The following is a 259,319-nucleotide window of genomic DNA, read 5'->3' as shown; positions in this document are numbered from 1 at the left end:
ATGAGTTTGGGATGTAGACAAAACTGCCACTAGAGGCCACCAAAGTCTGCGACAGCTGCGTTTGACTGCAGGTGACTGGTACCCAGCAAGAATATCTCCAAAGGCCCACTCTTTTTGCTGCCCTTTCAGCGAAAATTACTTGTTACCTTTTAGGAAGCATTTCTGCTGTAACTCAGAAAAGAGAGCATTGAATTCAATTAGACCGACCACCTTGTAGTTTTGACATAGTAATAAAACCTGGGTTATATTGTGCAGGGCTTGGAAGGTGTCCTAATTTGGCAAGAATCTACTTCCTCACTTCTGGTTGAGAACAGAATGTAGACATCCAGTATTAAAGCTTTTATCTTAGTCCAAAAGAGCAATACCTTAGATAAAAAGCAGTACTGAGAGTGCAAAGTAAGCCTCAGATTGCATCTGCTGTCTGAGATCAGTTTTGTAGGAAAGTACACAGTGCTGGGGCAGATGCTGCTTTCTTTGCTGAATACTTGGGGTGGGAGAAAATAGAGAAAACCTGCTCTCTCCTTTTCCACCAATTTTTAGTGCTTTCAAAATGAAGTTATTTGTTAGAAAGGCTTATGAAATTGTTTCCTGCACTAAAATTTCAGCTTTTATCTGCCAATGGGAGACACTTGTTTGGTGGGAGCTTTGCTTTTGGACATATCCCTTTAGATGCTGCAGGAGCTGTATGAAAACTTAGCATGCAATAGTTAAAACAATTTCTCAGAAAATACAAGTTAAAAGTTGCAGCCTACAGATTTATTTTTTTTTACAATAATAAAGAAGCTTTTTGTTCTTTAACACATTCCTTCTTTTATATAGAAAAAAAGTGTTTTGGTGTGACATTGGAAAACAGCATAGTCCACTAATTTTTATAGTTGTCTTTGGAGTAATTTTACCTTGCTCTGCCCAGAAAAAAAAGCCATTTTGCATTGGCTCTAGCTGTTCTGGGTCCTGATAGGATTGCTTTTGCTGTCGGAAAGCAGCATAGGGAAATCTATCTCTGGAAAAACAATAAGAACTATGGCTCTCCTTCAGGAATTTCCTGGGACTTTAGTGGAGTCTGGGCAAAATTTTCCTGAACATCTGGATTTGGGTAGCCCTGTTAAGAAATGGCAAACTATCTGGTTCATGTTATGAACTATGAATGTGCTTTGTTTTGTAATTCATTAAACTGATGATGACAGGTTGAGCATCTGACTGGCCTAATCGTTGGCTTGGCAGAGCCACACTGCTCTCTGAGACAGAAGGTGTGTGAAACATCAATTTGTATGGCTCCACATCTCTGGAAATGCAGTTGAAAGCAGGTCCAAAGGCTTGCAATGCTTACACTGAGAAGGTACAATATCGAGCATTCTCCTCTTATTCTGGCTATCGCTTTGGAGATGAATGGCTGCACTGAGACCTGCAGGAATGCAGCAGGAGCCAGGAGCTGAGATTGTGCTGGAAGCAGCTGATTCCCTCAGGACTTGAATACATACCCCCTGTTCCCCACCACCAAGCCTGCTCTGCTTCTAAAGCTTCAGAGATTTTAAATGGAAACCTTCTAATTTATAGTGACAAACACAGCTTAGCAGCATGGGGAACATTAGGAGCCTCTGAGTAGAGAATAGCGTATGCCCCGCCCTGGAGAGAATGATGTAAATCATTCTAATTCTTGGCACTGGTATTTAAATTTTGTTCATTGCATGCCATAAAAAAAAACGTTCAGACATTATAAACTGTCTGTGTTGTCAAGAAAACTCTCAGAAGTTTTCTGGAGGAAAATTTTTTAGAAGGTAGAGGAAATGGTGTAGTTTCTAGAGGCAACACGAATGGTGCCATAGTTCTCTTGACACTCTGCTTCTGCTCTCTCACTCTCCCCTCTTCCCCTTCTCTGCCCCACAAGTCAGTGAAGTCATGAGAATGAGCTGCAGTGAAGGCCAGAGAAACTACAATTAACCCTGGAGGTTCCTCTTACAGGGAAGCCCAGCAGACTTCTTGTCTCCACAGCTGTAAGGCTTCTCAGCAGCGAGCTGCTATCCTGGACAAACCCAGAAGACCATGTGCTCCAGTGTCTGGCACTCATGGCCCTTCAGGGAAGGGATGCAAAAATGAGAGAATTGTCCTCATGTTTCATCCCCCCAGTTTCTGGCAGTTATCACTTCACAGGCTTCTGAAGCATCTGGTACATCCAAACTGTAGGGGTTTTTTTCTTTTAATTTTTTCTAGTCACCAATAGAAGTATTCTACATGCATTTGTGTGATTCCTCTTGAACCCATTTAAATACTTGGCATCCACAATACTCAATAAGTTACACAATTTAACTATGCCTTGTTTGGAAAAAATATTTCCTGTGGCTTGTGCTTTAAACCTGATGATTTCCTTGTGTGAGTCTCAAATAGTGAATAATCATTCCCTCTTCATGACTCTCATATTATGCTTTTATAGACCTCTCTCCTTCAAGCCTGAGGGTTCCCTCTCTATTTAGTATTTTCTTGTGCAGAAATTGTTCTGTACATGTTATTATCTGTGCTTTTATGTACCTTCTCTAGTTCACCTAAATGCTTAATTTTTGACCTTATATGTTAAGTTTATTGGGAAATATATCCATTCACTTCTAGATTTAAATTTTTTCTATCTTGAACCGCGTTTTTCAGATACAAATTTCACATCATTGTATGGTTTGGGCTGGAAGGGACCTTAAAGATCCAACCCCCATGCCATGGGCAGAGACACCCTCTATTAGACCAGGTTGCTCAGAGCCCCATCTAGCCTACTCTTGAGCACCTCCAGAGATGGGGCATTCACAACTTCTCTGAGCAACCTGTTGTGGTGCCTCACTACCCTCCCAGTAAAGAATTTCTTTCTAATATCTAGTCTAAACCCTCTGTCTTTCAGTTTGAATCCATCTCTGCTTGTACTGTCACTTCATGCTCTGGTTAAAAATCCCTCTCCAGCTTTCCTATAGGCTCCCTTCAGGTACTGGAAGGCCCCAGTTGGGTCACCCCTAAGCTGTCTGTTTTCCAGGCTGAACAATCCCAGTTCTCTCAGCCTTTCCCTTTAAAAATTCCCTCTAATCATCTTGGTGGCCTCCTCTGGACTCACTGCAACAGGTAGATGTCCTACCTGTGCTGAGGACCTCAGAGCTGGATGTGGCACTGCAGGTGGGTTCTCACCAGAGCTGAGCAGAGGGGCAGGATCCTCTCTCTCGCCCTGCTGACCATGCTGCTTTGGATGCAGCCCAGGACATTTTTGGCTTTCTGGGCTTCAAGTGCACATTGCTGGGTCATGTCCAGCCTCTCATCCACTAGCGCCTAAGAGTTCTTCTCAGCAGGACTGCTCTTGATCTCTATTGAGACCAGTTTTTGCCCTGACCCATGTGCAGCACTTTGCATTTGGTCTTGTTAAACCTCATGAAAGTCCCATGGGCTCACTTCTCAAACTTGTCCAGGTCCCTCTGGATGATATCCAGTCTTAGCTGCAGGTGTTTACATGTCAGTCGAGTTGCATAACTATATTCCTAGAATGCTGGGATATTAATTGATTAGGGATACAATAGTTCCTCACAAGGAAAATAAACAGTGACTTGCCAACAGAAGTGAAAGACTTTATTTTGAATGCAGCCTGGTCTTCATTGGCCATGCTCACTCTTGTGGTCTGTTGGTTTTGCTTGTAGCGTAGTGCTTGTGCAGTGGTTGTTCTCTGTTATTGCTCTAGTTGATTCTATCAAAACATTTTTCATATGATTTGGGAAAATTCTCTTTGTCAGTATCATTTATATGCAACTGAAGCTGGCTTTAATATCTTAGTTCTGCAATATTTCAGTAGCAAGTACTGGATGTTTCAAAAGTCTGAGAACATGAGGTCATGAAAGAAAGCAGCATAACCAATTAACCCCTTTTGGCAAGAGCACTGCTGGCCCACCCTCATTGCTGGGACTAGCTTGGATTTCTTTGGATTTCTTTTATGGCCTAAAGGTTCATAAATAATCAACAAAACGTAATTTTTAGAAACAAAAATCTTCAAGACAGAGCTACCTTTATTATGCTGGTTTGTTTTGTCCTTATCCCATTTTGCTAGTCACTCATTGTTGTCCATGGCAATTTCATAAAATGCAAAGTTGTTTTCTTCGAGTGAGGAACTATCTTTTGGAGTCCCAAGCAGTAGGGTTTGATCACACCAACATCAGCTCACTAATACTTCCAAAAGCAGATTTAGGTCTGAGAGTAAAGATCTCAATCTTTTTATGAGCCTTGGAATAGTGATTTTAAACTTACTACCTGCTTCTCCTTAAATAGTAGATCATATTTAGTTCACATAGATACTAGGACACTAGTACCTATGACCTACAAATGTGCTTTATCTGCTGTGTCTTGCAGTGGCTGCTCTGTAGGAAAACAGTAAGACCTTGGTTTCTGTACCACCAGATCCATGGGGAAGATTGTCAAAAATCACCAATAAGTTCAAAAGCAGATTTTCCTACTCAAGACATACTGTAATGAAAACAAGATGTTGTGCTGTAGTGCTTTGGATTGTCCATATTTTCAAGTGGGAGTCCTTTGACCTGGCTATCTGAATGACACTGTGAGTTAAAATAGCACATCTGCTCTAGAATAGCTAGAGGCCCCAGGACTTGCATCTAGATGTGATAAAAGGTGATCTGTGTATCAGACAGGGCAAACTGGAGAAGTATATTCTAATCTAAGAAGCTGATGGTCCAAAGGCTTTTGTGACACCATGGAGCATAAATTATAGTTCAACCACTGGATGTGTGCATTGGGAAATGTTGCCTTAATGTGTTGTTAAAATTCATCTGAACCTAGAAGATATGTCTGGTTTCTTGGGTGTGGTTTTATTTTAAAGATGAACTAAAAAGAAGAACTGAAAAAGGTTGAGGGTTTGAGAGGTGTTCTAATAACCAAGACCTAGAGACTGTGGGCTGCCAGTGTTCAGATAAACTTGCAAGTGCCTACAAGAAAAGCAAGAACTTTGTTCTGGAAGTCACATGCCTTTAAGTGAGATGCTGACTCCAACACTCAGGCTCTGAGGTACAGTATAGCCATTTATTCTACTCCAAAATTGTCCCTAGAGGACTAAAAATTTTTTGAGGTTTTTTCCCCCCACTCTGGCACACGGTCCCTTTTCCATGCCTGCAGCAATGAGCAGCACTTGTCTCTGGGCCTGTAATTTGGTGCATTTTGGGACTTCCAAGTTCTCCAGTGCCCCTACAGTTCTTGGCAGCAGCAGTGCTGCTAAGTGGCCAGAACTTTTGATCTCCATTCAGCCTGCAAATGAACATTTCATCCAACACCTCTATACCTGTGTTCCCCAGAACAATCAGACTCTTGATTGCATCCTCCACCCCTCCTTCCCTTCCTCCTTCCCAATCTGGAGCACTGCAGAATAGCTCCACAATGGATGACTATACTTCCAGCAGCGTCTGGAGGACTATAAATAGCCTTAAATAAATGCGCGTAAGGATCCAGCGTATTGTCTGAATGATCTAAAATTAGATTGCTCTAATGTTTGTGCATCAGTCTTCCTATGCTGTAGGAAAATGAATTTCTTTCCAAAGTATTTAAGCTTGAATTATGGTTCCTTAAGGATGGGGGAGGGTGGGGAGGCTGCTTGAAGGGAAACTCCTGTAGGGATAGGTCTAGTTTTCTTGTAATACAGCGACCAGCCACACTCACTGTGGAGGGAAAAATATCTGCAAGTTCCTGGAAAGCACGGACATGTGTAGATGCAGTTTGTTCCTAAAATATCACCTTTATGCTCTCTTTATTTTTGTCTTTCAAGGATATTTGCACCTTGAATGCAACAAACATTTTGAATGAGAAGGTGGGGTGGAAAAGTCCCAGAGAGGACATTTCCTTTTTCTGCCTGGGATTAAATGACATTGTATGTCCTGTGTTCAAAGTATTTTAATTCTTGATCTCCAGCCATTCTTTGCAACACATAACAGTAGCTATGTATTTTAGATAAATTTGAACGTTTCCTGATATCAGCTGGAAATACCTGAGTTGGCTGTTACTCCTGTGTATATGCATATTTGCTCACACTATACAATGGAATAATGCTTTCTTATTCAAATAACTTGCTATTGAGTTAAGAGAACAAAATTTTCAACGATTTCAGTCTCTTATTCCCATTTTCACTCTCCAGTGTTTTTGGGGAGGAATTTATTGCAAAATTATATTTTATATAAATGTTCTAATATACTTGGCTTTTTAAACAAGTTATGATTTGTTAGCAATGAAACCAGAGAAAATTATTAATTGTTCTGTTGATTAAATTGCAGCTTGACTGGAAGTAGTACTGGGGTTTTTAGGGGTTTTTTCCTATAGGGACCTGTTTATGCGAGCTTATTGTGGTAAGCTGCGTAAGAAGGGTCCACTGCATTGAGACAAAATGAAAGGCATCCTCTGTTGTGCTATGAAGCTGGGAACCAGGGCAAGGGAGAGGGCTCTGAGGCATTAGGGTGCCTTGGTACAGCTCTGTTGAGCAGCATTAATAACAAATCTCTTGTCTACTTACATGCAATAAGGGACTCTGTCATTACACTGTGTGTTGAACTCATAAATGCCCTTCAGGTGTGAATTAACAGGTAAATTGATGAGGTCTGTGGACTCTCTGAATGCTCACAGAAGGTCTTATATAGGATTCTGCACACTCTGAGGAGATATTCAAGGGTGTGTGTAAATCCTGCGTAGGGATCCAGTAGTTTCACATCTTCAATTTTCAAGCTACTCTGTGGGTTTAACTATTGGCTATCTAGAGGGCAACAATTCAATCATTGTTTGCATATGAAAAACTCTATTCCCTACAGCCTCTTTTGTGAGGAGCTGTAGATTTCTCCATATCAGATCCCAGCTTTCTTTGCTCTCTTTGCTCAACCTTTTGAGGGAGATGATTTTTTTTTAGCCTTTCAACACAGATACAAGGTGAAATTGTCTGTTCAGAGTGAACTCTGTGCAAGGTGTATTATTGTACTCATACTTTTGCATGCATGAGCGCGTATGTGACTGTGCATTGAGATGCAAATCCCGGCAAATAATCCTTTCTTCCCTGAATTTTCATGCAAAGATCTGCAGTGCCGCTAAATTAGCAATAGTGAGTTTTAACCACACGAGGGAGCGATGCTTATCTGCACTGGGAACGCTGCAGTCCCTAGCGAGGCTTGGCACCTATTTACAAGATTAAAAGTCTGTCTTTTCCGTTCTTAGCACCATTCTTTCTGGTTTTTCTATGTCTCTTGGTGATGTGTATGATAAAAAGAATGTAAGTAGAAAGGATAAAGCAGTACATAGTTGATTATAAACCTCCAACTACGTCAACTTTCACCTGAAAATGGCAGAATCCACCAAACTGTGGGTACGTAATGCCGAGCCCACAGCCTGCCTGAGAGAATAGACAGAGGATTTCTCTAGCAGAACTGAGAACTGCAGCTACATCTGCTGATTCTCCAGAGCTATGCTTTCCTCTCTGATTCCCTTCTTCTGCTGCCTTGGAGGCAGCAATTGGAAATATAATTTTATTTCATTTTATTTCATAATTTACCCAACAGCAAATGAATTCAGAAAGCAAATGACTGTCTTTTGCTCCTACAGGCTGCTAGTGTATTTTTTCCTTTTTTTTTTTTTTTTTTGGGGGGGGGGCAGGGGGAGGTTCCTCCTTCCCTGCCCCACCAAAATATTCCACTTAATCTATTTAAGAGTTTGTCCTGGACACTGGCCACTGTCTTAGGTGATTCCTGAGCTGGGATACAAGCACCTGCAGAGGGGAAGCCAAAAGGACCAAGAAGGAGGTCTGGTTACCTCCACCATCTACAGGCTAATGAATGTTACATCTGATTAAGCAAGAGCAGTCATGAAACAAGGAAAAATAGGAGCAGCAGATTGGAAGTGGCTGGTCATTCTGGGGGACTGTTGGAGACAGAAAGCTTGAAAGTCAGAAAGTGAGAGCAGTGTGGAAAGGAGGGGTGAGGAGCAAGGAGGATTGACAGCTGGTGGGGGAAATGCTATGGATAAGAACTCTGCTGTTCAGCTTGAGGTACTGGGGTGAGAACCTGGTAGGGAGGGCTGGTGTCCTGGTCTCCTGCATGCAAGGAAGTGGCTCTTTGGAGGAGAAGAGTTCTAAGGGCTAAGGGTGTGAGACTGGGAAGCAGCCTCGAGTCACCGCTAAGAATTCTCAGATTTGTATTTGTAGGCTGCTGTGTGTATCCACACTGTGGATACAGATTTGGGTTAGAAAACTATCTGCTACCTCCTCATCTAGTCACTTAGTTAAAAAAAGATCTCAGTGATCTGTCATTAGTTAGTGACATGGCTTAACAGAAAACCCTTACTGTCAATATGCACTCTTCCCAGCTCCACCTGGAGTCCATGTGAGCTTGCTTGATTCACCAAAAAGTAGAAGGCTAAAATGAAATTTAAAGGTGGTGTTATAAATTAAAGACACTGCCATTCTTCTGGATTTTTTCCTTATGTGCCATTTTGCATTTTGTTTTCATGCACTAGGTCTCGCTTGGTGGGTTTTTTTTTTACATATCTTCCTTTTCATGGAAGACTAGAGAGCTGGTCTGTAATGCAGAGACATCACACTCTTAATGGAAGCCTTGTCACTGTTCATGGGCTCTTTTCTCTGGAAAAAATGAGAAATGACATGTGTTTTGCAGTAGCATAGCTGCAGCAGCCCCTGCTAGCCTGGTGCAACCTCTGGACACCCAGAAGTGCCCTTTCCCTCTGGAGGAGTTTATGGCTTTTATTGGAGGGGGGGAAAGGGAAAGGCCACAGGCAGCTTGGTCTGGGGGGGTTATATCTGGGTTCTTGGACATCTAGTAGTACTCCACACTCTTTCCAAGCTTTCACAGGGGTTGTCAAAAAAAAAAAAAACCATGAGGATCTGTTAGTTTAAAACCCAATTTTCACACTGTATTAACAAATTTGTTTTTTCTGAGCTTGTTATGTTAAGGCACTTCTTTTCCTGCTATGAGGTGAACACAACTGAACTTTACATTGTGTCCATGCCTAGAATATGAAATGATGAGGAACAAATGTACTCCTGGCAATGTTCTTGGGTAAGTAAGGCTGTAGATGGTCGATTAGGCTGGGGGATTCAGTAGAATTTTAAGTATTTGCATATGATAGAATTGGCGATTGTTAAAGTGTTTTATTACAGGGTTTGATCTAAACTATAATAAGAGTCTGAGCCTGGAAACAGAAAATCGTCCTTCCCACCAACAAAGCTCCATGCATTTTTGACAGCCAACATGACCAAAAAGCTGGAACTTCCCAATGGGTGTATCCCAAAGAAGAAATTTTTGTAATACAACCAGAAATGTGCTTTAGATCAGAAAGACTGGGTAGTTTTGATCTGCTTTTATTTACATAGAACAACTCAGCCTTAGTCAGAAAAACTTTTGTACAAAAACTATTTATCTGTTTCTAGCTGTTTGGATGATTGATGGTTTTTCTCTGTCTCATTTCTCAAGGATGCTTGGATCCTTAAGAGATAGATGTTTAATTCAATGACAGATACCTAGAAACATTTAGGTTGGGAAAGAATTTTAGGATTGAGTCCAACCACTAACCCAGCATTGCCAAGCCCACCAATAAGCCATGTCTCTAAGTGCCTCATCTATACTCCAAGAGATGGTGCCTCAACTACTTCCCTAGGCATCCTGTTCCACTGCTTGACAACCCTCCAGGTGAAGAAACTTTTCCTGATATTAATTCTAAACATCCCTTGGCACAGCTTTGAGGCATGCTTAGTTCAGTTGCCATTCTCCCTTCTACAATTTATTTGCAGAAAATGAAATTATCATGGTAGCTTGTGTGCCTCAAAGATCTTTCTGAAAACACAGATTCCCTCCAGCAATGCTGGACCAGGGCATTGTGTCCTTGGGCACTTTGATATTGCTGCAGATGTGATAGTGTGTCTTTCATTCTTGTAGCATGGTGCTACAAGGCAGTGGTGAGGAGAAAAAGAGAATAGGGCCACATCTCCTGTGACAGTCATCTTAGCTGTATGAATATGCTAGTTTTAAGACAGTTAGAGGCAAACTAGACCTTTCCTGTATTTTTTCTCTATAAAATACCATTTTTGATTCACAAACACACTGCTACAATGTTCCTGAGAGCATCATTTGGAGAACATGCAAAGGAGTAATGCTTGGAAATGTTTTAGCAAATCAAGAAATGTTATGTAGGGGAAATAATTTCTAATGGAATAATCAGTAAGACAGCCAGAAGAAGTCAGTGCTGAGATAGAAGTTGTTTGAATTTGGTGTGGAAAACAAAGCATTTTAGATGCAAAGTTTTGCTCTTCTTTATTGGTAAAAAATAAACACCAAAAAAAACCCCAAATAACCCCACACAAACAAAAAACCAACCAAACAAAAATACACCAACAAAACCAATCCAACAAATATTTTAAATAGCAAAACAAAACAAAAACCCCCAAAAAAACCACACCCCCCAAAAAAAAAAAAAAAAAAAAAAGTGGCTGATAGGCAAGACAGAGTTAATTTCAGTACTCAAAGGCCATCCTGGCTCAATTTTGGGCATGCTGAAGAAATGTTAGCGTGATAGGAGCAGTGCTTCCATGGGACAAGGAGGGATCTTTCAAGTTTGGCTTTGCCAGTCTCATGATTTTAAGTGCTTCTGTTGTGCTCAGACATCCTCTCTTCTCTTGCTTTACTGAGATGACACAATGAAGGAATAAAGCCATTTTTCAAAATACTTCTCATGCTCCTAAAATATAGCTGTGAAGTGCACAACCTTATTCCTGTTTGTAGTGAAAGATTTCCAGTACTACATGGTCAGTCATTACTAATGAAAGATCACATAAGTACAAACCAGCATTCACCAAAAAGCTTAACAAAACAAACTCATTGCATTTCTAATTATGTTTTTAATTCCAGAGCTGCTCTGGGAGTTGTAGTATCAGGAGGGTTATTTCACTGATGACTGAATCACAGCACTTCTGCTTGAAAGAGCGGTATCAGTTTGACAACTCAGAGCTTTATTGCTCAACAGCTTTGAGCAGGAAGAGGAGCCGATAGTCATCTCGGAGGAGTCTGAGGACAGCTTCCAAAGCTGGAGCCTGGCCAGGAGTCTGGGCTAGGCTGTCTTGCTGAGAAACCTGTGCCAAAGTCTTTTCCTTCACCCACAGTCATCCAGCACTTCACATTTTGGTCTTGTTCTGTAAATTCTGTCTGTTTTTTAAAAAAACACTCTTCTTGAAAGCCTTATTTTAAAATACCAGTGATCTAAAAATAGGACTTGAAAGGCAAAAGCGGGGAATTTTTTTCCTCAGCCACTAGGTGCTTCTGGATATGCTCATTTTAGACATGTTGTTCAAGTGTCAGCTGGATGCTTTAATGCTGTGACTATCCTAGATCATCTCCAGTTGCTGTTCAAAAACAGGCTGAACAGAATTGCTCTCTGTTGCTCTCTAGTCCTAGGCAAGCAAAAGCTTATAGAAATTGTATGAATGTTAGATAGTTTCGCTTGTTTTCTTCTTGTTCCAGTCTTCCATGTTCCCACTTTGTACATTTACACCAATGGAATAGTCAGCACGAAACTTCATAATGCCCCCATTGGCTTGGAGATTACACCTCTTCCATCCTCAAGGAACCTATAGTACTTCAAAATACAGCTAGCCCAGAGTACATCTGGGAATTTATCAAAGCCCTATGTTTTATCACTGGATCAAACTTGCTTCTTTCCCTTGGTTTTTCCTTTACTTTTCTTTGTTTCCCTATTGGGTCCTATTTTGAAACCTCATAAAAGATCTTAGATTTGATGGGTTGTATTACCTAGGATTCCAAGTGATTCAGCATTGCTGTACTGCTTCAGATGATTTGGGTTTGCATTTTGGTTTTTTTTTGGTTTTTTTTTTTTCCAGTTGTCTAAAGTTTCCCAGGCCTTTAGTACTTTAAATGGTGAAGAGTTTATTCTGTACATGGTAGAAAAGCTACAAAAAATGCAGCAGCTAAAAAAAGGCCTTCAAATTCCTATACCTGTTCTTATGTTGATGTATTCTTTCTGAGAATCTGGCTTTTTAAATCTCCACCTCTTTGCTGCATCCTTCATCACTGCAGACACCCTACTTAAGTAACTTTCCACTTATAGCAAAACAGCCCAGATTCCTGCACAGTGCATCAGTCTCACTCAAGGGGTGATGTTAATACAATAGTGTTACAATGCTAAAGCATTATTCTCCACCTCTCTCTTTTCAGAATCCTCTTAATTTGTGTTGATATTGTGCTTATGTTCTAGATTATGTTAAGAATATTCATAAAAGCAGACTTACATGACCTTTCAAACTCTAGTAAACTGAAAGCAAAAATCAAATGTTCACTTTTGTTACAGCAAGGAAATTCTGAGTTAAGGGAGGGTTTTCACTTTTGGAAGTGAGAAAGATGAGTGCTTTGCATCTGTTGTGTATCTAATTGTCAGCAAGGTAATGGAAATGCAGCTCTCCTCTGCACTGTAACTGACTTAAAGAATGACCTAGGGATAGAATTATTTAAGTCCAGGTTTTTACACCTGGCAAAGCAGTGGTTGGTGTCAGTGATGCGTATTGCTCCCAGCTGCAGACGGATGCTCTCTGATGCAGAACAATGACATGTTATGTCTTAAAGATGCAGGAAACAGGACTCACAGACCACACATTTCTGAAACTCACAGAGGACTTTTGAATGCCTTGATTTTTGTCTCTCTTCTTGATGCCAGCTGCTTTTGAGATGCCTGTTTGTTGCACTCACCACCAGGCCATCTTCTTAAACGTTCCTTTCAGGATTTCAGCTTGGCTTCACAGCAAAATACATTAATGATTTTCTGAAATGTCTGAATCTTTGAAAATAATTTGGAAATTATTAGCCAAAAAGCATTACAAGCAACTGTGAAAGCATTAGGAAACAATACTGTGTAACACACAGAGCATTTGGCTAGGACAGGCTCTGGATGGGCTCTTCACTTCATATATGCTGTCAATCACTTTTCTTTGATGCCTACTGTACAAAAGAAATTTTTTTCCACCTTCGAAGTACATGAATTGCATTTGAGACCAATAACAGGGTCACCTAAAGGAATTTAAAGGCATTGGACTTGCAAATTCTTGTCCACAGTGCAGGGATGGTTAAATGGCACATTCACTATGCATGGATCAGGTTGTCTTTATCGTGGTGAAAATGAAGGTGTCAGATTTGTTGCACATGGATAGATCCATTTAGTGATATGACTCTCTTACATATATGCAGCTCTATCCCCAGGAAAATAACTTGCCCTAAGAGAAAAGCTCTGTCCCCTATTCTTTCTGTGGGCCATGGTGAGGTTTCTTTGGTCATATACTAGGAAATTGCATAGTATTGTTTGTAATGCATAGTATTCCAAATAATGGGGGCTCTCCAAATCAGTACTCAGGCTCTATAATTCAAGCCCTTGCCTTAAGATGTCACCACTTAGCTAAAGAGCCCCCACAGCCATGTCAGAACTGATTTTCACAACAGGAATTTTTCATGGCACTTACTTTAGGTTACTGAGAAGAGCCTTAGTCTTTTTACAGTCTTTTGCCATGCTCCCTTTCCAAAATGGAAATATTTTGAGTTATATATATATTTATATTTATATAAAATTTCAAATTTATATATATATATATATATATATATATATATATATATATATATATATAATGTAAAAAACAGTCACATAGCAAAGAAAAAGCAAAATGAAACATCAAAATATAGGTGAAAAGCCTATGAAAGGACTCTGTGTGCAGAGTATATATGTATGTATAAATGTCTATACACATGCACACACAACTTTCTGGGTGCTTTCTGATTATATCCCACTAAGACCTATGATGTATCCAGGGTGTTTAGGTGACTGGTTTCCCTATGGTACTTTTTGCACCATATAAAAGTAATACTATTTGAAATAGATAGCTGCTGTGTATCAGGAAAAAACTTGTACAGAATACCACAGATCATTTCTTGGAAATCTGTCTCACTTAATTGTTTGTGAAGCAGGGTTTTTTTGTTTCTTTTTGAAAACCACCTATCAGCATAAGAGCAGCATTTTTTTTTGTCAGTGATTGTTTTATATCAGAGTTTGGGTACCACAGACTTACTGTCCTCTAGTAGAAGTTTTCTCGTAAACAACAATTATATATACCTATATTTATATAAAATACATTTCAACTTTGTTTTCCTTTCAGCAAAATATTCTGCATTTCATGAGGTTAGGGATTGTTTTTGCCAAGAGACCAGTTTTTGCCACTTGTAAAAGTCATTACGCTACTGGCTTCAGTCAAGATGGCCAAGTGCAACATACGGAATTGCTGTTGTGTGGAAATGTGTTTATTTTTCCAAGAGGTGATTGTGGCTCCCAAAATAGCTTCTGTATGACTGTGTAGTAAATTTTAGATTTGCCAGTCTTGGCACTGTCCTTTCAAGCAATTTATTTCCTCCTCCATATTACTTCAACGGTATCTTTAATGAGTATATGTCTCAAGCAGTCACAAGGGCAATTTGAGTCCATCTCATTTCCTGGTAAACATGCAGCCTTCAGTGAAATAAGCTCTTCTGCATTTTAAGTTGTGTGCAGACTTTCACTTGCATTTATTATCACTTCCTCAGATCAGCCAGTGCATATTATAGCAGAAAGTGGAAAAGAAGACCTTTATTTTATTCCATTCTTGGGTGAGAAGAGTAAGAGGAAATAAAAGCATAATGTCTATTTTTACTTCTCTTTTAATATTAATATTGCCTAAGTGGGTAGTGCAAATCAAGCACGATTGCTTTTATTCTAATAAGACCCTTGAATATTTGTCATGGTTTAACCCCAGCTGATAACTAAGCCCCACACAGCTGTTCACTCACTCCCCTCAGTGAGTTCAGGGAAAGAATCAGAAAGGTAAAAGTGAGAAAACTCAAGGGTTCAGATAAAGAAATGTAATGGATAAAGCAAAAGCAGCACGCACGAGCAAAGAGAAACAATTAATTAATTCACCATTTCCCACAAGAAGGCAGGTGTTCAGCCATCCCCAGGAAAGCAGGGCTCCATCCCACATAATGGTAACTTGGGAAGGCAAACACCATTACTCAGAATGTCCCCACCTTACTCCTCCTTCCCTCCACTTTGTACACTGAGCGTGATGCCATATGGTAGGAAATATCCCTTTGGCCAGTTGTGGTCAGATGTCCCAGCTGTGTCCCCTCCCAACTCCTTGGCACCCTCAGCTGCTCACTGGTGGGATAGAGTGAAGAGCAGAAAAGGCCTTGACTCTGTGAAAACCCTGATAAGCAACAGCTAAAATATCTCTGTGTTATCAACAATTTGCAGCACAAATCCAAAACACAACCCTATACCAGCTATGAAGAACACTAATTCTACCCCAGCCAAAACCATCATGATCTTTTTATCCAAAAAGACACTGACAGGTATTGGTAGAAGTTTTGTCTGAAAACCAGGGAGAAATCTCAAAGCATGCCTCAGTGATTAGGATAAAAAACATATTACAGAGGTGTTGCAACATGAAGAAAGCATCAGAAACACAAAGAAGGCTGAAGAAAGTCTAGTGAACCAGAGGAAGGCCTATCTAAGGAGACCAGCAATCAGAAGGCTGCTCCTCCTTGCAATTTGGTTAAGCAAATCTTGTCAACGGCAACAATTTAGGCTGTGAATCCTGACAAATTCATTAAAAATGCATTGTATGGTATTTTCACTTCCTGCAGAGCAGTCTCATTAAGCATTTCCTTCCATGGGACCCTTGTGTAGGCTCGGTTGCTAAACTTCCACAAGTTACAACATCCTTCATGCCTCTTGGGACAGAAGCCAAGGTGCCTTCTGAAGAGGATGTTTTCCTGCCAGGGGCTGGAAAGGGACAATGCAAAATAGATTAAAAGAAGCAGTGATTGTCTCTCAGAAGGGTGGCGGGTGGCCTGGGACCACATTGCTGAGAGAGGTGACATCTGTGTGGAGAGGGGATGTTCCTCGGTAGAGTTCCATCCACAGCTCCATTTATCACAGCTTTGCCAAGGACAAATGTTTGGGGCTGGAGAGCAAAGGCCTGTGGGGCAGGGGGAACTTTCTGTTCATGAGCTCTCAGCACTTTTCAGCTCTGTAGGGAAGAGCTGAACTGCTTGGTTACAACTGCTTGGGATGGGGCAAGTGTGGTGTTGTCTTCTGCAAGGTCTCATTTTAGAAACAAGCCTTATCTCACTGTCTGTCCTTGTCAGAAATAAACTAACAGGCCTGTTCTTATTCTCAAAAAATTACTTCTGTCCCAAACTATTATTTTCTTCATTTTGAGAAAAATATTTACAACTGAAATACCACAAAAATTGAGTTGCTGCTTTACTGATAAGGTGATGTTTACATTTTCTTGTGGACTGCCTCTGTAACACCAGCTAAAGGCAGATAGCAAATCTTCCAGTCTACCTAAACCCAACTGCTTTCCACCTTCCTTTCTTTTTGGCTTTAATGCTGTGTTGTCCTATATACTGAGTTATGATAATTAGTAATAGAAAATCCTTTAAAACATACTGAAGGCCTGATTTATTTTTTATATCAATAAAGCTTTTGTAATTTCTCAGCTGTCTTGTAGCTTCAGAGAAAATTCAGAGTACCAGCAGAGTGAGTGTAGTGTGGGAGGGGTTCAGCTGAAGCATAAATTAACTGTATTTCATTTCCCCTTAATAAAGAATTTCAGTTTTTCCACAGCTAACTGTATAATCAATTTGATCCCCTGCTGGCTTGCTAACTTGCTGTTGGCTTTGCTTCAATAATATCAAGCCTGTAATGAGGGAAATGGGAGGCTCTAATCACACAGAGGAGAAATAAGCAGCTGCAACTGAACGTGTAGTTTAACTGTGCAGAATTTTGCTGCAGCTTTTATCGCTGAAGAGCTCCAATACATTTCCCTCCATGTCCGCCTTGCTTTGGAGACTAAAAAGCAGTGTACTCCTCCAGACTCATTAATCATATTTCACTGATTGGGTGACACTAAATACTTAAATCCTATTCAGTTTTCGGCAGCCTTGAGCTCACTCCTTCATGTCTGTAAAGTTTTAGCTGTAAGCTGTACTTGCGTAGCCAGGGTGCATTGCAGCTCTGCTTTGCTGTATTAGTAACATCACATAATTCGTTCCATTCTGCTGTGAAATTGTTAGTCAAAGTATGCTTTAATTGTAACATTATTGTGCCACAAGTCTGGGAGTGCTTATAAAGAAAAAAGAGAATAAATACAGTATAATAACTGCTGAGTTTGTTTTTCCTGCCTTCACCATGCCTAGAAATTATACCCTGTGTTATGGGTTTGTTCAGTTACTCACTTGTAATTCCACATTTTTTTTCCAACACTTTGGGTATACAAGACACAAGTTAAACATACAAGATAAACAAAGATTATCTTTAGTCACAGTATCGCCAGACAAAAGACTCTTCTGAGCTAGCAGTCTCCACGCCTACATTTCTATTTCTGCTCTTCATTCTAAATGCTCCACTTCTCATTGCAGATAATCTGCCTGGCAGAACTCTGTAAAAAGGAAAGTCTTTGTGTCAATTTAAACATTTTAGCTGTTTATCTGGGTTTTTTTTGTTTGTTTGGTTGGTTGGTTTTTTTGGTTTTTTGGTTTTTTTTGATTGGATCTTATTTGACTTCACTATTTGTGGGGGAATGACTTCTGCTTCTTATTTGTGGGTTTTTTGCTTGCCAGTGCATGGGGGCAATAACTGGTGAGAAGAAGTGGGGGTTAAAGTTCAATTTTAGTTTTCTGCGTCATTTGATCTCATTTTGTCTTGTGGTCATGTGATCAGGCAGAATTCAGAGCAAGGAGAGGCAGAGTGGGGGAGGCTGAGCAAGTGTCAGAAAAGCTTAGCACAAAAGTAAAGATCATTAACGAAAATTTGGTTTTGTTTACTTTTTTCCCTACCCGTCCCCCAATTATTAATATAAAAGTATACTTCATAAACAATTTCTTGTTGCTTCATGTCTTGTTTTGGAATCCCCTATATGCAGAGCCTTGATGAAAAAAGCATTTTTTATTGCACACAAGCATCACAAGTCAATATTGCTGCAAAGTTATCTGCTTATTTCCTGTGTCATTAGAAAGTCCTTGATGTCATTCCAGAATATGTGCCCTGGTTATGATGAAAATTTAAAAACCAAAGTGATGTAAATGCAATTAGGAAAACAGTCTTGGTTTGATTTATAAACAGAATGATGCTTACCATTGATTCTGCAAATGCAGTTCATATAACAGTGTATGAAATGGCCCTCTCCTTAAGAGGAAAGAGATCAGAACTCATTCATCACCCTTTTTTCCAGCTTTGAATGGCTGTCACACTGTATGTGCATGCAGGCAGGTATGTGAACACGTGGGTGCCTGCTCAGGTATCAGGAAGCTGACAGGAGGTGGGATGGCTCCTTGCCCTTGCACTCTTTCAATCTCAGAGGACCACGCTGTTACCAACAGTGCCAGGGTTCTGTTGTTTCTACTATTATGTTTGGTCAGAACTCATTGGGTACAGCCCAAAACCAGAGCACACAAGAAATCCTGTGGCTCACAGCCTGGCAGGGTGGAGTCCTGGGGATGCTGTTCAGGGCCGAGCAGCAGCTGGAGGTGCTGTGGAGGAGGTAGTCTGGTTGCAAATCAGGGATAAGCCAAATTCATGTGCTTATTTCAAACATCATGGGTAACAGCCAGAGGAAGAGTTTTTGAGGAGTGAGGGATCCTAGATATGTGATGGTGAGCATTCTCTGATGCTGTTTTGTATGCTGGCTGGACTGAACAGTTCCACTTTCATGTTGTTTTCTAGTAGATCCCCAAATGAGTCTTTCAGATGAGTCTTTCTATCTTGGCTCAAAAGACAGAGTTGCATTGCCTTTTAATTCTCGTGAGTCACCATTTTCAAGTCTGAGTGCATAAAATTAAGGATGAGAAGCATGTTGTTTTGGTTTTAGCCCTTAAGAAAGGAAAAAAAATATGATTAATGAAGTTTTACAGTTCTCCCTCTGCCTAAGGAAGAGTGGTTTTATTACAACATGAGTACTCCAAAGTTTCAGAGAATAAAAGCAGCACTGAGGAAGAAGTGCACACAAACCTTACTGTGTCTGTAGTAGCAATTATATTTATTAGAAACTAGGCCATGAATTGCCCATCCTCAAGACATTTGCCAGTAGCAACCATTACCTGAAGTTCTGGTTGAGAGAGAAGAGTTGAAAAATCTTGAAATAGAGTCAGGGACAACACAATTTAAAGGAAGCTTTGGCAGGATGAGGGAGTACCAAAATCTAATGGCAGTGGTGCTCTTTGCTAAACAGCGAAGTTTGTGGCTTTACACTTCAAATGATTTAATATGATTTGAGTGTCAGCTTTCAAAATGACACATTATTAAAATGTTGATCAGAATTCTCGTGAAAAATGCAGATAATGAGCCCCTGGTCCTCCTGATGAATATTGTTCATGAAATAATTTAAGAATTATTGAGAGCACATACATCTGAAAGGAAGCTGCTTGTCTTCTCCTTTCAGATCTTGACTCTTTTGTTGTGACTGATGGAGATGTCATTTGGCACAAGGCCTCTGCAAAATGAAGCCTTTTTCCGTGGGACTAGCAGAGAGAATGACAACCCATTTCTAATTTGCCACCATTCATCTGCAAGAGACTTTGAATGGTTTCTGGCTGGAATGATTTGACTCAATCAAAAAATATACCCGTTGCCAACCCCCTTCTTCATTTCCCTCCATCATGTTTTATCTAATGTTTCCAAACTTTGCTTCCTGTAAAATTTGTGGAGGGGAGATTTCAAAACCTCTTAAGAGTTTAATGTTCTCCTTGCAACCTTTAAGACCTTTTCTCTCTTTCTACCCTTCATTTCAGTTCGTTTCAATTTATGCCAGCGTGCTGCTTGTCTTCAGGGAGTGAAAGCTAATCTGAGCCAGATTTAGATAGAAGGAGTGTCTTTCTCTGCTCTATTAGAAGAGAAATGCCACAGTAGCAGCCTGAATTTTACATCCTTTTTGTGCTACTGCATCACGATGTAAAACTGCCTCCAAATCTCTGTCTGGTGTCACCTGCAGGGCTGCCTGGGCACGCCTGCTTCCACTGCTCCACCTTCCCTTCACTGGCTCTGCCTATACTCTCCTTATAATAATTTTCAAAGCTTGTTATTATATTTTTTTACACTGTTTTCATTGTCTCTGGTTTTTGTTTTGTTTTGGTTTTTTAATACTATCTCCATTCTCATTAATGCCATCAAACCCTCTCATTTTAGCATTATGTGATGTGATTAGCATGTTGTTTACAACATGCTCTGCCATTGTATTAATGAAGCTGCTAAATGAGATGAAACCAATTTATAAACCTCCTTAAGCTCATAGAAAGCTAAATAAACTCACATTCTCACTGCTTACCTCTCTGGTTTTTAAAGATGTCTTTAAATGGCTTTCAAGCCATGTAAGTCAGCTTGAAGTCACCCTTTATGTAAGATTAACAAGACACATCACCAACCGTCACACAAACCTGTGAAACAGGCCCTGCTATTATTTAGTGGGGACAACCAGGTTGGGAATTGCAGGTGTTACTTCCATTTTCAAAGCATTTTAAATAAAATTGTATCATCAGTTTTTTAAAGCAATTGTTATTTCTTTCAGGTGTATTCTGATCCTTGCTGAATCTTACTTGAAACTATCATTTTCTCTTCTGATCTTCTGCCTTGCAATAAAAATCAAAGCATTCGAGCACTTCATTTATGAGGTTACTCATTATGAGTCTGGAGAATGTATGTAGAGACATAAATGTTCTCCAGAATACTCTCTAGTAATTTCTGAGTTTTAATTTAGAGAGTAGGCACCATGTGGCTACAAGTCCAGACCATGGGCTGTGTAAGACACTTGATGTTAGGAAAAGGGAAAATGAAGATTTTGAGTAGACCTAAATATATGGCCTTGTATACTTTCTTTCTGGTCTTAACTTTCTCCAGAACATATTCAAATACCTTTGAACAGTTGTATCTTACTTTTTCTGGACAACAGTCTTGATTGTTGTGAATATCCAATACACAGGTATGTTAAAAATATTTACCTGCAGCTTTCTGGCTGAAAAATAAAAAGCATTGTAAGAGTAGTAATAAAAATACAGCTTGTATCACTTTATTATAGTTTTGTAATGCTCTACAGAAATTAAGGCACCACTGCATCCTGTGTTATTAGTATTAATTGCACCAACTAATCATGGTAATATGGTCAGAGAGGAATTTGTCAGCATCACACAGCACTGTGGTTAGGTTGTCTCACTGAAAGATAGTCCTGGCTTTTATGTTGGTACTTTCCCAAAACATTCAATACATCTGATATGAGTTTGCTTGTTAGTGATTATTCTGATGTTCTAGGAGGTGTTTCTCCATCTCATAAATAAGCTGGAATTTTCTTCTTCATATTTTTATCAGATAGGATGCTGCATTTTAGTTTTTCTTTTGAGGAGGTGTGACTTATGTGTTACTTATTCATTGTTGGACATTCCACTGTACTCTGCCTCTGCCCAAAATTTTCACAAAAGTCAGTCAGAATATTCATCAAACTTTGTGCAGTTGTCTATTTCCTGAAGGTATTTTCAGGCCACAGTTTTAACAAATTGCTAGTTATTTTGTGTGCCCCATTTTCTGAGAAAACATCAGAGGGGACCTGATTTTCAGAAAGCACTGAGGACAGGAGAACAAACCACATTAAAGTTTCAACGACCTTGAAATTACCAACTGTTAAATCTTGACAATCATTGCATTCATTTCCCCAGATTGTACCCAGTACTTTGCTTATCATCTAGTATTAAAAGCAACAAGTGTTTTCTCTTGCTACATGTTTGCTGTAAAAAGTATGTAATTGAAGACATTTCTATGAATGTATAATTTCTGTGCTATGCTGGATTTTTAATTATTATTTTGATTGTGTTAAAACTGTGTAAATACCAGTTTTAAATCCCTTTCTCAATTGATTTTATCTTGCCTATTTATTATGATTTAATTTAGTATTTTTCACTTTGTTTTTATAGTTTGCTTGGACCTGGAGTTATGATGGTACCTCCCACTATTTTTGCCCTTACTTATTCATATAGTTTTTCAGCAATTTTTCCTTATGATATCAATTTCTTTCACCAATCTCATAAAGATACCTTGCTCTCCTGTCTGTAGTCTTCTTTCTGCAGAGTGACTGGTTTTTTTTCTTTTGAAATTTAATGCAGCTATAATTCTTTCTTTGACTTTCATCCTCATTTTCTAATGAAATTAAACATTCATGTCACAAAACTTGTGCTCAGTAAAACCTGAAGATCTGTTTAGTGTCTCAAATTATATTGTAGCATTTCAGTGAAGGGCTTGGACAACTGTTCTTCATTTCTTAATGGAACTCTAAGCAAAACCATGTTAAACGAGGATTTTTTTTTACTCTCCATTATTTTGTTCATTTTGAAAGATGATATCTCAGTTTTCCATGTGAAGTTTCTAAGTTCATTCTCCAGCTAACCTAAAAAAAATATGTTGTTTACTTTAAAAGATTTCAAAGTCTAGGCAAGCTAAGACAGGGAGACTCAAATCCATTTGCATGACAATATTATACTACAGGTCATATATTCTTTTCTTCTACAGAAATGGGATTATGGCACGAATATACAGGATTTCTTATCCATATAATTTGATGGCAGGAAATATTAAAATAAACTATAAACTCAATTTGCAGCTTGTCTTAGGGAGGAAATTGGGATATTACTGAGTAAAATACAGATTGCAGACTAGCAACTAAAAAACATGGATTTGCAGAAATAGAATGATTACATAACGTTCTCTGTCATTTTCCTTCAGTAACATTGAATATAATTACCTTACCATTTATCTCAGTAAATGTTAGGTTCCCAAACAAAGCTACATAAACAGAAATTTTTGTATCCTTTAAAAAAAAGACCTTGAAGAGACTCCAACTACCTATTTTCTTGAGGAAGCCTCTACGTCTTAATTCATGCAATCAAATTAAATAAGGAATTAAAGTCCAAAGAAAACACTTATTACTTTGTGGGAAACTCACTTCTACAAACAGAATTAGTATACTTTTAATTTTTTACAACAATGAGGACCTAATTTTTAAAGGTGTTAAACATCTAATTAGTTCATAAGTGAATTAATTGCTTATGGAAGGTGCTCTATGGAGATACAAGGAAATTGCAAATTAAGCTTTGCTGCTCTGAGCTCCATCTCTGTGCATCAGGCCCATTGGCATCAGACATGTTTTTCTTATGCTCATTTCAGGCCTGCTAACATATAAGAAGTCAAAATGGGTGTCTGTTGGTACTGAGTGCTGAGGCTGCTCATCTCTGGCATGTTGCTGTCTGGTACCCAATGTCGTGTGGCTTCTGATGAAATGCATTGCCTATGGGAGGCAAGGGGGGGGTTACCCTTTGTTACCACTGGATAGGGACTTTTTGTTTTTCCCAACCTTCCCCCCCCATCAAACTGGTGTCCAGGTTTCAAGAAAAGAAGTTTCACCAAAAAAAAAAAAAAAAAAAAAAAAAAAAAAAGCAATATTTGTTTTCTTTTTAAAAAGCAAGAAACAAGTAAATACCAGAATGTTTATTATTTTTGTGTTGTTTCCTCACATAACTATTGCTTCAAAGGTGTTCCAAGCTCCAGCCACCCCTGAGATCATGTCCTTCCACCTTGTGGCCTCTTATCGTGGTCAAGATGGAAAAGAAAGCAGCTTCTCTGTTGAAAAGGGAACCTGCAGATTTTTTAATGGTCTCAGTGAAAGAGGAAGTAAAGACCAAGAGAAGATATGATAAAGATAAGGACTGATTTAAAGGAGTGCAGCTGGGGCAAGAGTACCCTACTAGAAACCTTCCAGGTTATAATGCGAGAGGTGCATGTTCATGCCTCAGTCCTGGCTTGAACTAAAATGGACACCTTGACCCAAGTGTTACGTAACATCTCATTTTGGCTGAGATGTCCAAAGTAGTGGTTTTGTTTTCTAAAAGTTGAATGCTTGTATTGCTTTTTTCACAATTATAACCATGCTGGGATTGCTAGTTTTTGTCAGCTTTGAAAGTTTGGCTTCCATAGTAGTTTCGTTCAGAAGTTTTACAAGGACCTGAAGTATTTACAAGTACCTTCAGTGCCTAAAGCCTTGCCTGACTTACAATACCTCAGCACCTATTGCATCTGGAGCCCCCAAACACACATGAATTTGGATGTGATGGTAGGCCTTGATTACTGGTGTATAAAATACAGCAATTGACTGTGAAATAGTACAGCTGTTCAGTGCTTTTTAATAAAAAACTAGTATGTTTAGGGAATTTCAAGCCTTCAGTTTGGAGCTGATACACTGCAAGCTGTTTGGCTTCCATTGCCTTGCTCGTTGCAGCATTTCCTCCTTACAACAGGCAGTAAGGAGCAGTATCAATAGGAAGAGCCTGCAATACAGTGAGATGACTGCTGCTGGCTGGAAAAAAGCATAGGGTATAGCCAAAGAAAAGCTGGCTGTAGTCTGCTTTTAGTGCTTTTTTTTTTCTGAAGTACGACTTAGTTTGCTCTGTGTAAGTGACGTCAGCCCTGCAGTTCCACCCCATTTCACGGGGCAAGGAAAGGGTAGCACAGAGCTCTCATAGGAAAAAGAGCTGACACAGGGGTTTGATGCAGATTTCTGCCTACCTGTGTGTGAACCAGTTACACAAGAACTACAAAGTGTTCTTGTCCTCTTTTTATTTTTTTCCAGTAAGTGGTAGTTGCAGACACTGTGATTTGAGTTAGGGCGAGGTTCCTTTCTGCTTGTATTTAGAATAATACTTGCATTTACAAAACACAGTGTAGGGTTGAACCTTCACATTGTGCCTTTTGGCAGCTTTTTTCTTTTTCCAATAAAATCAAGCCATATTTCAGTGTAGATTCTATCTTTATTGCAATCTGTGCAGGATTCTCTCATGTGTTTCTATCTGTCTTAGAGAAACATATGAAGTTTGAAATTGCTGCAGGTATAAAGAAATATTTACATACCTTGACTATTCAGGACTTTTTTTTTTTTTTTCAATACACCTTTCCACTTGCTCTGAAGTAGCAATTCAGTCATGATTTAGTTATGGATTATGGGATATCTAAAATGTATGCACATTTCCTTGTGTAAGAAACAACTTGATTTTCATTTTCACCTTAATTTCCATTTCATTTCCAGAATTTCTGACTCCAGTCACCAAACTGGCATGGTGCATGAAAAGAGGAGAAATTGTCTCTTGAAAGTGGTCTTGTTTATTAGAATTTTATCTACTCAGACATTCACATTTTTATCTTCTCTTTTATCACTTTGTCTTTTTGCCCTGACTTCAGCATGTTTACTTACAATGGTTATGAATCATTACAGCTGGTGATTTTATAAATGTGATTTTATGTCTATAATGTGTATATAGGCACATTTCTAGATATAATGCACTGTATTAGAAGTGATACATATATGTTTTAAAAGCAATATATTTGAATGGTGGTGTTCAGATGAAATTCCAGATGTTTAAATACTCTGCTTCTACAAAATAAACAGCATTAATTAGAAATTACTCTTGCATTACTTCTTCATTCCATTGTTTAGGGTTTGCCAGCTCACTTGATTTTCTTGTTTGAGTTATGTGAATTAGGAAGACTTATTAGACATAGGCAAGTCTACTACTCCCTGCTCATGCTCTCCCTGGTCTCCATGATTATAATTTATTTCTTCTAGTTTTTGTCAGAATAGTGAGAAAATGTAAGGAAAATAAGCTTACACAATGAGAACATTGCAATTTATTACTACATAGCTGCAGAGGACTTCTGATGTTTAAACAGAAATATAATACCTGACTTCTCTAACCATTTCTTACTCCTCTAAAATTTGCAAGTATTCACAAACAATGTGTCAGTGAAAGGGATGCTAAGTAAGACACTGTGGAAACGGAACACACTTTAAAGTAATCAATCAAATAGAATTCCTGAATAATATCACAAGTTCCTACATAGAAAAGGCATGTAAGCAATTTAATAAGAATGTGTAATATTTTACTCAGTTTTCATGGGTAGATTATAAACAAAAAATTGCATGTAAGATAGCCAGTATGGAAAACTAAGTCATGTGCGTGAAAAGTTAATCAACACATTTGTATCATTTTAACAGGAAAAAAAAAATACATGGATCTACAATAATAAGTAGGAAAAACAATCTTAAAAAAATACATTGCTAGCAAATAAATTCAACTAATTACTTTTTTGGAAGACATATTTTATCATGCATGATTTTGTCTTGCAAGAACCAGCTAAAACCAGGCCCACTAGCTTCAAAGAAACACATTTCAGTTTCTGACTCCAAATAGCTTAAATAGCCTCCTGATTAGCAAGGTGCTTAGGCATGTAAGTAGTCTCAGTGAGTATCCCCAGCAAAGCTAAATATATTTGCCAAATCACTTAACTAAGGGTGTCTCCTGAATTTTTTGAATTGTTGCATTGTTTACCCTGCTCTAGTTTCTACCAAGTGACTCAACGACAGTTTAGCAGCTGGAGTAGGACAGCTCTCTATCATACCAAATCCTGTACTTAGCCAGAGTTTCATTGTTCCCTTTAACTCCACTCTCTAGGTGGAGGGTGAGGATGCGGCTTGTACGTTGGGTTGGAGTGGTGGGGTTTTTTTTTGTTTGTTTGTTTGTTTGTGTTTGGTTTCTTTTTCTTTTTTTCTTTTTTTTTTTTTTTTCCCTCGCAGTCCTCCCACTCCTTATCTGGCATTTAGCTTGCAATGTTTCGCCAGGGAAAATCTCTTTGCAATAAACTTGTACAGTCCTTAGCAAAATGGGATTGTGTTCAAGAGGTAATCACTGCAACAGCAGAAGTGTAGGGCCCTGTGTTTAAAGCTAGAGTTATGTGACCTGTTTAGAAAAATACATAGCTGTGAACAGAATACCTAAGCAAATGTGACAATCTCAGTTTCAAAACCAGGAGTAGTATCCTTCTACATTCTGGAAGGTTTGGGTTTTTTTCCTACATATCAGAGTGTTTGTCTTAAGATTGTAATGAGGTGTTACTGAGCTTTTTCTGTAGTTTCCCGATGGTTCTCTGATATTCTCGATCCTGATTTGTAGAAATACAGACAGCACAGAAAATGATGCTTGTGCCATTGTGTTTGAAAAATTCAGGCAGATTTGCTCACAAGCACTAGCTGTTTGTTTATTATGCTTTGATTTAGAATCTTGATTTTGCCAATATGTACAAATATTTGTGCTCCAAATAGCTCTGTTAGATTTCTTTCTTCAATTTTTGTTTAAGTAATGGCTGGGAAAGATCTTCATCTGAAGTGGTGTATGTCTTTACATCAATGCAATGCATGTAATAATGTACTAAACTGCATTTTAAAATTTGGGGAATCCTAAAGCTAGGATGGTAGATCTGATCTCTGAACAACAGTGAGCAATGCCATATTGTTGGAGTGGTGGGGGAGAAATAAAACAATTACTGGGATGTGGAAAATGACGTACAGCTTGCATGGCAAATTATGGCAATGGCAAAGTAATGCTTCCAGCCTCAGTAAGGCCTCAAACAAAGCAGTACGCTCAGTATCAAAAATGAATTATTTTCTCTGTACCAACAGCAGAAAGCCCACAGTGGTTTGAGTGAGCAGGGACCGGCAAAACGTGCCCTGGAAGGAGACCGGCAAGGAACTGGGTTTTCTCAGGATAGCAACAGACTGAAGAGAAACACTGCTGCAGCTCTGCTTAAGGATGAGAACAGCAAAAAGAGAGGGGGGAAAAAAAATCTCCATCTCTGTGGTAGATTTGAGGAGAAGATAAAGAGCTAAACTGCAGCAAAAGAAACCCTGTTTAAGCACTAGAAAAACTTATGGGGAGAAGTTTAAAGCAATACAGTTGCCTGGGAGGCTGAGATGTCTTCATTACAGGTCATTAAGAACAGGTTAGACCGATCCATTAGGAATGAGACAGGTGTTGATCATCCTGTCTTAAAGGAGGGGGTGGACACAGATGGCCTCCTGACCTCTTTCAGCCTCATGATCTTGTTGTTACATTTTTTTTTCCTGGATTCAGGTTATATATTTAACCAACCCAGCGGTAATTAAACTAAGAGGGAATGTGATAGTTTTCTATAAAGAAATTAAATTCCTCTTAATAATTTGGTTCTCTCAGATAGACACCTTTCTCTCAGCTCGGTTTGTCCTTCATAGGACTTTGTTTTTTCTCCATTTGCTAAACATATGGCCGAGACTTAGTAGAGGAGAGCACAAAGGACAATTTGTTCTGGAAGCCTGCATCTCAGCAAGCACCGTATTTATAAGAATCTCATCAAATATACTTGAATTGTCTAACACAGGATCTTTCTTAAGTGGAAGCATGAAAACGAGTAGTGGAAGGCTAAGGCTGTAACTTGCCTTCAGAGAGGGACAGAACAGAAAGGACGACAAGGGTGGGGGAGGAGGAATAGCTTTACATCGCTTCTCTTGGAAACCTTAGGGCTACAGTGGCTCTTGCAAAACACTTGTTGATTTAAAGAGTGCAAGCAGAGCTATTGACAGAGCCCATTACCTCCGCTGTCAGGTTGGACTCACCAGACAATGGTAAGGCTGAGTTGGTTAAGTTGTGTGTAAGTACACACATGATTACAAATTGTGCTTTTCCAAACCATTTGGTACATTTGCATCATTTTTCAAGCACCTAGTCCAAGCATGTTTTGTCTTACTGCAAATAGGATCCCTCAGTTAGTGCATCCATTTCTCTTTTATTCCCTTTCCTATTCAATTTTTTAAATTAAACAGCTTTAGTCTCTAATATTTTTAAACATTGCTACAATTATTAAAAATGTATTTCAGGTCTTAAAAGTGGAATGTCTGCAGTTTGATAGCACAAGAAAAAAATATCAAGACAAAATACAATTGTAGCCTCTCTCTTCTTCAGCCTCGGCTTTTGCTAACTTTACTATTTCCTGACGAGCCAATGGATAACAGCATGTGCAGTAAAACCAAAACCTCTGTCTAGAAAAAACAGAGGTGAGAATGTATTATGGTGCGATTACAACTTCAGAAATGTGAACCATCTTTTACTGATATCGAGCTGTCTCCTTGAGTGTGCAAGGAGGCTGGAGCAGAGACTCATTTCGGTAAGGTGATAATTTTGATGACCAGTGATTATTTAAAGTTCAGCGCTGTTACATTTTCTTCCTGGTGCAAGAAAGGAGAAAAAAACCCACAGAATTTCTTACTGTATTGTGAACAATGTTTCATCTTGGCCTACATATGGAAGTTCACGTGGCAAGAGTATCTACTCCTAAAGTAGGGAAGGCAGTCCAAGAAGAGCACCAGAGTCTGCAAATCCAGGGAGCTGTTCAGGGAAAGAGGACAGATGTCCAAAACTGATTAGGGAAATCTTCAACTGTTCTGGTCATTTTGCATTCTGTGGCTCAGTCTTCAAGAATGACTGTTCCCCATTCCTGATGAGTCTGGTGAGTCAGATGAAACTGATGTCAAGGAGTTTTCAGAGGCCATGCCATTAGGGTGAAATGGAGGTAGTTTCAGGGAATGGAAAACCTCTGCCCTACCACATAGTCCAAAAAGCTTAGGGACAATATTTTTTTTCTAATTCTGTTAGATTAAAATAATTCCATGCAAAAATTTTGCATTCTTTGCAAAATTTGTTATTCTAGGGTTTAGGGTTGGAAGTCAAACAAAAAACATGAGTTTGGGAAGCTCTAATAAAAATGTAATTATTTTAATAACAAAAATAAATTTTAAAAAAGCCTAATGATTAAAAAGATACAGCAAGAAGCTAATTGTCTGAATTTACAGAAGTATAACTTGAAACTCTTAACTCTCTCTTGAAGTGAAGCCAGAATCTTTAAATTTACTTTGTACTTTCTGAACTTTATTTACTTCAGTTAAAAGTTTCTAAGCTCAAGCTTCTGTGCTATCTGTAAATCAAAAAGCTATCTGTGGCCTCCAGTTGGAAAAGTCATTTAACTGGTTCTGTGACTAAATCACTGTCATCCTTCCATCTTCATTTCATTTCTTTCACAACAGCATTAGGAACTGCAAAAAAGGGAGGCAGATTTTAAGTCTGCTGCATGAAATGTGTTGCTTGTACAGACATGCTTAGTTTTTGACAGTTAAAAACATGTTTCACTACCACTCTGATTTTTTTCTATCTTCTGGACTCTAATTACATGAGCTGGTAAATTAATTTACATGTGTACATAACTCTAGATTTACATAGGAAGTAGCCAGTGGTGAGCAGAGGTTGATCAGACTCAAGGTGTAATCATCTTAATAGTAAGTTTAGAAAAATACTTTCAACATAGAAGATGTAGAGTCACTTAGGGTTGCACACTCATGATTTAGGAGGAAGGTTTTCTAATGTATATGGTCAATAATGAGAAGTAATTTTTAATTATGAATTAATAAATCTGCCTTAGAATCAATTTTCAGAGCACATCCCAAAGAGAGCAGCTCAAAGGGAGCTTGTAAATGTGTACCTTTCCACTTGGTGATGGTGGGATGGCCTTTAATTATGCCCTTCCTCGGCAATGCTCTTCAATATGGAAATCTTGTGAAGGCACAAAAAATGTGTATTCAAGCGCAGGAAATCAAGGGAAGAAGAGAGTGTTGCACAATTCTACACAAAAGGTAAGTTAACATATTCAACAATGTAATTACAAGGGGAAGACAACACTGCTCTTTAACCAGCAAAGCCATAATGAAACACTTCTACCTCTATTTCTTATAAGTAGTTCAGTTCTGCCCCTTAATGTGTCTGCTTGAGGGCTGTTTATCATTTTGGTTAAAGGCAGAATACAGGGGTGAGCTGGGCTTTTTTAATCCTCAGTAGGAGGGATGGCAATGTCTTCTTTAATAGACTGCATGAATACACAGAATATGTCACAGCATAACTATTGTTGAACACATGCTGCAGGATGAGAATATGGGAGAGACTGAGAATAGAAGACTAGCAAAAGCAAAGATAAAACAGAAAATAAGGACAAAAGGGGAAAAAAAAGGTGGTTAAAGAAAAGAACAATTGAAAAGTTGGAGAGCAGTGGACAATAAAGCAGAATAGTATAAAGAATTTTTTTCCCACAAAAATATCACAGAAGCAGAGAATTCCTGAGGCTGGGAAGGACCCCTGGAGATCACCAGGCACTGGGTCCAGGACTCCGGGGGTACCCAGCAGGCACTATCCCTCTTCTCAGGGTTGGAATTTGGTGTCATCTGTTCAGAAGTTCCCTCACAGGGTTCAAGGCAGGTTTTGCTTGTCAGATCCAGCACTTCATGTGGTCACAATTATACATAGCTGAAGGAAAGTAAAGAAACAACAGGGCTAGGTAAATGGAGGAGCATCCAGCAAAGGTAAAAGGCAAGGGTTTTGGTATGACATTACAGTATGAGACAAATAAATACACATCTGGTAAAATTACAGCAGTTGTACTTTAGTTCTACAGGTGTATTTCCTTCAGCTGAACATTATTTTTCCTTAGCATGAATTGGTTACCAAAGTAGCATAAGTAAAATGAGTCTTTTATTCCAGTATAAAAATATTTGAACAAATGTTGATTAAAATTCTTATTCTTAGCCTATACATTTATAACTTTCTTCAAAACATTTTATTTGGTAAAATTGATCTTGATTGGATTTTTTTAATATTAAAAATATATTAAGCTTTTCAAGATTATTTAATTTTTTTTTTAAATGATGGTGAAGCAGATTATTGAATTAATAAGGCATAAACATACAAAAAGATGTTTAAGTAATAACTTTTTTAGTTGGAAGCTTGTTATTTGAGGTGCAAAAAATATATATTTATCTCTAAAGTTTTTCTAGGAAAAAAAATTCTAACCATATAAGCACTATATGCATAGGATATGCTCTTCACTGCAAACTCTTAATGAAGTTGTTGTATCACTGTATCAAATCATGATAAAGCCAAAGTGTCCTTGAAGAACCTGAGCCAGATCCTAGGTGCTTTAAAGGAAGCCATGTAAGTCAATGCGTTATCTTGAAAGAGCAGATTGTGGAAGCAGGATAATCAGCAATAGTTTGGAGATGTGAATGGAGGTCAGAGGGCCACTGTAGTTGTAGGAACTATAGGGTGTATGTGTCATGGCAAGGGGGTGGTATGGTGGTGTAGTGAGTAAAGGTAATGGTGACTGGGGAAGGTGGAAAAAGGCAAATGTCAAGTCCATCTTCTAGGAGGGAGATCCAAGGAACTACAGGCCAGCCAGCCTGACCTCAGACTGTGGGAGGATTAAGTAGTAAATCCTCCTGGACACCTTCTCCAGGTGTGTGAAAAGCAATAAGGTGCCTGGGGGCAGGCAGCAAGTTAGTGTATCCATTTCTCTCTTTGCAAGGGTTTACAAAAGCAAATTCTCCCGACCAATGTGACTGGTTTGTATAATGAGATAAGTGAATCTGTGGAGGAGTGGAGAGCAGCTGATGTCGTTTATCTTGACTATAACACAGCTTTAGACGCAATCAACCACAGGCCTCCTTTAACCACACTGGAGAGGTAGGAACAAGGCTAAGTAGAAGATAAGGTGGAACATTGGCTGCACCTTTGGTCTCAAGGGCTGTGATCAGCCGGAGCAGGTCCTGCTGGTGGCCAATGTACTCCAGGGGTGGATACTGTGACTGTTACTGTGTAACACGGTCAGTGACTTCAGGGATGAGACGAAAAGCGGATCACAGCAAAGTGGGAGATAGCAATCAATGCTCTGGGCAGCCATGGCAGACTGGAGAAATGGGCTGGCAGGAACCTCACAAAGTCCAATGAGTGGTGGAGCAGCATCCTGCATCTGGTACAGAATAGCCATTTGGAGGCTAAAGCAATAGGAAAGGAGTTTCAAAAATAAATTTGGAAGTCCTGGTGAGCAACAAGTAAGCCAGCAGTGACCTTGCAACAAAGAAGGTCAACAGCATCCTGGGCTGCAATAGCCAGCAAGTTGAGAAAAGTGGCTATTCCCATCCATGGAGTGAGACCACATCTGGAAAACTGAGTGCAGTTTTGAGCTACCCAGTGTGGGAAAGATGCAGACATAAAAAAGAAACTCCAGGGGAGGGCCACCATGATAGTGAGGGTGCCTTTCATTGTGGGAAGCAACAGGCATAAGCTGGAACAGAGCAATTAGACATAATGGGAAAAAAAACCAAAAACTCACAAATGTGTTCAAATTATGGAATGGGTAGTTCAAAGAGGCTGTAGAGACAGTAAAAATCATCCGGTAAGAATCCTGGAAAACCTGGCATAACTTCAAAATTTGCCATACTTGGAGATGAGGCTTCAGCCAGAGACCTCAACAGGTCCCTGAATCCTGAAGAAGGTTAAGATAGTGGAGTATTTTTACACAGTTTAAATTAAAAAAAAAAAAAAAAAAATTGGTGGGTTTGAGTTAGGTGTAAACTATGTCAACAAAAGTCTTATTGGTTTCATAAAGACCATATTTAAATCCACTTGGGAAAGTTAATGAATAAGTGGGGATTCAATTCCCCATAAAGGTGGGCAAAGAGATTCTACAGAGTAAATGCAGCTGCTCATGAAAAAGGGCTTTGTGCACCAACAGCTGCATTCTATATAGCCCTGATGTCAGCAGGTGCACATAAACCATTCTATCCTGATTAAGCTGCAGGTAGAGCTTTATGAGACAGCAGCCATACCTGAATGGCCTACCAAGTTCATAAACTACCAACAATTTGTTAATAACCTTTCACCTTATGGAAAAATAACTTTACTTATTTGAAAATCAGTTAGAAACACACCTGTAAGTGCTAGTTTTACTCTGTGTACCAATTTTTAAAGAAATACGGTACGCAGAAAAGGTAAGAAAAAATAACACTGACAATATAAGACTGTACTGACCAGGAAAACATGGCTGCATTCAGATTTTGAATTTTTTCCTGTTAATTTGGGGGGGAGGGGGGGAGTTATGAAAGGAAATTCAACCAAATCTCACTGAAAACTCAAAATAATAAAAAAAACTTATCTCAATGCTAATTTTCTCATCAAGAAAGGTTTGCAAATCACAGTGAATAATCAAATGAATGCATAAAGTGATGTTGTGAACAAAATAGCAAGCAGAAGAAGGAAGGGGAGGAAAGTGAATACAAGAGAATTACAGAAACTTGTATTACTCTTGTTTAGAATGGATGAAGTTTTTGCTGAAAAACTAAGCTCAGCTCTAGTCAGCACAACGCAGCAATGGTGACACTGGAGAAGTTTCAGAGAAGAGCTGTAATGCTGAATAAGACCTGCACTGAAGTGTGTTTATCAAACCTATTTCCCATCTGGAAGAAGGTCCTTTCCCTTTAAAGAATAGCAGTTAGGAATAACATAATTACTGGTCTTTGCATACAATGGCACTTGTAACCACGGCTTTGGGTTTTGGCCTTAGATGATAAAATGTATTTGCTTATGAGTTAGAAGCTTGTAACAAATTTCAGAGGATCTGAGCATATGTGTGTAGTTAAATCTCCTCTCCCACACAGTTTGACTAGGAAACTCAGCCACATAGGAGCCAGGGCTTTTTGTTAACGTTAAGGCTATAGCCTTAACTCCATATTATATGAGCTGTCTTTTATGCTCCTACCACAGCAAGTTAAAGATCTTCCTTGCTTTTCCTAGTGGATTTAGGAATTAGTTTAATAAAGATTTTTGGTTATGTTAAAGAAAGTTATATGTCAGGGAAAAAAAAAGATATCAAGCTTTCCTAAATAAGAAATGCTGGAATTAAAATTATCTGTGCAATTCTAAATTGTACTGTTTATGGTCACAAAATTAAAGACATACTTTTTTCTTTCTTTTCCCCCAGTGAACCACTGTTTCACTTTGCATTGGAGAATGAATCACAACTGTGAGGTAAATAAGATTATTTTCTATCTAACTGTTAGCTTATTTGCTACAGAGATTTGCACAGATATGACAAATGAGGTCAGAGGAAAAGTTCTGTCTCTCCAGGACTCTTTACTCAATTTTTTTTTGATTTTTTAAAATTTTTTCCCCCTCAAATACAATACACTCTTACTTGCTATGTTATTTCAAGGTAATATTCTGTTTTGTGTGTTTTATAGACAGAATTAATCCTCAATCTCTTTTTTGCCTGCCTGTGCATGGGCAGGGTGGAAGAGCTTCCTGAAGACATAAGTAATTTCTCTGCCAAATAAAACTGATGGGGAGGGACATTCAGAAAGGTTGCCCTTTCCAGCTGCTGTAGCCCAGCACTGGAGCCTTGTCTTCTGAAGATGATGTCAAAAGTACTCCAGCTAAAACAGTGGCATTAAGGCGGATTGGATCTTTGGTTACTATCGCATCAAAGCTCCAATTGAGCATATAAGAATGACAATCCCTCCATCCCCATCTCTAATGGGACTAAATTCAAAGAGATTTCTGATGGTGATCCCTCCCATTTCTGAGTTTTCTCAGTCGAAGAAGAAAATATTGCAAGTTTTCAGCTAGTGATTGCAAAGGCTTCTTCCTTTAACATGAGGGTGGAGAATGGGAAAGAGTTTTCTTTTAATATGTTTGGAGAAACAATTGAACTATTTTTGCCCAACGCAAGAAAACAGCTTAAAGAAATGAAATCAGACAAGTATGGGAAATTTTATGCAGCACAGTAGGGCAAAATGTAACCATTTGAAAAACAAGGATTATGATCAAAAAAATATTGGACGAGCCTAATTGTAAGCAGAGTTAGCTATACCACCAGGAACAATATATAATCTGCAGAACAACTCGGGGCTGCACATCCAGGCTATAAAATGTCAAAAGTAACGACTGTTGCAGTGTAAAGTACAACTCGCCATTATCAATACGCGTGAAAACGTAAAGCTTTTCTTGTAAGATAGGATTTCTGCATCACGGTTTGCTTCTTGAACTAAAGGGCAATGTTTAACAGTCGCCCTCCCGCCCTTAACAAATTTTAACTCATGTATTCACTCCTCCAGTCTAGGAAAAGCCTGCATCTCAATCCTTTTGCTCCCACGAGTGAGATATAGCTGACATGATTTTCAGCATGTCTTTTTTTTTTTTTTTTTTTTTCTTTCCCCCGGCGGCAAAGAAAGGAAATAAGACTGTATCCCCCCGCCTCGCTTCCCTGTTTTCGTGAATATGGGCCACTGAAAGCCGTAAGAGGGCTGACTGCTCCGGTCCCGCCTGGGAGCGGGGTTCCTCCAAGGACGGACAGCAAAGGGCCACAGCCAGTGTCTGTCCCTCCGAGAGCGAAGGACTTTGTTTTTCCCTTCCCCTTTCTCCCCGGTTCGGGTGCCGAGGAGGAGGTTCCCGCGGGCGCTGCGGCTGCCATTGTCCCTGCGGGCGGGGCGCCGAGCGGCCCCGCGCTCCGCCGAGCGGCAGCGGCGAGGGGCGGCGGCGCCCCCGGATCGCGCCGCGCTGCCGCCCACCCGCCCGGCCCGGCCTCCCCCCGCCCGGGGCCCGGCCGCTGCCGCCGTGCCCGGGGGCAGGGGGGAGTGACTTGTGCCTCCCCCTGCCTCCTCCCCGTCCAGCCCTCCTCTGGGTAGAAGGGGAGGAGGAGGAGGAGGAGGGCGAGCGGTGGGAGGGTCTCCATTGAAATAAACAAGCAGGCAGTTATTAAAAAGGAACATGGCGGCCGCAGCCCCAGCTTCAGCTTCATCTTACAAAGCGAAGGTCAGCGCCGGCGGCAGCGGCGGGAGACGGCACTGACCCCGGTAACGGCTCCCGCACGGCCCCGGCGCGACGGGGGGTGTGCCCGGGCCCCCCGCGCCTGCCCGGCCGCCCCGTGTAGCGCCGGGGGGACGCCCGGGGCCGCGCCGGTGCGCGGAGGGGCGGCGTTGGCGGGCGGCACCGCGGCCGCGGCGAGGCGGCTTCCCCCGCGCCGGCGGCGGGGGGAGCGGGGCGGGGGCTGCGGCCCCTCCGTGGGGAGCAGAGGGACCGCGGGGCCGCCCCTTGCCGGGGCATCGTGCTCGCACCCCCACGCCCGGCGGTGGGGGGTGGGCGCGCGGGGTTACTTCTCCAGGACGTCCCCGTTTCGGCGAGGGAGGGGGGGATAGGGCACCCCACCCTGCCGGGCCGAGGGGGCCGGTTTCCTGCTCCCAGGCCAGGCGGAGGTCGGGTGCCGCCTCTCCGCGCCCCTGGCTGGGGGGGAAAAGTGCGAGGAACCGGGAAGGCGAAGGGCTGATACGGGGGTCAGGGACTGCCCTGGCCGGGCTGGGGGAGGATGGGGCAGCGGGGTGCGATTTTGAAGGGACTGTTTAGGACGTTCCCCCTCACCCCAACCAGGCAGCGATAGCGAAACTTGAGGGAGGGTCTCTTCCCCGATGACAAAAGGGGTGATTTGGGGAGCACAGCGACGCCGCCTCCTCTTCCCCGGCTGACAACGACTCGGTGCGCAGCGGCGCGGGCCGCTCTGCGCTCCGTCCGCGGGGCCGAGCCGGCCGCCCCCTTTCCGCGCTGGGCAGGGACCGCGCCGCCCGGAGCCTTCTCCCTTTCCCCCTGCGCAGGGCGCCTCGCCGCCGCTCCGCGCTCTCAGGGGACGCGAAGGGAAGGAGGGGGCGAAGCGGGCAACTTCTCTTAACTTTCTGCGCGGGGGCTGTGCCTGCCCGTGCGCGCCGCGCAGCGCCGGGCCGGGCCCGGCCGAGCCGCGGGGGCGGGCGGCGGGGCGTCGCAGCTGCGTGCGAGCGCAGCCCGGGGCGCCCGGCCGCCGCCTCCCCGCGGCCCGGGGAGGGGTGGGGGCCCGGCCGCCGCAGTGCCGTGTGTCTGCGTGTGTGCGCGGGGCGGGGAGCGGCGGCAGGAGGAGGGGGAAGAGAGGGGAGCAGCCGGCCGAGCGCGGGGCCGGGGTCCCTGGGCGGGTGCCGCTCCGCTCCCTCCCGCTTCCTCGCAGCGGGCGGCGGCCGCAGGCGGGGCGCTCCGCGGCGAGCGGAGCCCCCCGCGTGAGGCGCGGGGGAGGGGTGCGGAGGTGCCCGCTGCCTCCGCGGAGGGCGGGTGCGCGGCCCCTCCCCTCCTCCGCGGGGGGCGGTGTGTGCGCCGCCGCGGGCACCGCGCGGCTCCGAGGCTGCGGGCCGAGGCGTAACTGGAGCCGTGTCCCTCGCCTGCCTCGCTGCCCCTCGTTCCTTCGCCGCCGCTTGGGCCTGAGCGTTTCACCCAGCTTGGAGACCGCACTCTGCTCTTGCCGGAAAGGGGCATTCAGGCCGTGTAGTTTGTAGGAAACCTGCCCGAGAGCCTGGCAGAAAAAGGGGGAGGGAAATTAAAAAAAAAAAAAAAAAAAAAAAAAGGCAAGGAGGTTGCTGGTAGGCACTGGAAAGTCGTGATATCTGTATCTCATGATATATACTTAGTTTTAGTTAGCCTGTATACTTTGGTCTGAAGTGTGTTTATGTGGGGCACTCTATAAATATACTTGTAATTTAGCTTGGAGAGTCTTCTTGTGAAAGGAGAACAGCCTGCTTGTTCGATAATAATCAATTGTTTTTATATTTCTCTCTTTTTTTTTTTTTTTTTTTTTTTTTTTTTGTCTCAGAGTAGTAAGAAGCAGGTGAATAGGCTTTGGAACTCAACCCATGGTGTTTAAGTATAATTTGAGCTAAGCATGTAGTGCCTGGCTATGGCAGTTATAGCAGAGCTCTATTGCCACTGTAAATAAGTAAGCATTTAAGACTGCCAGTGTTTGTTACTTGAAGCATTTTTTTCGTTTTTGTTCTGCTGTTGTGGGTGAAGGCAGTCATTTGGATTTTATCCCTTTGGGTTTTTTATGTACTGAACTATAAAAACAACCTTAGTCAGTTAATTTTCTGGCTCCTTATAACCCAGTGGCAGTGTTGGGCCACCTGGTGGGCTCCTCTCATGGGGGAATCCTCTGGCAGCACACAAAGCTGCTGGTTCACTGTGTTGGATGCTGTCTCAGAAATGCCCATGTTGCATATAATTTTTAATGTCATAGTGAAACTATTACACCCCAAAGCAGAGATCTTGTTTGCTTAAACACAGCTTAGTGTGGATGGAAACTGGTTGTTTTATCACACTTGGTGTAGGTACTTGGTGCCTCCTACTTTTTTCCAGAAGACGTGTTTGTTTACGTCAGCAATGGTGTCACAAATAGGATATACCAGATTTGCACATATTTCCATGTACAGATGTGTATGCAAGCATATATGGACACTGATGCATTTGTATTCCTCACTTTTGCATTTTTGGTAACAGCTCTTTTGGGACTGGACATAGAAGTTGGCTCTGTTGTGTCATACGAGATAATGAAAGTTGTAAATTGCCCCCAAATGGTTAATCTGTAAATTAGCTTAATGTTCTTAGGAAATCTTGGTTATCTACAGTCTTGAAGAAAATATTTTGTCATGGACTCAACCTTCAAGAATATCGACTACAACTTTAAGAAGAAAGGTTTCATCTTTTTTTAACATCGTGCAATATTTTGAAGAATTTCATTATCTTTAATATGTTTTTATCTTGGTGAGCATTATGCAATAAATGTATGTCAAATGTGCTTCAATCACCTCATCTTTTTAGTCACTGTACTCTTTTATTTCACATAAAACCTGAAGATTTCTCAACTTTGTATTTTCTTGGGCTTGTGGTCTTTACTAGGGAGAGAATCCATGTCTGATGTGGTTCTTCAGTATCTCTGCAATGTATGAAGACACTTCTTTACTAAGTGTGTAAATTCCTCATTGTGTGTCCTGGTGTTGTCTGCTAAATTTGAAACTCAAGACATTTGAATACTTTATAGTCATCAAGAATGGTACTTTTGGACCCAGTTTAAGTTTTTAAACTGGAATCATGCTGTTTGAAAGAGAAAACAAAGGTTATTTCTGGTGGAAACATTAGAAAATATAAGGGATTTATTCACATACAGTGTAGTGTATTGCATTAAACTGAGACTCTGAAGTAAAAATTAATTACTTAATAATAATGTTTATGTTTTTATAATCATTTAGGGTGTAGCTTGCTCATTAGAATGCTGAAAGACTGTTGAAAGAGGCATGTAAACTGTCTGTAGTGTTGGCATTCCCAACTTTTCTCTCCGTCCTCCAAAAATCCAGTAAAGGCTAGCCCATCTGCAGGGAGCCCAGATTTTGCAGCAGGAAGAACAAAGTCAGTGAGCGAGCCAGCTGCTGCTACAATGCCCACTGTCTTCTGCTCCTTGCCTTTGTTGCTGATGTCACTGTCTCATTGGCAAAATCTGGGCTTCTGCGCTCAGCTGGAGTTTCTCTAGCACCTGACACCAGAATTGCAGAGGCTTGAGAGGTCTAAGCCTTGAGGATGCTGTCAGTTCATTTGAAAGAAAAAGACTAACTAAAGATTGCTACCAAATTTAAATATAAACGTGACTCTCTTTGTCTGCCGAGCACTAATAGATTGTTCACTGGAGAAAGGGAACGCTGAACTAAAACTGTTCTTGCCATGTTCAGTTCTTTGTACATTTGCTGTGGCTGGCCTCTCTAAACAATGCAGATTGCATGCAAGTAGGTATATTTCACAAATTCCACACATTTCTTCAGTATTCTGATAGGCATTAAAATGCTCAATATTCATTTATATCCATGTTTGGCTTTAGAGGTCAGAGGTTAAATGTGTTGTTGCTGTATATACTCTGCTGTGTGACACAGCATTTTAAACTAAGAACAGAGTAACATTGAAAATTACTTTATAGAAGGCATATAACAGCATTCATTCATCCATCCATTTTCTACTGTTAGTTAACTTAGTTACAGACAGCTACTCTGGCAGGATCCCCTATTTTTATTTTTAAATGAGGTGAAGTTCACTGCACTGCTTTATTTTTGTTAGTTTTTAAAACATTCTTATACTTCTGGCAGCAGATAATGACAAATTCTTCAATGTAATGCTTGGAGCAAGGGAGGCGGAGAGGGAGAAACGGGGAGGGAGAGGAGGGGAAAAACCCTCCTGAGCATATGGAGACATCCAGAAAAAGATGTGCATCGTCAGCTGTGATTCCATTGTGTGCTTGCAGACAGGATCTGAGCTCTTCTTCTCTTGGGAATTTAAACCCTACAGAAGTATTCTTTGGCTTTTACCAGTCAGGATAATGGAGCTTAGATAACATATATTTCATGTATTTATTATAGATAATATTTTGATAATATTTTATTATTTCAGGGAATAAAATGCAGTTTCCAGGACTCCTGCTCTGTGTTGGAATAGCATTTAAACAGTCATATGTATTGCTGAAATGGTAATTTAGAGTAGTAAGAATAATTTCTATTATTACATCAGTGGTTACATATTACAAAGGCATCTTACCAGTTCTATAGTTAGTAGTTTGTCAGCAGTATTTACATTATGCAAACACTCCCTATTTTAATGATTCAGTAGCTCAGCCCTTTCAAAACATACCAAGTAGAAATCTGACATGAAAAATGACAGGTTGTATAGTTTAATCAATTTAGGATACAGAATAAGAAAAAAAAAGACAAAAAACCCAGGGTATTTTTTAGACAATTATAAGACAAAGCAATTTTGTCAGTGTTGTGAGTATTCAGAAATAACATTTATATGATGGAAAAAGGAGTGGGAGAAATTAATTTTCTTTCATTCAGCCCTGCATTTACCTATTACCCAGAAGAGCCTTTCCTCTCCTGAGCATCTGGAATACTTTTGCCGATTTTATACAATTATTTTGAGTTGATGAATAGTTTGAAAAATAGATCTTGAATGTGGTAGATTTGCTGCAGTGTGTTTTGTAACTGTTTATGATTTTTCAATCTTTTTCTGTGGAAATTGCACGTTATTCAAATTAAAGACTAATGGAAATTTTATTTAAGAGTTTTATGGATATATAATGGAAACAATTCCTATGGAAAATGTATCGTCATCAGAGTGCTTGACATCTTGAAGTTTGAAATTAGTTCATTAATTTAAGTGTCTGAAGCTATACCGCAGCATATTAACAATATGCACATTTTTTTTCTTCTGCAGCTTCATCATTATGCTATTCCAAGTCTTGCATTTCCTTAAATGGCTTCCATAACAATCTCCCATTAATACAGTTACTGACAGATATTATTTTTTCTTTGCTCTCATTTTAGCAGTTACAACTGATAGTAAATCTCACTCTTTCTGTGAATGTGCTCCCATTACTTAGATATTAAGAAGCTTCTTTGGAATTTGCATTAGCTTTTTGCAGCTAAGATGCAGTGTCCTCAGTAAATCCTATTTACGTTTTTCTCTTTGTTTTTAAACTTCAAGAAGTTATTTTCCGTTTGGAAAAGAAAACTTGTATTTTGCTAGAATAGTTCCCATTACATGGAAGCCTTTATTAGATTAATGAAAGGGCAGAGAGTATAGGTGACAAATTAATAAAAATATCTACCGAATGTGTTGATTTATCCATAAGTCTTAGGTAGTATGGAGCACATGAGCTTCTATGAGGGGACATAGTGAGAACATATATCTGCTGTAGTGTTGACTGAGAGTTGCTACTTTGATGCTTTTTTAGTGAGCTATGTAAGACATATTGTTGCTCTTGGGTAGGATTTATAGTGGGCATATCACAATTGGCTGCTTTATTGGCTGCCTCAGTGGAGAAGCCTGGGACTGAAGAATGGGCATGGAAAGTGAAAGAACATTTTGCTTGTTAAGTCAGAATTATTATAGAATTTTACTCTTACTCTGCCTATGCTATAATTCATCTGCGTGTGAACAGATTTAGTTTTTCATTGCTGTCAGTATTGATCTCTAATGAGTCTGGCCCATGGATTTTGAAGAAAATCGCTCCAATTAAAAACAATGCACTTTGTCACCTATTTGTACCTCATGGATTATGTAGGAGATACTAAACGACATTTAAAAATAAAACTTCTTGAGAATAGAGGAAAGTCTGCCTATGAATAAATTTGAGAGTATATGCTGACACTTTTATTACACATATTTTTATGAACCTAAAATTCATCATGTGCCTGTGTGATGCAATTAGAAATTAATGAAAAAACCAAAAACCCAAAAAAGCCAAAGCAACCAAAACCCTATGAAAATCCAAGGTCATAAGTTTTAATACTTGTGAATCTGAGAGTTCATGTATCATGTAGGCTGCAGTGGAGGTTATTTTTCTTCATTCTGCTTACACCATGCTTTGAGTTCACAAAGTAGCTCTTCAGCCCTTTCTCTTTACTCTTTCAAAATTATTGTCAGGACTTGCTGACCAAGTACTTATATATTCTGAGAAATACATGTGATTATTGTCAACTAATTTAACTTGCTAGTTTCGCTTAGTTTTATACCTTGGTCCCCAGGTACATGCATGAACAATGTCCTCGTCCTGTTGTATCTATTTTCTGAAATAGATTCTTTGTGGAGGAATATTGAGTGTATAGAAATAAATAAATAAATTCCAGTTTTCAATTATATTCTCAAGGAGAAAAGTTCTTCTTCCAGTCTAAATCTTTGTATTTTTTCCAAAATTAAAATTTATAGCTAGAAATGTACTATTTTCTTTAAATGAGTCCAGAAGAGTTGTTGCTATTATCAGGGGTGCAAAAAAAAAAGCAAAAAAACTTGTTGATACTTTATAGGCTATAAAATGTAGCTCTAATAGCATAGTTTAAAGTTTTTTTTTATTTTAATTGCGTGCCAGTTTTTGTTGGCATTTGCAGTGCAAACATACTTTTGCTTGTTTTGCTAGATTTTTTAAAGCATTACTTTGAAACAAAGGTACTGAATTTTTCATGAGGCCTTAAAATATTTTCTTGCTACAGTTCTGTGTGAAGCTAGTGATAACTGCAGGATGGTGAGATCATTTGTGGCTCCTTTTCTTCTAAGTTTAGGAATGATGGAACCTGAAGACTGAATGTAGATGAGAAAAGCCTCACTAAGCTCACCAAGTTCATGCTCACTAAGCTTGCATACTGTGGATGATCTCTTCCAAGTATGTCTGAAAGTGGCAGTTCCCACTCCCTTTCAGCTTAACTGTAGTTTGTAGCACTGATGTTGTGTGTTTTGTTCACAATGAAGTTTTTATGGACAATGGAGGTAAACACACCTTAGGTACCTGGAATAGAGACCACAAGGGAAAGAAGTGACTGTGCACAAATGGAAAATAAAGATGTAAAGTGTTCTGAAGTCAGAAGACAGTGTGTTATTCTGTTCCATCCGCATCAGTTGTTTTTAGTTGAGGGTTTTTGACCTTTAAAAGAGTTTTCTTTTACTCTTTGTGGGATGGAGGATTGGATGGTGGTGTTGGAAAATGGCAGGTGTGGCTGTGGCACATTCAATTTTTATATTGTAGGTAATGTTGATAATTTGTGTATTGTTTGAGGCAGTGACCTGCTCTGCATGTGGGCCTTTGTGCACTGCTGTTAACAGAGTTATGCCACTGTGAGACCTGGCTTGTTGCGAGAGAAGTTCCCTTGAGTTTTGAGGGTCATCCCAAGAAGCTCCTGAATCTTGTGGGTTGGGTGTAAATTTGCATAGGCATAGGTGGTAGTTGGCTTGCTTTTTCTTCAGATTGCAGAATGGGCTTCAGAAGGGAAGGCAAAGGACTAACAGATAATTTTGTTGTCCATAACTTCATCTTCATCACTTCTTTTCTTCACTGACAGTCTAGTTTAGTTAGAGAAGTGTATCAGAAATACACTAGATAATACATCTGTTCAGGTACATGAGCCTGTCGCTAGTTGCTCTATAATTCAAGAGGTTTTTTTTGTGAAGAGAGGTCTTGTTAGTTATGTTTTTGTGTTTCGAAGGTAGTGCTTCTAGTGTTAAGTTATAATGCATTGTCTTTGTTTTCAGACAATATTATTGTTAGAGGTTTTATGAATAAAAAAATGAAAATCAGCAGAGCTTGTCCTTTCCAGTGGGGCCTTGTGGACACTACTGTAAGGGTCAGGAGCCACATGACTTGTGTACAGACTCCTTGAGTGGCTTTATTGGAGGCCACAGAGACCTGTGGGAGGTGGGATGCAAAAAATAGGAAAAACAGCAGGAAAATAAAAGTGAGCAGCCACCGTAGTTGTCAAGAAACAAAATGGTAGTAGAGTACTCATTCACTGGTGCACAGCAGGTAAAAGACAGGAGATGAGTGGGAAATGCTTCTGTTTGCACAGGCAGTGTCCTGTTTACTGCCCCTCAGGGGAAAATGTCTCCCCACTGTGGGCTGGGGCTGCAGCCCCCACGTGCTGCTGAGACTATGGCTTTTCTTTGGTGTCTCTGAACTGCCAAACGATCTAGTAGCTTACTTAACATTTTATTCCAAGACAAGATGATTTTTTTCTGTCAGCAAGGACCCACTCAAAGCCCTGAGTTAGTGATCCACAGAGCTTGTGTGCTTTTTGGACACTCCTGAGGAAATAATGTACCCCTGTCTTCTGGGTGTATATTTTGTATAAGAACACTTCTTTGTTAGAAGTGCCCCTAAATAGTCTGTTACTGTAGTGGTATCCTGTCTGTGACTGAAAGAACTTATGCAGAGTTTGTTTGAAGAAGGTTCCTATAAGGTGGCAGAAATGGCAATGAAAGAGGTTGGTTCTAAGTTCTGCTACTCTCAAGGCATAATTAGTGTATGGTGGGGTTTTTTTGCTGAAGATTCTTGTAGCATATCTTTCATTTTATCTGTGTTCTCATTTGCTTTATGTTCTGCCTTTTAGTTTGTCAGAATAGGAAAGTAGAAAACTCTTTGGTGGTTTGCTTGGATGCATTTGTCATAAAGTGCTCTCTGACCTACAAACAGAAATTCAGGTATAATATTTGTGTGGGCAGTGGTGCACTCCTCCTCTCTTGAAGGAATTATTTTGCTGTGCAATGTATGGCCTCTATTCTGTGGGCTCTTTCCTGCTTTATGGGACTCCATACAAGTGAAAGGCTTTCTGTTCACTGATGCTTGTCACTTGGGTCAGGAGTATTGTAAGTGGAGGCTGAGAGAAGAAACATGCTTCTGTACATGCAACTTACAATAATGGTTGAAAGGACACCAGTTTCTCCTTTTTAGAGATTTGAAACTAATGTGCTGTCAAATCAAGCAGTCAACCAAAAAAGGAACCAAGCACTTTCAGAGTTCTCACAGATTTGTTAGTGAAAATAGAGGCTGTGTACTGTGTAAGTTAATGTAAACATTTTAGCTGCTATCACTGTGAATTTGCAGTAGGCAGCAGGTAGAAAGGAAGTTGTGTGACTGGAGTGATTGTGGAACTGGAAGGGGGTTGTAGTTATGTCTGGAAAAGCAGATAACGCTCCACAAAGTTTGTGTTTCCCTCGTTGTGTTATGCTTAAAATGGCAATGTGCTAAATGTCATATTTTTGTTCTTCTATGCCCATCTCCAAAAAAAAGACTAATAGTTTTCTCTCAAATTTCTTCCTAGCATTCTTGAGATGTGTCTGAGTAGTGAGCCCCCCTGCATACACAGCCCCTAGAAATCATTGTCTGCATCGCTGAGTCTTGGTGAGTTGTGTATATCCTATTGCATTTAATTGGATTGTGTTGCAGTTTTACCTTCTTCACTGGGGAGTTTGATGTGAGATGTCTTAAATTGATTGTGTGGATACAGCAGAACAAACCTTGGTGTTAAGTAACATGGGATACTGTACACTGAGTGGAAAGACATTTTAGAAACTTTGAAAATAATAGTGAGACTGGTTATGGAAGCAGAGGGTCCTTGCTTCGGTGCCAGGACTAGGAATGGGATTTTCTGCTGAGAAGGAATATCACATGTTGATCCCTTCAGCCTTTCTCATTAGGTTTGTTTGATATTTTATACTGTAACTAAGGAATTGACATTTTTCAGATGTGCTGATTATGGTCTGTCTTATGGCAAAGGTTGAATATGAAATAATACAAGCTTTTCTATCCAACTCTGTGCACTAATAAATTATTTAATTGAGGGTTGAAATTGGTATAATGACACTGATGACTTAAACTGCTTGTTGCTCAAGAATTACTGTCTTATGACTCCAGCAGGCAGTGCTGTGCCTGTTTAACTCTGCTCTCAAGAAGGGATAATACCACTGAGAATTAGAAAAAGAGACCCCTGCGGATTGTTTAAATGCAGACTAATAATAGTTTGGTAGTGCAGTGAAAGAAAGTAGAATATAAATGCTGTGGTTTTATTTTAGGTATGTTTGATATATCAGTATATTCACTTGGTATAAATCTTTTACAACAAATACGCATTTGAGATTTTATGTGAGAGCCTTTTCAGTGTACTCATGAATAAATGTTGTCTTTTAACACATAGAGTGACTTATTAAGGTCAGAAATATGTATTTTTGAGGCTTGCACACTAAATATAGAGGTGGGAAATGAGCCTGCTGAAAGAGTTTTTAGTTGTTTGGTGGGTGACTGTCTATAAAATGCCAACCAAATATGGGTAAAATTATGTAAGCCCACATCAAGTATCATTTCCTCTTTTGTTAATTATGTTCAGCAGTTTTTGCAAACTAACAATGCTTTTCTTTAAACTTTCCTAATTTTCTAGCATCAGTGAATGAGAAAACAGCTTAAGCAGTTTTCCAGTGCTTTTTTCTGTCTTTTCACTTTTCAGTTCAGATAAAACACTCTGGAGTTCAGTCTATTCAATGAAGTTTATAATTCTGGTTAATAATTTGTTTTTGTTTTATGTTAACTTGAAAATGCTTAGCCACAGAGATGTTACTTATTACTTATTTACACTTATTACTTACACCATATTAGTTATTATTTATTTACACTACTTACCTGGACTGCATAATAATGTACTTGTGCAGGTCTTCTCAACAATGCTTTTGTAAGCATTTAAGCAAATTGTTTTTAAAAATGCAAATACTCTAAAGTATTGTTTTCCTAGTGAATAGCACTCAGAATGAGTTAGGTGTATGTAATAAAGAGAAAAATGTCACTGCCAGGATTCTCTATAGAGAACATGAAATTTTGTTGTCAAGTTGATTGTATGTTTGTTTTCAGTTGTCTCAATTTCAATTTTCGATTAAAAAAATGAATGCATTAGGGAAATATGAAAATAAAAAGCAATTTCCATATAATTACTTGGGGTTTTTTCCGAATTAATTTATATGGAGAAAAAAAAACAACCTGTCTTTTCCTTAGTGTTGCTACATTGTGCACCAAAATTATAGATTTGGTTGATACAGTGATAGAAAATAATCTGCTAACTTCATATGTGCTGACCAAAACACAGTTTCTGTGTTTAGGAAGTTCAAAACCTTTAATAAGAGCAACTATGATATGAATATTTGTATATGAAGTCTATGCTGATGACATTGAGGAATAAACCAGTGTAAAAAATCCTGTAATGAAAGGGTTTATAGGGCAAGGATGAAGCAGAGAGGTAGTTTTCACTCAAAATACCCTTTTACTTTAAAGTGTGTGGTTATATCTGTATTCCTATTATAGACAGTTCAGCAAAAGTAGGTTCCATAAGCCAAAGAATAGTTTAAAATTTTGGTTCCATTGAATCCTTGGAAATCTTTCTATTGGGTTTTGAGTGTCCTGGGCTTCAGCCTTATTATTTGACATACTTACATGTTCACCTTCTCTGTTGCAAGATCAAAGAGCTGTAGCTGTTTATTTTAACCATTATACCCATCTGAAATTATACTACTGTTGGAAGGATGCATCAGTTGGAGTGTCATTTAAGAAATCTGGGCCTTTTAACTAGTGTTGCTTGTGCAATTATAGATGTTGGTTTTGACTGTATGTTGTGAGACTGCACCACGACTCTGACTGAAATTGTGCACATTCAGCTTGTCTACCACTGTATCAAGTTTTTTGGAAAGTGAACCTACTAGTTAAGGCTTATTTGGTCTATTTTTCATGTTAGTTGAGGTAGTGGTTAGCAGCTGCTGTGTGCTCACAAAAAAGGGGATGCAATTAGAATGATGGTAAGTTGAGATGTAAGACTTACAAAAAACCCAAACAGATACAAAATCTGTTTTAATTTCCAGTCTAAAAGTTACCAGTCAGAAAGCATTTTTTATCTCTCACTCCTTTTTTCATGAAGTGGTTTGCTTTGTAAGGAATAGTTCTCAGCAAAAAGAACATAGATTAGAGAAATCTCAGTTTTCTGTCACTCTTGATCTGGAGAGTCTGTTTCCATCTAACTTTGTAGCGATTTCATTGTCGTTTGTGTGGTAGTTAGTGTCAAGTGTGATAGAAAATATTTGTGTGTCTTTTTATGCTGAGTTATAGTGCTTGTTGTTTACAGCTGTAGTAGATACAGAAAATTCTGACAAATGTCTTATTTTTGACTGTGTTCTCCTAATACATGTTTGTGTAAAGGGAATGCTGTCAGAAAATAAAGTGCAATACTGAAAATAAAACTGCCTTATATTGAAACAAGTTTTAAGAGCCTTCGGTATTAATTTAAGGATGCAAATGAGGAACTTAGAGTAGATTTCAAGTATCAAACCTGAATAAGGCAGAGCTGGCTTCTGTGAGCTTGCAAAGCAGGGCTGGAATGGTGCTTACCTAGAACCCTGGAGTCAGTTCAGAGCACCCTAATTCCCAGAGAAGCTGTATTTCTGAAATGGCTGAAATAAAATATTGTTATGTGTAATCTTTAGTGAAACTGGTCTTCTCTGTGAAGGATACTTAATCTATGTTGAATTGGTTTGTGATAAAGAGAATGTGTTTTCATTGCTAGACCTCAAAACTGGGGAGTTGCGTCTTGCATGAAATGTGATAAGATTATTCTGTGTTCAGTCACTGCTGTTCAGTAGTGACATTAGTTAATGTGAATTGCCTATGAAGATGCTTGTAAAAGTGAATGCTTGATTATGGTGAATTTAATGTAATCAGCGTTAAAATGATACTCCTAATCTGAGAGTGAGGCTCTGTGTGGGTGGTGCGATGAGAACTGAAGTATTAGGAAATGAGCATCTATTGAGATTTATACAATTGCCCCCTAAAAGCTTTTTTCCCCTAAAATTGGAACTGGAAGTTTATGAAAAACATTATTTTGTGGAAAAGCCGAAATTTACAAAAATGTAGTATATTGCATTTCTTTCCTTTAAATTTTATGAAAATCTAGAGTATTGTAGAGAGAAATCTTATGCTTGCAACTAGCAGAACTAGATTTGTTAGTAATGAAAGTACTTTTAAAGTGCTTTTGTAGTTTTGAGGCCACAATGTTCAAATTCATTGTAAAGCTGGATTAAACTATTCTTATATACGTAAAACTCATTAACTACTGTAAACGGATTTAAATGGAGTACTCTGTCAGTGAACTTTTTACTGCATTGATGGAACCAAACTTAATATATATCCAGGATTGTTGAAAATGCTCATTCAATTGATTGAAGCTTGCCTTTTGTATGTAGTTATATCCTGGAAGATTATTTTGAACACTGCAGTTTCAGTGAGATAAATAAAAAATATTTAGGAAATGGGATTGCTAACTTGATTTTATTCACTTCTTAAATATTGGTTTTGACTTTGTAATGGACTTTGCTAAGATTTTTCATTTCTTACCTTGATAGGAACCTTTTTATATGGACAAAGTTATACTGTATTAGCATTAGCAGAAGAAATAGCTGTCATTATCATCTGTGGAAAATCAATGTATATTTTATATATAGATTGATGACATTGTATCATCAGTATTGGAGCCTCAGAAGTCTAGAGGGGTCAAGAACAGGACAACTGAGCACTTGCATCATCAAAGAAGATGAGATGCATTTACTTGGGCAGATTTTCCTCTGGGCCTGTCTTCAGTCCCGGAATTGGAAAGAGTGAAATATTTACACGGCTTGGCTCTTGACAGTAAATAGTATTAATTAAATACAGGGCTTGGAAATGGCACTGGTATTTCAGATGAAGGCCAGTAGATTTTGCCTTGGCTTTCTGGAAATTGAATTCCAGTAGTCTGTTTATTTGACAGCATTATAGTACAATACTTTGAGGTTCCTGGGTATTTGTGTACATTAAAGTGGGTGAATTTTTCTAATACCGCAGTGTGGGGATGTTAGGCTCAGAAGACTTAGCTGTTGTAATGGTAAGGGAATTTGCAGATGATTGTAATATAAAGTCTTGTACAATGTGTTTCTCTCTCATTAATTTGCTTTTATATTAATTGGACTGCCAAGAAATTACAGGTTTTCTTTTTAAAACAAACTTTGGATGTTGAAAAATTCAATGAAAGGTCCTAGATAAGTCACAGAAGTTCAGTATTATGAAAATGATTGCGAAATATTGGTGAGTATTACCATATCATTGTGCAGGGCTCTAACTATTCAAATATGTTACAGAAACCTCCTCTAGTCATCTCACTGCAACTAAAAAAGGGTACTGGCACTCTTCTGTACATAGTATTTGTATGTGTGTAAATGTGTTGCTAAAACTTTATTTGCAACTGTGGCCATGATAAATGAAAAATATGCTCTGTTCTCCTATTCCAACATCTGTTTTTATGGTTCAGATTCTTGCCTTTTTTTATTATCAGTACTTTTCTTCCTTCAGTAATCCCAAATCAATAAACTACAGCATTCTCTGTACACCAGACTCTGTATCTTTCAAAATGACAACAATAGGCAAACTAGGAATATTTAAAATTAGAATTGAGAAAAGAATTAGTTTTATAGTAGGTATTGCAATTTGGTTTTTCCTTGAGGGAAGCTGTAGTAGTGTCAGGAGGAATTAAAATGTTTCTATTCACATTTTTTCAGCATGTTTTTCTTAGCTTATATTTGAATGTTCTCACTTAAACTTTAAAACATTATCCTTATGAGTAACACATAGAATTGAAGATCCCTTTTTGCCTTAGATTCTTTTGTCCTTCAATCATTTTACTGCTTTAAGAGAGTGAGATATCCCCTACATTTCTTTCTTCAAGTTGTGAGCTTGAAACTACTGTGTGGTGACACAGTTTATAATAGTATTTTAAAATGGGATAAAACCATCAACATTTCTCTAACAGTAGGTGGCCAACACATGAAATTTCACTTGGGTTAATTTTTATGGCCTTTCAATTTTCAGTTGTGGTTTTTTGCTTGGCTTCTCTTCACAGATCCTGGTTAACTGTGTTTTTATTGCTTAGTCCTGTTGAACAGACTCATGTACAACTTTTTCTGTCTCGAGTTACAGTATGTAACTTCCAGAATGTATCCTGGGGTGGAATAGGGTTTATCTGCAGCTAATGGTACATGGAGCTTGATGCATGACTAGTAATGTTTAAAATATTCCTTGTCCCTGACTGTGATTTTAGTCTTTCCTTCCTCATGAGCTTGCTCTTTTGTCAATATCCAAGTTCTAGGCTCTTGATCAGCTGTATTGGGTTTGCATGGCCAAGCTTTGGTAACGGGTAGATTCTTTGAGAAGCTTCCTCCTTGTCCAGCAGTGAGTATGCTTAGTACTGGCACTTAATGTCAGTAACCCCTGGTTTGCCAAATACAGACCTGCTGCTGGTCAAGGCTGGGCCAGTTAGGAACAGGGGTAACACCTCTGAGATAACATTTAAGAAGAAGAAAAAAAGTCCTTGTGCAGTTGTAATTGCGGGCAGAGAAGAGCAGGGTGGGAATGTGTGAGAGGAACAAGTGTGCAGACACCAAGGTCAGTGCAGAAGGAGGGGCAGGAGGTTCTCCAGGCACCAGAGCTGGGATTCCTCTGCAGCCCCTGGTGATGGCCATGCTGAAGCAGCTGTGCCCCTGCAGCCCATGGAGAACCATGGGGATGCAGAGATCTGCCTGCAGCCTGTGGAGGAACCTCACACTGGAGCAGGTGGGTGCCTGAGAGGAGACACTGACCCTGTGGGAGGCCCATGCTGGAGCAGGGTCCTGGCAGGGACCTGCAGACCTATGGAGAGAGGAGCCCGTGCTAGAGCAGGTTTTGGTAGGACTTGTGATCCTGTGGAGGACCCAGAGGGGAGCAGCCTGTCCTTGAAGGACTGCACCCCATGGAAGAGTGACCTAAACTGCAGCAGTTTCTTGCCCATGGGATGGACTCAGCTTGCAGCAGTTTGTAGAGAACTGTTGTTCCTGAGATGGACTCACTTCAGAGGAGTTTGTGGAGAACTGTCTCCCATGGGAGGAACCCCATGTTGGAACAGGGGAAGGACTTTTGTCCCTAAGTAGTGGCAGAGACAATGGGTGATGACCTGACCACAACCCCCATTCTGTCTCTTCCTGCACTGATGGGGGAGAAGGCAGAGCTGGGAAGGAAGGAGGGGGGAGGGGAAGGTGGTTTTAAGATTTTATTTTACTTCTCATTATCCTTCCCTGATTTTGTTAGCAATAAATTCAGTTAATATCTCTGATTCTAGCCTGCTTTGCATGTGATAGTGTTTGGAGGGTGATCCTTCCCAGTCCTTATCTCAGCTCATGAACCCATTGTTATATTTTCTTTCCCCTGTCCATCTGCAGAAAGGAGTAAGAGAGAGGTCTCTGGTGGGTGTCTGGCATCCGACCATGGTCAACCCATTACATCAACACTGAAATATTTGAGGAACCAATACCAGTGAGTCAAATGGTATAACACTATTGTTGCCACACTTAAAACATACTCAATACAAATCTACAGAAGCCAAAAAAACCCCAAACCCAAACCACCCCAAACCAGGCCGTTTTATATGAGATATCACCTGCTATTCCACCACTGTCACACCCCAACCATGCTACCACCACTACTGTACACCACAGGCTATGTGCCACAACCTAAATGGTTAAATAGATTTGTTCTATTAATTTTCAGCCTTAGTTGGTTTGTGCCAGAGGTGCTTTGTATATAGCACATATGTTTCACAATAGTATGTATTTATTTTTGAATACAGGCATGGAACCATGCATATGGTGCTCTGGTCCTGTTTTAGGTACTTTGGGCACTTAAAGGGGGAAAAACCCTAGCAGCCTGTGCTGCTGAACTTGATTCCAGTAACAGTAGTTATCAAAGTTGCATCTCACTTATTTGTCCTCTTACTTGCTTCATCACTTGGTTTCTGAGCTATTTCCTTCTGCCCCCAGCTTCCAGGAAAACTGTTTTGTGGTCTTCTGATACAATCTTGTAAAGCTTTGGGATAGTCCCATGTTTTGTGTCAGGACAACTTGATCCATGATTGTGAGATTCTTTCTAGAGAGTTGAACTTACTTGTGTGTGTGTATTTTGAGGAGGAATTGCTTACTGAAAATTTATTTTTGGCTAGTGTAAAGCTAGTGTTAATGAGTTGGCTGGAATTTCATAAGTAGCTTCATTGAGGAAGGTGGTGAAAGTCCCTGCTAATCAGAAATGCTGTAATGGCTCACTTAGGAAATTCTGACATAAAGTTTTGGATTTCAAGGCTAGAGTCACATCAAGACTCAACAGTCAGTTAGCTACAGGAAAGCCACCTGCGTGGCTTTGGGTACAGCTCTGAGTGGGAGCTGCTGCAGGGTGCAAGGAGAGGGCTCTTGCAGGGCCACCATCTCAGTGGCACAGCCTGTGCCCTGGGTAGGGGGACAGCTGATGGGTCAGATGGCTCCCTGCTTCCTGGCCTTTGGTCTCACTCCCTGGCTGCTCTTGGGACCAGGGTGGCCCTGCCTCTCCCCATTGTGCCAAGTTGGGGATGGGCAGGTGGCCAGCATTTTACAGCTGTGGCCGAGAGTGTCACCCGCTTCACCCGGGATGACTGCAGGAGCTGTGCCTGCCAGTGCACCAGCAGGCCTGGGCACTGGGGCTACACCCATCTGTGCTGAAGCAGGGAGAGGCTGCAGGGTGGATAGCAGCAGGCCTCCGCCCTCCGAGCACTGCGATCTGGGTGCACAGCAAGATGGAGGAGGGAATTGCACTGCTCCTGATTCAGAGAGGAGACTTGCTTTTGGGTCTCCTTCTTCTCAGGAGATGGCTGTTTTCTCTGGGCTGCTCAGTGTTTCTGAGCAGAGCTTTGCTGCCTCAGAAATAGCTCTGCTTTTTTACTGGTGTGTAAATGCTTTGTCAGAGAACTGATTTTCCTACATTGGAGGTGAGCATCCTATCTGTTTCATGTGTCCTGCAGTAAAGGGCAGTAGTTTCTTTTTGTGCTTACTTTTATAGATGTAATTTATTTATCTGGCTACCCATAAGGTTTTCTTCTCAGAGAAGGTACTGCAAAGGAAGCTAAGGTATACATTCACAGATATATTTAGCAATTACATCCCCTTGTGGATGTTCTTAATGCTTTGAATAGCTTACCCTACTTCGACATGAAGCAAGCTGTATGAAACAAGGGCATTTTTCCTGGTGAATTGACTATTTGCACGACTTGTAACAGTTTTAAAATATTTTTCCTGTTCAGTGGCTGAAATAAAAAATTCATCATAGGCACAGCTCTGCTCCTTGTATCAGATGTATGATTGTCCATAATTAAATGGATGCATTTGACTACAAAGATGTAATACAATTAAAGTTTCACGTGGTTGCTAGTGCATATGCCACCTTTTCTTTCCAAATCTATTGCTAAGGTCAGTGTGAGGTATTTTCTTGTGTAAAACTGATGAGTTTTTGAAAACCTGAAAAGATCAAAATGAGACCTGTTTAGATATCTCAGAGCAATTAAGAAGTAAAAATGTGAACTATGTATAAAGTGGCCAGCACTGGTAGAATTGAACTCTTAAAAATTTATACCCACTAGGGAGTATTTTGTGTTATGGTAGGAAGGGCCATATGCTATAACTTTTCTTGCTATTGACATGATTTGGAGACTGTTCTTTCTGTTCTGATTTTGTGGAAATATTGCTGTATAAGCATAGTGGTAACTTCTTCATAAATGAGCTGTACTCAATTCTGTTACACTTGTGTAAATAATTTCTACTCAAGTGTTTTGCGGAAGCTGAGAAAGGATGACTGTGACCCTGCCCTTAGAATTTCCTCAGGGGAGTAGGGACTTTTTAAAGAGATGAGATTCTGAGAAGGGAAATAAGATTTCTTGCAGAAAGTTTGAGCTAACTGGCAGTACAGGAAAGATGAAAATGTAAAATCCAATATGAGGTCAAACCTGCTTCTGCTAATATTTCACTTGCATTAGCTGAATGTAAAGACAACACTGTGTTTTATTGGTTTTTAAAGTATTTTGCTTACCACTGGCAGGGAAGGAAGTCAGTAAAAGGGAACTGGTATTTTCTTACACAGACTATGTCTTGAGGAGGAGAATAAATTAATGTAACATGGTTTTCTGTGAGGGTGCATATCTGCAACAACATGAGAACTTTTATTGCATATTTAATAATTAGAAATGTGTGGGGTTTTTGTGTGTGTTTTATTTCGATGTTGTAATCTGTACTGGTTGCAGTATCAGTTTTTAGTTCTGTCTTGTTGATTTGTTTAGGATACCAGGTGATACCAACCACTCTTATGCCATGCTGGTGACAAGTTCTGTGGCCCTTGCTGTGCTAAGCTTCTGCTGTTGTGTTGAACAGGCAGCTAAAATTATTTTTTTTAGGCTGGCTTAGGGTCAGCTACAAAAATTGAACATATTGTTGAGAATTTTTTTTTAAATTTTAAATTCCACCAATAGTTTACATAAGGTGGCAGGAACGTTTTTTTAGAATTTGGGGACTTGGAATATTTGCCCCTGCATGTGATTGAAATTTCCCTCTAATTATACCCACAGGAATGAACTTGCATAGCTGACAGCAGGGATGGACCTTGTGCTAGAGAGCCAGGGACTTATTCTTCAATGCTAGGCTTATCAGAAGTGTACTAAACAGATCACTTGAGCTTGAGTTCCTCATTTTCTTAGCTGTAAAATGGGGTCAATCCTCATTATTTTCTCCATATGCAAAATTCAGATTCATTGGCATTTATGGATTGTGTTGAGCAAATAAATGCATTTATGCATTTAATTTCATAAAATGTAAATAAAATGTCTGCTTTTCTCTACCAGTGTGAATTAATACTGAAATTCTAAAAAAATGCTAGAGAGAACTTGCCTATTAAAACACTGAAGCAGTGGTCTTTTGCTGTTTCATTAAACAAGAATCAACCTAGATTGTTTTGAGTTAGCAGTATTTTTGTCTGCTTTTGTTATGAGATAAAACACCAAGTATTGACTTAACTTCACATTTCACAGGAGAGGAATTAAAAATTATCCCTGTGAAGGGTGACTATGGAGTTACTCTTTGAAATTCTAATTTAACACTTCAATAATGGGTCAAGCCTGCTCTGAATCCTCTGTGGGATTATTTGATTTGCTGTCTGGTTAACCTCAAGGAAAATGGGATGTCTTTAAATTACTAGAGGTGCTAGCTATCACCTTATAATGGAACCAAAAGGGAAAATATGTTGTTTTAAATTAGGATTGTGACCTGATGACTAAGGCCTTGTATGAATGGAGCTGAATTTTAAGATCTGTCTATCTGTCTTAAGGTTGAAATTGTAGGGTGGTGATTAGGTTTTGTTTTGTTTTGTTTTTTTTTGGTTTTTTTTTTTTTTTTTTTTTTTTTTTTTTTTGTTGTTTTTGGGGTTTGGGATTTTTTGTATTTTGTTGTTTTGTTGTTTTTGTTTTTTTTTTTTTTTTTAACTGACCATCAGCTTTCTAATTGGAGATTAATATAATTGAGGGATAATGGGCAAATGTTTTCTTTAACTGGGGGGGAGTTGGGGTTAGGGTTTTACTATTTGTTTTGTCTTCAGTGTTATTTATGCACAGAGAAATTTTATTTTGTGTTTCTTCTATTTGCATAGATGTTTTGTGCCCCAACAGGAAGAATCTTTATTTTTTTCATAATAAAATTGATTATGAAATTAAATTCACGTGACTGGAACTGAAGGGAGTTCTGCTTTTTATAAGTAGATAAAGAAGCAGCTTTTGCAAGTGTATTTTGCAAGTTTATGCATGTAAAGTTTATCCTGCCACATTTAAAATTAATTTGCAAATTACTGAAATTCAAATACTCAGCTGTTTTATGCTGTGTCATACATGAAGGAAGTATTTGGCAGTTATTTAGTAACTTGAATTTGGGGGAGTAAAAGCAGGGGAAATTCAGTTAAAAATTAATTCACTTTAACATTTTACTTCTCACTGTTTTATATTGGAAATTTGATGCATGTTGCTATTACATTTTTTTCAGCCACACTTCACCTTTAAAAGTCATATAACAAAACTAGTCATATTCCAGGAGATTGCGTCTTTCTCTGTCTTACAAGTCAAATTGAGTTTTTAAAAAACATCCATAGTTTGTGATGTCATAAATTAAGACAGTGAAAAGCTTAGCATAATGCATCCTTTTTAATGGTGAAGAGTATTGAATGGAGACAAGCTGTGCAGTGTGCATTGCTTATACTGAGAAAATTCACAAGACTTTTTGACATCAGTTTTGACATGAGTCGTGGGCTCAGCTCCAGCACTGTTTTGAGTGTAGCCTGTCCTTCAGAACTTTCCATTGCAATCTGCCACACACCACGTGCCTGTATTTCACTTTAGATTTCTGATTTGAGTAACTGGGTCTATACATAGTTCAAATTGCATATTTAACAGAATTTACTTCCTGTTGCTTCTGAGAATTTTTTTGTTCCTTTTTTTAATTAATGAAGCTATATTTATTATGGTGTAGTCTGATATGCATCAATTTGAAATAAATTTTAAATTGTATTTAAATGTCTTGTATCATGTTTCTGAAGTTGGTAATTGATATGGAAATTAAAGTCTTAACCAAATCTAAGGATTTGCAATTTTGGGAGGAAATACTAGGTAAAACAGCATAGTCATCAGTTTTGTACACATGTAGGGGAAAGGAATTTTTTTAGGGTATGAAAGTTTTTTTTTACTCTCTAAGAGCTGACACATATGTAACTAACATAGTGCAGTAAGGTTTATAAAGAGAGAAAGGATGCACATTTGTTTTCCAGTGTTTCAATCAAAGATTTGTTTACCAAAGATAAAAAAAAGACCTCTCCTGCATTAAAATTGATGTAATGAAGTGCTAATTGCAGCAGAAGCAGGCAGAGCTGGGCTTGCAAGCCTCTATCTGAAGAATTGCTAGCATGCATGAGCTGGGCTGCTTGTCCACTTCAAGCTGGATAGCTTTCTGGTGATAGGAGAGGTCCTACAGCCACTCATTTGCTGGTAACTAAAAATAGTGGTGCTGGAGTGAGGACAGTGCAGCAGCACAGCACCAAAAAACCTCTGCAGCCCTCCAGACACTAAGATTTAGCAAGCAAAGGGTTAAATCAAAACACACCATCTCTCTGTGGTAGGCAGAGTTACAGGCCAGCTCATCTCCTGAGTCTGGCTCAGGCAGCATTCCCTGGAGGTCACTCATTTGAGCTTTTGGGGAAGAGGGTGGCATAGAGAAGCACAGGTAAAAAAGCTTTTGCTAGGGAGGGTTTTATGCTTCTCTTGTTTTTCCTAGGGGAGAAATATTAACAAAAGGGTCTTAGGGGAGTGTGGGGAGTCAGTCAATGGCCAGACAGAAACTTCAAAGTATTACTGTGAAATAGAAATCCTCAGATTTGGGCTCCTATGAAGAGTGAAGAAGAGTGATTTTATTATTGACAGATGAAGTCCATCTTGATTTCTCTTCCCCTTAAGTGATCCTTCAGAAGGTGAAAGGTGGCTCAAACTGTGATTAGCTGAGATTTGGAGATTTCCTGAATATAAGGTTACATGTTTTGCCAAATGAAATGGCCACAAATCCTCAGGCTTGCTCTGAAATTCCAACTTGGCTCACAGAAGCAAAAAAGAATACTACGTAATAACATAACTTACACAGACTGTTTCATGTGACAATGTTTTGGTTTTGCTAGCTACTGTTTTCTCTCCATTTTATTTTTAACAGTAGATCTGTAGTTTAAGCTGTATTTCAGATGTGCCTTTTCTTCAATATTTATGTACAATACACCACTAAGAATAAAAGAAGAAATACAGATTTTTCTTTTTTTCAAGCTTGCTTATAGCATACACAGAGAAGTGATAAATATGTTCACAATCCAAATGGAAAACTTTTCAGTATTGTAGGTATCATTTGTCATGAAAGAACTCGTCACTCAGCAAACCATTTGTTTAAGTAATTCATAAGACATTTTCTCTTTGTGATCACAGCATTTCTCCCAATGGCAGCAACTGCTTTCATGTGAAACCAGTAGTAAGAACATGTATTGATGTATTTTTAATTTCGTTTAATGTAATTGAACACCTGGAAGTAGACAGGACCATAATCATGTGAGCAGCCAGCTTTCCACAGAACCTCAATTTGCAAATGGCTACTACAGTTATTTAGTGTCTAATCTTTGTTCATGATCCTCAGTTAAGTGGCCTGTGCCATTGTTAGGGTTGGTTTGACATCTGGCCAATATTCCTAGCTGCTTACTATTAAGTACTTAGCATGCTTGTTGCTCTGTGTGAAATTAATATATGTTAAGGTTCACAATGGTCTTGTGAGGTAGGGGTTGTACAGGAAAGTCAATGGCAGAAATTAGGGTGAGAGACTAAACTGTGTCTTCTAGATATTAATGAGAAAATCAGTAGGGTGATGACTACAGCAAATAGGATAGTTTATTTGTAAGCATTGATAGTAGCTCAGTCAACTGGGTTTCATTTGTAGAAGCATACTATGACAGAGCGAGAAGTTGGTGGCTCAGTAGTATCTGTGCAAACAAGCTCCATCCTAGTGAACTTTTTGCCTTCCAGATCTGTGCTGTGTTTGTATTAGCTGGGTCTTTAAATACAGAATAAATGAAAAAGAAAAATAACACTCTGGCAAAAACTACGATGAACACTTCATAAGGTGTTTAAGAAAAACAATCTTGATTTCCCTCTTTCCCCCCTGCCTTCTCTGCCTTCACAGTCTCTGCTTTCTGCTCATGTCCAGCTAAGATAATATAGTAAATGTCTGAGCTCTCACAAGTAAGGCTGTCACATTGATGTTTAACTGACTTTGAAACACTGCAGCTGTAAAGGGGAAATGAATTCTGTTCTCTGTCAAAGCCTGTAAAAGAGTGTTTGTTTTAGCAGCTACTGAAGATGGAAGTGTTTATTCCATGACTGCTTTGGTTGTCAAAGCTGGACATATTTTCCTGTATTAATAATATTTGGAGTTTTTCATTAGTTATCATTTCCTGTTGGCTCTTGAAGGGAGCATTGAGATGCTGATCAGTGTCTCAATCTTTTCAGCTCTTCTGAATCTTTTCAGCATTTGAATGGAAATCATGGAATTCCTTTAGGATGGGGGTGTATGTGTGCACAGGCATGTGTGATTATTTATTATGTAAAACTTTTAAAGCATTTGCAAATGTCTGATGCTTTTTGATCCCAAAAGGCAATAGCTTTTTGTGCAAGACACAGAGAAGCAGCTTTTCCAGTTTGTCAGGTGATGGAATACTGTACCGAATATGCATGAAATGCAACTTATTACTCATCTAGTTGTTTTTAAGATGACTTCTGTCACAGACTTTTGCTCCTGATACATAGTGTTCTTTTGATATGAAAAGACTGACCAGAATCTGGGTGCTTACTGTTACTGAAACATATCTTATGCTATGTAATTTATTTCAAAAGTGGCTTATCGCATGCACTTAACCAAATTCTAGCCATTCAGCACAAGTGAAATCCTTCTGAAGTGTTTCTGATGCATTGCTGCTATAGCGAGGGGGGAAAAAGGTGAGGGAATGGAGTTGGAGTATTTTTGGTTTGTTTGGTTGCTTAAAGACAGATCATCTAGAGCTCAAACTTAATTAAGTATAAGGGTTTGAAACTGAAAACAATAACCATGTTAAGTAAGCCTGTCACAATCTTGGCATCATTAGAAGAGAGAGAAAGCAGTGAGGGAAGCTGGATTTGTGCTGGTGTTGCTTCTAATGGTATATAACTTACTAATTACCTTTGCTGTGAAATGGTTGGTAAAAAGCCAAAATACTGCTTCCTAGTTCCCTGGGATCCTTGTTTTGAGAGGATTATACTTCCTAGTGTTTTTACAAGAATTACATGGATGCCAGAATGTTTCCCAAGCTTCTCTTTGATGATCAGTACAGTGTAACAGGGAAAGCTTACTAAAAATTACCGAAGAAGTGAGCAGGAGAGAGATAAAAAGGTGTGAGAATAACTGAATCTGATAGTTCTGTATTTATGTGTCTTCCCTACCTTTGTCCTTTTTAGTCTGGTTTCTGAAGGAAGTGAAACCCATGTGATCACGACTGAGATAAAACATGTTTGTGTGCACTTGTGGGATAATGTGTGTGTGTTTGCCCTTCCACTGCCCCAAAGGAACTGTGCTTCTGCAGGGTATAAGAAATTACATCATCAGATATATGACTGTCATCCTGTTAGTGAAAGAAGGACCTTACCTGTTGGCAGCCCTTGTGTGGCATCAGAAAATCATTATGGGAGAGCAAAGTTTGGAATGGCTGAGAGCACAAAGTCAGTCAAGTGCATCTTTGTCAAGCTAAATTTCCATGCTCCTTACTCTCTGCTTGTCACCTTGGGATTGAAATACCTTTTCATGCAGCAGAGGGATTATGAGGTTTAAGGCTTCTCATATTAAAAATCAGAGGATAAGTTATAGAAAGACATTGTTTTATGTGCTTCAAAATCTGTTGAAAAAAACATGTACAGTATTAATATAATCTTCTGTAATGTATATGGGCATTTAAAATTTACACCTCCCTTTCTTTATAGAAAAGTGTGAAAAACTCCAGACACTGAGAAATTCAGGTTAAATATACAAGTTATAGATAGTTTCATTGTACAAAATTAAAGTTATTACTGATATCTGTAGTCTTGTTTTTCACCTTTGAATTATCCATAATGTCATGTCTTAACATCCTTTTTCTTTTTCCTCAGTCTCTTGATTTTCAAGGTAGAGGCAGAAAGAAAAATGTACAGTGTTCTCTGGCAGTGGATCAGTACAGGCCTTCATTTGTCCTTCCCCACATCTAACATAATGATTTTGACAGTCAGTGCTGCAAGTTGTTTGTTTCAGCCTCAGATAATCAATCTGATTAAATACCTTGGTGGTATTTGATATTACACAGAAAGCATTTGAAGTGGCAGTAATATTTCACTGAGCTACTGCTCATGTGGAAAGCTTCATTTTAATAGTCTTGGTGATAACAAAAACTTACTGAAAAGAGTGAGGTGTATGTATGTATATATCTTTTGCCACAAGTGATTGTAGGCTTACACCACTATGAGAACTTTTCTTATGTGCTTAGTTGCTGTTTGGATGAGTGAAAGCAGTGAGATTTATGCAGTTAGTCTATCTCAGTGTTACTCAGTAAAATGATTGAGGGGAAAAGTCCTTTGCATGGTAACATGGTAGAGGCAGGTGTCACAAACTCAAGCTGTTACTGGCCAGTTTTGTGTACATCACATTTCTGTGTGGTAGAAGATGCCCTTGGTCAGGTGTGCTACTCCTGGTGAGGCCAGCTGTACTTAGCCAGTTTCAGCCTAGGCTTCATTATTTCTGAATTTCACTGGATGGAAGACTTTCCTTCAACTTATATTATAAAATGACACCTAATAAAATTTTCCTACTGGGGTTAGGAAGCCCGTCACTTCCACTGGGACTCACCAAGTCCAGTGCCTGCTGCAGTGTCTTTGAAAGCCAAGAGTCGTAGTTTTATCTCTAAAGTCTCACCTGTCTCCTCTTCTGTCTTGAAAGTAATTTTCAGAGAGACTAAAACTTTTCTACTTCATAACATCAAGGCAGATATTAACTTTGCAAATTAAAAGGATCCAAACAACTGAACTATAAACTTAGTTTCTAGTGAAAACTTTCTTCATTCACCTTCCTCAGCATTTAAATAAAATGCCACAGTGTGCCTAGTATGTGAATAAATGCAGACCTGATTTAGCTTCCTGACTACAGCAGAAAAAAATTCAGGCATACTTTTTAAGGAATGGTTATTTAAAAGTAATGTGTTTTTGTTGCAACATGATTATATATATACACCAGGAAGCTAGGTTGGAGTCTTTATGACTAACTCTTATTACTGCTCCTTTGGTTTCCAGGAGACGATGACTATAATGATACATAAAATCTTCAGCTAGGTAGCATAATCTTGGACAACTTTCCTTTTTGTCCCGTGGTACAAATGATTGCTCTCAATCATTATTTTAGAAAGAAACAAATTACGTTCGGAACCTATATCAATATAGTATTTTCGTTTTCCTGCCAACTTTTTGTTAGTCTGTATGGACTATAAGAAGATGGTAATGGGACCACATCCTGAGGTTTTAGTGCTTCATGTGCTCAAGTACAAAGTGTAACTGGAACTCGTGTTTGATGTAAACGAAAAACATTGGCTTATTTAAATCAGCAAGATACACCAAAATAATTAACTCTTTGGGATGAAGTCAAGCAGGGAATTATTGGGAAGAATTTTTTCCCCTCTTGCATATGTTTTTAAAATACCTTTCTTATTGACAAAGGTAAGTATATAATGAATAGCAAGCATTCCTTGACCCCATGTCATTTGCTGCTTAGGAACAGTATTTACCTACAATAGCTGTAAAAGCTTGCATGAGTAATAAGTCATGCAATAACTCCAGGTAACTCTCAAAAACCCTTGTGTGGAAAAGAAATAATTTGGGACAGAGTTTCATTTGAGGTTCAGAAGCATTAAGCATGAATATTTTTCTATGGACCACCAGCCCTGTTCAATTACTTTGGTAGCAATGCAGATGCATGCATTTTATGATTGTTTTTTAAAATACCAGGAATGTTGCTGTCAGTGTGCTTTTTACCATCGTATATTACCATGATTTGACAGCTGACAAAACAAGCATGTGAAGGCTGACATTTGTGCCAGATGTCTTTCATTATATATTTTTACAAGCTTAATTTTTCATGTATGCACTTTATATTGGCAGCTTTAATATATTTTGCAGATGAAGCTTAATTGTTTTTCTTTTGTGCACATTTATATTTTAGTAGATTAAAATTTTACCACAAAATGTACTTGTAATTTAAATTGCTGTGCAGAAAGTAAAAGCTTACTGAAAACATGACCTAAAAAGGTTCAATCATTCTTTAGATTTGAGAAAAAAGAATAGAAAGTACCTTATTCTGGTAGAGAAGCTTTTGACCACCTGAAGAACTTAACACTCCATTTTTCTTTTTATCACCTTTTGGTGACCCTTGAGAAACTAATGTGATACTGCTTTAAGAAGCAGAGTCCTGTTATCCATAATCAAGTGTGTAATTTCAATTTTTTTCACTGATTGAGCTAGATTCTGTTATTTTATGGCAGTTTACGGCAGATATGTTATTTTATGACAGTTTATGAATCGTTGACAAACAGGTGAAGTACCTTCTGCCACCTTGTTTCCCAATGTGTCTGGGAAGTGCCTCCTTAGTAGGAACTAAAAGCAGTGGAGTCCTTTGGTGATCCCACAGCTCATGCTATAGACTGACACCAGCTCTCAGCCACTTTTCACAAGAATATCTTAGGAAATGGTATTGGAGGGTAAGAAACATGATTTAATACTTAAACAAGTGTCAGCAGTGAAATAGGATGAAATTAAGTCAGATTTTTATTTGCCTTTTCTCAAAGAGAACAAGACATCTGATAAATGCTTGTTACATATGAGATTATGGTGTTGGACCTTTTTACAGACTGTGTTGATGAAAGGGAGATTCTGAAATAAGGAATAGCCACTACTGTGGCATTTTCCTGTGGTGACAGGAGCTCAAGTTGTAAAATTGCCAACTTGCCCAAATCAGATTACGGTTTTACATGTAGTAAGCACCAGGACTGTTCAGTGCATTGTCTCAAGGTGATCCTTAGTCTCACTCAAAGATTCATCATGAATCTTATTCTAACAGGACTCTTTTGAGAATGTACTTGCAAAGGAAATGGTTTTGGTAAGTTAGTTCTTTGATGACCTCTGTGTGTTAGGAAATGAATGCTGCAAACCTGAAGTTGAGCTGTCTCTAGTTGCAGCAGTGACCCCTTTTCCTCACTCCCATGTGGTGGCAAGATAAACAAAAAGGAACAGAAACTGGATGCCATTGCTTTTGCCCTAATACATTTATGATCCTCTTCCAAATGAGATTTGATTCTGGAGAAAACAAAATGGTGGGAAAAAGACTTGTGGTTACAGGAATAAAATGGTAAGGTTATCCACCGAAGTCTACTTAAAATGATGGAATAAAATTGAGTGGGTATTTTTAAAACAATAAATGTAATTGTTAATTCATTTATTTCCTTTTACATAATGTCCCACCCACATACACACACTTGTTTTGCTCCACTGTACGTTCCAAGACTCTGTTTGCACCTAATGTTGTTGCTGTAATCCTGTCCTTGCTTCTCTCAATTCCTTTAAGAGCTTTCAAGTAATGGTTTGAAAAGTCAACATTTCTCCTTTTGAAAAATACTTTTCCTCAGCTTTCCAAATAAGCACAACTTTGAATTGTACTTATGATACTTTTCATTTTTCTGCATTTAAGAAACCAAAATTGAGTGCTGTCATCCTTTGTTTCCCTTTGGTACAGAAACCATAAAAATGAATACGACCTAATTTGTGCCAGCAAAACTGGTAATGTTATCTGCATACATTTGAACACCATTCAGAATTCTAGTCATATAAAAATCTTCTCTCATCTCTCTTTCCTAAATGTAGAACTTCTGTGCAATTTAATTTAACACAGTCATGGAGAAAAATGAGAATTTTGAACTGCAGAAAGGCTTTAAAAATTTAAGATACTTGTTTATTCTACCCAAGTGACAAATGTCTCTGGCAAAGACACTGTTATGGCATGTTAGTTCAGTTGTAAATATATTAATTGGTATATTTGACTACACATACTCTGATGGATATTTTTATAACCATACTTTAAGGACATGTTTTATTCTGAGATATAAGATATCTTCTAAGTTATCTTAAAGTACATAAATTTCTGTTGTACTGTTTATATCAATAATAACCAGGAAATTTTAAATTAAGACTGACACTTACGTTTCATGTGCAAGTGTATTCTAAGATTTCTGTTTCCAGATCTCCTAAACTGAGAGCTGAAGCAGTGATTTCAATACTCATGAATTTCTGTCTTTGTTTTAGTACGGCATTGTTTCAACATAATTATGTGAATTATGTGTTTATATCCTTTCTATATATCTCAGGATTTGGTCAATAGGAGAAGTTAAAAGTCCAGCCTCTTGTGATTCCAATAACCAAGTAAATAAATAAATTGTTATAAACTCTGGCAGAAGCAGAGAGATTGGGCTATTGCATCTAGTGCTGTTCTACAAATTAAATGAGTGTTTAGTGCTCTCCCAAGTGTAATACACAAATGGATGTTACTGAAATATGCACTGTTATTATCAGGCAAAAGATCTAAGAGAAAAAACCCTTAGAGTAACAATTCTACTTTTCACATAAATGCCTTTTATTCCTCGCCTCTACATGTTGTTTTCCTGTCCTTTTTCTATCTACTGGTGTTACATCACTTGCACACTTGGTTTTTTAAAGGCTCTTGTGAAAGTATCACTCTATTACTTCCAGCTGAGTAAGTACTCAGTTGCGCCTCATAAGCTTTCCAAGTCACGTCTTACAGCAGTGACAACCCTGTTAGGAAAACAACTGAGTTTTTAAAGCCCCGTTCTTGTTCTGGCGTACCGCGCCGGCGATGCTCAGAGCTGACTGTGGGCCTGTTGATGAACGATGCTGCAGTAATTTCAATTATTCTATCCAGCGGTGATGTGGATGTTGATCGGTTTTCAGATACTAATCCTGTTCCTTAATATAGCAGTTGGCCACATGTGCAAGCTCGTCCTGTTGAGGAATGGCCTTCGGGGAAAATGAGTCCTGAAACATTTGGGCACGGAGTTTATGCATTTCTTAGGAGCTGTAAAGCTAAAGAAGAAATGGCAGACGATTTCAAAGGCAATGACAAAGTACCATGGCCTATGTCACTGAAAAGCAAGTTAAACAGTCTTTGTAAGACAGAGTATAAGACTTCTTTCCTTGATTGCATTTGGTAAAAACTGTCTCAAACTTTAGACAAAATTCTTGGGCCATTCAAGTGCTGTCAGGAGTGAAAAAAAAAACCTTGAAAGCGATATGCAAGGTGGTTTTTCTTCTAGCGCAAATTCCACTCTTCAGCCTTCATGTCAACAGCTTTTGTCACCAGGAATGTAATATAACCAATTGCAGAGTAAAATCTCAGCCGAGCTACTTAGGGATGATTCCTTTCCTGTTGTAAATTAGTGGGAATTCTTGTGAAAGAGGCTTCTACATCAGGAGTGTTTCGGAGAGTGTCAGTGCAGGCAACAGCTGCCTTTCATTTGCCTGTCTTAAGTGAATGTTATGTCCATCTTTGCTCTGAAAAGTTGTGTGTAAATAATTACCTGTCATCCCACAAATAGCCCAACAGAGTTGTGATAGGAAAGCCGTCTTTGAATGGCCTATACACAAAAGGACAAGTAGTTTTTCTGTGCATTTGGTTGTATTTGAAATTACTTTTTGCTGGAGTGTTTCTTTGAGCTGTTGTTCTTCAGCTTTGTAATTTTCAGAAGACTGCCATACATAAAGTTCAAATCCTCATCCTGACTAGTACTCTTAAGACAAATTTTAAACATTTTTTCTGTTGAATTATGGGTGTTTGGTTTAGTTACCTATCTTTAGACAAACATTTTTGTCTGATAGGGCCAATTTCATGATCTGTGGGGAAAGTATGTTTAATTTAAGATCCAAGGACGCTTCTGAAGGACATGTATGTGTGTGTGTGTGTGTGTTCAAAATAGAATTAAGAATAAATCATCTGGGTTTTTTTATTTTTGCCCATTCTAAACTACAAAAATATGTTTCAGTGAATTTCCCCAATACTGTAATGTGTGGAAGCTTTGTACTTTCTGGTTCTGCCTTGTTCTTAGCTTGCTTTTCATTGCATTTTCATTTACTTTGGCTCCTATGAAATATGAGAATCAGATTTCTAATGTACAGCATGTCGGAACAGGTTTTACTGCATCTCCTTTCTTTCCATTTGTGTGTTTGGGTACACACAGTTTTGAGAATAATCTACCTTTGCTTGTTGATTAGAACATGTAATTTCTTTGCAGGGTTGAAAAGAAGATTTACTTCTGTAGATAAATAGAAATTTACCTGTTTTGAGCTTAACTTGTAGTTGTTACATGTGTTTGTATTTTTGGTAGATACGACTAGTTTATTTTAAATTAACTTTTGGTCAGAAATCAACAGTATTGAGAGGTAAAGACCTCAGGCAAACCAGGTATATATTCCAACTCTTGTGATGGCCAACATTTTATGCTTACTGTCAGAAGCACTTCAAAACTATATTACTTTGTTTTCACAGAAAAACTGGATTCATGTCTTGCTCTTGCTTAAAATTCCTTTCCTCCCTTCCCCTCACCTTTTTTTTTAATTACTGATTTTTTTGTCTGTGCTTGTAAAAGACCTTAATGTGACATATAGGTTTGAGAGGTCAGGGTACTATTCAGCTTGGCTGTAGAACTGTGGATTTTAAGTTTTATGTCATAGGAAGAGTTTTCTTTCAATATAAATTGTTGATATGGTAGTGTTTGTTCCTGATGGCATTTTGAATACATCTGCTATCATGAGGATATGCTTGAGCCTTTTTTGAAGCGTAGTTGAAGGAATGAATTCTGATGGCACTTCTAATACATATGCAATGCCTTTCTAGTCCCAATTATAGTAGTTTGTGATTTTTTGTATTCTGAGGGACTGCAAGGAGAAATTTTCTTAAAATTTGTTTGCATAGCTATTCTCTCATGATATTTGTACATGGTCTTTCATAAAAGCTCTCATTACCTGCCTTAAGGTAAGCCAGAAGAAAAAAAATCTTAGAATGGTCTGTGTTTAAAGTTTACTTTGTGGAGTTAGTTGTTTAGAGGACTCCTATATATTTTACAGAAGCAAACCAAAATTATGCTGTCTTTTTAATAAGAATGCTAATTTTGATAGTTGGAGCAGTTGCTGAGATTGTTGAGATTTCTAATACCTCTATCATGCTGTCTGGCTTTATGTGAGTGTTTTATTAGTTATTTTGGATTAGTAATTTCTGCCTTTTTTTTTTTTTTTTAACTGCCAAGGTTCCTAAAAATTGAGGCAGTAATAGAGTAATAGTTTGTTCCTTGACACACTTTCATGCTTTACTGGGACATAGAGAACTCTTCAGGGAATTTTACAGAACTTGTGTAATTATAACTGTGCATCAATTTGTTCATGTAAGAAACCAGGAAGATACGTGTTTGTTTCTGCAGCAGCATAAACTGAGGGGTTGCAGCAGCCAGTCCCATGCTTAGCTCTCCAGGTTGTGGTGCTTGTGCAAAGGCATTGATCTTTAGCGTGTTTAGCAATCTTTGCTTGGTTGCACCATTGTACATTTCAGGATTCGTCAGACAGGATATGTTGCCCTGAAAAAGGGCTCACTTGACAGCACGCTTCATGTTCTCCCCTTTGGGGCTTTTCCAAGTATTATGAAGCACAGTTTAAGTTTTGCAGGAATGTTCAGGCAGTAATCTCATAAGTTTTAACATATGTTGTATTAGTTGTTTAACACATAAGAGGAACCTGAATGTTTCAAGACGTTTATTTGAAATCCTAGTTCACAAAGACATTTGTTTCAAGAACTGAAATGTGTTGCATTTGTGTGACAAGGGATAAAAATTAACATGCTACCCTATATTCTCGTTTGCTAATACCATGCATTAATGGAAGCACAGTGTTTATTTGGAATAATACTACCTGGAATAACACTTAGGGGGAAAAAAAATCTGTATATTTTTTTGCAAAAAGTAATTAATTCTGAAACTGAGGGAGTGCTGACATGCCTTTTCACTGTATCATAGAGTAGGGAAACCTTGTTCTGTTTTTTTATTAAATTCTGTACAAATCCTGTGATTACTTGAATTACTGGATTATCTTTTAAGCCTTTTTGACTGCATGGAAGGGATGCAGTGACATGGCACTTGCTGTGATTGTAAGAAACCCAGAAGATGATACTTTGAGTGGTCAAGTGGAACCTGCTGTGTGTTCTGTAGATAACAAAATTTAAAAGCACAGACCTTTAACTCCTCACTTATACCTGGTGTTTGTATGGTGCATGTGTTACCTAGGGAAGTTGAGCTGGCAGAGGCAGAGTACACAGAGCAGCATTCCACAGAACTTGTAACTTTGTACCCAGAAAGTGTTTAGCAACCTGTAGAAGTTGTAACAGCAAACATTTTAACTAACTTTGAAAAAGTTGCTATTACAGGAAGAAAATAATAATTTAACCTTAAATAAACACTTTCTGAAACTTAAGGAAAAAAAAAAGTTTTATTACTTTGTGGTTTTGTTTCTGGGTGGATTGTGAACATATACAAAGGTTTTGCCTCTTTTTTAGTGTAAGAGTTCATTGTAATGGATGGTTGGTACAATGATTTTATACATTATAAAAAGCAAAAAAGGATAGCTTAATATGTAGGTGAGTTTGGAAAAAAAAATCAGATTTTGACAGTACTATGTAAATCTGACTAATCAGTAAAAATACAGTCTGAAACACATGCTTACTAACTGCCTGTCTGAGGTGCGTATCTTGGCAAAGTGCATTGGCTTTTTATCAGGTGGACAAACTAAAAGGTAAATGCAGTAGGTATCAGGAAGACTAAAAGCTCAGTTCTGGAGCAACATAGTATTGTCAGGATGTAGTAGTTCTGAGGCCACAGGAAGTTTAATGGTAATAATGATAGTGAAATTGTTAGCAATTTGAAATGCCTAAAGTCCATCTGGAGGTGGGTGAGACTTTTGGAGCACCTTCCTTTTCTCCCCTTATGGCTCTGTGAGTATCTTTGCAATCAGATTGTCTTCAACCACTGATAGGTTTTGAATGTTGAACGCCAGTGGAATGTGTCGTATTTTGGGTATTTTTGTTGTACTGCTTCTAAAGATGAACAGACCCTTTAACATGGGTTTATTTGTCAGCCATGCATAAAATTAAGGTCCACCACATACTCTGGAGTACATCTAGATCCATGCTGCTTTGAAATGAACATTGTGTGTCTACCTGAAAGGCTGGTGTTCCAGCTTAGCACAAAGATAATGTGTTACCATCCTGATATAGGTGGGCAGAAATTGCTCCTGTGCTTGGGCTCAAGCTAAGGGCTGGCTCAAGCTAAGGAATAACTTCCTGCTTGCTTCCTGTGCTTACATATCCTATAAAGGTAAATGAAAGATAGTTGAGTTCTGACAAATCTGTTACTTGTTGGTGTGGAGTTTTAGGGCTATTTAAGGAATAAAGTAATGCTTCTGATTTGTTTGCCAAGGATAGTGAATTCTGCTGTAAAATTTCAGTGAGTTGTTTAAACTATGAATTTAAATATTGAATAGAATGGTGTTTCATAAGCAGTTATTTAAACAGAACATTGTCTGAGTGATGTTCAAAAAACCTCTTTCAATTGGCTTAGAAAGCAAATTAATGAGAGGGCCTTCAGGTCTTGAAAAACTCGTGAGAGTTTATATTTGCTTTTCAGATTTAAAAGGGGTTATATAATTGATTAGGATGAGCAGCCTCTACCTTTCAGATTATAAAAAAGGAACACAGCTCCAAAGACACTAATTTGCCAAAATAGCTTGGATATATTTAAAAACATTATTTAGTAACTAGTTTTTACTTAGGTACTGTTTCTATAAAACCTCTAATAGTTGTTGAATATGTATGAAAGAAAAGGTTAACTATTTGACTTCTGAAACATATTGGGGGTTTTTTGTGTGTGTGTGTTTTTTTTTTTAAAACTTAAATTGAGCCAGGATATTCCAGAACTTTTTAGCAATGAAACAGCTCTCCTCCTTCAGTGTATTCAAGACCACCATGCATTTCTAATGGAGACTTACAGGGAAAATGCCCTAAATAGAACCATGTGCCAACCATGGCCTTTTGGATCACTGTTTGGAAACCTGCTGCTTTTTAATATTTACTTCTAAGCCTATTGTATAATTCTTTTGGCCACCGCATGAACATGCATTTTAGTAGTGTTAGTACTATAAAAATCAAAACACTGACTGTCATGATTTTTTTCTTAGATAAATCTACTATTACAACATTTTTCCAACTTTTTAGTGTTTGGTCTGCTGTATTGGAAGATGTGTAAGTTTTTACACTTGAGTAACTGTACATGTGGAATCACTTAAAAATGAGAATAAATACATTTCCACAGATGGACTTTTCATGAGCCTGGATTTTCAAAGCAGCAATTAAACAAATTTCTTTTCTTTTTTAAAGAAAACATTTACATAACATATAAGAGAATAACATGTACCTTATTAAATAGGGTTATCTCATGACCTGGAAATTAGGTGTGCTAATGTTTTTTCCTGGATTCAGTACTTACGACATGTGAGCAAGTCCAGCTTTTGTAACTGATTACTATAGACATAGCGACTTGAAGATTATCAGAGTGCAATTGCAGAACTGCAGATAGTAACAGAAAAAGGTTAAAATGGTTAAATTTATTTTTGTGTTCAGACTGAAAAGTTGTAGAATGAAGTCTGAGTTGCTTGTGGACTAAGACTTGTAGTTGAGTTGTAGTAAAGCTTTAGGAAGCTGCAACATTATAGGCTGGGGATGGTGTGGCTGGACAGTGCCCAGGCAGAAAGGGGACCTGGGGGTACTGATCGACAGCTGACTGGACATGAGCCAGCAGTGTGCCCTGGTGGCCAAGAAGGCCAACAGCATCCTGGCCTGTATCAGGAATGGTGTGGCCAGCAGGAGCAGGGAGGTCATTCTCCCCCTGTACTCAGCACTGGTGAGGCCACACCTTGAGTGCTCTGTCCAGCTCTGGGCCCTCAGTTTGGGAAGGACATGGAGACACTTAACTGCATCCAGAGGAGGCAACGAGGCTGGTGAGGGGCTTGGAACACAAACCCTGTGAGGAATGACTCAGAGAGCTGGGGGTGTTCAGCCTAGAGAAAAGGACACTCAGGGGTGACCTTATAGTTCTCTAGAACTCCCTGAAAGGTGGTTGTAGTCAGGTGGGGGTTGGTCTCTTTCTCCAGGCAGCAACTGACAGAACGAGAAGACACAATCTCAAGCTGTGCCAAGGGAAATACAGGCTGGATATTAGGAGAAAGTTTTTTACAGAAGGAGTGATAAAGTACCAGAATGGTCTGCCCGGGGAGATGGTGGAGTCATCATCCTGGATGTGTTTAAAAAAAGATTGGATGTGGCACTCAGTGCCAGGGTTTAGTTGAAGTGTTAGGGCATCGGTTGGACTTGATGATCTTGAAGGTCTCTTCCAACTAGTCATTCTGTGTGTGATTTTTTGTGATTAGAAATACTTGAAAATAGCAGCATTTTTTCAGTCTAACTCTAGTGCTATTTCTTTGACATTAGCAGACCTCTTGAATCTAGTAGCTTTTGGCTTTGATTTTTAAAGGCAGCTTCTTGTTATGTAATTATTTTATTGTGTTCATGTTTGAGTTGAAACCTGGTATGCTGGGTGTATGCCCAGATTGCCCAGAGTAGCTGTTCACGCAGGATACCAGATGTGCACAGCTGCCCAGGGCTGGTGCGTGTGCTTTTGCCCTGCAGCAAAGGTACAGCAGTATCAGCTGTGCCCTTGTCACATATAGCTGTACTCTCCTCTTTACCTGAAGGTAGTTAGGAGTAGCTTTTAATGGGAAGTTCTAGTTAAGCTCTTTGTGTAAGTCATGAACTGTTTGCTTTGATTTTTGTTTCTTGGTACCAAGGTCTGTGTAAGATAGCAGTCAATAGGTTCTTAGCCTGAAAATGTCCATATGTAAATTCTTCCCTACAGACTCCCCTTTTCTAGGCGCCCATCTGCTTTGGCTGTATGTCTTTCCTGTGCCTAGTGAGTGCTAGACTGCTAAAGTGCTTGATGTTGATGTGTGTGCTGGAGGGTCCTTTCTGTGACTGCACCTGTGTTTTTTATTTCATTATCAGGAGAGCAGGCAGGTCCTGTCTTGTTGGTGGCCTAGGGGCAGACCTAAAGAAGCAGGGTGGTTAAAACCAAAGTATTTGTTCTTTGAAATGCGTCTTGGATGACAGTTATGCAGAGGGCCTGTTTTCTAGCATTCCACCCCTCCTCATTTCTAAACTCTGAATGGAGACTTGTGGGAATTCTGTGAGGCTTTCTGAGAAGTCTGCAATACCTGTCTAAAATGATTGTTAGTGGAAAAGTCGATGAAGTTCTGGTGTGACTCTGAGGTGTTGTCTCAGTACCAGAGTCCTGCTTTAAAGTTGCCTCTGTCACGTGTTGTGGCTGCAGGAGCCAGCTCCAGGAGACGGGCGAGCTGTTGACTGAAAGAAACTTCATGTCATGAAGAACTGCTCTGACCCACTTTGTCCATCTGTCTGGGCTAGTGGTTATTCTCTCTGAAGCAGGAAAGATCAAAGATGCTCAGGTGTGGCTCAGCTTTACTTGCTGCACAGAGCTGGCTAAACAAGGGGATAAGAGAATTCATGAGGGTTTCTCTAAGCAGGCACACCTCTTGTGTCAAAATTACATCAGTTCTGTGGGGTTGTTAAGGATTACATACCTGGAGGATTACATACCTTGGAGTCAGGTCTTCATCCTCAGTCTTGGAGTGAATATAAGTATGACTCTTTTTGTGATGTTAATGTTTGATATGCTGGTACTTCTTGTAAAGATGTTGTTTTCTTCTTCTAAGACTGCTTGGTGTCTGAAATCTTCCTCCAATGTAATTTTACCCTCCGTGTCTCTCTAGTCTCTGTAGTATTAAAAATGTGCTACTTTTCCCCCTTAGTGGATTTCTTCCTTTCCTTTGGTATCTCTTCAAGAAATTTCCTTGTTAAAGATATTTTAATCTGGGAGGTCTTTAAAAACTGTAAACGTTTATTTGAACATTTAATTCACACCATACAAAACCAGTGAGCTCTAGCCTGTAGATTATGTGAATATAGGATTGAGAAGTTTTTCTTGGAGAGTCTGGTGACTGTGCTCAGCAAAGCATGTTTCTTTCAGGTGTCTTTGAGGCATATACAATCCCAAAGTTGGATGAATCTTTCATAGTTCAAACTATAGCAGGGCATGAAAGTCCAAATAGTGTTTGATGGACTCATCATAAATGAAAAACTTAATTTGGTTGTTGCATTTAGAAGTTGTGGAATCTCCATCCTTGGAGATACTCAAGGCCCATTTTAGCCATGTGTTTTGCAGCCTGCTGTAGCTGATCCTGCTTTGAGCACTGGGTTGGGTTAGGTGATCTCCAGTGGTCCCTTCGAACCTCAGCCATTCTGTGTTTCCAGTGTCACTGTGTCTCTGGTGTAGTTTACCCAATTTGGGGAGGAGGATGGGACAGCAGGGGGTAGCTCCATCCAAGTTGAAGCAAGAAGAAGAAAATTTCAGACAGTAATGGCCTCTCTTTGAAATTATCTCTCTGACTGTGTAACAACTGCAGCCCTGAACCTTCCTGGAGTAGGATCAGTTGAAACCTGCAGCTGTGGATGCCGGCTGTGGCTGATTCCCACAGTATACCCCTCTCAGTGTGAGCATCTCTGTGTCTGTCCCGTGACCAGAAATGATAGGACAGAAGTTAATAGACATGGGGAAATTAAGAGCACGACAGTTGTCAACTGATTTGTTTTTTTATCCCCCCAGTCCCAGAATTAGGGGCACTAAATAAAGTTAGCAATGCTCCTTAAAGTGTGGTGAAACTATGTGCTTCTATTTGAGGCAGAGGTATGTAGTGTGCATCCTGCTCTGGTGGTACCATAATTTTTGAACTGTCTTGCAGCTTAAACCTTTGTTCTGTGCTTCTCTGTTCTGAAGCAGGAAGGGAGGGTGAGAAAAAAAAGGAAATTCAGAGTTCAAGGTTCCCTAGGCCAAAGCTTTAATACTGAAAAAAACTACTTGGTATCTTGAGGAAGAAAAACATTTTGCCAGAAGAGATTTTCCTATGGCAATGAATTTAGAATATCTGAATGAGAGTAACTTAATCATTTGGAAGTTGCTATTCAGTGGGAGGGAGGGTCCTGCTCTACTTATATTTGGTTGCTGTACTCATTTGCCTTTCTCAGCATGTTTTTCTTAACAGTAAAGAAGATAAAGCTAATGAAGGAATGATATTACATAGGTAAAAAACTTAATCATAATATGTTTGCATGACACAGTAGAATATCCAAAGCAGCACTGATGACTGTCAAGCTACCATTTCCCATGTTTCAAAGTCTTGAGTGTGTAACCTAATTTACATTCTGTAATAATATATGCAGGAACATTCCGGGGTTTAATAAGTGGGAAGCAATAAGGTTTTAATTTTGAATTGGAGCAGTGATGCCTTAAAGTTTTCAACTGAACTACAAAATTGTCTTCAGCTAATCTACAAAATTGTCTGCCATCAGTCTTTGATATGTTGGGTGGTTCACTTTGGGTTTTAAGTGTTTGGATGAGCAAGAAAAGTCCTGGTCATGATTGATCATGCATTATTTTCCCTTGTTCAAGACTGAAGGAAATAATTCTCTTTGTTACCAGCTTGTGGAGTATCAGCTGCTTTAGCTGGGTGATAATTCTGGTTTTTTTAGAACCATTGTATCATGGTTGGAGGTAAGGGGTCTTCTGACCCTTGTGGTGTCTTTTGGAAGGTCTTCTTTGAGAGGATGCAGGAGGAAAGAGTTTTCTGCTGACCATTTAAAATTATTCAGACATTTGCATTGCTGATTTGGTGGTGAAATGAGCCCTGCTTTGTAACCACTGGTTATGACTATGGTATGCTGCCAAAAATTTGCAGGAATGCAAGAGAGGAGAAAAATTTGGACCTTACCAGCATATACATCATGCAGAAGTGAACAGAATTTCATAGGACAAAATGAAAACAGTTATATAGGCCATGGGGATTTCCTCTACTGAATATCAAAGGTGTACTGTAAACCACTGAGGTGTAGGCACTTCTGCTTGAAAAGCTTTCAAGATCCTTTATGATGAAAGTAGTTAGGCAGTTGAACTGTAAGAGTTGCTAACAAGTCTCATTAGAAAGTACATAGCAGTGTTATTTGAAATGTCCCATTGACCTCAATAGGTCTTTGTTTTATTTCTTTTTTTCATTGTTGCTGTTTGACATTGAGACTGTGTTGAAAAGACACTGTGATTTGATGTTTTTGGGTATGCCTGGCATTTTCATCTCAGTGGCCTGGCTCACACTGGGCCAAATTCAACTTTGACAAACAAATGTCCTGAAATTACTAGAAACTTCATTCTTTTAAAAGCAAATATTGAAATTACAGGTTTTTGCCTATCATGGTTTCTGAAGCTTTTAGGAATAATACATTTTTTGGTTGCTAAATGGTATGTGTGTATTATGTACTTAACTCTTGGACAAAGAATTATTATGATCTGTACTAGAAGATTATAGCTTTTCCCAAATCTACAGAAATCACTGCCATGCAAACAGCAGTCTTGAGAGTAGTAGGAAACCCTTGCAGAATGTCATCAGCTTCTCCAGTAAACATTGTAAGACAGAGGCTTTAATTCTGAATAGGGTCTTTGCGAATGACCAAAAAACTTGCTTAAAAAGAAAAAAGAGGGAGTTTAAGGATGTCTGAGTTACCTGTTCCTGATTTTCATTAAACTTCTCAGCTATTTAGAATATTCTTCTCTCTTTTTCAAGAGGGCACTGGCCAGTTGGTCCAAAAACTGAAACTGGCAGGCATGTTGCAATTTGAAATTTCTTGCTTCCCTAGGTGTCCATACCAAAAACCAAAAGTTTTGTTCAAATTGTAAAAGACAAATATATTTGATAACTTTGATTACAAAGTTATTTTGTCTGGTGTGTGTAGATTTAATCAGGATGCAACTGGAACTCTCTTAATCTCATCTAGCAAGGACCTTCAGTGACTAATTGTAGGTTGACTTCTGGAATGGCAGTCTAGAGATCTGAGAATCAAACAGTCAGCGAAAAGCAAGCTGATGACAAGAAGAGTGCTGCTGAAATCTGAGGAGTTCTACAGTTTTCATTTAGGAATATATTAAAAAATTTAAATTAATCAAGACTTAGATTAATCAAGATGTTTCAGTTGTCCTTCAGGTATTTTTTTCCTTTATATTTCTCTGACATTAAATAAGCACATACGCAGATGATTGTAATTAACTTAGGAACTAAAAAAAAAGCTTTTTAGAACATAAGGTACCTGAAGGTTGCAGTTTTTACTGGCACAACCGTTCATGTGAGGCCACTGGTAAACAAAATGCAGGAGGAATTGCAGGTTAAGGAAAATAGAGTTCTGTGCCAGGAATACCATCTCCATTGCACTTTTTTAGCTGAACTGCACGCAGGGCTCCACAGTCACACTGTAGAACAGCAAGTGGTTTTATTCCACCAGCCTGGCCAATATAATCAACATTTATGTGAACAAATTACAGATAACTGCAACAGGATTATCTCTACTACTTAACCTGTGATCTCTAGAAGCTCCGTGCACACGTGTAGTCAAGAAATCAATGGCAGTACTACAGCCTGCCTGGGTACGTAAGGAGAGGTATTAGTTGTCTGAACGGAGTTGGAAACAGAGGTTTGTTCCAGGCAAGGTGATTTGTGGGGTTGCTGGAAGACATTTCATGAATACCCCATCTTATGTTCTCTGGTCAGGTGAAGCAGGAATTATATATTCTTCAGGAGCTACATGTTGGTTCTCACGCCCTCTCCACCCCCCTCCACATTTTTTTCCAAAAATATAGTACAGTTTTTCTGTGTTTTACATGAGAAGCCTAAGGGACTTCTTTTTGTTTGTATTTATATGTTCCTCATCTGTGCACATTGTTCTCATTATGTACTTTATGAAATAGGTATTATAGGGATAAGCTAAAGTAAAAATATATGCAGTAGTGTTGTTTCAGTAAAACACACTAAGATGGCAAAAGATGTAACAATAAGAGGCATAGTCACAGGGTCAGAATAGAGAGGTCTTGGCTCCCATTGCAGCTAGACTGGCTGTGGCATAGCAAAATTACATACAAGAATGTAAGGAATTAATAGTCATAAGATTACTAGGAATTATAAGACTCAACTGTGCCAGAGTATAGAAGAATATTTTAGTCCTTTATTAAAATCAACAGTTAAACACAACTTGCAGAAAAAGATAAACCCAGAAAAGTCATAACTCCAACCTAATAGTACAGATATTTTTGAGGAGCAGCATATTAGTAAAATAACTCTTGAATCTCTGCACTTAATAGAATCCAGTGCTGGAGTTTTGTAGCAAAGAAAACCCTCCTTTGAGATTTCTATTTAGCAGCTAAATCTTATGAAATTATGCATTACCTGATAGATGAATCAAATGAAAACAAAAGGAAGTAGATCATTAGAATAAGCAGACTAAACTGAACATTTAATACTTGTATTAACTTGAGCACAGGTTCTGTATGTGTAGGACTGTGTGTGCTTACTAGTTGAGCTGTCTTGTTTGAAGCTAAGGTTAATAGCTTAAAAGTTGATTAACTTGTCATACCAGTCTCACCATACTTTTGTTTTTCCCAAACTAGATGAAAGGTTTCTTTAAGTATGGTTACTGTAGTACTGCATTCCTGATGATGCTGGTAGCTAATGACACTCTTTGTTGTAGAAATCAGGAAATGTGGGTTGAGTCTCTGGGGTCTGTGTGGCTGGAGCATGAAAATATTCTGTTCTAAGTGGCAAGGTCTTGCTGGAACAACTTGGTATGTATCATTGCTAATACAAACTACATGTCTGTAGGTTTTGCTTTGCAGATGAATTCACTTGCTTGCTGTAATGCTAATTCACTTCCACCCTTGCCAAGATACTAAAACTTTCTTTTTGCAGTGAGACATCTCCACATTTCTTAGTGCATTTGGTATGAGCATCTTGCTTCTCTCACCAATACTATCATATGGCTTCCCCCCCCCCCCCCCCCAAACCCAAATATAGGCTCTGGTTGTTTAAATGGTCTGACATTTAACAAAAATTAATTTCTTTGCACTAATTAAAACAACCCTTGTGTCGTTCAGCCTTGTATTTCCATTTGAATTTTTAATTTAAATATAAAGAAATTATTCATAAATGTTTACATAACAGAATGTTTGCATAAAGTGCATTTAATGTACACCAAGCTGAAATGTGTGAGACTTTCTTGCCTGTTTGGCTTGTTTATCGAAGTTCTCCATGGAGTGTGGGTGGGGCAGAATTGGCATTGGAGACTAGAAAAAGATTTATGAATTTGCAATTAATGTAACTGAAATATTAGAATCCTTGTGAGAAATTTCATTTTGACTTTGTTTATTGAAAAGCAAGATAACTTCACTGAAGTCATGTTGACACAGCTTCCTAAATCAAATACATCTGTGGTATGCTGGATGTTAATGAAATGTCCTAAGGTTACTTGTTTCATGTCTGAAGGAAACATTTGCTGTGGAAATTCAGCCCCTAGTATGTCTTGACGTTGCTGCTTGGGTTGAGAGCCTCATTTAGTGTCCTTCTGAACTTCTAGTCTCTTTGCTAAGTATTTCAGCCCTTGAAATCTTTATTATGTACTGACATGTTTTATCTAACTACATTAAGGACTAACTCATCAAATATGATCATAAGGGGGGTAGTTCATTTCTGCGGAAACAAGTTTAGTCTAGAACATGATATAATTGTTTGCATGAGAGATGATGCAGTGTAATTCCTGGCTCCCCATGTTCACTCTTAAGTAACTGTTGTACACTTCAGTGTTCTGAGCCATGTCCTTTGATGCAAAAATGTAAATAGAAAGATTAAACTGTATAGGTTTTCAAGATTTCTTGAAGAGATTATTGTCATTAAGGTGTGTGTACAGACTGTTCTGAGGTATAGCTCTTATGTGTTCCTCATTTCTTCACAAGAAAGTCTTGTTTTAGCATGATGAATCTAATGAGAAAGCATGGTGATTTTAGTTTCCATGAAGACTGAAATATAAAGAGAATGTGTCAAGGAGTGAAGCAGTGACATTGCTTTGTAATGCTTATTCTTTCTTGCTTTCCTGGATGGAAATAGGGAATTGTCCTACAAAGAAGCAAGAAGACACATAAATGTGTATTTGTTGTCCACTTTTGGGATAGGTGGCAAAACATTTTCTGCAGGTTTACTAGTTTGAGGAATTATACAGTGGTTCTAAAATGACCTTTCAAATAAACTTTTAATATGGAAAAGATCTGGAATTTTTTTAGTGTTGCCTATAAGCAAATTTTTTAGTATTGCCTTTCCCACCCTCTGTCCCAGTTCTGCAGAATGATTAAAAAAACCCTAGGTTTTACAGTTTTCCCAGTTACAATCTTTGCAGAGGGAGTGGAATTCCCAGTATCCTCACTCAAATTTTTTTCTTCTATGAAATAAAACATTTTGCACATAGTAGTATATTAAGGAGTTAAGTACAGTTATATACTGTTACTATTTGGCAAGAAGGCTACAAATGTTGAAAGAGTGAATTCGTCACAGATAACTTAAAAAGAGGGTGAGTTAGAATATGAGTTGGATTTTTTGAAGTAGATTGGAAAATTAATATTCCAGTAATTGTCCTGTAAAATGGCAAGATACCTATACTTCTAGCCTGTACTTGTTTATTCAGGTTTTAAGTCTTTTAGTTGTGTTTCATAGGATCTTATGAGGGTGCTCTCTAACATAACTGAGATTCAGTAGAGTAATGCTTCATTTCACTGCCTTAAAAACAGTTTTTCTGCCTCTATTTTGAGTACTATTTTTGTTTCCCATCTGCTTGAAACAGTTGACTTGCAAAGGCTGCAAGCGAAGATTGGCCATAAAGATACAGCAAAATTAAAAATACAGCAGAATGCTTCTCTTATTTTCAGTTCACTTAAAGCATTTTTTAGCTACAACCACAGTTACTGAATGTTGAAGAGCAGGAGGCTGTGAGGATGGATAGCTATTGTTTTAGGATCTTGACTTTGTTTTTTGGAGGCTGGTGGTGGTGTGTTTGTTTGGTTTTTATTTGTAGACCAATATATTAAAAACCAAACCAAAATACCAGTGCTCCCTTTGTCCCAACCCCAAAACTCTGCTAGGCTTCAGACTATAGCTTAGAAATAAGTGCCTTCTGCCAGATGAATGAGAGCTGCATATCTAACAACTCTTTTCTACAATGATACTAAATCAGTAAAGGAATGGTGAGTACAGTGCCTTTTAAAGGTTTTGTTTTCCATTACTCTTTTGCATTACTATTAAGTTCTGTTTTATTGTTTTGCTTCATGAATAAGAATCATGATGTTATAGCCAAACATCAAACATGTTAGGAAATCTATCTGTTTTCAAATTCTATCAAATCTGGGCATTCATCAGGTTGGAGCCAAGGTTTCATGACTTGAAAAGGCAAGAAAGATTCAGTAGTAAGAAAAACTGAGTACATTGTCTTCGGGAAAGCATTCAGGTCTCTGATAAGACTGGAATTCTGCTGTTGGTTACGTCATTCACAGGAAGCCACATACATACAATTGGTATCTGGCCTTAACTTGCATAAGAGAAGGCCAGTCTGTAGAAATAAGTTTTGTTATGGTACTGCTGTGTGTTTTCTGTTTATTTTTTGTGCCATATTGAAGTAAGTTTACAGGAGAATTTTTATATATACTGATTTTTCTAAAATGTAGTTAAGAACTATCAGGACATTGTTTTCTATAGTCCACTGAAAATTCTCCTCCTATAAAATCTATTGTCTATTTAGACTACTTGTTGGGTGATGAAAAAAAATAGAAAACTATTAAAGTATGCATTTGTTAAACTTTGTGTACTGTGGTCATTGCATTTAGTTCTGGATTTAAACTCTGAAAGGCAGCAGTGTGGGCTGAGGGAGACTGAAATCTACATTATTTTGCTAAAGTTAAGGGGAAATAATTGAATAATTGTTCAGTAATTTAATTAGTATTTTGGCATGACATTTAAAATATATAACCAGTGCTTTGGATTGTTTCACACTTGGAAAACTTTGCCCTTATAAAGGAGCTGGATGGAAGATGAGCCTAAAATAGGCAGCTTGGCACATGCCTAACATCTCTAGAGGGGTTTGAATGTAAGGATTGTTTCCAATAGTATAGTTCTAGAAAAACCACAGCATTTTAATCTGTTCGATGTTTCAGGCAGCAAGATTTCCCAGTCGTGTGATAACCTCAAATAAAACTGCACAACTGCAAAAAGCTGGAGAACTTGCACAGAAAATAATCTGTAATTATTCTATATAGCTTTTTTTAGAAATAGAAATACTAAATTAATAAATCCTCCTTATATTCATCTCCGAAGTAGTCTGTGCTCTGTGGGTGCTGTAATATCCTGTGGTTCTGTGAGTTTTGCACCTGAAACTGTAGTAAGAGGAGAATACACGTTTCTGCTTGCATGACACCACTGGGCCCCAGTCCATAACTATTCATCCATGTGTTGCTGAAATGTCCAAGGAATAATGAGCTGCCCTTTCTTCTGAGTTAGAATTAAAGTCTTGCTTAGTGTGGAGAAGGGGAACTCGCATTAGTGCGGTTGGTGCAAGTTGTTGTTTGTCACTTAAACCTCAGTTTTCTGTGCATAGTCTTACCCTTTTACATGGATTGCCTTTTGCCATTATCTGTGGTAGCTGCGCAGCATAGATGATCTCTTGGTAAAATGTTAGGCCATCTTACAGTGTATGCAGGGTGCTGTGGGTGCAATGCCATTCACCAGCACTGCCTTTGTGCTGGCTACAGGGACCTTAGCTCCACTGCAGAATTGTCATCATCAGTTCAAAACCAAAGGCAGTTACAGATAATCACTTGCTGAAGGTTTCATCATAGAGATAATACCATCGTATCATAGAGATATTAAAGCTAGACCTCTGTCGTTGAAGTGATGCTGGAAGATGATAGCCTCTGTCCAGTTAAAGGCAAAGCTTATATTGTGTTTAGCCTGTGTGCATTCACTTAGCACAATGTGTCACCACTGCTTTTTGTTACAATAAACGTTTAATCTGTTTGTATTATTGCACCTTATAGGCATTAATGCTTACAAGCCTAGTGGGATATTTGTTAGGTGGTTATGCTAATAAATTTATCCACTCAATTTATATTAGTGTTCAGTCTTGTCTAGTCCAGGCTTTAAAGGTGTGTTCCTGATGGATTTGCCTAGCTCAGTCTAATTAGCAGTGCTGGTTGATGGAGTTAAAGCCTAGGGGGAAGCTTAAGCATTAACTTGTGAGGTTTAGCACTTTTTGAAGAACAATTGCTTTGTTTTAAAGTTTTAGCAGGGGGCTAGTTAGGTCAAAACCAATAGGAGATTCAGTATCACTGAATTTCCAGGCAAAGTAGTGCCTTAGCCGTGTGCTTCCAGAAATTCAGGCTTTCTGTGATTCACTGCAGCTTCTCTTCTGTGTGCAGTACAACACAAATGAGAGAAATATTCTTTCCCTATGTATCAGAAGATACATAGAGATCATAGAGATCATAGAGTCCAGTCCTTGACTGACCACCACCTTGTCACTGAGTGCCACGCTAAGTTATTTCTTGAGCGCTTCCAAGGATGGTGACCCCAGCACCAATGTTTAACAACCCTTTCCATGAAGAAATTATTCTTGATATCCAACCTACTGAGATACCCTTCTCTTTGAAAGGTGATCACTGAAACCCTAGAAGTTCAATGTTTAAACTTGTTTGTGCAGTAAAAGCAATTATGGTTACAGTGTCTGACTGTGTCACTGTTTCATCACTTGTTAGTTTTGAATTATTAGCCCTTTTCAGTAAATATTGGCAAATATCTTAAATGGAGAAGGAATAAATATCTTAAAAATACTTTTATAACAAGAGAAATTTAATTCAAGAGGCGAGAGACATTATTAGTGGCTGAACTGAGGAGGAAAAAGTGTGAGATCCAAAGGAGTTGGCATAGGTTAGGGTGATTTCATCCATGTCTCAGGCATGGGAAGAGCTTTACAAGGTCAACCAACCACATGGCACAAATCTGTAGGAAAGTAAGCTTTGTTAGTCATAGCGCTTGTTGAGTGACTCTTAAGGAAGCGTATATTATTTTACCAAAAGCTTTAGCTTAAGTAATCTGTGTTTAAAAAGGTGGCCATGGGAGTCAGCAATTCATTGTCTGCATTTTAAATTAACCAATAATTATAGTTTAGATTTCAAAGGTGCATTCAAGATACATTGCATTGTCATTAGTCCAAGCTTAGTCTTGAGATGATGGACTAGAACTGGTTAAGAAGAAAAGTTAATTCAGAACAAGCTTGCAAATTTGTTTTTTTTTGTTAATGTTTATTTGTTAATTAAAACTCATTCTGTAGAGTGGTTGAAACATCTATTATTTGAGTGTAGTACTTCCTATAAGTAGTTTAAATTTTTTGCTAATAAAACTTTTCAAGTAACTTGTCTCAAGGTGTCAGATCAGAGGGGTTTTCTTTCTATTTACAGTAGTGGAAAAATTTTTAGATGCAGTTGTAGAAAAAAGATTGGGTCTCTGGGAAACATCGGTCTGGCATCACAGTTACAGATGGCATATGAAGCTAAATCTTTTGTATCTCTGTTGTTTTGCAAAGAGACTTGATGCCATTATTTTCTCTTTTTGGGAACACATGGAAGAGTTTTCCTTGAGTCTTTATACCAATTAGGTAATTGATTATACCTTATCACACTCTGCTGTATATGAAAATCAACTTGTATATGTGCCATAAGGGTTGCATAATGGCATCAGCAGTCTTGTAACTTTTCTAATGTATGTAAAATGCTTAGCAAAGGGCATTTTATAATGAGGAGATTGTTTGCTTTTTCCCATAAGACTTCTGCTTCCTATCTGTAATGTTATCGCTTTGTTTAGATAATTGTGAAGAAGTGGCATTTTCTTTGCCTGCAAATGTGTTGTTTTTCCTATTAAATCAGAAACTCATTTATTGTGTGATGGGATGAAGCTTTTCTGGCAAATATTAGAACTGTCTGGTATCTGTTTCTGACATTGTCACTACCTTGGAAAGGTTTTAATTTAAAGCATTTCTTATGTCAGTCAGAAATGCAAAAGTGATAAACCAGTATTTATTGATTTTAGTACGATTTTTTGGGGGGTCATAACAACCCTGTGCAGCACCCCAGGCTTGGGGCAGAGTGGCTGGAAAACTGTCTGATGGAAAAGGACCTGGGGGTGCTGATTGACAGCTGGCTGAACATGAGCCAGCTTGTGCCCAGGTGGCCAAGAAGGCCAATGGCACCTGGCTGGTATCAGCAATGGTGTGGCCAGCCGGGATCTGGGGCAGTGACTGTACTCGGCACTGGTGAGTGCCTCAAATCTTGTGTTCAGCTCTGGGCCCTTCGGGACAAGAAAGACTTTGAGATGCTGGAGAGAGTCCAGAGAAGGGTCTGGAGCACAAAAGTTACAAGGAGCAGCTGAGGGAGCTGGAATTGTTCAGCCTTCTCAGAAAAGGAGACTCAAGGGAGCCTCCTACACACTCTACAACTACCTGAGAGTGTAGTGAGATGGGGCTAGGTCTTTTTTCCCAGGTAACAAGAGACAGGACAAGAGGAAATGGCCTCAAGTTGTGTCAGGGGAGGTTTAGATTGGATATAAGGAAAACCTGCTTTGCTGAAAGGGTGGTCAGGCATTCGAACAGGCTTCCCAGGGAAGTAAGTGGTGGAATCATCATCCCTGGAAGTGTTCAAAAAGCATGTGGCTGTGGTGCTTGGGGACATAGTTTAGTGGTGAATACAGCAGTGTGAGGTTAACAGTTGGACTGGATGATCTTCAAGGTTTTTTCCAACTGCAATGTTTTTGTGATTCTGTAATTTTATAATTTTGTTGAAGTCATGATAAAATGTAAAATGTATAAAACATCTTATAACTACTATAATAAAATATCTTCTTCAAATCAATCTTTTTCTACTTTGAGATCATAGCTTAATTTTTTGTTATTTCTTACCTCTGCTTAACTAATGAAAGAGATCTGTATGGCTTATTTATATATCCATGGACTGAGACTATTGCATTGTCTTGCCTTGCTGTTTTATTAACTTCATTAATAAGGAAAATAAAGTTGATCTTCTGATTTTTTTTAAGTTATGTGGGTCAGAGACAGATTATGATTCTAATTTAATAGTGCCCTTTCAATGAATGGCAGATCTTCGTGCGCACAAGAAATAATGATGGACAATACTTAGGTGGGTAAGATAAACTGGAGTCAGAAAGCAGAGTTGCAGGGTGACAGCCATTCTAGTACAAAGCACCTTCCTTCCTAAGTGATGTCATCAGCAAAATAAGCCAGCCACTTTTTAAATGGAATTGTGATCGTGTTCTGCAATGAGTGTTGACATAATTTAGGGATTTAACGTGTCTTGGAAAACAAAATAATTTAGGAGGACTTCAATGATGTTGGACTTTAATTTGAGCAAAGTGATGAAGTTGTCGTGTCATGCGTGCTGGTATGAAGATGGTAATTCTGCAGCTATGCTAATTTGAGTACAGCTGTGATTAACTTTTGCTGTAAAACACTTGTAGTCCATAGTTTCTGCCACTTTCTGCATCTCATTTGAAGTAGATTTCTTTTTCTTTGTGGTTGGAATCTTCCTGGTTCCATTCAGTTCACTTTCCACTCCAGTGAAATTAAGATGGTGGTGAAGGAAGTGAACTTACTTCTTCAAGAGGCAGCTAGATGAAAATGAGGCAAGAATCAAGTTAAAAAGTCTCTTGGGAAATCATTGTGGACTTTTTAGACTGTTGTTTCCAGCATATTGACATCTGATCAAGGTTATAAATATATAGCAAAGAAAAAAAATATGTGTACACTGATTAGGTTTTTTTAGAAAAGTGTTCACTTTGTTAGGAAAGTGAACAATATACATTTCCCACTTCACATGCAGATTTATGATAGGAAAACTGAAACAGACTATTGAGGGCATCTGACTTTGTTAAAAATGGTGTCATTAATTAGTTGTGATTTTTCAGACAACCCTGTGGGAAATAATTCTAAATGTTTATAACAGAGTGTAAGATGAAGATATGCTAAAATCACACTGTAGATGAGAGTGGTTGACCCTCCTAAGAGATGAAGAAGGGGAGAAAAGGAGGATACCATGGGAGATTACAAAGTGAGGAATATATACTAAGTTTCCCTCTGGTAGTACCATTCCTTTGGGCATTCTAAATATGGAGATGGCAACGTCCTTATGGAAGATGTTGTGCACCATACTTTGAAAAAAAAGGCATTGCATCCCATTGTTTGAAATAAAAAGGATGACTGAGCACACAAAAAAAACCCACAAATGCTGCAAGTTTCAGGGCGTGATCAACTCTGGAGTACTTAAGGGTGAACAAAAAGTACCTCTCTAAAGCTAGGTGCACATAAATTTGTGTGTATTTGTGTATTTACACTATAAAAAGGGTGAAATACACAAATGATAAACCATGTGATTTGAAAAAGAAATGCTTTAAAAAAGTCTCAATGAGACACCAACACTGCAGGTTAAAACTGACTGAAAGCAATGAATATTATGAAGAGAATTAAGGCACTTGGGAATGATGTGAAACAAGTCAAAGCAAGGCAGGATGGGAGGAGAAGCTGGATCTAAATCAGAAGCTTGTGATAGTAGAAAGTAACACAAGAGAAGGCAAAGCAACCCAAGGAGAAAACTGTAGCTTTACAATTAATGACACAGAAAATGAAAATTGTATTTCTCTTGTGGTTTTGGTTTTTTTTGTTTTTTTTTTTTAATTAATACTCACATGTTTTGAGCTCTTGAGCTGATGAAACACTTGCCTTTCCTGTTCTGGCTCAGCAGGATATGAAACAGCAAAGTAGTTGAACATACTGCATTAGTTTGTCAACTTCTGTCCATAACTTCATGGGCTTAGACTTATCTGGGCTGCTAATGTAGATTTTTCTTTTTTATTGATCAACCCCACATTCACACCTAAACTTGTTACATGTGGAAGATTCAGATATTCTGAGAAGAAGTTTAGTATTGTTTTGGGCAGGATGTTACTTATTCTAGACCTAACAGACTAACTCCAATCTTAGATAAAATCTTGTAGAGGCTGACCAAGGCTTTGATTAATCAGGAACTAAACCACAGAAATATAATTAAAACTAACCAATATAGTTTATTTGACAAGATCATATCTGATTTTTTTTTTGGGGGGGGGGGGAGGAACGATAATTAGCTTTCATGTTATATGCTAAGATACAGTATGTTCCAGAAAGAGAGCTCAGGTATAGTTCAGGTGATGAAGTGAGGGTTGCTGTCCAGTCTCTCCTCCCCAGCAACAGCTGTACAAGGGCAGTACAATGTTCCCTTATGAATTTTTAAAAATATTCTTTGTTTATTGTTTTGATCCAGAAAACCAAAATAGAAACAGACCTGGGACTAAGGAGTAGGAATCAGGATTTTCATCTCCTCAGACAAGCTCCGTAACTCTAGCTTAAAAAAAATAAATTTACTGAGCACTTTTTGCTCATGTTTCTTCCAGTCATTCTGCTCAGTGAAATACATACAGAGAGAGAGAGCAGTAGATCACAACAGATCTGGTTTGATGATCTGTTCTCTGTAATGGGATCAGGTGTTTCCTCACTACACACATAAATAGTGTGAGTGTCCTTCTAAGGGAACCCAAAAGGAAAGGTGTAAAATTTTATCATGTGAAACCCTGAAACCCTGAATTCCCCAGCATGACAAACGTCTGACTTTTTGAAATAGTTTGTTTTTTTTAGTTCACAGACATCTTGAATTAGGGCTGTGTAATTTAAACATTGCATTTTTATTCAAGCTCATGAATGAGCAGTTCAGCAAGAAATATTATGCCAAAAAAGCAGAGTTGTATTAGCAGTATGTTTTTAATGTATTTCACATTTAGTTGAGAAATTTTTCATCAAATGACCTTTTTTCCTCTAAAATGAGTACTTCATTCTCTCACACTTAATTTGCGTAAATTATAGAACTGGCTCCCTTATCCCCCCATCCCAAAGTCTGATTGATTAATATTTCAATAACATTTTGGCTAGTCTTTTATAGGTACATATAAAACATAGAAACCTGCTTTTATATAAGATACATAAATATGTAGAAACATGCATATGTATAAAAGAAAATTTAATGCATAAAAATTGTGGCCTCTAAGCTGACAAAAGCAGCAAAAGTTGGAGAAAGTGGTATTTAAAGCCAAATTGTTGGATATGCTGACAGATCTCACCAAGTTTTTGACTTAAGTGTCTGCCTAAAGCTGAATTGAGCAAGGATTGCAGTCAAAAAATACTCTTCTGACCGAGGCAGCTGTAAAGAACAGAATTCTGCGCTGGGCTCTGCCACCATCTTCCCATGTGACGCTCGCATGTCGTTCAGCTTTTTTTGGAGGTCGGCATCTTGATTGCATGTGCTCAGCTTCGGTCTGATTTGCAAAAATGCTGAGTGCTCAGTCTTCTCAAGGAGAAGCTGTACTTTGAGTCAGAAGATTACGTGGTTTGAATATTTAAATGAATGTATTTCCTAAGTACTGTGGAAAAGAAAGGCCTGAGTTTCCATAATAATCACCTCCGTTTAGATACTGCTTGTTGCTCGTGTTGAAAGCATAATGCTGATCCTAAACACAAATGATAGTGTAAGTGAAGCAGGTGAGCTTACTTGTGAACTTCATAGAATGTTCCTTTATGAAAATAATACTCGACACCGAACATTTCTGAATACTGCACCAAGTGGTGCGTGCAGTCATGCAATGGGCAATGGAAGTAAGACAAAACATTGAATGCAGTGAATACTGTGGTGGAGTGCAGAGGGCAGCACAGTTGGAATTTGTGTGGTTAGATGCATTGTAATTCATCCATGTGAGGAAACTGATTTCCTCAGGCAAGCTCAGTTAGGTCCTAACTCAAGAGCTTGATTTTCTATTCCTGTGCTGTAATTGTTTGGGGGTTTTTGGGGTACTTTTGGGGTACGCTAGTGTAGAAACAAAGTGAGCAAGATCAGAGCCCTTATTGTCACGTGAAACCTGGTTTTGATGGGGTGAAGTGATTTTGTGAGGGTTTTTTTGTTCTTTTTCCTCTTTCAGTTTTATAACTTAACTCTGTTGAACATTGAAAAGGTTTATATGGATGGAAAAGCAGCACTGCCTCTTCAAGATACAAAGGTAATAGAAGAAGTAGCCCAAGGATCACTTACTTCCACTTGATGTCTGCAGATGGTTTTATTGGCTTTAGTCTCCTGCTGATACTCAGCTGCACTCATGCCAAATTAACTATTATCTTGTAACTGCTTATAAATACCAAGGAATAAAATTTGAAGAAAGCTAATTTATGGTTGGAACTCCAGATCTTCTCTTGTAAATATTACATGTATAATTTCATTCCCTTTTCAGTTCATTGCCTTTAGCCTTTCATCAGCTCTTTGAGGTGAGGGAACCCAAAATGCATTGCCTTAGATCATAGGAGTCATTTAGGTTGTGAAAGACCTCAAAGAGTATTGACTCCAACCATTGACCTAAACACTGGTTAGAATGAAGGGTTCTGGGGTGTGTAGGGATGTTGCAAATACAAGTAAGTGCACAACTTGCTGGTACTCAAATGTGTATGTAATAGAGAGGTTTGTTCTGTCTCTGTGGATGATTAGTGGTACATGTGGGATGAGTGCTCGTGCTCTTTCTGGGGGTTTGTTTTTTTTTTTTTTTTTTTAATAATTTTTTAAAAGTTGTGTACTTTGAGAGAAACTCTAGAAGCTCATAGAAGAAATTCCTGTTTTGTAATGAAATGGACATTTAAAATGGCCACTGTAGGAAAGATTCATACAGCATCACAGAGTTTTTGATTTAAAGCTGATGTAGCTCTTCCTGCTCTCTCTAATAAACAACCACAAACTTCATTAGCTGCAGTAATTGTGCAAAACCAGAAGTTATCAGATCATCTCAAGTACATGGGGTGTATGTAGCAGAAAGGAAACTAGTCTGCAGCAGATGGTGCTTTGCCATGTGAAGAGAAGCTTTGTTGTTCCAGAAATGCAAATGTACACATAGTACATGAAAATATATTGAATAGCCAAATATTAAAATAAATGAACCCATAAGTATTGACCAGTATCACTTGGGGTTCGTTGTTTCTGGTATTTTTCTTGTGTTGGTGGGTTCAGGGAGAGTGGGAATTGGCTTGAGGGGAGTTTTTTTGGGGAGTTTATTACTTGGGAAAAGGCTTAGCTGTCTGTGTTTTCCACTGTGAGATGTGGGATGAGTGTACTTTCCTTGAAATAAAAAAATACAGTTTCTTCTAATTATATAAAAGTCCAAACTTAGAAAACGAAGGAAATATTAGGGAGTAAGCAATTATGTAATCTTGAAAGGTAATGTGCATGTCAGGAAAAGGTCCCATTCTTTCAGTGGCTATTAATTACTGTCATATATGGACATAAGGTAATGTAATTTCAGTATTTAAATTTTACTGTTCCATTGTTAAATTTTACTGTTTGATTGTCATAACATTTTGTTTGACAAATAATTGTGCTGAGGACTTCAGCAATGGATAATTAACCACAACTGTGGCAGAACTATGCAAATTTTTGCATGCATTATTGCTAGTGCCCAGTAAAAGTATCCCAAGTAAACAGAAGGGGACAGTTGATTTGGGTTGACTGATGAACAGATACTTCTCTCTGTGTACTGAAAGCGTGTTTTCATGCAGTTGTTTGCTTTGTAATTTTAGGTACTGTTACAGAATTTGATTCTAAATATATTAACAAGTACTGCTAAAAATTACTGGTTTTAGACTTCCGGCAGTCAAACAGTATCAATATTTCCAAAATATGCTATTAGATGTAATTGCTTTCTTTCTTGGTCTCAGCCTTTTCTCTTGATAATGCTTATTGCTTGTGACCATGAGCATCTCACTGCATCTTTGGAGATGATTTACATAGATCCAGATGTGTTTATGTCCATATTTTAAAACAGAAGTAGATAAAGACTTTCAAGTGCCTTTTTGGCATTAGTGCAAATGCTTATTGGGAACACTCTGTGTCAAACCTCCTGACCTAATGTGTTGATATGGGTATTGTTAACTGAGCTCTGTACAGCCACATTCTCCTGTTGTGCACTTCCTTCTATTTCCTTCCCTACTTCAACTCTTCTAGCTCTGAGTGATTTTTGCACATGTCTGAGTAAGAGCTCAAACCCAAATTGCCACTTTCTAAGTGAGAGATTCTGGGCAAGTTTGGTTTTTTTTTTTTCCCTCTTATATATTTTAAAGAGTGGTTTTAGAAAATCCACGCTGCTTCATCTCAGTTAGAATATAACCTTTTTTTTGGTCCAGGTCCACTGCCAACTTTAAAATTAAAATGAAAGCGAACATTTCTAGTAAGTTTAAATATTTTGTGGTTTTTTTAATGTTATATTTAAATATATGTGTAATGACTGTTTAGTTTTGCCTCCCCTTTTTTCCTCTTCCAAGGAAGCTCATCTGGTCAGGTATTTAAAAATAACTCTCTGAAAAAAACTCTTGGAGTTATGTTTACTCACATAAAGCCCCAGCTAAGATGGGCCTAATGTTAAGTCATGGAAAGTGTGGGGTTGTGCTGCTTCTGCCTCTCCAGGACCAGGCCTGCAGTGCTGTGTTGGTGATGCTCCATGCTCGTACCTATCCTCTGGCTCATCACAAGTTATCCTGTGACAGACACAATTACATGACTTTCTTATCTTGTTTGTGACCCTGTAGCTTTGAAATAACTTGTCTTTCCAGCTGGTCAACAGCTCAGCAGCAACTGCCTTCCCTGTACCATCACCCATAGCCTTCCCTGCCAGATCCCCGACTGCTCCTTTTCTGAAAAAAAGAATTTTTTTTTTTTTTAAGACTTCTAACACACATGGACTATATTGCTGACACATTTGATACTTAGAATACTTTATTCAGGGCTTTAATGATTATACTTTCTCATCTTCAGGGCAGTGGCTACTGCAGTTGCTGCTAATTGTTGTGGAGCTGGGGTGAGTGGAAGCCCTTGCAGGGACCCTTGTAGGATAATATTTGGAGGGACTTTAGCAGGATTCTCTTTTGGATTTAGTTATGTAGTTTAGTTATCTGTATTTTCATACAGATTTCCTTTGTTTTCCGTGAATCTGTTCTGACTAATCCTTTGGCCTGTATTTCATTAAAAGTGTTGACTGCAGAATGATGGTTTTGGTAATAGATGAAACAAAACTTTTCCTTTTTTCCTTTGCGTGTGCATGTACAAAATAAAAAGTACAGGATGACCTTTTTTATTTGGTAATTGAGAAAGTGCTTGACTTTGTTAGGAAAGCCGTAGTATTAAGAATACCGGTCACTAGTCTTTTATAAATTACTGCCAGTATGGTGTATCAGTTCTCGCTCCCACTTATCCTCTTATTCAGTCCCCTTCCCATCCCCCACTGCTCCCTCCCTATTTTTAGAGGCAACACAAAGCTGTTCTGCTTCAAACGAGGAACAAAGATTAGGTTAGAGTTTTAATGTTTTGCAGCAGTTTTCTAAAATGTTAAATGAGCCACATTTGAGCATCGTATTCCTAAAATAGTTCTGAATTGTTTCTATGTTGTATTCATGAATGCTGCGTTTGTTTACATCTAAAATTTTTACTCCTTACCCTAAAACCATCAGCAGATTATGGCTGAAGTTTGAATTGTGGCAAACCTGTGTGTGAGGAGCACAGATTCCCTTCCCCGTAGGAGAAATGGTGCTGTGTAAGATTCCCTGTGCTCTAGGGAAAATGAAACTTAAGTTCAGAGTCTGTGTGCTCCTGTGATCTGCAGACTGCATACTGAAGAGAGGAGACTATTAAAGAAGGCTGTTTATGTGGTGGTGATAAAAATCACACTTATTTTCCGGTGACCTAAAGACCCTGCAGATTTTATTAAACTTTGAAGAAAATCATGTGCATGTGTGCATCTTTATCTGTCTTGATAAATACATGCAGCTTGCATGGAAAGGTGTTGTTAAGACTACTAATGTTTACATATGTGTCAGATGCAAGATTACAAACTGAGTATGGAATGAGGACACTAGACTTCTAGCATATGTGAAGCATATTGCATGTTTCACAAGAATTCCTTGGTTTAATGGTAAAATGATTATTTACAGTACTTAATAGTGTGGGAAACATTTGTGAGTTAGCTTGTAGTTCTTTTTACCTTAAAGAATGCAACAGGTTAAAAAATGAATTGCCAAAACAATGGGACAGTTCAAGCAAATGCTGTCAGTATAGACAGATACAGAGGAATCTTTGCATAGCCAAGAATATTTCACTTGAATAAAATGATTAATTAGTTATTTCAGTTTCACAGTCTGAGATTATAAAGTGTTATGAGTGCTGTTATTCATAAGCTTCTGCTATAAAAAATGTAAGAATGTGATGCTCTGTGTGTTTACTGAAAATTGAATTTTAATATTTTTTCCCTGGATATAATATAGTGTGCACCTGATTTGATGTGAGTAGTAGTTTTTAACAGGGGAGCACACTTTATTTAGTTCATGAAAGCCATTTAGCTGTTCTTGTAGTTAAAAGCAAGTCAGTCATTCCACTCTCCTAGTTTTCTTCTATCTTGAAAGCCCCATCCTCCTAAAAAAAAAGTTTGCTTTACTATCTCAGTTTGCCATCAGACCTTTCAGCTTAAGGCCTTGCCCTGTCTGTCCCCATGACAAATTCTGGATACTCTGCAGTCACTAGTGAGGTGATGAAACTGTCACTTAAGCATAGGTGCATGCAGTGGGGCATGGAGCAATGAGCTATTAAAATTTACATATTTATACAGCTTGCTTATCCACCATTATAGGGGACCTCATTTTATATCTTTATGCAAAGCTCATCTGGAAAAAAAATCTAAAACTAATTTAATTTGGCACTGCCATTAGGGTGGATTTTTTTCCTTTCTGTGTTGAACTGTCAGTTCAGGTTTTTACTTCATTTTATAAAGGGTTGCACTAACACTCGCTGGAAGACATGAAAGTTTCATCTTTTGTGAAGTTGATACTGAGAACAGGTCATAAAGAATTATGGAATCTACACATGGCTGAATGGATCTGGGCTTTTACAAAACAGGTTTGACACCCAGCCAGTTTTGGTCTCTGCAGACCTAATAAATGAAAGAGATTTTTCCACTGCCCTGTCACAGAAAACAAAAACGCGGCTTATTGAATTGGTTGTTCACTGCCAGTTTAGGAAAAAAATTGTCATTTTCTTGCCCTGTATAATAAAAGCAGTACTAATTAGTAGAAGGCACCTAACCAATCTTACATGCTTTTCATCTAGTTTTTGAAGCTTTTAAAAATTCTTTTTTATACATGTGATTGTAATAAGAACTTCTGAGAATTTCAAATGTCGTTCAACTTCAGCAATCAAATTGCATATTTTCAGCCACCTCTTAAGCAGACAGGAGTTGTTACAAGAGTCTCTTTCAGAGTTGCACTGTTGGTTTGCAAACTCCTTCTGACATCTATAAAGGCAAAACAGTCCTTTTCTTCTTTTTAAGTTCAAAATAAACCTCTAATTGGTTTATAGGGCCTTGGACTCAAGTTGATGGCACTTCTGTTTGTCTGGGATGCAGAAGGAAGACATGAGGGGAAGAGGGAGCCCCTTGCATCTGGTTAGCAGGCCCAGCTCTGCAATTGCCTGGAGATGAAAGAACCATTTGATGGTGGCCATTAACACCTTCCAGTATAATATCCCAAACTGCCTCTCTGCCCAGCCTCCTAGTGCAGCTCTGAAAGCTGGCACTGATAGACCTATCTCGCAACCAAGGGGAAGATAGATGGGAATGAGGATTTGAGGGGTGTGGAGAGTGGGGCTGAAAGAGGAAGTAGAAGAAATGTGAGGCAGGAAGCCCTGGTGTTACTGAAGGATGGTTTAGAAAATCTTTTGCGTTCTGTTGACAGAAATGGGAATCTGTCCTGCTGTCATACAACAGGAGAAGTAGAGTTAGGCATGACAGCTGGCCACTTTCTAAAGAAAAAAAATCTTTTGCATCTAAAGGTGGTTGTTTTGCATGCTCAGCTGCCCTGTGCATGTGCAGGGGTATCAGCCACCAATGTGATGCAAGAGCTGGGAGTCTGCAGGGCCATGGACAGGCGTGTGCACCAGTGTTTCCACATGTCCTCTGCTGGAGTGGCTACTCAGAAAACTGGAAAATGCAGTTGTCTCGTTTGCAGTCATTAGGGTAGCAGTAAAACCGGCCTGCCTGGTTAGAAACCAGTCAGGTAGCAGTCATATTAATGGCCCTTTGCTTCCAGAAAAGGGGCTGAAGAGAGGAGTAGTGCTCATGTGACTCAAGGAGCGGATAAGGTGGGTCAGTAGTCTGTGAAATAGAGGAGGACAGAAGTGTGGCATGGGGGTGTTCAGGGTGCTCTGAATAGGTGCAGTGAGTGTGACTGATCGTTGCAGCAAAGTGTGAAGCTCTCTTTACCTCTTTTAATTTATGTGTAGTCAGAATTTCTTTGCGCCCTACCTTGCATGAGAACATTAGTTGGTGAAAGCTGGGGACTGCAGTTGCACTGAGCTGTAGGTACAGCATCTTTTCCACTTGATCCCACTTACACTTAATGAACACTTGAAAGAATTAAAATATTCTCTCTCTTTCGAGAGATGCAACTTAACTTCGTTTGGGTTCAGGAGACACAAAAGCAGTTTCCTTATTTCAGGGGATATCTGCAGAAAAATCCTGGAACCAAAGAAAATGAGTCACCAAATTTAGTCATAACACTGGAAGTGGTTTGATTTTTAGAAGAATTGAGTAGCGCTTTTGGGACAGTTTTTTTAGAAATTAGAAATTGAATATATATGTTGTGATTGTTTTATATTTTTATATCTAATATAATCTATATAAATGTATATGCATAGTATTATTCTTAGTTAATTAAGTAGATTTCTCTCATGTGGAGTGTGTATTTAAATGCTGTATGTTCTTTTGTGACTCGGGAATGTGTAGGATTAATATATAATAATTCTCTGTTTCTGTGTTGGAACTGTCACTGGAGGTAAGTATTAAAACCATTTCACATTTCGGGAGATTGTGATAGGGAAGCTGTCCCTTTTCATGGGTTTCATGGTGAGTTGATGGTGACTTGGCTTAAAGGGGGGGAAAGAACATGCTTAGCAAGAAATTTAAAAAAAAATCAGGCAGCACAATTTGAACCAAAATACTGAAGTTAGTGTTGATTTTTCTTCCCTCTTTGCTGAAAAACTTAAAAAAAATTCTGTAACTTCTGCACTTTGCAGTTTGCAGTGTATCCACCACGCTGGCTGAAGGTGAGAGAAGTGCCACTGAAACCATGGATTACAAGTGGGGCAGAGTGATGTACTGGGGGCTTTCTTCAGTTCTTGTACAAGGACCTGGGACAGGCAAGCTTTGTTGCTAAGTGCTTCCTTGAGTTTTTGAGGATGCTTTCCCATTACTAAATTTTCTTACTGGCTACTGCTATCACTTTATGTGAAATGTAGGCATTTATAATGCTGGTGTATGATATAGTTTTGCTGGATCAATTATAGAGGAGTTATTGAGGCTATCAGCCATGCATTACAGCTTGGAAATTGCTGTTTGGAGTATTCAGAGATTCTTCAACCTCAGCTGGAAAGAGACAGGAGATGGCATTAGTCATCACATTTCAGAGGGCTGGTCTAGCTTAATCAAATGTACTTACCTGGCAGTGAATGTGCCTGATTCCTAGTCTTTGGGCTAGCAAGAGTTAATGGATGTATGCAAAGAGGAGAAGCATCAACAAGTGACTGAGACAGTTTGGCATGGCAGGATAAATTGAGCAGCATAGGATGAATGCACGGAACTTTTTAATAGTGAACTGTTAGATTGGCTCAGTACTCTGCTGTGACAGCACATTTTGAGCATTTCTTTCCAGAATAATGTGATGATGTTTGGGGTGGTTTCCATGAGAGGAACGATTTGTGGGTTCCAAAGATATACCAAAATGGAGATTATTAAGTTTTACAAATGTAGCCCAGACAGTAGAGGAGAAATCAGTGTATTAAATCAGAGCTGTCAAGCACTGAGGCACTACACTCACATCTCTTCACACAGTATCTGTAGAAAATATTCTCTGCTCCTTCTCATCATGGATTTGAGACTCAAAACCTAAAATTTCTGGAGCTAAGCTGTTGGCATAGCAAGGTATTGTAAAAAAGGACATTTTATTCAAAGAATTTCGCAAATTAGGCACAAACAGTATAATAGAGTTTAATAGAGTTTAATGTTCATTATTTTGGTAAGGAACCTATGCATAACATGCATTTTTATGTGTTTAGGAACAATAATATTTCTCAATTCTCCTATTTTTTATTCTCTGCTCTATGTAGAACTTTCTTGTGTCTCTGGAAAACGTATGAATTATATCATGTAGTTTTGAATTTCTGAAAATTACCTTGGTGAAAACTAAAGCATAGTTTTATAATAGTCATAAAGCCATGTAGCAAAATGGGGGCTTGCTCACAAAAATAAAGGGTCACGGTGTATTTCTGCTGCAAGCCACAGTAATAAGAGGGAGATAACTTTAAAAGGTTGCTTTGGTACAGTACCAAACCCAGATGTGTGCCAGGAGTCATCTTCACTTTAAGATATATCCTAAGAGCCACCTCAGTGGGTTGAGAATACTACAGGTGTATATGCATTTATTCTAAGGACTTTTTGTTAGCTTTCTATGCAAGATATCCTTGTATTTGTGCTGGTACTCAGTTTTGCTTTTATAACTCTGCTTTATTTTAAAAATAAGTTAAATCATGCGTAAGTATTTGACTTCCAATAGTCACAAATCTGAGATTCGGGTGTATTGTTGTGAAAACAACAGACTATAAGTAGATTTATTTTAGTAGACAGCATATGGATTACATACTGCTATATACCTCTTTACTATTTGCTCTGTAGCTATTTTGGCACTGTTGTTCATGGACTACGGAAAACAAATTCTCTTGTAGAGTACATGAAGTGAGGTGAGCTTAAACGTTGGCCTCAGAGAAATGCACGTGACATAACCAAACTTTAGTCAATCAGAACAGTGCTTGAGGTGTTGGAAATTGCTGTAGATCCCAGGAAAAAGTCTATGGGGGGCACGAGCTGATGTCCACAAAGTTATGATATGTTGACTCTTTGCATCTGGTGTTTCCCTCAATACTTGCTAAAGAATGGAAAAGTCATTCGACCTGAAGAATATTTGACTGAAACTGAATTACCTTAAATTCGCAATGGTGGCTGGGGTTAACAGCAGAGGGTTGGTGTTGTGGGTGCTCATTGTGCTTGACTTGGTTTCTGAGTGTGCTAGTTTAAAACCCAGTGGGAAAATTAAAGCCACTCAAGCCACCCCCTTTCCCCCCCTCCCTTCTGGTAGTGGAGGAAACACTAGGAGAGATTATAAAACAGAGTCACAATTTATTGGAAAATTGCAATAACCACAGCAATGTTAATAAAGGAATGTAATAAAGTGAGTGTTTTACCCACAAAAGAGTATTTACCACTGGACAAACCAAAACACTTCCTGAAGGCAGAACCCAGTGCGGTTTCCCAGTCAAAGGCAGAATGGCAACTGGCCCCATGCTGAGCCAAGCGGTGGATGGAAAAACAAAGGCAGTGTGTTGGGGATGCTCCCGGCCTTACTTCCCCCCAGCTGGAAAACAGTGGAATACCAGACTAAACCTGGTGGGATCTGACAGGGCCTTGAAACAGCTTAGGGACCCTTCCTCTTGGCCTGATTGCAGGAGTGGGCCTGGGACTCTTGGTGCTTCTGGCCGCATTTTGGGCTCCAGCTGCAGCTCCAGCGGCTGCTGTGGCCGCCATGGCTGTGGCTTGGGGTCCATGTGGCTCCAGTGGGCTCCATTTTCTTTTTTCTGGGGCTCGCTGGCGCTGTCTTTCAGCACCAAACCAGAAATGCTGTGTTCAGAGGAGCTGGGGAGGGACTGCCAGCGGCAGAGAGGGACAAGGCCTGCTGAGCTGGCCCTGAGAGCTGCATGCGCCCTCCCTGGGTTCTGCTTCCAGCCTCAGCTTCCTCCTGCTGGAACCATGTCCCCGCTGTGACGTGGGTGGTATGGAATTAAACAGTGCTAGAAACTCCATTCCTTCTTCCTCTAGTCAGTGCACCAAGGCAAGGGCTTTGTTTCATATGACAGTGAGACACAAAATTAAGGGATGCAGTGCCACAGCAGTTGGAAGCTGTTGGTGCTGTTGTCAGTATTGGTAACTAACTTTTTTTTTTTAATAATATGCCCCAAGTCAGTAAAATCAATTGAATACAGGTAGGAGTTCATTATTCCATTTTAATCTACTTTTTGGTGTGAAGGCAAGCTGTGAGCAGCTGTGTGCAATGTATTGTGGAGCAGTAACCTTAATGTTGGGAGTCTGTTAATTTGCATAAGAACCATAATGTTTTATACCGAACTCATTGTGTCATGTTATTTGAACAGATTGAAATGAAAGAATGAACTACACGATACATGTTGATCAATGCATGACGAAGGTTTTGTGTTGGTGCTAGTATATAGGATTTGATAGTTATGTAGGATTATAGAATTCTTTAAGAAATTTCTTGAGATTAAAAAGGAATCATGATTTGGGGATTTTTGATGATTGAAAGTTCTACTATTGTAGGAAATTATTTTCCTTATGATGGTTTAAAGAGCAGCATCCCTAACAGAATTTATAAGAGAATTTGTTTTATTCATGTAGAGAAGAATCCTTTACCAAATGATGCCAGTGTTGTTGATCATAGCAAGCACACTGTTTGCCTTGTAGTGTGGCTTTGTGGTAACTGTATTAGCAATAAAAAGCTGTTGAAGGTTTTCAGGGAATAATTTGCATTTCAAAAATGGAAACTACTTAAAAAATATAATAAATATAAACAATTAATTTATGGACTTGGATGAATCTTTGCTGTTAGGGAAGATATTTGATACACTTCAGCCAGCTGTCTTAAGTCCTTGTAGAAATCCACTGTTCTAAAGAAGCTTAGTCTTTAGATGTTTAGTTTACTGCTCTGAGCCTCACCTTTTTCTTGACATATATAACCAAGTGTTTATACATTCACAAATCTTATATAAATACATGCAATCCTAGAGCCTTTTCAAGCATATCCATTATCAGTGTTTTATGATTTGTTTTACATTAAAGCTTTCCTACTTGAAGTAGTGTTTTAGCCCATAAATATTGATTTTGATGACAAAAAAATTAGGTTAGTTTATGTTAAACAAACACATAACTTTTTTGGAGGTCTGCTGGGTTTCAGAAGAGTTTTTAGGAACACAGTTCAGTTCCTACAGTGGTCTGTAGGAACAAAATCCACTGAGGTTGCTTACAGCTGAGAGACAACTAGCAGTGGCTGATACTTCTAATCACTTGGGCAATGCTGTTTGAATTCAGAAACTTTCTTTTTTCTTCACTGAAGAAAGTCCTTTGCTGACAGCGAATGTGTTATACTCTGCCAAATGAAATAGTGCATGAAATTCTGCTCTTGTTTTTTAAGCGAGAAGTTTTGTGTAGTTTCCATGATTGTATGTTGAAGTACTGAAGTTTCATTCAACCTAATTATATTTTTCATCTGAACTGTGTCTAGTGATCAGATAATTATTCTGGCTTGTAAAAAGTACATATAGCTAATATGGATGCTTGATAGCCAGTTTCATTGCTAAATTGAATTCAAAATATGATAAAATTATTTATTAGTGATTTTGGAAAATGGTAGTGAGCTTTTAATGCTCATTTTGTTTTACATATTGAGGTTGAAGCTTCTCAGTTTATTTTCATAGGAATTAACATAATTGTTCTAGGAGTGTGCACGTGGGTCCCATACTTCTTTTGCCATAGTTGTTAAGAATTAGGTGCATCAAATGTCTCTAGACTAAATATGATCTCGCAGGAATGGCTAGTCATTCCTTAGAAATAATTATTTCTTATTGAAAAATAAATGTCATATTGCGTTTAATCCGTGTCATAATTAGTGAATGTTTTTCTTTTCCTGGTCTCCTCTTCTGGACCTTATTTGTAGAGAATATTTACAAGAGCCATCGGGAAATTATTGCCCTGTTTGCTCTTACGAGCTCAGTATAGAGATCTGTAAATTGGACTTTGCTCTAAAAGAGTGTTATCTGTTTTGAGAGGTTTTCCTTTTTCTTTTATATATATATATCCATCTATATCTATATCTATATATACATGCTTTCCTTTGTATATTACTTGACAGCATGCTGCATTTGTTTTTCATGCTGAGATAAATAACTAAATAGCTAAATAGAGAAAAGGAAAGAAGAAACTTCCCAATATTTCATTTAAGAAGGCTATTTCCACTCCAGACAGGGGCAGGTGATCACAAACAATAGTACTCTGTGAAGTTATCCTTCCCTTTTGTAACTTACACATGGCTGCTCCTGATTTACTGCAAATGTAAAGTAAAATGGTTTTGCTTAAATTATCTCTATTAGCTGTGTGTGACTTTAATCAGGAATGAAGCTAACCCATTTTACTTCAGGTCTTCCTGGCCTAGAAGTACTTTTTGAGCAGCTGTAGCTTTTGAGGCAGTCATTGGTACCTCCAGGATGAAAACATCAGAAGAAATGCCGGCTGCGCTGCGTGCCGTCCGATGATGCTGTCGATACGTTGCTTGTAGGCATGCAACAAAACTGCTGGTGAAGGCAAAGGCAGCGTGCATGGCATGGGGTTCACTCCAGCACTGTCCACCCACAGCTGCTGCTACTCCTCAGTTTGACCACTGAGGTGGTAAGATTTGCACAGTTCTTGTTGGAGTGAACTGAATGAGTTAAGCTGTTGAGGGCTGAGAGTGCCAGAATTTGCAGTAGGGAAGGCTGCCTGGTTCTTCCCAGTATGGGATGTTCCTTGGAGTTTTTTATAACTTTACAAAATGTTAGCCTTTGGGGATAGGCAGTTGCCGCCAGCTTAATTTTTTTTTTTTGCTGCCAAAATAATTTAGCTCTCTGTGAGCATGTGTGGAAAAAGCTGTTTCTCATTGTAGATTTTTTAAAAACCCACAAACAAATGAAACAAAAAGAAGCCTAGGCTTTTTTTTGGAAATGCTCCATGTCCCTCCCTTTGAAAGAGGCTAGGAGTTAGAGTGTGGGAAGCGCTGGTGAAGGGCAATGGGGAAGAAGAGCCAATTACAAGTCATAGCTTTGCCTTTGTCAGCACTGCAAAATTCTCAGATCAAAACAAACTTTAACATTTTAAAGAAATGACAGATCTCACATGGTGTCTTGAGCATGTGAGAGCTGCGTGGCCTGGAAGAGGAGAGAGAGGGAAGCTGGATTTGTACCCCAGTGCCTGAAGGTCAGAGGCAAACTGATGGGACATTGACGTGCATGGGACCCTAGTGTGGCGGTCTTAGCCCCAAAATGCCATAGACTGTGAACAGGGGACGCAGACGTGGTGGGGGAGTGAGAGTTAATACTGGGGGAATGAAGGAAGAAGGGGGAGTCAAGGGGAGAGTGTGGCACTGCTAGCCAAACCTGGAAATGACTGAGCTGGGAGAGATGAAAATCCTTGGGGAGCAGGATAAGGAGAGACTTGGCAGGAGTGCTGAAGGTAGGAATGAAGAAGGACCAGGCTTGAATCAGCATGGGCCAGAGGATATGGCTTGAGGAAAACAGGCAGAGAAGTTTGTTCTGGAAGGTCCAGAGATCTTGAATATTAAGTAAACACTCTGATTTCAGTAGAAGCTCCTTGAGAATGTTTTCAGTCATCACCTATGACTAATTTCCATGCAGAGAATAATTTCACTTTTGCAACCAATTTGATATTACTTTCCCACATAAGCTGCATGGTACATCTGAAGATTTCAGACCAACTGCTCTTTTTTTATGGATGCCAGTGTGACAATATCTGATGTCTCAGTTTCTTATTTCTAGAAGCGGTGAATGCAAACATTTTTCCAGTGTAGTGGTGTCCAAGTCAAGGATTGTCAAAACTGAGCTTATCTTTGGAAATCTCTTTTGTTTGGCACCTTGTGAGGAAGCCCCTCAATTTGATGGTATTAAGTCACATGCTGATGTGCTGTTTTTTTTTCCCTGCAGGACTCTTGCTCTGGTCCGTGCACAGGATGGACTTGCTCTGGGAATGAATCTGGTTGATGCATTGGAGAAGGCTGTTCTCTGGAGTACCCCTGCCTCACTTCCAGCAGAAGTCAGGACGTGTGTGGTGGACGAGGCAGGGGATTGCAGAAGGCAGGAGCCATTCTGGTGTTCTGTGCAGCTGCATGCTGCCCTGGCGTGCGGGACTCCCTTCCTGGCTGTGCTGCAGACTTCCTAGGTGATGCTAGGTAAGCTGCTCGATCCTAGCTTTTCTTATGTCTTTGCTCACTGTGTCTTGCTTTCTTGTGGATGACTTGAGGTCTTCGGATCTTACTTGGAAAAGTACTGACCACTGCTGGCTGGGGGTGAGGCAGTGGGGGCTGAGGTTTGAAGGTGCTATATAAAGCACAATGTAATGCCAAGTGCTGTGAAAAAATTAAGTCTGAGTTATGCCAAACCGGAGACAAAGTTGTCTTCAGAACTGGAGAATCATTTTGACCTTAAAGCTCTCACTGCTTTAGTTAGGAAGCTAGGAATAACACAGTTATTGTAAGTTAGGAGTAACAGAGTAAGGGTAGGACTAACCATTATGTTGATGGAGCACTCAGCTGCGCCATTGAATTCACAAAGAAATCACTTGTTCTGTCTTCCAAAAAAAAGTTTGAGTAGTGTGCAGTAAATCAGGTATAGGACCATACTCCAAATGCCAAGAGTTAAACAGATTATTGTTTTGATTAGTGGTAACTTTGTAAGTTTTTGAACGGTGCAAAGGTGCTGTGGAAATGATATGACATAACTGCGACGTGTACCATGCCACAAAAGCAAACAAAGGCAAAGTTTAGGTTTTCTGAGACTTAGCTTCTGATATTTCCTCCTATGAGTGCTTGCATCCAGATTAGTTTTAGTGTAGACATTCGAATCATGCAAGATGAATTGGGGTGCAAGAAGCATGGCATTTTTTGATGCTGTCAGCTAAAATAATATATGTACATAAAATTAAAATTACATGTAAATTCATCATTCATTGCAGGCACATGACTCTTGTGCCTGGTTATTGTATCAGATACTAAGTAGTGTTTGTAATGCCCACTATCAAAATGGCTTGGAGTCAGAATTTCATCTGCATTTCCTCAGGCATGGGTTTGTATTTTCCCAGTGTGGTGTAGCTAGCTACAATGCTGTTGTAATCAGTAGATAACAGAGAATTTTTTGGCCAAGGCATGGTTAAGCTAAATATTGTTTCAACTTACCTAACCTGAATGCAAAATATCTAACATTAAACCAGGTTTTATGAATTAACCAAGTGCGTGTTTTCAGTGCCTAGAAACATAGTGAGTGTGTTTGCCAGATAAGCTATTTCTCTCTATTTCAGGGAAGAGAGAGAGTAAAAAACTATGAAGGTTTTGTAATGGCTGAATATTATATTAAATACACAGAGCAAGAATGTACATTCCCCTTCCAACCTGCTCACAGGGGATCTACTACATACGGCTCTGTGAAAGGCTGCACTAATGCTTTAGGTGTTGAGCAATATTTCTAAGTGATGCTTTCTAAGAAAACATGAGGTATTTTTGTTTGACTACTGCTGTGCAGTGTGCAAGTATTTCTTTAAATCTTTGAAAATAAACAAAAAAAGGCAGTGGGGGTGGCGGGGAAACAATCTGTATTTTATGAGCAGAAGTTAAAAATGAAATTATTTGCTTTATCTAGAGTATTGAGAGTTGTGTTGCAATTAGACTGATGCAATAGCACACATTATGAAAGGATCTCACAGGCAGAGCCCGCAGGAGGAAAGCACGGGACTGGAACAGCAGGGGTGTTGTGGGCCTGCAGGGCAGCGCACTGGCACAGCTACACTGGGGAGATTATCAGCTAATGTGACACAGGAATGCCAAGGAAAATAGAAACTCTGCCATTCCTGCGTGTCCCATAAACGGGGGGTGGGGGGGGAAAGAAGGAGCATGACTTGTTTTTATCAATGTGCCTACTTTATTTCAGTGTCACGTCTAATCCGGTGTGGAAAACGTTTTCTGTTATGTCAAAGAAAGAAGGAATGGGAATGGCAGCTAATGATGAGCTAATATACTTCAAATGCTGCTAGTAAGAGTGGAATTTTACTCAGCTCACTCTGTTTCTACAATAGAAAAGTAAAATTTCTCTTGAGTCAACTGAAACATCTGTTGAACAAATTGGTTCAATTTCATGAGTCTGTTGCTAATTCTGAAAAGTAGATGGTGTTTTATAAGATCAGTAGAGTCAAGGGGTTAGAGCCCATATTCTTTACTTTTTTTACTATTAATAAAGTAGATCATGTCAGAATGTTTTCTTTTTATGAATACAGTAATTATGTGGTTAATGTTTCTAGTATTTCAAGCTTTACCTCTAGTTTAATGAGTTTTCTTCACTGTTTTTAATCAATATTACTAATAGTCATTAAAGTTATGGGCTTCCAGCTTTGTATCAAGTTCTTGGTAGTGAAGTAGTTGAGCAGGTTTTAAAAAAAAATCCTCTTTCAATGCATTTCTATTTCTTTATTTCTGCATTTTTCCTAGTCTGTTTTACTTATGAAGTTTTCATTTTAATAGAGTTTTAGTTGCGCCTGTTGCTGTGTTCTTACTTGGACTGATTCTTTTTAGATTTGCAGGCGTGGGAAAAATATTGTAGGTGACAAAGCAGTTTACAGCCTCACATACTAGATGCCTAAGAATGTCTTATAGTCAACAAGCTGACATCATATGAATAATAAGAGAAGAAAAAAGGGAGAAATTAAAAACAGTTTTCCCAAGATTTTGTTCCCATATGTCAGAAATGTTTTAATTTTATCTCATATACATACATGCATCTTAAAGTTCTCAGGTATACCTCTTGACACCATCATCACTGAAAGGAAATCACAAATGTAATGAGATCAAGTTAAATTCTGTGTGCTTTACAGTTAAGTATTATAAAATCAGTGCAAGTTCCTCCTATGTACTACCTATAACTGTCCATAATACTTTGCCATATTTAAAGGGAAAAGCTGGACTTTGAATTTAGACAGTGAATATATACTTTCTTTGTGCTACTTATATTACATGGAAAATACAAGACTGGCATTAACCATGTGCATTCAGGGTAATTGTAAGTTATGATATTTTCAGCTTTGTGGTCAGGGTGTCTATTTAGAGTAGCTTAGTGTATGAGGGATGTGAATGGAAGTTGATAATACTTTCTAATATTACTTAAAAAGTAAAGGAAGTGATCTCTTTATTACAGCTGGTTTTTAAGCTGTAATATTTGTTAATTATGTAGTAGTTTGTTCGTCTTCTTTAACTTAGGAGATAATGGAGGTATAAATAAGAGGCAGCAGTGTGGGGTATCATTGCTTTTGAGGGATTGCTGGGCTGAGGAGGAATGGAGTTGTATAGACAAGTTTTCTGAATGTTCATGTGAGTTCTGCCAGTGCAAAAAGCTGCCCCTCTGCCAATAAGATGTTGCAAACTCCCCATGTGTTGGTTTTGTCCTTGGTGCAGCTCACTGAGGCTGCAGATGACGTTCATGAAATGAAGTGAGGGGAAAGTTTTGTGGCTGAAATCCTGTGCCAAGTCTTTTTGAAGTTGTATGCAGCAGCTGTGCTGTAGCTAAAGAAAGGCTTTCTTTGCCTCCATCATAACATCTGCATGGTCTTTAACAGCAGAATTGTTCCACTAGGATGTGTCATTTAGCTAATTTGGGTTGCCTTCATTAAGTCCTTTTTTCTTCTCCTTATTAGAAATGCTCACATTACTTTGGGAAATAAGTTTTTGAAGATCTGGACTTGAGCATTTCTCTGTAGAAACAGTAGGCTTCAGTCAGAAAAAAAGTCAGAAGATGAGAGGAGACTTTGTAGCTCAGTGAGTCTCTTCAATCTGGGCAGCTCTGTATGGACATCATGAATTGGATTTTTATGTGTCCTCTCTTGTTTGGAGGTTAGGGGCTGAACATGCGGCCAGTTTTTGTGGAGATGCCACAAATGTGACATCATGGTAGCTAGCATTGGTCTGACAGCTTCCAGAAGTGCGGCTTGCACCCTCTGTGCTGAGGTGTTACTCCCTCTCCCTTGTGCCAGTGCCACTGCAGCCACAGCTCTGGGCTGAGCTGGCTCAGGGACTCAAACCAGAGGACAGTTTGATGAATTTTTGGTTGAGTCACTTGGCTGGCTCTTGACCTCTTTGAACTTCCTAACTGCAGAGCTGGACAAAGGTCTCTGCTGAAGATTGCCTGGAATAGAGGGATGGCAGGACCCAGCTCTTGTAGTTGTAAATTGCTTTCAAAACCATGCCTTAGTTGAGAAGGCAACCCCGGGAAGTGTTTCTAAGAAATGCCTGCTTTTCTGTATATTGTGTTTATTTTTAAAGTAGAGAGAAATAAATCAATCAGGTGAAATTTTGAAATTTTAGCTTTAGTGTTTCTTCCAGTTGAAGGTTTTTACACAAGGACTTTTAAACTGAATTTTTATTCAGTCTTCTTACAGTGTGGGACTAAGAGTTCTGTAATTGTTCACTCTGCTAGCACTGTGAAGCTGGTGAATTCTTAAAGCCTAAAGGGTGGGATCTAGTGGTCTGAAATAATAGGTTGTGGTCTTGGAGAGCAAACCAAAGGTGGTAGAAATGCTGCCCCTTCTCTCTGTTGAAGATTTTGGCTATCTTGACTGTAAATATCTTGGATTTAGAGGGATACCTGACTTTCAAACAGTATGTTCTGAACTAAATCTGGAGGAATACACTGTAAATTAATTGGTGGTGTGTGTGGTTTTTTTGGTAAGAATTACCACATTTTATCATCAGGAATTGCTGGACATCCGTTTGCTTTCCTCTTGAACAGTAAGATCAGTCTTCCTTCTGTAATCTTGTAGGAAAATGACTGTACTGGAAAAGCGAGAGTGCTGATCTACGTAACTGTACTCATTGCAGAAGTTTGGTTTGTGAGTTCCAGGTAACATAAATAAGAAATGAGAAAAAAGGACAGGAAACATGTTCCTGCCTATTAGGTCTGTTAAATAATATTTGCAAAGTTATCTTCTAGTCAAATTGTGATTGTCTTCAATTCATGCTAGTAAGGCTATGGTTACTCCTGACACTCACTGTCTATAAAATTGAACATATACTAGCCACAATGAAGAATGAGCACTACACTGCAAAATAATAAGGTTTTCATTATTGCTGCTATTACAAATTACTTGAAATACTGCATATTGAATGGAAAAAGTTAGGTCTGCCTGCATGTGTAGTTCAGGGTCCAGCCTGCCTGCTGGGGGACTGTGACACACCTGCCTCCTCATCTGAGAGTGACCATGACCACGTCACCAGGGACTGAGCATGCCCCGGTGGTAGCTGGGCATTTCAGTCTCACATGTGAAAAACATGTGTTTCCTAATGCCTAAAGAGCACAGCTAGGTCCTAGGAATAGATATGCTTGGCAGCAGTAGTCCAAAATATGTATTTTAGCTACACATTTAAAAATAATTATCAAATTAAGATCATAAAGTCAGTAAAAATTAGCACATTTAATACGTTCTGGTTCCAGTGACGTTACTGTGAGGTAAGGGCAAGCAGACCACGACTTTTTTCAAAAACAGGAAGCGCCTACATTTATATAAATTGCATAGTTTCAGCTGTCATAAATGTGGTTTCAATGCAGTTGCAGGAGTAAAGCCCAAAGTAGTTATAACCAGCTTACTTCCTCTTCCAGTCAAAGTGCAAATAGCCATATAATTAACAATCTGTGGCTCATTTCTGTAGCTGGGTTAAGTATTCTGTTTCGCCTGTTCAGTCACTGTATAAACACAGAGAGAACTTGACTTGGTTAAGAACATTTTGAAGCACAAATATCCCCAGTCATAACCAGATCTGCAGATTCACAGAAAAGGGTCTTCAGTTGCCCCTCGAGCTTGGCAGCAGCAATGAGACCTGTGAGTGTGGCTGGATCTCTGCCAGGCTCCTTGGAGAAGAGCGAGTCTTGCCAAGTTGGCGTCTTGCCATGGTAAACTGCATGGGGCAGCAAAACCTGCTGCAGAGCTGGTAGACAGTTTTTCTCTTTAGGGACTTCCCTTCTTACATTCCATTACAAATTGGCTTTATTCAAAGTCTTTTATCATTAATTTTTTGAGGACTGATTGCTCAGCTTTTTTGGACAGCTTTTTTCTGAGTTAATTCAGCCATCCTGCCTTCGACTCTACTCCATGCACTTAGTGTGACAGAAAAGCATGAGTACAAAAGGATAAGAAAGAGTTCCTCTTCTGTTCCCGTACACTCTCGGGTTGCTTTAAATATGCTTTAGGCTGCTTCGAGAGCCTTTGAAGAGAGCCCTAACTTTTCATCCAGACAAGGCCTGTACACTCTCTGTCTCTGCTGATAAAATGCACTTGAGCAGCAAATACTACTGAATATTCCCCATGTACTCTACTTGCTGGAAAGGACCATTGAGGAGCCCTTTCCAGGGAAAGTTTGCTCACCCAGGAGATTTTCTTCAGGGAAGCACTGGCTACATACAGTGATTGAGTGTGCCTTTTCTTCATGTGATAGAGAGCACTGCATTTTGCAAAGCCCTGTGAGAAACCTTTAGGCAGAGCTCAACAACGATTCCTCTGTCCTAAACATAATATAGAACATTTCCCTTCTCTTTCCTGGCTTTCCTCTTCAACTATCAGATAAATAGTGGAATATCATAAATTCATAGTGACCACCTTTTGTCTTTAGGCCTTAAAAGGACTGTTTCATCCTGTTCCAATGTTTTAATTTCTTCAGGAAAAGCTGGCAGATCCATTTGGTTGTAACTGGAACAACCAGAAAAGCTACATTAATGACCAGCACCTTGACTCATGTTTGAGTGGAGTTTGGAAAAGCAGTCTTAGCAGCTTGTGCATAGCAAACAAGATATGTACAACAGTGATTGCGAAAGGAACAGAAGTCAGGACAGAGTTCTGCTTTGAGCTCCATAGTGTTTTAACTATGATTGATAGACGAGGAAAGAACAAATAAAGTGAGAACTACTTTGAGTCTTGTAAAAAATCCATGGTGGTTACATGTATTGAAGTGTTTCTTTCATTCTAAATAAAATTTAGAAACTTTCAGAACACAACAGATTTATTACATTTTTTATTGTGTAAATGATTTCTTTCTACTCTTATCTTCCAATGTTGTTAAGAGAAGAACATTCAGCTGCCACTCTGAAGAGTATGGTTGCACAGCTTCTGCTGCTGTGTCTGCTTACTCTGTGTCTGTAGGTAATAATTTATCATAACATCAATAAAACATTACCTTTAGTCATTGAGAAAAGCCTTATCTTAGGTGCTTGCCAGAGTTACTCATGTGTTTCTTTGCTTAGCGTGACATGGCCATATTTTCCTTCATGGCTTAGTTCCTACCCGGGCAGGGGCGATGAAATGTGCTCACATTGCGCTGTGCTTTATCACTGACTGAAGGGATTGGACTGAGCTGTGTTGTAAAAGACAGTAGGGCCAGTCAGCTTGTTGCAATGAATGGATTGCTCTTATTCGTGGAGGAGTAGCATCCAAATAGTGGTCTCTGGGCCAAGACCAGCCTACAGGAGATTTCCATCTGCTCTGCTTTTTACCGAAGTAGATGGAGAGCAACTTCGCTGCCACAATCCAGTTTAGAGGGCTGGCTCTGAGGGAGTGGAGGAGCCTCCCTCCCTCCTGTGATCTGGCTTTATTTCCATGATAATATCTTGATAATATTTCTAGGATGGCTACTTGCGGCATGTGCAGGCTGGCCAGGTTGGGACTAGGAAGTGAAGTCTGTGAGAATTAGCTGGTGGGAGGTTCTGCAGCCAACCACTGAAACAGAATTGCCAACTCCTTGTAATGGATGACCTCTTTTAATAGAAAACCACATCCTTTAAAACACTTCATTAAAAATGCCCTTATCAACTACAAGCTCCTCTGCCATATAAAAAGCACCTTATTTGCATATGAAGTAATTCAGATTCAAACTTCTAATTGCCATTTGAGAAGTCAAATACTAATTTTTGAGTGGATTTTGATATTACAGTTTTATATTGCCTTTTAGGAGAATTGCAAGATTAATTTGAGACTATAACTATTAAACCTGAAAAGACTATGGGAAGATGGAGAGCTCTGTATATATATAAAACAATAATAATATTAATAAAATTGTATGTGTACTCTTCATTGTCATGCAGTGGTAGTCTATAAAATTTTTATTATCCTGAGATAATATGCATATCCATTACATGAGAGTACTGAATACCTTTTTAATCTATGCATGTCATCCAAAGCAAATGCTTCTAACAATTGTCTCCACACTTGGTTGTATGTTTTTATCATCATACAGTTAAATACTACATTAAGATTTAGATTTTTATATGATTTATGATTCTTTAAACTTTTTTTTCAGATTAATTGTTTTAAGAATTTTCACACCTAGGAAATCATTAGGCTCTTGTACTAATGAAAATGATTCAGGTGAAAATAAAATACTAGAAAAATCATGTACAAGTTGGGTGGTATCTTTAAGAACTAAATTTACTATAATTCAGTCAGCTGATGGTACAAGAACTTTTTTTGTTACTTTTGTGTATGTGTATTTATAGAAATAATCTAGATCATTTAGTTCCAATACAGTCAAATGGAAATATATGCAGTTGTAAGGAGTTACTGCAATTGGCCTGGTCTCTAATTGTATAGCAGAATTGTTGTTTTTAAATAAAACTAAAAAAAAAAAAAAAAAAAAAAAGACATCACAGATCCCTCATGTCATTGCTCTCTGGACCTAAATAAAATCCTGGTACTTGTAAATTCCCCTGAGCCTCATCAGGTTCCTGTAAACTTTCTGGTTCTGGCATGAAAGATCTCTTTGCTGGGGACAGATTGTTTCTCCTTATCAGGAATGGGGCCCATATGAGTGAACTAACCACATTACCAAGACCAGTGTTAAATTCTCCAAATTGCCCCAGTAATATAAAGAGTAATATAAATTCATGCTCAATTGCAAACTTTCTAAAATCACTTTTTGCATTGTAAGAAAATTAGAAGAGATGCACAAACTTATATAAAACACTGAGTGGTTTTATAGCATTTCCATGCTGCTGGATCATCTTGGGGTTTGAGTCAGGTTTCCTGAATTCTCAACTCCACTTCTTTAGTCTTTTTATCTCCTGATAAGTTATTGCTCCAGTTGTTTGAGCTCTGCTCTAGATCAGACTGTTCTGCCAAAGTGAAAAATTTCCCTGTGTTGAGACATGTTTTAGATACCTCTGGGTACCTTCAGCCTTCTTCTTTGTGTTCTTACGAGTCAGTTCTGTTGCCTTTTCTTTGTTTCTTCTTTTATACTGGGCTTTTTCCTCTGTTCATTTTGCTGCTGATAAGCTGAGTGGAGTGGGTTTCCTGTAAGAGCATCCATCTTGCTTTCCTCTGGGTGAGAGACTATTCACTTGTTCCTGCCCTGTATCATAGGTGATATCAGTCCTGTTAACAGATGTCTGAAAGCTATCTGTACATGGGCACACAGTTTGTTTATTTTTTGTATTTATGTATATATTATGTATAATAAACATCTTGTTGTATAGAATTTTTTGTAATATCTAATAGCTAATGTCTGGTGTATGCCATCATGTTTGCCAGTTAGATAGACTGCTTTCATTGCTTTATAATATTGACTTCTATTTTACTTTGGGTTTTATTTATTTCTCTATGAAAATGAAACATTTTGAGTAGCTTTTTCTGTTTTCCAAACATCTCATTGACTTAGACTGAGTAGTTTATGGAAGTAATATATGACTTCATGTATAGCATTCTAAGGAGATGTGTTTTGCACATATAAGGTCTTGATCTTCGCTGTAAGAGCTGCTAAGTCCTATGTATAGTCTTTGCTGTACCAAAGAGGTGAGATGGTAGACTGGTGTTGCCTTAAAATCTACATCTTGATTTATTTATTTGGGGTAATTTTTTATTCTGTCTCTTAGTAAATTATTTGACTTTATAACTCTTAGAATTTTGCATGTGAGCCTATTTTATTACCTGCTTGGAAATGGCTTAATGCTGTTATTTGATTGATTATCCTCTAGTTTATATTACTTCACTGATTACAGTGGCTAGGGCTGGTTTTATATTCTCTTGTTACATTTATGAAGGGTTTAGCAACTAAAAGTCAAATGTGAAATGGAGCAATGTAACTATTCATGCAAGTGCTGACTTGTGTTTATATTCTTGAAGACTGAACACACTTGTATAAATGCTAGATTAAAAATAATTTTAAACATCACAAATCTATCACAATTCATAGATTACAGTAAAATACATATCTATGGAAAAGTATCTGGTTTTATCTCCTATTAAAAGTTAAATGGGGCCTGTGTATCTGTTTTTCTTTAAAAACTGTCTAGCAAAATATGCAAGATGGATTTAAATGTTATGGTATTACTTTTAGGTGATCTATTAGTATAACTAGCTGTTCAGTTGGGTCCTTCTAAGTTAGCTTTATGTGAAATAGCAAGATGGTCAAATATTGTCCTTTATTTTTAACCTCTTTTCCTACAGAAGCAAGGCTCATGAGGTCGCACCATGCACACACATCCCTTCAATTCTCCGCGTTGTCTTCTGAACCTATTGCTGATTTTGATCACATTTTTTGGCACAGTGGAGAGCTCGAAATTCAGATCCCGCAGGTTTTGTGAAAATAGGTAGCTGAGTATAGGTGGAACCACCTAAAGGTGCCCTGACAGAGGGAAAGGTTGCAGCATGAAATAATCTTGTTAGTTGTCTGGGAATCCTAGCAATGGGAAAAGAGAGGCTTTAAACAAATGTCCCAGCTGTGGGAAAAACTTCCTTCAAAGCTTTCACCTTTCTAGACACTGAAGTCAATCAACTAGAATGTATAAATCTGTGGGAGATGAGGCTTAATTAATTCTGTTGTTCATGAAACTACTTGTTCCCTTGATATTTAATTATAACAGTATCAGTAGGATAAACATTTCCATGAAGTATATTTTTACATATTTAGTTTTTAAGGTAAATATATAGGGATATTCTTGTGGCAGTCCTAATTTTCAGAAACATTTTTTGTTTTTACTATGAACTTTATTTTAAATGTTTACAAAAGGTCTTCTCTCCCTATTAGTACAGATCGAGCAGTTCTTTCCCCTTACTTCTAAAATGACAGATACTGTGAATGCTTTCCAGCTTTGTTTTGCATGTGGTTCTGGATTGCAACTAGCCAGAAATGCTGGAGAATTCATGGGTCTATGATTGTGCTCCAAGGGAGTTAACTGGGAAGAACAAGGTTGGTACAGTACGCTTACTGAATATGGAAATAATAATAATTATAAAGCTAACCAACAAGACTGTATTCTTAATAAAATGTGTGGGTTTTTTCAGTGTAATCATATGACTATATAATACAAAAATTGCTTTGAGAGTAGGTCAAAGATTACGCATAGCAGAGGCTTGTGTGATTGGTTATGAACAAGCGAAAATAGGGTAAACTTTTGACCCGGCAGCAGCAAATGGAACTGTGTAAAGCACCTACAGATGGCAGGATTTAACGTATAGTCGGTCTCTCGCCCTTTCACAGCAATTATGATCATATTACAGCAGGCATTGAGGGGACGGCGCTCTGCAGCTCTAATACAGTGCGTCTTTGAAAGTTTTGAATATGCAGTTGCGTTTTGTTTTTGTAAGGCCATCAATTAGTTTAGCAAGAAGAATTCCACTTTTGTTGCTGGTGTTTGACTCGACGAGTTCCTGACCAGAGTGCTGAGTCCATTTGGAACAAAAAAATCATTTGAATGATCTAAATAATTTCGATAATTCAGACTGCGGTAGATTTATTGCTAAGCTTTGAAAGACTCAGTGAAAGTTTTTATGCTGTTGTGCTGCTGATGCAGGCTTGAAGAGATGAGGAGAATGTGGTTCCAGAGAGGGCTCTGGGAAACAACACTTCCAATCAGCTTCTTGGATTCTTGTGCAGATTCATGCATCTTCCTGTTGTTTTAAACCAGTTTTAAACCAGTTTAAAGTTCGTAAAATTTAAACTTCAAAAAGACCAATCAATAAACTGCTTATTTGACAAGACTGTGGCATTTAGATTATTCAGTCTTTTAGTTTTGTGTGCCTGTGAAATACATGGCAAATTAGAAGAAGTGAAAGTGTTGTGAATTAGAAACCAATGATTGCCCATTTCCTGTAAATTTTGTCAGTTAGAAAATCAGAAGCCCGGTTGCACTTTTGGCACAGAGTGATAGTTTTGAAGTTATGTGAGTGTATTTTGTGTAATTCACTGCCTGTTGGATGTTTGTGTATCTTGTGTATGTACGTGTGCAAACTTCTCCCACAATTGTTTCTCCTATCAGGCTTTGACGTATCGGCATTTGGGAAAAGAGAGAGTTATAAGAAGGCATGCTTCCTTCTAGCTGTGATCCAGCCACTATCTCCCTTTCCGTCTCTTTGCGTTGCCTTCTGGCCTGTAATCTGATGCGAGTGCCAGATGTGGGGAGGTGGAGCAGAAGCAATCCAAGCTTTTTAGACCATTTCATGGAGGGGGTTATTTTATTATATTTGTGGTTCACAAAAATTTTTCCTTTGGTTTTTCAGAATGACTTCTACGGAGAGTAGAAATTGCAAACATATGGTAGTAAGCTAAATAAGATACTGGAAAATGCTCTTTGGCGGAAAGGAGAATTTTTAAATACTGATAAAGTGTGGTTGGTTGGATTTGCTTTTTTTTTTTTTTTTTTTTTTTTTTTTTCCCCTTTTAAATCATGCTGGAGCTTGCACTGCACATAGACTGCTGGGTGTAATTCCACTTCTTTTTGGAGATGAATTGTGTTCATTTTAGCCATGCCTGTACCTGCAGCAAAGAGCTGCTGCTGCAAGCTTTAAGGCACTTAAACGGCTCAGTGACTGCTACTACATGAGCTTGATCTGGTCACACAAGATTTTGAAACTTTTCTGGTTGTTAAAATGCAGTGAAATGAAGACTACTCTCCTCAAATGTCAAACAGCGCACACTGTCGTCGATTAATTCCTTCTACAGTTCTATAACCCACCTCACACACAAAAAAACCCACCACCAAAACAAACTTTAGGTCAGTTAAAAATCCCACTGGTGCATTCCCCTCTTTTACAGATGAGCAGCTCTCAGATCAGCAGGTTTGAGTTGCACTCAAAATTTGCCTGGACCTCTTATGTCCCATCTCTTCAGAGTGGGCTCATAGCCACAAGTGCTGCCCTGTGCTCCCTGTGGAGGCTGGGCTGGGGGCGTTATGGTGGCCTCTGCCAGAGATAGTGGGTTGGCAGGGTTACCCCACAGACCTCATTAAAACCTAATTGAGTAAAACTTAATTGAGTAAATCTTGATCTAAATTAGTAGCATAATTTTTCAGTGTGAGGTGGTTGTCTTTTGTGTTCATGACTTTAATGAATTAAGGCTTCTTTGCATGACAGCTCTTCCACCTGAAATTAGGGACAGTTATTGTCAGCTTTCTGTCTCTTAAGTACCAACTTCATAGAGGTATTCTGAATTTGTTGTACTTGAGAAATGCAAATTCAAAACCAATTCTATAGAAAAAGATGATTCTTAATACATGAAATAGAAAGGGAAATTAATTAAAGAGGTGGGTTTCATATTTGGGAAAGAAAAGGATTTTCGGAACCAGAATATCCAGACTCGTTTTGTCTAGTTATATTCTTGTTCTTTTTGAAGTATAAAAAGGTATTGAAGCATTATTACTGAAATGTTATTAATGAAATATTATGGGATTATTCCCACAGTTTCACTGATTAAAATAGAAATCTAATTGAAGGATGTGCACTTTTCACAGCTATTATGTAAATAACTAGTCTTGTATTCCAGTTCCTGAAATATCCTGAACAATTATAGTTACCTGATGAATACCCTGTATGCTGCTTTAAAATATAAAACCTATTAACACATCAACCACACTGGGGGGTATATTAAACCTGTATCAGTGACCTGTGCTTTATAATGCCTGCATATTCTTCTTTTAATTCTGATCATTATTTCTTGCCACAGTATAGGAGAGATGCTCGTATTTCCTAATCATTGCTGGAAATAAAATAGTTAAAATGACTCTTTTAGTATTGCTCAAAGCTGAGTACGAAGGTTTCCATTATGAGTGGCACAAAAAGTTCTTATCTACCCTTTGGTAAGTAGGTGAAATGTCTGTGTGCAATAAGGGTAAGCTCAGTTTCCTTTTAGTGTTATCTAAATACCTAATTTAGTTTTCCTTTGTATGTGCTCTGAAAGAGTAAGTGACAAAAGCTGTCGTTTCTTAGACCTCACCTTGCATACAGTTTCAAGTAAAATGGTGGGCTTTTTCTGCCTCCAGAAGACAAACCTGGTGGAATCTTTCCTTTTTGTCCTGTATCCGCCCTTGCTGCTCACCTGTGTCGGTACTTACCTAGTTTAACTTGGGCTTGAAATCATTGTGGCAGGAGGGCATCATCACCACCATACCAGTAATTGTTAGGTTTCTGCAAGTGAACTATTGTCACAAGAGTATTTTGGATATTGAGAAGTTTTTAAGTTGTCAATAAACCATTATATAATCATTATAAATAAAGTAATACACAGAATATAGTTATAGTGTATAGTATAACACAGCTATTTTGGTGCTGCTCACCAAGCTAAGTGCTGGCTGTGTAATTGGAGCATAAAAGCAGTAATTTGCCCATAAAGGCCTAGCTAAAAGAATGTTTTTTTCTTGATACATTTAAGTTGCTAGTGGAAATGTAGACAAGGTTCAGGTTCAGATCTATTTTTTTCCCCCCACAAAAAGTATCAAAATCAAGGTGAAATATTTGTTACAAGAAAGTGTTGAATTTGATACTTTTCATTTGTAAATGCGTGGGGAACTCTGCAGGTCTTCTGAGATTTTCTCTTTTCCTTGCCTAAGCTGTGAAGATCTCTGGCTTTGCGCAGTGTCTGTGACATAACAAATACCTTCAAAATCAAAGAAGTAACTGGACACATTTGTTTTCCATAAGACATGGGAGTTAGGTGCCTAGTTACATGCCTTCAGCAGAAGAGAGGGAGCCAGGAACATGACATTTGTACCCCTGTTGGCTCAGGGAACGATTTTGACCTCCTGACAGTCAGTCCTGAGGAGCAGTGGGATCACTGGTAGGGTGCAGATTAGTGAAAGCTGATTGGCACCAAGCACCAACCCTTCCCCATGTTTGTGGACGTGACCACTTACAGCTAATAAGCTTATAATGATTTCTGCTTAAGCACAGGTGGTGAAAGTAGCAGTGAAAAAAAGGTAAGGAGCTTAAATACGGAGAAGGTACGGGGCAAACTGTGATGAAACACGTGCAGAGTGTGGTAATGGTCCCTCACCTTTTGCACCGAGGCTTGTGTTTATCCCAGTCCTCAATGCTGATACTCCTGTTTACACACTAGCTGTAGGGTAGGGGAATCAGAGACTCAACTCCAACAAGAAGCATTGCTTATCTCTCTGCTACATCAAATATTTTTGCAGTTGGGCATGAACATCAAGACTTTTGAGGGTTTCATGTAAATCTCGTGCAGGAATTATTCATGAGGGGCACATTTTGTTGACTGTCTGAAGGACTCCACTTGCACAAAGGAAATGAGGAATGTATTTTGTTTGGTCTTCTGAATGGTTTTGTATTTTGAAAGCTTACAAATTCTCTTCTCTAAACCAGATTGCTTTTCTGATTTGAAAATAGCACATGCCTTCCTGCCTACTTTGCATTTGTTACCTAAATGGAGTAAATTCAGCATGGAGAGACCTGGGAAGGAGAGAAGGATTTAAATGATTCCACTTTAATTAATTCCAGGAAAATTCTGGCAAATCTGTCTTTTCTTAGTGCATGCTGGATGTCTTTAAACTCCATTTCATTCTGATCATATAGACACGTCAGCATAGGTTTTATTTTCTCCCCATGATGGTAGTTTGATTTGCCAGTCACTAGGTTTTGGGTTTACCTCATTTTGGTACATAGAGAATAAGGAGTGTGTGTTTTTGTGATTTCTTTTTTCTTTTTGAAACCTGATTTTATGTAAAGGAAACATTTCAGTGGTGATGTTAGTTAAATCTAGCTTTGAAATGCTGACCTCTTATGAAATAGTGTTTTGCTACCAATTGTTAAAAGCCAGTAGTGATAACAGTGGTGATAATTTTTCCCCCCTGTAAAATAGAAATCTTTGGTTTGTTTAAACATCATGTTATTAGAACAGAGTAAGCTCCCTCTGTGGCAGATTATAGTACCTTCATTCTTTGGGGAGAAGGAAGCAAACACAAGCAATACAAAGAAACAACCCAAGGCTTATTTCTTTGTTATCTTTCTTGGCTAACACATAAGGACCTTGGGTCCTGCTACTGCTGCACTTCAGAGGGCAGCTGAACAGATAATTTATGCATGTTATATGCTTCTAAGTTCTCAGCAGTCAGAGACAACATAAGGACTCCATCCTTAAAAGCAAAAAATATTCCAGGCTTACTTCAAGAAAGCACTTGCACATAATCTTTACAGTTAAGGCCATGAATGGAGCCCTGTACTTAATGTTAGGTAAGGCAGTTCAGAGAATTGCAGGACTTAAGTATTTAATCCAAAGCATTATTGCTGTGGTGTTAGCTAACAAACTGTCTTCCCAGTGCTACATTCTCACAAATGTTCTCATATTTATATATCAGTTTGGAGTTGTTTTCTATACAAAGCTTTTTGGAAATTTATTTTTTATTTAAAATATTTTTCAGGAGTTAATTATTAGCATCAGGGGAAGTGCTATTTTTTTTTTTAGCAAACGAAAATAAAAAAGAGTATTTACTAGAATAGTTAATGTGGTTAGTTCTGGTTTACATACCTTAAGTGCTGTTAGTGTATCTTCTGGGAAAGTTGCTGGAAATAGAATCAGTCTTTCTAAAATGTATTATTTTCTACCGTTCACCTATCTGTAAAATTTTTATTGTAGAACTGCTTCTACTTTCTTCAGGTTAATTCTGATAACTGATATGGTCTCCAAGAAAATCTCATTGTGGAGGAAGACAGCTTTGTTTTCATCCCTCTTTAGCAGATCCTGACAGCTCTGCCTGTGAATCTACTGCCCTTTCCAGAATGCTTGCATAAGATTATTCTGGAGAATTCCTGTACTATCCTACTACCACATACCTAGAGTTAGTAATTTTTTTCTCCTTTCTCACCCAGGAATATGTTTAGATTTTCTGTATTTTTACAGAGATAACATCCATCATACTTTCTTGCAGGTTTAATTGAAGTTTAAGGCAATATCTGGCTGTTCTCGTGGTGTCCCTGTAAGTTGCAACCTGTACCAAAAAGGCAGAATGCCCAATACTACCCATTTAAATACACCTGGCTTACTGAATGACCTTGAATAGGTAATTTTATGTCTCTCTTCATCCTGAGATCTATAAACTTCCGATAATAAAGCATATATCCACCTTTGCAAAGGCTCTTTGATATCCATGAGTAAAAGGTATCCCATAAGGTCAAAATATGAATTATGTATTGCTACATGACATGCACAGCATGCAGACTGTAAGGTTATGGATATCTTGTCTGTTCCTTTTTCCCCTGAGAATAAAAGTCATACCTTCATAGCTCTACCTAAAAAAGTGTTCATTGTATGAAATGTAATATAATTTTATGTGTATAAGTGTGTGATAATATTTAAACATTTGGTTTCTCCAAGGAATTGGTTTCAACTGTTAATATCCAGCTTTGTCTGAGAGGTGCAAATGTAGTTTTCAAAATAATAAACATTAAAAAAAAGAATAATTAATATGAGACCAAAAAGAATAGTCATAGGTGAGGCAAATACTGGGTTTTGGAGTAAGCAAATTAGAGTTTCATGGCATCAAAATCATGGTAAAGTTACTACAGAGTAAGAGATTACTGCTAGTGGTTGTAGCATTTGTTTTCTAATTGACATGCCAGCAGTGTGCTTTAAAAGAAACTGATTTTTCTTTTATTATATTTCCTAGGATTTGTTGTAGGTCCTACTTGTCATCAAAAGAGTTGTATTCTCTGCTTACTGTTTACATTATATATTGTATTAATTTAGGCACATGTTATATGTATGTGTATGCATATGTGTAGCTTATCTGGAATATATATATATAGGTAGAGATACAAAGCATGCAGAAAGCAAGAATAGGCTTGTTGCACAAACAGGCCTTTGAACTTCAATGTGAACATTCTCAACTGTGCTTGGAAATCAGTAGGCAGCTAGCACAGGGTTTGTAGAACTGCTGTTCATGTTCTTGCTGACATATGCTACTTTAATAATTTGGTTTCTCTGTAGCACTTTTGGCCCCTGAAAGAGTATAAGGAGTGGTCTTCAGTGGAGCACACTTAAATTACCTAGAAATGAGATCTGTGACATTAGCATAAATCTCAAGTGCTTGGCCTTTAATTCAAGTCCAGATATTAGGTCAAATTTGTATCCAGCTAAATCCAAAAGAGCTTTTAACTATTTGGGATAGGCACAGACTTTCCAGTGCTGACAACAGAGGCAAGAGGGTTCTTGCACAGCTTTTAAAACTTCTCTTGGAGATAACAGACTCCAGGATATGTTTGGTTCTCTACTGCACTTTTGGATAAAGGGCAGTTCTACAGCTGAAGTCATGTCCAGTTGAAAGGATTGGGATGATGTTACTAGAAATCAGGTCATGATGGTGAAGGGAAACAGTGCTATTCCCAAGTAGGGGCTTTTTCAGAAAATTGTTAAAAAAAATTTACTTCTACGTATCCATACATTTTGTTTAGAAGTCTGTACTTTTAGACCGTAGTAAAGTATCTGGTTAAAAGGAGCCATCTGCTTGGAAGTATTTCCCTTTATGTTGCCTTCCTTATTGGTTCTCTTCCATTACACTTCAGGCATTGTTTTGCATGATCTTTGTATTTATTCGATACTTTCATCTAACCCTCCTCACAACTGTAGAATCTGATGTCTTGGCTAGTCTGGTTTTTCTTATCTACCCCCCACCTCTGACTCTTAAGAACACTGAGGTACTACAGGCTATGTATTTATAAAAGTAATTAATCTAATTTACATATAGCACAGATATTGAGTGTGATGTATTAGAAGTTGCAGGAATCCTGTGTCATGGAAGCTTCCTAGGAACCTGAACCATAAATGGGAACTGTGTCACTTCTTTCTCCTTATCCATCTCCGTGATCTCCATTGCAAATGCAAATGTTAGTGTCAGTGTTATATAGGGGATACTCAGCTCAATATTTCCTTTGCTGTTTTTTCCCCTTGTATTATGAAATATTTCAAGTCATAAAATTATATTGAAACCACAGGATTTTTTTTTTTAAAAACACACTTTTGTAGGGAAGAACAGCACTGCAGACAGGAGTTGTAGTCTCGTATTACCTGGTTTTCTAAAGTTGAGGTATTTTAATTGGCCCTGTTACTTAATTTCCAATACATCATTCATTGTTTCCACTGGGGGCTCTCCACTGTTGCTCCTCTCAAAAAGTGTTCTCACATGTGCCCCTCAGTGACTGATGTATGTGCATTTATGTAGTATTGACAGCCAGTGTATTCAGAATTGCATTAAATCCAAAGTCTCCAAACAGCAGGTAATTTAAGAAATTGCATCTCTTGGCTGACAGGGACATGGATTAGCCTTTTTTTTTTAATTGGTTCTCAACATTGTTTATAAAATTTATTTTACTGTAGATATCTTTTCCTCTTGATCTGGAAGGGCTTACATTTTTGGATGGTCATCACTGTATGTTGCACCCCCTCCCATGTAAAATTTAACTGAAAAATGTGTGATTTTTTTTCTAAAAGCCTTTCAAGGGAAAAAAATCCTTCAGCAGTGCCCTAACACCTTAACTTTTTTGAACAGTAACATCAGCAAGCAAATGCAGTGTCAAACATGCTTATCAAGAGAATCACACCAGTTGGAGAACAAAACTTCCTTTAGTGTTAATTCATGGCCTCAGTTTGCTTAAATTTCATTGTATCCAGTCCTGTCAGGCTCTCTTCTGGGAGTAGAGCGATTGTCCCTGAACCTTGGCTCTGCTGAGTTAAGTTAGAAGCATTTTCAAAAATATGAGTGGTTATCAGAGTGTCTGTGTAGCTATTCCAAAACAATAATATCCAACCCCCACAACTCCCATAGCATCATGGAATCACAGAATAGTTTTGATTGAAAGTGACTTTACAGATCATCCTATTCCAACTCCCCTGCATGGACAGGGAAGCCTTAGACTAGACTAAGTTGCTCAAAGCGCCATCCAACCTGTCCTTGGACACTTCCAGGGATGGGGCATCCACAACCTCTCTGAGCAGTCTGTTCCAGCATCTTGCCACACTCATAGTAAAGAATTTCTTCCCAATATCTAATCTGAACTTAACCTCTTTAAGGTTAAAGGCATTTCCTCTTGTGCTGTCACTACCTGCCCTTGTAAAGAGTCCCTCCGCAGGTTTCCACTAAGTCCCCTTTAGGTGCTGGAAGGTTCTGCAAGGCTTCCTGGGAACTTCTCCAGGCTGAATAACCCCAACTCTCTGTGTCTTTATAGGAGAGGTGCTCCAGCCCTCTGATCATCTTTTGTGGCCCTCCTCTGGGCTCACTCCATCAGATCCATGTCCTTCCTATATTGGAGGGCACAGAGCTGGATGGAGGACTCCAGGTGGAGTGTGAAGAGAGCAGAGTAGAAGGGGAGAATCACCTCCCTTGACCTGCTGGTCACATATGCAATAAAGAGAAAATCAGCCTTCCCATGTCCAGGACTCTACATGACTTTATCATTCAAAATTAGCACTGCAGTGTCATCTGCAAAGCAGCTGATAAAAATGCACATCACAAAACAAAGTCAAAAGATGGTCTTGAAATATTGCTTCGCAAGTAAAGCTGGATTGCCTTTGGACAATGGTAGTGGCCGAGTTATTTGGAGTTTAAGGTGGCCCTGTTGGGGCATCCTGCTTCTCGGGTGGAGGTGTAATTTGGAAACATCAGTTCTCTCACAGTTGCTTTGACTGGATTGTGGTTGGATTGTGATTGCATTTCTGACTTTTGAAGGCAAAATATGACTTTATGTCCAGATTATTTCAAATCGTTTCTCTCTTTGCCATACTGCTGTTAAAACTGCCAGCAAAATGTTTTCTTTGAGCTCTTTTTGTCTGGATATGTTACATGCCCTCCTATTTTCTGTTTAGTTTTGGGGAAGAAATTGCACAACAGAAAGAACAGTTCATTTAAACGTGGCTCATTTCTTCTCAAAAGGATATTTGCTTCACTCAAGACAAATGGCTTAAACAATATTATATATTATTACATTATTAACTTGGACCTTAGAAAAAGTAGGTTCTTAAGAACCTGAGACTGGCAATTTGTAAAAATCTAAATTACTCATAAGTCTCATATTAAAGGTTATTTGCTAATGATTTTAAGAAATAGTCCTGTGAACTGTCCAGTACTGCTTTTTCAAGATGAGCCATGACAACCATGTGTTTGAAAGATAAAGATGGGAATCTCTTTGCCAAAAGGAAAGCAATGAAATGACCATTCCAAACTTGACTTTTCTCCTCATTTACAGACCTTGTATCTTCTTGTGTTTCAATACAACATGCTCAAATGCAGCCTTTGAGAAAATGAAATGCACTGCCTGTACTGTTGATATTTTCATTAAAGTAATACTTTTGAGATTGCTTTTGTGGAAAATTTACTGTGTAAAAACATGGTATGGGTCACTAATTTTACATTGAGGGAAGATCTGTCAGGCCTGCTGTTTGCAGTTGATAGCAGTTGTAATGTGTCTGCCATCTATTTTCAAATATTGTGTTTGACTTTTTCATACTGATGTACAATGTGACGTGTGTAGGAGTCCTCAGGATGGGACAGGATTTGCTATATGTTCTAAATACTTCAGATGAAAATGATCAGTATTCTGCTTCTGATCTTTTCCCTTCAGTGTTACATATGAACTGACTCTGCAGTTGATTTTAGGGAAAACCTAGTACAAAGTAAAGTTGTAAACAGATTCCTGTTTTGGAATTCAGTGTGTTGAACTTTATAAGAGTTAGCAGTAGACCCAAGTTCTAACATGTTTCTTCTTATCATAGACTTAAATATTCAGTGCTAACCACACTGGGGGTTAGTTAAGATTGTGTAGCATTTCTGCTCAGAATTAAGTCTCTGTAAGAATTTTCTTGTTTCTACTGTAGATATTTACCTGCATACCTAAATTTTATTGCTTCTTTACTCAAATGAAATGAGTATTGTCTTAGATGCTTGAAAGGTGTCATTTGTTATTACTGCTGCGTATAGCAAACCTGCATTTTTGTGTGAAAAGTGAGCAGGTCTGGTTTCTGTTGAACACATAACTGTCATTATGTTAAATATTCCTTAATGCTCTACATTCAGTCATTGCTGTTGGATTGTCACAAAGGTTGTGGGGTTTTTTCCTCTTTTTTTCTCACAAGTGGGAATTGTAGTTTCTGAATTTCTGAATAGTACTGACGTTAAATGCCAATTTTGTCACGTCTATGTCATTATAAAAATTAGCATAGAGCAATTGTCCTGAAGTTGATATTTATTTCATAGCAGAGTATTTAATTATTTTATTGTAAGTCAAATTAATTTCAATTGCTCCTGCTTTTCCTTTCACTTTTTGTTTGATAGGCTGCAGTTTATGGCTTTTGGTTTTCTCATCAAATAGTGCCAGTTCTTGTCATTCTCAGGAGTATTTGTGCTTGGGCTCAGTTAAGTTTTGTGGTTCTTTCTAGTGCTGATGGAAATAGTTAGTAAACCTAACTTTCTTCAGTTTCTCTTCTGTACCTCATCTCATCCACTGATATTTTGGATGTTTAATAATACCAAAATTCGGAGCATGACTGTTTTTCTGTGTACCACATGCTGAGTGCTTAAGGCGAGGGGTCAGTCATAAATGTTTGCCGTTCATCGTCGCCGTTCACCACTCAGCATCACAAAGTGCTGCTTCAGGTGCTTTTTAGAATTGATGAGAGTGGATGATGCAACGCTAAATTAGCTTATTATTTCTACTCAGATTTGTAAAAAACAGCTGTCCCTGTGTTCAAGTTTCTCCCAAGTGACACTAGTCATAATCAGTAGCATCTCCTTTCTTCATTGAGGTCTCTTGGAAGGATGTGAAAGCCCAGAATTTCAGGATCTGCAAGATAGTGTTTGTGCATTTCCTGCTTGCTTCTTGTGGGAACTAGCTTTTCACATGCAAGGCAATGTCTGCAAGCCACCAGCAGTTAGAAGACTGCTGAATGTGCATGAGACATGAGATTTTTGTGACTTCCTGTGAAATGTTAGTCTTCTCTTAAAAAGGAGATGTAGGTGCAGAGACCTGAGTGTTCATCACCAGGTATGGCAGAATAATTTGTCATATCCTGAACTAAAGTTAGAGGTCCCACTTGCATTAAACACAACAGCAAGTTTCTGTTTCAAGGGAAACACAGGCAATGTATCAAATCCTGCTGAGTTCACACACTGTTGCTGTTATGGCCAGCTGGAGTGTTACACTGTTCTGCCCTGCCTGGTTATCAGAAACCTTGAAATTTCACCAGATTATTTTATCTTTATTCCTCTACCTTGATTGAGTCATATGATATAATTTAGAAGTATTTTATTTGTAGATAAGACTACATGAAAGAAAACCTACCTTATCCTTGGATTAATTAGTATGGTTTTGTTTTGCTATTAATAATAAATGTATTCTTGTCTGACTTTTATCTAGTTAAAACTTTCATCTAATTCAAATCTCAGCCATTGAATCTTGCCAGCAGTCAGTCTGCAGATTTTGGGAATCTTTACTGTTAAAAATCCTTAGAAGTACTTCTGTTTTGAGATGAGGTGAAATAAAGATTTTAAGCTGATTTTAAAAATATATTTACTGGCAGGCACATTCTGTAGAGTGTAAAATAATTTCTTTATTAAAAAATCCCAGACTCTTCATAACTAGCTACATTTTGTTAAAAACACATGGTAGCACTAGATGTTAATACATTTATGTAACATAGTGTGTTAATAGAACATTTTTTCTATGCTCTAGTATTTCCATTCTGGTTCTGCTTTTTTTTTGCTTGCTAAATTTCCTTTGCTGAGTTCCTCTCATGTACCCTCAGCATGGATGGAAGCAATTCATGGTCTTGAACTTTTCTCTCTGTGGGTTGAAGCCCATTTCCACCAGAGAGCACCTTTCTGTGTATAACCCAAAGAGAGCACTGGCAAGCACTCCACTTCAGAGGCTCTGAGCAGGGGAGAACAACCTTTTTTAGTCTGCAGGAGGTGAAAGAACTGAGCCAGGAGCTGACCATTTCCAGATTGCACTGAAAGAACCCCTTTTTCTTCTCCTGTATCCCTTCTTAATTAAAGGCAAAGGAGTGAAGCAGTAGAGATTAAAAAAAAAAAAGATAAAAGAAATCCTCATGAACTATTACTCAAAGATTTCAATTAACCATAGTCATCAAACTTGTCTTAAAAAAAAGAACACAATTGTCAGTGGACATGCCCATACAGACTTTAATTGCTATATATGGTACACACCTCAGTACTGAATTCTCCAGTTAGATGTTGCAGATACTTGCACATGGAATGCTCTGAGTGGATGTTTATGAAAGTTATGAGAGCCTTGATGAGCTGTCTTCAAGAAGCATGAACAGTTTATGAAATGAAGAGAGAAGTCAACAGTAATATCTAAGAGGTTGAGAGGGGAGGAAGTGTCTTTTCATTGCCCTTGTATGGACAGAAATCAAAAGGTTGTTAGCACTGTAGGTGCATGAACTGCTAATACAGAGACTGACTGAGCAATGCCAGATGCTACAAATTTCAGTGATAGGATTTCTGTGCCCTTCGAGAGGAGATGCGAAGGTCAGAAAAACTAGATTTATCTACAGTATTCTATTCATTTTTCATCAGCTGGTAAGAGGAGGAATCCTAGTTTTCAATTAGTAGTTTTCAGTTACCCATTCTAAATTGATGAAATGTCCATGTCATTATCATTTAAGTCAACAGGTTTTCAGTTTTGACTTGAAAAACCAATGTTTTTGTGTAATGTTCAGTTAGAGGAGTTTGAAAAAAATACCTAATATTTGAGAACTGTAGGTTTGTGTCAACATTTATTGAAATGTAACACATGTAAATCGCTATACTGTTTTAGTTCTTTATTTGAGCAGTAATACCCTGATAGTGCATCATAGCAGTCAGTCCTAATAGTTTCTAGTTGTTCTAAGCTGGTACAGTGCCTTTCCAGTCTTTCTCACAAGGAATGAGAGACTTAGTGCTGCCCAGTCAGCTTTCCTAAAAGTCAGTGGCCTCATGCCTTGAATAAAGCCAGGTGAGTCAGCTTTGCAAACTCTTACAAACACAGTTTGAAATGTCTTGCTAATTTGCAAATGAGGGCTGTTACTATACCTGTCAATTAGGGTACCCCTTTGGCTGCTCCAGACTGATAGGATTGAAGGGATTGTGAGGGTGGAATTGGATCCTCCTGGGTATGGTATAGAAAGTGAGAGAAGGGATGAAGAAATTATGTTTTGGAATTAAAAAGACTGAAAAGGTGTTTTGAGATGGCTTTACCAGTCCTTGTGTCAGATGTGGGTAGGTTAGAAGGACAAAGAACACAGATTGTTGTGGTATGTCCTGTCTGCCTGATTCACTCTGTCTTAAGAAAAAAAAAAAAAGAAGGAAAAAGAAAACAAACTTCAAAAAATTGTGAAATGCATGCAATGAGGACAAGGTTCTGTTTATCAGTTTCAATTATATGAACATAAATCGTAAATGTTTTAGTGAAGCTGAATCTTCCCCATGTCTACTGCAAAGTCACCTGCAGCTGGGCAAAGAAAATGAAGTATTAATGAGAATAGAGAAAACTTAAATGAACCTCTTGTGCTGTGTAAGGTCTGTGTCTTATCCTAACATGAAAAAAGTCTCTAATGCTAGAACTAGTTTTGAATGTCCCCTGCTCATCCCCAAATTGACTGTGTGATTCCTGTGAAACTATTTAAAAGGTAGCACCAACTCTGTAATTTCATTGGAAGCATGTATTCACTGCCTGGTAAAGTCAAAGAGCCTTTCCTTCTTTGCTGTTGCATGTTCCCTTGTTCCCATTCAGAGCAGTGTTTTCTGTCAGGAGTATTTTTTCACTCATTTCTCCTTTCCCCTTTTGTCTAGAATTTGTCTGTACACTGCAGTGGAATGTTCCCGCTTCTCCATTAGTTTTATCTGTATACTGTTCTTCACTAAGCAATCTTTTTAACAACATCTGTGTACTTTCACTGCTTTTTCAGCCTTCAACTCCTATGTTATTGCTACAATGACTCCTGTTACCTCCTTTTTACTTACACATAACTCTTTCTTTGACACTGTGATTATTGTGTTTGTGCTCACCATATTGTTTTGACTTTAAATTTCTCATTTTATGATTCCTGTAAATAATAGTGAGATAGTTCTAGCTATGGTATCTGACTGGGATGCTCCCACTTCTTATGTTTTCCTTAGATTTGTACTTCACAAGTGAAGCGTTTTGTGTGTGTGCATTCTTGTGAAAGCTCGTTTTCCTTTTGGTGATTGTCTGTTAATATATTTTCTTGAATATCAGAGATACTCTCCCTAATCTTCAGGTTTTGTCCCATTAGTATCATTTTCCAATTTGACCAGTATGCTTGATGTATCTTCTTTAGAAAAGGAATTCATATGGAAAATGCAAATGAGATAAAATTACGATTGTAAAGCAGTTCCTGTTCTATTGGGGTAAAAGTTGTTTGTAATTCCAAATAATCTTCATTTTACTATGCAATGTAGTGCTTTGAGAAGGAGGGACATACTGAGAAAGGCCTGAGAAAAAGAAACCCCCTCAATTTCCTGTGAATATGTTTTTCTGCTGTATGTATTCTCCTTATGGAACCAGATTATTTCTTCCTGGACTGAGGATCTTTCTCACAGATTCCCTCTATAGCATGGAAAAGAGAAGAGTAGAAAATAGGATTCACACTACTCCAGAAGGGGCCTTGTTCCTATTTCACTATCAGCTGCTCTGCTGCAGAAAGGTTGGGCCTGAGCTCATAATGTTGATCATAGTGTTGGAGCAGGTTTCCCCAGAGTCCTGGGCAGGGCTGCTTTCCTGAGTAGAGCTGTCCTTAGGGAGAGGAGTAAACAGAAGGGGTGATGGGCCAGCATTGACAAAAATCATATGTACAGGACAGCCACTATTTCTTCACAATTTCCATTTTATTTTCCTGTGAGTACAGCCACAGTCTCTAAAACTGTTTTCCAGTTTCCTGGAGAAACCGTAAGTTAATGATCAGTGCTGTCTTTAAGGAGAATGAAGTGGTGTAATGGGATAAGGTAGAAATAGAAGGAATTACAGGGAAGGACCCACAAGAATCATCAAGTCCACCTCCTGGCCCTGCACAGCACCATCCCTAAGTCACACCCTGTGCCCGAGAGCATTGTCCAGACACTCCTTGAACTCTGTCAGGCTCAGTGCTGTGACCACTTCATGAGGAGCCTGTTCTCAGCCACCCTTGGGGGGAAGAACCTTTTTTTCTAATATCTATCCTAAAGCAAAAGGAGATAATTCTGTTTCTTGATCATATAGGAAAAGAGCAGGCACAAAGCTGCAGACGTGGTTCTGTGGGCTTGACAGTTATTTTACAGTGCTTCATCCACAGCTTTCTTAAATAGTTTGCAAATCCCAGCAATGAAATATCTGGTCTGTACCCAGCTGCACTGCCCAGTGCTGTGAGAGGAGGACAGAGCTGGGGGAAATAAATTGGGGATGTTTATGCTGTGTGCCGAGGTAATAGGGAAATGGTGCTAATGCAGAAGAGGAAAGGCTTGTTCTGTAGTCTGTGAACTACTTCAGTGAAGGCAAGAAGAGCATTACGCTTGTCTGTGTACTTTGCCTTTTGTAATCAGGAAAACTTCTGGGTAGTGAGTTGCAAACTCGCCTGGGGTTTGGCATTCAGGAGGGAACTCTGAAGCTAAAGCTTAGGTAGATTTCCCCACTCGACAGTGTGTTTTAAAAAATGCTTAAGATTTTTGTCGTGGTACTGAGTTAAAGCAAGATAAATTATGTCATTTAATATACAGAAGCACTGACACTAGAGTTTGTAGTGTGGATCATTTGTTATTTGTGCTTTTTTGTATTTACAGGAGAGTTGGGTGCTGGGGGGATTTGAACCATAGGTTGTTGCTGAGAGAAGAGTATTTATTGCAACAGAACTAAAATTACAGGCAAAAAATTAAAGTACTCTTGGGGGAAAAGAATAATTCTAGTGTGTCAGATACTCAGTATTAAGCATGATTAATATTCAGTTTAGTCTCATATGACATGTTTATGACCAATATGTATGCCCCAGCAAAGGCACTGCTTAAAAATACATTCACTAATTAGTTTTGGTGCAAGAAGTAGAGAGAGCCCTTATATTCCTCTTCCACATCGATAGCACAATTTGCTCTTCGATAGAGGAAGATGCAAAATGATTTCAAGTGTGCCAGGTTTGGGTTTCTCCAGGAGTCGTACACTTAAAATCAGCAGAAGGGAGGGAGGGGAGTTACTCTGTTATCATCAAGCTCTGCTAATGTAGCCCGGGTGCCACGTGACTGCAGAAAAGGCTATTATCTCAATGAAAAGGAAACTGCTTTTTAGAGCAGCAACAGAACAGAAGCAGGAGGAATTTTCGAGTACTCCACCATGCTGGATTGTCAAAGGGGGATCTCTCTGATCAGCAGTTAGGGAAGGATTAGCGTGGCCAGTTTGTCAGCTGTCATTAGAAGCAGATGACAGAGATGATAAGCTGCTGTGTGCGCACGTCCTCACTCAGCATGTGCTTTGGTTTACATCAAGACATAACACAGGTTTGGGATAATGGAGAGCTGATATTTTTAAAGCTGTAAATTTACTGGTAATCGTCTGGGGGTTTTTTTGGTTTTTTTTTTCTTTTTTTTTTTTTTTTTTTTTTTTTTCCTTTTTTTTCTTTTTTTTTTTCTTCTCCCCTCCTGTTTTTAATTTAAAAAAAAACAGTGTGATGAGTGGGAGATTTATCTACATCTTGATCTGAAGACACAGAAAAACTAATAAGATCTGCCTTCATCTGCAAGGGCTGGAAGACGACAAGGTGTGTTTCTGAAGTGCTGTGACTTCATTGTTAGTGCTTTCTCTTTGCATGTATATGTGCTCCTGTGTGCATCATAGGTGTCTGGATGTTGGGGGTGCAGGGGGGCTAGGAGATACTGGTTTGGGGGTGTGGGAGGAACAGCTAATTTCTGTTTGAGAAAGAGAGTTTAAAGATAATATTTCTAATTCACAATTGCAAAGAAATAATGTAAATTCGAGTCTGCAGTTTCTGTTGTTCCCCTCCCCTGTTTTAATGGCTACAGGTGTACTTGTGGTTGCCTGTGACAGTTTTATGGGTTTATAAGGCTAAATATATCTTAGTGCACAGGAAATATTTTTGTAAGCAAGTTTTCTGGCATCCAGAATAATACACAAACCCATCTATATTTTCCCACTGTCAAGAGGAGGTGGAGCCTGAGAGTGTCTTTTTCATTGCAGTAATTACTATTCAATATTCAGTAATTTATATGCACGTGAAAAAAGTACAAAGTATGTCAGCTTTATTTTTGCAATAAAGCTTTTTTTTTTTTTCTGACCAAAACCTTGAGTAGACAAAACACACTGAAATATTGGTAGTTGTTATGTAACTTTCTCTATAATCTTAATAGTTTTCTTTACAGGTACATGCTCATGTAAACAGAATGACATTCAGTTAATCTTCAGACCTCATATTTATCTCATGGTTATGCATGATGATGTCATTAAATATCTTGGCAGTATTTACCTTTCTTTTAACCTTGGGAGGACAGCATTTAATATTGCAGATTAACTAACTAATAATATCCCCCTCAAAAAGGTTATTGGTAGTTACTTGTAGTAAGGTGAAGACAGTATGCTGTCTCCTCTGCTTGGGAAGTTACTGTAGGCTTGTTGACTTTATTTTCCTCTCGTACACAGCATTAAGCCCTGCATTTCTCCTTAAATCACAGCAGTAATACTAATCCTGGACCACAAAAAAAGAAGCTAAAATTAAGTGTTTGGATTTGTATAGGAGTGCTGGTTGTAATTTCTTTAGAAATTTGCCTCCAAAGTTAAGGGCAGGGTTGAGAGGATGCATATGATCAGTCATTACTGCAGTGCACTGGCAGTTTGCTAAAACTGTGTTTTCCCAGATTCATACTGAAATAGTGGTGGTGACTATGATGCTTAGAATCGGTTTAATAATCAACTAAATACATACAGGAAATGCCTTAGTTTATTTTATTTAGAATTTTGAAAAACTCATGCTACTTTGAGATAGGAGGGAGAAAGGAAAATACTGTTTTTTAAATTAATGTAGTTGGTGTTTGAAGAGACTTTATTTCATACTGTGAGGGCAGAGCCAGAAACGTAAACAAGTTTGTGCTATTTATTTGCTTGTTCTCTTTTGTCTCGGTTTGATTATTTTAATTGCAGCATAGTAACATTTTGGTCCAGAGGCCTGGGGCAGGCGGTGCCGTTGTGTGGAGGCTTGAGAGCCTGTCACGTTCACGGCACCGAATGTCGAAGCCACAAGAACAATGAAACTTCCTCTCTGCTTCTTGTGTTTTCTTCCTTTATTTCATTACAGAAGATCTAACAAGATAGTGGGGGCTGAGTAGTGCTTTCTGATATATTGGCACCTATGTTTTGTAGAAAAATAAATTTTTGCTGCTTGTACAGTCATTTTGATTTCCCTGATGCCTTTTAGGATGTATTAAGGAGGGGAATTGGAACAAAACCACCCTTTTGTGTAGACTGTGTTCTTCAGGTAGCTCTGTATTCTCACAAAACTCAAGTTGGGATGTTTTCTTTCGTAAGCAGTTTCTTACAGAATTATTGGATCTAGCATATATAAAACTATCTTTGACCAGAGTAATTTTGTTTGCCCACTTTTCAAAATTGTCTATACTTCTGTAGTCAACAGGGTTACACTGGTAACGTTCAAATGGTGTTGCTCTCTTTTATTTCTTTTTTTTTTTTTCCCCTGTTATGTTGTCATCTCTGTAAGAGAAATTTCTTGTGCAAGGAAGGAGGGAAGGTGACTGCATTGCAAAATATACCAATATTGTAAGAAAAAAACCCTCCTTGGAAAGTGTGAACTAGAGGTGTACTTTGAAATGTTTTTGGGTTTTTTTTCACTCAGAGTTCTTAGAACAATTTTTAATAATAAATGTCATTGAGAAGTCAACTCTCTGGTTAGATTTTTGAATGACATTTTACTTATTTATTTAGGCTAGTTATAGAAAAAAATGAGGGAAGGTGTGAAAACAACCTTGATTCTCAGAATCTACTTTATTAAATAGAATAAGTTTGTTAGCACATTAATACATAATAGCCTCACAATTATAGTAAAAAAGCTGGGTTAAGGACAGAGGACTGGATCTACAAGCCAAGCTGTTGGAGCTGAGTAAGTGAGATGGGTGTTTGTAAGTTGATAATCACTGTACTTGTGAGGAAATCCCGATGGAGTCATTTTACTGCCTGCATTCCTCCTTAGCTTCTCTTACTGCTTAGGTTCATCTGTGGCAGGCCTAGAAGGATGCCTGAATTGGAGTAAAAATTATGATTTGGTAAAGCTTTGGTCTCTGGAGGTGAGGTTTAAGATGTGAAAGCCTGGTCTTCCAGAAGTGGGCTGGTCTCAGTACCCAGGAGTGAGGCTGATCCCTGTGTGCTTGCCCTGATCGCTGAAGGTGCACAGTGGGGCCCTTGGGAGGGCTGTCTGGGTGGTGAGGATACAGAGCATAAGGAGCAGAGCAGGAACTGGACAAAAAATGTGAATGAAGACTCAACCCAAATTCAACTCATTTATGATAAATGCATTGAATTTGCAGTGTGTGTTGTACCTGAATATCCTCTTTGCTGCTTCCATTTAAATTTCTCTTATGCACACTGTCCCTAAACAAACTTCATCAGGATGCTGTACTGCTGTGATTTTCCATTCCTGATAGCATAGGCTGTTGTGATTGAGCAACACCAGATTCCCATGAACAAACTTCTGTTAGAACTGCTTGGAATAAAATTATTTTTGGTCCTTTTCCTGAAGTTTTGCCAGGTAATCAGTCCAAGTAGTTATAAATGTGTGTTATTTTTTGCTTTCAGGCTGTGTATTGCAGACTTCTGGTCAGCTCCTTCTATGAATATAGTGGGTGTTCCTCTCTTCAGTAATTATATTCCATTACAATCCAAAATTAAAAATACTTGGAGTAGACATTGATTCTTTCTTAGCACTTGTGATTCTTTACCAGCAACTGTTTCATTATTAACAAAAATGAATTCCATTTATTCTTACAAAGAGAATAAAATGGCTTATAATTAGCATTCAGCTTTAATAGTAGAGTAACCTTGTTTTCTTTGGGCCACGGGATACAAGCATAGCTTTTTCAGCCCCATGGAGTGATTTATGACCTACAAAAGAGAGAAATTACAGTTTGATATCTTCTTATAGTAGACTAGGAGGAGAATCGAAGCATTAGAAAAGTCAGTGATAAAATTCTGATTTATTTTAGTCGAGTCATAGCATCCCCATAGAACTGTTCCTTTTTTTTACGGTGCCATTTCTGCTTTGGGGAGCTTATAGAGAGCTATTGTAAAGCTTGTAGGGTGTTGCCTGTAGGCATTGTGGAGGCCAAAGGTATATATGGATTTAAGATGGAATTAGGCATCACTGAAGATAGGTTCAGAGGGAGGAGGAGGCACAGCAACACTGCAGCTAAGCTTGTACCACTGATTGTCAGAGACAGAGAGCAGATACGGGGGGAAGGATCATCTACAGCTGCCTTGTACCTTCTTCCAAGATACCTGCTATTAGCTTCCATGACAGACTAGTCACAAACAAAATGTTTCTTTTGGTTGACTCATATAGCTATTTCTGTGAATATTTTATTTGGTCACAGGCTGGATTCGTATTTATGTGTGTGTGTGTGTGTGTATACATATAGACACACATGACTACAAAGCTGGTGTTCATCAGATTTTATTTCTTGGCACTTAAATAAGTACAGCAACAACATTTTTATGAGTTTAATGCTTTTAAGTGCTTTAAAATGACAATTAAACTTTCATCATCTTCTGTTATTGCTGGTTGCATTTTTTTACTAAAGCAAATAAAATGAAGATGGACATGACATTTGAAGTTGTTAGTAACTGTTACTCATGTTCACAGACCAGTTTTTGGACTCATGGATGTATTAAGAACATCAAGTTAATCATACTTTGTAAGTGTTAGCAAGACACTCATTTGTGACTCTGACATAATTTGGTGGCTTTAATTTTTGAGCTTAGTAGCAATGTGTATAGTTAGCACTCACAGTAGCTTTGCCAAAAGTCTAATGTCCATCTAACTTATATTTAGGGCACAAAACCGTAATTCTGCATGTTGAGAGGTGATACAAATATAATCTTACATGCATATAGCTGTAGTCTCTCAAAAAGCATGTATTAAATCGGTTGCTCCTCAAACTTTAATAAGAAAAAAGCTTTTTCTACTTCCCAACTCTTATGCTGCTGCTCCAGAGTAAATGGATGACACTGGCATGCGTACCAGTATCAGCAGGAAGCACCTGCTGAGGGAATCTACCTGTTCATACAAATACGGGATGGGACTAGAGGCCAAGCTCTCCATCTGGTCTCTCCCATAACATCCGCAACCACGTCCTTGCTGCTAGGCAGGCACCCTCTGGGACCTGGGTCCCGGCAAGCCATCAGAGGCTGAGGAGGACACTGAGTTCTCCAGGACAGACACTCCCAATGCATTGCAGAGGCAGAGGGGATGGGTAAACTGTACTTGGGCACTGTACTGAACAGGATAATTTGGTATACAATTTAAAGAAATGGTGCAGCATTCTGAACGTCAGAGGGGCACAGAGGACATCAAAGTGAAGTCCAATTCACCTCATAGACAGCTGTTAAAGTTACCATGACTGTAGCCATTTGTGGAGCTCAATACTACTATTTATTTAACTTGGGTATATGTTTGATTTCAGACTATTGTTAATTTGCAACCTTTGGGAACAAAGCAGCTTGAATTCTTGATTCTTAATTTGAAAATTTATTATTTTACACTGTTAAATGTATGCTTTTGAAAGCATCTCAGTATTATAGAAGGAAGTGTGGAGTATGTGTCTTGTACATATGTGTGCAGTGGGTTATTCTTTCACCATAATAACAATATCAAATGTGTAGAAATATTATAGATAATGTTTAGGTACACTTTCTGCAGCTCAGAGTTTTAATTCAGTACTTGGCATTCTAAATAATTGCCTGAAATTTCAACATGCTTCCTAGTAATGGGTGGTTAAGTAGAAAAGAAAGATAAACCCTCTTGGTGCAGTAGGAATGTGAAAATTGAAAACATGAGTTCAATTTTTGCTGAGGTGCTAGAGAAGACGCATAGAGTTGGAGTTACTGAAGTGCAAGAAAAGTTTCAGTAAGATTATGTGCTTTCAGTAACAGTATCTATTCTGGGGCTGAAGGAACATAATTTTGATACCCAGGCTGGAGATTTGAAAGGTGGCATGCAACATAAGCATCTTTTGCTGAAGACTGAAGGTTGCACATCACATTGCACCTGAGTGTGCAGACGTGCTAAGCTTGTCCTAGCTTGTCCTAGCAGGAGGACCAACACCTCTCTAGCTGTGTGAAGTCACTGAAACTCAGATTGATAAATGAAGGAACTGAAATTCAAATATGATAGGTTTAATATCTCTGTGTGTAGGTCCTGTAACTCTGTAACATGTTACATACTGTACACACCTTGTGTGGAAACAGGCTGTGTTTCTGTCTGGATTGCCCAGCTTTAGTATCAGTATTTTATCAATGTTTCCAGCTTTTTTATCAATGGAATATGTTTTATCTAGTGCAAACAGACTGGTGTTTGACAGGCAGTTAACTGGAGTGAAATCCTAATGTAGGCAAGCCCACATTACAGGGATGTGTAAATGCCTTTGTTTCTGTGATTGGTCATATTTTTCTCATTGCTAAGATAGGCATCTTGAAAATCACACCAAACTGTATAAGCTTTCTGGTGTTGTAAGTAATGTGTACATTTGTGTCAGTTATGAGATTAGAAAATGTTCATGGATTTGAGTTTTTCCACAGTGTCTTATGCTTTTGAGAGTTGCTCCATTTTTCCTGTCTCTTGAATCTGATTTTCTCTTTGCTCTTTGGTGGTTTCTGGGGAGGAAGTTGGTGTGCAAATTTAAGTGGACAAATAACAGTTTGGAAAGTGAGATTGGCAGAGAAGATTCAGTAGGAGTCAAAATATGCTTAACTCACTGTTCCAGAAGTATCATCAACTGGAAATGAAAGCTGTTTAAATACAAAGGTTCCCATAATATTATCCTTTCTGTGTTGCTGGATTTGCTTCATTTATCACCTATGCTATTCACAAATTTTTATTTTAAATCACAGTAGATATGAATAGTAGGCTTCAAAATCAGTCTCAGAAATTAATAATTGTGAACTACAAGAGAAAAATCTAGATAAAATGAACAACTTATGTGGGAACATGGACTTCTTTTCCAGTGAAAATGCTTGCAGGCTTAGTATTTTTTGCAGCCATAATTTAATATTTATTAAATGCATCATGTAAGGCTGAATTGATTTATAATAACTTTTGGTTTGGTTTGGTTTTTTAACTTAGCTACCTACCTAATACAAACAAAAGGATGTAAGAGTGATATATAGATATAGATATAGATATTCTGGCCTTATATTTTGTTATTTAATTTGGTGTTTAAGGGGAAGTTTTAGTGATATTAATCTGCATTTTTTTTGTCCTTGAGTATTAAGAATCACAAACAATTCTTGATAACTAGAGAAATAGAATCCCAAACCTGAAATTACAATACAGAGTCTTGAAGGTTCTTTTCAGTAGTAACACCTGTCTCCTCTTTGATGATGTTTTGATGCAAACAGATCTTTTCCTCTTTAAAAGTCAAAATTAAGCAAACCTGTTGTATATTAAGGAAAAAGAAAAAGGTACTTCCTTCTGAAGGTACTTCCTTCTGCTGATATTTTTTCACTGTTTTTTTTATTAGAGCCTGGTTTTGCTATTCCTGGGCATATTAGAGGTGCTGACGTAGCCTAATCCATAAGCAGCTGAGTGAGTGGCTCTGTTAAGAGCCTTAGCCTATGGGAATACAGAAGGTAGGAGCCAGCCTACAGAGCTGGGGTCAGTCTGGAGGGGTTTTGGCAAAGTCTCAAGCAGAACTGGGGGTTTCTTAAACCTGTGGGCTTGAGTAGCTGAGAAAAACCTCTTTCTCTGTCAAGATGTAGGTGGATTTTACAGAAAGTCATATTAAATCCCAGTCTGTAACACTGAACATTAATGTTAGCCATTTATTTGATTGTTACAGCATGTGTTAAAGAGCTGCTGCCGCCCATTTGCAGGCTAATGTGTTTATTAGATGATCTTCCCAGTGGCATCTTGAAGTGTCTGTCAGGTAAAAAATTCATGAGCATTATTGGCTTTCAGGCTGCAAATGGAATATGTTGTCTTCTTACTGTCTAATACACCACTCTAAAGCCATTACACAGGAGCGAGGGAAAAGATTGAGGAAGGAGCCTTCAGCTTAAAAATGTGAGTAGTAGGTGTTGGAGCCAGTTTTCAGTTTTTATACATGGACTCAATTCCAAGTAAATTATGTTTCTTTTCTTAGTTCCAGTTTGTGGAGTTGAAGAATAGAGTTTGCTAAATACTACCATAAATCTTGTTTTATTGTTGCCTGTAATAGACTGTCTTTAAAATAGAAAGAATAGAAAAAATAGAGGAGGCTACAGGTGCGTGTCAGATTTTAGTACAAATCCTTTAAAGGTGACTAGAGTCTTTCTGCTTGCTGCTGTCACCTTCCTTATAGAAGCTCTGTTTTTCCTTTTTGCTTTATACTGTGTGACTGTTGTAGGGTGGCAAAGGTTTTCAACAGTTTTACCTGTAGTAAAGGTGGTAGTGCTGTTTTGAGAAAGAAGCATACTCTTAAATAAATTAGTTTATGTTTTGAATCTGAAGTTGCCATCACCAACCAAGGTATTGGACATCTTGTTTATTTTGGCAGATTGGCATTGTTTTGTTTGGGGTTCCAGGTGTTTAGTGGTGAAGGACAGGAAGACGTAAGTTGGTTGTAGAGCGTGTGGCTTACTTATACCAGGGATTCAGGAGGATGATTTAATATATTTCTTACCTTTCTTTTCTGTCACACTTCTTATTAGTGGATCTCTTGCTTAAATCTTATTTTACCAGACAATGCAGTCTTTTTTCCCCCTTGTTCCTTGTATTTCCCTTGATTTTTATCTCTTGGTTCTTTTATTAATTTTCAAACCCTTATTCACGTCTGTCTGGATTTGTCAAAACACCTGTGCTGAGCGAGTTTGCGTGAGAAAGGCAGAGCTTTTGTGAGTGTGGTGTGGCACGTGGGGCAGGCAGGCTGCGTTCACTGCCTGGGACTCTGATAGGTGCTGCCGTGGAATGTGCTGGGAGTTACAGTTCCTCCTGAGCTGCTGTGGCTGACCAAGGAAAGGTTGGCTTTAGGCTCCAGTGCCCCCCCATCTCTGATCTAGTATCTTATCCTGCCTCTGACAGAGATTTCCTTTGGAGGCCTGGGAAAGTCGCTAGCAAGTGTTGCCTTAGCCGAAACGGTTGCAGACTGCAGTATGTATCAATATTAAATGTTTTCCAGTTCTGAAATGAAGCCAGTGAAAAAAGAGTTCATAAGCAGGAAAAAATGTGAAGAATCAGAATTTGCATGTGACTTCCAACTTTCCTCTGGCTTCTACCAGAATTAATGTTACACAGAGCACATTTCTAATTTTGAAACTGAGATAGAAAGCTTTCTAGTCATGGCAACTTCACAGGAAAAAAGGATGAACTATAATGGCTGTATGTCTGAGTAAACAACCACAGAATTATAAGCTGTTTTTTTTCAAATTAGCTGTTAGAGAAAATTTTTTTGCCAAACTTTTCACTGACTTATGAAAGTATAGTTTTGGTTCCTAAACAGTATTTTTCTGTTTGTTACTCAGTAAAACACTGACTTCAGTAAATCTCTTTGATATGTATCAGTTGTATGTTCGCTAGTTTCATCTCTTGGTGGGCTGGAGGGGTGGTAGTATAGTACTGCTACCTGATTGTCCACTATGTGGTACTTTACCTTTTGTTTGCTACTTTTCAGGTTGAAATAGCAGCTTTGAAGGTGTAATCCTCACTTATTCTTTAACTGCATTTGTTAGGCTTATAATAAATCTGACAGTTTAACAGGCCTTGTTTGGAAGATGGCCTGCTCTGATAAGAGATAAAATGCACATTATCTTCTTCTACATTGACTCTGGATGATTAACTGAATTCACTGGTGCTGAGGATCAGTGTTGGAAGGCTTGCTCTGCATGCCATGTTCCTTCGTGACATTTGAGGAGTTGAAGAGCTGTAAAAATTCACACAAGTGATTTGTGTTGGATATTTTCCTGTCTCCCACTTCATGGTGCCTCTGCTTTTCTTTCCCATTTGAAAGATGGATGTTTACTATTGCTTTATAATTAGGTTAAGCCTCTCTGTGTACTCCAACTTTAGCAGTTGCTGGTGGAGGATGTAACGGAGGATGTGCCGTCACAACAAGAGCAGAGACTATTGTTTTATTACTGATAACAACAAAAACAAAACAAAAGAAAAAAGAAAAGAAAAAATAATTTGAGCATATTTCAGGCTGTGTTGTTTCAGACTCCCACATCTGGTAGAAACTGGTTAGGTGTCAATGAATGTCGTTACTAATATGTACTATCATAACATTTTTAAATTTCATTTTTCAATGTTTGTGATTTGCATTTATCAATTGGAATAATTAGCCAGTCGTTTTTTTTTCACAAGTATTTTGCATGCTTTGACCGCTGGTAGTGAAATGGAAAGAGAAGGAAAATGCACTGCGGATCTTAAATATAAATAGGAAAAAAGTATTAGGTTACCTGACATGTCCTGTTGGTACAGGTCATCAGTAGGAGAGTAAAATTAGTTCTTTGGATATTATTAGTAATAATATATCTGATTCTCTAATTATCTCCTTTCTTGTAGGAAAATGCTACAGTGAGTGTATTTATATTTCCATTGCTCTATTGCTCATTTATGCCCAGTGGAATTAAAGCTTGAGTGGCATCTTAGTCAGCATTAGAAGTTCAGCTCTTAGTTATTGTTGTAGTTTTGGTGTTTTGTTGGGGTAGGACACATGGAAAAAAAACACAATGTAGAGTAGAAGAATGTGGTACCACCACTGAAGGCAAAATACCAATTCCATAGTGGGATATTATGTTTGTATTTTGGAGTGCAGTTCAGCTCTCAATCAACTTTCACAATGAAAAAGGGACTGCCTGGTCTTACTTTAAAATTCATCCAGCGAGACACGCATTCAAATTTCACTTTGTAAGAAAATTTCTTTTAAAATAAAACTTAGTTCAGTATCGGACATATCATGATGCTATCTTTTGTATTATCAAGCATGTTTTTATGTCTCTCTCCTCAAAACAGTGATTACTGCTGGTTTTGATTTTATTAATTCCCAATTTGGTTAATCATTTTTCTCTACCTTGCTAAATAACCCTTACCAACATTTTCTTGATTTTTGTATTTTTATATGATAGAACTGATATTACATTTCCACTACTTCTAAAGCATTGAATGGATCAAATGGTTTAATTTCTTTATCTTTCTTCTTTCTGAAAATTCCTGTAGAGATGCATAAAAAGATCAGTGGGGCAGGATAAATGCTGCTTTCTAATCTAAGGTAGTTCTCTTGAGGGGAAGTTTACTGGAGTAAAACTTTGAGTCTCTGACTTATCATTCTACTCATAGTGTCTTTAGTTTTGAATTGTCATGTTTCCTGGAAAAATTTAGACTTCAAATGTGGGACTTCTGTTTTCTGAGCTGAGAAGTTCTATGAGTAGTTCAGGAACCTAGGAATATCTAAAAGTGCATTAAAAATTCTTAAGCTCTCCTATTAAAATATTGAATGATATAATGTTATGAATGTTTGTGTAATATAAAACTGTTGGTAATAATTAATAACCAAGACATTTTGATTCAGATAAACTAGTATGTATTGAGTAAGTTAAGGCAGAAACTAAAAAGTATAATATGCAGTTTAGCTGCTTCGATCCACAGATGTTTATTTCTGTGTCTAAATTTCATCTATCAATTCAATAAAATTTTATTATATTTTCTGTTTCTTGCTTGGAAATTTCCCACGACCCTGCTCCTTGGTACTACATGTGCCCAGAAGGACTTTTTTCAAAAAAACGTGGTTTTAGTTTCTTGCTTGTGCCACATGCAATTTGTAGAGGTACCCAAAAGTTCTCAAGTTCTTCATCTAGTGGTATGCATTGGTCTTGATTGTGAATTAGCTCATGGAAAAATATGTGAAACAGCTGCTTTCTTTTTAAAAGACATGAGGAAACTGGAAGAGTGCTTGCCTCTTTGACTCATTAGAGTCATTGCTGAGAAGTGGAAGATGGAGCTTTGCTACCCTCCTCAGCCTAAGGGAGTTAAACCTCAATCCCTGTGTCTCCAGACAGTGTTTGAACTATTTACTTATGAGTTTAGTGGCACTGCAAGAGTTAATCAGCCTTGCCCTCTTTGCTTTGTAAACATCCAGCTTTGGCAGGCAGGTAGCCTAACCAAACCCAGGAGGCTGTCCTGCGTGCTGGGAAATACAGACATGGGAGCTCTTTCTGAAGAGGAAACTCCATCTCCATCGCCCAGGTTCTGGCTGTTTTAGTTGGTAAGATAATGTTAACACAAGAGTCTATCCACACCTTCTAAAAGTTGATTCTTCCTCATTTCTGCAAAATAGGGAATACATTTTAGTTTCTGAATTCCAGAAGAATCCCTGACCTCTTAGGTGTCCCAGTCAGACCCTAAATACCTTGGGAGACAAGGGTTTGGAGGCACATCCTTTTGATTTTAGTACTGTGTGCTAGATACAATGAGTGAATTTCATTTTAGCCTTTGAGATTTTTTAGATTGGTTCAATAACATCTGTCTAGCTCTCCACTTTCCAAGACACCTGTCTCTGGATTTTACATTCTGCTCTGGAGCACAGTCACCTGTAAGACAAGAAAATGGCCTATAAAAATCTTTGAGGTATAGAATAGGATTTTTAATTAAAACATAAAGGAGAACAGAAAGCAAGCATGGTAGTAGGTGGTAGATTTCCAGAAATAAATTATGATGAGTGAGAAAGACATGGGTAACTCATTCTAAGAATAAACTGATAATTCTGCTGAGAAAAATATGTAATAGCCTGTAAGTGCAAACAAGATAAAAGAATTACGTATGTTATTTGTTTAGTACTATTTGCTATGTTAAATAAGGAGAAAAGAAAGTGCTAGTTTTGGAATTATGATACTGCTTTTGTTCCCCTTAACTCAGAAGGATAAAGTTTTGGGAGATGAGTTTTAATATGTTCTCCAAAGGCTGATAGTGTGGACCTAGTGGGATTCCTACACAATGGCATTAGTGTAAATGCAAGGAGAATTGATTTATGCATTGGTGGAGCTACTGTTGAAAGTTTGATACCCACAAAAATAAAACTTTGAGGTAGGTCTGACAGAGTAGGTAGGAAAGCTGTCAGTAACAGTTTCTGTATGCTTTCTTGAGGAGGAAGGGGTTTTGGAGGGTGGTGTCCACCGTAAATGCTTACCTTCTTACTGCTTGGGAGGGAAGGGGAGTGAGAAGATGACAGTTGAGGGTTTGACAGTATTTGTGGATTGTTATGCTTGCTTTTCTCAAGAAAAATAGCTGATTTACATTTCTCAGGTATTACTTGGGAAGCATAAGAAATGAAGGGATTCCCCAGCCTAATTGTTCTTCTGAACTTTAGAACAGCTCACCATCTGAGTCTGGATCAGAGGTCAGATCTTGGGAATGTACAGCTTTCATCATGCTGACGATTTTTTTCTCATCTTGGTCAGTGAAAAATTTAGTCATTGAAACAGAGCTGCAAGGACAGTTCCAGCTCTCCACTGACAAAGCTTCTGTTTAAATGTAGTCAGTTTACTTAATAGTATCTTGCACTTTCCTCGGAGCTCTTATTTGTGGTTCTTTGTGAAATTGCATCGTTTCACAGAAGTGCTTAGCTCCTCATCTATGAACGTATATTGCTACTCCTGTGCTTGGAGAAATTCAGATGTGTGTGTCTCCTGGGGCTAGAAATCAGTGAGGACAGAGAGCTGTAGGGGAGCAGCCAGGGTCGGGGTGTCAGCAGCAGGGTGTCACACCAGCTGGAGACTGCAGTCGATCTCTCGTGCTCCACAGGGCGGCTGGCATTGGTGTGACTCTGCCATTGCCCTGCTGAGGCCACTGGGGGTTCTGCAGCCAGCACAGAATGGTGGAGCTTGTGATGGTGCATCTTCCCTTGGAGAGCAGTGTCTGCTCTGCCATGGAACCTTCTTGTTCTGCTTACAGTGGGATCTTCCCAAATAATAGCAGTGTATGTGGATATGAGTGTGCTTGTAAAGACTCAGTAGAGAAAAAGATAATCCAGGTATCTTTCAAATACAGTCTGGTACCATTCATGTCAAAGACCAGATGGAAGCTATATGTTACAGGCATGATACAGTCTTTTTCATGAAACTTGAACAGTATCTAGAAGAAGGGAAATTACTCCACTCTCTGCTCAAACTGGTTAAAAAAAATACTGAGATCAGCTCAGTTGGTCAGAGCATGGAGTTAGTAATACCAAGGTTGTGGGTTTGGTCCCAGTATGGGCCATTCACTTAAGAGCTGGACTCAGTGATCCATGTGGGTCCCTTCCAATTCAGAATATTCAGTGAGAAAATGCTTTCAGTAAAAATAATTTTTTATTTTCTTTTAATCTAGGGAAATGTTAGGTGGTGGTCAGTTCTGAATCTGAGATGGCTCCAACTCATTGTTTGCTTGCTCAGGTTTCAGTGAGTAGCCTTCCTCAGCATTAACTGCTCAGACCTTAGTCTTTTGGCTCTTTCTGCCAATATCTGAAATATCTTCACTCAGTTGGCTCATTGGGAAAACCAAGATTTCTACATCTGATTACCAACACACAGGCTGGCAGCTAGATTTTTAAAAATGTCAAAAAGAAAAAGGGAAGGGGAATGTGTCTTTAACCCCTAACAATTCCCTTATTAGGTTCATTTCATGGCTGACCAGGCCAGCAGAAGGAAAGGAACCCGTGGGACAGAAATTAAGGGCATGAAGGAGGTGGTGAACTCCCTTGTTTTGATACCTGATTTCCACTTTATGCCAAAATGAAGTGGTCCTACAATTACAGGCGCCTGCTCTTATTTTAGTATGGTGTGAGTCACGTCTTGGATACGCTCACCTCCTTCATGCCCCTCATGCTTATTTTTCTGCTAATCCTAAACACTACAGGAACTCTCTGAAATGTCTAGCAGCACCTCTTTGCCATCATCCTCACAAAACTGGCAGCAACTAGGCAGATGCTGAGCTGGGACTGCCCCATCTTCCAGGAATTTTTTATAATTTACGTCATCTCCCTATGTCCTTTGGTGATTTCTGCCTCCAGAATATTGGTACTTGTTGAGAAATATGTAATCTGAGGCAGGTGAGTTTCAAGTCCTTCTACAGGGCATAGGGAAACCAACAGTTGGGAGCAGGGCAGGATTTCCACAGGCTGTTTATTGCACAAATTATAAGCTTGTGTTCTGTTCTTTTTCTACATTAGCTTGACCAGTTATTCTCCTTATGAGGTAGATTATATGTACAAAATATTTATCAGTTCCTCAGCAATTTCTAGTGCTGACAGATGCTTTGTTTCTACAGTTTTGTACATGTACTTTTGCAGGCATTATCTTCTGATTTTTAACTAAAGCTGCATGTGCTTCCTTTTCACATAGCTGGGACACATTTTATTTCATGTATTTCAGTTCTGTTTTGTTTTTCTTGTTGTATGGCACTATGGCTTCTCCTTTGTCTTTCATCATTCAACCCGGCAAATTTGCCATGAAAATTCAGCAGCGCAGGCACAAAATATACTTATCTGTTCTTGCATAACTGCTAATAATCAAAGGGATGATAATGCTTTACTTGCCCACTACAAATTTTCTTCTCAAGGAGTTTTGTGTGGCATTTTGTGGGGTCATAAACACAGTGTTTTTATTGGTGCCTTTCAAACAATCTCTATTTTGAATGATAGATTTGCCAAGTAAAATCATAGTTGAGCATGGAATGAGAAACTTGTAAATATGAACTGAGAACTCAAGACTTTTCCACCATAACCCTTTCTTGCACTTTCTTCCTTCTAGTTGCTGATATGTGTTCAAGATGAGTGGGATGGGAGAAAATACCTCTGACCCATCCAGAGCAGAGTCAAGAAAGCGCAAGGATCCCGATCAAGTTGGACCCAGGTTAGACCATCTACTTCTGGAAATATTGAGAGAATGAGTTTAAAAAAACTCTGTTTTTCAGTTAGAAGATGACAAACAACATTCTTGCAAAGAGAAGTCAGTGCCAAACTACTTTATTGCAGTAATTCTATGTTGTTGAGGGTTTGGGGTGGGGATGAGAACTATTCTCTTATATTGTTATTTGTTTGTTTATTTTTGAATCCAGTGTTGTGCCAAAATGCAGAATTTTTGTGACAATTTAGGAGAGATGTAAAAATGGTTTTTGGCATTCACTGCAAAAAGTCTTCAGTCACTCATTTTGTCAATCTGAGATATTTTTTTTTACCACCTCTGTTGTACATTATAATCTAGGTCTTGAAAAATATTTTCCAGCTTTAGAGCAATTCTGTTACCAACGCAAATGCATTTTAAAGCATAACCACTCATTCATCTTTTCTTAAGACTCCCATAAATTCACAAGGAGGCAGGGAGTATGGATTGCTCAGTGTAACTATTTAAGCTGTTTTATTTTCTCATACACAATCACTATATAATACTCTTTGGATTCTCAATGCCATGTGGGAGGGATACTTGTAAATATTCAAATCCTGCCCCACCCCCACCCCCCCATAATCTTGTGTTTTCAATTTCTAATCCCAATCCTCTTTTGAAACAAAAACATGACTGCTGAAAAAAAAAATAAGTAACATCTTTTCTAATGCTCCTTTCCTTGTTCCAGAGGAAATCTTTCTGTGTGAGAAACTTGTAAGTTATATTTTGGTAGTGAGAGAGGTGTTTTTGTTAAACTACTGTCAAACCTTTTAAAATCATCTTTGAGCTGGCCAGAAGGCAAGTAAACTGACATTAAAGACAGAATTTTTACGAACTCCTCTTTCAGCCCTAAAAGAAGCACTGAGAAACGCAATCGTGAGCAAGAGAATAAATACATTGAAGAACTTGCAGAGCTGATTTTTGCAAATTTTAATGATATTGACAACTTTAACTTTAAACCTGACAAATGTGCAATCTTGAAAGAAACTGTGAAGCAAATTCGTCAGATAAAAGAACAAGGTAAGAAGAATAATTAATTGACTTTGAATATTTTGTCTTGATTGTTATTTTATTTTTGGCTAACCTGATAGTCTCTTCAGCTTTTCTTTAGCAAATTCCCATGTTTTTCATTAATCAGTAATGAATAATGCTGTAAAGTCATGTGAATAGAGTGTGTTAAGAATAATATTCAGTATTTTTAAAACAAGCTTCACTGAAAATTGTTTAGAGAGAGAGAAAATCGATCAGTCTGATGTGTGTATCTAATGGAATTGAAATCACTTGTGCTTTCACAAAAGTTAAACTAACAGATGGCTTTGGAAAAATAAAACACATACTCTTACATGGATGATGAATCCATGCAAAAGAGAAATAGTCCAGGAGAGTGGGGTTCTGCATACCCGTTTTGCTTTCTTTTGTTGGTATGAATAGATATTGTGGACTAAATTATCTGCGTCCTTTAAATGATGACATCATATCCTCAACTACAATAGATTTGAAACTATTCTAATCTCTAGATAGGGTCCTGTTATAAATGTAAACCACAGAACGTGACAGTTTTCTTCCTGTTCTTTGTCTAGAAGATTAGTTTTGTATTTCTTTTCTTTTGATATATTTCCTATTCAAAGAGAAAACCCAAATCTTTTAGAAACTTTAAATTTTTTGGAAGTGGGTTTTATGGCACAGGTCTGTCTAGGCAGCCACACTGCAGGTGTTTGGGGCAGATTCAAATTCTTAAAGTAGGTGCATGTAATTTTTCTTTTAACGTAGAAGATTTATATCTCTTTGTAAACTGTGTTTAGAGTGATTCCTTTGATTTTCAAACACCTTAAACATCTTTCACTTTTTCACTTTTCTGTGGGAAAATAATTTGTTCCTTTTCTATGCTGTGTGTGTAAAATTATAAAAGTGTAGACTGCATGTTTCATAATTTAGCTATGTATTTACCTAAATATATAAGTAGATCTACAGTTTTAGACATCAGTCTATTCAAAGCTAAATGGAAAGTGGAAAGAGTCAGATTGTGTCAGTTGCCTCCAAAGTTCTAACTGATTAATCTTAGGCAGTGTTCCTATTTCTCAGCCTGTTCTCCTCTTTTTGCTGTTAGGTTCCTGTGAATTTTAAAGTGGATTATTCTAGTGATGTTGCCATGCCCCTTATTAGAAGTATACTCGTTAACCTGACACAGTGTCCATCATTGTTTTGCACCTTGCTGGCTTTTGAGATATTCTTTTCCCCTTATTTTCTTCATCCTTTTCTCAAATTGATTTTTTTTTCCCATCACCAAGCAACACATACTCCTTATCTTTACCTGAGAAAAGGAAAAGGACAAAAAAATTATGTTTTCCTGGGAAGTGGGTGCACAAAGGAAAATCTGCTAGTCCACTTTGGTAATTCTGTTAGCAGTTCTAGAAAATCTAGTCTGAAAATCTGGCTCTAACTCATGGTAACTTTGTCAAATCCAGGGTTTTATTGTTTAGGACCAATTACCACAACAATAGTTTTCATATTGTTATGAAATATTCACAATCACCAGACCAGGTTACATGTAAACTACTGAAGTCATCAAGGACCAGAATTGTGCCAAAGCTGAACATGCAGTTAGCTTTTTGAGGTCATAAAGTCTTACTGCAAAAACAACTGAATATACAGTCCTAAAGACAGACTAAACTGCTGTGAGCACTGTTTATTTCAACAAGTAGAAGTAGTTTGCAACCTTGAGCAATAAAGACACTAAATTGCTCTTTTTGATGTTGATTTGTTACACAAGGTTCTTCAGTTGAGGACAATTAGATGTTCTGGTAACTGGGTATCCACATAAAACTCACAGCTGGTACAGACTGACTTTAAGCCTCTAAAGGGCACTGCAAAACACTGAGACCTTCAAGGTGGTCATTAGTAGTATCTCAAAAGAGAGATCAGAATAGTTGAAATTATTCCTTTGAGCTGATAAAGGTTTGATACCTATTCCTAGATAGGAGCTACTTCTATTCATTGTAATAGCAAATTTAAAAGGCTTTTCCTTTTAAAGAAAAATTCAAATGACAGCATACTCTGAAATGCAATATTATTTTGGAGCAGGCATTTGATTAACAAAAATGTCTCACATATATTAAAAGTCCAAATTGTACAAACAGTACAGCATACCTGTACTTCTGTTGAGTGCCACGTAAAACCTGACATAAACAATGCAAACAGTTTAGAGACCCAGTGAGGCTATTACTATTGCTCTCTCATGTTTTATAGGTAGTTTATCACCTCACATGGGGAATCCTGCACTTAGATATGCTCATCATTTAAATGTATTAACTTTTGGGTTGTTCCAAATCTTCCTGATTGGTCTCCCACTGTAAAGACCTTTTAGAACACCTTGACAAGTGTCAAAACTTGCATTATCTATTTCTAAAACAAAAGTCATTAAAATAATGCCACACTTGCATGAAGTGCCATGAGAATTAGGTTAAAAATAATATTTTCTTACAGCTGTTTTGTTGACTTTTAGTATCATGCAGAATACTTGTAGGACAAAATTAAATGAACATCTTGAAACTCTTCAGTGATTCTACACCGACATGGACAAATTAAGATGGCTTAGTGATCACACAGTGGGTCTGTTCTGCATTTCTTCCAGAGCAGATTAGATTAAATTAGTGAGAACTTAATTTACAGTTTTATTATTTAGAAGTTTTAGTAAAGAGGTTGTTTCTTTGAAATAAATACTACAAATTCTAATTGCACGTGAAGGTCTAATTGCTTACAAAAACACAGTCAGTTATAAATACCTTGTAAAGCCACTAACAGCAACAAGTTTTATAGCTTCTCTTGAGATTTATCAAGGAAACTTTATTCTAGGTTCTAGGAATGAGAACAAGGAAGAATGAAATGCAGATTGATATTTGTTTCCCATGTCAAGCTAGTTGGGCTGGTAACTGAAAAAAGTAATAGATCTTTTACTTTAATAATACTATATAATTTAGTATAATGTTATCCTGATCTATTTTATATGCAAATATATACTTGGAGTACTTTATCTGTTATCTTTATATCGTTTCTCACAGTATGTACTTCAAAGATTCCTAAGTTGGGGTATGTTAGAGATTCTGTTTATTACAGTTTGAAGGCAAGTTATAAATGCATGTGTAAAGCTAAATTTATTAAAAGAATTCAAGATATTTGGAAGATGTAACCATTGCATGAAGTCTTAATCTGGGTTTTGAAATGGTTTTAGTACTTGGGAAAGTGATGACAAGTTATTTTACAAAAGCTTAATTTTCTACTGAGGACTTTTATCTTATTATTGATGGATGGAGATTTTGTGAATGTCCAGAGGAGATGAAAAATTGTGATTATAGCATGAAGATGAAACTGAAGTTGTATTCTTGTAAATCTTAAGTGGATATCTCTGTTGGGGATTTGAGACTTGTGTTTCAAGCACTTTGGAGAACATTCATTCAGTTTTTTATTTATAACATAAAAGTAATTTGGAACAGTTGTGTTACACGGTCATTGAAGTGTAAGTTCTCATGTTGTTTGCAGTCTGTGTTAAGTTTCTTGGAAAGGGTAATGGCCATATATGTTGCAGATATGTTCATAAGCAAGTACGTTCTGATTTGCACATGCTTAATTTAAAAAGCTTGTGTTAGGCAAATTAAAGACCATTTGGAACAAATATTCCTTTATATGCCAGATGTCCAAGGAACTATAAAGCCATTTGATTGTACTTAAGAAATATGCTTAGTAAAATAGTGTCTGATTGATTTTAGGATCCTATCTTATTTTAAGAAGCAGCTTCAGTACTTAAGATACTAAATTCTGTCTTATAAGTACTGCTGAAAATGTTTTCATATCTGAAGACAGCAAAATTCTGACAGTAAATAAAAGTAATCTGAATTTTCTTCTTCCTTAGTTGACAATTAGTTGAACTGTTTCACATCAATTTCATTTGATTTTATTCCAACAGTAATCCTTTTTCTTCACTCTTGTCACCAGCCTGACTCACCTCATTATGGTAGTGGGGGTTTTGTCCTTATTTTTTGTATTGCTTTGTCTCTGTTTTGCTGGGTTTTATTTCAGGGTTTTGTGATGGTTTTTTTGTTTGGTTTTGTTTGTTTGCTTGTTTGTTTTCTTCTTCTTTTGGGTGTAAAGCAGGTTATAAAAATTAAACCCTTGCCCTTAGTTTGCAGCTCCCCTTGCCCTTAGTTTGCAGCTCCTTTTATCTGTCATGCTGGCCCCACTCTCAGTAGGTAAATGATTCATCTTTTAAAGCAGAGACTATTTGTCACATTTCATTGTTTGAAAAAATCCTGCTTCAGACTTTTAAACTTCCTTTTCTTCATTATCTAGTTGTGCTTTTTTTCTTCATTATCTAGTTGTGCTCCTGTCTGAATATCAGCAATGCAGTAGGTACAGAGGATACTGAAGATCACCTTAAGCTTCTTCAGCAGTTTCTGCAGCAAAGTCTCCTCTGACCTCTTTGGTTGGAGTGCTGAGGAATGCGTCCTGACAAAAGTGCAGGACAGGGGGTTGTTTGGTTTTTTTTCAAGTCCCCTGAGTTCCTTTTATTAAACTCCAGGTCTCCATCTCTTATTTCTCCCCTTCTATTCTCCAAGCCTTTCTGTCTTCTGTAGCATTTTTTAAAGATGGCATCCACCTGTCTTATTTAGATTCACATACAGTGGGATATAATTTACTGTGGTAAAGTATCCTCAAATATGATTTTATGTCACTTCCATTTTCCTGCAGAGTCCAGTTTTCATGTGTCACTAGTTTCTGAAGAGGTTTTGTGTTCTGTAGATCAGCTTTTCAGTGGTTTAGAGAAGGGATATTGGGTGGCAATTACCAGTCTAGCTGTTAATGTGCACTTCTGAGTTGTGAAACAGGTCTTGTTTTCAGAATAGCCTTAAAAGACAGACCTTGGACAGAATGAATTGCCATGTGAAAGCAAAATAGTGTTGGGAGAGGGAGAAGTGCTTGATGAAGAGAGACATGCATGGAAACCTGTATGAACTTTAAAAGAAGGCTTGTTAATCATATTTATCTTCTTTTTCTGGTTTCACATTTGATTGCAAAACCAGTTTTTGCTTCCTTGTAGCAGTACTATGTAATCACAGGGGCATTCCAGCAGATAGAGTATTGTTGCCTCCAGCACCAGTATGCAAGTAAAATCACTTGCTAAAAGAAAGCAGTATGGTCTTAATGCTGTAATGAGGTGTTGCTGCTACTTTGAATTTATCAGATCTGAATTTAGATTCATATTTCACAAGGTATTTAAGCAACTGCCTAACTTTAAGCAGATGAGTAATCCCTGTTAAGTCAGTGGAACTACTTAAAGGTTCAAAGTTATGTGCATAAATACCTTGTAAAATCAGGATATTAAGGCAAGAGAGCATATGCAGACTTGTGTTTTGTTGGTTTTTGTTTTGCAAATGTTTTACTGGGTCAATTTTACTGTAATTACATTTTTATATTAATCATATTTGAGATGAGTTATTCAAATTTTATGCCAGTTTTTGAATCTTTTTCTTTTTGAAGGAATTCTACATGGCTATCACTATTTGTATATACTGTATTTTCGGTCTGATAGGATTTTAAGACTGAATTAAGTGTCACAGAATTTCGTGCTTGAAGTCAAGGAACTCATGCAGAGCATTTACAAAAAAAAAAAAAAAAAAAAACAAAAAAAAACAACAACAACAAAAAAAAAAATGTTACTGAATTTGCTTTGTTGTCTCCCCTGCCTACAGCTGGGAGTGATACATTTAAAGTGTCTTTGATCTTCCTCTGTACATTGTAAGGCTTTCTGGCTAAATATGCAGTTTACGTTGACTTTACTACTTGCATAACTCCTTCAGTATCAGAGAACTACTGATTCACTGAAGAATTTAAGGTGGTTTTAGGTAATGCAGTCCATCATTTTCTTTTCTACATCTGGTGAAAAGTAGTCATTGGCCAGCAGACCCAGCAAGTGGGAAGCTTCCTGGTGTTTGCTTATTTTACTGGAGTTGTGTATCATGCAGAATACTTAGCTTAGACCTTATCTACACACAAGTTAAGGCATTTTAATGATACTAATATTCTCCTGTGGAGGCAGTGTTACAATGTAATTAATATTACTTACTGAATAAGTAGCTGAAGACGCTTTATGACATACAACTGTGTCCACACTGGGATCAAACAATTAAGAGAGGGGGATTGTTCAGCCTGGAGTGGAGAAGGCTCTGGGGAGGCCTTATTGCAGTCTCTCAGTATGTAAAGAGGGCTTACATGAAAGACAGAGAGAGACTTCTTACTGAGGCCTGTAGTGCCAGAACAGGAGGCAGTGGTTTTGAGCAGAAAGAGGATAGAATTAGATTGGACTCTTCCGTATGAAAGAAGTTCTTTATTGTGAGGGTAATGAGGCACTGGAGCAGGTTGCCCAGAGAAGTTGTAGGTACACCATCCCTGGAAGTGTTCAGATCCTGGTGGGATGGGACTTTGAGCCATCCGGATGGGATGGGGCTTGGTCTAGTGAAAGTTCCGTGCCCATGGCAGGAGGGGTGGACTAAGTGATCTTTAAAGCTCTCTTCTAATCCAAGCCAGTCTGTGATTCTATGATTCTCTTGCTTCAAGAAGACGGATAAAAATGATCAAGTGTGCAGGCTGCAAACTAACCTGTGGAAAATAAGTCAGCTGTTGAAAAGCCCTGGTTTCACCATCCCTGCCCTCCTCCTGATCATGAATTTCCATTTCCTCCCTAACTGTGACAGTAGCATTTCTGCAGTTGCGTGGTGAGCCTGAGCCCTGGTTTTGAGGTGGCCTGTTGTAGAGGATCTGTCTCACCCTGGGTCCTTGGTGGGGCCCCACTCCCACACAGGTCCAAGTGTATCAGGCATGACTGAGCTAAGGGCCAATGCCCACAGCTGTCCTGATGTTGTTGGGCATTGCAGGGTGTCACGTAATGACTGTCATGTAACAAGACATTGCTCTTGATCATGGGCTTCAGCTTAGTCAGTGATGGATTACTTCCGTGCCAGAGATAATTTGCTTGAAGTTTTAGACCAAAAATCTAAGCTTTGACTTCAACTTATGGGTCAAAATTAAAGAGAAACTGAATGTTACTCCTAGCTGTTGAGGTACTGGTCCTTGTCATATAGACATAGTCATTACTGGCGAATGCTGCAGGAAAACTTTCTTGTTTGTTTTGCATCCTACTTATTTTGGGAGGGACATCTTTCACTTTTCTTTGGCCTTTGTTTTCTTTTATAAATTCTAAATGTCCAAAAGAAAAAAAAAATAGAACTAGCAAAGTATGGCTGTTTACTTTGTATTATATAGCTGCAAAGATGATTGCACTGTAAGAGGTTGTGATCTATAACACCAGTGCTGGGGAATACTATAAAGGACTGAGCTGCTTCTCTTATATTTAACCTTCTTAGGGGGATATTGTCAAGTGTTCCCTCTTTGTTCTTTACAGGAATATCTTCATTAAAGATTTGGTTTAGTTATTTTAATATGTAATGATCATATTATGGTCTGTGTACTACTGGGATTGTAGTAAAAATGGCTCGCATAAGAGAGATGGAGACGTCTCTTCTTGAAAGTTTGGGTTTTGGAGGCTGCCTCCTTGGTAAGTGTAGTGTTCTCAGGCTGCATTTAAACTGTCACTGAGCACTTTAAACTTCAAAACTTCACAGGTTTGTTCAGGGTTTTTTGGTTTTTTGTTGGGGTTTTTTTGGGTTTTTTTGTTTGGTTTTTTTTTGTTTGTTTGTTTTGTTTTTTTGTTTTTTTTTTTTAGTTTATCATGTAATTGCTTATGGACTTTTGTAATTATATTTATTACATTTTATTATATTTTGTAAATATAATAAATTCATTCAGCATTTTTATTTTAAGGGAAAATAAAATGCAGAAATATAGACTGACATCCATCCTTCCACAATATGGACTAAGCTTTTGAGTCTAGTGTTTCTCACCAGCTGTTCTGTCTTTAGAGGTGTGGTCAGAAACAAAGGCCGCATTTAAGTGCTAAGAAATAAATGCTGAGCTTAGGTGTTAAAGAACAATTGTAGCCTTCTGATTTGAGTCCTAATGATAGTGGTTTTAGTCCCTTGTTGTTGGATGGTTTGCAGTGTAAAAGGTGCTGACTGTAGAACACCAAATCTTGCTGTGTGCTTTAGATTAGCAAATGCAATGTCTTAATCTCAGCAGCACATAAAGCAAGTAAATGAAGGAGACTTCATGTTACCTTGGCTCTCTGTCTGCAGCTTAATTTATGGAATAGCAAATTAATTCACCATGAATAGTGATGATACTTCAGTCAAAAAAAAAATCATCTATTTTAAGGAATCTAGCTTTTGTTACACAGCTTTTATCTTTTCTTTTTAAAGACTGCAGCTTGAAAAGCAATAATATAATATTTACTCACAATAGGGTACAATGCCTTTCATACCGTGTTTGAATCCTGAAAACCTGTGGATTCGCAGCACATTGAAGAAGCATTGATCAAAGGCTTCTCTGTGTTCAAACTAGAACCAAGATAATTGCATCTGTTCTAAGTCATGCATTTTGTTATTGCTGTAAAACATTCTGTGTATGGACAGTTAGTTGGAAATAGGGGTCCTTGAATGTGAAATCAACAAGGATATGAAAAACAGTAAGACAGCTATTACTACTTCAGCTTTCAGCTTCTTTTAAGAAAACCCTCAGTGGGCAACTGGGAGAAAATCACAGACTGAAGATTGAAGGGTGACATAGCAAGTGATCAGTTGCTTGCTCTGTCAATGAACACTGTTGATCACATAGTGAATGCCATCAGACAAATGACTAGAGAGTCAATACATACATAGTTTCTGTTTCCTTTCATCATTATGGGGTGTTGGCACACCTCTATGTATTTTACAAGACAAGGGGTACTCTTAATATATTCCCTGTACACTTAAACACACACATACTCTCCTTCTTTAACTTGCACAAGATCAGAGCAAATATCAGAAGGGGGAGACAGAAAAGTACATAAATTTAAATTCTGCTAAGGTGGATAACTCCATAAACCATAAATCCATTAAGTAGATACTCCATAACTGGAGATGCTTCAGATATGCCCATGTTATCTGAATAAGTATCCACATGTTTCTTTGGATGAAGCCGTGTCGTACATCCCTTCACTGAGGCCCAGGTTGTCTCAGAGCAGAAATGCATGTCCCTGCACCTTGCTTTGCTCACTGGCATGAGCCAGAATGGAGCTCCACAGTGTGCCTGCCACAGAAGACTCCAGCACACAAAGGCAGGATACAGCTGGAATTTGTGACCAATTCATGCAGATGGGGCAGATTTTAAATGGGAAGTTAACTGAAATTGGGAGTAACTTTATGAAGGAATTGGTAGGTTCTGTCAGTCCTCCCAAAGTCTGAATGTTCTTCAGAATATTCAGTGAAAGTTCTTGTCATGATGCAGGAGCTGGCGAAATATTTTGGGATGTGTTACAGAGAGCAGCTAGGCAGTTAGAATGGTCCCTTGTCATCTTAAGATATGTGATCATGAAGAGCACTAGCCTTATACCGGTACTTTTTCTCCTGAGGCACAATTTCCTAGAAAGACTTGGAACAACCTGCAATTCCCATGATTCTTCTGAGGGATATAACTTCCAGAGACAAATTAGGTGTGTGCCTATATTCAACACTGAAGAGGAAGTGTATTTAAATATAGCATTTAATCTACTTGGAAATAAAAAAAAAAAGTGAGGAAAAGATATCAAGGTTGTAATTTCTAAATATAGATTGGAAAACTCAGAGGGACCCTCATTTAAGTTTTTCTTTGTTTGTTTATTTTGATGGTTGGTGGAAAAAATATTATGGTAATTTGTGCCAATAACATAAAATTCTTCCTGTCTCGTTTCTTTTGTATAAAACCTTTCACCGTCTTGGGTTTAAGGGAAGATTTGAATGTTTGGTTTTTTTTTTTCTATCTTTAGTTGTTTCTTCATAGCCCCATTGACTCCTGAATGCAATGCTCCTTGTCACTAATTGTCTAAAATGGAGTTTTATATAGAATGGATTTTCTTTGTGTTTTCAAATTTACTCCCATTTTTTGAAGGGTTTTATTTGTAAGCCTGCACTGTTTTCTCTTCTTTTCAGATATTGTCCTGTGTTTTTGTTTTTTTTTTTCCACGCCTTCCTCAGTCCTTCTGTCTCTTGCCTTTGGGGTGGCTTTAGCTATAATTTTACGACCAGCAACACCATACCTGTGACAGTTTTATTCCATTCACTGTCATCCCTCTGATAGTGTTTTTACTCTTAGTTGCTGCAGTAAGAAATCATCAAATAGTTTAGGGAATGTGACAAAAGTTACTAATGAATTGCTGACTGTTACACTGATGAAAATCAAGGATTATTGTGATTACTATTGAGCTTGAAAGTTGAGCCACCATCTGTCTATCTGCAAGAGGTGCTGATTTTAAGTGAACATTGTAGTACAGATTGTCAGGTCATTGTAGTTAATGTTCAAAATATAATTATGTGTTTGCAGTTGGCAATCTAAACTGTAAATATGCCCAGTAAGCTTTTTTCCCATTACTTTTTTATATCGGTGATACAGGCAGAGAAGCCAGTCTGTAAAACTTTTATTAAATGTAACTGAGGGAGGATATTGGCTTTCTCAGGGTCATTGTGAATTATGGTGCAAGAATAGTCTTCCTTTCCCAGAGCTATGTGATGGTCATGAGCATTGCCACTTGTTCTTTCTTTGAAGCTCAGACAAGGAGCATATATCCTTTATCTCAACAGCTTAAATGCTTTCTAAAGGAAGGGGTAGGGTTTCTTCTATTGTTTTTTGTGGGGATTTTTGTTGGGTTAGTTGGTTGGTTTATTTAATAAGGACTTTGGCCCCAGTATTCTTAAGTGTTTAGGCTGAGGTGAGCACACAATACTGTGGAAATAACAGCTGTTATGTAGAAGGTCTCACCTATTGGTGTTCTAATGGGTAAAATGTAAAATGAGGAGCGGGCACCCATATTCCTTTTTGCAGGCAAATAAGTAAATTGGAGACTGGAGGAAAATGTTCTGGATTATCACTTCTGATGTAATGCTCTGGCTTGGCTGCAAACATGCATTACCGGCCTTCGTGCCAGGGAGGGACACAGCTGGAGGCAGACCATAATCTTCAACAGTTCCTGGTTAAAGCTACATGTGTTCAGCATTTTCAGGGTGATGGTTGCCCAGCAAGGGCCCCTCACTCCCAGCCTGTGCCATGGCAGGAGTCTGGGGCTGGGAAGAGCAGCAAGACTACAGAGCTGGCTAGGCAGCACCCACTGGCACAACATGGAGCGTCCTTTCCACTGAGCTCCTAGTTGCCCATGGAGAACTGTTGGGGAACTGTTAAAACAGCTCCAAGTTTCTCCTCAGAAGAGAACTGATAAAGCTTACTGAGAAAAGACAGAAAACAATACCATTAGTGTTTAATCATTTTTCTGTTTATGGATTATACTGACATATTTCAGACTGGGTGCTGATCCCTGCTTCATGAATCTGAGTTAGAGAAACCGAAATGGGAGCACCTAATTAATTAACTTTTAAGTATGGTTCAGTCTGTTGAAGGGAGCCCATTTGTACCTATCAGTGCTGTTAGCAGATGTTTTAAAATGTCTGCTAATTAATATGTGACAGAATAAATTAATACAGTTGAGGTTAAAAGTGACTTTGTCTGGATGTAAATCATAGCAACATGATAAGCCAAGATTTTCTAGGCTAATGAAAAAAGGTCTCTTAAATTTAGAGAATATTTTAAGCAATGCAGGTTAATAATCATTACCTTTCTTCCCACAGGCATGCTGTATTCATCATGTACCTGAGGTATTGTAGCCACTGTTGAAATATATGAAATTTATCTTAAAACACAATTTTCTAAAGGACTTGGATTTAAAAAATCCCTTTAAATAACTAGCATACAGAAATAAACAGTTTCTTCTAAGAAGGTTTTGTTTTTCCATCTGCTTTCCTTGCAGTAATAGGAAAGTTTCTGTTTCTAAATTGCCTTGAAAATTTGGCTGAGGCCTGTGATGGTGGGTTAGACAAGTAAGGAGAGGGGCCCAAGCTTCTATTTCTGAACATTGGGCTGTTATAGAAGAAAACTTTACTTGTCCTTAATGATTTAGAGCTTTTTTGCAAAAGATTTATCTACCGTAATCTGGACTATTAGAAACAGTAGGAGCCCTGTAATCCATGTTAACATGGACACATTAAATTAAAGCTGTTTCTGTTCTTCCTTAGCTGTCTTCAATTATCTGTGCTCCATTTTGGCCTACATTTTATTATGGAAACTTCTTTCATAAGGAGCCCATGATCCATCATATTTCTTTTTTGTGCACCGCATTAGGTCTCTTTAAAATTTAGGCAGTTGTCAATGGCAATTTATAAAAGCAGAAAGATCTTTGCCTGTTGCTGTGGATGATCTGGTGTGTCACAAAGATTTATTATCAGCATCCTAAAATAAGACAGATATTTTGAAATCATGGCGATGTGGCATTCGAAGAAAGGGAGTCATCTGTTTCCTTTTAACAGCTGGTTGAGTACAGAAGAGTTAGGCTTCAAGAAATAGAGTCTGGCTAGATTAATACTCCTCTCTAGCATGTTATTTTGGCCTAAGTTTTGGAAACCCAGAAGTTTAATTAGCTTGGCAACTGCATCTGCAGATTCTAGTCTAAGAGTGTTAACCCTTATATCTTTATTTTCAAAATCTGGCTGGTGTTTTAACATGTCAGAGAACCAATTGGAGGGCTGTTAACATTTGTAAAAGCAATATATTCTTTCTGAGACCATAGTGGAGCCCTATTTTGAACTAAACTATCAGATTCTGCCATATTTCTTGTCTTTGAAAGCATTAGCTCAGCCAAAATGTTAAAGAACGTTGGACTCCCACCATTTAGACATTCACATTAATACTGTTTTGAGAGGTGAATTATCAAAATAATATGAGGTTACTCATTCGGTAAATATCTAACACTTAGAAAATTGCAAATGCCAAGAAATACAGTAAAATTTTCTGTCCTATTTCAGCACATACCAAAGAATATAATTACTTTGTTAAACGAAGTGATGCCAAATATTTGTATCTAATATTTTGGTGCAGAGGTCGGTTAGCTTGGCTCTTTCTTTTGAAATGCAGCCATATTAATGTAACAGATTTTAAGTCAGTGCTGATGGCTGTGCAGCATTTGTTATCATGCACAGTTGAGTAGTTTACGTGAGTGGTTTGAAATCATGTAAATAGCAACAGATGCAAAACCGCTTCCTGGATGTGTTTGTGTATACAGCTACAGATACATATATTTGAATCTGCTTATCTGATTCTAGCACAGAATAATAAGTGACTGATTAAATTGAGGGTATTTTGGGGTAAGGTACTGACAGCCAATGTGCTTAATCTGACACGTGTACTCCTTTATTGTTTGAGTACTGTATTTTAGGCGTTTATTAAATACTGGAAATTACACTGTAATCAATCAGATATTTGTGATTATACTGGTTACTAGACATTCTTAGGAAATATAAATGCAAAAACAGAACCCTAAACTCCTGTATTTAAAAATGCATCTTAACATCAGTGAAAATTATAAATTATCAGCATCATCCTGGATTTTGGCCTTTTGAGAAGGAAATTTCCTGGGCAGGGCACCTTTGATGATTAATTTATTTAGGTATTTCCCTAATGAGTCAGTATACACTAGAAAGATAGTGTTGGTGGTCTTTTTGGGGAAAAGAGAATATCTTTAAAACATAGAAATATATACATGTACATTTAATTTTTCTGATTGGAAGTTAAGCACAACCTTTCATTTCATATAAAAGCATATGTTGAACATACTCAAATATTTTAATAAGACAGGTTTAAAAATTTTGCAGGAGTAAAACTATACCCAGTTGCATTCCTTTCCACCTTTCTGAAAACTTAGTGGAAAAGGTTAATGGTGCAGCATGTCCAGGAATTTGACAGGTGATGGTCATGATGGAAGCTTAATTCCATGTTCCAAAGATGAAAAACAGCTTTCCACTCACAATGTGGTAGTTAGACACCTCACCACAAGTTTAAATGAGGCATGGGGTGAGAAATAGTTTCTGGATTCAGGGTTCCTTTCAGTCTTAGTTTAGATTTCACTTAAAGGGTAATATAGCAATTGTCCTTCTGTGTCTTTACTGATAAATAAAAATACTAGAAATAATATCACCAAAGAATTTATTTTAATTGCTGCATTGTTTTATATTTTTATTGTGTGCTGGGGATGGATGAAGCCATTGAGGATTTGGGGTCCTGCATAGGACACTTTAGTCTTTGTTGGAGCAGCAGAAGAGAGAGGGTTGTAACTCAGGGTTTTACTTCAGTCCCCAGTCCTTAACTTACCAGAGACTAGGGACCTTTCAGGGTAATACCAGGTAAGAATAATCTCTTGCCCGCTGCATTAAGTAGATAAATCTGCAGATAGTAGGTACAAAGTTCTGTAAATAATGCTGTTTCTGTGAATAACATCACTCTTAGCTGTCACTGTTACATCCAAGAGTTAGCAGTCTTCATATATGTTATTTAAGTGTATTTATGGATGTGTATTTATTTATGTCTGTTCTGCCTTGCTGCTCTGAGTGGTGCCATGTGCCAGGAATGCAGCACTGCAGTACTCCAACTCATGGGACTTGGAGACAACTGGATCCTGGGGCCAGGGCAGGAAGGAGGGGGCACTTCCACTGCTGCCCCTGTCTTTTTCCTCACTTCCAAGAAGCAGACCAATGAGTTTTGTAACAATGAGAAGAAAAAGAGGTCATAGATGTTGGTGAAAGCAAAGACAGCAAAATGAGAGGGAGGAAGAAACCAAGGAAAAGGTAGTAAAATGCTTATTAAAGTATTTAGCAAAAAATACATACAGAGATAATAGGCTTCTTTCTCTCCAGAAGTTAAATATTATCCTTGGTAAGTTGAATTTCATTATTTTTGTCCTTGTTCCAGTTTAACTGAGCTGGGGACAATTATTTCTCAGGCAGTACTTCTTACAGAAGGTGTATTGCATGACAAAAATGCTGACTTGTACAAGAAAAGAGTGATGGCGAAATGTCAAAATTATTAAGAGACAAAACTAGTATTAATTTTAGGTGTTATTACTTCTATTTGTTGCTATTCCTACATCCATCATGGGTTTTCAGTGCTTTGGTTTTCCTTTCAGTGTCCATGAAAATTTTATATGCTGGCTACTGTTACTGAATTTTCTAAGAGTGGGACTTCACTCAAAGCTTGTAAAGCTCCATGAATGTTTACCTATATTTGATGGTTTTGTGAGAATATGAAGCTTTCCCTAGAGTTAGTGCCTCAGTGATGCTTCTTTACCATGGGATGGTGGGGCAGGTATGTGTGGGATAGGAGAGCAGCTGCACCAGTTAGAGCAGCTTGCACTGGAAAAAAGAAACCGCAACGTTGTAAGTGCTGCTACTCCTGAGCGAGTAATTTCACTTACAGCTTTCCAAGGGCTTTTAGCTCAAGCCCTAGGGTCATTTACTATTTAAGTGTGCTTCCACCAGCAGTAGTAAATATGAAGCTAAACCATGTGGATGTGATGAGCAGAACAGAACACGGGAGATGAGTTGGGCAGGCGGGCGTGCAGTTGGAGTGCAGCTCTTTCCAACCAGAGGGGAGCTGGGCTGACAAGAGGGCTGTGTCAGGGAGGTGGGCAAAGCTGTGCTCGCAGTGAATAAACGTGCTGAGAAAAAGTGCAGCTGTGCTTTTTTAATATGCACTGCAGGAGATTTCAGCAGCCTGATGATATATCATGCATTAATGTTGAAAAGATAAACACATTTGGAGAGCACAGGAAGGCCTTGTGTTTTTATGTTAGCAGAATGCTTCCTAATGAATAAGAACGTGCTGCTGGCTTCACAGAGCCATATGGCAGCTTTTCTAATTTTAGTTCGGTGCAGATGCATAATTCTCCCTTGTTTTACCTCCTGAAACCTTCCTGAGATGTTGCATAGTTTTTCCTGTAAGACTTGATCTATAGTTTCTGGGGGAAAATATGTATTCAAGAGTCTAAGAGCTTCTTTGCTCTGGACAGATGTGTGTGATGAAAGAGCAACCTCACTATCTAATCACTTCCCTAAAATAGTAGCTAACTTTATTCACAAGGATGGGATAAACTGGTGTTAAAATTGCTGAAATAGTTGCTGTTTCTTAGGCTCTGGTGTTTTGAAAAATTGCTTGCTTTCAGGGAATAAAAACAACTTGTATTGAGGCAATGGGAACTGGGTAAGGACGTGCATGGCAATATCAAGTTTCAAGTGAGCCATGGATTCTAGTGCTTTGAATTACACAGCTACAAGGCAGAGCTGCTTTCCCTGTGGTTAACCAAGCATCAAAATAACTTGCACGTTCTTCACTGCTTTACTTCATCATGTGTAGTGATCCAAAACTACTCACATTACCAAATACATTACCAAAATATAGCCTTTGCTAAGTATACTTTCTATTATATGTTAGCATTAGTTTTTAGTACTGTATCTACCCTTACCTATGGACAGTTAGATACTTCTGCATTTTCCTTGATTGTTTGGATGTTATTTTTGCACAACATATCAGAAGGATCATGCAGGGCAAACTCAAATATATGAATTAGGCAAGACAAGAGTAGTTGGCTAATACATACCAAAACTGGAGAAGATAAGTTGTTTTCAAGATAGTTCCAGCGTAAAATTAAATTGCATGTTTAAACTTTGTATAGCATTTACATTCACTTCCAAGTGATGTTCCTGTTACTGTTATAAGGATCTTGATTTATATGGGGTTTTTTTTGAAGAGTGCAGAGCTGAGCTTTCTAGTGTCACTTATTACAAATCTCTTTGTTTATATTTTATTTGTACCTATTGTACAAAAAAAGAGTATGCGATTTGAGATAAGTGTGGCATTTCAATAGCAATTCCAGAAAATTACAAAGACAGGAATTATATATAGGGCATCTGGGAAACCTGTTTAAACAGTCTTGGATAATAAACTTGAATTTATCTGTTACTGGGTTGGTTTTTTTTTTTGCTTGACCTTTTTGTATGCTGGCTTTTAGAGCATGGGTTCTTCCCTGCCCAGCATTTCACCAGCATCTCTTTTGTGCTCTTCTTGTTCTGTGAAGAACCTTAAATGTTGCTCCAGTGAAAAATAGGCTAAATCTGTGTTGATGCAAATTTTCTCTTTTAAATAATTCTTCATCTTTTTGAAATTCCTGCTGAGGCTAAGTTTTGCTCTTTTAATTCAAAAATGCATTTTGGTTTTGCAGAAAGCACGAAGGGGGAAATATTTCTGTAGCAGGTTTCCTTAAGGAAGTTGGAGCAGAGCTTGGATACAGACAAAGAGAGCTTTTGGAGTGGTTCAGCTGGTCCTGCCTGCCCACCTGTAGGAAAGTAGGGTTTGAAACACAACCAAGAGAAGGTGATGCCTGTCAGTAACACTTCTGGGTCTGCTGTCAGAAATGCAGAGAGAACTGTCATAGCTTGAGTTGGGAGGATGGAAAAACAAGAGGGCTTGCTAAGCTAAAATGTAGCAGGAGACTTCCAACTATTGCTTTTGGCTTCTGTTTCTCTGACTTATGAATTTCTGTTAAACTAATGTGATTTCACAAAGGTTTGCTTTCAGAATCTGGAATGAGCTTTGAATAAAGCTTGAGGCTTCCCACTCATAAATTCATCAGAAAATATTTTTGAGGGCTCTTTTTTCCTTCTTTATTCTGTATGTTAAATGTAGAAAAGTAAATATAGTTTAAAAGTAAATATAGATCACTAGGAAGATGGCCCAATTGAAAATATTAATATGTATTTTAGTATAATACTGTTTATGCAATTGTAAACATACCCACAGTTTAAAGTCTAAATTACACACATCACTAAAATAATCCACTACATAATTGGATGTATATATTCTTTGTAGTATCTCTCTCAGGGGTACTTGTATTTTATTTAAATTTTTTTCTCTCTCTAGGCTAAAATCTTAATTGAGGGGAGATAATAATTATTTAATGTGCGTCAAGTTTATACTACTGTAATTCAGATAAAACATGCTTGATCCCTGGTAGCTATATTCATAAGGATGGGACAAGTTTCTAATTCAATGCTCCTTCTCCAGTGCAGAATTCTCTGTATGGAGATGAAGCCATGGGAAGTCCCTTTCCATCCTGCTCACTTCCTCTGGCAGCAGAAGGCTGCGTTTCCCTGTCCACACTCTTCCACTGCTGCCCTTTGGCCTCTGTGCCTGTAGGATACCTGGTATCACTTGGCTAACATTTAACAGGGGCAGAACTGTTCTAGCAGGAGGCATCACTGGAAGCTGTGAGGTCAGGGAACCAGCTCCCACTCTCCATGTGGCTGTAGTGGCAAAATCTAGTGGCTGTGGTTAGTCAGAGGGTAACACCAACGATTCTCATGAGGCTGGAAAAACAGGGTTCTGAGAGGCTTTGCAAGGTTGGGCCTTTACAGCTATTTTCCTAAGCCTTGACATTCAAAGATCATTAATCTAGTGTAGCAATTATAAACTCTCTGTGCTTTTGATTTCTTTGTTGGGCTCCCATGAACTTAAAAAAGATAGAAATTAAAAAGGGAAAGTAAACTTTACATTTTTGCACCATTACTTAACACCAGAAGCTGGAACTGTTAAGAAAAACGAAGAATACTGATTTGTGATAATGCATTATTTTGTCAGCATTAGAAATTCATGTATCAATCATTGTTTTTTTCCAGCCTTTCTGTAAAAAAAAATTGTTGTCAATTAGCCCCATGTGCTGTATTGCTGAGAGAGAGAGATTTGCATTTCAAGACATTCCCCATGACTGACTGTCAGGACGACACTGCTGACAGGATTCACACTTACTTGTCTTGTATGTGCTGATAAAGTCTACACGAGGGACTTTGTAATTCAGTCAAAAATTGATAATTTATTGCATAGTTGAACACTATTAGTAGCTGCAGTTTATAAGAGTGATGTGAATTTCAGCTGGTCCTACTCAGAGGCTGTCTGAGGCCTAGGTTTCCTATACAATGCCACTTAAATTTAAGTGTGGCTCGTGGCCTGGATGTGTAGCCTCTTCTAAGCTCTCCAGGTACTTGAATTCTTACCCAATTAAGTTACAGATCCAATTAGGTAGTCCATAATTTTGGAACACTTGTGATTTGCACTGCTTTTCAGAGTGCCTAGCCAAAGTTCATGCGTAGTGAACATGGAGTAGTAGTAGTTCATGAGTAGTACATTGTCACCATCTCTGGGAAAAGCGGGTAGGTAACGTTCAAGTATAAATAGGATTTTCATATTTTCTCCGTTCATTACACTTTTTCCTTGAGAAAGCACTGAGTTTATTGATTCTACAAAGATGTTGGGCTCTCTGAGGAAAAGAGTGTAAAAGAGAAAAGAAAATGAAGAAGTCAAATGGTTGTGAAGGACAGCTGGTGATGAAGCAGAAGTAGTCAGGGATCAAACAATCAAAATGGAGAAAAGAGGGAAGTGGATAGGAAAGCAGCACTCTCAGGAACTGGATATGAGGTTTGAGAGATCCTTGGTCTGACCTGGTATTGCAGCTTCTGTGCTGATTACTACTATAATAATTTAAAATGTCCTCTTTTTCCTTTGTGTAAAACCTCATCAGTGTGCGTGAAAGAAAACAATTGTTTTTATCAATGTATAAACTCCATGGTTGTAAGAATGAAAAAATCCGCAGCAAATATTTTGTATTATGCAAAACATTATCAGTAAAAGTAGTCTCTAAACTGGTTACATGAGGAAACTGTAATTAATGTGCTTTCACACCGTTGTTGGATCATATCTGTAGCCCCTCCATTTCGGGCTCCTAGAGAGTAATCCCATGTTCTCCCATAATCAAGATGGTATCAATGGCTGAAGCAGTGGTCAAATAAGAGCAAGAAGCTGGTATCCCTGTCCATTCTAATATTTTGCAATGTGAAAATAAGAGATCACTTCATGCTAGCAGGAACAGATGGGAAACAGATATCATCACTGGTTTTATTAAAAGCTCAACTCTATTTTTAGAGTTCTTTTAGAATTTTTAGAACGTGTTTTCAGTTTCGTATATCATATGGTGCCAACTCTGCTGTGTTGTAGCATGGGGAGGATTGTTCAATTGTTTTTCTGTTACACCTAATTTCTGCTTTTTGCCAAAACAAGAAAGGTAAGGAAAAAAAAAATAAAACCCACCCCTAGTCTAAACCAGAGATACTAATTTTGTGTCCTCGTGAGTTCAAGTGGCAGAGGAAATGTTAATAGTTATTTCTAGTGAATGTATTTCTATCATACTATGCTAATCAGAGTGATTTAAAATTAGTCCGTTTGCTGCAACTCCATCTTCAGAGCAATTTGCTAAATCTTTATTCACGATGGTGTTGTATAGTCTATAACACCTAAGAAGACAGCTAAAATTTTTGTGACTCTTAATGAAAGCAGGAAACCATAGAAATCTAGGATGAGACAGCTCAAATGACCAAAGCCTTATTGCCAGTGGGTGATCGCTGACAGGAGAACACCCAGGGCTTCACAAAAGCAGCTCCTTTACTCCATGTCTGAGCAGCACATATTCACACTGACCTTAAAACCTGTGCCAAGGAAATTCAGAATAACTTTACCTGCGTTATTGCAGATTTACAGGTAGTGGAAAATACTGTATACTTGGATACATTTTAATTTGCATGATGGATGCTTTAATTTTCACTCCCGGTGATTTTCCAAAGGCCCTTTGTTCCATCTGCACGTGGTTCTTTCAGTAATTCCTGCAATGAATGTTCTTCTACGAAGACGTAAATTCTTGTTATAATTTCAGTGTGCTTTCATGTTTAGTAAAATAATCTATTGCATCATACTAAAAAACAAGTATTTTCTAATTGTTTTTAATATTCTAGATTGCAGGATTGCCCTAGCTTTTACATAACTGCTGCTTGAAAAATAGTAAAATAATGTTTTGAGTATAGAACTAACAACAAAAAGTAACTACTTTCATTAATTTACAATGTACAATATGCATTGGAGTATGTATTTTACATAATAGTTTCATTACTTTTATTAATTCATCCGTAAACAAAAATATCATTCTTGAAATAGAAGAATTAATATAGTTCATTTCTTGATAGGAATTATAAACCCACTAGGTTTGAAAGTTCTGTGAATATCCCTTGCATGTGGAGTTGGGTATAACCTGCTATGCTGTATACAACACATTTTAACGTATGGCATTATGTTCCAGGAACCTGAAATCGTTATTTTCTTGCCTGTAATTTTCAAATGCAGCACTTGAAATTTTATGTAGTTCTAATAATATATTGGTAAATAAGGCGGTATGAAAATTACGTGATAGTAAGAATGTGGGTGGAGACATGGGAGCAGAACTGAGGCCGCTGTTTCTCAGTACTGAAACCGTAGATTGTGGACTTATGTTTTTCCTTCTAAATATAGCGGTCATGGAAAAGCTCTGCAGCTGTAAGCTTTGCGTGCTCTTTTAGATCAGTCTTTGACTACACCTTGATCCTAGTTTTTGCCCACTGCACCTTCATAAAGAGCCCTTGTCTTTGCCCAATGTTAGGCTCTGTAGTTTGGTGAAATGTCTAGCAGAGAAACGTGAGAAATTATTTCATTTGTGTCATAAGACCTGAAAGCTGAGAAGCAAATAGGCTAGCTATGCTTCCGTTGAATCATTATGGGAGACTGTCTAATCTCATTTTCAGAACTGTTGCACTGTAAGCATTTCACAGCTCTTCTCAATACTCTGTGGGCTCTTGGTGTATCAGTGAGATCAGAGTGCTGTCGCTTAACACATGGTATTCTCTCTTGCAGAAAAAGCAGCAGCAGCTAATGAAGATGAAGTGCAAAAAGCAGATGTATCGTCTACAGGTCAGAGTGTTATCGACAAGGATGCACTTGGACCAATGATGCTTGAGGTAAAGAGCACAAAATTCCTGTATTTAGGGCAGTTCTGCTAGGATGAATGAAATGAAAAGGTGTAGTCAGAGGTCACTGTAAAGGAATGGTCAAGAGAGACAAGCCATCGTGGCTACTTGGGATTATGTCATTAAAGAGTAAGCAGCATATTTATTTCTCTTGCATTCAGTGATGAAACTCTCTTTAACTTGAAGACGGGAGAGGCACAGAGAGTTCTGTTTCTTTGTAGCACACACAGCTTGAGGGGCTTCAGCTGATAGCAAGTCTTGGGTGTCTGCTTGTGCATGTTTTATTTTTTCTGAACCACAACAGCTGTGGAAGACCTGTTGCACTTAACCATTGAATAACGTATACTGTAGTATACAAATGAATAATATTCCTCTAAAACTGCATGTCATTGCTATACTGCTTTAATATTTTATCATTTCAGTGCTTGAAGCAGGATTCTTCCCTCTAGAATATGAAAGTAATCTAGGAGAGATTTTCAAGATGTGTATTTCAGTTTGTTCAGTTAAGATTTCTGTCTGATTTTAGCTGTTACTTTGATACCCCAAAAAGCTGTATGATTCAAACCTAGCTTCCAAATGTGTGTTAGCAGTAATGTTGGGTAGGTATGTTACCGGGGATCCTCATGTCATGTACACTACTGCCTTATCTGCTTAAACTCACTTGCAGACTGTTTATTCCCATCCTGTTCTGACTGTGGACTTTATCTGTAAGGAAGAATAAATGTAACTTTAGGTAAAATAAAACACAAACTCTGAATCAAGCTAAAATTTTGGCAGAAGCATAAATATTCTGTCATTTCTGAATGCCTGTATAACAGTTCTAAGTATCTGCTTTATTTTTCATAATTGGTCAAATGAAGACACAGCTTTCTATACTATGCATGAAATAAAGGCTCCAAAATCACACTGCAAAACTTAAGATTAGACATGTTGGAGGCATTGTTCTTTGAAAAGTGGGGTAGCAAATTAATTATTTAATTTAATATTTATTATACATACTCACTGAATTCAATGTTGTTTTTTGCTATTAAACAAGGTTATGCATTCATCTTTTACACTGCTATGTTAAAATTTATCTTTAATTTTCTATTAATTTAATTGTAAGGAGTTGTTTTAATGACAAGGAAAATAATAAGATTATATTTTTCCTGGCTTATCTTTTGTGATTGGCTACTGCAGCAAACATGACATGTAAAATCACCCATTTATTCTGTTTTTCCATTTAATTTAGTTTAGTTTTCCTTTGCATATGAACAATGAAACATTGTGGAAATTAATGAACCGCAGTCCTTTTGCACCAGGAAACTTAAAAAGGACTGAAAGTTGTTGTACAGATACTTTCTTTGTGTCTTTATCACCTTAAGGAAATGCAATTCAGTTATTTAATCTTTACAGAACCCTTTTATACAACCTCTTAAAAAAAAACCCTACCTCTTCTCATTGCCAAATAATAATAAAAATTGCAGTGCCGATGAACAGTTTATTAGTTGATTTGGTTTAGAAATGTATTGTATGTTTTTATTAAAGAATAAAACTGAAGAATCCTCAAAATAATGAGTGTTTCCAGCTGAAGAAAGTGAGTAAAATTCATCAGGCAGCTGCCTCTGAGGAATATTTTAATATATTTCTTGCTTAAAGCATAAAGTTTATAGGAAGAAAGTATGGAAAAACAGTCAAGAGAGAGATGACAACATCTCGAAGAACACAAATGTATTTTCTGTTCCAATATATAATCTAAAATATCTGTTTTCTTGATTTCTCTTTCATCATACTGTCCATTATTTGTTCACCCATTTTCCCAATAGCTCTGAAGAAAAGTTTTTGATTGTGGTGGCTCACATCTGGGAACAGAAGTAGGAAATTACTGCAAAAGTGGAGGCTTCTAAAATATTCAAGTGTCTTGGTGCACTAACTTCCTCAAAAGCCTGCTGCTGCTTACCTGCAAGATTATTTTCTTAAGAGAATAGAAATGAGAGACTGAAATATAAGGCCTTTTGTTACTCTAAGCCCAGATGGCCACGTCTGTGATCAACTCAAGAAACAGCTGTGAGGGAGCAGCACAGAGAGCACTCCTTTGCCAAACAAGTTGCCACTCTAGGAAACAGTAGGGAAAACTGAAGATTATTGTGGGATGCCAGTAACTCTCGTAATCTCTTGCTTGCTCTCTCCACCTTTGAAAGTTTTCTCCTTAGGACTCCAATAAACATCTGTGATAGCTTTGGTTTTGCAGCCCCTGTGAATTAATGTGTCAACAGCTGCCAAGCAGGATGCTTTAGCCAAACCCACACTCTTCTGCCAGCTCTAAATACCGTGGCTTCTATGGTTGGCCAGCTGGAGATTGATGTGGCTAGCATCTTTTTTTTTCTTTAATTAGTATTCAGCAAACTCAGCTCTCTGCTCCAGCTCTTCATAGCCTCACACAGTACAGGTTGCTGTTGTGATGTAGGAAGTACTGAATCAAACAGGCTATGCTTACATTGGCTTTAAATGGTGAAATGCAGCCTAAGACACTAATCCATAACAGAGATACTGATTATTATACTAGAAATTATTATGCTGAAAATTATACTAGAGCCTCAATTTATTAACTGATTTGTAAATCTTTGTTAGTTAAAATAAATACTACTCAGCAGGAAATGTAATGAATGTTAAGAAAATACATATAAAGGCTGGAGCTCACAAAGAAAGTGTATCAACAGGAGGAACCAAAAATTATGAGAAACAAAAAGAAGGCAATAATAAAAAACAATGTCAGAGATTAGAATTTGTGCCAACAGGAGGAAAAAAAGACCTGGTTTATCTTAATTTAGAGGCAGTCAGGGAAAGTATACGCATATACATTTATTTGTGGGTTTTTATGTTTTAATTTTAAAATAGAACAAAGAAAGTGTTTGTCAGCCATTGGCTCAGCTGCTCCTCTTGCCTTGTGCTTTCACTGACCCTCCCCTGGTACAGAATCAATATCTAACTTAGTTTGGGACGAACCTCTGGAGATTGTGTATTCCTACATCCCACTGCAAGCTGGTCTGAGTACAGCAGGTGGCCCAGATCTGAGTCCAGCCAAGATCTGAATATCTCTGGAAGGTGTTCTTGCAGCCTCTTCCCATATCTGACAACCTTCATGGTGCATTTTTTTTTCTTCTATCTCCATGAAATTTTCTGAATTGCAACCTGTGTCTGTTGCATCTGATTCTTCCCATGTGAACCTCAAACCTAGAGCCTGGTTCTGCCTTCTCTTTAGCCTTCTGCTAGGTGACTGAAGGCAGAAGTAAAGTCCATCCTTAGCCTTCTCTTTTATTGTCTGGATTTGCTAACTGCTTAGTAATGTGTGATATTTTAAACATCTCTCTGTAACCAGTGGACAGAAGTGCTTGCTAAGACCAACACATGAGTTGTACAGTATACAAGTCGGTTCAAATCAAAATTGCCTTGTGCTTGCTGTGGCAGCTCCTCCTTGTTCAGACTGTTTTGCAGTGAGCTGTGTTCAGATTTAGTTTGGATATACTTGGTTTTGACCCACAATGAATTGTGGGTGGCCTGTTTTTCTAATTTATTTCTGTCCCTGGAGATACAATAACTAACAGCTCTTCTAGTGATTTCCTGCCAATCCTTAGAGAGGTGAATAAATCAGGCAAAGCTGCAGAAGTCTGTGTAGATTGTTAATTGAATGCTTAGACAAAAAGCTGTGGTGCTTTTTAAGTTTAACTGTATCCCCCCTTTATCTGCTCATATGACATAAAATTAGAGGGATGATATATTTCTACCATCTGCAATCATACTTGCAGATTGTGGGTTTCATTATTTAGCAAGGTGTGTACCTTTCTGTGCTTTTACACTGGTGTCATATAAGTGAGATAGATGCTCAATCTGAAATGCGTCCTTTGCTCTTACAGACAATAATGTAAGAACTGGGATGGATGAGGAAAGATTCAGTTATGTCTTCTGAATGGAGTATTTATTTTCTGTGTATTTTGTTAATCTGATAGTTTGCTATTGTGTTTCTCTCTCTCTCTCTCTCTCTCTCTCTCTCTCTCTGGTTTTCCGTTTTTTTCCCCTTTAGGCCCTAGATGGGTTCTTCTTTGTAGTGAACCCAGAAGGTAATGTTGTGTTTGTTTCTGAGAATGTGACACAGTACCTGAGGTACAACCAAGAAGAGCTGATGAACACAAGCATATACAGCATCCTGCATGTAGGGGACCACAATGAATTTGTCAAAATCCTGCTGCCAAAATCTTTAGGTATATAACTTTTCCTGATACCGTACCATTACTTATTTAACTTTGGTTTTGTAAGTCAGCATTTCAATAACTTAAGTTAATGTCCTGACACTACTTACAGTTTCATCATGTACATTATTTATTTTTAATGTATATATAGACTATGAATGATTAATATTATTCTCAAAAGCATCCTCCACTCTTTTCAAATTCTTCTTTGTTAAAATTGCTCTTAGTAATTCATGTTAGCTGATATTTTTTAATGGATCTCCAGAGTGATCCACTAAAAGCATTAGCTATGTGAACTCTCTGTTAGTTCTCTGTCTAGGCTGCTTGTTCCAAAAATGGCCCAGGAATGGAGAAATATAAATGGAAAATCAGAAACCTCTTTATGTTAGAATTTTTATTTCAATGTTTTTGTTCTCAGCAATACTTACTCTTACCTTTAAAAAACTGTTTTTGTTAGTTGCAGCCATTTTTGGATTCATATTAATATTTCTTTTAATGTCATTGAGTTTTGGAGGAGATGAAAGAAAGAGAAAGTCAATATCGGACTCCTCATTTACTCACAGCACTTTAGAAAGTATTACTCAATTCACTTTAGCATTTTATTACTGTACTTATATACTCTGAAGAAGCAAAAATGTAAATGGCTAAAGTCAATATATTACTGCATTTAGACTTTTATTCTGCTTTTCTACTATGTCATTTTAAGTCGCTTGAAAAAAAAAACATAATAGCTGAACAAATTAGCAGTGCTCTTAAATTCTGTTAATTTTATAAATTACCTAGTTATGTGCTGGTTTGGGCTTTAATGTTAAAATTAAATTGCTGTTGTTGTTATATGAGCTTGTTTCCCAACCGGTTTGTAAAACATCTTGATTAATTTCCTGTGGATAAGCAGCAGAAATGCCTGGTACCAGATTTGTCTCATTATCTGATTTTGCTTTTGCTCAGTGAATGGGGGATCTTGGTCTGGTGACACTCCTAGGCGTAATAGCCATACCTTCAATTGTCGGATGCTGGTAAAACCTCTGGCTGATTCTGAGGAAGGCCATGATAACCAGGAAGCACATCAGAAATATGAAACTATGCAGTGCTTTGCTGTTTCTCAACCAAATTCTTTCAAGGAGGACGGTGAAGGTAATTACCATTTCCAGTTTGTGTAAATGCAATTTCAGAGCAGTTGATAAAGTGACCTCTAAGTCTTAAAATTGGAAAAATTCTTAGGTTGTTTTTATTTTTTTTTAATTTAACTGTAGTTAATTTAGTAATTAAGGTTTTTTTAATTTACCTGTACTTTTGTATTGGCTATGAGAGTATATACTTGCATGCACTTCTTTGTTAAATGAACTGAGAGAAATTCTGTTTACCTCAAAGGGAGGTAAACAAGAGATACCCTAGTTTTATATTGCTGAAATTGTAGGGAAAATGTAGCTGATTAGGGAGAAGGCTTCAAAGGGCAATTTTTTGAATTCTTAGAATTTAAAGACAATCGTGGTTCACCATTTCCTTTACCATTTACTACTTCAGCAGGTAAATTTCCTCAGATTGTTTTGTAAGTATTCAGGTACGTAAAAATGGTTATTGTGAAGGTGAGTTCTCAGGAACAGCAAGCATTTGAGGCAAGTTTAAGAAATTTGTCTTAGAAAGTACAGAGTGGTGAGTGTTGAAGAAATGTGCTCTTTGCGTGTGCAGTATATTCTCTTTTATTACTTACTTCCTGAGTGGTTGAGCTACTACAGGTAAATTCATAAACATGTGCCAATACTTATGGATTGTGGTGGAGTCCTTGTTAATTTTTCTTCTGAAAGAAAACAAACCCACCTTTCCTGTTTTATTTAATGTTTTAGGAAGTAATGAAGATACAAACCCACTGAGTTACGTCTATGTGTTTATTGGTACAAAATCTATTTTTTGGTCTAAATAGATTTAAGAAATGTTTTTAAAGTATTTCTGAAGTCTTTGTGGATGCAAAAGTCTTCCCTTTCCATAAAAATTAAATAAAGTAACATTTTTCTCTAAGATTTGCAGTCTTGCTTGATTTGTGTTGCAAGAAGAGCTCCAATGAAGGAAAGACCACTTCTTCCTTCGTCAGAGAGCTTTACTACACGCCAGGATCTTCAAGGTATTGTGAAATAAGAGTAGAAGTTTTTAATTTTATTTCCTTTTCGTCACTGGAGAAACTGCTATAACAAATACTTTCTAATGTATCTAATATCAGGCAAAATAACTTCATTGGACACAAGTACCATGCGAGCAGCTATGAAACCTGGCTGGGAAGATTTGGTGAGAAGATGCATTCAGAGGTTCCATTCGCAGCATGAGGGAGAAATATCTTTTGCCAAGAGGCATCACCAGGAAGGTTAGTTTTCATACTTTTAGCACTTTATATATTCAACCTATTCAGCCTATTTGCCATTTGTATCTCTAGGTTGTGCTCTCTTTGTTATGCTTTGAGGGAACAATCACCAGCTACTGACAGTCCCTTTCTCAAGCTGTTTTACTTAACACACTCTGATGGGTCTCTAGGGAGGTCTTCAGCATTCTCACTGGTTGTTTCAGCCTTTTTGTTAGAACTTGCTGTCCTGGAGTGTGTTTTAAATCTTCAAAATGTCAAAATAATTTTGGAAGGAAAGACTCTTGCATGTCGTCCACCAAAATGTTCACTGACCATTATTCTTCAAAACCTCAACTCACATCCTGCAGTTCATTGCCTGTATTCCCTTTCTCAACAAAAATCGACTTTTACTGTCACATTTCCTGTGAGAAACATTAAGTGTAAATTCCCAAAGCTGCACCTCTCATACTATTTGGAAACCTACATTGTTGCACTGTATCTAGCTGATAAGTGTTATAGGATATACCACAAGCACTTCTACTCAATCAAGATTATGGCAGGTAAGAAATAGGAAAGTACTGCACTTTGGAATGGTCCCCATGAGATTTCTGTGGTAGTGACTGGGTGGGGATTTTTCATAAAACCTTTATACTTCTAATTCTAGTAACACAGACCCAAATTAATAAAAACAAATAACCCTATCTAGTCCATGGGAAAATAATTTCAAAACCAGTTGGGAATAGCTGGAACATTTCCAGTACAGAAGCATCATTCTTTGGGTTCATGTTTAAAGAACAGGGTTTACAGCTGGCTTGTAACAAATACTTACCATGATCATTAAGCAACAGACATGTCATCTTGGATACGAAGTTGTAACTGGAATATCAAATTATTCCACCAAATACGCACCAACAAAAAAGAGCTTTAGTCATGAGACATTAGTTAAATGTTCTTTAATATGTTCTGCTTTCCTGAAATCTTCAGGTGGTGTTTTAGAAATGTGGGGTCACAGAAATGCTGTGTTATTTTAGATAGCAGTTTTTGGGGGTATATACAGTAGAAGTGCTAAAAATTCACAGCCTTGTGCTGTGATTTCAGACAGAACTGAAGAAGGCAGTATGCAATTAAAGTTACCCCAGGAGTTTAGAGAGCAGTTGCAGGTAAGGACCCATTTGTGCCAGAGATGATTTAGGGGTATGTGTTATGGCATCCTAGCACTTTATTTCAGTCTTCTTGAAGTTATGCCTGACCAAATTAGCAGCTGCTACACTGGGTCCTAAGGTTTGAATGAGACCTCTCTTAATCTTTCTATGAAGTGGTGAAAATGTAAGTGTTTTGGAGTTTACACTGTATCATTTTGCAGTTGTGGCTTAGGATCATCATGTAAATTGTAGAATTAATCTAAATGAGAGGGCACTTTTCTTCTTGTCAAAGTGGAAAGAGTGAGTGGTAAGAGGAGGAAAAACCTCTGAAATTACTTTCCTACAAATGATGCAGCACTGAAGAGGAATAATGGCTGAAATATTTCGCTCCCCTGCCCTGCAGTATGGAGAAGAAAAACAAGTCATATCTTGGGCTTTGTGCTTGCAGTTTTCAAGTCATTGTGGTTTGAGAATGGAAGCAAAGAAAGTAATGATCTCCTGCATGTAATCCAGCATTACAGTGTGAAAAAAATGCAGCATTAGCTTGATATACAATAAAAAACATGCTTTAAAATTATCTCTCAGTGTAAAATGCAGAATATATGGTAAGTTGTTATTGGCCACAGTCAGAAAAATAGCATTTCCTCAAGAGGAATATGGAAACATTCTTGTTTGCTTAAAGAATTAGTTTGGAAAATGATTTAAGTAGAGATTTCACTTGTATCCTGTTGGCATTGAGTACTGGAATTTCCTGATGTGGTATATGCTAAAGTTAAGAGCTTTGGACCTTCTGGTGCCCAAAGGTTAAACTGAAACAATGACATACCTAACAGTGAAATTTTGTTTTGTATTGTTTCACTGTTGTAGGTTTTTGTTTTTCGTTACATTTTTACTCTGAAAAACCCCTTCTGGTTGTTTAAATTGTGCTTCCTGTTTTCTCACTGCTTAGATAATACTTTGCAACCTTGCAGAACAATATATAACAGTGGGGGACAGGGAAGGAAAGCAATCGTAACCAGTCTTGCAAGGCTGAAAATGTGGCAGCTCTGTAGACCAGAAAAATAAAAGCCACACTTGGAAAACCACGTCATTTCATTACAACAGGAAATATTAAAAGACTAGCAATGAAATGAAGATCACATGATGTTAGTAATTTTTAAATATAAAGAAGAGAGAAAGAACCCCACAGAAAATATATACGTATGAAAAAAACAAGAAATTAAATTGTTTGTAGTGCTTAATTCCTATCTTTTCCATAAATGATTATATGAATTTTTTTAAGTATTTTACTTCTCTCATGTCTGTCTGCAATCCTAATGTGATTGCTTTTGGACTAGAAATTGTAAGTGACCGCACTTGTTTCATTGATGGCGGAGAGTGAACAGTCAAATAAATGTTTGGGAGATTTGCTTTTCCATAACATGTTTTAATTTTTCATTGAAGAAGTGTCACAGGGGAGTATGGAAGTTAGAGAACTGAATTTGTTGAAGTTCAGGTTTACATTAAAAACTTAAAGGGCTGCAGAATGTGTACAGTGAAGTAAACCCCAAACCTGAAATGCAGTCAACACTGAGAAGGGGTAGCAGAGCCCCAGTTTTGATTTAGGTAATTTTATTTTTAATTTTTTTGAGCTGTATATATATATATATTTTGTATTTGTTCTTTTAGAAGTAAAATTACTCTTTCCAATTCTCATTCCTCATGTTCTCATGTTCTCATATAAGAGTTTATGCATTTTTTAAATTAAAGAATTACTGAGAGTAACTCTTGCAAGACAATTTAGGCAGGCAATAAGGAGAAGAATATACAGGCTAATGGAAACACATGATCTAAAAAATAAGGACATTTATATTAAATCATCAAGGTGTAGGTGGTACAATGAAAAAGTGTTTCAGGAATAAAAGGAATTAGACACATATTTGATGAAAAGTGAAACGGACATCAAGAATTTCCTGTCTGCTCCTGAAATACATTCTATTTCATAGTATCTTCCTGTTATTGCTGTCACTCCTTACAGATTTTCATTTGATCACCTACAGCATGTGGGATCCTTTTTTTCTTTGTACGCATTGCATCTATTTCTTTTCAAAATGCTCTTTTTGTTTGTTTTGCTTAATTAGCACTGCATCTGCAGTATCGGTGCTGAGCATCAGATGTTGAGCAGCTGAGCTACCTGCCCTGCAGTTTCTCATTAGTTTACCTGTGTTGTTGTGCTTGCTTGCAGTGCTGAGGCAGGGGCTGGCCTTCAGCCCTGTTTATCGCTTTTCCCTGTCGGATGGCACCATCGTCTCTGCCCAAACGAAGAGCAAGCTCATCCGTTCTCAGACGACCAGTGAACCTCAGCTTGTAATCTCCTTGCATATGCTTCACAGGTAAGGCCACTTCCTTACATCCACACTCTGCTAAGAGTCATGCAAAGTGCAAGGTTGCCAAAGCAAATAGATTGTTTAAGGCTGATTAAAGATTTCAGTTGACCCAGAACTGATATCATGGAAACAAAGCAAGATTTTGAAATCAACGCTTGTAGCAGGAAAAGACTGTAAGATTATTTCAGAATTTTAAAATGGCATGCTGGATTTTCAATGCCATGTTCTTACTTTCAGTGTTTTAATTTCCTGTATTTTGCATAGTAGATACAAGAAACTTTCCAACTGTAATTAAACCTAGAAAACGTAGAATTCTTGTTGTTCACATTCTGGTATTGGTTCTGATTCTTCTTAAAAGAACATGTTATGATTACTAGGACTGCACTTAAAGTGTTATTTAATCTTTTTATTCCCTTTATGCCTTGTCTTTTCTGGTGCTTGGCTTAGTGGCTCTCATATGACCAATCCTAAGAAGTGTCACTGCAGTTAGTTCAGGGTTTTTTCCAAAAAGTACAGCCAATAATATGCTAAAGTCAGGGTTGAGTAATCACTGACATCAGAACTTCAACATACAATTTTTATTAAGTCATTGCATGTCCTGGTGTATTTGTATCAGATTTTGTTTCTGGCTTTATTCCCAATCCTCTGTATCATTTTTCTTGAGAGAAAAAAAACAGTGCTAAACATAATTATAACTGAAACCATATTATAGAAATTGTAGATTGATCTGACCAAAAGCTGTCTGCAATTTGTTTTCTTTGGATTGCTGAATAGACCTAATATTTTATTAAGTGCCAAATATTAAATTTTAAAAAGCAAGCACTAATAATTTTAAATGGTACTCATAAATTTTCTTGCACTTTTTTTAGCAGAGTGCCGGTACTACTGTATTTGTAATAAGATTTTTAAAATACCCGTTTTTTATAGTTAATGTTTTACACCTTTGCACCTAAGGTAACCAATACAGAATAAGAAGATTCACTACTCTGTATTCTTCAATTACTTCACTACTCATGCTTTAGCAAAACAGAAGTTTATCTGCACTTACTTATACTGTGCAAATAGGAATGGTTTTTGTCTCATGGAGAATGCATATTAAGAATGTTCCATTTGCATTTGGTTTTGGAAGACCAGAGTTGATTTGATTTTTTTTTGGTCAGAATCTCTTTTTTTTTCCTTTCTAACCTACCTGATTCTGTCTCTTTTGTAGCTTTTAGCATTTGGGAATATATCTGATTTTTCTAATTTAAGTTTTAGCACAGAATAAAAAGTGTATTACATCCTCCCATAAACTAATTTAAATCTACTGAGGAAAAGAAAAGTGACCTTCAGGTGCTCTCACAAGAGCTTTTTCTGTGTGTGTGTGTCTCTCTCTTCTGTTTCTTCTGTCTTGTGGCTTACATCTCTAAAATATGAGTTTCAGCTCCTGTGTATGTGGTTTGTTTTCTTCTCCCCTTTTCCTAAATGCCTGTGCAGGACTGGATTGCTAACAGACTGTTCTCATTCTGAACAAGTATCCAGTAGTTCCCTTGGCTCACAGGCTGTTTTGGAACAGTATTGAAATAATCTGGCAGTGTAAAAATGTGACTTTTTCAACTTTCTTTTCACTATGAACTTGGTGGGCAAATAGCCCACTCTAGCCTTGTGGTGGGGCTAACTTAGAGAAATTCAAAACTCCAGCAAACAGCTGTCCACAGCTGTCTTGTAAAACATGTATTTGTTGGGTCTTATGTTTCAGATGAGATTTGTTTCAGTTCTAGAAGTTAGCTCTTGCCAAATTGTAGAGGAGAGATGCATTAAAGGGAGTGTGAAATTGTAACCTATCAGCATTTCTAGTGACTGTCATTTAAATGAGGTTTAATTTTGTTTTTCCTCTCTTTCATTGTTTTCTAATGAGGTACTGAAAAGCCATACTGTTAATGTTCAGCCCCGTTGAGAGTTGCATATCACTTTTGTCAAATTGTTGATTTGTTTTTGATTGTAGGGGTTTTGTGTTATTTTAAAGTGAGGTTTGGGGTTTTGCTTCTTTTTCCGTAATGTAATTGCAAGTTGGCCACTGTCATTTAGCTAACAGGCTGTTTTTCTTCCTCTTGCCACATAGAGAGCAGAATGTCTGTGGAATGAATCAGGATTTGACTGGACAAGGAATGGGGAAGATACTGAACCCAATTAGTTCCAGCAGCCCTGCCCATCAGGCCATGTGCAGTGGGAACCCAGGTCAGGATATGACCATCAGTAGCAATATAAATTTTGCCATAAATGGCCCAAAGGAGCAAGTGGGCATGCCAGCAGGCAGGTTTGGTGGTTCAGGGGGAATGAACCATGTGTCGAGCATACAAGCATCCACTCCTCAGGGTAGTAACTATGCACTAAAAATGAATAGCCCCTCACAAAGCAGCCCTGGAATGAACCCAGGGCAGCCAAACTCTATGCTTTCCCCAAGGCATCGTGTGAGCCCTGGAGTGGCAGGAAGTCCTCGCATCCCACCCAGTCAGTTCTCCCCTGCAGGAAGCTTACATTCACCTGTGGGAGTCTGCAGCAGCACAGGAAATAGCCATAACTACACCAACAGTTCCCTGAACGCACTTCAGGCCCTCAGCGAGGGCCACGGCGTTTCTCTAGGATCGTCGTTGGCTTCACCTGACCTAAAAATGGGAAATTTACAAAATTCCCCTGTGAATATGAATCCTCCCCAGCTAAGCAAAATGGGAAGCCTGGACTCTAAAGACTGCTTTGGAATATATGGGGAGCAATCAGAAGGTACAACTGGACAAGCAGAGAGCAGCTGCCATTCAGGAGAACAGAAAGACAACAGCGATAGCAACATGCCGCCGGTTGTCAGTGGCGAGAGACCTGATGGACAGAATAAACTGCACGACGGAAAAAGCCAGACAAAGCTCTTACAATTGCTGACCACCAAATCAGATCAGATGGAGCCTTCACCTTTGTCCAGTACCATGGGAGACATTAGCAAGGACTCCACGGGAGGGTTGCCTGGGTCTGGTTCAGCACACGGAACCTCGCTCAAGGAGAAGCATAAAATTTTGCACAGACTATTGCAGGACAGTAGTTCTCCTGTAGATTTGGCCAAGCTCACAGCAGAGGCCACAGGCAAAGAACTGAACCAGGAGTCCAGTAGCACAGCTCCTGGTTCAGAGGTGACTGTTAAACAGGAGCCAGCAAGTCCTAAGAAGAATAATAATGCACTACTTCGCTACTTGCTAGATAAAGATGATACTAAAGATATTGGTTTACCAGACATACCCCCAAAACTGGAGCGGTTGGACAGTAAGACAGACCCTTCCGGTAGCACAAAGTTAATACCTATGAGGACGGAAAAAGAAGAGATAAGCTTTGAGCCTAATGAACAGGTAAGCTAATTTTTGCATTATGTGTGAATGACTTGTTCCAGGCCTGCATTCCTGCCATCTGACCTCCACTAATAGTAGCATCCTGGCACTTCAGGAGGCTGTTACCTGTCTTTTGAAATTCAGCCTTCGCTCAGTTTCCCAGTGGGTGTTACTAAGTTGTGATGATCACACTGTGTAAAAGCACAGGCTCTGCCTGGGAGGAGATGGATAATGGAGGATGCCTTTCCCAGATGGCAAAGAGAAAATACTCGTGACTTTTGGTTAGTGCTACCTAATTGACAGCTTTTCCCACAGGCTGAGGTTGAACTGCTGTTGTGCTTGCTGAATGGGTCCTTGACCTAGCCCAGCATAGCAAGCTACACTCCTCCCATGGAAAACAGGTTCATGCTCAAGAACAGGAGTTGTTTGAAAGGGCTGATAACAACTTTGTGTTACTGGTCTTTGTACTATGCTTGACCTGCAAATTAAAATCAAAGCAAATCAAGTTCTGTGCCAGTTTGGAGGTTTTGATGGTGTTTTCTTTTAGTCTTAAAAATTCTTTATATTCAGCCTCAAGTTTCTGTGAAAGATTAATAATTCAGTGCAGGGATCATGTCTCCTCGTGCAAGGTTATCTGCATTGAATTTTGCATTCAGAATTTCTTTGCTTTCTGCGCAAGATCACTTGTTGCTGTGCTGCCCAACACAGTAATAAATTGTATATTGTTGGGACCTATGCTAAGAAGTGTTATGTCACTGGCTTTCATGCAGAATTCACTTTCCAAAAGCACCAGGTCCACATCACCCGGAGTGCTCCAGTTTTCAGAGCTTTGCAAGAAAAAGGGACACAGTGAAAGCAATCTGATATTTCAATGTTACTGTTTATATTATTTATAAATGGGTAATTACAATATCAATTTTAGTATAAAGCATTTTCCGAGAAGATTGTAACTAGCTGGAGTTAATGATCCTTAGATTTGTCCTACACTATCAAATCTCCCAGCTGGTCGTTAATGCCTAGGCAGCCCTGTGTGTGAATCCTTAGTTTGTAAATCATGATCAGATCACATACAATGCAAGTGTTCCTGTGTCTAATTCACAGCCATATCCTTAATTTTAAAAATTGTGTATATTTTCTAATGTGCAGACTAGGTTTGAGCTTGTTTATTTTTTTAACCTATTGTATCTTTTTATTATGTGTGTATAAAGACATTCTTGTTTATATTTTCTATATTGTATTGTGAGGCTGAAGAGGGATAGACGACATTTTCTTAGCCCTGAGACACAACATTGGATTATTATTTTTTTTATTTGCCCTTTTGGCAGTCTATAACTAGTAGACAGTTCTTTCAACAGTGGTCATAACCACAAAACATAGAGGCCAAATGTGCCGCTCCAGTGTAGATGCAGCATTGTTAAAATCTCAGTTATCCAGGCAACTCCTAAGGTTACTTTGCTGCTTTTGTTTCAACAAAATTTGACAACTATTGCCACTATGTAGGAGCAATTGTGGTTTTTCAATCCTTCCCACATTTTAGGGGAAACCAAGCCAAATTGTACTAATTTCTCCTCACTGAAATTTGCGCTGATTTATCCTCAAGCCTGGATGTTAGTTTAGTTCTCAATAGAAGCCTGTATTTTGTAGTGTCTGTAGAGGTAGGGTTTAGATTCTCTGTGAGAACTTATGGTTCATTAGGCTAGAAAAATACAGATATCAAGAAATTCACAGCTAAACTGGAAAGAATGGTGCATTTTTAAAATGTCTGATAGATTTCAGTTCCTAGTTCAGATCCTACACATTGAAGTCAGTACTAGATTGAAAGCAGAGATCTTCAATCCTCCAAATTAGGTACTCGACAAGAATGTAAAATTTGGTAATCACAAAAAAATCTGTGCCCTTCATCCATAGATCAAAATCATGGCCTTCAGATGGTTTGTTCCCCAAGAATTAAATTGCTAAAATAATTAAAATTTTCTCTTTCATGATCGCTGTGGAGTACACAAGAAACAGTTTAGCTTATGAACCAATTCTCAGAGAGCAGGTTCTGTCCCCTCCAGAACTTTGTTGTCTAGTCCAAGGTAGACCTACAAACTCTTTTTATTGCTGATGGAAACACACAAAAATACTTTTTTTTAATCCTAATGTGTGTCTAAAACAGATGAGGTAAGCTGTTCTTTTCTGGTGTTCCCATTGACAAGTGGTAGCACATGTGAACAGTTTAAACTAGCTGCTTTACTTTTCCATAGGCAACTTTCACCCTAAATGTAAACGTGAGTCTAACTATAAAACCAGCTTTCAAGAAAGAGACTTCAGTGTCTACAAGCATTGCCAACCTCAAGGAGTTGAAAATCAGGTCTCCTGAAGGATGAACTTCGTAAAGTGAATGGTCTATTCAGTTTTTATTTTTAGGCTTTATGATTCTGAGGCAGGGGAGGGATTTGAGGGGGTTGAAGTGCGGGCTGTGGATGTATTGCCTTTTCTTAAAATTTGAAGACAGAGTTTGTCTTCCAGGAGAGAGAGAACCGGAGGTACAGAAAGGTCTGGGAGCTGGGTTTGTTCAGAAAACCACAAAGCAGTGCAGGAGTTGTAATAAAGTGGTAAGGGCTTCCTCAGCTCCAAGGTGTGGAGCAGTCAGTCTTGTCATTGTGATTGAAGACTGCTGGATAATGACAGAAGGGCTTTTGTTGCTCTTGTTGGTTGTAAACAGAACTTTAAAACCCACTTAAAATGCAATGAAACCTGGGGCTGAATAAACAGAAGTCCAGCATGGAGTAAGGAGAGGAAATGGTGGGGAATATAGAATAATGTAAGTGTTTAACTGTCTGAAGGCCAGGCCTTTAAACAAATAACCACTTTACCCCAATTATAAAATCACCAAAAATATTTAGCATCAAAACTCTTCAGCTTTGGAAGATGGTCTCCCACAGGAAGTGCTCATTGCCTAAATTTAGATCAAAGCTGGAACTATTTAGTACAAGACTAGAACACAGATTCTTGAGCTAAATTCTTCCATCCTCCTGCATCCTTCCCCCTCCTTCTTCCTCCCATATGTAAAAATTAGCCATGTGCTTGTGTTACCTATTTTGCAGGTTTATTTAAAACTTCTTCTCCCTGAGGAATGTTGTATTTTTAAGTAATTAGTCACTGGAGTGTGCAGTTTCTCTGGAAACTGCAGCAGAGCAGCAGTGGGATGGCCTCTGCAAGGGAGTAGAGTGTGTTGGGAGGCAACAGAGCCATTGCGTTTTCTCCTTTTACTTTTGGTGTGACTTTCTGAGCAGGAAATGCTTTGAAGTGCACCACTGTACTAAAAATAGCAGTCTTCTAGGTAGTGTGTTTAAACATACTCTTCTGCAGAGAGCAGCAACTGACAGGAAGCCTTTCTCAAATGGCAGAGAAAATTTCCAGCCCTGCCGTACCTTTTTCCCTTCCTTGGTGGGATGATGGTATCAGGCTTTATTAGGCCGATTGCTGTTCCAGTTACGGCAGCTGTAGGGGAGGGGACGAAAGAGGGACCTGCTGAGGACACCCAGCAGGGTTTTTCACAGCACCAACCGTAGTAGGGCTGCTGCTGTCAAGCACCACGAGTTCTCATATGGTTCACCACTGTTAGAAAGGGAAGAGAGTGTCCCTCAACAGTAAACCTGCCTTCTCCTGCTCTCCCTGACTGTCCACTGCCAGGACTGTCTACACTGCCCTGTAGTAATCAGGAGGTGGTCGGATGTGGCAAGGACTGACTGATAGCTTGGAGGGGAAGGAGAGTGAAAGTACAGGAGAACATTAGAGAAACATCATGACCAATGTTAGATATTGCCTTGCTAGAGTAGCTTGTTCTCTGAGAAATCACCTGGGGGAGCGTGGAACAAAATCCTAATCTCCACAAGTGTACTCTCCTCTTTTTTGCTCAGTAGACCATAAAGACAGCCTGTTTGACAGGGACTTTGCAATGCAACAGTCTGCACAAATGCTGTTCCAGAAATCATCTCAAGTATGTACATTTTTGTCCTAAAACTCAGAAACTCCTCACATACTTTTATCAACTCTGCTGTGCTCAGGCTTTAGTGGAAACCAGTATCTTCCCAATACTAACATATTTTCTCTACACATGTCACTCATCTTTAAAAAACCTATTTCTGGTTTAATAGTCCAGAATCTATTAAGTTCATGAGGAACATTTGTTTCTTCTTGAAATTCTATTAAAACCTTAGAATGGGGATTCCATTTTCTGAATGTCTTTCAATTAGAGTTCTGCTTTCAAATGTTAGTCATAGAATAGCTTGATAATTTAATAGGATTTCTAGCCAATTTTATGTTTATTGCAGTTACCAGGGAGAAAAATACTGTACTGGTTCCACTTCTCATTTCCTTTTCCCTTCTTTTCATAATCCTTTAATTTATTGCCAGTTTGGAGCAAGGATTTGATTTCATTTGCCTCTTATGGTCAAATGCTTTGCCCGTACTTCTGAAGTAGAAGATGAGCTAAACTTCAAATTTATGCAAGTCAGGTTTAGTTTCAAGTCGTGTCCCCACCAAAAGACATCCTGTTGTAAGTCCTTAGAATACAGGGCCACAGCACAAGCCATGAGCATTGCCCATGGCAGGAAGGAGATTTCCGGAGACTTGAGTATCTTATCCAGTCCTTCACAATCCATGGAAGCTAGGCTTTGAAACAGCAACTTTTCTAAACCAAACTTCATGTTGAGGTGCAGCTGCCTTTCAGTACAGTGGAAGAAATTCTGTAAGCTCTTAAGTTTGAGATTCTGTAAGACTCTTAAGTCTCTGTATTTCTCTATATGACGGTATAAAATAAGTACTTTTTCAAATGCAAAAATATCCCTGAGAATTATTTGTTTTACACTTTCTGGCACTTAGTGCCCAAGTTCTACAGAGATTGTTACAATTTCATTACTTAGACATAGTGAAAATACTCACACAAGAACTTCCTTGTGATGCTTAGCACGTTACCAGATGCCTTTTTTTTTTAATTCCTGACAAATAATTGTTTCACAGGGAGCTTAGGGTGTGCCTTCTATTTACATAAAATTCAGTTTAGGCCATTAACAAAATAAATATAGAATATAAATAAAAGAAAAATTCCATTAATCTAACCAAGTAAATATTTTAATGCTAGTTTCTGCACATATGGTGCCATTTGAGGGTGAGTCTGGAAAGACTTATGCTAACATCATAGATTGGTGTTAATTCCAAATATCTTGGAGCTTTTGTAACAGTTGAGAACCCTTATAAAAATATAAAGATGAAATATTTAATATTGATTATTAAGAAAAAAAAAGGAGAAGGTTATGTATTTGGGTTGTTGTAATACATCTGTTGTATTTGGCCTTTCTTTGCCACTTCTGAGAGGAATTAAAAACACCTTAGGCAGCACAGTTTTCTGACACATTTGGATCAATATGTTCTTCATTGGTGTTTTTTTAGGTTTGGTTTTGAGGTTGTTTTTTTTTATATATATATATATCTAGTGTTTGAACAAAGAGTTGCAGTAGCCAGAATGCTAAAAGAAAAGATGACACAAAATCCCCCATAAAACCAACCAAAACTCCCCCCCGCAACATATTAAACTTCCCTTTGCTGTTGTCTCAGATGCAAGTAATGAAGGCCATATGTCTTAATTCCCCCAAAGAGTACTGAATCATCCTTCTATAATTTATGATGCTCTATATCAGTCTCTTCTCCTGGCTCTTGCGGTCTTCTTGTACCAGATCTCCCATCGCTCAAACTGCAGCTCCTATAATCATCACTCATGGCTGTCTCTTGGAGCGCCTTTTTGAATGTGCTTATCACCTGTCTGTGAAGTGATTTAGACTTCGTGTAATCACATTTGATTCCTTCTGGCTCAGCCTTTTCGACTGATGTGCTGGGTCCACCCAGCTGCTTGTAATTGCCTGGAAAGCAGTGAGTCATCAGAGGGATTTGTCAAGAACAGGTAATCTTGGACCAGCCAACCTGTTTTCCTTCAGCAAGAGGGTAGCAGAATTGTTGACATAAGAGAAATAGTGTGTCAAGGTGTTTAGATTTGAGCAAGGCCCTTTTCCTTACGGTAGGTAGAGGTGCATGGTCAAGATAAAACTGCTGTGAGTGGTGAGAAAGCTGTTTGGAAATCCCTCCACACACTTGGTTATTGAAGGGTTCACTGTCAAAATGGAGATGCTGCAGGACTCATGCAGCATCTACAGCTGCTCAGTGCTTTAGTTAACCTAAATGACCTGATGTGACAATAGAGCTTGGTAAAGCTGAGTGTGGCACTTGAATGTCTGCAAACACACTGGAGGACACAATTCAGATTCAGCTGCAACGAAGAGATACAGAGACAAAATGTTAGAACATTCAGGGTGAATAAATGCTATTTATTATCATTACTCAAGAATAATGTCTCTGATTTTTTTTTTTTTATGAGGGGAGAAGTGACTAAATAGGAGTTTTTCAGAGCTGTTCTAGGGATCATAGTGATGACAAGATGAGTGAGAATCAGTAAATGTCATGTAATTAGAAGAACTATGTGCTTTTCTGGAATATGCCATCAAAGCATACTATGTGTAGAGGAAATTTTCTGCTTTACCCAGCAGCTATAAGGCTTCATTTTAAGTCCTGTCTTGGAGATGGCTTCAGCAAAAGTGTGGATCAACTGAAACCAATCCACAGGAGCAACAAAAGTAATAAGAGGCCTAGAAAACATGTTATTTGCTGAAGAAAATTCACAAGTTGAGATTGTTTATTCATTTCAGCTTAAAACACTAAAAGGGCACATATTTTCAAATACAGAAAAAGTTATAAAAAGAAAGGGTAACACAGTATGCTCTCCAAATTCAAAATATGATTGGAAGGAAGGGTCTTAATCTCTGTGTGAGAGATTTTGCATTGAGACTGAGAAAAAAAAATACAAGAGTAGTAAGGATGGCAGGGTGCTGAAGCCAGTTCTCCAGGGAAGCTGTGGATTTTCTGTCTCTGGATGTCTTTTAACAAGCAACTGTATGAACTTCCATAGGGAATGGCATACACTGATTTTGCCTGGAGGCTTTAAATTTCTTCCAGTCTTCTGATTCTCTGATTTCCTACCATTTTGCTAATAACACCAGCCTCTAGATCACCCACGTGCTGCCTTTTAATGGAGTGAATTCCCTCCTCTTCTGTGCTATATACTACAATTTATATGACTAGGACATGATGTAGAAAGAATAAAAAAATAAGACCATGATTATTTGCAGTCAGCCACCCAAAAAAAAAGCACATAGCAGTGTAACCTTGGGGCATTTTAGCTACCTTTGAATAAAATAGCTAGACTTCCCAGGAGCAGGTTAGATGTGGTGGCACGAGTTCTGTACAGACTAATGTGCAGTGCTTCCTAGCCAGCCTGTGAGAACCTCAGTAGGTATTTTAAAGCCTTCTCAGGTATTTCTACAGTATCCTGTGATCTGTGGCCTCAGTAAGAAGTTCATGATGTGGGGAAGGACCAAAAAAAAAAAAAAAAAAAAAAAAAAAAAAAAACCAGGAAGAATTGTATTTCAGTTCTGCACATTTGTGGTGTTATTTCTCAGTTCCCCATCCTTCACGGGTATCTGCTCACCCTGCCTCTCCTCTCTCATTGCACATTTCCTAATGAAGACACTGGTTTTGAGTAGATATTTGTTATAAATACTGTTATGATTTATTTACTGTTCAAGATGGTAGTAAAGTGAAACCCTGTTCTTAATTATTACCCAAGTTTTACCCTAATCAAGAGTTTAGGATTGGAGAATATAGTTGCAATATTTTCCACATTTCAGTCAGAAAATTATTTTAATTCTGAGAGTTTTCAGACAAAGAAGCTGACAAAAGAGAATACCAGTGAAAATCAATATATTTAAGAAAAACAAGCAGGTCAGTAATTATGTTAGTGTAAGGTGAACTTAATTTTTCTCCCATCTATATGTCATTAATTTTGCACTGAATTTAATGTAAATTCATATGCAGATTTCTCTTGTCATACTCTAGAGAAGTTATTTTCAATGATATGGGAACTTGGGAGTAAAATAAATTCCCAATCCCATGTATATATCTTGCCAGTTAACTTATGTAGAGTTATTCAGTGTTCAGGTTTTGAATATAACAAAAAAAGATGGTATAGCCATAAAGTAACTTTTCGATTGTATGCATCTAATCAAGTCATAAAGAGACTAGAAATACAGCTGTGCTGAAAGAAATATTGGTTATAACTACATAAACCCCCATCTTCAGCACTCCTGGCTCTCCTGTTATCCCTGCTGTCAGCACTGATCACAGGGTGCCCGGGGAGGAATCCCCCTCTTGCCCAAGGTATGGAATGATACCTCCCAACGCGGGGCTTTTGAAGGGTGCCAGTGCCACACTGGGCTCTCCAGAAGCAAGGCAGACTCGCCCCGGGAAGCCTGCCCAGTCCCCTTCCAACAGGTTTGTGAGCTTCCTCCCCGTCAGGCCTGTTGCCAGACACATCGGAGGCCGCTGCGGCTGTGACGCTGGGGGGCTGCCTGGCTTGGCCAACAGCAGGCGAGCAGCGAGCTGTACTGTGGGTTTGTGTGTTCTTTGTTGCAGCCAGGCAGTGAGTTGGATAACTTGGAAGAGATTCTGGATGACCTGCAGAACAGCCAGTTACCACAGCTTTTCCCAGATAGCCGCCCAGGCGTGCCAGCGGGCTCGGTCGACAAGCAAGCCATCATCAATGACCTCATGCAGCTCACCAGTGACAGCAGCCCCGGCGCGGCAGTGGCCACCCAGAAACCAGCAATGAGGATTTCACAGAGCAGTGAGTGCACCCCGCCCTCCGCACGCGTACACCGAGCTCGGGAACCCCCCAGTGCGGGGTCCTGGTGCCCCCGGGTCAGCCAGGGAGGAACTGGGCAGCTCCCAGCCCCGGGCTGGTGTTGTGTGGTGACAGAGCGCCATCTGCGGTCGTCCCAGCTCCAAACACACCGGAGCTGTGTCTAGCTCACACACTCTGGAAGTCTGTGTCCCTGGAGACGTTTTCAGGGGTACCCTCAAATCAAACATCCCCTCCTGCGCTGGTGGGTGACGCTGCTGTTGTGAGGGTTTTGGCATGGAGAGCGCGTGCATTTTCTTACAATGCAGGTCATTCCTTTCTGGCAGCTCTTGCAGCAAAGCTTTTCTAAGCATGAAGGAGACTCTTCTAAAACCACAAGATTAATAGAAGGACAGAAGATTAAGAATGCCCAACTTTAATTTGAGATTGTGGCTTTCAGTTGAGTCACTTCCAGCTGACGGCTTTCCTTAACCTTATTAATCAGCTTACAAATCAGCATTGAAATGTTGGTTTGCCATCATAGTATAATGGAAAGCAAGGAAGACAGGAGTCTTATCAAGTACTAAGGTTGAATAAAATAGCATAAAAAAGCACTGGTTCATTTTTTGCTCCTGTTGGCTAGGATGACCACATCTATTTACTTCATTAGATGTATTCTAGATTTTTTTCTTATAAAACATAGGGTTTAGGTAATACTTTTAGCCATTCTGATAATAATAAACTAACACTGAGCCACTTTCAAATTTACTCAAATTACTTAGAAATGTTTAGATAAATACTAGTAGTCTATCAATAAATATTAGTGTGTAGATTCATATTAAGGCCACTTCAGATTCTTAAATTATCACTTATTATCCATGTTGCTCAGAGAAGGATGCTTGGGTTTTATGTACTTGCTTTTGTGAGTATAGAGGTACTAACAGCAGCACCTCAAAAGTGAGAAGGGAATCTCTGTGCATGTGAAGTCTTCAGCATACTCTTCCTGAAGCAAGGTCTGTTTGTTCCTTCCAGCCTTTTGGCTTTCTAGGGGTAGCCTAGCTTTAAATCTGCTTTCAAAGCTACTGGCAGTAGAGTAACAGTATGACTGTAAATGATAGTGGCTTCATGGTAAAAGCAGCATCCTGTTTCCCATCTAAATTAAAACCTAAAATATTTTCCCCCGGCTCAGTCTTGTGTCTGTGCCTGATTCCCCTAGGAACTTGTGCCTTGTGTACAATAGAAGACCATACAGAAGAAGTCCACAGAAGAAGTGAGGGGCCTCTCATGTGTTCACAAAAAAGCAATGCAAAATGAATGTCAAATCATACACAATTCCAAAAGAGATTTGGGGATTTTTACAGTTGTTTTTTTCTGATGAAATAACCCTTTCTGATGAAATAAACTTTAATTTTACAGGTTTTAAGGAATTACATTTATTTTCAACAGACGGATATTTTTGTCTGTTGAAAAATATAAAGACTGCTAGATCTACCAAATTGCTAGAGTCTGTTATATGGGGGATAGGGAGCCTCCTTCAGTCCCATCCTGACAAAGAGTAGAATAAGCAGGAGGTGATGTGATCTAAGCACCATCACAGCTCATCAACTGTGTTGTTATTTTGTGCCACATTTCCAGGATTCCTTTTTGTAATATTAGTTGGTGCTGGCAAAGCTGCACATAAAATAACTCATTTATCTATGTGATGTGTCAAACTTCAGGAGCAAACTGCTCTGAAACTGTCACTGAAGTTTAATTTTGCTTCAGTCCTTAGACTTTGTGATGCCCCTAATCTTGAGAAAGTAATTTTTGCTTCATAAGTAAATTTTGTTTGCTCAGTTGAACAGGGAGGCAAGATAAAACTTAAATCTCATGGTTAGGAATTAGGTGTATGTGATGTCATATATTTTCTGTACACACATATAAGCAAATACACCTGGCAGAGAACTTATATTAAAAAAAATACAATGAGTTCCTGTAGTCTGATTTTATAAAATAAAAGTCAGAGACCTCTGTTGTGAGATATCTCTGTGCATTTTAACAAACTTACTAAACCCCATCTAAGTTTTCAGATTCAAAAGTAACACTACTTCGATCTAAAATAAGAAAGTATTAATTTAACTTCTCAGTAATGTGATGAACACAGAAACACAGAAGTTGCTGTAAGGATGCTGTTACATCAGAGCCTCTTCTAGGGGAAGCTATCAGAAAGTATTGCAAATAATATTTTCACCAAAATTTTTCATTTACTTGCATGTATTTTATGGGCATGATTGGAAATTGAATCAAAGCTACAAGGTCAGTGTTTGATTCATGTTTGAGAACTAGTTGAGCACACAGGATGCTTTCATGCATTGGAACATTGCCCAAAGACCAGCTGAGCCAGATGCTTGCCAGTCACAGTCTGGAACTCACTTTGCTGAGGCAGTCCACCGTTTTATTTGCAGAGGCTGATATTAAAAGAACAAGCCAGAAGAAAGTAGTTACATAAAGGTGGCAGTAACTATCAAGGATGGTTCTTTTTTTACCAGAATATTATGGTGACACAACTCTGTTTCTGGACTGATTTTTTGTTGTTGCTGAATCACAGAAGTATTTCTTTTCATTAATGACAAAAAGTGTAAAAACCAAAAAATTAAGATAGACATGTTGAAATGGGGCTATAGGATCCAATACAGAGTCAGTCTGTCCTTCATTTTGAAAACTTCTTGAGGGGTAGAGCTTATGCTGGAAAACTTTCCAAACTGAGATAATTCCTAACAATCTGCCTCAGGATGGCATCTGCATGCAATTATAGTCCTACTAGGTATAAGATTAATTGGCAGTAGTATGCACATCACATCATGGTGTATTTTGCTGTAGTGGCTCTTCTGTCAGTTAAATTGTATAATTTAAAGTTTTTTTAAATATACGTCATATCTGGTTTGTGTTTAGTGTCAGAATGTTCCATTTTTAAATTTATATTTAAATGTCAAGAAGGGATGTTTCTCACACAGAGTAAATTATGCAACATAAAATAGCTGAGCCCAAGAGCTTTAATTGTGTCTAGGTTCTTTTCTTCTTTTCCTTTTTTTTTTTTTCTTTTTTAAACCTAGTGAAGTTTCCATTCTTGTAACTTTGCTTTTTTTCTTTGCTCCTCCTGTCTAGCTTTTAATAACCCACGAGCAGGGCAACTGGGCAGGTTATTACCAAACCAGAATTTACCACTTGACATAACACTGCAGAACCCAACAGGTGCAGGAACTTTCCCACCCATAAGAACGAGTAGCCCCTACTCAGTGATACCTCAGCCGGGACTGATGGGCAGGAATGAAGGGATGATAGGAAGTCAAGGAACTTTAGGCAACAGCAGTGCAGGTAAGATGATTTTCCTTTTTTTTTAAATATACTTGAGTAACGGGCTATAGCATGTGCAGCTTAACATTGGAGCTAATACCAGTGCACATTATTACTGTCCATGAAGTCTGGAAGCAGTTATGTTTTGTGGGATGTTATGTATTGGCATATTTATTTTGAATTTCTGTGTCTGCATAGTTTTAGTCCTGCCTTTTATGCACTGCTTTTTACCTACCTATAGAGATGGGTCTTTCAAAATGAAATCATGGGCAATACTGTTGCCCTTATGACATTGGCTTTGCCCTCGATTATTCTTTATTTAATAACCTTAGCTCCTTTTTGGGAACCATCAGATGTTGCAATTAACAATATGTTCACCTAATAATGAACAAACATATAGCCTGTTTGACAAGAAAAGTCTGGCTGATGGATTTATTTCAACTAGTGCATAATCTAAGATTGTGCAAGTGTGCAGCAACCACTGTATGAGCTCTGAGTAAATAAGTGGGCATTGTAAATCCTCTCAGCTGGCTATTTGGTGTCAAATTTGTATATTTAGTTGGCATCAGTCTTAAAAGAGACATGCAGCCAAAAGCTGGAAGATTTTATTTAAGCAGTTTAGAGATCAACTTGTATTCTTTCAAGTGTCCTCTTACTTTCATGATCTGTATACATATTAGAGGATTTTCTTCATCTTATGTATACAAGTTAGAGAATATTATTGTGTCCCTGCCTTGCTCTACCACAGCACATCTTTCAGCTGATAAAATATGTACACAAATGGACCGAACCTGGGGATGTAACACTAAAGCAAATTTTTTACAGCACTTGAAACAAAGACCCTCTTCAGAGGGTTTTTTTCTGGTTATAGGTCACCAAGTATTTGAACTGATAAGTAATAATTGTTTGTGTGGCTTTTAGTATTCATTTAGGGATGTTGCATAATGCAACTGAAAAGACCAGTCTGAACCAGTAGTCCAACCTAAAATCAGTGTTTTATCTACTCCCTTGACTCATATAAAAATGAGATGCATAAATACTGTGTCTGCCGTCTTTGGGGCTTGGGGGTTTTTGTGTTGGGTTTTGCTTGAGGCTTTTTGGCTACTGTCAGAGTGTAGTATTTGATATATTCCAAGTGTAAATAAAACATATCAGTTGTTTACAGTAGATGTGGGAGGACTTCCCCTATAATAACGGTAATGAACTTCAGCATCTATCGGAAAGTTCCTGTGAGTAATTTCCCTGCACTGTACATCGGTCTGAGATCATCTGGGTGAGCCTTGAAGCACTGAAGGCTCTGGGTTCCAAGTGAAAGAAGTGGCCAAAAGGTGTTTGCAGAACACAAATTGATGGTCAATCCTTCTCATTTATAAGTGTGTTTAGTGTTAACATGTTGTTACTCAAGTCCCCATTCTCACTTAGCGCTTGGAAAGTAAAGCACTGACACACATCAGCAAACGTGATTCATTTCCTGAGGAAGGAAGTTAAGGCTATCCACACACCCTCAGCACCTGTTGCAGACTGCATGTGGGAACACTTACCCTGAGCAGCATTTCGGAAATGATAAAAGGGTCTTCCTCTTGTAAGATGTATCACAGTCTCCAGTCCCTCAACTAAGCAGCATAAGGCATCGTTCTGCAGCTTTGCACATCTGGATGGGCAGTTGTGGTACAGTGTGCTTTGAGTGAAACTACTGCATTGGTATTGCTGAAAATGCAGCTTCCTCAGGCAGCAGTAGTGTTAAGGCTGTTCTGATCATGGGCTGGTACCTGAGTGTGTTTGGCTTTTGTGCAGGAATGATTGGTGGCAATGCCCCTCGGCCTGCCATGGCATCTGGAGACTGGGGCAGCCAGGCTCCCGCGGTGAGGGTGACCTGCGCGCCCACGGCTGGCACCATGAACCGGCCGGTGCAAGCAGGCATGATCCGCAACCCCACGGCCAGCATCCCCTTGAGACCCAGCAACCAGCCTGGCCCAAGGCAGATGCTTCCATCTCAGGTCATGAATATGGGTAAGTCCATGTGGAGCTGTTCCTTTTGGCGCACGCTGGATTGTTAAAGATGAAGCAGGAGAAAAAAAAGAAAGTAAGAAATCCTCAGTTCATTTACAGATTCAATAAGAACCATATTTCACAGTGAAATTTTCCTGTGGACATGGGAAAGAAGGTGTCTAAAATGCTGAATTTTAACACATGTTTTGAGATGGACAGTTCCTGCTACTTTGTAGTTCCACGGTTGTGTGGCCAAAGAGAGAGAACATGAGGTTGCCTTGGTTCACTAAAGACTGTGGAGTTTTTTTAGACTAAATGCTGTGGAATTATAATTGTTCCTGATCACCTTTAAAGCAAGTGCATAATAATACTGACTCTATGTACAGTCTTTTTCTTACTCTTGTCTTACTCATTTTTGCATCTACGATGTTGTATCTGCTATTTTATAATTTCGAACTATCAGAATACTCATGTTTTCTCAAAATTGAAAAGGAAATTTTAACAAAAGAATAATGATGCTTTTAAGTGTAATGTTGCTGAAGTCTTAATGCTTTTGTTTGCTTTTACCATAAAATAGGTAACTCATTTGAAAGAACTAACATGCAAGTAGCTTCTCTTCAGAAAAGTTACATGGTTATTTTTTCTTAATTAGGGCCATCTGAATTGGAAATGAACATAGGAGGACCTCAGTATAGCCAACAGCAGGCACCTCCAAATCAGACTGCACCATGGCCAGACAGTATCTTGCCTATAGAACAGGCAACTTTTGGTAATCAGAACAGGTGAGTCTTGGTGTCACATCAGAACACAGAGATTTTGCAAGCCTGTAATTTACACACCTCATGGAAATGAAGTTCTACATAAAACATTCACCAAATGTACATCAATTTAATTTTTTTATTATTTTGTGCTCATTAAATGTATGTGTGTTTCAGTAATATTTATAAATGCTCTCTTTGCTGTGTAATTATTTGAGTGAATTGAAAGTTCTGTATCACAGTGAATGCTGCCAGCACTTGAGGAGGTATAGTTGCACCATTTTTCACCTCTGGAGCATTAATGTGGGCATGATTCTGTCTGATTTTGCTGTTCTTATTGTTAACAATTACACTTTAACACTAAATGTGGAAGAGTGCCAGTAATACTAGCCATGACTGTGTAGTCATAATATCTGTCCCTTCCTGCAGCAGGGTAGCATTTTAAGTGATGTAGGACATGGTTAATTATGTTTTGTTTGGGTTTCTTTAATTGACCTAAATTCTATAAAAGAGGAGGAAGGAAAGATGAAGTGAAAGGAAGGCTGCCTCTTCCCTGAAGTTAGCTCCTCCTCAGGTAATCAGAACTGCAGTTTGGTCACAACTCATTAACTCATATGTAATGTATTAATAACTTCATTCATTATCAAGACTTTTAAATGATGGCACTACTGTTGTAAGCAGCTTACACGTCTTAAAAAAGAGCCATGTCTTCTGCAAAAGGTTTGCAGCTTACTTTAGAGAGACTTTGCATATATGGAATGTCTAAGGAATGCAAAATGGATAAGCAAGTGCAAAATGTTGAAATATTTTCATTTGTGTAAGTAGTAAATCGAGGGATCACTGAAAAGAAAATTAAGTGGGTACATTTGGAAAAAAAGTATGTTTGAAAAAAATGTTAATCTTCTGACTACATTCTCTTAGTTTTCATTAGGATGCCTGAAAATATTATCCATAAATATTTGTGGCATTTACTTTCTTATATTCCATGCTTTTCGAGATGTTTTCCTCAGTTAGCATATCCATATTCAAAATGCACTATTTGTATAACTGAATTATTCACTTTACAAACTACACCTTAAAAGAAAATACAGGGTCGTGTCTGGTCAGCAAGCCAGGCAGTTAATTATTCCATTTTTTTACCTTTGCATTTCTCATAATTTCTTTATAATGGAATAATTTCCTTAGAGTTAATGTCCTTACAGCTGAAGATGGTGGAAAAAATTCCCTGTTGCATTGCATCTGAAAGTAACAGTATTTTGGTCATTTACACCCCAACCAGAGACAATTAATTGGTTGATGCTGCCATTTCTTGCTTTATTAATCCCCAAGATTGCTATTTTTATAATCTGATGGTTGCCATATATTAAATGAGTAAAAATAATTCTTAAATTAAAATTGTCAGTGGGGTATATAAAAGAAATGGAGAAATTGTAAGTAATTGTCATTTTTTAATATACAGAATTTGACAAATGTTTTAGTTTTCTTTATCATGTGTGTTCACACTCATTTGCAATTTCAGAGAGGGTATTTTGCTAGCCTCATCAATTGTTTTTCCATATAATGGATCCCTTCTTAGAAGTTATCTTTAGAGTTTGTAAGCAGTCTGAATCAAAGGATTTTTTTTCTCTTTCCTCTTTGCTGATTTATAATTTCATCTATGAGCATTAGAGAAATTTCTCTGTATATGAGTTTGATTAATACTTTGCAATGTTTTAAAGGTGTGTTATATATTCTTCCTATTTTTTTTTTACTGTCTGGGAACCAATTAAAAATAATATATTTTTATTAGTTTTCCTTCCTGCCATCCTTTGAGTTCATTCAGTGTGCAGCCTGACGATGCAGCTCTCCCGCTTAGCTTTGACACAGAGATTAGACTTCCATGGCAACCATATATCTCATTATGGAAACTAAACACACAAACATGTTTCTTTGTTTTTTCTAAACAGACATGTAAAAAGGGTTCACATATAGTGCTTTTCCTCCCTCCATGGGTGACAGCTTTTGTTGTCTCTGAGTAATTATCTGGGATGGGATTCTTCCACGATGTGCATATTATAGCTGCCTTTGCCTGCAGAATGCTCTGCTCTTTTTATTTTCTGTTGCAGTTTTGTGGTAGCGTGCATGAAGCAGGGCAGGTGTGTGAACTGCAGAACAAAAACATGTCATTTGGCTGCAGATAAGGTGTTATTTCAGATTTAGTTTGTTTCTCAGGAAGTTTTGTCCTTTGGGTTTATAACAAACCTTTATTCTGCCGTTGTAACTGCAAGTGTGCTTCGCATACAAATTCAGGGGTGAGGTAAGCAGGATTTATAGAGTCATCACATGCTGCCTGACAGTACCCAAATTCTTGCTGATGTCCTTCCAAGGCACATAACGAAGTGCATAAACTGATACCCAAGTGTGCATTTGGGGTGAGCTGATGCAGTGTTTTGCTGCAAGCAAAAAGGGGAATGTCCTTATCTCCCTGCTCCCTCATGCTGTTGCCCAGCTCTTCCAGATGTTCAGCTTGTGTGAGATCAGACAATCCATGGACCCTTCTCTGACCTCTTTGGCTTGTTTAGCCTGATAGAAAACCAACTAAGGGGAGAGTCTATGGTAATGAGTACTACTTGTGGTAGTATACTTGATCTGACATGAGACATTCAAAGTTACAACTAGTTTTAAAAATAGTTACAGTTATAGTTTTAAAAAGTTACAACTAGTTTTAAAAATTTTAAAAGTTATTTAGCCTTCTGTCTTCAGTGACTATATTCTATACTGACTTCTTGGTTCCTCTGTTGACCTTGTAATATACAGGCAGCACTTGGGCTGCCTTTATTGGGCTTTCTTGCTTGTCAGATACACCATGCTTGTGGGGTCTTGACAGGCAGCAGTCTTTGGGTAGCATAACTTCCATCCAGAATAACTTTCTAACCAAAATTGGCAGTGATTAGAATAATTTCTGTCTCTTCTTCTTAGTTCAGTGTGAGTACTAATCCTCTGATATTATTTCATGTTTTCCAGCAGCTGTTTACCAGCCCTGTGTTCATGTTTTCACAGGCAACCGTTTGGCAGCTCACCAGATGATCTCTTGTGTAATCATCCTTCATCAGAGTCACCAAGTGATGAGGGTGCTCTTCTGGATCAGCTTTACATGGCATTAAGGAATTTTGATGGTTTAGAAGAAATTGACCGTGCTCTAGGAATACCTGAACTAGTGAGCCAGGTATCCTGAACGTGGTATTTTGCATGTCTTAGATATTGCTTTTATAAAATATGTTGTCAATGTGGAATTGAAAAAGTTGAAAACACTTCTTGCAAGCTAGGATGGTGGAAATCCATTTAATGGCTCAATGTCACCTTAAAACTTTCCCTCAGCCCATGGTGGTCAGAGGAACAGCTGTAGGGGGACAAAAGGTAAGATCATGGCCAGCAACAGACTATAGGAAAGAGGAAAATAAGAGCATGAAGACCTAGGAGCAGAGGAGCAGGGTCAAGAGTTCAGTGTGATGGGGGCAACAAGATTTTGGATTAGCAAACCTGAGGTGAGTAAATTCACCCATGGTTTATTCCTTAGTAGATTAATATGTGTTAAGGGATGAGATTTACCTGAGGCAGCTGATTCCATTTCAAGCACTTAAACGGTAATTTTTTTTCTAAATTTTGAGCATGATTGCTACACTTCGTTCTGTGCTTTTTCATCCATTCTTCCCCAGTTATTTTTGTTGACTTCCACGTGGTTCTTGCCTTTTTCAGTCTTATATGGTGCAAAAAAATGTGGTAAAAATAAAAGTATTTTGAGTAAAAGTTAGTTCCTGACATTTCTGGCATCAGAATTTTATTTCCAAAATCAATTTATGTCTGTACAATGACTTAATATTCTCAGAGGAACCTGCAATACTCATTTCATTCCCCAGCACTCATCAGCATCCTGAGCATAACTTGTGCACTAGCTCTGCATTTTAGATATGAAATAGGACCAGTGAAATTCTGCTTTGAACATGAGAGAGCTATCTCCAAGCCTATTTGGTACAACACAGAAGTCAGTGAGGTGTAGAGCTGGAGATACAATTTATTGATGAACTTCAATTTTGTGCAATGAAACTTCCATGCAGTATTATATAGGTTTTGGAATGCCACCACCAAAAAATATGAATAATGGTTTATTTCAAACTAAGCAGTAAATATGTTTCTATTTACTTAATAATTCAGTGGAAACAGTTAAAGGATCTTGCAGATAAGAGGACTGCTTCATTTTAAAATGTGTTTTTTAAAATATCCTTTGAACATTTTACAGCAGCTTAAAGACTTTCTTTCATGAGGGCACTGAAATTTAGATTAACTTCATTTTCAAGGTCAGTGTGGAATAAGCTATAAAATTACTCTGGCTAGAGCAAATATTAGGGGAGTATCTAGAATGGAATTCAGAATTGTGTTTGTTTATTTATGCTAATGGATAATCAGTTAGTGCAAAAGTGCCCTGAAAGAATTAGGCACTCTGTTCACATTAGTTTCTGTAATAGTTTCAGGCATCTTTATTTGAAGTCATTATTTTGTTTAAAGATACTGATAAAAATCTACTTATTCATTTGTAATACCTTTGAATTTATCTCAGATTCAATGGCAAAAATACGGTAGCATCACTTCATTTACAGATTTTGATTTAGCATTTGTTGTTTCGGGTTTTTATTCATTAGAAGAGTAATGCAATGTCTGTGTAAAGAACACAAGAAAGATTATGGAGTTTTATTTAAAGAAAAAACCAACAAAACAAAGGAAAAGAGAGAGGAGGAATTTGTCTCCATGAATATATTTTGATACTCAAATATGCAATTCTGCTTATTTTTAAGTTCTATATTGAGGTAAAGAAAGCTAATGTAATTTTCTGTTTCAAAACATTCCCATGCTAGAAAGTTGTTTTTCCAGGCTGTCTGTATTAGTCCCGCATAATCCTCTGGAAAGCCGTGTCCCACCAACCGTTCCTATTGTTGGTGTATTTCTGCAGAGCCAAGCTGTTGACCCCGAGACCTTCCCGAGCCAGGAGTCCAGCATGCTGATGGAGCAGAAGGCTCCGGTGTTCTCGCAGCAGTACGCGGCGCAGGCGCAGATGGCGCAGGGCAGCTACGCGCCCATGCAGGACCCCAGCTTCCACGCCATGGGGCAGCGCCCGGGATACACCGCCCTGCGCATGCAGCCCCGGCCCGGCCTGCGGCCCGCCGGCATCGTGCAGAACCAGCCCAACCAGCTGCGGCTCCAGCTGCAGCACCGGCTCCAGGCGCAGCAGGTACAGCCCCTTCCGTGCCCCGCTCTCCTAGGTGGCCAGCTTGCTCCAAATAGACCGGGTGTTGCTTCATTCCACTTTTAAGCTAAAATATAACAGGAGCCACAATGAGTTTTGACAGGATAGTGCCTTGCACGTTCTCTTTTTTGATCTTCTTTTTTGGTATCTTCACATTGTTCTTTTATAATACGATACAAGAACATGACCAATATTTAAGCCTAGATCTCACTAAGTCTTTGAGCAAGGTTAAATTGGTACTTTTTGTTATATACATATTTTCTCTATTTGCTGTATCTTGACTCTTCTGCCAATCTAACTGCTTTTATTGCTGCCTGTTGCCTATATCCTACATCCTTTTTTTTTCCCTTGGCCTTGGTCTGCTTCTGAGAATTAAGTTCTTGTTTTGCTTTTAAATACATAGGTTTGTAGTACTATCAGTGGGATATCAGTGCTTATTGTATTTAAGGAGGAAAGATGGTTTCTGCCTTCAATGATCAGGATAAGGTCTAATTTGGAGTGAACCTCAACAGTCCAATCCCAAAGTAAAAAAGAACATGAACTATGAAGGCAGCATGTTTTGTATAAACAGAGTAGTGCCTGGGTTGTTATTTTTATGCTGTATTATCTCTTTAAGAAACAGTATTCTGTGAATGGGTGTAGGATTTGAGGAGGAAAATTAGTCACTGCTTGGCTATGTAGAACTAGGTCTAAAGACCAGCTGATCAGGGAAGTATATCTGTATGACTCTGTATGTAACACTTCTTTTTTTCCCTTTCCTTCTAAAAACTTTTGGGTTTTGGTGTTGGGGTGGTTTGGTTTTTTTTCTCTTTAGAATCGGCAGCCACTGATAAATCAGATCAGCAGCGTCTCCAATATGAATCTGTCTTTGAGAACTGGAGTGCCAACACAGGTGAGAAAAATAGTACCTTTTAAAAAAGAAAGTCACTTCCATTTTTGCTTTCTTCCCCCAATATAATGCAATTGTAATGCTATGTGGCCAGTACAATTTCAATACAAATATTGTGATCTGTGTGATAGGGAGTATTTTGCTATTTCATTTCTGAGAGTCATTCCCATTTTTACATGGGATGGATGATTGTTTAATAAAGATTTTATATAACTGCATTTTTAACCATGCTTCTCATTTCCTAAAGATGTGTGTTTTTAATGAGCTGCTCCATTTGCAAATACAAATCGCTGCAAATACAAATCACTGAAGCTTTAAACACTGGTATTATTTCAGTTACTGACTCTTGCAGTGTTGGAAGTCTTTCCCAGCAGAAGCATTAGAAAGATTATTCTCTCCTGGTTTATATTTCTGTTAGCTGTGTGATGAGGGGGAAAAAAGCTGGAATTTGAGATTGCTCTAGTGGAGATGCCTCTGCTGGCTGGGTTGCCTTGGAAGGGTTATTGATGGATGGGTGGCGTTGGTTTTCCCCAGGGCCCCATCAATGCGCAGATGCTGGCGCAGAGGCAGCGGGAGATCCTGAGCCAGCACCTGCGGCAGCGGCAGATGCAGCAGCAGCAGCAGCAGGTGCAGCAGCGGACGCTGATGATGCGAGGGCAAGGCTTGAGCATGACCCCCAGCATGGTGGCCACCGGTGGCATCCCGGCCACCATGAGCAACCCGCGCATCCCGCAGGCAAATGCTCAGCAGTTTCCATTTCCTCCAAACTATGGTACTGGTTCCACTCTCTCTCAGTGCATTTTGTCAGTTCTTACCTCCCCCATGTTCCCCCTAGTGCTGGGTCCGAGCCCCTGGTCCACAGGCTCTTGCCTGGCTCCCTGGGAACAGTGGAAAACATGGCAGTTTGGACCCCTTGGAGGTTCCACTTCCCTAGCTCTAGTACCAGTTACTCTCCAAGCACTGCTCTTTCTTTGAGCAGCAGCAGAAGTGCAGTATGTGTGTTTGTTTATATATAGATATATGCAGATAAATATATGTACTCACACATATATGTGTATATATTTACTTGATGGACTCTGAATTTTGATGAACTAAACAAAAACCTCTTCAATTTAAGTAATATAAATCAGTTTTACATAAGGCATTCCATTTCTTACCCCTAACCCAATGTGTGATATAATTAATACTGTTTCCTTTCTTTGTTTTACAAAGCTACAAACCACTTTGTTCTGAGCAATTACCTCCATACAGTTATTGTTATACAGTTTCTTTATTTATATCTACTGTAGAAGTTATGTTATAATTATATTAAATAATATGCTATGTGAAAGTTCTATTGATATAACAAATTATGTCCATCCAAACTAAATTTGATACCTACTCTTACCAGATGATAAGACTGGTTAAAGACACATTTGCAGGTATGAGCTCTTGGTTAGTTTTAACTGAATGTAGAGTGGGTAAATTCCTCATTTTCTTCTTCAGGTATTAGTCAGCAGCCCGATCCAGGCTTCACAGGGGCCACCACTCCTCAGAGTCCACTGATGTCACCAAGGCTGGCTCACACTCAAAGCCCCATGATTCAGCAGTCTCAGGCTAATCCTGCCTATCAGTCCTCTACGGAGATGAATGGGTGGGCACAAGGGAATATGGGTGGTAACAGGTAAATCCAGAAGAAAAGCAAAATGAACATTCAGAGTAATGGGGTCATTTATGATCTACATGTATTTATGGGCTTGTTTTATGTAACTGTTTGCGTGTTTGTTTGTTGCTAACTATCTATCCAAAAAGAGATTTATTTTCAATTTGGCTTGACAAATTGGTTTAAATTGTCTTCATACAAGGCAAAGTGAGTGCATAGCTAAAAGGCCTGATCCACACAATGCATTGCTTTATCTGTTATAACTGATCAAACACTGTATGCCCTTAAGAAGCACCTGTGCTGCGCAGTGAACTCCAGCCTAGTGTTTGTGTGGATGCATTTCTTCTGCATATGATTTTCATCCCACACTGCTTTCTACATGGCTGGATCAGCTAATCCAGAGCCTATGCATTCTGCTGCTCTGGAATTGCAGTGACTGGATTATCACCTCCCACTTTAAATGCTGGAGTGTAACCAGGTTCAGCCCATTAGTACTTGCACATGCTGGGGGTCAGCATATAGCTGTCATTCCCTGACAGCATTGCAGCAATACCTCACGCATGCAGTCACCTTTACAGCTGAGGCCCCTGCCCCGGTGTAGCTCTAATAATCAGTCTGTCCAAATCAAATGGGTTGGATGTTGAACACTATCACTAGGCAGCAATGAGCTTCCAGATGGCAGTGATCTGAGCTTTTCCTTGGAAAATGGGAGTAGCTGTCAGGTACAGCCTGTATCAGTTGGCACTGGGGTGCACACAGCTGTCTCTAGCACAGTGCTTTTGTCATCCTGAAGTTCCCAGGTTTACTGTCCCTAGCACAGCAACAAACCTTTTTCTTGCTAGTTGACAAAGATTTAATAAACACAAAACACCAATATTTTATTGATGAGGCTAATCCAAGTAAAGTTCCCCCTAAAGCAGCTGATTTATCTCTTATCCTCATCCTTGTCCATGCCTCATCCTCACGGTCGTTCTGAAACATCTGCAGGAGGCATAGCTGCCACTGTCATGTCTTCTGCCAAAAATGGCGGCAGGGGCAGCTCCATAAGTCCAGTGGTTGGCTTTGCTAAACTGCAGCTCTACAGCAGAGACATGTCAAATGTGCTTACACAAGCCACTGAGTATTCACAATGATCTGTAGTGTACTGTTTCAGCCATCCAAATAACAACTTAAAAATTGAGTGAGGTGGCCTGAAAAGACATGGAATTGGAAGGAAGAGAATGGTGGGATTTTCTGGGTTTGGTCCTGTGCCCAGAATGCCATTGCCCTCCACCTGGTCTCAGAGTGCATAGCAATGGCCAAACAGAGTACCGAAGTGCAAGGTTGAGTGTTAACCCTGAAAGATTTCCTCAGCTGTGGGAGCAGTGCTTCACAGGGAATGGGAAGTCAGCCACTGATACTGAGACACAGCAGCCCTTCCACTATTTCAGCCTAATGCACATCTTCTAAACAGACACATTGTCAGTAATAATTCCTTCTTTGGCTGTTGGATTATGTTCAAAGACTAGAAAAGACTGATGTGTAAACAGTGTGTAAACATATTTTAGGAAATGTAAAGAAGTCTGTCATACAGCTTTCAACACAATGGGAAGGAAGATACTGTCCAGAAAGCATTTGGACTGAATAAAGTCTAGGGTGAGGTTTCCCACAGTTACTCCCCCCATAAGTTGTTCAGAAATGCCCTCAAAGAAACACAGACGGTAATTATCGTAGACTTTATGTTGTTTCTTACAGTGCCACATTGTCAAAACCTGATGCTAGGACCTAGTAAATAAATTTCTGCACAATTGCATGTCTATATTTGTGAGCCCACTTGCCATAAATGTATGTGCAAATCTGGTATTTGTATATGCAAATAGCCTATTTTGCAAAAAAGAAAGTTTATTACCCTGTCTACAATTTCAGCTCAACAGTCCTGCACTGTGCTAACACTGGAGGTTAAAGGTGTTTTCCTCTCCCTCCAAACATTACTTTAAAATACATACCAAGCTCCTTTAGACAGCTAATTGGCTGTTCTTGCATGTGCATAGCAGATTTGTACTCTGCCATAGTTTCACACACAAAGGCATGCATTTTTGTACACAGACATGGGACCTTCAATTTTGAAAATCTACTCCTTAGACATTAATGTAGCTGAAAACTAGTTTTTCCTTTCAAGTTGGAATAAATGACAGTATATACAAATTCTAGCTTAAGATATAATTTTAAAAGTTTCTTAGTGGCTTCAGCATTCTATGTCTGACACATTGCTTTTTCCATTCCTTGCTGTAGCATGTTTTCACAACAGTCCCCACCACATTTTGGGCAGCAAGCAAGCACCAGCATGTACAACAATAACATGAACATCAGTGTATCCATGGCAACCAACACAAGTGGTATGAACAACATGAACCAGATGACAGGGCAGATCAGCATGACCTCAGCGACCTCTGTGCCTACATCAGGGTTGTCCTCCATGGGTCCTGAGCAGGTGAGAATCTAAGGATGTGAGATGACAAGCTAGAGGATTTGCTTTTACTTCCAGTAGTTTTTTAGGTCCACTGCATTATGTTTCTCTTACAAGTTGTACTGAGAAATGATGATGTTAAAAGGGCTTTGGTTTTAGCTCTGCACTTGAATAGCCAAGGTGACCAGTGAGGTAGAGAGAGCTCTGTAGCTAGCTCCTGGACTTCCATGGGATGCACATGCTGATGGTATCTCCTGTTCTCAGTAGGTAAGTGTCTGTAGCACAGTTGCAGTTGCTGATGTTCCCAGCAGTGGAGGCTAGAATTGGATGGCAGGCAGCTGCTTCCTAGAGAGAAGAGTGAAACCTGCCTGTATGGGCAGGGTTTGAAAGATGCTTCAACTGCCACATTATTTGTAGTCCCAAACAATAAATATTCAATCAGGTTTCAGAGTTATCCATGTGGCAACTTTACAAGCACTAAATGCACATATTTTTGTAATGTGGTGCATATAAAATAGGTTACTGAATCAATAGGTAAGTAACCTGTTCTTTTCTGCTGAGAGGATGTTTACACACTCATTCTTATTTGATACTGCTACGTAGGATATCTGAAATAAGAAAAAATAACATTTCTGTTTGTCAACCTGCAATTAAACTCTCTCAGTACATTATTAAGTGTTTGAAAAACAAATCCTGTTAATTAACAGGTTCATATATTTATTTCAAAGATGACATTCAGCTTGTTCAAAACACAGCTTGCTCAAAAACACAGGCTTGAAATGATGGACTTTTCTTAGAAATATTGGCAGGAGAGTACCTCTTGTGTCTTCAGGTAACATAACATCTCCTGCTATGGACATCTCTTTCTATAACTTTTTTCTGATACCATAATGTTCCAGTTTGAAGCTGGTTATGTTGATGGTTTGTTAATATATGACTTTTTTCCAGCCTAAATTTGATAACGGAGTATTTACTTTTCCAATGTTGTCCTTCACCTTAAATAGCTCTTTTCTTCTCCTGTATTTTAGAAAGATTCTATCAACATTTTTTATTAGTTTGGGTAGATTTTTTTTGTTTAGTTTTGGGTTTTGTGTAAGCCAAAACTTGTAAGCCAAACAAGCCATGCTTTTTCAGTCCCATAGGCTTTAAACTCCCTTTGCTTTCCTGCAGCTGTTCTAGTTTAAATCAGTATTTCCTAAGCACTAGAGCATGACACTAGTTCTTCCCCATTTCTCTTGGAATACTCTAACAGATATAGCTGCAGATCACATTTGTCTTTTACACCTGCTACATACTGGTGACCCAAAGTAATTTTGATACTCCCAAATCTGTCACCTTCTCTGATATTCCCAGTTGCTAAGCCAAATTATAGCAGACTTTATTATTAGTTACCAAGTTAATAGAGTTGCACACATTTACTGTAGTTAAACAATAGTAAAACCAAATAAGAAAAGAAAGGGGATTTAAAGGTTATGACCTGATCTGATTTCTCAGCATACCCATGCTACACAATTTTTCCTAGGAACCTGAATTGACAAACTGCATTGTAAGCAGGGATCTGGTTTTATTTCAAAGATTTCCATGCAGGCTACTGTTTCACCTGGCACAGCTGTCACACTGCTTTTCCTTCCTGTTAGACTACAAGATCTTGTTTCAAGATAACATTTATCTAACTTCCAGTAAGCTAAATAGGCTGAGGTTCTTTATCCATCTCAACATCTGGGTTTCAACCCATCAGTCCCTTTTTTTGGATCTACTTTAAATTCTGTTGTTGTAACCTGAAATGCGAATGGAGTAACCAGAGACAGTGATTTAACAGTGACTGCACCAAAGCTATGTAGAGTCAAGTTCTGCTTGTAATTTCTCTTCCACTGTATGGGTTGTCTTGGTTCTTTTGGTGACAATGTCACACTGAAACCCTTACGATGGTTCCCCAAATTCTCCTCAACACATTCTACATAGATGAAACCGGCATTCTTTGTTCCCAGAAGTATTGCCTCCCTCCTGTCTCCATCAAACTGCATTTCTTAGATTGAGTCTGTTAAAGCGAAGTGCTGTGGCTCATTCTGTGATAGTAACCTGTTTTCCTCCTGATTTACGACCACAGCATTGTGTCATCTGCAAGCAAATGTTTTATGTTTGGTCTAGGTCAGAGGTGGCCAGCTGACAGCTGAGGGGCCATTTCTGGGCCACGAGACAGTACTTTTTAGTCCTCAGGAATGTGCTGTACTGCTTTGCATTTTCTTTCTTGAGAAACACAAGTAACTAAAAATGTATACTTGAACACTAAAATTGACAACTTTTTTTTTCCTGTTTTCAGGGCATAGTGTTTTACTTAAGTGACATCTTTAGCAATTGACCTAGACTCTGCTGAACTTTTTTGTAACTGGTGGTTTTCAAAATGACTGTATTTTCTGTAATTCTGCTGACTGTTGCCATTTCATTCATTCTTTGGGGTTTTCTTATATTGTCATCTACACTTCTGTTTACTTATTCAGTGTCACTTTTTGTTCCACAATACATAATTTGAACTTCACATGCTTGTCTCTTTCTAACCGCAGTGAGACTAACAGTGATTCACTGTTACTCTCTGCAAATTTGTTCTAGCTTTTGAAAAAAAAAAAACAACTCAACATTATTACTATTGGATGGTTTTGGAAGTAAGATCTTACTACTTAATAATAAACAGCTGGACTGACTTACCTGGTGAGAAGCAGGTGTATTACCCCTGGTACCAAACAGATTTTGTTGGCTCTCTCCTCTCTTGTTGTGGCACTATGCTGCATCATACAGATATATCCAGAGCTCAGAAATACTAAGTTTGGTGTTTATCTGATCATTCTTCTTTTATTTCCAACTTCTTTTGTTTACCACCTGGGCTCCCAGCATCACCAAGCAAAACCCAAAATGGGCTTGGTAATTATTATATACTTAGAGGCTCTTTTATATATTTGAGGAATGAGATCTTGTCTCATTATCATCTTCTCTCTTATAATTACATTAAAATCTCTTCAGGCTGCTCTTACTAGTGTTTCTTCTAGGAGGCTGCTGCCAGGAATGCTGAAATGCTGGCAGCCAGGCCTGCAGGTTCCTCTTGTCCAAAACAGCTTCCCCAGTCATCAAGAATGTAAACCTTCCTGGTGTTGAAATATTCAGAGATCTTACTGTGCCCTTGTCCTCATTTTCTTGTTTGCACAGTGGACTACTGCCATGGTTTTGCCTGTTACCTATTTTGAGTCATGGATCCGTGCTATTTACTGAGCTATCAAAGAAGCAGTTTGAAACCTATGCAAGAGAAGAGGCTTTTCACTGTGTCATGTAAACCCCTATTTAGAAGTCCAGTCAGAGTAGTTGTGTATTAATCTGCATAGGGCAGTACTCCCCAGGCCAAAATTATCATGGCATTTAAGAAGAGTTATCTTGAAATGGTGTTTTGATTTTGTTCAGCATACCAAATTAAAGGAGCTCTGGAGCGGTAGTAAGCTTTGTTATACACCTTGTATATAACTTTGTTTTTTGGGAGACTATTAATTTTGCTTAATTGCAAAGAAATTGTAAAACGTATTTGTTCTTTTTCAGTCAGACCTCATATATGATAACACCACTTTACCTTTCTTCAGAAAATTGTAAAAAACTTCCCATTTCTTTGGCCTTCTCCATACTTTTCTAATTGAATATTTTGCAGTCAGAAAAGTTAATGTGGGGTGTTCAAAGGTCTTCTGAAGCAAATGTATTAATATAACAAAATAGTAGGGGTTTTTTTTTGTTGTTGTTTTTTGAGTTTGGGTTGGGTTTTTTTTATATCTGATCTTATGTCAGTCAGGATTCTTGCATCATCACTGGCAAAGAGATTCTCCTTCATTGATGCCTTTTTTTGTGGCCTGGAGCCACCTTCCTCTTCTGTACGTGTCCTAAGTGCCATGAGGCAAATCATGCAGTCATCTTTTGGTTCCAAAACTGCTGTTGATTCAGGATACAAATTTTTTATTTCTGCTTTCATTTTTACCTCCCTTTGTCTACTGAACAATCAGAAAAGGTATTTGTGCTTGCACATTCTAATGAATGTTGATTAGTAGCAGAAAGCACTTTTTAAACATGGATTCAGTTGCATGCAGATAGAGCTGCAAAGCTGTCTATTATCTTTCTTTCTGACAATAATGTGGTTTTCTTCCCTTCTGGTTTAAATTTTCACATCCAAGTTTAAAAATGTCTCCAAGAAGAAGAAAGCATCACTAGGAGGCTTGCAGCACTTAATCAATTTCTTTGGAGTCAAAATTCCTAAGGCAAAAATATTTTAAGTTTTTAATCTTTCCCATTGAATTGTAGTCTTTTCTCTGGCAGGATTGGAAATCAGTCTTTAGGTGATTGCATATGAATGCATTTTTCAAAATCAGGGAATGGCAACAGAAATAACAGTTGGGAGGACCTGAAATGAGAAGGCTTTGTGTAGTGAATTCAAGACAATCTTCCTCAACAGGAGAAAGCTGAGACAGGATCTTACCAATATGTATGTCTGAGGGAGAGTGTCAAGAGAATGGGATCCACTCTGAGGGAGTAGAATTGACTCAAGAAAGTCTTCCTAGAAAGAGGTTTCTTTCTTTCTCTGTTAAATTTGTAAGGAAAACTGTTTCTTCTAATATTTCAGAACCTTGCTGAAGGGCTCTGTTTTGTATTTTATGCCAGTTCCTACATGGTGAGATGAATCCTTTGACTGAGAAAGCAATGCTGTAAATTTGGCAAATTACACATGACTAAGCATGACAGACTTTTTGGTTGTGCAGAAACATACAGCTTCAATACTTTCCTGTGACTGTGTTCAGAAAACTGTGGAGACCATCCTTTAGGAAAGCATGCCGCTGCACATTTTCCCATTTAATGTTATCTTTCTCCCATTGCTTATAAACAGAAAAGTATTGTTAAAATGAAGTCAGTAGTTGGTATAATTTAGCCTACATGTTATCTCATCAGGCTTTGAAAAAAATGTGTGATGGTTTGCAAGCAGCAAAGCCACGTGTTACTGAAGTTAGGAAGGTAGTTACGTGTTTCTGCTTTCAGAACTTTGATAGCAGGGATTTCCTCTTCAGATAACACTGACATAATTTATGGAACCTGCTTTGTAAAATATGCATAAGGGTCATAGTATCAGGAATGAAATCTTTGCTATAAGTCAAACACATGCTGTGCAAGAGGAGTGCCTGGCTATACAGTCACTTCCCTGACTTTAACATCGTCTCAGGAGTGGATGTTGGTACATGCAAGTAGTGTAATCGTCTGTAATGCTTCTTTTTAATTTCCAGCCCTCCTCCCAAGGTATGTTTTTATTCATTCTCCTTAATATCTTGTTACCAATAGGTTAATGATCCTGCTATGAGGGGAGGCAATCTCTTTGCAAACCAGCTGCCTGGAATGGATATGATAAAGCAGGACGGAGATGCAGCACGGGTAAGAAATGGGGTACAGGCGCAGCAGAACTATGACTATACTGTGGCTGCAGCGGGTACGGTCCCTTTTTACTTACGAAGTTACAAGTGCCCTGGATAAGAGTAGTTAATGTGAGGGAGGATTGCTCTATAGACACAGAGAAGGAAGGAGGGAGGGGCAGACAGATGGACAGACAGACTGAGGGCGGCTGAGCGACGCGGGGGAGGCGCCATCTAGCGGCAGCCTCCTGGGCCAGGGCACGGTGAAGTTCCCTGCTCTTAAAGAGGAGGAATTTGAGTAATAGGGGAAATGGGAAACATCTGTCTGAAAAGTTAATAACATGAGTGAAAATGAAGAATGTGAAAGTACTGACGCAGAAGTAACCATACATATATTTTATTGTATCCCTGTCTTTTTTGTATTCATATGTATTTAAAACTTCCCGGACTCCAATTCTTCTCACACCTTCATTGCTTGTATAAATATACAAATGTCTGTCTCCAGGAGTGGGGGAGCTGTACATAAAAAATCTCTTCTGCAGCCATTTCATGGTCACTTTGATTAATAAAAAGATGCAGTGTATTCTGGTCTAGCAGAAGTTGTTATATACCAAGGCATTATTACAGAATCATAAATTGGTTTGGGTTAGAAGGGACCTTAAAGATAGCTAGTTCTAAATCCCTGCCATGGACAGGGACACCCCCTGCCATTAGACTAGCTGGCTCAAAGCCCCATCCAATACTGAATACTTCCAGGGAGGAGTCATCCACAACTTGTCTGGGCAACCTGTTCCAGTGCCTCACCACATTCACAGTAATAATTTCTTCTTATGTCTAATCTTAACCTACTCTCATTCAGTTTAAAGTCATTGCCCACTGTCCTGTTACTATGTGCCATTGTAGAAGGTCTCTCTCCAGCTTTCTTGTGGGCCTTTTTAGGTACAAGAGATAGTGGAGGGAAGTCAGGGTGCAGGTGGAAAGAAGTTAGTGGCATGGCTTTTGGCAGGGAATCTCTGGGGTGTAAAATCATAATAGTGGAGTCAGTGCCATGATAACGAGAAGGATAATGCATAAGAGAAGTTTTTTTTCACCTGAAGAAAAGCAACTTCTTCAAACCTCTCAAATTATTTTGGAAAGGTACATCAGACTGCACTTCATGATTTTATGTTTATTCTACTAATGTAGCCCTGACTGTCAATGAAAATGCAGTTTATATGCTCTATAAATACCTTTCACTGAACTTTGAACTGTAATAAAGGTTAAAGAGCTGCTTTTTTTTTTTATGCAGCTGAGCTATAAACTACTCCTAAAAAGCTTTTTTTCTTTTAAGAAAGTTCAAGCTATGTAATTAATGTGCAACTTTTGCATTACATAATTTTTTTCAAGTCCTGGTGTAGTGGGAGTGTTTATTTAGTATCTCTCTGGAGATACTGTTTCCTAAATGTCCACCCTGAAAATAAGGACGTCTTTGGATTTTCACTTTGTTTCCATTTCAAAAACTACTAACAGAGTCCCTAAACTGCCTCTCAGCATGTTAGAAAGAGGAGTCAAAGTTTAGTTTGTCCATATTAGCCAGAGCATGAGGGATGTGAGTGTGGTGTCTCTGTGCTGTGATGAAGGAAGGAGAAGCCACAATCAGGGCTCAGTGCTGCCCATGGCTGGTCGCAGCATCTCCAGCTGCACCAGCTAAACTGGGAATAGGAGATGCACAAAACGTAGGACCTTGCTTTCCTGCTTTGCAGGATAATTCTTTATTACTTTATTTACTTTATTACTTTTACTTTATTACTTTTACTTTACACTGACTTTGTCAGTAAAGCTACATTTCTAGGCCTTGTGTGAATGCAGAGGAAGGTGTGGTATGGTCCAAAGCACGGTGTAGGCAGCTTCCAGAAGGCAGCCTAGCAGAGCATGCGTGTGGACTGGTGAGAAAGCTGCCTACCCATCAGCACTGTCCCTGAGCAAACAGGGCCTTCCTCATGCGTGACAGGAAGCTGTGAGCAAAGAACTGCTCCACAGCCAGAGCCACGGGATGTGAGTGAAAAGCAACCCCAGGGGAGGAGGAAAATGGGTTTGGCTGGATTGACTCTCTGACCTGACTGACCACAGCACCCCATGGGAACAGGCATTTACAAGGAGAGGAAGACAGAAAGGCACAGATTGCAGCCACTGGAAGGAGTAGTCTTAAAGCAACTGTGAAAACCACATCCTGATGTTTTTGTGAATAAGAAAGAAGATAATCAACTCAGCTGAAACCAGTTTGTACTATATTTGTGTAAAGATATCACGAGGGTATTAAGTATGAGGTAAAAAACATTTCTAGGGATCCGCAGCTGTAGCTGGCTTTACTTCTTTATTCCCTTTTTCATTATGAGTCTTGGAAGGGCAAGTGAGCCAGGGCAGTTGTTTTCTTTCACAGTGATGCAGCACTAAGAGAGATTTTTGCATATATTCTGACAATGAGACTTGTTTTAAACCCTATTGCCATGCCTTCAGCTGGAGTTTACAAGAGGTGGATGATCTTGAGTTATTATAACATCCAGGATAATTGGAATGAATTAAGGACCTAAGAATGCAGTGAAATTAAGCCCTCACTGATATCAAAGGAACTAAATTGCTGATCAGTTGTATCAGTGTACACAAAGAATAGTTCAGCCTTATAAATTCCAATTAAATTTCAGGTGTGAAGCATTACAGGAATGCACAGTTGACAGTGGATGTTGCACTCTAGCATCCCAGATCTCATTGACCTGTCCATCCACACTATCCCAGCAGGAAGAATTCATTTGTTTTTCCCCCATTTCTCTTCTTTTGCAGAAATATTGCTGACCCTGAGGGTGGTTTGGTTGCTCCTTTCTTCAGCTGACTGGGCTTACAGCCCCAAACCCTTACCAGTTTGAAGAGCTGTGTCTGTTTGTCGTGTCCCCGCGGAGCTGCCAGCCCCGGCAGCTGCCTGCTGCCAACAGGACTCAGCCCTGCCTTCCCGAGGGGAGCCGGGGGTCGTTGCCGAAGAGCAGCCTCTTCTTTGACAGTCTGAAGCTAGCGTACAGACATTGCTCAGTCTGTTCACTGCATTCACCTTAGTGCAACTTAGATCTCTCCTGCAAAGTAAATGTTGACAGGCAATTTTCATAAACCATGTCAGATTGAATGTATTTAAATGTATGTATTTAAGGAAAAACAACCATGCTCTTGTTCTGTTTCTGTTTAGTTCTAGACCTTGGGGTTTTTTTGCTTTGTTTTCCCTGGCTTACACAGTCTGGTGCAAAGGATTCAGTTCTGTCTGAAAACTGGTGTTTTAGACTAAGGCCTGCATTTTGGGGCGGAGAGGAGGCATGGAGGAGGGCATAGAAGCAACGTCTGGTACATTTAGAGACCTCCAACAAGCATGTTCCACTGACATCAAGTCAGAGATGATCAACTGATGCAGAAAACTATACAGACCAATTTTGAATGGGGTTAAAGTTGTAAAACAGATGAAAATTACCCTGTGAGAGGGCTGTTTATAAGGGGTGATTTGGTTGGGTTTTGTGGTAGTGTTTATGATGGACGTCATTAATCCAAACATACAAGTTGGTTGCATTCTCATTTAATTAAATTCCTAACAATCAGCAAATCTGTTTTTTTTTAACCTGGCTCTCCTGACCTCTGTCATCTTACTCTTTCTAATAGATTTAAAAAACAGGTTACTCTGTTATTTCCTTAGGTGTGTTTCCAGCAATCTGCACAGCCAGTTACTGGATGCCGAACAGCAAAGTTCAATGGTAATGCATGTAATGATTATGGTAGTGGCAGAATTGGTGCATAATATCAAAGATACCTGCTTTAAAGCATGATAATTTCTTGTTCCCATCCCCTTAGCTGGGAAGATAACAATTCCTGTAATACCTATAGCAGATATCACTACAGACTTCACCACTATCATGTTTCTGATTATTTTAAAGCAGTGTGGACTACGAAGACATTTTGTAAGGTACATAAAATCCAGTTTATATGTAAACAAGCAATAATTTAAGTTGAAAACTTAAGTGTTTTACTTGTATAATTTTTGTGAGATATACATGTTGTGAAGTTGATTCCAAATGAGGTACTTCAGTATTAAATTAGATATCTTCTTAGCCGTGTGTGTCTCCTGGAAAAGTGTTTTGTAAAGGATCACAATGCCTTGATTAGACCTAATTTGTAGGCTTGAGACTTCTCATTTTCTAAGCCTTGTGATTCTGCTCATAATACCATTTAATTAACCTATATTATATGCAGCCACTGTAGGAACCAGTTGTTGATTTTTGTATGTTTATATCCTTTCGTAACGAATCTTAGAAAAACTGTTACTAAGCAGGCCACTGTTAAGGTGTGTTGGTTTTTTTCCTTGCCCACTGTGGTTTGAATAATCTTTTACTATACTGACATCAGTTTCTGAGGACTTGGAATATTAAGAAATTGATGAGTTTGACCTGTTTTTTTTTTCTGCTGATTCCTAATTGTTTAGGAATGGTATTCCCTAATGCTCATTGGGAATGCTCCCAATGAGACTCTCCAAATCGTGAGCCCGATCGCTCCCCCTCCATCTTTCCCTGTGGAGGGCTGGAGAGGGGAATTGGAGGCACAAAAGGTAAAGATCATGGGTTGAGATAAGAACAATGTAGTGGAAACCGCAATGAGATAAGAAAACAGTCACAACTACAATACTAGTGACAGAGGTACAAGAAAGAAACAAGCGATTGTCACGGAAACCCAGGACGTGCCCGATGCTCCCTCCACCACTGCGCTGATCCAGAAGAGAGCCCTTCTCCTGGGAAGAGACTCCCTTCCCCGCCCCGCAATGATGTGAGGTGTTACAGAATAAACTCTGGCTCCTAGCCATGCCCTCTCCTGGCTACTGCAAAAGTTAACCCTACCCTGGCCGGAACCAGGACACTAATCCACAAACTTTCTAACCTGAACGCAAATTTTTTGATGTAATGTAAAATGCAATGCATTTATAATATCTCATCAAAAGCCCTGCCTTTTGAGATTGAAAGGTTTGTCTTGTCATTTAATTTGTTTTGATATTCAGGTGGGAGTTCAAATAAAATAGCAGCTATTCTATGTTAAGGCTGAGGAAAATATGACAAAGGCTGGTTCTGTGTTTGTCTCTAAAGAAGACAGTGCCACCATTTTGGAGAAGCAACACTTTTTCAGCTGTCACCGTTCTGTTGCCGAACTGAAACAGAATGTTTAGTCAGCTGAGCCATTCTTTGACCTGCTGATGGGAAACAAAACTAACCACCAGCCCTAACCTCCACAGCCTCATTACTACAACATTGGTCTTGAACTTGCATTATGTATCTGACAAAAAATTACTTATGTAAGAAATGTATAAATTTAAAGGAATTAATTTCATGCACCACAAAGCGTAAATGAGTTTAAAAATAATTTCATTGCTATTCCATTCTTTTTTGGTTCTTAACCATAACCTCTGCAGATAGATTATTCTTTTTCACAGTGGAAAAAAAAATTAAATTTGTCCCATTTCACAACAGACCTGCAAACCCCTATCTGTAGTGATTATGATACTTCATCATCCATTGCCATTTTGAAAGAAAGGAGATGTTACCTATCACTTTGGCTCCATTTGGGTTCATTGTGACTTTTGTCGTCTTCTAAGTAATGAAAGAGAAAAGTGAGTGAAGGAGTCTTCTGATCATATTGATCACTATAGAAACAAAAAAGCCAAATCAATTCCCTTCATTATCAGTATTTTTCATCCTGTATACAGTAAATTTGTCAGAGAAAGTACTTGGATTTTGTTTTAAGAGAACAATTAATCAGTGTTCTACTTACATTATTAAATGTGAAAGGCGCATAATGTGAAAAATAAGCATATATACATGGTCGTACGACCCGTTTAAGTGTTCATGTAATGTGGTGAGTTTAAAAAGTGAAGTGAGCTGTTTTGCTACAAGGAGTTAATTTGTACTCAATCCTTAAAATATTGTCCCACACCGGTATCCCTCTGGGCCTGTATTAATTAAAAGCAATGTTTTTGCAGTTTATACAATACATTTTTTAATCTTTGTTTAAAAGCGGAATTCATATGGGCTTAACAGATGAAATGGGTGGCACAGCTCCACTTGCAGAACCCAAAGATACACAATCAGTTTTGAAATGCAACTTAAGCCATTAATTGTTGGTGTGAATTTAAAAGTTTTCTAGTATTTGTATGGTAGTATGCTGCCTAAGAGCAAAAGCATTCTCTGCACAAAAGAAAATTTACTGTAGTGGCTTTGATTTTAATTAGAATTTTCTCCCTGGTGTTTCTTTGTAGACTAAAACAAAATCTTTTAAGTTTCTTACTACAGGTAAAAGCTATGTGCAAGAACCTCAAAATGCTAAAATCTAGCATAATGCCTTAGATCTGTTTTTAAGTCTTGTATATTCCTACATAGCTGTCTGATGTATTATATTTGTATAGTGAATTGTGTACAATTTTGGAATAAGTGCATCATCACTTAATCTTTATGTTGTTCAATAGAGATGATGGACACATTTCTTCAAACATTTACTGTCATTTAATTTTTTCCCTTTCTGTCATTTGTGGGTTTTATTTGTACAGTTCATCATGAAGTTGCATCTGAGATGTGTGTATATGAAAAGATTATACAAGGGTAAAATTAAGCAATATATAAACTATGGTTCTTCAGGAGAAAGCTTACAGTGTTTCAGGTTGTGATTTATTTTCAAAACGGAGTTGACTCTGAACATCACTTTGTTCACCTGCATTGATGTTTGTATTTCTAGTGTTAGCAGTTTATGCAAAGGTAGATATATTCAGAGAAATTTTAAATACATTTATGCAAGTTAATATTGCTTTGCTGATGCTATTTGCTTATTTGATGTTAAATAATGCTATTGTAAATAAAGAATTCTGTTGTTATTGCATCATTTAATAAATTTTAATGCCTTCGGGTTTTACATGGCTTTAGAGATTTCAACAGGTTTCTGTTGTGTCTTCATTTGTTCATAGGAGGGTATAAGATGTAGCACTAAAGCACTGGAGGGTAGATGGATTGCTAGGTTTTAAAAAGGCAGCAGGCACTGGTAATGAATTTATATTCCAGGTAGTTGTTGTTACTTGCAAGTCCCTTCATCTTTTCATCTTTGATCTTTTGACTGAAAATGTTTATCACATGGCTTAATATGAGTTTATTATGAGTACTTTTTTTTGTCAGTCAGGATGAAAGGGGCATCTTTCGTGACAGTGTCAGCAGAGGCAGACCTCAAATGTGGCGGTGAGAAGAGTTACAAGTTTGTTCTCCTTGCTATGCCAAATGGTGGATTTAAAACAGTTAAAAAGGTTTGACTGGTCAATTAAAAAAAAAAAAAAAGTAGCTACAAAATGTTTGTAGCATTCCAGAATATACAATGTAAAGAATGATCTTATGTTGTCTCTGGGAAATGGATGGGGCAGAAAAACCTTTTATATTAAAAATTTTAGAAATTAAAGTTATTTTAAAGACCTTCAAACACTGGTAACCTTTTGCCATTCCTACCAAAACAAGGCTTATCCTGCAGTTCTCTTATTTTCAGCAAAATGGTGGTGATAACAAGGAAACTAATGCCACAATACAGGAAATTAAACAAATTAAGTTACTTCCCAGTGTGGAGTCAGAAGCAAGGAGAGAAAACATCCATGTAGTAAGAGGCAAAATGTTTCCAGTGGGAACCTTGCCTTTAGACATTCTTATAGTTAATGAATATTGAAAAGAAGACACAAAAGTTTTAGCTAAGACTCCTGATATCAAAATATGACCAGGTAATGATGACCTCTGATGTAACTGGCTTTATGAAAGAGAAGTGCTGACTTTTACTTTTTAGATCAGGCTTTGCTGACAGAGACCAGTGCATGTGACATATGGACAAGTTCTTATAACTGATATCATGACCAAAGAAAAAGTGACTCTGCCTTTGAAGGTCCTTCTCATGGTAAACTGTGCGTTGAGTCTTGCAGACAGGGCTACGTGTCATGCATGCTTGGGCTCAGGCTATGGCAAGGGCAGAGAGCAGCCAGTGGGATCAGCCCTCTGCCTTGGTTCTTGGACTGTGAAATGTGGAGATAGAGATGCCAAGTACAGCCCAAGTGGGCTTTTTGACCAAACTCACACCTTGTCTTCTGGAACACTGATCACAGTGAAACCTTCCTAATGGATTAGTTCTTGTCCTGAAGAAAGCAGAACTCAGAGCAGCCTTGAGTGATTCTGTTGGCCGTGTGCATGTAGTGAGTGTGTGTGTGTGTGTACATATATATTTATATATATATGGCTTGTGTAATTAACCTTTTTGAAAGGTTAAATAATTAACCTTTTGGAAATCCCTGCTGGCATTTCAGCTGAATTCCAGCTTTTAACACAGGTCAGTCCAGAGCCACAGTAAGAGGTCCTACCCTTAAGTCAGCTAAAAGAAGGAAGAATGAACACAAATTGATGAAGTCCTTCGGAGATGTAGGTCAGGACAGGTCCAAGTTGGAATTACAGTGTGAGTGAACTTGTATGAACAGTGGTCCTTGAGAGCTGGGCACTGAGCTCTTCACCACTTCAGGACAGGTTCTTGGGACATCTCTCAGCTAAACAAGAAACGACACCAAGAGTTAAAGACTCAGGTGGTGTGATGGACCCCATTAACCCTTCTTAGACTTAGGTTCCAGTCTGAGCCTCCTTTATTACTGCCACTAGTGACTGCAGCCTCAGCCAGCATGGTGGGCTTAAGCCAGATGTTGTGACCAGGAGGAAGCCCTTGTATATCTTGTTACTTCTCTTCAGTCTCTCGTTCTGTATGCTTACCTTGGGGATGAAAAAACCACACTTGATTGCATTACAGGGTTTAACTCATCTTGGAGTCCAGAGGCTGTAATTCCCCAGTTTCAGTGGGTTGTATTTTTCAATGTGTATGAGGAGGCCAGCAAAAGAAAAACAGAATCTCTAATCAGAAGTTTGAGAGACCCTCAGGAGAAAAAAAAAAAAAAAAAAAAGATCAAGTAGAGGATCTTAAAGGACAGTTAGAGAAACATTTGATGGTGGCTGAAACAACGTTCTGCCTGAAAGGGTGAAATCTGACAACTGTACACTGGAGTATGACCAGAAGGTGGTGGAGTGCTCAAGGGACAATTGTGAGAGTGCTCATCTTTGGTGCACCCAGCTGCACAAGGCAGCAAGTAAAGGACATGAAAAGCTCTGTGTGAGGGCTGGGACTGTGGGCAGGGATACTGGGCAGGCAGAAGGGCTATGCCCAGAGCAAGGCCGCCCATGAACCAGTGTTTGTGAGCCTAGAAAGGGAGGGCATGATGTGCTTTCATCACTGAACGTAGAGCTCTACCAGTTAAAGAAGAGGTGGAAACTTAGCTGTGTATACATCTTACATGTCAGTGTCCTCTGTATGCATCCTGTGTCTGTGTGTCTCTGGCATTTGTGCTCAGCTTTGCTGCTGGGTGAACCTGCAAACCATGGCTGCTGTCATTAGACAAATGCTGCCATCATTCTTACTTCACAAGGGAAGGTGGGCAGGAAAACCCAGAGTCAGCCAGTGTGATTGTCAGGAGCACAAGAGGTCACTGTGTCCAAGGATGCTCAGATAACTCCCTGCTCCAATGGGATTAATGGTTTGTTACTTCTCCTCCCCAAGGAGCTGCAATCCTTCTGTGGATCATTCAAAGATTCTGGCTTTAAGAACAACAGCAGTTTGGGTGCAGGGGACAGGCCAAGTGACAGTTTGAAGTCCATCCAATTGGTGTTTCCCCCACCTCCCCTGAAATTAGGCACTAAAGGCAGAAACATTCCAGGATGAAAGGGGGGCTCTGTGCAGAGAAAGGAGCTGAGAGAGCATTCAGACCCTCCTTCCACCAGACAGCCAGAGCTCATTCACACAGCAGCAGGAATTTTGCTTGGAATGTGTCAGTTCCTACTGAATATGCTCTAAACTACTCAACCGCCACTCGCTGGGACTTCATTTAAGAATGAAGAAGGTAGCAAAGACTGGAGAAACTGAGACACTCCCCCAGTCCCATACAACTGCTGGGGAGGTGAAACTGCTTCAACTTCTGTGCCCAGGAATTTTCTCCCTAGGAGATATTCCTGAGAAGACAGAGGAGGAAACGTGGGAAAACTCTCCAATTGCTTGAAAAATGTCTCTCCCATCCAAGTTGCAGGCTATACTTCACTTTATCACTTCATTCTACAACTACTCAGGATGCTGGAAGGTCCCACAGTGATCCTGACTGGAGTAATTTATTCAGCTCCCTGCAAATTGTTGGCAAAGTGTCTTTAAAATACAAGAACAACAGATATTCCTGCCTTTGCTTGTGTGTTCACTCAGTGGCCCACTCCAACAAAGGGAGGAGGATTGCATCTCTATGACATGATTGGTTTGATCCAAATTTTAGACTGGTCTCATCACCTCTTTCTTGTGCATGTATTTTTCAGTTAATTGTCTATTCTCAGTGTAATTTGAATGAGTTGAGAACAATTAATTACTTTTGTGAAGTCACAGAGCAAATGGTAACACCATTAAAATGCTGCTGTATCTAAAGATACAACTAGTACAAGAAAAAGAAAGTTGAATCACCTTAATTTTGTTTCCCCTTTTTTTTATAGTCCACCAGCAGATTCAGTTGCTCTTCTGCTACCTATCCTCTTCTATTGCCATGGCAATAAACTGTTTATGCTCTGACCTCATCTAAATTGCAATTCAGGTTATTTCCATTACAGCATCTGGTGCCATGCTGCAGCTGGGTATTGGTGTAGGTGCTGGGGCACAGGGAGGCCACATGTGGGAAGGTGATCAACAGGGAGTGCTGTGGCCCTGTGGTTTTTGGGGGATCACAGGGAAGCTCACAGGTGTAACTGGTGTGTTTGGGAATGTGTAGGAGGCAGGCTGCTTTAAATCTGGAGTAAGGGAGATGTAGAGTGGATGTAAGATTGATGAAGAACTCACTCGTGTCCAAACTGAGAAGTGACTGAATGCTATGCTAGCCACCTGCAGGGATGTCCCTTGGTGCTTGTCTTCAATATGCATTCCCACATCACTGCAAAGAAGGAATACACTCTTAAAATCCTGCAGCAGGGAAGGGAGGCTGATAGACTTCTCTGATTACTTTGTAATAAGACATAAAATCAGGGAAGGGAGGCCCTCTAGGCTGGGGCTGTCCACAGTACTGACTGGACTGTTGGGGGTGCATCTGCAAGCTGCCCTTCTGCTTCCCCTACATCTCTCCCCGAGGTCATGACTTTTTTAATGCACTAAATGCCTTTAACCTCTTAGAGGATGTTAAAGCATCTAAAGAGTAATCTGCAATATAGTGGCAACGGTGCTTCAAGCCTTTTTCCTCTCCTGGGCTCTGTGTCATCAGGCTTCTAGAAAAAGGAACCCTTTTGTTTCTGGTCATGTCTACAATTTAATTAATGATGAGACTTTTAAAATTTCATGTTGTAGTTATTTGACTTTCATTTCTCCCGAATCTCTAATGTGGGCATGTCTCCCCTACTCCCTCTCCCTCTTCCTTTGCTGTGATACCTGGACACAGCATCATCAAAAGATTTTAGATTCACTGTCAACATTTAAATTCTAAATATAACTCAAACTTTTCTGTGCAATCAGAGCTCAAAGACTTGTTCCTGTAAATCAGATTAATGCTGGTACTACTTTCATGCAACTGATGCATCAATAAATTTGTGTCGAAATGCCTGGCTGAAACTGTTTCCTAAAGCACTATAGCATCAATTCTGTTTTACAAATAACAGAGGTTTGGCACAAAGCAGAGAAAATTTAAAAAAAAAAATATTAAAACCAAAAAGACAATTGAAAAATCAGGCCATTTAAGCTAAGGGACTATCTCAAGCAAGTTTTAAAAGGCTGCATTCCAACTTTCTCCATAAGACTTGTGCATATTAGCTTCCCTGGTGTATTCAGTACTTTTATCTTACAGAGGTTTGGATAGTTGGGTAGAGGTTGGGTAGGTAGGAGATGGAGGATGGATGTAGGTAGAAGAATTTGCCCAATGCATTTAATGCAGACTACAGAAATGTTTCTGCTCAACTGTAAGGGACAGAGATGTGTTGGACTGACTGTGGAAGGGATCTTGGCAGCTGAGGGAGAGTGGATCAGCTCTGTGTCTCTCCAGTGGGGTTGTGTGCTTGTGTTTGCTGTCTTAGTGTTTATGTCCTGAGTGAAAAAATAAAGGGAGATTGCAAATAAAAGCTTGTGGTAAGTAGGAATTGCAGTGCCCAAATGAATGAAGGCCAAACACCGTCACTGCCCTGGGCAGCCAGTGATTCTTTCTCAAACTTTCTATTCCAGAGCACCTAATTCAGGCCAGATAAGAAATCAGGATTGAAAGGATGGCTTCACTTCTGGTCAAGTGCAGGCAGTGACTGTGTCTGGAGCTGAGGTTTCTCTGTCTGGGGCTGCTTCAAGTGCTTCCTAATGCATCCCTTCTTTGGGATGAAGACAATATATTACACAGGATCACATGGAGCTATGCTAATTAATTTTTATGGCACACCAAATATAACCACTGAAATGGCATTTAAAATTCCAGGAGCTAAGCCTGGCTATGTTCCCCACTCCAGCTGTGTCTGTGTGCAGCTTGGCTCATGCTCTGCTGTGCCCCAGGAAGCCCTATGCTGCCTCTCTCTGAGAGAGCCCCCTGGGTGCAAGTCCCCAGGCTCTCTACAGTGCAGCAGAGCCCATCCTGTCCTTTCCTTCCATGTGCAGTGTCACCCAGGCTGGAATGAGCTACTCAAGAGGGAGCTCTGCAGTAACACACGCTGTATGGGGTTTTGTCCATACAAAGGCTGAAGATTTCTCCATCTCTCTGCACCAGCCCGGATGACACTCTGCAAAGTGAGCACCTGGGCCCCTAGGATCCTCCAGCCCCTTCCAAGCCCCCTTTTCATTGCCATTTTGTCATGTATCCACCTGGAAGGAAAGCAGGAGAAAACCCTATAAAAACCCGGGATGAAACCATAGACAGGGGGATCACCCAGCACCTCTGCAGGAGGCAAGGGCCAGGTGTCTTCCTGTGGTCCCATCCTGGGCAGGTTAGCATAGGCCTGGTCATGGAGCCATGAAAACCCCAGCAGGAGCCCAGTGTTCTGCTAAGCACCTAACAGGAAGCCCCAGGCTAGAGTAACAGCACCTCAATTGTACCCATGCAGTTTCAGCGGTGTTTTCTGCCTTTCCATATTCAAACCACACCCCTGCAACCCCCGAAGACACTGTGTGGGAGCCATGTGTCCTGCCCCGCGGAACCCTCACCTCCGGCAGCAGGTGGTCGTCCGTGGGGAGCAGCGCTCCCGCACCCCAACCACCTGCTCTGGGGAGAGGCAGAACTCACGAGACTGCGGCCGAGCCCCCGGGCCGGGGCTCGGAGAGGCGGAGGGCAGAGCCGCGGGTAGAGAAGGTGGGTCCGGGAGGCCGGACCACCCACCCACCCCCTTCCCCTACCCCGACGTGGGGAGGGGCGGCCCGGCCGCTCCGCCCCGGGGTAGCCTTGCCGGTCGGGGCAGCACCCCCGCCCACCCCCGGGGCTGTGTGACCCCCCAGGGTCGCCGCCGCCGCCCGTGGCCATCCTCCCCGCCCCGCTCCTCGGGCCGATATAGCCGCGGGGGGCCGGTAGGGGCCGACCAGCTCGCCCCGACGGCGAAGGGCAGCTCCTGTGCCTCCGTCCCGCCCCGCAGAGGGACCCCGCGCCAGCAGCACCCGGGTGTCTGCTCCCCCTACTTCCCGGCTGATCCCTCTTCTCCTTCCCGGCCTGGCTCTTCCCGACATGGCTCTATCCTTGGCTGGCGAGTCGGTCCCCGGAGACGGCGGAGACTCGCTCGGCATAAGCCCCGCCGGCCTCGCCTCCTACTACCCCTCTTTCCTCCCACCCGCCCATTACTTCGAGACGGCCCCCGACTACTTCCAGCCCCTGAAACCCCTGGGCGGGCTGATTTCCTCCTCGCCGCCTCTGCCTCCCTTCACCTTCAGCAGGGTCCCCGCTTTTGTGAGCGAGCCGCCCCCCCTGCCCACCGACCCTTTCCCCAGCCTTCCTTTGCCCGTCTACACCAGGCTGCCGTCCCCCTTCCCTCCCAGTGAGGGCTCGGCCCTCGGGACGGGGGCGCCGAAGTCTCTCTCGCCTCCGTACCCGAGCCCCCCGCACAGGGCTGCCCGCAGCCCGGGGGCAGACGGGGCGGCGGGGCAGAGCTACAGGTACCACTTCACCGAGGAGGAGCTCAACGCGGTGCTGTACGGGGCGCTCCGGAGCAGCCAGCCGACCGGGAATCTCCACGCCATCTCGGGGCTCCGGCTGTCCCCGGCCAGCTCGGGTAAGGGAGTATTTGACGGCGACGAGAGGGGCACAGGGTGACCCTGGGCGGCAGGTCGCTCCTTGCAGCCAGGTGTGCGGGAGGGTTCGGGGGCAGTCCCAAAACGGGTGCAGGCAGCCAGGCTCAAGGGGCATCGCCGGGGGCACGTCGGACTTCATTTTCCCGGTGGTTTTCTTGCGTTACGAGCCCATACCTGGAAAAAAGCCGGGGGGTGATCCGGGCTGCGGCCTTTGTCGGGAAGGTAGGACCCGCTCCTGCAGGGTCGGTGCCGTGCTGAAGAAGGGGTTCCTCTTCTGCAGGCGCTGCGGACTCCGCCGCCCCGCTGCTCGACCGGGACTCGCTGCAGCTGCCCGAAGGTAGGTGTCCCGGACCGCCCGCGCTGCGCCCGCCCGCGCCGCGCCGCGCTCAGCCCCCTGTCACCCGCAGGGCTCTCGGTGCTGCGGGTGGCCTACGGGGACGTGTCTCAGCTCGGAGTCTTCTGTACGGACCCCATCCCGAAAGGAGTCCGCTTCGGCCCTTTCCAAGGCAAAGTGGTCAACACGAGCGAGATCAAGACTTACGACGACAACTCGCTGATGTGGGAGGTAGCGGAGGCACCGTCGGGCTCACCCCGCACCCCCAACGCGGGGCCGGGGCGAGGTTTTCGGCGTCCCCTCTACTGTAGGCTGCAAGAGGGGCTCGACCCAGTGTGGGTGGTGGGACTGGTGAAAGCGGGACGTGTGTGGAAGGTCAAACCTGATCCTTTTTCCTCTGCTCTCCAGATCTTTGAATACGGTGGTCTGAGCCACTTTATCGACGGGAAGGGCCCCACTGGCAACTGGATGTCCCTGGTGAACTGTGCTAGGTTCCCCGAGGAGCAGAATTTGACGGCTATCCAGTGCCAGGGACAAATCTTCTACGAGACCTGCAAGGAAATCTTCCCGAACCAGGAGCTGTTGGTGTGGTACGGCGATTGCTACGTGCAATTTCTGGGCATCCCCATCAGCTTGAAGGGCATGGCAGAGGGGAAGAAACCCCCGCAGCACCCCGAAGGTGAGCCTGCCAGCAACCCCTTGAGCGACACTGCCCCTTATTCCCACGGACGTGTGCCTGGCCTGGATTAGATTCACACGAGGGGAGGTAAAGAAACACAGACACCACCTTTGTCCAGCTGTTTTACTTTTAAAGCTTCCTAGACCCTGCGATGAGGCGGTGGTGGGTGACCGGTCCTGCCGCGGGGGCGATGGCCCCGCAGCCCCGGTCCCTCGGGTCTGCCCGCCCTCCCAGGGAGCCGGTCCCCGGCCGCCCCTTCCCGCGGCATCCAGCACCCCGAAGCAGCAGCTTCCCCTCTGCCCGGGAATCCGGGGGGTTGCACCGAGAGCTGCCGGCAGCGCGGAGCAAGAGGCTCCCCTTTCTTCCGCCGTCCGCGGTTCCTCGGGGAGTTTAAAGCGTTGTTTGGTCTGACGATTGTAAAACATCTGGTGGTCCTAGGCTGAACTTGCCTCGGCCCCGCAGCGCCGTTGTTCAGGGTCCCGTTTTGGGAGGTGATGGGCTTTTCGGGGTTATTCCGGTTTTGGTCCTGTTTCATTTTAGGATTGCACACCTGACTTTCGTATAATTAGCGCTCTCAGTAAATGAGGCAGGCTGAAGTCGTTCCGATCCCGTAATGCCAATATTGCTTGCAAAAGAAATGTCAAATGCACTTATGCCAGGGTGAGGGGAGAGGGAGGGTAGTTCTACTTGTAATGTACAGAAAGTATGATGTTCTTATAATCAAAACTTATGTATGGAGAAAACAGGTTTTTGCCAGTGCGGGAAAAGCTGGGAAGGGATGAGTCGACCGGGTGCAGTAGAAAGGGAGAGAAGCAAATTTGCATGAAAATTTGGCATGGAAGATTTTGTACCTGTTGTCTTGAAGTGTCTAATTTAGACAGATGCTAAATTGTTAATTTCATCTTAAAGCTGCTTTTATTAAAGACAGAAAAGGATGTATAAACGCCTGAAAATTTTCTGGTGTTTTTCCTAAATTCAGTGGTAAATAATTAATTGAAATTAAAAAAAAAAAAGTCAAATAAATATGCTATTTTGTTCGATAGTTATTTGAAAACAATAGAAAAGGTGTGCAAAATTATTTTTCCTTTTGGGATGGTAGGTAAAAATTGCGGACAATTCTTGATAAGAAATATCTCATAATGGTTCCGTTTGGAGAGAAGTTTTTAAGTGGGACTCTTGAGTTGTTTTTTCACATGATTTCTTGCTATTTATGGATATGCAAGGATTAAATCCTGTTTTTGGTGAAGTTAGTAGCTAAACCGAGTAATTTTAGCGGACTGTGGGCTCTAGTTTGTTCCCCTCCTTTAAAAAGGCAAGGGGAGCACTGCGAACGCTCAGGAGACACGGCGCGCGTATTTTCTTTATGATATTGCCAGCATCAGTTTACAGTCGTTGTCCTCTCAGAGACTTAAGATTCCCCGTAGGGGTCCCAGCTCTGACAAGGATACAGATCTAATCTGAATCCCTTTTGCCGTGGTGTAACGGAGAGGTGGCACTTTCCCTTCTGCTGTACAGAAGCCGGGGAGAGCTTCAAGTGCGAGCGCTGCGGCAAAGTTTTTGCCTACAAGTACTACCGGGACAAACACCTCAAGTACACCCGCTGCGTGGACCAGGGGGACCGCAAATTTCCTTGTCACCTTTGTGACCGATCCTTTGAAAAAAGAGACAGGCTGAGGATCCATATTCTCCACGTTCACGAAAAGCACAGACCTCACAAGGTGAGCCTGCTCCCGAGTCTCTCCGCAGTCATTGGCTCTTCTGAGGGTACTTAATATTAACTCCTTTTTTTGATCCAGATAAGATGCTGATGACGTTCCTCCTCCTCCAGTTTCCCTGGCAGTTTCCTGGTGGGACTGCTCAGGAAGACCTTGTCATGTGCAGCAAAGCTTGGTTTAAGAAATTTAATGGATTTAGGTTGGGAAAATAAACCCCACTGTCTCCGTGAGGGTTTAAAAAGAAACAAATTTTCTCCCGGGCTTTTTGGATGATTGCATATGAGTGTTGCTCCTTTTCTTACACATGTGGCGTTAACTTGTGCTTAAAGGTGCTTGGCCTGTCCAGGACCAGGGGAGAGATGTCTCATGTCTGTTTCCCACACCCTAGCCCTTCAGTCCCGACCATAGCTTTAATCTGTGTCTGTTGGACCAAACAGGGCTTAAAAGTTTTACATTCACATTGTGTGAAGCAGATTTTCAATTGATGAAAACAAATCTTGAAAACGCTTTACTCATCTCCACCAAACACCTTGCTTTTCTAGCACTAGTTTTCTCTACCAGCAGAGGGAATGGAAAATCAGGCTTTTTTCTAAAAGCTTGGGAAGGGCAAGTTCTAGTGCTTGAAATGGCACAGTTAAATCAGTCCTCAAAATTCTCCAAATATCTATTTTATAGATCATCCTACAATGTGTAGGATACAATATTTTTTTCTTGAGGAAAAAAATATTTTGTAACTAAAATGGCACTATTACAATGTCATAATATCTGCATGGAATTAGTAACAGGTAAAAAATATTCCATTAAATATGAGGTATTAAATACCATATAATTCCTTTTCCTTTCCCTTTCCTTAGTAAATTTCAAATTATTTTATTCTTCAGGTAGTTTATCTTTTAGGGAAAAATTAAAACTGGGGCTTGATTTATATATTTATTTTTTAAATATTTTACAGAAATTTTCAGGTTTTTATTACTGAAAATCAATATTATCTGTTCTGTAAAATAACAATTTTTTATTGAAACAATTTTAACACAAATTATTTGAAATTTTTTATGGTTTTAATACATATATGTACATATACAGGTAAATCTGTTCTTAAAACCAGACTAAACTTCTGGGTATTTCAATTTATTGCAGCTTAAAATTACTATTGTGTTTACACATGAATACATAAATACATGTGTATATCTAGATTATATGTAAGAAATGTGCACATCATCCACATACTTAATTTTTGCTTTTAACTAAGCAGTTACATGTTTCCTTTTAACTTTATTCCTTTTTTTTTTCCCCAGTGCTCTGTGTGTGGGAAGAGCTTTTCTCAATCCTCCAGCCTGAACAAACACATGAGGGTTCACTCTGGGGAGCGCCCCTACAAATGTGTCTACTGCAACAAGGTAAGGCAAAGCCCTGCCCCATCCCTCCCTCTGCTGTGCTTCGTTTCTTTGTTTTCTTTCAAGAAAATGCTTTGTATTTAACTGGTAACCAGATGAGTGGGTGTATATTCTGGGCAGTTGTGAGGTAAGGTGGCAGGGCTGGATGAGACTGAAGAAACAGGGTCTGGTCTCTATCTGACATGGAACTTGTGGTTCATCCCAGCTTACTGATCTGCAGAAATAAGGTCTAGGGAAGCTTGAGAGCATTTCAGATACCATCCAAAGCATGCACCTAGATCCAATATCCCACTTTTTGATCAGATAAGTAATTTTTGGTGTTATTGGCATTGCTTCTGTACTGCAATAAACAGATGTGGTCCGTAAAGTGAACCTGCACAATATGAATTTGTGCATGCTTACCTTGAAATATCAGGGCTGTTGATGGGCAGATGGGCATGGAGGTTTCACTTTAAAAAGAACACAAGGAGAACCATACAGCCCTGATCAGAGATGTGCTCTGCTGTTACTGCCCATCACAGCAGGGATGATTCAGGTGAGCTCTCCCTGTGAAAGTGCTGACAGCTCTTGAAGCAGACAGCATGTGGATGCACAGGCTGTTGGAAAATGAATATTGGTAGGGCTCCCAGTGCCGTGGAGTGTCCACACGATGCAGAAGCCCCATCAGCTCTGGTAGCCTGCTCCTGATTTTGTAGAGACAGAAGTTTTGTTTATGACTGGCTGGACTAACACAAAGCTGAAGTGTCCTGCTGTAAAGAATCTTAGAGGAAACTCCTTTTGGCTATTATACTTTTTTGTCTCTCCATGATCATCCTGAACAGAGATTAGGATGAAATATCCTTAATTTTCAGATCACAGGAGGAGGTGGCAGAGCTTTATAGGTTGCTCTGTAAAGAGATCTCTAAGGACACTTGACCAGTCCCCAGCCAGTTCTAGTTGGACTGTTGTGGATTGGATCAGATTAAACTACTAGTCCTCAGGCTGCAGGATGCAGCTATCCTAGGACATAGCCGTAATTTCTCAGGCTGGAAAACCAGGGTCTGTTTTAATGAATCCTCGCTGGCTCCTCCTATGTAATTACAGTTCTTCTATTCCTCTTCTACCTCTAACAGTGGCTTTGCTTTTCCAGCTCCTTTGCTGGAAATCAGTGGTCACTTATTTCAGGAACATTGTGAGATTAAAGGAACAGTGCTGGGTCAACATCACCATTCTCTCCCCAAGACATATTTTTGCCCTTGATACACACCTCCAAGGACTAATGTGTAGGAGTCTGATCTTTTTGTGCTCTAAGGTTCCTAGTGAAAGGGTATCTAAGATGTATTGTTGCTTGCTGTGAAAAATTACTAGAGAGTATGTATTTTGTGTGGTCTGCAAATAATGAAGGGCCTGAAATTGTCTCTCTTTGGAAAAGAAAAAATGGGGAAAACATGGGCAACTTTACAACATTCCTGTTCAAATTTTAATGAGTGAGTTTTATCCCCTAATAGAGGAGAAGTCTTTATGACTTTGCTACTCGAAAGTGTTAGGGGTGGGGGAACAGGCTAGAAACTATGCCTGCAGAAAGAGAAGAATATGATGGAGCAGGGAAAATGAACCTGTAAATGATGTATGGTGGACTGCATGGATGAATTTTAGCAGCTGAATCCCAAGGCAGTCAAAGAGTTTAACTTTGAAAACAAAAACTGGAAGAAAAGCCTGCATTATGTTCTCCACACATGAAGGAGTTGCAAAGCTAATTAGGCTGGTATTGACTTCTTCCCTCTGACATATAGAAGATATTTACTGGTGTCTTTGCTCAGAAATCTTTCTCTGAGCTTCATCCATCTCCATGGACTCAGCCACATCTATATAGCAATAGCTGTTGCCTTCTGATTCCTCCTTGCTGGGAGTTTTCATTTTTTTTTTTCCACTTGCCTAAGGAGTGGAAACATGAGCTATTTCAGGACTTAATTTTCAGGGTAACCGTGCTTCCGATGGGGTCTGGGTTAGCTGAAGGTAGGGATTGCGCGTGTGAAAGCAAATTACTTGCAACTCCTTCTCCTTTCCGATGATCCCTGCCCTTTCAGGCATTCACAGCATCCAGCATCCTGCGCACTCACATCCGCCAGCACTCGGGGGAGAAGCCCTTCAAGTGCAAGCACTGCGGCAAAGCCTTCGCCTCGCACGCGGCCCACGACAGCCACGTGCGGCGCACGCACAGCAAGGACAAGGGCTGCACGTGCTCCGTGTGCGGCCAGCACTTCCCCGAGCAGGAGGATTACAACTTCCACGTGAAGATTCATGCTGCTCATTAGTCAGGACCCCACGGACATATCCCGGACCAGCTCATGTGTATATCAGTCTGCGGGTATCTGTTTGTGCGTGGCTGTGTGCACAGCGCAGGAGGTGACACCTGCAGTGGCTCTTGGGGTAGGTCTGGTCTCTGCACCCAGGGCACATGACTGAGCACAGGGAACAGGGCATACCCTGATGCCACTCTCCTTCTCCTCCCATACCTAATCTCTCTCTAAAGGCCGGAGGGAATTCTACCTCCCAAAACCCCTGTGTGCACAAATATCACTGTGAGGACTTTTTCTGCGTCTCCAATGCCTGTGGACTGCCTGGTACAGTCTGTATCAAAGTTTATGTAAGGGTTGTTTTTATCAGGTTCATTTCTCAAAGCTGATTTAACCTGTTTGTGTTGTTTGGACACATGGCCACAGACATATGGTCTACTTACCCTTAACCTGTCTTTTAGTAATGTTCTATTTAAATGTGAACTTTCTCATGGATACTGGCTGCTGGAGCAACAAAGAGCTATTTTAAATTGTTCAGCTGAGACTGAGAGCTCCAGAACTATGAGAGCAACTCTTCCAGAGAGTGCTGGATGCTGGTTAGCCCAGAGGGAGAGGAGTGGGGCGTGGTAAGAAATATGCAGGCCTGATATCTAGCGGAGCTAGCAGAGATATAGTGGAGGTTGGTTTTGTCTTCTCAAGAGTTTGGAGGACCAAACATGGTGATATTCCTAAGCATCAGTGAGCCATTGGGTGGATAATGAGCAGTCAAGTGGCCTCAGAGAGGTGTTTTTCATTGTAGACTCAGAGCAGGCCAGGGGCAAGCACAATCCCAGCAGTGGGCTCTTTGTGAATTTCCCTGAACCTGTCTGGTCCTGGCCAGGTGAATATTTTCAGTGAACCCTGATATAAAGAGTGGGCTCGACTGCTTTCTCCTGGCTTTATGTTGGATTACTGTAAAATGATATCAGGACTCCTCAGTGCCTAAAACTCTGCACATGAAATTCCTTCCCCAGTCCGCAGGAAAGGTTTTGCTTCCATGGGAGGACTGGAAGGTGTCATCCTCCATGTCTCACTGACCACACAAGCAAGGCAGGAGTGTGGTCAGTGAGACATTTTCAATTCTTAAGAAAGTGGCATTCCATATCAATGTGAAATCTTAACTAGGGGGGAGGCTTAAGAAAAAGCTTCTGCTGAATGACTGCTAAAGACAGGGAGTGCTGTAATTGGTATAGAAGTTTTAGTTATCACTGAGTGACCACCAAGCCTGGCAGGAGGCTGTGCTTATGAGAGGGCTCATTGTGCCAGTGGGACTGTGTGTTGCATCCAGGAGGAATAATGGAAGTCCTTTTTGCAGCTAGTTGATAAACACAGGTAGTTCGGTATTACTGGAATGATAAAATTCTCTTCAAAGTATCCTAGATCAGCTAGGATTAACAAGAATTTTGTATATAAAGTAGAAGAAAGTAAAGTTTTTATTTTGTACCAACTTAAACGGTCTCCTTAAATACAGCATAGAAATAGAAAAAAAATTTACTTGTACATTTAATTATATTGTGCAGATACCGTATCCTTAAATATATTGATTTGCACTAATTTTCATAAGATTTTTTGTATCTTCAGTTGTGCTGTTCTCGTTGTTTTCATGGTGAAAATATTTTTTAGATATTTATTAAATAACTTACTGATAAACAAAATATTGATGCCCAGCACTAGGCAGTATGTGAAATAAGCAAATCCATTTGTATTGTATGTTTATACACATAGGTTTTAGGGTATGGTCTATTTTTTTTTTTTTTCTTATTTTAATACCAAATGTTATTATAATACAGCAGACTAATTTTTTTTTTACATCTTGAGAACTGAATCCCTGGCCCCTAAATAGGTAAAACTCACTCCTGAGCAGAAAATTATCACAGAACTTATGTGTACAAACAATGCTGTGAAACAGGTAGGAGAACTGAACCTTTCTTCCAGCTGCCTGCTATCTAGGAGGATAAATACAAGCATACAAAATCCTGGCCAACAGAAACAAGAATTATGTGTGCAAAGCCTTTGTTAGTTGAGTCCCTTAAAAAAAAAATCAGGATTTGGTGAAATAAACTGCCTACTAATGAAGAAAATGTTATGACTAGGAATGGCTTTGAAGTACTGTGAAATGCCTGGTTAGCTTCCCATGCAGGTAACCTCCCTTTTTTGCTCTGAATGAAGGTTGTATGTTTAATGGTGCCTCCATAATGCTCTTGTATGCATTTTCTTCTTCTTGAAGAAACCCCAAATGTCTTGTGCTAAATTATTTGCACCTTTCTATTGTATTTGATGTGTTGCCTGTAAAGGAGTATGTGAAGGGTTATACTTGTGATTGAAGGTACTGGCTGTCTTGCACATTAAAACCATGTATGTAAACTTTGATGCTAATTATTGTGCACAAAACCACACTATGAAAAGCCAGTGTCCATAAAGGAGACAGAGGAGTCCTGCAACTTTATTTGAATGAAGGGAGGGACAGCCCACTGGAGTTTTGGAAAGCTCAGCCTCCTTTTATCCTCAGTTCCTGGCCCCATGTTGCCCTCTTCCTTTCCCCACTGGCTGAGGTACAGCCTTCCCGAACTGCCTTGAACATTTGTCATTTTCTCCCAAAGTTCAGAAGTTAAAACTATCTGGGTTTTGCAACAGGCTTTGCTTACCCATTTTTCTATTACCATAAAGTTCAGGTGTTTAGACTGTCGTCAAACTGTCTGGGCTTTGTAACAAATTTTCAGCTTGAGGTTGGTAGAGATATTAAGACCCATCTCAAAGACATTAACACCCGTTTGTCCTAAAGACCCTCACCCATCGAGTTGTTTGTAAAGACATTAGCACCCCATCTTTCCTATTATTAATATTGCTACTCTTACATAATAAAAATAAATTGTTGGAGGCTGCAGTGTAACACTAATGGGCTATGGCTTGTTTTCTGCTAGATGAAGAGTTGTGTATTTGAGGTACTAGTAAATGGATGAAGGTATTTTCTGTGTCATTTTTAAGTCGTTACTGAGTCAAACTGTCTCTTATTGGGAAGTCTAGTCCTTGTCCTGCTGGGCAGCAGCTGGTTGCACAAGAAGTCAAAGGCACCCAGTGTCTTGATGGATTTGGTCTTAAGTACCCCAACAGTTCATGAAAGCTGAGGCCTTTCAGTTCTGGATTGAGTTCACTCCCACTTGCATGCAAGATGATGGATCCAGACTGAGCACTAAAAAAAGGAATTAAACTACCTTGTAGCATTTAATTACCCTATAGAGTCATCCTTTCCCTTTTGAATAGTGAGTCCCAGCTGTGCTGGGGACAGTGAGGATGGCACTTGGCTCTGCACACTTCACCGCAGGGTGGGAGAAATGTATCAGGAGGGAGGTCAAACTGAGCCACCCACAAGACCACGCAGATTTTAGTTTTCTGAAACAAAAATGCACTGATTGTCAGAGCAAACAGATTGCTGTTCTTGCCAGATGGGGGTTAGGAGAGATTAGGGAATCCTCCTGTAATGTACCTGTATCTTGTGTGTGTCCTGTGAGCTGAGGTTTTCCTCCCCGACGATTTGCACATTCACTTGTACTTTTTGTGGCTGTGCTCTCAGCAGCTGAGTGAATGTGCAGCTCCAGCCAGCTCAGCCAGCAGTGAGGTTTTGGATATTTACACACGCAGCTAAGAAGGGAGGAAACTGAGGGAGCATGTGTGCATGCTGCACTTTTCTATCTGTCACATTCCCAGAATGACTGCATGGCACAGAAGGACGTGTGCATGAAAGAGGCTGCACTGCAAGTTCAGCAGAAAAGAGAATATTTGTGGCAATGTGTAAAGGCTCAGTCCTCGTGCTGGGCAGCCCTGGCTGCCAGGTCTGTCCTGAGCAGGCGCTGTGGTGCTCCATGCTCCTGCAGCTATTTCTGAGCTAAGGCAGCAGAAAGGACATGCCTGCAGCTCTCAGGGGGCTGGGCTGTGGCTTTACATGCTGTACTAAATCCATCTCTTCCATTTCTTGGCATCTGCAAATAATAGGACAGAAGCGTTATTTTCCATGACAGTAACTACAGTAATACACTATGTGCAATAGGTACCCATGTTTCTCACTCAGTTTTGCTTAAACTGGCTGTGGGGTGATGTCCCTGTCTGGAGTCACATTGTCACTGCTTTCAGTAAGGCAAAGGATGTGTGTGCACCCTGGCTCTTCTTCCCTTAACTAGGATTAAAAACAGTCCTCCCAAGGGGAGCAGCAAGACAAGTCCCTGGGACTAATCAGTCCTGTAAGACACTAGCTGATTTTAAGTGTTCTGCATTAACTCTGTCAGAGTTTTTTAAATGTTAATAGAAAGTGATCTAAATAGAAACCAGAGTATGAGGGCAATCAACTGTTTTGTTGGAACAGAGGGGTGCAGGAAGAAAGATCGTGTGAGGCTAACTTCTGAGTAAATGACAATGGGGAGACAAAAAAAAAAAAAAAGGTGGTCCCAGAGCTCAGGCTTGCAAGTGTGAGAGAACAAAAGGCCTGGCCACAGACATCTGCTGCCTCTAGCATCTTCAAACACCTGGTCCCCAGCCCCTGCTGTCCCAGTCCCTGTCCTGCTGCTCACTGGGAAGAACAGGGTTAACCACTGAAGGAAGGTGAAAAGCAGCAAGGAGCTTAGTGAATTGAAGATAATGTCACAAACAAATATTGGTCAGTGCCAAACTGGCCATTAAACAAGAGAGATTGTTCACCAGAGGAGCCCTGACTGGCTGTCCCCTTCTTAAGAAAGCCATTCCTTGGGTCCCCAGTCTCCTACAGGCCTTTGCAGCAAGTGCTGGTGTTTGTTTTACCCCTACAGACACAGTCACCATCACCATTCCTTCTCTCCTGACACACATGCCCTTGCACTTTCTCCCTTCTGTCTCTCCTTAAGACACTTAGTGCAGAGCCTAAGGCACATGAGAGGTGTGAAGCTCTGTCTTTGCCGTCTTCTTTTGTTCTTTTGCTCTTTTTCAACCTGAGGTGAAACATATCCAGACTTCCAGTCTGTGTTTTTATGGTGTTTGACTCAAGCTTTAAAGAGGGTTCATCTCTGCCAGTGAATGCCTTTTCTGAAAAGCCATCCCCTGGAAGGTTCCTGGGGTTGGTTGATAACTGGGGTTCTGCAGCAGCACCAGAGGAGAGTGACAGCACCTCTGCCTCTCCTGCAGTGGGGCTTGAGGGACTCCATTCCGTCTCCATCCCCAGCCAGTCACTCTGCAGCAGCCTTGCTGAAGGGGCTGTCCTGAAACCCCAGCTTTACACCACTGCAGCAGTGGCAAACCAAACTCACAAGACTGATCTTTGTCACAGGACTAACCTCTGGCTGGCCCAGCAATTTAGTAGCATAGAGAGCACTTTTGAATGCCTTACTGTGAGAATGCCACACAGTCCTGCAAACTGCAGCATTATCAGCCTGCAAAACAGCAGTGAGAAAATGCAATCCTTCCACTTTGACTGCCGGAACTTGAGCAGAGCCAGTAGGAGATACCTTAGTCAGAAATGCAGGAGCAGAGAAAACACCCACCTGGAGTGAAGGAAGGAGAAAGGGATGATTACTTGGATCATACTGGCCAAAAAGTGCAATTCAGAGATAACTCCTGAAGTGAAATCAAGCTTCCTCGACAGCAAGAGTAAGTCCATCCTCTGTCTAAATCAAAGTGGGGTCAGTGGCATTCCCTCTGGAGCTGCAGAGGGTCAGTGCAGAGGTGGTGGGGTTGTTGTGAAAAGTCACTCCCCAGAGAAGTTTCACTTTCCCACAAGTGACCCCAGTGCAATGGCCAGGGCAGGCCCACAGCAGCGGTGCTGAGCTAGCTGAGGGATTACCTGTATTGATTCTCTGATAGCTGTCAAGGTGGAGGGAAAGACTACTCTGCCACAAGCTTGGAGCTCTTAGCTGAGCGGGAGCATAAACACCCCATTAAAGGTTTCATTCAATAGCAATCTTTACTAAAGTAAATGGATAACAGCAGCCCCCCTGCTCCCACTCCTTAATGCAAGAGCCATTATGGAGCAGGAAGGCAGCACACAGGAATGTGTATTTCTGTAGTATCAGTTTCACCAATAGACTCTTAATGAAAAGTGGATTTGGTTTTCAATTTTATTTTTTTTTTTGTCAGGGGTATGAAAACCCCCATGAAACAACCCAAGGGGAATCTGCTCTTCTTCTTGAGCCCACCCCACCCAGAGCTTGATGTATGGCTGTACCCATCAGTAAGCAGAGTGGGAATGTGGGCTGGCAGCATCCTGCTCCTGCTCCTGCTGAGGATGGGCAAGACAGGAGCAGCAAGTGCTGGAGGTGGCAGTGCTGCAGGATGCTGGAGTGACTGGGGGCTTTCCCTTCCATGAGCCATATGCAGTGCTGGAAGAGAGACAGTCCGGCCCCTGGAGGGCAGGATTTTACTTTTCTGGTGTGTCTGGAGCTGCCTTCTTGAAAGCTTCTTATTCTGGCAGCAAAAGAAGGCTTCACACCATGGCTCTGAAGGCAGCAGGGCCCTAACAGGCCCCTGCTGGGAGTCTTTGCTCCACACAACCTAACAAGGCTGATTCAGAAGTTTACCAGTCAAAACGAGTTTTTCTCTCTCAACTTTGGTGGACCTCCAGTCGAGAGTAGTATGAAACCTTGTATGGATATTACTAGATTTACCTCAGTAGGCTTCTATTTAACCCATGCCTCTTCTTCTAAGGCTTCTTCCTCTTAGTTTCACAGCTGGAGGGATCACACACACAGTTAATATACGGCACACAAAACAAAATCCAGCATGAAAAAACGTGCCATCAAAAGGGAAAATTCCTGGATAAGTGACATTTGGTTATTTGCTCAAGCATCTGGGTTCTTTACTCATCCCCCCACACCCCACCCCCAGGCCCCTTCCCAAGGGTGTCCTCAGCCTTATGTTTTGGAGATTAGAGAAATGAGGGATGGAGAAGGACTCCATCAGGTAGACTGCTTTTTTGAGTTTCTTTCCATCAAAGAGAGAGCTCAAATGCCAGATCTGCAGGCAGGGAGGCAAGCTTAGAGAAAATCAGTCTGATCTTATTCCTTGTGGGGGAAGTCCCTGAATTTAGGGCTTTTAAATTCCTTTTCTGTTTCTATGCTAATGTAACGCTGCTATCACAGTGTTAACATAGTTTGTTTCTATATATTGGATTTTTAAAACTAGTTGGAGTAACTGGCCAAATCTATTCAGATGGTCTGTCTATCCCAGTTTAGTTGCTGATGGTTTTGTACATCTAACACATGAGCAGTAGGGCCTGGCATGATAAAAACCTTCTTCCTTTATGGCTTTCATTGCTTTTGTCTCCTGGGAGCTGTTTTGGCCAGGATGTTGTTATGACAAAAAAAAGTTCTGTGGGAGAGCTAAAGGAGAACAGTTGTTCTTCTGAATGAGAGAAAACAATTTAATTTTGCAGAAATTCAGAAGAGAAGAAAAACTAAAGTGGTTCTTAGCATTTAAAATCTCTCCCAAAATCTGTACAGCTTTTTGGTCTGTGACGCTTTTCTTTAACTACATCTGTCCAGTAGATGGATTAATTATTTTTCTAGCAGTGATGAGGAAATAAAAACTATTATAAAACTTTTAAAATTTTATCTTTGCATTTTCTTCAATCTATGTCTTTGGGAATCATCCAGCAGCAAACTTTCATTAGGTGAGAACAATGGCAAGTTCCCTATAATTTATTGTGATGGTCAAAGATGATTCATATTCTGTACTTTTAATCATTGTCGTAGGAGAACCCCCACTTATTTCCATAGTACTTATGACATGAAGTATTAAATTTGTATGATAATAATAAGTTATACTAGGTGGGTTAAAATAAAAATGAAGTATTCTGGATTATGAGTTTCTGTTTTATATAACTGTATGATTGTACTGATAACCCCCTCTACACTATATAGGCATTTTCCAAGTGTATTCACCATTCTTAACAGAATATTACTGACTTTTTGTTTTTATTCGTGTGTACATATACACACAAATACATACACACACAAATGTGCATATGTGTACCTAGGTATGCTCATGAATGTGTACAATGTCTGTTAAAACTTGAAAAGTCAATTAATACTGAATATTCAAGTAAAGTGAATATAGAATTAATAACGATCCACTCTCAGTTTTATTACTACTTTGGATGGCATTCATGAAGATAGTGGATTTGCTAAGGAGCTGCTTTTCAAGAAGCTCTGTGAAACTAGGTACTCAACATGATCAATTTTTTTCCAGCCCTGAAAGGCGGATGAGCAGAAAACTTTACAGCAACGGCAGATGGCAGTCACTCTTGTCCCGCTGCTGCTGACAGCTGTGGTTCCCTTGGGCCCAGTGGGATAATGCTTCATACCCTTTCCAGTCTTTATGTCATGTTAATATGACATCCCTTGCATGTTTGTTTTTTACATTCCCTAATCTCTTCAGTAATAGGAAAGAGCTGACAGTGCCCAGCTGAAGTGAGAAGTCCTTTGAAGCAGCTTTGCTGGTAATACCTTTCAGCATCTGCTTTTGTGGAAGCTGCTTTGCTATGTTACTATATTGGTATTGATCTGTGCTGTGTAGGTCCGTATTTGTCAAGCTTTCAAAGACATATTATCAAAGATTTCTACATGAGAGAGTAATTAAAGGTCAACCTCATAAATAGTTATAGCACCCAAGGCCAAAGGGGAGTTTTTTACAGTCATTAGAAGCTCAGCAGAAGTTTAACCTGCTGTAGTTTAATCAGAGGTGCCTTGCCTTATTTCTGGTTCTGTGGTGGCTGAGGGGTCCCTGGGAGAGCCCGGGCACTGTGGTGGGCTCAGCAGGCATTGCTGAGAACAGACCAGCAGCTCTGCCTCTTCTCAACCCTTCTGCATGCACAGTCCCACATGGCCACTTGCCCATCTCTTCTTGCTTTTGGGCACATCCCTTCCCCAGGCAGCGGCCCAGCGGGACTCAGCTGCATTATGTATTGCTGTACACACAGCAGGCCCCGGGGGGCTGTGAGGAAGAGCTTTTAACCCGCTGTTATAACTATTCCCATGGCAGGGAGGCACGCAGCAGCCCCCTGCCCATCAGACAGTTAAAACTTACTTTCCTTCAGCATCAGGGTTTCTTTTCTCTTCGCTGATTGTCATCTCTTGCAGGGTATGGAGCAAAAAAAAATTAAGCAATTACACGGTTTAGTGGGTTCCTGTATGGCCCCAGAAGGAGGACAAATATTTTAACCATCCCAGATGGGATTTTGCCAAAAATTCAACCCGTCTTTCCCCTGATAAACATGCCGTTTAAAGGTGTCAACCCTCGAGGCACTCAGCTCAGGTAACTACCTTCAGAGTGGTAAGGAGGTCCTTTAGTACTATTCATCACCTTAAAGACTGTGCTCTTCACACACAGTTTCATGAGTTTGGACTATTTTACATAAGTCTGCAAGAAATTAAGAGGTTCCTCCCCCCCTACACCACCCTCCAAACAGCTAAAAAACTATTGCAGGCTTTTACCTGTTTCCATTCACTCAGATGGAAGTATATCAAGAAGTTTATAGGGTTTTTAATACTCAGATCTTTAAAGACTCTATCACAACCAAATATTTAATTTCCCAAAAGAAATAGCATGTGTATGCAGTCTATTTGTTATTTCATTTTCTATTTTATGCAGTTGGTGGTAAAATATTCAGTTAACTTAGAATTGCAGATCTATCAGAATCTGTCATACTGTCTTTTGTGACCAGCCATCTAAAACAGGACAAAACATTTCTGAATCAGCTTGAAGAACTGGAATCTCAGCGGGACTTGACTTGTTGAGGTGTGGGATGAAAACTCACTATTTTTCTAACACTTTCTTTTGCATCAGGAAAACACCAGGCTTTGTTGGACACTGTTTTCAAATCTCTAGAGTGCATTTGCAATGGAAGCATCTCCGGGTAAAGGATTTAAAATCATGTTCTTTGGAAGCATCATTTGGGGAGGGAGTGGCATTCTTTCACAATCCATTAATATGTTTTATAGGAAAATGCTATCTTCCTCACCTGCAGCTTGGGAGCAGAAAGGCAGATACCACAGACACAGTCAGGACACAGTGATGGTGGTGGGCACATGGTTTTCACATAGATACAGAGTATTGATGATCTGCTTCCCCCAGGGCCATTACATCATGTGTCTGTGAGGCAAATTATTGTGTGTGACAATAAAAAAACCTCTGTTAGGAGACTTGTCCTGCTGATTGATGGGAGAGCGTGGTAAAATCAGATTTACCAATGAATGTCACTTCAGAATTAACAAAGCTGATAGGAATGTAGCCAGCAGCAACGTTAATTTCTCTAGGAATGAGTTTCCTCCCCTCCTCCTGGGGGCTTATTGCCTGCACTAATAGGGCCTTGGGTCTTTTCCTGATAGATGCCTGAATGTCGGGCAGCAGATTTTAGGATAATAATGACAATGATTCTGATAATGGCCCTGCTCTGTAGCCTAAAGCTGGCAATGAGGAGTGTGAAAGCATCTTGGCCCAGGCAGGCACTGCACTTTCCTCTCTTCCTGCTGTGAGATTATCTCCACCCTCAGGAGTTTAACCTGCTATGAGGAACCACCTTCTTTGACTTGCTCCGTTCTGACACTGGAATTGTCATGTAGGAGTATTTTAAAACGCCCCTATTGATTGCACTACAATGGCTCCTTTGCAACACAATGACACCAGCCCTGGAGTTTTTGGGTCAGCTGAGCTGGTCTAGGCTGCACCAGCTGTGTAGAGCAGGCTCTGGTCCAGGTTGGTCTCTTCCAAGCCTCTTCCCTGCTGATTTCTGAGTGCCACTTTGTCCAAGGCACTGTTACAGCAGCCAGGACAAAGTGGAAGCCTGCAGCAGAGGAAAGTATTGGAGCTGTTTTGATGACCTTCTGTTACTCAGTGGTTTCTCTGCTGAAAGAGGGCTTTCTCAAGACACAAAGTGGGAGCAGGGCTGATTGTCCCTGACAGAAACTCGGGAAAACTGGCGTAGTTGTATTTTAATGTGCCAATGTGATGCCAATTCACACTTGTTGTCCTTAGGTCTTCAAAGGCTTGTGTAGAGAGAGATGAGGATAACAGTTCTTATTTTCCAAATGGCGGGGTAAAATGGGCGGATCAGTTAAATTATTTTCTTTGCACTGCAGAGACTGATGCTCAAAGTAGAGCCCAAATCCATGTTAATGGACCTCGAAAATAATTGCTGTACAGAAGGGAGATACAAACATGTACTTCCCACAGCCAGCTTTGTTTCCCTCTCCCATCTTGACATATCCTCCAAGGGAAACAGCCCCAGGGCATGGCCTCGAAGGGAGCCGCAGCAGCACGTGTCATCTCCACAGCCTGCTGGGGACCAGCCTCTGCTTTATGTGCTCTTCTACACGTTACTGTCACCGCGTATGGAGGGTGTGTGGGGAAAGAGCAATAAAGGAACAATGTCACCAGTGCAAGTGAGCTATTCTTAACCGCATCTTAAAAAGCACATTAACACATTTGTAGCCACTGTTTACTATTTCTTCACTGGCTCAGTCCAAAGCAATTAAAGTGTTCCTCTTGAACATTTTGGTGTGTTAGTGTTTAACAGGTCCTTGTCTTTGTCCTGCTGCAAATACCTTCTTAATCCCATTTATTCCATTCCTTTTGACTTTCCATGGGCAGAGCAGGCACTTACATGCCTGATGATGCCCTTTGCTGTAACACTGTATCTATTTCTCCGTAACCATGTTCAGAAACCTATCTAATAATTGCTTAGCTAATACGTCTCCTTCAAATGGAATTCATCAGCGTAGGGCATCTAACCCCACTGCAGCTGGTGCTCTAGTGGATGCTCTGAATATCCCAATCAGCTTGCTTTCAATTGCATGTCTGCTCCTCTTTGATGAAGTTATTTTTTATAGGATTTTAGGTATACTTGGAATTTCCTTCTCCTGTATTGCTGAATTTTATTTTGCACAGACTTTCTCCTTGGAGATGAAGCCCTTTTGTTATTTTAAAGAGCGAACAAATTGACACAACTTTGTAGCTACTTAAACTTTCAAGATTATAATGGCACATATATGGGAAAGGAACCAAGACAGACACAGTTTTTAAAGAAAGTCAGATGTATGGATTGCTTGATTAAAACCCTGCTGTCTGTTGTGTCAATTATGATGCTTAGAATTTGCTCCTTTTTTAGCAAGTCCTTAAAAAAGAAAAAAAAATCTCAAAACAACACCAAGCCCTAATATTTGTGTTGATATTCTTATTGTCTGTTGCACCTTTTATTTTCCCAATAATATTCAGCAGTTGCTCTGCTTATGACCTCACTCTCAAGGCCCTGATGGAGAGATAAATGAACAACTTCCAGTGCAAAATCACTTTCTTGAATTAAGTGTTTTCTCCACTTCAGCCACAGAAAGCAGGATGTATCATATTGCAGAATTTAGCTCTGTGTAAACGTGTGTGTGCATGTGTGTGTGTGTGTATTTAGAAAGGCATGTTGAAGTTAAGACAGTCAAAATGTATGAGCCATAACAAGAATGTTATATTTTTCAGGTTTGCAGTTCACCAGAGCTGCACAAAATACACAAAATTTTGTGTTACTTGATTTAAAAGCCTAAACTTGCAATAACAGGGCAATAAATCACATGCCTGAAGTCTGAAGTGAAACCTGAAATGAAATGAGCCATCGCACTTTCCTTCATGTTTTGCGGTACACAGGATTTACTTTGTTAAATAGGTATATTGATAACTTTTAATAAATAGTTTGATATATGTGAATTGACAGCACTAAAGGTAAAGTGAACACATTAATTTTCAGTCATTTTGTATTTCTAATGAAATATAGATTAAAGTCGAATAAAACTGTGATACCAGTGCCTTTTAAGCTGTTGTAGCCAGAGTTCATACTGCCATTCTGACTTTAATTAATTTTCATCAGCTTAACTGACCGTTTCAGTTCATTACTTTTTTCTATCAGCAAATCAAGGAAACTGTCTCTTTATGTCCAACATTTGTCAGACAGTGAGGATTTCTTTTGGATATAAACACAACTTTGAGGGTTAAATCTTATAATTGGTTCCTCCATGTCAGGACTTCCCAATGTCTATGAAATTCGCTTTGGAATTTTCATGAATCAGCACAGAACCAAGAGATCATCATCTCCACATCTGAAAAATTTTACTCTGCTTCTTTTGAAGAAGTATAGTGCTCCAGGTATGGCACTTAAGCAATTTTCCTTCCACTCTCTGGTCATGGCATCTTTGATCTAAGGAACAAGATGAATACTTCCAGGCTCCAGAAGATCAACTGATTTCTCACTGATATAGGAAATCACAACAGAAAAAAAAAAAAAAAAAAGCTGCTTTTCAAAGAATACCCATGGGGAATCCCAGGAGGAGAGAGCTGGAGCTTTTTGTGGTCTTTTTAAAATTCACTTCATGGTTCTGAGGTTGAGGGTTTTGTTTTGCATTTGTAGTGGGTTTTCTAGACCACAGATGTCCTTGGCCACTCCTCATCAATAAACTGTTACAAAGCCCCTGCTGTACTTTGCCACAATGTCTGTAAGACAGAAAAAAAAAAAAAAAAAAAAAAAAAAAAAAAAAAAAAGAAAAAAGGAACCCAAAGATGTGGAAAAAACATTTCCTCATATGGAGGCTTCTTACCAGAAATTGATTTCTTGATTTTTTTAAAATGTCTTTTAACATAAATATACTCCCATTACACCTCAGGTTTCAAAAAGTAGAGAACATATATGAGTGACATCTGTAAGTATATCTGCATGGAACACATGTGCCCTTTTCAGTGATTTTATTGAACATATCTCATCCTAAGAAGTGTGACCTTGAGATGTTTTTGTTTCACTAAACTCAGCCTGGTTAAAAATCTCCCATTAATGTCCTAGAATGAAAGCTATAGCTCAGACTCCTGGGATGAATTTCACTATGCTTTCTACACTGCAATCCATTTGTTAAAATATATGCTGGGTGAGATGGATCCAACCTGAAATATTTGATTTGTTTTTGGGGTGATACTATGCTCATCAGATCTTTCCTTCTTTCCTTCCTGTTGCTTTTTTTTATCTCATTCATTAAATGTGTTTTAGAATAATATTTCCACTTGTTTGAGAGAAAGACTATAGGGAAAAATAATAAAATATTTCCCCTCTTTCTTTTATATAAAATCAGATATTTCCCTAGTTTTTTTCACTTTGTTGTGTTCCTGTTTTTTGTCTCCTAGGCACACCTGAAGAATGAAAAACATTTTACTAAAACATGGAGCTCCCACACTTGATGAGCAGATTTACTCCCTTTAAGCTAGGAATGCTTTGGCAGGTATCTAACTACCAAATATGAAAATGCATAATTTGAGGAGGAGCTTTAGTATTATAGATCTGCAGATTTTAACTAGCCTGTTGTTGCAATCCCAAGGAACACAACGAAAGAATATTCAGTAGTTACTATTGAAACAGGGTGACACGGATTGGAATGGGATATATAATTTGTGATAATAGTATTGTGAAAACGAATGTAATTTTACTGAGTATCTTCTAAGTAATTGCTAGTGGTATTACTTAAGACTGTTGTACAGTCTAGGAGTGCCAGCAAAGTCAGGTGTGGGCTGTGGTTTGTACCATGCACACAGTGGGCTGCCCTTGAAGCCCTGTCCCGGGCTGTTCCTTGCCCAGTACATTAGATGGACGTGTTCCACATGACCTAACTGAGACTTTTCTACCAGACCCCGCAGGTCCGGTTGCATTGCAGGGAAATGCACAGAAGATCAGAAAATGCTATTCCTGGTGTCAAGAGCATTTGTCCAGACAATGTTGAGAAAGACCCTCACCCTACTGTCCCTGGGGGCATGGATCCCTGAGGGCATGGATCCCATAAGACGCGATATGTCCCCATGTCAGAAGTGGAGGTCACCAGGCAGGTGGCAGTATCTGGCCATCCCTGCGAACTGGTGTCTGCACAGAAGGGAAGGAAATGATGAAACAGCTTCACACTGAGTGACTCTGGGAAGGGAAAATCAGTCTCTGTGTGCCTCACCAAACCTGTGTTTCCTCTCTAGCTGTGGCCAGTTGTGCTGGTGATGTATGTAAGGGCTTGGCAGCAGGAGCTGATTGTTCTTTCAATGCTGTCTGCCTTCACGATTGCTGTCTGTGTCCTGTGATAGTTATCTGGCTTGCATGTTTATGAGTGGGGTGAGGGGCAGCTGGAACAAGGGGAGAACAGGTAATGGTAAACAAGGACAAGCAGCAGGTGTCAGTTGCTATCTGAATATTTGTAAAAACAAGGCTGGATTTTTTTAGGGATCTTATCTGAGTATTACGTCCTTAAAAAATGTCAAGGAGGTAATGGAGGGTAGGAAAGAGGAGAGGAGAGGAGAGGAGAGGAGAGGAGAGGAGAGGAGAGGAGAGGAGAGGAGAGGAGAGGAGAGGAGAGGAGAGGAGAGGAGAGAGGAGAGGAGAGGAGAGGAGAGAGGAGAGGAGAGGAGAGGAGAGGAGAGGAGAGGAGAGGAGAGAGGAGAGGAGAGGAGAGGAGAGGAGAGGAGAGGAGAGGAGAGGAGAGGAGAGGAGAGAGGAGAGGAGAGGAGAGGAGAGGAGAGGAGAGGAGAGGAGAGGAGAGGAGAGGAGAGGAGAGGAGAGGAGAGGAGAGGAGAGGAGAGGAGAGGAGAGGAGAGGAGAGGAGAGGAGTTTCAGGGAACAGAAGGGAGTTGGGGTGGTGGGAATAATTGGGCAAGGTGAATTAGAATCTTGACAGGTGTTCAGCCTTAGCTGCCTGAATTTCTTGACTAGTCCTGAGAAACACAAGCCAAAGTGTCTGGAGACCTGTGCACTTCTCTATAAGCTGTGAGTGCCAAGACCCCTGCAATCACACTGCTTCCCAACACCCCCTGGTGACAGGGAAGAGTGGATGTTCATTAAGCCTATGTGACCTGTTCTAGCACGCATGCACTGACTGCCGCAGCCAGCCTCGTGTTGTCCCAGGCAGGTGGCCCCTGGTGCCAAATGCCCATGCTGACTTTGTACGATCAGTTTAGGTGCACTTTCCTTTCTTCATGTGTTTGATTTCGTTTTGAAGACCAAGCAAATCTGCTTAGTGTAGTTAATGAATGAAAGGATTATTGGAAGCTGCTTAAATGCTTATCTTGACCAGTGATGTATGCCTGCCCCGGTCCTGTGCCAGCCCTGGGACAGCAGCCAGGTTGGGTAGTGCATCCAGCCTGGCAGACCCTTGGGATCTTCTGCTGGCAGTGGCTGGGCATGAGATTCCTCTGCAAAGCTCAGTTGCCAGTAACAAAATTGGCTTAAAATTGTCCTGCTTTGACTCACATGTTCAGGAAAATTTAGCAGCTTGGAGGAAGTGTTCTTGGTTTGGGCTAATGTGGAATTCTACTTGCACCTTAATTCTGCCACAGTGTAAGTACCTCACACCTTCTCTAGCTGTGCAGAACCACCTGCTAGTGAAGCCACATTATGTTGCTCACCTCTTTCTTGGAGTTCTCAAACTCTGTTGGGATTTATCAGCACGCTGCTCCTTTCTGGCTTGCAGGTAGGAGGAAGCTGAGGCATAGTGGGGCTGTACAGCCTCTTTCATGCAAATGCATCTTCCTGACTCCTGGTGTTTAGCCATGGAGGCTAGGATGTTAAGCTCCTCATAAATTTCTTCTGGGGCAATGTGACTCCAAATTCTAACAAATAAGCAGTCCCATATCTATCAATTGCTGACCTCAGCTACAGCTTGATTTCTCCTAATATCTCAGGAGAAGCTAGGAATCAGGGGTTTGTAGGATTCGATTTGGAGGGCTGTTAATGCAAGGAAAAACACCAATTCTGCTTCTTTAGTAAAGGACACAATCAGTAAAAATGAAACCTTCATGACTTACTTGGCACTCCCAGCATGATGCTGGGCTCAAAACTCACTAGCACACATGCAGAAGGATTTTAGATAGTTATGACTGGAGTTGTTCAAAGCCAGATCTACCTGCAGTGTACCTATTGTTTTCATGGGATAGAAACTCATGTACAGCTTTGCTTCACTATAACCCTTGCATAATTACTCCTCTGGCTGAACTCAGCACAGACACATGAAAAATGTGATTTCATACCTTTAAGAAACTGAAGGTTTAAAGCCATTGTCCCCAAAAAATAGTGGCTCGTGTAAACCTAGGCAATACAGAGATGAAGGAATTTAATTTTTTTTTTCTTAAATTCTGCTTTAGGAAATTTACCCTGATAGTGAGATGCCATATATTTATACTTAAAAGTTCAGAGAAAAAAGAACAGTTCAGGAATGAAAGTGCTTTTCTAGAGTTTCCTATTGAGTAGCAGGAAAATTGTCTAATTTCTTACCAATCACACACAAATGTGATAAAAGCCCACTTCTACCATGTTTTGATTTTCAAATGCTCCAAAACTGGATTTGCCTGTAAGCAGCCTCTCTAATGGAAAGGTTCCCTAAGAAAGAAATGTCACTCCTCATCAGTGATACTGTACACAAAAGCAGGCACTGAGAGGCCCAGGAGACACTCCTGCGCTATAGAGATGAACAATTGATCCTCGACATAGCACTATTAAGAGTCCTTGATACCCACTACCTCCAAGAAAATGTATTGTACAGAGAATTGTGGTTTGTTGTCAGTGGCCTGTGGAAAGCATAATGGAGGTACTTGTTACTATGGATTGTTTAGAAAGGCAAACATTAATGAGAACAAAAGAGCTGCTTATGTGATCAGAAAATGAAAACCCCGTGAAAACAAGAATAACAATGGCATTTAATGAGAAGCCCTTGGGTCCTCCCACACATCCTACCTGTCCAGCTCCTCTCTTGCAGACATTCTTAGCACAATACAGTGTTTTAAACGTTTGTTATTCAGATGTGTTTGGTCTGGAAACCGCGTGTTTCTATCTGGAGAATAAATGGTGGATAGTTAGCATCCACCATCAATCACTCATTCTTATCCTGAATGCAAACCAGTTGTGCATTGCTGAGAAGTGTTATGTGAGCTATACCTTTTACTATCTTTGCTATTGCCAGGACTATCTACCACTGGTGAAAGAATATTAGAGAGGTCTTTTTGTCATACTTTCCCCCTACTTTTTCTTGTACTTTACTCTCAAAACCAAGGTGTGTTTTTTGGATTGTCCTGTGTAGAGACAGGAATTGGACTCAGTGATCGCTGTGGGTCCCTTCCAACTCAGGATATCCTCTGATTCTATAATTTCCACCCCCACACCCAATCCAATAGTTGAAAAAAGCTAGACCAAGCCAAATAACACAGACAAGAGCAGTACTTTTCATAATAAGGGGCAGAGCTACTTTAATGTGAAATCTTAGCTGAACAGACTTTTGGAGACTTTTGGATCCCATTTTCACTGTCAATGCTGCTGCAAGAAAATAATAATATTTTTTTTAAAAACACACAACAGCTACGGACTGTGCAAATTAGGTCTAACATATAGTTGTAATAAAATTATGTGAAATAGTGGCATTGGTCAATCACTGAGTGGAAAAGTGGCAGCCTGAGAAATGGAGTTGCCTGCTCCAACTATGCAAAATTCTCTGCTTGTACATTCAGATCATTCTGAGAAGAAAAAATAAAAAGCCTGACTTCCTTTTGCCAAGCCTTTGTAAGTGTTTAGACCTCCAGCACCAGTGACAAGAGTTCAGGACAGAGGAGCTGAGACACACAAGTGCTATCACCACGTCCTGGCTGTGTTTTAGCCACCCATAGTTACACTTGCTCTGCCTTATCTGTGTGCTGTTTGACCGTGCTGGCAGCTGCTGAGATAATCCTTCAGCACTGAAATATATCCACTGGCATCCTCAAAATAGAGTGAAAGTCCCTGCTGGCTCTCCTCACTTCTGGACAGGTTCAGGGAAAGCTGTACAGGAGAGAGCATGGGTCAGCCATGCCCTTCCAGTGCCATTAGCATTTTGTGCAGGAAGCTGTAACTCCAAGACAGTGGGCACCATTTTCCACAAGAAACAGCTAAATACTTGGAAGAAGGCAGCCCAGCACAAAGGTGCCACCAATGGGCCTCCACCAGTGTAAGTTTTAGTGCTGACATGGTTCAGGTAAGACAGGTGGTGACAAAATGCCTCCCTGAGCAAATGCATTCTTGATGGGTAGTTTTAATTTTGCAACTATGAAGAAGTAAAAGAACTGTACATGGCTCTATGTCTTCAGACAAAATTGCTATCCTTACTTTGCCCTTCCACAGTTCAGCATCAGTGCATTATTGATTGGAATTAGGAAGTTAATAAGGTTTGGTCTAATTAATCAGATGGGTAGGGACTGGAACTGCACTGCAAGGCTTAATCAAGTCATCAAAGCTCTCAAGCCGTGAAGAAGGTAATTAAAGGAAAAGAATGCCTGTTATATAGTAACAGGAATCTAGGAGAGGACGAGAGCAAGATAGAGAAGCTCCATTTTCTTTTGTGCACTTTTCTGATATAAATCAGACCAAATGACCTGGGTACAGTGCTCAGCTTCCTATCAGCAAATTAAGTTGGATGAATTTATAAATCATGTCAGAGAGAAATTTAGTCCAGCTAGTCCAATTGCCAAGAAAACTATGTTTCCTTGTAGAAACTGGGGCTTTTTACAATATCAAGGCCTACCTCAAAATCTCTTACTGCCTGGCACTGTTATCTCAAGGTTGCTGGATGTGGAATGAAGCAACATAGTTTATAAACCTATTTAAAAAAAAAAAATCTGTTAAGGCAAAATCGATTATTGTAAAAGCATTATTTTGTGATCTATTGAGTGCTTACTATAGAAGGCCAGATCTCAAACTTTCTTTACTGAATTGCTTTGCTGAAAGTAATTTAAGCACCACAGAAAACCTTAGTGATTTCATAAAGAAGCAGGTTTTATAGCCTTTCTGGTTGTATTTTGCAGCTCATCTCACATTAATAATTCCGGCAAAGGTTTGGGGTTTTTTTAAAGGCCATACAAGAAATAACTACTAATGGCCTAAAAATAGCACATTTATAGACACTGATGATCTAATGTTTTGTGACAACTTGTCACAGTGAGATGAAGTAGCAGGTCACTAACATCCAGTGACAATTTATGTGTTATTTTACTGGAAATTTCAGAAAAAAAATGTTTCTGTAACTTATGATTAGTTTCATTCTCTTTACAAAACTAAAATACCTCACATTTTAAAGTTTTTGATATAAAAATAAATAAAATAACATTTTGGAGGAAGATTCAGATAAGTATTTAAAGAAACTGACACTAAAGAATTGAGTGTTAAAAAGGAATAGATGAATTTTCATGAGCTGACATTCTTATCCTATGTTCTTACCTGAGGGGACTTTGATTTACAAGTGCCTAGCAAAAAACCACCAAAGAAACAAAAACCAGAAACCCTCAAAACACTGTAGTAAACCATTTATAACATAGAAAAATAATTAAGATTAGTGAGATATAAACTACAGATAGACTAAGTATGCTTCAATAATGAAGTAATAACCTTTAAATATGTATTTTGGAATAGAACAGTTTAATAAATTAAGTTCTGTTTGTGTAGCTCTATATACATAGATGTTTAATAATTAGGGCCTGACATATGGGATTCAGATGTTAAGTTTTTTTGTCTATTTTATTTTCAGCTTTAGAGAGAGATGAAATCAGATTGAACCTGCTTCTGTAGTAGGGGAATAAATCCATATGTTTAAATAATACTGATTTATAAATTCAGACTGCAGTGAGTATTTTGTGTATTAAGGAAAAGCATTCAGGTAATTTTCCTATGTTTTCAGATGGAATTGAAAGGGAAAAATGACAGAGCTGTGGTGCACGTGTCAAGTTTTGGATTTAAGTTGTGTTTTAATAAGCAGTTGACAGTCAGGAGCACAGGCCTTTAAAATAAAACGAACCTGTTAATGTAAAATCACATACTAGGAATAAAATTATACTGAAACCAAAAAAGAAAATCCAGTTATCTTTAATGTCTGTCTGTAGAGGATACTGCTTTTCAAGACTTCCTTCTGTTCTACAAATGTACAGATGTGACAGCATTTCTAATCTTATTTGCCTTGGAAAACCAAAGTAAGAACCATAGAAAAACAGTGGTTTTAGAGAGATGCATATTTGAAAATATGACTATAAATGAAGATATCTTTATATACATTGCTGACTAACACTTTGGAGAAAGTCTGTAGAAAATAGCATCATCTCTGCTGGTCAATATTTTGAAAAAAGGCTGTAAGAAATTTATAAAGTCTACTGGATAACATTTTGGTGGGAATATAGGAAATATATTAATATCTATTTCATATGAAATGCTACATCTTTCATGCAGCATCCTTGACAAGCTTCAATGGTACAAAAAAAGGAAGAAAAGCCTGTATTTTTATAAGTTCAAACAAATGTGATGTCCAGAAAAATTTGATGTTTCCTTCACATATAAGCAGAACAAGGCCATAAGATCATTTTCGTCTTTTTTGGGAACTAATAAATTAATAGTAGTACTGATTGAGGTCTAAGGTAAAAGAAATTATA

The 259,319-nt window shown here is 39.2% G+C and overlaps 2 protein-coding genes and 1 long non-coding RNA gene across 4 annotated transcripts; 2 read left to right on the top strand and 1 right to left on the bottom strand.

The window, feature by feature from the left end:
* Window positions 1-29,801: 29,801 nt before the first annotated feature.
* On the bottom strand, window positions 29,802-37,590 carry LOC128787104 (uncharacterized). Its single transcript, XR_008430574.1, has 4 exons — window positions 37,263-37,590; window positions 30,744-31,322; window positions 30,508-30,647; window positions 29,802-30,064 (listed from the first exon to the last, which is right to left on the bottom strand). It is a non-coding gene; the product is annotated as an uncharacterized LOC128787104 (long non-coding RNA).
* Window positions 36,640-224,057, top strand: NCOA2 (nuclear receptor coactivator 2). 2 transcript variants are annotated; one of them, XM_053940986.1, is made up of 24 exons: window positions 36,640-36,700; window positions 46,313-46,392; window positions 105,748-105,992; window positions 150,083-150,184; window positions 151,062-151,234; window positions 173,030-173,133; window positions 177,203-177,380; window positions 178,317-178,502; window positions 179,386-179,487; window positions 179,584-179,724; window positions 183,067-183,214; window positions 185,310-186,579; window positions 195,124-195,334; window positions 198,473-198,682; window positions 200,456-200,671; window positions 201,303-201,432; window positions 204,448-204,613; window positions 206,393-206,671; window positions 207,501-207,578; window positions 208,110-208,347; window positions 209,061-209,238; window positions 211,489-211,687; window positions 217,016-217,105; window positions 219,901-224,057. In XM_053940986.1, exons 4-24 carry the CDS (start codon window positions 150,102-150,104, stop codon window positions 219,910-219,912), a joined length of 4,392 nt encoding a protein of 1,463 aa, XP_053796961.1. In that variant the 5' UTR covers window positions 36,640-36,700; window positions 46,313-46,392; window positions 105,748-105,992; window positions 150,083-150,101; the 3' UTR covers window positions 219,913-224,057. The 2 variants fall into 2 exon arrangements, with proteins under 2 accessions (XP_053796961.1, XP_053796971.1); XM_053940996.1 differs by lacking the exons at window positions 36,640-36,700; window positions 46,313-46,392 and adding an exon at window positions 101,856-101,908 and having other exon boundaries at window positions 105,773-105,992.
* Window positions 224,058-230,881: 6,824 nt separating this feature from the next.
* Window positions 230,882-237,857, top strand: PRDM14 (PR/SET domain 14). The gene is made up of 8 exons (XM_053963012.1): window positions 230,882-231,154; window positions 231,224-231,422; window positions 231,722-231,778; window positions 231,849-232,006; window positions 232,184-232,454; window positions 233,970-234,172; window positions 235,465-235,566; window positions 237,630-237,857. The coding sequence occupies exons 1-8, from the start codon at window positions 230,882-230,884 to the stop codon at window positions 237,855-237,857; spliced, it is 1,491 nt and encodes a 496-aa protein (XP_053818987.1).
* Window positions 237,858-259,319: the final 21,462 nt, after the last annotated feature.

This window comes from Vidua chalybeata, chromosome 1 (assembly GCF_026979565.1).
Source record: "Vidua chalybeata isolate OUT-0048 chromosome 1, bVidCha1 merged haplotype, whole genome shotgun sequence".
Lineage (NCBI taxonomy): Eukaryota > Metazoa > Chordata > Aves > Passeriformes > Viduidae > Vidua > Vidua chalybeata.
This window is presented reverse-complemented; position numbering and strand designations above follow the sequence as displayed.

Excerpts from the sequence above, each read along its gene's own strand:
- PRDM14 (XM_053963012.1), top strand. The coding sequence starts at position 230,882 with ATGGCTCTATCCTTGGCTGGCGAGTCGGTCCCCGGAGACGGCGGAGAC. Across the intron at positions 231,155-231,223 it reads TCCCCAGCCTTCCTTTGCCC|TCTCTCTCGCCTCCGTACCC; the intron begins GTCTACACCAGG and ends GGGGCGCCGAAG. Across the intron at positions 232,007-232,183 it reads ACAACTCGCTGATGTGGGAG|ATCTTTGAATACGGTGGTCT; the intron begins GTAGCGGAGGCA and ends TCTGCTCTCCAG.
- NCOA2 (XM_053940986.1), top strand. The coding sequence starts at position 150,102 with ATGAGTGGGATGGGAGAAAATACCTCTGACCCATCCAGAGCAGAGTCA. Across the intron at positions 201,433-204,447 it reads ACTTTTGGTAATCAGAACAG|GCAACCGTTTGGCAGCTCAC; the intron begins GTGAGTCTTGGT and ends ATGTTTTCACAG. Across the intron at positions 206,672-207,500 it reads ACCGGCTCCAGGCGCAGCAG|AATCGGCAGCCACTGATAAA; the intron begins GTACAGCCCCTT and ends TTTTCTCTTTAG.